Source organism: Capricornis sumatraensis, chromosome 3 (genome assembly GCF_032405125.1).
Source record: "Capricornis sumatraensis isolate serow.1 chromosome 3, serow.2, whole genome shotgun sequence".
NCBI lineage: Eukaryota > Metazoa > Chordata > Mammalia > Artiodactyla > Bovidae > Capricornis > Capricornis sumatraensis.
In genome coordinates, this window is record NC_091071.1 from 135,372,322 (window position 1) to 135,660,679 (window position 288,358).

Genomic DNA, 288,358 nt, shown 5'->3' on the forward strand with positions numbered 1-288,358 from the left:
ATTTGCTGTGCTCAAGATCGGAGTAAGGGAAGCACCGAAGCGAAACTTAAAAGGATTCTTGCCCTCCCGGAGCACAGGCGATGCGCCTCGGGTTGCCGGGCGCCGCCGCCGGCCGTCCGGCTTCGCCCTTCCCGGCAGTCGGGAACTTGTTCTGATCCTCGGCGCCCCTCGAATGCCCTCTGCCCACCCTTCGGCACCCTGGATATGTTTTCTCCCAGACCTGGATATTTCTTCGATATCGTGAAACTACGGGGGAAATAACTGCGGGGCTGTTTTTTCTCTCGTCTCCGTGTTTCTCCCCACGGACATGCCTTCAGTTTGGGGCGCCAAGGCACCCAGTCCTGGGCGAATGAACACCCCCAGCCGCGAGGGAGAGAAATGAAGGGAATTTGTGCAGCGGAATGAAAACTCTGCCGCTCGGTCCTCTCATCTGCCATTTGTCCTTTCAAACTGCATTGTAATACGGGCCGGAGAAGTCCGACGAGAGCGAGGACTAGCCTCCCGGCCGCGTTTCTCCGCCCGTATTCACTTTCCGTCTTTCTTTTTCCCTGCTCTCCTCGGCTGACCTAGGGATGACTTCGTCGCCGCGGCGGCCCCGGCGGGTGCCCTCGCTGCTGTGGACCGTCCTACTGGTCAGCGCTGCGGCCGGTGAGTCGCCCCGGGTGGCGCGTCCGGGCCATTTCCCTGCGGCTGGCGGGGTGGGAGCCCGCAGAGGCCGAGGCCTGCGCTCGCCCTTCGCCGCGCGTCCCCTGATCGCCCCGGACCTGCGCGCCTTTCCCCGTCCTCCCGGAGAGCTAACCTTTCACGTTAAATCCCCACACCTCGTATTCCCCACCCCCCACTCCCCCCACCGGGGCTGGGGGGGGGGGGGAGAAAGACACGTAGGGTGTGGTATCTTGACATTTTTAGCTGTGAGGTAATGCAGGGATTAAAAATAATATTTTAATCACCAGTGAACAGTGCCTATTAGGAGATCTTTGGGAACAGACCTGTAGAGTTTTTTTTTTAATATAAAGAAGCAGATTTGGCTGTAAGTAGAAAGAACATCCACTGTAGAACACACACTTGAAGCTTATTTTTAGATGTAGATCACTCTTTGAGAATCCCTGGTACTTTGATTATTCCAAAAAATGTTGTGGAAGGTAGAACTGAGAGATTCTTAATACATTGTATACTACTGTTAATCGTTATTACCATTATTTTGTTTTGAAGTATATTAGTAATTTTCATCTTTTCAATCTGGACATATATTTTGTATACTTTTGGAATTACTTTTGGGCTTAGAAGTATTTTCGGTAAGTTTTCATTTAGTCATCTGGCTTTCTGTTGGCTTTCCTGTCATTGAGGCAACTTTGACCTCACATCAAGACTTCTAGGAGATTTGAGTCCTGAAAGTCTTTTGACATTTTACTGAAGCTTAAAGGGAAATCCTTTCTTTAGGATATTTTGTTCTTAGTTCTCAGACACCTTTAGGAAAAAACCTCGTTTTGTTTGCAATTACTTTTCCAGCAGTCTTTTGGTGATTTGCTTTTAGAAATTTTAGGGAGTGAATTATGCATATAATTCTTAAATTGGGTTTAGGATGGCCAGATAGATTATACATTTAGAAATGAATAGAGGACAACATAACACCTTTCCAGTTATTTTTTTCTTAATAAGTATAATTTTCACATTCAGTACATTTCTCAATACTGTGTTAGATTCGGAGATTGCATAGTTCCATTTGAAAACTGCATATTTTCATATTCAGTAAATTTCTCATGTCTTGTGTTAGATATGGAGGTTTCATGTTTCCATTTGGAAAACACTGAAAAAAATTTTGAACTTTTGTGCTTTTGATATTGTTGATTGATGTCTGTTATGTTTATGATAGTTGTGTTAAAATAATATGAACTTCTGAATGTATTTTAGCACTGATATTTTAATATTACTAATCATCACAATGCCTTTTGGGGAAAAGTGAATAATTTTTCTGTAGATTACTTTATATTGTGTTACCTCTTTAAATTCTCTAGTAATAAGCCATGTGGTTGGTCCCTGTAAAATATGAAGACAGTAAAAGGCTTTACGTTTAAGCAGTCATTCTAAGAGCAGAAATCTCAGAGCATACACTTTTCAGTGTTGGTTATTCTTGACTTTTCTACAACACAGATTCTAATTTGTAGTTGACAGAATTATTATTTTGTGATTAGAACTGATAAAAGTAAGGGAAAGATCAATTGACTTAAAAAAATGTGATTTCTGTTTGGTAAATGGAATATTAGAATAATGGTCCTTAACAGGGATAGATTAATCACTTTAAAAGTGATAATAGTCATCTTTTTTTCTTCAGTATTACTAATTACCAGATGCTAAAATTTGTGAAGTTGGATTTCAGATCTGTAACAATAATAGTAACAACAGTATTTACTGAGTGCTAGCTATGTGCCAGGAACTGTTCTAGTAGCCTTGCATGTATTTTCTCATTTGATCCTCTTGACAGTTCTTAACTCCAGGTTCAGTAATGCTCCTTTTATAGAGAGGGAAGTACTCTGTGCATCCCCATGGACTTTAGCCCACCGGGCTCCTCTGTCCATGGAATTCTCCAGGAAAGAAAACTGGAGTGGGTTGCCATGTCCTTCTCCAGGGGATCTTCCCCACCTAGGGATTGAACCCGGGTCTCCTGCGTTGCAGGCAGATTCTTTACCATCTGAGCCACTTGGGAAGCCTGGAGTGAAGTACAGAGAATTTAAATAATAACTCACCACACAGTAAATTGAGGAGCTAAAATTACAACCTGCACCTACCATGTTACCTACCATGTTAATGTAGGCAACAGCTTCTCAGTCTAGTTGGGTACATGAGATAGAGTTAGTGTCTTCAGATTAACTTTTGAAAAGAAGCCTGGACTCTTGACAGGATCTTAGTACAGCACTTGTTATGCAGATGTCATGGTTCTAAATGTGTAAAACTTTGCCTAATATTGGAGTGGTTAGTGCAGTTTCATTAAGTGTAAGGTAGCTAGAGAGGGCCTGTGTGAGCTTGGGATGTACAGATGGAATGATGTAACTAGACAGGTGCACATGGTGCAGCTGAACAGGAAAATAACACTGGAAGATTGACATCACATCCCTCTGTGGGGTTATGGATAAATCCTATTTCTTTTGGGTTCCTCTTTCCCACTTATTCTAGCTAGTTCTTGGATCCTTAATTCTAAGAACAGTTGATATGCAGAAATTAGAATTTATAGAAAGTACATGCTTGTTTGGTTTGTAAATGAAGTCTTAATTTTAATAAAAAGATGCGATATAATGCAATACTTATTTAAGAGTCAGCTTCTGTTAAAATTTTTTTTTTAAGTCGCCAAGCTGTTTATTTAGGTTGTAATGGTTACAAATAACAAATCTAACCCTGTGTCCTTCTCCACCATATGAGGGAGCAGACTCAGCTACTCTTTTTTCCTCCAGTCTTTGTTCTTGTTTTCATCCTTCTTGTCTCTTCCTACCATCTTTGTTGGCCTTGGAGGCCGGGGAGTTCATGGTATTTCGAATGGTCTCATTTTGGGGATCCAAACCTGGAAAGTTCTCCAGGACCCAAAGGAGTTCAGGAGACCTACATCCTTTCTTAATCCTCTCTCCTTGTCTGGCTCAGTTGTGTCCATGGCTCAGTTGGCACCCATGTTAGCTGATTCTGCCTCAGCGGTGTCAGCTGATTCTTCCTGCATTTGAAATAGTTCACTTGACTAGGTTTCAGTTTTACATAGATCTCTTCAGCAACACACACGTTGTCTACAAAAGCTATCATGGCATATGGATTGTGGTGATGGTGGTATTGTTGGAGTGGGTGTAGGTGTGTGTGTGTGTAAAATGTGGGGAGAGAGATGTTTATTCCAGCTTTACTACATTAAAGGCCATCTTTCTTAACCGTGAAAGAGAAAAAATTAATTATTGTTCTCTGGTGGGTAAGTTTTAATTATAAAAGGTACAGAATGAAGTCAGTGTAAATTAGTTAATTTTATAACTGGCCATATCACTTAAAAAAATTGTCATTGACTTACAGTGTTATGTTGATTTCTGATGTACAGAAAAGGATTCAGTTGTACATATTTCATATTCTTTCCCATTATGCCTTATTATAGAATATTGAATATAGTTCCCTGTCCTATACAGTTGGACCTTGTTGCTTATATATCTTATATATAGTAGTTTGTATCTGCTAATCCCAAACTCCTAATTTATCTCTCCCTCACTACCTTTCTCTTTGGTTCTCTAAGTCTATGAATCTGTTTCTGTTTTGTAAATAAATTCATTTGTATTCTATTTTAGGGTCCACATACAAGTGATATCATATGGTATTTGTCTTTCTCTTTCTGACTTAAACTTCATTTAGTATGATAATCTTTAGGTCCATCCATATTGCTGCAAATGGCATTATTTCATTCTTTTCTGTTACCGAGTAGTATTCTATTTGTATATATATCACATCTTCTTTATCTATTAGTTTGATGTTGGACATTTAGGTTACTTCTATATCTTGGCCATTGTAAATAGTGCTGTGATCATTGGGGTGCTTGTATCTTTTCAGATTATCGTTTTCTCTGGATATATGCCCAGGAGTGGAATTGCTGGATCATATGGCAACTCTGGTTTTTTAAGGAACCCCTATATTGCTTTCATTAGTGGCTGCACCAGTTTATATTCCCACCAGCAGTATAGGAGAATTCCCTTTTCTCCACACGCTTTCTAGCATTTATTTTTTATGTTCTTTTTAGTGATGGCCATTTTGACTGGTGTGAGATGATACCTCATTGTAGCTTTTGATTTGCATTTCTCTAGTCATTAGTAAAGTTGAGCATTTTTCATGTGCCTATTGGCCATCTGTATGTTTGTTTAGGTCTTCTGCCCATTTTTTGATTTGTTTTTTTTGTTGTTGTTGTTGCTATTGAGTTACATGAACTGTTTATATATTTTGAAAATCAAGTCCTTATTGGTCATATTATTTGCAGGTATTTTCTTCCAGTTCTTAGTTTGTCTTTTTATTTTGTTTATGGTTTTCTTTGCTGTACAAAAGCTTCTAAGTTTGATTACATCCCATTTTTGCTTTTATTTGCTTATTTTTTTTTTTGGCCACAACATGGGGGATCTTAATTCCCTGACTGGGGATTGAACCCAACCAGGGATTGAACCCACATGCCCTAGAGTAGAAGTGCAGAGTCTTAACCACTAGTTTACCAGGGAAGTCCCTATTTTTGTTTTTATTTCTGTTGCCTTGGGAGACTGACCTAAGAAAGCATTGTTAGGATTTATGTCAGAGGATGTTTTGTGCATGTTCTCTTCTAGGAATTTTATGGTGTCATGTCTTACATTTATGTCTTTAAGCCATTTTGAGGTTATTTTTGTGTAGTGTGAGGGAGTGTTCTAACTACATTGGTTTACTTTCAGTTGTCTAGCTTTCCTAGTACCACTTGCTGAAGAGACTCTCTTTCTCTGCTGTATATTCTTGCCTCCTTTCTCAGAGGTTAATGACTGTAGGTATGTGGGTTTATTTCTGCGCTCTGCTTCTGTTCCATTGATCTATATGTCTGTTTTTGTGCCAGTACCATGCTGTTTTAATTACTCTAGCTTTGTAGTATTGTTTGAAGTCTTGGAGGGTTATGCCTCCATTTTTTTTCTTTTTCTTCAGGATTACTTTGGCAATTCTGGGTCTTTTATCATTCCTTAGCAAATTTTAGGATTATTCTTTTTAGTTCTGTGAAAAATATCATGGGTAATTTGACAGGGATCTCATTAAGTCTGTGGATTGCTTTAGGGTAGTGGCCGTACCACTTACTTTGGTGCTTACTCATGTATTGCCTTGCTTTTGACGATTAGTTTTGTGTATTTGCCTCTTAGGGCTTCCCTTGTGACTCAGCTGGTAAAGAATCCGCCTGCACTGCAGGAGACCTGGGTTCAATCCCTGGGTTGGAAAGATCCCTGGATAAGGGAAGGGTTACCCACCCCAGTATTCTGTCCTGGAGAATTATATAGTCCATGGGATTGCGGAGTCCAACATGACTGAGCAGTTTTGACTTCACTTCACTTCACCTGTCCTCCTAATTGATAATTACCTCTAGAAGACAGGGTTCATATCTTAAGTTGTTTTGTAATATAGCATATTGCTAGGCACATACAAGAATTTAAGAGTTACTAAATGAATTAATAATAAAAAAATTCTAAAATTGCTCAATACAGCAGATTATGTATTAGTAACTTATTCTTTCTTTGTCTCAGACCTTTTAAATACAAAATAGTTTGAATGGTATACTAGGAAGAGTACTGTATTGAGTTAAGGAGACTTGCATTCTGTGTGATTCTGGATAAATAGACTATTTAACATAGTTGCAGTATTATGGAATTGGACAAGATTATATTTGAAATGTAGATTCCTGGACACCAACCCAGACCCACTTAATATTGAGTGGCATTGAGTTTTAAGAATCTGCATTTTAAACAAATTTCCCCTAAGTAAAGTTTATGTACCTTAAAAGTTTGAGAATTACTGGATCTAAGATTTTTTTCTTAGATTTTACTTTATTTATTTTCTTACTTTTTGTGCCAGTTGTAACCTATTCTGGACCTTCTAATCAGTACTGATAACCAAATTTTCTTATTTTTATGCTCTCAGTAACTACCCAAAACCTTTTTCTTAAAATTTGCACACTTTTCTTTATTGATTATTCTTAGTCTTAAGGATATGTTATTTAATTAAGTGTCTTACCTCGTATTGTGTTTGTTTAGTTTGTACTTTTATTTGGGCCATTTTCCTTTTTCTTCTGCCAAAAAGGAAGAAAGAAGTTTTTTTTCCTAGTAAATTTAGGTGAGAACTGTTGATGAAGTTTAGAAAATAAAATTAGTGCTAAGCTAAACTAGAATATATTAATATAACATTGTTTTGGTTTCAGTTACAAACTAGTAATACATGGAGACCTCCAGATGGATAAATTGCATATATTAAATTTCTGTCTACTAAAGAAGAAATATTTGATTGATACCTTCTAGAAGAAAATAAGTATAGGTGAATATGAAGAAAATAAATACAGTATCTAGAAATGCATGCGGTTTGACCGTCTTGCATAGCACTTACACATGCCAAAGAGACTCATATTATCAAAGTATTTCCTCCTCCTAGTTAAGTAATCTAAATAGGTTTTTAATTGCTTTCTAAACGGTGACTTTGGTAGACATTTGAGTGCAGTAGACTTAACTTGACTTTGTTTTTTTTAAACTTTTGTTCGGTCTGTGAGATGGATATGACAGCTAAGATTACAACAATACATATATATGTAGTCTATGTAAGGTTAGAAATAAGCCTGTAAATAAATGATATGAACATTTTGGAATACATTACCTCATCAGGAATACTAGAACACAACAGTTATTGCTTGCTCTTAATTGCAATACAGTAATTGTTTGACTGGAAGTGTTTTGTGTTAGACCCAGTTTCTATTCCAATATGCACTCATGGGAGCAGCTAGAAAGGTATGGGGACATTAATAGGACAGATAATAGGACTTTCGGAAGGAGAACTAAAATGTCCAGCTAACAAATATTTATTAGTGCTTCCTTTGTGCATAGTTCTTTTCTAAATGTTAGTGGATTCAAAGAAAAATAAGAAACGCTGCTTCCCTTCTCCAACTGTCTCATGCCATAACCTATGCCACTTTATGAAAGGGAATTCAGTCCCATGCTGTTGTAAGCATGGGTAGGTATTTTGCTATCTTGTAAACCCTTTAGCCTTGTATTATTTTCTCTCTCCGCCTATCTTTCAGGATGAGAAATTCCTGTAGATATTCTTCAATATAGGAGAAGAGACTGTGTTCTTGTGTGTCTTCTAGCTGATCCAGACTTTAAAAATTTTTTTGGTGAGTTTGCCCTCTGCAAAATCTTAGCTTCCCAACCACTGAAAACTTGGAATCCTAACAGCTGGACCGCCAGAGAACTCTCCTTTTATATCTATCTTCTCTGTTAATCTTCTTAAAGAAAGAGCAGTGAACACTTCTTGATTTCCCTATCCTTAACTCTTTGCTTACCCTCCTAACCCCACACTGTATGTTAGGTGAGCAGTGACTTCCTAATTGCCAAATCCAGTCACTTTTCAGTCTGTTCTCTTATACTTTTCTACCGGATTTGGTAGTTTGATCACTCTTTGCTTACAACTCTCCTCTTTTGACTAGTGACTTTCCTTTTCCTCTATTCTATATCTTCTCCACCTTCACTTCCCCTTCTAAATGGTTGTGTGTGTGTGTGTGTGTTTTAAATTTCCCTTAGATTGTCTTGAGTATACTTTTCTTTTATTGCTACTTCTGTTTCTTGTTGATTTTCTCTTATTGCTCCTCCTCTCTCAGGCTTTAATTATCCTTGAAAAGAGATGATTTCTAAATTAAATAGGCAACCAGAATTGGAAACTAGAAAGACTTAAATTCCTTCTTAGTGGTATTGTTGACTGTTCACTTTGTTTTATTTATTTGGCTGCGCCGGGTCTTAGTTGTGGTATACTCGATTTCCAGTGTTCCTTACGGTGTGCAGGATCTTTAATTTCGACATGCGAACTCTTTAATTGCTGCATGTAGGATCTAGGTCCCTGATCAGGGATCAGACTTGGACCTCCTGCATTGGGTGTGTGGAGTCTTAGCCACTGGACCACCAGGGTAGTCCCTGGCTGTTTACTTTGGGACAGCACCTCTTTTGGTCTCAATATCCTCACTTGTGGGGGCTTCCCTGGTGGCTCAGATGGTAAAGAATCTGCCTCTTAAAAAAAAAAAAAAAAAAAGAATCTGCCTCTAATGCAGGAGACCTGGGTTCAATCCCTAGGTCGGGTTGATCCCCTGGAGAAGGGAATGGCTACACTCTCCAGTATTCTTGCCTGGAGAAATCCATAAATAGAGAAGTCTGGCGGGCTATAGTCCATGGGGTCACAGTCTACAGAACTGAGGGACTAACACTTTCACTTTCATTCTCACTTGTAAAGTGAGGAGGTTGGCCTCATACTTATAACACTTTTGCTTGTGAAAAAAGAAAAGCCAGTGTTATGCTTAGTTACTAGTAAGTGTGTAGCATTTTGATACATTTGGTTATTATGGAGTATATGGTACTTTTAGGTTAGGGGAAACTGGAATATTCTGAAATTGATGTAGGTACTACTTTGAAGAAAATATAAATTTTTTTGCAGATGCATTTAGTATCTTGACTGTGTTGAATTAGGACCACAAAAGTGGTGTAAAGAAGATCTCTTTAGGGAATTCACGGGTGGTCCAGTGGTTAGGACTCTGCCTTAAAAGCTAAGGGCAGGGGTTCCATCTCTTGTTTAGGAACTAAGATCCTACAAGCTGTGTGGCACCAAAAAAAAAAGTCTATAGCTAAAGAGTGCTTTTTATTTATTTTTTGGCTGCACTGGGTTTTTGCTGCTGCGCGCATTTGTTGAGTTGCAGGTGTGTTGTGTGGGCGTCGCATGGTGGTGGCTTCTCTTGTTGTGGAGGACAGGCATTAGGGCAGGCCAGCTTCAGTAGTTGCAGCTCTTGGGCTCAGTTGCTGCTGCTCCTGAGTTCTAGAGCACAGACACAGTAGTTGTGGTGCATGGGCTTAGTTACTTCGATGCTTGTGGGATCTTCCTGGACCAGGCATCAAACCTGTGTCTCCTGCATTGGCAGGTGGATTTTTTTTTTTTTTTTAACCAATGAGCCACCAGGGAAGCTGCAAAGAGTGCTTTTTAAATTGTTGAAATCTTAGAATTTTAGAGTTGGAAGAACCTTAGAGTAAACTTTAAATAGGTAGAGGTTTAATTAAGGTTAGACTTCTCTACAATCTTGACTTTCATGTTAATTTTAAAATAATTATGCCAAGGTCAATTTCGGCTCAGCCTTTACCCAGTTATCATAAATGCTAAACTAGTGATATTTAATTAATGCCATTAGCTCAGTTGGTTGGAGAAGGCAATAGCACCCCACTCCAGTACTTTTGCCTGGAAAATCCCATGGACGGAGGAGCCTGGTAGGCTGCAGTCCATGGGGTTGCAAAGAGTCGGACATGACTGAGCGAATTCACTTTGACTTTTCACTTTCATGCATTGGAGAAGGAAATGGCAACCCACTTCAGTATTCTTGCCTAGAGAATCCCAGGGATGGGGGAGCCCAGTGGGCTGCCATCTATGGGGTCACACAGAGTTGGACATGACTGAAGCGACTTAGCAGCAGCAGCAGCAGCTCAGTTGGTAAAGAATCCACCTGCAATGCGGGAGACCTGGGTTCGATCCCTGGGTTGGGAAGATCCCCTGGAGAAGGGCAAGGCTACCCACTCCAGTGTTCTGGCCTGGAGAATTCCATGGACTATACAGTCCATGGGGTCGCAAAGAGTCAGACACGACTGAGTGACTTTCACTTCACCTGACTTCATTTTATTTTTAGGTTAATAAGTTGTTTCTAACAGCTTTATTGGATATAATTCCTGTACCATATGATTCACCCATTTGACGTGTACAGTTCAGTTCTTTTGGGTGGTGGTGTTCAGTCACCCAGTTGTGTCCAACTCTTTGTGACCCCATGGACTACAGCCCTCCAGGGCTCTCTGTCCCTCACCATCTCCTGACGTTTGCCCAAGTTCATGTCCGTTGCATTGGTGGTGCCATCCAGTCGTCTCATCCTCTGATGCCCTCTTCTTCTGCCTTCAATCATTCCCAGCATCAGCTTTGGGTATATTGTGTTATTAATTATAAAAATTTTGGTTAAAAAATATATATATATTACACGTATATAACAAGATTTTCCATTTCCACCATTTTCAGCTGTACAATTTAGTGGTATTAATTATATTCAAAGTGTGTACAGCTATCACCAAACATTTTCATCACCCCAAACAGAAACTCTGTTATCATTAAGCAATAGTTCCCAATTCCCTCCTCCTCCCAGCCGCTGGTAACCTCTAATCTATTTTCTGTCCCTGCGATTTTTGCTTACTCTAGATATTTCATGTAAGTGGAATCATACAATATTTGTCCTTTTGTTACTGGCTCATTTGGCTTAGCATAATGTTTTCAGGGTTTATACTTGTTGGAGAATGTGTCAGAATTCCATTGCATTTTAAGGCTGAAAAACATTTCATTGTATGTGTTCATTCATCTGTTGATAAACTTGAGTTGTTTTCACCTTTTGGCTGTTGATGGGCAACGAATGCAGTGAATACTGGTGAACAAGTATATGTTCTAGTCCGTGCTTTCAGTACCTGTGCATCTATACATATAGTGGTGTAGTCGCCAAGTCGTGTCTTGACTCTTGCAACCCCGTGGACTATAGCCCGCCAGGCTCCTCTGTCCATGGGATTCTCCATGCAAGAATACTGGAGTGGGTTGCCATTTTCTTCTCCAGGGGATCTGTGTGTTCCAGGAATCAAACTTGGGTTTCCTGCATTGCAGGCAGACTCTTTAACCAACTGAGCTACGGAGGAAGCCCTATGTAAGATATCTGTGGGTATAATTGTTAGATCATGTGGTAATTCTGTGTTTAGTTTTTTGAGGAACTGCCAAGCTTTTTTTCACAGTGGCTCTACCATTTTACCAGCAGTGTACAAGCGTTCTACCTTTTCCACATCCTTGCCAATCTTTTTTTTTTTTTCATTATAACCATCCTAATGTGTGTGAAGTATTGTCTCATTGTAGTTTTGATTTCCATTTCCCTTATGATAAATGATGTTGAGCATCTTTTCATGTGCCTGTTGACTGTTTGTATATCTCCTGTGGAGGAATATCTATTCAAATTCTTTGTCCACTGTTTTTAAAGAATTACCTTTTTTTTTTTTGCTATGCTGCGTGGGTTGTGGGATCTTAGTTCCCCAACCAAGGATTGAAGTTGGGCCACAGCAGTGAAAGGACTGAATCCTAATCACTTGACCCCCAGAGAATTCACTAAAATTGTAATTTTATTGAGATGTAGTTGACCTATAACAGCTTATAAGTTTAAGGTGAATGACATGTTGACTTGATACATTTATATATTGCAGCGTGATTTCCACTGTAGATTTAGCTAACACCTATATCTTTGTGTGTGTTTGTGGTGGGAACAATTAGGACCTAGTCTCTCAGCAACTTTGAAGTTTTTAATATGATATTGTCTAAGTCCACTATGATATGCATTATATTTCCAGGAATACTTTATCAACTGATTGCCTAAGTTGGTACTCTTAGGCATTTGCCCATTCTTTAATCATGTTTGTCTTTGTTGTCAAGTGGTAGGTGTTCTTTATATATTCCCATTCCTTATCAGATAGATGATTTTCAAATGCTATGGACTGCATGTTCTCCTTCAAATTCATATGTTAAAATCAACCCCCAAGGTGATAATACTAAATGGTGAGGCCTTTGGGAGGTGATCAGGTCATGAACATTGTGGCTTCATGAATGGGATTAGTCTCCTTATGGAAGAGAATTAGAGAAACCTTCTGCCATGTGCCGGTTATAGCACCTTGCATTGGTCTGCATGTCTCTCTTTATGCCAGTACCATACTGTTTTGATTACTGTAAATTTGTGGTAAGTTTTAAAATTGGGAAGTGTAAGTTGTCCAGCTTCGTTCTTTTTTATTTTTTAGAAACATTATTTATTTATGGCTGTGCTGGGTCTTTGTTGCTGTACATGGGCTTTCTCTTAGTGGTGGTGAGTGGGCTTCTCATTGAGGTGGCTTCTCCTGTTGGAGAGCATGGGCTCTAAAACTGGAGTAGGCTTCAGTAGTTGTGATGCGTGGGCTTAGTTGCTCAGCTGCATGTGGAATCTTCCCAGCAGGAATCGAACTCAAGTCTTCTGCTTGGCAGGTGGATTCTTATCCACTGTATCACCAGGGAAGTCCTTTTCTGTGTCTTCTGCACTTTTTGAATTTTGGATCATTACCCATTAACTAATATGAAATTACAAGTTAGGAAAAATTTAAATACTTAGATTTTTCTTATTATCAAAACTGTGCAGAGGGGGAAATTAACTTTACAGTGGAGAAATATGCAAATGCTACCTCAGTTAATCAAGATAAATATCAGTGATTAGTCATGTTGATAATACTGATGTGAGATGAGAGAATGGCACATTACTTCTGTGGTTTTCCTCCATAAAACCCACAGTCCTAGTTTAGCTAACCAGGAGAAAAATATCAGTCTTAAAATATGCTACAGTCTACAAAATACCTGACTAGTATTCCTTAAAACTACCAAGGTTATCAGAAGGTTTGAGAAAGTTTCTTTAGGTCCAGAGGAGCCTAAAGAAACATGACTGATGTAAATAATGTGCTACTAACTATCCTGGAAAAGAAGGACATTAGGGGAAACTAGTGAAATCCTGATAAAATGTGGAGTTTGGTTAATAGTAATGTAACATTGTTGGTTTCTCAGTTGTAACAAGTAAACCATATTAATAAAAGATATTAATAATAGTGGGGGCTGGGTGAGTGGTATATAGAAAAATCTGTATATTTGCAATTTTTCTGTAAAACAGAAGTTGTTCAAAAATAAGTTTATGAAAAATGTACATGCTTATTTCATATAAATACAATAAATAAGAAAGAGTTTTTAAATTCATAATCATGTTTACTTGAATATAAGAATCTTAATACTTTTAAGCCCTTTTCCATACATAGATTTTAGTGACACTGTACCCTGTATACACAACACAAATACATAAAATTGTACCTTGAAACCTGCTTTTTTCCTAAAACTTGTTGAATGTATTCTCACTGACTCTTCATATATGTTGAATAATTTTCTCAGGGTGTATTGAAAGTATAGTATATTTTATTTATACAAAAGGCAGTCCTTTCATCTTTAAATTAGGGGCCCAATATCCTGTTTCTTTGAAATATTATGCAATCTACTCAATAAATTCTATTTTTATTTTTCATTTTTGGCCACACAGTTTGGCATGTGGAATTCCCATACTAGGATCAAAATACCCATGCCTTCTGCATTGGGAGCATGGAGTCTTAACCACTGGGCCATCAAGGAAATCCCAATAAATTCTTTTTAAAGAAATTCTATGTGAGGAACTGGTAGATATAAAGTACATTTTTCTACTATGGTATGATGTGACTTTAAGAGTCTATATGATATGTCAAATTACATAGAATAAACTATAAGGGCTATTATTACTGAAAGAGATACATAAAAGTTTATGTACCTAGAGTCCTGGCGTCCGACACTATTCATTAACCTTGCCTTGACCATATTAAGAAACACTGAAGGTGCATTGCATGGATTATCAAGCTATAATGCAAAATTTGTGTTATCTTTCTTACCTGAAATGTGTTGACTGTGGACTTGATGGAAGAATTATGAAACATTCGGACTTCCATGGTGGTACACTGGTTAAGAATCTGCCTGCCAGTGCAGGGGACACAGGTTCGATCCTTGCTCCGGGAAAATTCTACATGCCGGGGAACTAAGCCTGCATGCCACAACTACTGAGCCTACATGCTCTGCAACAAGAGAAGCCACCACAGTGAGAAAGCCTGTGTGCTAACTAGAGAGCCGCCCTTGCTCACTACAATTAGAAAAAGCCAGCTTGCAGCATCAAAAGCCTGGTGCAACCAAAAAAAAAAAAAAGGGAATTATGGAACATGATAAAACTGTGATAGAGGCATTGACTGTAATAGTTTTAGATGGAATTGGATGTTTGGGGTAAATGGAAGGACTAGTGGACTGCCAGGTGAGTCTTTTTTTTTTTTTTTCACATGAATATTTCTTAAGTCTTTAATTATATCCATTAAATATCTTACATATTTACTGTGTTATCTCATCAGTCTCAAACTAAACTGATCACTACTATTATTTTCCTGATTTCATAGATGAGTAAATAAAGTCCTTTATACCTCCAAAGCACAGCATTAATATAATAGATACAGTGTTAGCCTGAAGGTATAAAATACTTGGAATATTTTAAGCATCTGAAAATCTTATTGGCATTTTAATAATTCAGAAATAATTGCCTTGACTAAACTGTTTCTTAGTTATGATTTATTTTATTATATGACAGCAAATATTTTAGGTTTTGGTTGTATAGCATTTAGGTATTGGTAGATAATACAAATTTTCATTGAAGAGTCAAAGTTTTTAAGTTTTGGAAAGGAAAATCAGTTAGATCAGAAGAATGATGATAAAATATTTGGTTGAGGATAAATTTTCAGTGTTTCCATCTGTTGTTAGTGATTAGAACTCCTAGGGGCCAGTCTAGTGTGAAGAGTAACTCTTTATATCCAGTTACCACACAAAGGGCCATATTATGGTGACAAGAAAGGTAAGATTAAAGAGTCAAATGATGTCAATATATGAATTTATTATTTTACTTATTGAAACAGTTTTTGGTGGGAGATAATTTTCTGGGATATTTAATTATTTGTTTCTTTGGCTAAACTAGTGTGTTAGCTTGATGAAATTTTATCAAGAATGTTAAACTATGAATTCACTTTAGTCTTTACCTCTCCTGGTGTCTCAGATGGTAAAGAATCTGCCTGCAGTGTGGGAGAACTAGGTTCAGTTCCTGGGTCAGGAAGATCCCCTAGGGAAGGGAATGGCAACCCACTCCAGTGTTCTTTCCTGGAGAATTCCATGGACAGAGGAGTCTGGTGGGCTACTAAAGAGTTGGATATGACTGAGCGACTTTCATTTTCACTTTAGCACCAACTTTTTCCACTTATCCAGCGTTCCTCTAGGAATTATTATTTTGTCCATTAGGTTTATGAGAAATTCAGTTTTACTGCTTTTTGCTAAGACCTATTAGGAGCAAGGCAGTACTCTTAAATTTGTAGTAAGTCAATTTAGATTTGTACACTAAGCAGCTAAAAAGTTTTATACTTTACATCATCCTGTTAATGAAAATAGGTTAAATTCAGTAACTGAAAAAGATTAAATTCTAGTTATGGAATTGTATCAGTAGGATAATTTAGGTTATTATAAAACAGCAGTGGTTATTTCTTGCTCATGCTACCTATGCATTGAAGACTGGCAGGAATATTCTGCTCATCATTCAGGGATCTGGGTTGGTGGAGGGCCACCATCTTGAAAGTTGCTGGTTCCCAGAGGTAAAGTATAAGGTTTTTCTTGGCATTTAAGTGTTCTGCCTAGAAGAGATTCACACCACTTCTACTTCTACTACTTTGGTAACTATTTAGGCTCATGGTCTCCCAACCTCTAGGAAATGTGATCTTTTCAAGTGTCTACAAAAGGAATTTGGGTAATAGTATCATGTATGGATGTGAGAGTTGGACTGTGAAAAAAGCTGAGCACCGAAGAATTGATGCTTTTGAACTGTCGTGTTAGAGAAGACTCTTGAGAGTCCCTTGGACTACAAGGAGATCCAACCAGTCCATTCTGAAGGAGATCAGCCCTGGGTGTTCTTTGGAAGGAATGATGCTAAAGCTGAAGCTCTGGTACTTTGGCCACCTCATGCGAAGAGTTGACTTATTGGAAATGACTCTGATGCTGGGAGGGATTGGGGGCAGGAGGAGAAGGGGACGACAGAGGATGAGATGGCTGGATGGCATCGCTGACTTGATGGACGTGAGTCTGAGTGAACTCTGGGAGTTGGTGATGGACAGGGGGCCCTGGTGTGCTGCGATTCATGGGGTCGCAAAGATTCGGACACAACTGAGCGACTAACTGAACTGAACTGATAGTGACTGTAGGAAGTAGTAAGATATACTTGTATTGACTTTGCTTTGTATTTTAATACTTGTTTTTGCTTCTGAACTTTGATTTTATTTCTTTAAAAGAATCTTTGTTTTTTAGAATTCTAAAGTTGTAACAAAAAATCATTAAACATTTCTATAGGTAATAAAGTATAGAAAATAAAAAGATCCATTCCCTCTTTACTTTTTCTCTAGTCCCATTCCCTAAATACAACCAGTATTACTAGTTTGGTGTATTTCATACTTTTTTTGTATGTACTATAAATAAATATATGGATATAATGAGATTTTATTTTTTAAACAAAGGTAGAATCATTATGTACTGTATAACAGATTTTGTGATTATCATACAGGATAGTTCTAGAAGTAAAATCATTTGTTCAATGCTTGCACATTTAAAAATTTTGATACCAACTTTGAAATTTCCTGTCAAAAGATGGTAGCAGTTTTCATTTCCACCAATGGCATATCAAATATACATTCTTATACATTTTCCAAATATTTTATAATATGAGTTTTTAAATAATTTTTTTCGCCAAGGCCAAAGCATTGTATTTGTTCGTTTGCGGTGTTTTCATTGTTAGTGAAGCCAAGCTTTATATTTGTTTGAAAATTTTTATTGGAGTATGGTAAATTTACAATGTTGTATTAGTTTCAAGTGAACAGCAAAGTGAATACATATATCCAGTCTTTTTTCTTTAAGATTCTTTTTTCATATTGGAAATTACAGAGTGTTTTTTTCCATATAGGAAATTACAGGGTATAGGCCATTACAGAGTATTGAGTAGAGTTCTCTGTGCCATAATGCAGGGTCTTATTAGTTATCTATTTTGTATGTAGTAGTATGTATACATCAGTCCCAATCTTCCAATTTATCTCCTCCCCTTATCCCCTGGTAACATAAGTTTCTTTTCTGCACTCATGACTCTACATCTGTTTTATAAAGAAGTTTATTTGTACCCCCTGTTTTTTTTAGACTCCACATATAAACAATATCATATATTTCTGTGTCTGACTTTACTCAGTGTGACAATCTCCATCCATGTTGCTGCAACATGGCATTATTTTGTTCTTTTTTATGGCTGAGCAGTATTCCATTGTAGATATGTACCACACCTTCTTTATCCATTCCTCTCTTGATGGACATTTAGGCTGCTTAAGCCAAGTTTCTTTTTGTATGCTTACTGGACAATTACGGTTCTCTTGAATTATGTGTTCAGGCATCAGATTAATTTTTTTGATGATTTATTTCTTTTTTTTTACTAGTTTTAGGGTGATATTAATATTAGAAAATGATTTTATGCAATTAGAACTGTTTATTTTTGCTTTTTGAGTTCTGGGTTTGTGTTATCTTAGAAAAGCCTTTAATATATCCACAGTTACCAAAAATTTTATCTTATAGTAGGTGAATCTGTAGTTGTTTTCTTTTTAATGTTTAGATAATTTAATCCACCTGGAACTGTTCTTTGTGTTGTACATTTATTAACTCAATAACGTGGTAGATATGTATTATCCTCATTTACAGATAAGCAGTTTTAGGCACAGAAAAATTAAGAAACTTGCCCAAAGCAATATAGTTAACAAGTGATAGGGAGAATATAGACATGGACAGCTCATACTCTTAACTGCTGCACTCTACTGCTTCTTATATAGCCAAACTGTCTTTTATTCAGTGAATTCCAAGAGAAATTTCCAGAGAAAGTGTTTTGTTTGGGTTGTGAAGAGTATCATTAAGGGGCAGGTTATTTGGAATGTATAAAATGTACTTCTGCTAACTTGTAGTAGATTTTTTTGCTTGTCCTGATAAATAGGTGACTAATATCAGTTGCTTACAATGCCTCAGCATCGGCACCCAGACATTTTAGCTCTCATTTAGCACCTTACCTATTACTTTAATTTAAAAGTTTCTAAGAACTCTGGTTGTTTGGGTTTCTAACTTAAAAGTTGAGGGAGCATCGAGTAAGTACATTTATGACTGATATCAATGGCTTAAAATGCCTCAGCATGTATATTCATTTAATGTATTCTGAACGAGTTTGAGTTAGAACCTGTTCTTTGCAGTACCAGATACATTGTGTGGAAATACGTTACACTAAGTGTAATACTTTTGTCATTCTAGTTTTCCATTCCAGTGGTCATATTTCATAGGAGTGGTACAAATGTAGAAAAGAATAGTGGTAGAAAAACGTGAGGGGACAGGTCTGGGGGGAGTCTGAGGGAAGGGAGAAAAAGTAATTTACTTAATTTCCTCTTAAGTAAGAGGAAACTGTCTGTCTTTCTCCACCCAAACTTCCCCAGCTTGGTCTTGCTTTCTCTGTCTGAATTAGTATAGGCTCCAAAGCAGCATACCATTCTTTGTGTAAGCTCTAGGTTTGTGAATTCAGATATTTTTAAACAGTAGCCATGATATTGGAAAGTTTGGGAGCAAAGAATTGTATTTGAAAAGATAATTCTGAACAATTAAATGAATGACTATCAGAAGGAAGTTAATACAGTCATGAGTACTAAAATTACTGTGTGTGTGTTTATCATCTTGTCACTTAGGTGAACTGATTGCTGAAATCTTCTCAGCCCGTTGTACTTATTTAGGTCACTAATTATAGAATCTGTTGTTTAGAAGATTGCATCTAGTTAAGGTGTTTGGAGAGAAGAGTCCTGTGAGATTCAACTGAGTCATATCCTCAGTAATTATCTTGAGAATTGTGTTGGAGAAGCAGTGAATTTCTGCAGCTTATGAATATTTCATTATTGTTAAAGGAACCTGTTGTGTAAGATTTACCTCCTCCCAAAAATGTGACATTAATAATGTAATACTTGAATAAAAAGAATTTTATTGAGGGTAGCATCTCTCAGTAACCAAATGTGTGGTAAACATAGGTGTGAGACAACCGTAAGGAGCAGGGACAGAGGCTCAGAGGCCTAGTCAGGTGGCCTAGACTGTACAAAAAAGAGGAGGAGGGAAAAGTTCAGCTGTCTGAGTAGTCCTTTGTCTTTTCTGTGGCCACTGAGTTTTATGTTCGATTGACGGTCATCCTCCTAAGCCCCTCGTGGTGAAGTGTGATGAAGGCTGAGGTTATTTGATGTGTTATATTCTGTCTTGTTCACCATTGGCCCACGTGCTGTACTGAGCTCTAGAGTCTTGAAATCTGGCTAATGGCTTACCATCCCTGTGGGTTGTAAGAGGAGTATAGATAGTTAAGGAGGTAACCATAAAAGTAGCAATCCAGAAGAGAGAGACAGACATATGGAAGAGCTCACTGATACTGTTTAGGATTGCATTTCTCACGTACATTCCTCCTACTACTTTTATTCTTGATAGTTGGAGTTTTTGAGGTATCTAGCAACATTTGCTTTGATGACAGAATTTAAATCAGGTAAGAGGAAGCACTTAAAATGAAAAGCAAGTAGCAAAAGAAAGCAGAGGGTGTCATAAACCAATATAGGAAGAGAAGCCCCGTTTTAATCATTTGGTAATGTATTATATGATAAATACTAAATAATTGATCAGAGATACTGTACATTTGATTTTTTTTTTAAACAGATAGAACCACAGTATATCTCTTTGATTGGAGTGCCTTATAGTTTTCTTGAGCAAGAAAGTTTTATGATATTTTAAATCTTTCCAGTGAGTAACATTTCCCCTAAAAAATACTGTTTCACTAAACCTAAGAACTTTTTTTTTTTGCAAATAGGAAACCTAAGAACTTTTTAAAAGTAATTTTTAAAATTTTAATTGAAGAGTAATTGCTTTACAGTATTGTGTTGGTTTCTACCAAATATGAACGTGAATCAGCCATAGGTTTACTCATGTCCCCTCCCACTTAAACATCCCTCCTGCCTCCCTCCCCATCCTACCCTTCCGGTAAACCTAAGAACTTTTGATCTATAATTTCATGTAAGCAGGTAACAGTAGTAAGAGAAAATGATTTTCTGGTTTCAGTGTTTTATGATGACATTTCTGTAGAGAAAAGCACTGATAATTTAAATTCAAAATTCGTCATATTACATCTTTAGAGATTTTTCTTTTCATTATTTTTGGGGAAATGTTTCATTTAGCTCTTTTCTAATTACATGTGAAAAGATAAAACTGGTGCTAAAATAAAAGGGCTGTATGTGAAGCAAATTACATGCTGTAATGTACCCAGTGTTGCCAAGGAGGCCATTTAGCTATCCAGGGAGGCAACTCAGCCTAGTGCTTTTCTATAGGGAAAGTGTTAAAATAGGTTTGAAGACATCATAGGCTTAAGGAGAAGGCAAGTTTGAAACACTCCTGAAATTATCCAAGATCAAAGACTCACCTGCTGAGTTTTGAATATTCTTATGGTTTTCCTATATTTTCTGGCCTTTGAGCACCATTTAAAAGTATTGAAAGGAGATATTGAGCAAAATATGTAGGAGACCTTACATTCTGTAATCTAGTTTTTACCTGTTGTATTTATGAAGATTAGGTTAGGTTAAGAGACCATGAACAAGGCATCTAGATTTCTGCCTCTAATGGCACTTACTTGTCCAGAAGATAGATCATAAGTAAGTAGTAAATACGTAAATGCCCAAGTAAATACATAAATGCCCAAGACAGAGATTATGGTAAATGTCAACAGGGCTATATTTAACGGAGTTAAGGTGGTTAATGAAGCCGTCCATACAAGGTAACTTCTGAAGAATTAAAATGAGTCAAATTTGTGAATAATTGCTGGAAGAAGATCAGACAGTCCAGAGGCTGGAAGGTGGGAAAGAGTTTGCTATTTTACAACCAAAAAGGAAACTGATGTGGCCTAGAGTATAGTAACTAGGGAGAGAGATCAATGACAAGGGGTTAGATAGGCAGCCAGGAGCTAAATCATGTGGGGCCTTTTAGGCCATGGTGGAAGATGAAGAGTTTGAATTTTAGTCTAGAAAAATGAGAAATGCTATTGAAAGAGTTTAGGCAGGTCAATTCATGATCTAATTTTTATTTTTCAGTGATGACTTTGGCTTGTATGTGGAGAAAGATTAGAGAGGAGAAATCAGAATCCTGGTTAGGCAGTTGTAATAGTCCAGATGGACAGGGGAGATGGCAGGTTGCATTTTTCTCCCTGGTTCTGTCAGGTTACATTTTGGTATCATTACACATCTTCCTTCTGTTGTATACTGTTTTCTAAATAGCAGGGACCATTTCTTGGACTTGGAATGTACAGTTGAGTTAGTTTTAAAAACCTATTTCCCTCAAACATTTATTTTAGAGATCTATGTTGTTTAAAATTTTCAGGAAGCACTACAAATATGTATTAGTATTATCTGTATTTTTCATTTATTGGAAAAATGTAAACATGGAAAGTATTTTGCCTCAAGTAATGATTCAAAGAATAGGGGTAGAGTCCATCTTCCTGGACTCCTTTATGATGCAGAAAATACAGACTAGAAGAATAATTGCTAGTCCTGTGGCCCTTTGTAGATCAGGACTTTCCTGTTTGTCCTGTTCTTAAGAAGTTTATTATTGCAATGTTTGAAGACTTGGGTCATATCTCATTTGTATTCTCATTTAAAGCACATGTAGTCTTTCTTTGCTCACATAGGTACATAGTCTGTATTTCACTTTGAGATTTTTTTTTTGTTGTTGTTGTTGATATTCTTTCTCCCCATTATCACAGAGAAGTGCTCATTCATATGTCCTTAGTAGTTTTTTTTTTTGGTCAGGGTAAAGTTTTCTCATTCTTGGTTACATTCAAATAATACTGGAGGCTTCTAGTTTTTATACTTGGACTCTAGAATAGTTGGTGTGATTGCAGTCTATAGTGTCTCATCAAAATTTTTTTTCTGAACTAGACCTTAAATTATGAGCAATAACAGAATTTGACCAATGATTTTTCTTTTATAGTAAAGGGAAAACTCCGTAAAGTAACAGAATAATTGGGGGCAGAATTAAGGTAGAATTTAAATGGAGTAAAGATTTTACAGCTAACTGCTGGAAGACATGGCATAGCTGGCAGAGTCTGTTTTTCTAATTTGATACTCCAGCAGCAGAAGTTTACAGTAATTATTTTAATTTGTAGATATCTAAACATTCACAGGAGATGTATCTTTAGTTGCTTTGCTCTCTTCTATTATTTAAAAACTAGTGGATGTGCAGGGAGTGTAAATTTAAAGAAAGGTTTTCCATCAGAGTTGTTTTTTTTTTTTAAAAAAACCTCTCAGAAGAAGCTTTTTTAGCTTACAATATCCCAACATGTTAAAATTCTTTTCTTATTTTCTCTACAGGAAATTTTCATATGCTTTGTTTAAAAATGATCTTGAACTAAGATAATTATTTACAAATTTAGTACTTTTCTGTGGGGAAGGAAGCAGCCTTACTATTCGTTTCTCAGACTTTTAATTTTGAAAAATATGTTTTTTGGTAAAGCATATTTAGACTCATAAAGAAAAACAGGTCTAAACAAATTGCAGATTACCTTTTAAGAGCTACATGCTGTCCATATTTGACTTTCTAAGGTATATTGTAAATGCATAAATCATTAAGTATGATGAATTTTCACCAAGAAGTTTTCACCTACTGAAAACACACATAGTAATCAGTACCCTGTACAGTAACAGAACTCTGGAAGCCCTGTTGTGCCTTTTCTGTCACCATCCTGACCTGTGATACTGTGGCTTAGTATTTAATGTAGGCTGAATGGTAATTATTAACTTTGGTACTCATCACACTGTTCTGCACTTATTGAAGTACTAATGTTTAGTTTTTCTACTAATTTAGTCTTATATTAAAATTCTTCCTGAACTTGTATTAATAGGCAAAAGCAATTAACTGTGTTTCCTTAATTTTAGAATATTTTTTTGATAAGCAAGAGGTATATTTATTAATATAGGACATTTGTGAGCGATGTAAGCAGACAGGCAATGGGGCTCTGCCAGTTTCAGGGTAATATTGACTAGTTATCCAACTTTTCCCCCCTGTTAACTTTCTTTTCTTTATTTTTCTATTAGCCTTACAGTTACTGCAGTTATTTCTGTACTTACTTGACAGTTGAACATGTTATTTAGCTCTCTTCCTGGGGATGAGGGACATAAACAGTTGCAGAGTTTCTACTAAAAGGAAACAAAATGGGCATAATGGACTATTTGATGTTTTTGAAAATATGAAGCAAAACCTGAAGGTTAGTAATTAACATCAGATAGAACCAAGCAGATAGAAGGAAAAAAGGCCTGTTTCTTAAATTTCCCATAGTTTCAAAGTTCCTGGAGATCGATGTTTGGGAGACTTCTGAGGGAAATAAAGCAGTAAGAGTAAAGAATACACACAAATAGTCAGTTGTTGCTTAACAATGGCAACAATTTCACATTTCCACAGGGTATAAAAATCTGACAATTTTGCAAGTGAATAAAGCTTAGTTATTTTCTGTTTTAAATTGTTTTACTTTAGTCAGAAGATTTCCCCCTAATTCACAGTTTTAAAAAGACCTGAGATCCCATTCTCAAAGTGATATTTCATTATGGTTTATGTAGCTCATTAAGTCACCCCTTACCTGTACTGGGCTTCCCTGGTGGATCAGTGGTAAAGAATCCACTTGCCAAGCAGGAGACATGGGTTTGATACTTGGGTCGGGAAGAAGAGGAGTTGGCAACCCACTCCAATATTGTTGCCTGGGGAAGTCTTTGGACAGAAGAGCCTGGCTGGCTTCACATTTGGACATAACTTAGTGACTAAACAACAACATGCCTATACTGCTCACCAAACAACCTTTGGATTTCAGTCAGGCAGGGTTTAATAGTGTATTTGTCTTTCTCTAACTTTTATTACTTAGCATAATACCGTCTAAGTCCATGTTGTAGCAAATGGCAAAATTTCATTCTTTTCTAATGGCTGAGTAGTATTTCATTGTATGTATTTTCTACATATTTTTAAAATCCATTTATCTGTCGATGGGCCCTTACATTGCTTCTATATTTTGGCAAATGTAAATAATGGTGCTATGATATGGGTGCATGTATCTTTTCAAATTAGTGGGTTATTTTTATTTTTCAGATAGATACCCAGGAATGGAATTGCTGGCTCATATGATGGTTCTCTTTTTAGTGTTTTGAAAAACCTGCATCATGTTTTCCACAGCGACTGTACCAATTTACATTCCCACCAGCAGTGTACAGGGTTCTCTTTTATCCATATCCTTCTCAACATTTGTTACCTGTATTCTTTTTGATGATAGCCATTCTGACAAGTGTGAGGTGATGTCTCATTGTAGTCTTGATTTGCATTTCCCTGAGGACTAATGTGGTGTTGAGTATTTTTTCGTGTTCTTTTTGGCCATCAGCATTTCCTTCTTGGAAACCTGTGTGTTCAGGTTTTCTGCTCATTTTTAGTGGCAGAAGCGTTTTTTGTTTTTTTAATGTTGAGTTGTATGAGTTGTTTATATGTTTTGTATGTTAACCTCTTTTTGTGGTTCAGTTGCTCAGTAATGTCTGACTCTTTGTGACCCCATGGACTGCAGCATTCTAGGGTCACCTGTCCTTCACCATCTCCTAGAGCTTACTCAAACTCCGTCACTTACATCACCCATTAGTTGGTGATGCCATCCAGCCATCTCCTCCATTTTCCCCTTCTCCTCCTGCCATCAATCTTTCCCAGCATCGGGGTCTTTTCTAATGAATCAGTTCTTTGCATCAGGTGGCCAAAGTATTGGAGCTTCAGCTTCAGCATCAGTCCTTCTAATGAAAATTCAGGATTGATTTCCTTTAGGATTGACTAATTTAATCTCCTTGCAGTCCCAGGGACTCTCAAGAGTCCTTTCCAACACCACACTTAACCTCTTATTCATCATATTACTTGAAAATATTTTCTCCCATTCAGTAGATTGTCTTCTTGTTTTGTCAGTGGTTTCCTTTGCTGTGAAAAAGCTTTTAAGTTTAATTAGGTCCCATTTGTTTAATTTTGCTTTTATTTCCTTTGCTTTCAGAGTCAGATCTAAAAAAATATTGTTATAATTTATATCAAAGACTGTTCTGCCTATGTTTTCCTCTTGGAATTTTATGGTGTCCTGTCATAAATCTTTATCAGGGTTGATCTTGGATATTTAAAATTTACTTTTACCAGGATAATTAATATTTGAAGAAATAGCCATCATAATACTTTAAAGATGATTTTTGATGAATAGTAGGCATGTATGCAGGTCAGGAAGCAACAGTTAGAACTGGACATGGAACAACAGACTGGTTCCAAATAGGAAAAGGAGTACGTCAAGGCTGTATGTTGTCATCCTGCTTATTTAACTTCTATGCAGAGTACATCATGAGAAACACTGGTCTGGATGAAGCACAAGCTGGAATCAAGATTGCTGGGAGAAATATCAATAACCTCAGATATGCAGATGACACCACCCTTATGGCAGAAAGTGAAGAAGAACTAAAGAGCCTCTTGATGAAAGTGAAAGAGGAGAGTGAAAAAGTAGGCTTAAAGCTCAACATTCAGAAAACTAAGATCATGGCATCCGGTCCCATTACTTCATGACAAATAGATGGGGAAACAGTGGCAACAGTAGCTGACATTATTTTTCTGGGCTCCATAATCACTGCAGATGGTGATTGCAGCCATGAAATTAAAAGACGCTTACTCCTTGGAAGGAAAGTTATGACCAACCTAGATAGCATATTAAAAAGTAGAAACATTCCTTTGCCAACAAAGGTCCATCTAGTCAAGGCTATGGTTTTTCCAGTGGTCATGTATGGATGTGAGAGTTGGACTATAAAGAAAGCTGAGCGCTGAAGAATTGATGCTTTTGAACTGTGGTGTTGGAGAAGACTTGAGAGTCCCTTGGACTGCAAGGAGATCCAGCCAGTCCATCCTGAAGGAGATCAGTCCTGGGTGTTCATTGGAAGGACTGATGCTGAAGCTGAAACTCCAATACTTTGGCCAACTCATGCGAAGAGCTGACTCATTGGGAAAGATCCTGATGCTGGGAAAGATTGAGGGTAGGAGGAGAAGGGGACGACAGAGGATGAGATGGCTGGATGGCATCACTGACTCAATGGACATAGGTTTGGGTGGACTCCGGGAGTTGGTGATGGACAGGGAAGCCTGGCGTGGTGCAGTTCATGGGGTCGCAAAGAGTCGGACATGACTGAGCGACTGAACTGAACTGAACTGAGGCATGTATCATTTGGATCTTTAGTCCATTTTGAGTTTATTTTTGTATATGGTGTTAGAGACTGTTCTAATTTCATTCTTCTTCATATAGCTGTCCAGTTTTTCCAGCACCTCCTATTGAAGAAACTTTTTTCTGTCGTATATTTTTACCTCCTTCATCATAGATTAATTGGCCATAAGTGCATAGGTTTATTTATGGGCTGTCTATCCTGTTTCATTGATCTCTGTGTCTGTTTTTGTGCCAGTACCATACTGCTTTCATTATTGTAGCTTTGTAGTATAATGTGAAGTCAGGGAGTATGACTCTTTCTCAAGATAGAGTTTTTCTCTTTTGAACCTAGTTCTACTACAAAAATAGTATTTATGTTAAAGGTGGGATTTAATTTAAATCCTCTATAAAAGTATATTCTTATTCATAACCTTCATACATAATATTTTGTTTATTTATTTGGCTGCGCTAAGTCTTTGTTGCTGTCTGCAGGTTCCAGAGCATATGTGCTCAGTAGTAGTGGCTTAGAGGCTTAGTTGCCCTGTAGCATGTGGGGTCTTAGTTCCCTGAACAGGGATTGAACCTGCATCCCCTGCTTTGAAAGGGGGATTCTTAACCAGGAAAGTCCTAGTACATAATATTTACAACTAAGATGGAGAAGACAGGTAAAGTGATTGAAAGTAAATCTTTTATCAGGAGTGATCTTATGTATTTAAAATTTATCTTTACCAAGGAAGTTAATATTGAAAGAAATAGTCATCACTTAAAACTGAATATTCATTGGAAGAACTGAACTGAAGCTCCAATACTTTGGCCACCTGATGAGAAGAGCTAAATCATTGAAAAAGACCCTGATGCTCGGAAAGATTGAAGGCAAGAGGAGAAGGGGATGAAGCAACAGTTACAACTGCACATAGAACAATGGACTGGTTCAAAATTGGGAAAAGAACACGTCAAGGCTGTATATTGTCACCGAGCTTATTTACTTATATGCAGAGTACATCATATGGAATGCCAGGCTGGATGAATCACAGGCTGGAATCAGGATTGCCAGGAGAAATATTAAAAACGTCAGATAGGCAGATGATACCATCCTGATGGCAGAAAGTAAGGAGGAACTGAAGAGCTTTTTGATGAGGTTAAGAGAGGAGAGTGAAGAAGCTGACTTTAAAAATCACCATTCAAAAAACTAAAATCATGGCATCTGGTCCCATTACTTCATGGAAAATATTTGGGGAAAGAGTGGAAACTGTGTCAGGTTTTATTTTCTTGGTCTCCAAAATCACTGTGGATGGTGATTGCAACCATGAAATTAAGAGACACTCCTTGGAAAGAAAGCTATGACAAACCTAGACAGCATATTAAAAAGTAGAAACATAATTTTTCCAATCAAGGTCTGTCTATTCAAAGCTATGGTTTTTCCAGTAGTCATATATGGATGTGAGAGTTGGGTCATAAAGAAAGCTGAGCGCCAAAGAATCGAAGCTTTCGAACTGTGGTGTTGGAGAAGACTTGAGAGTCCCTTGGACTGCATGGAAATGAAAGCAGTCGGTTTTAAAGGTAATCAATCCTGAATATTCATTGGAAGGATTGTTGCTGAAACTCCAATATTTGGGCTACCTGATGCCTAGAGCTGGACTCACTGGAAAAGATCCTGATGCTGGGAAAGAGTGAAGGCAAAAGGAGAAGGGGGTGCCAGAGATTGACATGGTTAGATAGCACCGTTGACTCAAGGGACATGAATTTGAACAAACTCTGGGAGATGGTGGAGGGCTAGAGGAGCCTGATTTGCTACAGTCCATTGGGTTGCAAAGAGTTGGACACGACTTTGCGATTGAACTACAAATTGGTCTGAGATAATTTCTGTCCTTGAGATTTGAAATGGTTGTTCACGAGAAAAAAAAGCCACATACACAAATACATAGACACAAATATTTTGAAGTAAAAATCAAATTATATAGGTTCAAAACAAATTCTTTCTTCAGTTTTTTGACTGTGCCTTGAGGCTTGTTGGATCCCAGTTCCCTGACCAGGGATTGAATCTGGACCCTCTTCAGTAAAGCTCGGAATCCTCACCACTGGGCCACTAGGGAATTCTCAGTTTATTTTGTTGGGTGGAGAGAGGCACAGGAAAACTCTGTCTTGGCCTGACATCAAAGAATAGAAGATAAGTGATAAACTCTCAAGCGTAGGTTTAAACAAGTCTATGTTAAGATCCTTGAACTGTGAAATTCTTTTTCTAAGAATCCTATTAAAGATGATTTAAATTCCGTCAGTTAAAAAAATGAAAAAAACAAAAACAAAAACCCAAACAGATCCAGAGAGGTTAAGTGGCTAACCCTGTGTCACACAGCTGATTAGTATCACAGGTGTCATTAGAACTCATGTACATGACTCCAGTGCTTTATTCACCTATCTTAAAAAGTAATAATAGCTATGTCTTGACTTCTATAGTACTTAATAAAGTTAAAAATAAAAGCCCTTAGCATTTTAAGTAAGTCCTTAGATCATAAATTAAATTACCTCTTTCGTTTATTGATTTTCATTTAAAACAACCTTTCCCCACAACCACTTTTCCCAAACATCTAAGATGGCCACACTGAACAAGGGGTTGAAGGGAAAGAAATTTGATTGAAGTAACAACTGTATTGGGAACCATTTAGTAATTGTTGCTTTTCTTTTGTAAGTAAACTATTTATTAAGTATGCTTATTGATGTATAACATAAATGGGAAAAAGCACACAGATCCTAAATATACAGCTCAGTGAATTTTCATAAAGTGAACACATCAATTAATCATCATTTTTAAAATAGTCTTTAGAAAGTGTTAAGCACTTATAAAATTTACTATCTTAAGCATTTTGAAGTGTACAGTTCACGTGTATTAAATATATTCAGAATATTGTACAGCCATCACGAGCATCCATTTCCATAACTGTTTTTTTCTGGTGAAACTGAAACCAACTGAATCTGCATTCTGTTCTCATTAAATGGTAACTCCCCTCTCCTTAGTCCTAGGCAACCACCATTTTACTTTCTGTCTCTGTGATTTTGACAACTCTCAGTATTTTATACAAATGAAATCATACACTGTCTTTTTGTGACTGGTTTATTTCACTTAGCATAATATCCTCAAGATTTTTCTATGTTGCAGCATATATGAGAATTTCTTTCTTTTTTAAGGTGTGAAGTAATTTTTTAGATCCTGAAAATAATATATAAATCTCAGAGTTGTTAGTCTTATTTGCCATCTGCCTTCCCTGTATTCCAGAAGAGTAGTACTTTGTTTGTATCTTTCTTCAGGAGGGCACAGAAGCTCCATTTAGAAACTTGGCCTGATGCCTGTCTGTTTGGTTCAGTAATTACTAGTGGTGAGATGCTACCACGGTTTATATGTTTGACTTTTGACTTGACTTCAGATTTGAAGACCGTATTCTACCCCATGCTCACTGTATGCGCAATACCTAGATGAAGAGAGCTACAGAGTCCTTTAGAAGATGCCAGACTCCTTCCAAGTTCTAAGCAAAATGCATTTCAGGTATAATCAATCATTTGCCATATCCTTGCTATTTTGAACTCTTTTGCAACTTGCTGTTTGTCCATCTAAACTTCTCTGTTCAGTGAAAGCTATTGCATTTTCAGTTGCCACCAAGCCAGTCCTTTTTATTGTCTCATAATCTATTAACTACTGTAGTTTGAAATGTTGCTTAAAACTATCCATATGTATCCTGCTCTGTAACAGTAATACCCTCCAGTATGCCTTTATTCTTGAGCCTTAATATGCACTGATTCCTTGATTACTCACCTGACATAGAGTGTTTGTTTCTGGACTAAAGAGTCTCACTGCACTGGTGGAGGGACTGCTCTTGTAGGTCTAGCTATTAATGATGTTGTTGGCAGTAAGTAACATTTTTTTAAGTTTTTTATTTTGTGACTTAAAAACTTGCAGGAATAATACAAAGAATTCCTGTATGTGTTGGGAGGAATTCTTGCTTCCCCAATTTTACTACATTTGCTTTATTCTTTTCTCTGTTCATATTCTCTGTTTCTGAAATACTTGAGAATAACTGTAGACATAATGCTCATATACCCCAAAATATGTCAAGGTATTTCCTAAAAAATGAAGACATTTTCTTATATAAGGACAATACAGTTTAACCAAGTCAGGAAGTTAACATTGGTACAATCAGTTTAGTTCAGTCGCTCAGTCGTGTCCGACTCTCTGCGACCCCATGGACTGCAGCACGTCAGGCTTCCCTGTCCATCACCAACTCTTGGAGCTTGCTTAGACTCAAGTCCGTTGAGTCGGTGATGCCATCCTACCATTGCATCCTCTGTCCTCCCCTTCTCTTGCCTTCAATCTTTCCCAGTATCAGGGTCTTTTCCAATGAGTCAACTCTTCACATGAGGTGGCCAAAGTATTGGAGTTTCAGCTTCAGCATCAGTCCTTCAATGAACATTTGGGACTGATCTCCTTTAGGATGGACTGGTTAGATCTCCTTGCAGTCCAAGGGATTCTCAAGAACCTTCTCCAGCACCACAGTTAAAAAGAGTCAATTCTTTGGCTCTCAGCTTTGTTTATAGTCCAGCTCTTACATCCACACATGACTACTGAAAAAAACCACAGCTTTGACTAGACACACTTTTGTTGGCAAAGTAATGTCTCTCCTTTTTAATATGCTGTCTAGGTTGGTCATAGGTTTTCTTCCGAGGAGCAAGCGTCTTTTAATTTCATGGCTGCGGTCACCACATGCAGTGATTTTGAAGCCCTCCCAAAATAAAGTCTGTCACTGTTTCCATTGTTTCCCCATCTCTTTGCCATGATGAAGTGATGGGACTGGATACAATAATCTTAGTTTTCTGAATGTTGAGTGTTAAGCCAAATTCTTCAGTCTTTTTCGCTTTCATCAGAGGCTCTTTAGTTCTTTGCTTTCTGCCATAAGGGTGGTGTCATCTGCATATCTGAAGTTCTTGATATTTCTCCCAGCAATCTTCCAGCTTGTGCTTCATCCAGCCCAGCATTTTGCATGAGTACTCTGCATATAAGTTAAATAAGCAGGGTAGCAATATACAGCCTTGACGTACTTCTTTTCCTGTTTGGAACCAGTCTGTTGTTCTGTGTCCAGTTCTAACTGTTGCTTCTTGACCTGCATACAGATTTCTCAGGAGGCAGGTCAGGTGATCTGGTATTCCCATCTCTTTAAGAATTTCCCACAGTTTGTTGTGATCCACACAATCAGCTTTCATTCCAATCCCGAAGAAAGGCAATGCCAAAGAATGTTCAGACTGCTGCACAATTGCACTCAATCTCACGAGGGCAAAATAATGCTTAAAATTTTCGAGTCCAGGTTTCTATAGTATGTGAACCGTGAACTTCCAGATGTTCAAGCTGAATTTAGAAAAGGCAGAGGAATCAGAGATCAAATTGGTACAGTACCACTTTCTAATACTGAGACCTTCAAATATTATTAATTGTTTTAATAATGTCCATTTAACCAAAGAAAAATTTCTTCTGGTCCAGGAGGCAAATCCAGGATCATGCATTACATTTAGTTGTTAATGTCTGCTTATACTCTATAATCTGTGACAGTTCCTTAGTCTTTGTCTTTTATGACCTTGACAGTTTTGAAGAATACAGGTCATTTTACAGAATATCCCTCAGTTTGAATTTAGCTGGTGTTTTTTCATAATTACAGTTGGGTTATGGATTTTTAGCAGAAACTCTAAATAATTTGGGTTCTGCCATTCCAGCCCATCCTATTGGGGGTATATGATGTCAGTTTTCCACGCTACTGTGAATGTTAACTTTTATCACTTGTTAAGGCGATAACCTGCCAGAGAAAGTTAGTATTTTCCTGTTTGTAATTAAAAAGCAACTTGTGAAGAGATATTGGGGACTTTGTGAATGGACTTTTCCTCAACAGACTAGTTTTATCATTCATTGATGATTCTTGAGAATTAGTGATATTTTCCTAAACCTAATATTTTTTCTACATTTATTGTCATTCTACCATAAGGAAGAACTTTCTTTTATTTGTTTTATTCATTTGTTTATGTCAATGTGAATGATGGGTTTTTAGTTTAGTCAGTGGATTTTGTTATGTGTTTCTAAAGTGATGGAAGAGAGACCTGCTTTTTAGGTTCTAATTAAATATGTGTGATGTTCACTTAAGCCTGTTAAGCCTCAGTTCCTAAGGTGTTATAATGATTTAATGCAATGAAAGATGTGAAAATGCTAGTCAAATGTTAATTATTATAGGTTTACATTCTCTTACGAAATTTTCAAATAAAAACTGTTTTGTTAGCTTGCAGCATAATCATTTGGTGGCAAAATAAATTTGAAAACTATAAAGATATTTATATACTGATAGATTTAATTACTGGAAACTTCCTCAGACTCTGCTGGGAATGTTGTAAACTGTGGCATATGCACATGATATCGATACTTTGTAAAACCTGGAAAAGTTCAAAATTTAAATCACATTTGGTTACAAAGGTTTCATATAAAGGCTTGAGGACCTGTTGTACCAGAGAGGTTCTATTTATTTGTGAGTATACATTGATACTACCCAACTAATCTAGTTGGAAAAATTGATGCTAATAGTTACAATAGTAGTAACCAAGACTATCACACAATTAGAGTAGTCTTTTCAGCTTTGGGTAAAAAGCAAAGAATAAGGAGAAAATGCAACAGTGTCTTTGCTATAAGGTATTTTCTTGTCCTGTTTTAAATACAACCAGGGAGATCAGATTCCCTTGTGATTTTTTCCATTCTTACTGCTGAGCTGGTTACTCTTCCTAATGTATTCCTAGTGTTCTTTCTCCTCTCTGCCTACTTCAGATCAGTTCAGTTCAGTCACTCAGTCATGTCTGACTCTTTGTGACCCCATGAATCACAGCACGCCAGGCCTCCCTGTCCATCACCAACTCCCGAATTCACTCAAACTCATGTCCATCAAGTCCATGATGCCATCTAGCCATCTCATTCTCTGTCGTCCCCTTCTCCTCCTGCCCCCAATCCCTCCCAGCATCAGAGTTTTTTCCAATAAGTCAACTCTTCGCATGAGGTAGGCTCAGTTTTAGCATCATTCCTTCCAAAGAACACCCCAGGACTGATCTCCTTTAGAATGGAGGTTGGATCTCCTTGCAGTCCAAGGGACTCTCAAGAGTCTTCTCCAACACCACAGTTCAGAACCATCAATTCTTTGGCGCTCAGCTTTCTGCACAGTCCAACTCTCACATCCATACATGACTGACTACTGGAAAAACCATAGCCTTGACTAGATGGACCTTTGTTGACAAAGTAGTATCTTTGCTTTTGAATATACTATCTAGGTTGGTCATAACTTTCCTTCCAAGGAGTAAGCATCTTTTAATTTCATGGCTGCAATCACCATCTGCAGTGATTTTGGAGCCCAAAAAAATAAAGTCTGACACTGTTTCCCCATCTATTTCCCATGAAGTGATGGGACCAGATGCTATGATCTCCATTTTTTGAATGTTGAGCTTTAAGCCAACTTTTTCACTCTCCTCTTTCACTTTCATCAAGAGGCTTTTTAGTTCCCCTTCACTTTCTGCCATAAAGATGGTGTCATCTGCGTATCTGAGGTTATTGATATTTCTCCCGGCAAACTTGATTGCAGCTTGTGCTTCTTCCAGCCCAGCGTTTCTTATGGTGTACTCTCCGTATAAGTGAAATAAGCAGGGTGACAATATACAGCCTTGACGTACTCCTTTTCCTATTTGGAACCATTCTGTTGTTCCATGTCCAGTTCTAACTGTTGCTTCCTGACCTGCATACAGATTTCTCAAGAGGCAGGTCAGGTGGTCTGATGTTCCCATCTCTTTCAGGATTTTCCACAGTTTATTGTGATCCACACAGTCAAAGGCTTTGACATAGTCAATAAAGCAGAAATAGATGTTTTTCTGGAACTCTCTTGCTTTTTCCATGATCCAGCGGATGTTGGCAATTTGATCTTTGGTTCCTCTGCCTTTTCTAAAACCAGCTTGAACACCTGGAAGTTTATGGTTCATATACTGCTGAAGCCTGGCTTGGAGAATTTTGAGCATTACTTTACTAGCGTGTGAGATGAGTGCACTTGTGTGGTAGTTTGAGCATTCTTTGGCATTGCCTTTCTTTGGGATTGAAATGAAAAGTGACCTTTTCCATTCCTGTGGCCACTGCTGAGTTTTCCAAATTGGCTGGCATATTGAGTGGAGTACTTTCACAGCATCATCTTTCAGGTTTTGAAATAGCTCAACTGGAATTCCATCACCTCCACTAGCTTTGTTCGTGGTGATGCTTTCTATGGCCCACTTGACTTCACATTCCAGGATGTCTGGCTCTAGGTGAGTGATCACACCATCATGATTATCTGGGTCGTGAAAATCTTTTTTGTACCGTTCTTCTGTGTATTCTTGCCACCTCTTTAATATGTTCTGCTTCTGTTAGGTCCATACAATTTCTGTCCTTTATCGAGGCTTTCTTTGCATGAAATGTTCCCTTGGTATCTCTAATTTTCTTGAAGAGATCTCTAGTCTTTCCCATTCTATTGTTTTGCTCTATTTCTTTGCATTGATCGCTGAGGAAGGCTTTCTTATCTCTTCTTGCTATTCTTTGGAACTCTGCATTCAGCTGCTTATATGTTTCCTTTTCTCCTTTGCTTTTCACTTCTCCTGTTTTCACAGCTATTTGTAAGGCCTCCCCAGACAGCCATTTTGCCTTTTTGCATTTCTTTTCCATGGGGATAGTCTTGATCCCTGTCTCCTGTACAATGGCATGAACCTCTGTCCGTAGTTCATCAGGCACTCTGTCTATCAGATCTAGTCCCTTGAATCTATTTCTCACTTCTGTTGAAAGGATGATTTAATTCAACTACAGAGTAAAGAATATCCTGACATTCCTCAGCTACTCAGTGACTTTAGCTAGTGTTTAATATAGTATTCTATGACTGCAGAATTAAATTCATATTTAAAGACAGATTTTACCTGTGCCTTGACTGAAAAGTAAGTTTTTTAGAGTACTATCGGGAAGTGGTCTTACATCTTAGTAGAATATTATAATAGCAACATACTTTGTTGTATTTCTGTGGTTAATAAATGTAATGGTTTTACTCTATGTAATGAGAATTTTAAAATTTGTTTTTATTCCTACATGGTGACAGTAGTTATGCCCAAGTCTCAAAAATAAATTAGCTGAATAGTACATAGTTTCAAATAGCTTAAAATAGCTGAGAAAAGAAGAGAAGTGAAAGGCAAAGGAGAAAAGGAAAGATGCATCCATTTGAAGTCAGAGTTCCAGAGAATAGCAAGGAGAGAGATAAGAAAGTCTGCCTAAGTGATCAATGCAAAGAAACAGAGGGAAAGATTAGAGTGGGCAAGACTAGAAATATCTTCAAGAAAACTAGAGATACCAAAGGAACATTTCATGCAAAGATGGGCACCATAAAGGACAGAAGTGGTATGGACCTAACAGAAGCAGAGGATAAGAAGCGGTGGCAAGAATACAGAGTAGAACTATACAAAAAAGATCTTCATTACCCAGATAACCACGATGGTGTGATTTCTCATGTAGAATCAGACATCCTGTAGTGTGAAGTCAAGTGGGCCTTAGGAAGCATCACTGTGAACAAAGCTTGTGGAGGTGATGGAATTCCAGCTGAGTTATTTCATATTCTAAAAGATGATGCTGTGAAAGTGCTGCAGTCAATATGCCAGCAAATTTGGAAAACTCAGCAATGGCCACAGGACTGGAAAAGGTCAGTTTTCATTTCCAATCCCAAAGAAAGGCATTGTCAAAGAATGTTCAGATTACCACACAGTTGCACTCATCTCACATGCTATCAAAGTAATACTCAAAATTCTCCAAGCCAGGTTTCAACAGTATTTGAACCATGAGTTTCCAGATTTTCAAGCTGGATTTAGAAGAGGTAATGGAACAGAGATCAAATTGCCAGCATCTGTTGGATCGTAGAAAAAGCAAGAGAATCTGCTTCATTGATTACACTAAAGCCTTTGACTGTGTGGATCACAATAAACTGTGGAAAATTCTTCAAGAGATGGGAATACCAGACCACCTGATCTGCTTCCTGAAAAATCTGTATGCAGGTCAAGAAGCAACAGTTAGAACTGGACATGCAGCAAGAATTGGTTCACAATTGGAAAGGAGTGTGTCAAGGCTGTATATTGTCACCCAGCTTATTTAACTTATATGCAGAGTATGTCATGCGAAATGCTGGGCTGGATGAAGCACAGGCTTGAATCAAGACTGCCAGGAGAAATATCCGTAACTTCAGATATGCAGATGACACCACCCTTATGGGAAAAAGCAAAGAGCAACTAAAGAGCCTCTTGATGAAAGTGAAAGAGGTGAGTGAAAAGTTGGCTTTAAAGTCGACATTTGAAAAATTAAGATCATGGCATCTGGTCCCATCACTGTATGGCAAATAGATGGGGAAACAATGCAAACAGTGACAGACTTTATTTTGGGGGGGTGGCCTCCAAAATCACTGCAGATGGTGACTGCAGCCATGAAGTTAAAAGATGCTTGCTTCTTGGAAGGAAAGCTATGACCTACCTAGACCACATATTAAAAAGCTTTGCTGACAAAGGTCTCTCTTGTCAAAGCTATGGTTTTTCCAGTAGTCTTGTATGGATGTGAGAGTTGAACCATAAAGAAAGCTGAGCTCCGAGAAATTGATGCTTTTGAACTGTGATGTTGGATAAGACTCTTGAGAGGCCCTTGGACTGCAGGGAGATCCAGCCAGTCAATCCTAAAAGAAATCAATTCTGAATATTCATTGGAAGGACTAATAATGAAGCTGAAGGTCCAATACTTTGGCCACCTGATGTGAAGAACTTACTCATTAGAAAAGACCATGATACTGAGAAAGAGTGAAAACAGGAGGAGAAGGCAGTGGCAGAGAATGAAATGATTGGATGGCATTACTGACTCGATGGACAGGAGTTTGAGCAAGCTCTGGGAGTTGATGATGTACAGGGAAGCCTGGCATGCTGCAGTCCATGGGGCCTCAAAGAGTCAGACACAACTGAGCAACTGAACATAACTGACATAGTGTCAAAAATCTTTAGCTTTATCACTAGAAATTCTCAATTATTAGTTACTACTTGTGAGACTTATTTTTGATCAGTTTTTTTGTGTTATTCGTGTAAATCAATTCAAACTTTTTCATATTTAAGTTAATTCTACTTCTTTATTCTCTAATTCTAATGCTGAATTTTAAACTCTCTAAATTAAGCTTGATTTAGATAAAATAGTTTTAAATCATTAACTTGAGGTAAAACTAGTTCAAAAGAATACAAGCCATAATGAAAAAATTGGAAGTTAAGTGAAAGTGCATACAATGAAATGAACTTTTTATAATATTCTTATTATCTAAGCCAGGCAAAGGTTGGCACCTTTATTTCAGTTAGATGTCACTCGACCTGTTGAGTATACAGATGTCTGCTTGTTTAGCACCCACTCATCAGCAGTGAGTGAAGGGAAACTAGTGAAGATTGCCAGCAGTATCTCTCATCTCATCCCCCCCAATTGTGTAATCATAAAGTTGGATGGCATGTAGTGGCAGTACCTGAAAGGATGATGGTTCTAAAAGTGAGTTAGAGAGTTTTGTTTTTTTGTCAGTTGTAGATTTTTTTAAACTATAGTGGATGCAAATTTTTCTGATAGCTGGTACAGATAAAATGTACTAAGAATTTCAATGGAAAAGTATTCTGAAATGAGAAGAGATAGAAGTGATTTTGTTTTGTTAATTTTGAAGATATCTTTCAGTAAGATCACATTTACTCCAAGTTTTGCATGCCAGTGAAAATAACTTCATCTTCTTTATTTTGAATAGGTTGCCAATCCTTAGAATACATACGTATTTAGTCAGTGATTTCATTGGTAGAAGTCAGTAACATGATAAATCTTTATTATGTAACGTTTCAGTTGATAGAAGTGAGCAGAATTTTTTAGAGTTTTATTTTTTAAAGTCGAAAGATAAGCCAAATGTTAATCTTCAGCACATATAATGTCCAAAAATTGTTCAAGTGCTGGTTTAAGAAATCATGTAGGAGCAACCAAGGAGTCTCATATATATTAACCTAGCTTCTTAACAAACAAACATAGTTTAGTTTTTATTGCTAAATGATTTCAAGACTATCTACATTTTACTTTTAGGATTGTTCTGTAATTATGATGCAGTAAAATGTTAGAAAATACAGTGGTTGCTTAAAATGAACATGCAGCAAAAAGAATTCAGGAATGTTTTTTCTTGTAAAATTCTCTATCATTAGCACAATTCGGCTTGTGGTTCCTCTCATTTAGGGGAAGGCTGTAATGCCTAAAAGTTGCCAGGACTTCATTTAGCTAGTGCTGATTATAGCCAGACATTTATTTGGTTGATTCCCCCAGCCTTCTGTGAGTCTCAAGAGGAGCAGGTGGTACAGGGAATGAGGTGGAAATGGGTGGTAGAAGAGACTTTTACACAGTAACTTATTGTGTAATTTATTGTGTCAGATGGGTTTAGCAGACTTTTAGATTAAGTCTTTAAAGCTTTAAGTAAGGATCTCTGGAGAGTCTTTAAGACCCTTTCAGAGGATCTATGAGGTCAAACATATTTTTACCATAGTTCTAGGATGTTATTTGCTTTTTTCACTGTGTTGATAACTTGTACTGTAAAAGCAATTGAAAGTAAAACAGCTGGTTCCTTAGCACAACTCCAGGTGTTGACACCAGACTGTTCTAGCTTTCACTGTGATCTTCACTAAAAAAAAAAAGTGAAACAGAACCACCCGGTTGACTTAATATCACTTACTTGAAGTTACAGAAATTAGTTTTATTAAATCTAGTCTTTAATTAAATAATTGCCTTTTTAATATTTTGTGTGGCAAAATGGGAAGCACAGGTATTTCTGTTGCATACCAAAGGATGATGATATATACTGGGATCCAGTTCTTCTAGAAGTAATGAATTGCTCCTATAAGCTAAAGGTTGTAGGAGTCTTGGAACATTATAAACCCTCAATCCAATGATTTTTCACTTAGGCCAATGATTCTTTCCTTTTCACTGAAAGTCGAAGAGGAAGCACAGGCTGGAATCAAGATTGCCAGGAGAAATATCAATAACCTCAGGTATGCAGATGACACCACTCTGTGGCAGAAAGTGAAGAAGAACTAAAGAGCCTCTTGATGAAAGTGAAAGAGGAGAGTGAAAAGGTTGGCTTAAAGCTCAGCATTCAGAAAATGAAGATCATGGCATCCAGTCCCATCACTTCATGGCAAATAGATGGGGAAACAGGGGAAACAGTGGCTGAGGTTATTTTTCTGGGCTCCAAAATCACTGCAGATGGTGATTGCAGCCATGAAATTAAAAGATGCTTACTCCTTGGAAGGAAAGTTATGACCAACCTAGACAGCATATTGAAAAGCAGAGACATTACTTTGCCAACAAAGGTCCATCTAGTCAAGGCTATGGTTTTTCCATTGGTCTTGTATGGATGTGAGAGTTAGCTGCTCTGTCACTTCAGTTGTGTCTGACTCTGTGTGACCCCATAGATGGCAGCCCACCAGGCTCTGCCATCCCTTGGATTCTCCAGGCAAGAACACTGGAGTGGATTGCCATTTCCTTCTCCAATGTATGAAAATGAAAAGTGAAAGTGAAGTAGTCATGTCCAACTCTTCGCTATCCCATGGACTGCAGCCTACCAGGCTCCTCCGTCCTTGGGATTTTGCAGGCAAGAGTACTGGAGTGGGTTGCCATTGCCTTCTCCAAAAGAGGGCTGAGTGCTGAAGAATTGATACTTTTGAACTGTGGTGTTGGAGAGGACTCTTGAGAGTCCTTTGGACTTCAAGGAGATCTACCCAGCCCATCCTAAAGGAGATGAGTCCTGAATATTCATTGGAAGGATTGATGTTCAAGCTGAAACTCCAATACTTTGGCCCTCTGATGCGAAGAGCTGACTCATTTGAAAAGACCCTGATGCTGGGAAGGATTGAGGACAGGAGGAGAAGGGGACGACAGAGGATGAGATGGTTAGATGGCATCACCGATTCAATGAACATGGATTTGGGTGAACTCCAGGAGTTGGTTATGGACAGGGAACCCTGGTGTGCTGCGGTTCATGGGGTCGCAAAGAGTCAAACATGACTGAGCAAGTGAACTGGCTGATACATGTAAGAATCTGATGAAATCTATGTATCCTCTTTTATCACATGACCCACACATATGTACTCAAACACTTACAGGGTCACATAAGCACACTGTCACTCAAAGTTGTGAACAATTTAGGAGCTTGTGATTGGTCTCCTAGAGCACATTCATGGATTTCTAGTTAAAATTCTGTTATGGGTTCAGTTTTGTCCTTTACGAATTTATGCATTGAAGTCCTAACCTCCTTTACTTAAGAGCATGCCTTTATTTGGAAATAAGGTTAATGCTGGTGTAATTAGTTAAGATGAGGCCATACTAGAATAAGGCCAAACTGTAATCCAGTATGATTTGTGTCCTTATAAAAAGGGAAAATTTGGACACAGACGTGCGTATGGCGGAGTACCACGTGAAGATTAAGGTAGAGATTTGTAAGCCAAGGAATTACTAATGATTGTCAGGAAATTACCAGAAGTTAAGAAAAGCGGAACAGATTTTCCCCTAATAGTCTTCAGAAGGAAGCAAACCTGCTGATGTCTTGATTTCAAATTTCTACTTTCTATAACTGAGAAGACGATAAATTTTCTGTTGGGTAAGGCACCAGGTTTGTGGTACTTTTGTTTCAATGGACCTAGCAAATCAATTTAGATCTCTTTGCCAGGATTAAAGTTTCACACCACCTTTTGAACACTGGCCAGAGTAATTTCCATGGGGAACTATGCTTTAGCTTTGGGATATCTTAAATTATACTTGCTTGATACTTTTTCAGTATCAGAAAATTCAAAACTTTTTTCTGCTTATAGAAAATTAAAAGAATATAAAATAGTGATTCAGTTTGATTTAGCAAACTGTTTTCAATTAATTCACTACAGTGTATCGGGCAGAAAAAAACTTAGGATCCAAATGGTCTAGATTGCCATTCTACTGTGTGAACTTGTTAAGTCATTTAACTTTTCTAGACTTCAGTCATTTAACTTTTCTAGACTTTGTTCTTTTAAAATGAGAAGTTGAAGTTGAGTCCTTTCTAACTCTAAAAGGTAGTGACTCCTATCTGACTTGATGACTTATTTATAAGGATAGTATTTTAACTTTAAAATTGACCTAGCATGTTTTAATATTTTGTTATTATATAGTTAGGCATGTGCTTTGTGGAGTTGCTTATAGGATTATGTTTTGTAGAATGTGACTTGGTTAAAATTTTTACTCTTAAGAAGTATTATAATAGATAGAAAAAGACTATTATAATTCAGGCTGTGTCAAAGGCTGTCACCTTCCCTCCAGAACTGTCTTTTATCATGTCAGACTGTGTCTGAATACTTAACTCGATTTAGAGCATTGGTTCCCAGCTTTTTCTTATTATACCATAAATTGAACACTAATGAAGTTTGTGTTCCTGAAGCCTAAAGAGAAAATCAGATATGGTAGTTAGTACTGTTTAACTGTTAAGCAGTTTCCTCTGCTATCATGCTTTTATTCATTCATTAGAAGTCCAAACATGGAAAGGTTGAGGGCACTACATAATTTGTGGGACCAAGGGCAAAGTGAAAGTTTGGGTCCCTTTGTTCAAAAAGAATGAAAAAAAAGCTGCTAAAGGTAGTAAAATATATAGTTTTTTCTTCCATGTCTTTCCTTTGACTTGCCATAGGGTTTTAAAATTTTTCATTTAATCTCATTTTAAGGAAATAAAAATGAAAAATTTAAATCATTATCATATATTTTACCATTCATTTTTAATATTTGCATGATGCCCATTTTAATGAAAATAAAAGAGTATTTATCTTATTTGTGGAATCACTGAAATTATACAATTATATTTTATAACTTGTTCTTGCATGTGTAGTTTTTACCAAAACAGTAGAAACACAAAACTAACTCAGCTGTTTTTATTTCTTGATACAATGCATATTGGCTTACTGATGAATAAGGAAGGCCTACGAGAAAATAGAAATTACGGGTTGTCCTGTCTTTGCCTTTCCTTCTTTGTCATCATATTCTGCATAAGTGGTTGCCTAAAATGGACAACTAACAGGAGTAAAAGAGGATATGATAGTGCTCTTTGGTTGTTCATGTTTTATAGAACACCATCGCCTTCTGAGTTCCAAGCAAACTGTGTCCTCTTGGGGGCCTCTTGTGGCCTCTTGAGCGCCCTCTTCTCCAAATAATTGTTAGAGTAGTCTTTGTGCTCTGCGGCTGGGGAAGAAACTTATTTTTCTGAGGATCCTTGCTAGTCCTTTTTGGTAGATCATTGTCAGAAGGACCCCAGGTTGTAACCAGTGAGTTAAGGAAATTGATATTAACCTTGTGCATAGAATTAAATTGTTTAATAGGAAGAACCAGAATACAAGTCTTATTGTTCTGTTTTCTGGGACATGAACATAGTTTCATGAGTGTGGAATATGTTTGTCAAATTAAAATTTCTCTCTACATGCAGTTAATTAATCCATTATAATTTGAACCTGATTTTAATGGAAACCAACCAAAATTGAACATCAATGAGTAAGTCAATCTCTGTGCCAGAGATTAGGAGACTTTTTGGGTCATGGTGTCATACAAATTTGAAGTTAGACATGGTATTAGAGGCTGTGACTTGGTAATTCAACTGTTTCATCTTATCACCAGTGTGTGCTGATTCCTACACAGGGGCAGCAACAGTGTTCTAATAAACTTAAAGCTGTGGTGATGCTGTAATTGGTATTGGTAGTGGTTGAGGTCTGGGCTAGTCTGTCTGAGCGGGTCCTGTGCAGACACCATTCTCCATGCTTATATTTGTTCTGCCCATTTGTGGCACCTTGCGATTGTAAATATTGGTGTGATCCATCTAGTTCAGGTACTTCTCCTTAATATTACTGTGTTCACATTGTATTCTGCATATATGTTATACCTAGGAGTTACACAGCTAATGTTTTGAAGAGTCTGGGGAGGGAGTGGCACCATGCAGCGCTGCTTGTGGGCTCTCAGTTCCCTAACTAGGGTTTGAGCCTGGGCCACGACAATGAAAACCCAGAATCCTAACCACTGGTCATCAGGGAACTCCCTTAAAGAGGTTTTTATTTAACTCAGAATTTCATAAGGAAAATAGAATTCACTGAAGGAAAATAAATCTGTTATCTAAAAATAATGCATAACTCTTGACTGTAGTTATCTGGCATGATGAATAAAATGCGAAAAGATGTAATGCCAGGTCTTGGTGTCCAAAAGTCTGTGGATTGTGTTGTATAAAATACTTTCTAAAAAATGGTTTTATAAAAGCTTTGTAATTTTACATTACAAAATAATTCCATATGTTCGTTTTCTCATAGAAATCATATATCTATGGTGCTTCTTACTTCTATCAAATATCCATCCATCTGCACCGATCAGTTAAATTGCTTCTCATAACAGATTAATCTTGACAAATTTTGTTGTTTGGTTTTTATTATCATTGGATATTAATTGTACTGGCACAGTGGTGTATGAAATCTAGGGAAGAAACAAATCAGTGATATAGGAGAGTTAGTGGGTCTTCCCAAAGCTTTCATTTAGTTAAATAAATAAATGTATGTGATGCACTTAGCACTGTGCATGGCACAGAGGATGTGGGCAGCAAGTGTTTTGAAAATAAATAAAAATTTAGATTCTTGTAAGCATTAGTATTAATTATATTAGGGACTCTAATCAGTCTTCTATCTTTTAGATTTGAAAGAAGCAGGAAATAGGGCGTCGGACCTAAAAGGAAACAGGAAGTCTACCCATGTTTTTATTTCACATTCCACTTGAAGTATCTTGGAAACACAGGGTAAAGCATCAGACAATAGTTGTATATGGATTTTTTTTTTCTTTTTATCTATCACTTTATCTACTTTGTTTTATATTTTTATTTTAGAATACGGGGGATGGAGCATTCTGTGTCTGGATGCCTGGAATGTCTTGAATTGATTCATTAATATCAGGAACATTATGTTTTTTTTGTCAAGGAGATAAGTTTTCTTTCCTTTCCCATTCATTAGTCAAAGGAACAAAGTATTCTTAAATCCTCATGCAAGCAGGTATGTGATTCAAAAAACAAATCATTTAGATCATACAGGATGTGGAAAGAACTCAAAAAGATATGTAAGTAATAACCTAATTGTATTATAAATGAGTAATATACAATCATACTGAGGGAGATTAGGAAAAGAATAAGCTTAAGTTACTTTGAAAAACCATAAAGTTAAAGACAAAAAATATTATACCCAGATACTGTACTGTTGGTTTCTTTCTACTTTTAATGTATACTTGTATTGGACAAATAAGTAAAAATATTATCAGTACGTCAGACATAATAAAGCTCTACCTGGGTGGGCATGTCATACTTTATGTATTGTATCTGTACTGGAACACACTTAACAAGTGTCTTTGTGCTGCCCCTGTATCATTTTAGGATGGCTTAAATTAAAGTTTTTGGAAAAACCATGCTTTGATATAGTATCTGCACAGCAGGAGAGTAATCTTCCCAGTATAAGATATTAAATTATATCTTTTTGGTGTTGGTTCTCATAAATCTTGGTGTCCCTCCAGTATGTTACTGATTTTACAGTTTGTAGCACTGTTTGGTATGAGAGTCATTGTAGATACTGAATTCTGAGTTTACTTCATTTTCTGGTTTATCCTTGTTTACACAGGCTTTTTTTCAGTTTGACTTGAAGTCTTAGGTTGAGGCTGAGGCTATCACATGTTGCAAACAGAATAGTATTGTAGGGAAGAAAAAGCCATTTTCTCTACCTTTTGTGTTCTTGACTAGGGCTGTGTTACAAAAGACTGATTAACAGCAGAAAAGCATACACATTTATTATTTTTAAAAATTAAAAAAATTTATTTGGTGTTATACATGACATAGGAGCTTTCATAAGGAAATGAAGACCCCAAGAAGCAGATAAGCCTGGGCATTCTTTTTTTTCAAAGATGTCTTCTAGGTTTTTTTTTTAATTTTAATTTTTAAAAATTATTAAAATATAACACATTTACAGGATACTTGGAAGATAAGGAACAAAGTTACATATAGTTTCACTTTATATTACAATTTTTTTAAGTAGATAAATTAAGATTTTTAGTTGGAGTTTCAGTATCAAATTCTCAAAAATTAATAGAATGAATATATAGAGAAGTAGAAGAGCTTGAGCAGTCTTACATTAGGTTTGATGAGGCGTGGGGAATTGTGAGAAATGTGATAGGACGATGGGATATGAGCTATGAAGGTAGTAAACTAGGGGGAAACAGAGTAAGACCTGTTCCTTTGTCCCTCTGGCTTTGAGTCAAGGATGCTCTTTTTTTCCTCCAGGTATAGAGGTGCCATCTCTCATCTAGAGGTTTTTTGACTTGCTTCAGAAGAGATGGGGGAGATCAGAAAGTCCTTCCTGCATCTGTTAGTCAGATTCCTTCAGCTTAATATATTCACTATGCAAAGGTACCATATTTTAGAGTGGTGTTTTGAACCCCATCAGTATCACAAATACTCTTTATATTTATGATCAAGAACTTAGAACTCTACTCTTTTCACTTTAGAGTACATGTCCAGAGATAGATCATTAGAGTATAGCTATTATTCCGTAATTTGTATATTATTAACTTAATGTTATATATACTAAAATTATCCTATGATATATTTCTGTCTACTATCTTTGTCTTTAGATGAAGTTTGTCAGAGCCTGCCTGGGTGTACAAATGATAGTTTTCTGAATATTCTCCATAGTGGGCCAATGTATTTTACACGTTAAGATGTGTTTTAAGTGTCTATGGAAATGAACTGCAGCGTACTTCAGGCTCCCCCATTACTTATTAACCTCATTTTAAAATGGATAATTTCCAACAGTGCTACTGTCCTATTGGCTTTGTGCCAAATGGAACGGGTTTTCTGCCCTTATTTTATTTGGAGTCTTATAAAGAAAATATCCATTATATTTCTGAGGAGCTTTGCCAAGATCAACAATTATCACCTTGAGTTTCGATAGTATTTTATAGTATTCAAGTGTTCTCGCATATTTCCTCATTTGCTAGAGGTTATATCAGTGCTTTTTCTATGGTGGGAATAGTAGTCCAGTCTGTCATCACTTATTAAGGTATGTTTTGTCATAGTTTTAAGATGTAACTTGTATATATCACCAATAATCTGCAATAAAAATACAGGCAAGAAGTGTTCTGTAAATTTTATAATCAGGAGATAATAAATCTTGAAGGAAAACTATACTTTATATAAGCACTAACCACACTATTTAAAATTTTTTTTCTCAAACTTACTTTTCTATGTTTCTACCTATGATGGATCCAGTGTCTTCAGTAATTACTCTTTCATGGGTAGTTCTAGGATTATGTAATTGAAGCATGAAGAAGACTATTTTTTACATGTGTATTTATCATTTGCCTCTATGTGTAAGTATAGGACAGTTGATCCTCATTATTTGTAGTGATTTATTTGCAGATTCATCTACTCATTAAAATTTGTAACCTTTCAAATGGATATTTGTGGCACTTTTGTGGTCACTTGTGGACATACGCAGAACTGTGAAAAATTTGAGTCATCTGATGTGAATGTTCCCAGTTGAGAGGTCAGACAAGGCAATGCACTGCCTTGTTTCAGTTCTTAAATTATAAACAAATGTCCTTTCCATGGTCTGTTTATTTGCCACATTTTCTCATTTTTGTTGATGATTTCACTGCTTAAAATGGCCTGCAGATGTAGTCCTGTGTTTGTCTGGTGTTCCTGAATGCAAGAAGACTTTTCTCCTTGTGGAGAAAATACTAGATAAACTTCATTCAGACATTAGTTGTAGTGCTGTTGGTTCGGTGTTAATGTAGCCATATTATATATTAAAAAAGGTTTAATATATATTAGATAAGGTTTCTTAAGCAGAGACATACAGACACTGAACAGTATTATATATTGTTTGGTTGATGAAAACGTTGTGACCAGAGGCTTTAGGAATCTAACCCTGTTTTTCCTCCAGTTCATTATTTGCTAATTCAGTGTTTGCAGCAACTTTATAGAACATATAAGAATCAATTCTCTGTGTGTGCGTGTTATTATGATACCCATGTTCTGTATTATAAATTACATATATTATTAATGATATTACATATTTTATATATTATTAATTATATATGTGTTATATATATTCTGCTCTCACCAAATCCTACAAAAGCATCCATACTCTTATGAATGAAAAAAATGTGTTTAGACACAATATAATAGCCAAAATTCATAGTCTGGCTCCAAATTCTGTTTTCTTTTTAGATTCTTACTGTCTGCTTTCCCTAAGAAATATCATATAAAAAACTGATTGTTAGATTCCAGAAACAGTGAGTTTTCCCCTCACATCTTTTTATTTGATAATTAAATTGCCTTGATTTTTAAGGTAAAACTGAATATCATGTACTGTTTTGTTTTAAATTTCAAATGCCTTTTTCTTTAGTGATTGATTTATTTAAATGAATATTCTAATTAGGATAATTAGAATTTTTCTAGGTAATTTTTGTTGATTCTCTTTTGGGCTTTTTAAGTTCAGCCTAGAGTAGAAAATGGGAAATATTAGAGTTTCAGTTTCTGTAAGTAAGGTCTTACATATTTAGTGTATCTAATGTCTCCAGAAGAAAACAGTATCTTGTTGATTCTTAAGCTTTTCACTACTATTTGTTTTCCAAAAAGCACAGTGAGACAGTAGAAAACAATTTATTATATAAATAAAAGAAGGGAATGATATGCATTTCCTTCAAAAGGAATCAGAATATTTCTGTTAACAATGCTTACTTATCCCTTTTCTTTTTCTCTCAGAGGTAGAATTGGTTAATTAATTGCCTAGTGCTGCTTATTGCTTACCATAAACAGAGGAATTAGGATGTCTCTAAAATAAGAGACTAAGAAAAAATAAGACTTACCATAGACAATAATGGAAAGGTCTAATGTCTATTTGAGATACACATATCCAAGAAATATTGAGCAATTGCAAAATTAAGCTTGAAGGTAGTATTTTTACTAAATATATAGCACAGTTAATGAAATTAATTTATACACAAACTTAGTGAATTTTATTGATTAGTTTTACATATCCAGAAACTCCTTTCAAATATTGCTTCTAATTAAGTGTTCTGGGTTTAAGTTGGAGGATGGGACCTGCAGGACTTCCCGTGCAGTGGTAAAGAATCTGCCTGCCAGTGCAAAAGACACAAGAGACATGGGTTCAGTCCTTTGGTTGGGAAGATCCCATGGAAAAGGAAATCGCAACCCACTCCAGTGTTCTTCCCTGGCAGCCTACAGTCCAGAGGGTGGCAAAGAGTTGGACATAACTGAGTTGTGTGTGTACATACCCACCCACCCACACACAGACACACTCGGGGCCTGCTGACATTCCTGAATGTGCATTTGTAACCCTACATCCTGCCTAGAGTATGAAAACATTTATAGGAGAGTGAAAGAGTCGTAATGACAATGTTTGGTTATTTTTTCAATATATGAGATCCAATATAGAAGAAACGATTAGCATTTCATTTTTTAAAAAGTTGCGTTTTTCTTTTAAAATCAGGCAGTGTTATATTTACAGACATAGTTATGTATCACTGAAGGATTTCTCCCCCAGAATTTTAAGTCTGTATAATTACTACTCTTAACACTTTCTATAGTATTTAGTAGTAAAATATTACCTTTAAACAAATTTTTAAATGAGTTTTTAATACTGAAATGTGCTTAAGGGAGGGGAGTTTAGAAATTTAGAGGCAATAAGGGTGAGTATCACTAGAGTTCAGCCTCAGAGAAGAAATGCCCCCTTTTTGCCACTCTCTCTCCCTAAGAAAAGAGACAGTTCCACTAAATTACAGATGTTGGGAAAGCAGCAGTAGGAGCACCTGTTGATTTTTTGCATGTCGGGTGGTGTGAGGAGGAAAACTCAAGAATTTGAAAAGTGACTGTATAGTAAATAACATGTATTGTCATTTTATTTTTTAAAAAATGTTTATTTATTTGACTGCACGGGGTCTTAGTTGAGGCATGTGGATCTTTAGTTGAGGCTTGTGAGATCTAGTTCCTTGACCTGGGATCTAACTCAGCCCTCTGCTGTTGGAAGCTTGGAGTCTTAGCCACTGGACAACCAGGGAAGTCTTAAGCTCACTTCAAAAAGCATAAAATATCACTGTTAGTGAAGGTGTTTCTAACTTCATAGTTTGATATGTGACATCTGTTCCAAAAACAGCATTGACAGGTATAATATTAGAAGATAACATGCGTAAGCTCAAAAACAAGTGTAACATCTCTGTGGAGCAGAAGAGAAAAGTGTGGTAAATAGCCAAGGTCTGGGACTGGAAGTTGGCTGTGATGAGTATGAAATAGGTTCCTTTAGGGTTAGCAGGTTCCAAAAGTGACCATGTGACAACATCAGAACTAGGCTTGTCTTGATCCCAGGTGTTCTCTCTTCTTAAAAGGAGGCAAAACAAGCAGCTTCTTTCTTCTCAGTGTTAAAATTTTTTAAATTTTTTTCATTAACTGTGGACCTAAGGAGCACCAGAATGAAGACTCTCACCTTTATGGCCAGAACTTAGCCAAGGTCTCTGATCTGTGACTGGAAGTGCAGCATCCCCCTTATATTTGCAGGGCTGGAGTTTCAAAATGACATTATAGTTTTGGACTATGAGCAAAGTATAATCTGGGGGAAAATACCTGAAAGTCTCCTGGAGATGAAATGGTGAGAGTCAGTTGGGGGAGGAGAGAGAGGACAGACAAGAAGTCTGAGGCTGCAAACTCAAATTTCAAAACATCCGAGGAATAAAACCTAAGACTGAGGAAGATCATTAGAAATGAACTAGAAGTGACACTTATATGTGGAAAAATAATCTATGTGTGAAAAAGCTTGAAGAAAATCTGTACCTTTTTGACTGTGGTCTGGAAAAGGATTTCTTTAAAAAGGTATAAAAAACAATAAAGGGAAATTAATAAATGTAATTGCATTAAATTAAAAATTCTAGGGAACTTCCCTGGAAGTCCATTGGTTAAGACTCTGCTTCCAATTCAGGGGGTGTCCCCTAGTCAGGGAACTAAGATCCCTTATGCCATATGGCATGGCCAAAAAATTAAAAACAAAAAAAATTCTGGGACTTCCCTAATTGTCCAGTGGTTCAGAATCCACCTGTCACTGCAGGGGACATGGGTTCAGTCCCTGGTCCGGGAAGATCTCACATGCCCACAAAACAAGAAAGTCTGTGCACCACCTACTGAAGTCCATGTGCCCTAGAGCCTGTGTTCCACAACAAGAGAAGCCAATGCTTTGAGAAGCCTGTGCACCTCAACTAGAGAGTAGCCCTCATTTACTGCAACAAGAGAAAGCCCTTGCACAGCAGGTAAGACTCAGAGCAGCCAAAGATTAAAAAAAAAAAAAAAAAAAACAGTTAAAAATTGTTTATTTCTGTACAACTGGAGATATCACAAAAGTGAAAAAAGCAGCCACAGGTTGAAAAAGATATTTGTGAAATATATAATCAAATAAGGATTATTATCTAAAATAAAAACATTAAAAAAGTGGTTCAAAAGGAAAATGGGAAAGGATTTGCATTCACAACATAGGGAACGTAGGTGGCTAATAAGCTTCTGAAAAGCCACAGAAATCAAGGAAATGCCAGAAAGAAGATAAAAATTCTGGAGAGTCTGACATTAGCAATTCAAGTGGCTGGAAGTAATATATCACTTAGGCTCTGAGTTAGAATGTGTTGTTTAAGGCAATGGAGATTTTGGGATTATTACTGCATATAATCTAGTTTATTTTGGTAAAAAGAGGCAGTAAAATGGCTTTGGGCCTAGTAAGAAGGGGAGACTTGGAAGTATATGTCCTGGTATACCTTTAAATTACTATGCACATGTATTATATTAAAATATAAAATTACTCTGGTATCATGTAGAGACTAGATGAGGAACTAGTAAGGAGGCTATCAAAGTTGTTTCAGCAGGAGTTGATGACAGCCAAAACTAGGATGGTGTGTTGGGTACAGAGTAACATAGATAGATGGAGTCTAGAGATATTTTGAGGTAGAGTTCACTGCACTCTGTGATGAATTGGATGTTATGTATTTCTGCAGTGGAAATTTTATAGTGAGCATATAATACATTTATGGGTCCCAAATAAAGTGATTAAGTAAAAACTAAAGAAGTAGGCCTATATCAAGCTTTCACTATCAAAATGAAGTTATGTTGACTGAAATAAAAAATGCACAGTATGAGAGTTGTGTTTCTGTTTTATTTGGGATCTTACTGAGGACTATTCCCAGGTGGCTCAGATGGTAAAGAATCTGCATGGAATGCAGGAGACTGGGTTCAATCCCTGGTGGGAGGATTCCCCTGGAGAAGTGTATGGCAACCCACTTCAGTATTCTTACCTGGAGAATTCCATAGACAGAGGAGCCTGGAGGTCGCGAAGAGTTGATTTGCACAACTGGGTGACTAACACTTCCACTTTCACTTTCACTGGGGACTATAGCCTGGTAGACAGTGTCTATCTAACATAGGTCTGAAGAACTGTTCCAAAGAGGTGGAGGGTGATATCAGTGATTTAGGAGAAAGGGTACATGCAATCAAGAACGCGTTGCAGTAGAAGGTTGCTGCTGGTCACAAGGAACACATATCTCAGTTAATGATTTTAGTGATTTTTCTAAGAATGAGAAGAAGGAACAATTGGGTGCGTAAAATTTTCTCCTGGAAGTATTCTGGAGGCCTGTTCTTCTAGTTTTCCCAGAGCACAGAGTGCTTCATTCCGATCTCCTTCAGAACTCCTTTCAGAGTGTGTTTGCTGAATGTCGGTGACTGCAGTGACTTCGTGATTTAATTTTTGTAGAACCAGATGGCAAGTGACATTCTTAAGTTGGCAGTTATTAAGTTAAAAAAAAAAAGGCAGGCCTATATTATAATAAGATTCCATTATTTTCTGAGCCTTAAAACTTTCTCAGTTCTATATTATTGTCTCAGGTAGTTTGATTTCTTTATTCATTTGCACCTTTATTTCTGTTCTCATAGCACTTTTCTGTGAAGAATTTTATTTTGCCCCCTCACTGCATCACTGTAAGAAATATCTTTTATTGTTTCACCCACCTTCTGTCTGTTCCCACTACAGTTCTTCCATATTTTGAGCAGTCTGATCTTGCACAAGTGTAATTGCAGTGCAGTTTTTTTTACACACACACCAACAACTGTAGTAGATTCCTATCTGTAAGCCAATGTTTTATAGAACAGAGTATAACCCTCCACCTTACCTTTTCTTGTAACTCCTACCCTAAGACACACAGACATCCCCCCACACACCCCCACACACATCCACACCTCCCTCCTCTACACACACACACACACCCTCTCTGTCCCCCTCCCTCCCTCCCTCCTCTGCCTTTTCCTATAACTCCTTCCCTAAGACACACACCCTCCTCCCTCCTCCCCTCCTCCCTCTCTCATCCCTCTTCCTCTCTTCTTCCCCCTTCTCTCACATACATATACTTGCTCTCTGTAGTTCATGCTTTATCAGAACTTAATGATTTATATTCAGTTCAGTTCAGTCACTCAGTTGTGTCCGACTCTTTGCGACCTCATGGACTGCAGCGTGCCAGGCCTCCCTGTCCATCACCAGTTCCTGGAGCCTACTCAAACTTATGTCTGTTGCATCGGTGATGCCATCCAACCATCTTATCCTCTGTCATCCCCTTTTCCTCCTACCTTCAATCTTTCCCAGCATCAGGGTCTTTTCCAGTGAGTCAGTTCTTCGCATCAAGTGGCCAAAGTATGGGAGCTTCAGCTTCAGCATCAGTCCTTCCAGTGAATATTCAGGACTGATTTCCTTTAGGATTGGCTGGTTTGATCTCCTTGCAGTCCAAGGGACTCTCAAGAGTCTTCTCCAACACCACATTTCAAAAGCATCGATTCTTCAATGCTCAGCTCTATAGTCCAACTCTCACATCCATACATGACTACTGGAAAAACCATAGCTTTGACTAGTTGGACCTTTGTTGGCAAAGTAATGTCTCTGCTTTTTAAAATGTTGTCTAGGTTGGTCATAGCTTTTCTTCCAGGGAGCAAGCATCTTTTAATTTCATGTCTGCAGTCACCATCTGCAGTGATTTTGGAGCCCACCAAAATAAAGTCTCTCACTGTTTCTGTTGCTTCCCCATCTCTTTGCCATGAAATGCTCCTATTTCTCTGCTTCTGTTGTTATTGTTTTTGAATGCCGTTGTGCCTCTTGATATCTTACTGAAGTTTTTTGAGTCCATCACAAATCCATCATCATTCCTCATGCCTCTAGCTAGAAGTTTTCACATGTGTCTGTATAATTCTGTTTACTTCTGTCATGGCACTTTTCCGTGCAAAACTGTTCTTCCTTTATTTCCTGGATAAGTTACTGACACCACTATTTACCCTGTTGCCTAGGCCACATATTACAGGGGTTATCTTTGGTTCTTGATTATTCTCTTAATCTCCATGTCCATTTCCACCAGAGCATCAAATTAGACACCAAGGTAATTGTATTATTTCTAAGGAAATAACTGACATCATCTAGAAACAACTGTAGCATATACAGCATAGAGAAATTATTTTCTTAGCTCTTTGAGGAATTTTTCTTATTTCCACTGTACAGGTGAGGGAACCAGGTTCAATGAGGCTAGGGTTAGATGTTAACATTTTTATGTGACTTCAAGGCCTATGCTAGTTTTATTTGGCCCTATACATATTTCTCTAATCTATTCTCTTTATTTCTCTCTGTTACTGCTTTTATCATTTTTTCTCTTAATTATTGTAGTAGCTTTTTAAAAATAGTTTTTCATTGTGGTTTATCACACAATATTGAATATATGCAATAGCTTTCTAACTGGTACAATGCCTCTCTTCTTTCCCTCCTGCAATCTCTTTTTCATACTCTGCCAGAGTGCTTCTCTAAAATACAGATCTGTTCATTTTATTCCCCTGCTTAAAATTCTTCAGTTGTTCCCTGTGGCCCACAAAATGAAGTTCAAACTCCTTATCGTGGAACATCCATCATCTGGTTCCTGCTTACATTTTCAACATGATTTCCTACTACTCTCCCTTCCCCAGTCTGCATTCCAGCAACACTGTGCTGTTAATGGTTACTGGAACTTAACATGTTCTCATCAAGATTTTGCTTTTGGAATTTTCCCCTTGTATGCAATTTCCTTCTCTGCTGGTCTGCCCTTTAAATCCTTACTTTTGTTTTACAGTTCACTTCAAGCTACAGTTCTGTGATGTGGACATTTAACAATATTCCTTGACTTTCTCTGGAAGAATGAGGCAGTGTTAGGATTGTCTGCATCCTTTTATTTTTGCTTTCAGTAGTGCATTCAGCACATTGTACTCTGTTTCTCTCACTTACTAGACAGTGGCATCCTTAAGGGCAGAATTATTATCTCCTTTAAGACACGCTTACCGGTTCAGTTCAGTTCAGTCGCTCAGTCGTGTCCGACTCTTTGCGACCCCATGAATTGCAGCGTGCCAGGACTCCCTGTCCATCACCAACTCCTGGAGTTCACTCAAACTCACGTCCATCGAGTTGGTGATGCCATCAAGCCATCTAATCCTCTGTCATCCCCTTTTCCTCCTGCCCCCAATCTGTTGAAAAAGGGTAAGTGCAGAATTAGTTGCAGTTAACCCAGTAATGGGTTGGGGACAGTCAGAATCCATGCTTTACTGCCATGTTTTCCTTCAAAAGGATACAGTTTATCCTGCGTGGTACCTGTTGCGATTTGGAGAGTTTTATCTTCTGAGCTTTTGAGTTATCTGTGACTTGCATTATAGTGCATTGTCCATAGTAAAAAAAAGTATTGCTTCATGAATTTTTTGTTTAACTTGTATGTGTATGTATGTGTGTACTAGGGCATATGGCTAAAAAAAAGCATTTCGTACACTGTTGTAAGTTAACTGTAAAATGACACATCATTTGTTAATAGTGTTAATAGATTGGCTATTTTCATGAAAAATTTTATCTTAAAATACAGAAATTTCATTTGGTTCTTGGCATTGTCATTTGCAACAGTGCATGCCCTGTCTTTTGAATTAGAGAGCTCTGAAAACATCCGAGGAGATCATTGATCAAAGATGTTACATATAGGGTGAAATTTTTCCTTTTCTGTGGGAAATTTGACTTTTTTGGTTCTTTCCAAGTAATATTTTGTGATTCTAGCTTATTTAAGGTCCTGTTCCTAGAAAATGATGTATTCTTTTTTTACAGTTTTTTCAGTTGTACTTAAAATAACCTCAGCCCAAATTAGCTATTTTGAACTTGGCAGTTTTGCAAGAAACATGACTATAGAATTCTTTACTAAGTCTTTGCAAAATATTTTGTCTTACTGGAGGAATTGTGCTTTACTCAGCTTGTGTTTTCTTATTTTCACATTTTCTCATATTATCCAAATGGGAAATTCTTCTTTTTAGTAAATTAGCATCTCTTTGGGAGCGTCTCTCAAAAGCCTTAAGTTTACCTCTCAGGAATTTCAACTGACTGTTTATATCTTTGCTTCTTCTATTTTTAGTTGTTGCAAATAGATGTTCACTTATTGTATATTGTTTCACAGATATCATTTTATTCATATCTAATATTTTCTGTAGCAGCTTATCAGTTGTTCAGTTGTCAGCACAAGCAATTTTAGAGCATTTTTATCATCCCCCCTTGCCCCCACAAAAAAGGTTTTTTTTTGTCTCTTTTTTGTCTTTCTTGTCTCTAAGAAATTGCCTGTTCTGGACATTGCATGTAAATGGTATCATAAAATATGTTACCTTTTCTGTCTGGTTTCTTTCAGTTAGTATTATCTTTTTAAGGTACATCCATGTTTTAACAGGTATCAGTAATTCATTTGTTTTTGTTCCCTAATATTCCATTATGGATATATCATATTTTGTTTATCCATTCATCAGCTGATGGACATTTAGGTTGTTTACAGTTTTTGACTGTATGGATCACAACAAACTGGAAAATTCTGAAAAAGATGGGAATACCAGACCACCTGGCCTGCCTCCTGAGAAATCTGTATGCAGGTCAGGAGGCGACAGTTAGAACTGGATGTCCAGAACATTTGGAACATTGGTTCCAAATTGGGAAAGGAGTACGTCAAGGCTGTATATTGTCACCCTGCTTATTTAACTTCTATGCCGAGAACATCATGAGAAACGCTGGACTGGATGAAGCACAAGCTGGAATCAAGATTGCTGGGCAGAAATATCATTAACCTCAGATATGCAGATGATACCAACCTTATGGCTGAAAGTGAAGAACTAAAGAGCCTCTTGATAAAAGTGAAAGAGGAGAGTGAAAAAGTTGGCTTAAGCCTCAACATTCAGAAAACTAAGATCATGACATTCAGTCCCATCACTTCATGGCAAATAGATGGGGAAACAATGGAAACTGACAGACTATTTTTTGGGGCTCCGAAATCACTGCCAGTGGTGACTGCAGCCATGAAATTAAAAGATGCGTACTTCTTGGAGGAAAAGTTATGACCAACTTAGACAGCATATTAAAAAGCAGACACATAACTTTGCCAACAAAGGTCCGTTCTGTCAAATCGATGGTTTTTCCAGTAGTCATGTGTGGATATGAGAGTTGGACTATAAAGAAAGCTGAGCGCAGAAGGATTGATACTTTTGAACTGTGGTGTTGGAGAAGACTCTTGAGAGTCCCTTGGATTGCAAGGAGATCCAACCAGTCCATTCTAAAGGAAATCAGTCCTAAATATTCATTGGAAAGACTGATGCTGAAGCTGAAGCTCCCATACTTTGGCCACTTGATGCGAATCTGACTCACTGGAGAAGACCCTGATGCTGGGAAAGATTGAGGGCAGGAGGAGAAAGGGACGACAGAGGATGAGATGATTGGATGGCATTACCGACTCAATGGATATGAGTTTGAGTAAACTCTATTAGTTGGTGATGGACAGGGAGGCCTGGCATGCTTTTGTCCATGGGGTCTCAAAGAGTCGGACACGACTGAGCAACTGAACTGATCTGAACTGAGACATTTATGAAACATCATTTGCATTTTGGGGGATCATTCTTTTATTGTGTTTTCACTTTCTGGATGTGTATTTTGAAGCATTAAAGCTTTTAATTTTGATGAAGTTTGAATTACTTGTTTTTCCTTTTGTTACTGTGCTGTTTTGGTGTCAGCTAAGAAACTATTGCTTAATCCAAGGTCACAAGCAAATATGTTTTTTTCTAGTTTTATGGTTTTAGCTCTCATATTTAGACGCTGTTATTTGAGTTAATTTTTGAATGTGGTGTGATGTGAAAGGATCCCATTTCATTCTTGGAAATGGGAAAGGAAGGAAAAGTTTCCCCTTATTGAAGTTGTCTTGGTACCCCTTGGTTAAAAATCTATTAACCATACCTGTAAGGATTTATTTCTGAACTCTCAGTTTTGTTTCATTAATATGTATGTATGTCTTTATGCCAGTACCATGCTGTGTTGATTAGTGTCACTTTGGTAGTAAATTTTGAAACCAGGAAATGTGAGCCCTTCAACTATGGTATTTTTAAGATAGTTTTGAGCCTTTTGCATTTTCGTATGATTTTAGAAGCAGCTTATCATTTCTGCAGAAAGTATGTTGGTATTTGATAAGGATACATTGAGTATATATCAATAGATCGATTTGGGGAGTTTTAGCATTTTATCTGCTGGGAACAAATGATGGCAGGAGGAGAAGGAGACAACAGAGGCTGAGTTGGTTGGATGGCATCACCTAAACATTGGACATGAGTTTGGGTAAACTCTGGGAGTTGGTGATGGACAGGGAGGCCTGGCGTGCTGCAGTCCTTGGGGTTGCAAAGAGTTGGATACGACTGAGCGACTAAAATGAACTGAGCATTTTATCAGTATTAAGCATGACAGTCCATGCGTTGGACATCAGTGATTTTTCATGACTTTTTTTTTTTTTTTGATGACTTGGAAGGGTTTATTTCTAAGCACTCTTTTCTGTTCTCTTGGTGTATATATCTGTTTTTATGCCAGTATCCTACCATTTTACTTACTGTAGCTTTGTAGTGTATTATAATCAGGAAATACGAGGCTTCTAAGCTCTGTTCTTTCTTCGGAATGTTATGGTTATTCAGGATTCTTTTGAGATTCCATATGATTACTTCATTTTAAAAATATTATCCCAAAATCCATTTATGGCTGAATCACATTTTGTTTATCCATTTATCAGTTGATAAAGATTTGGGTTGCTTCCAAGTTTGTTTTTCTTCTGGCTAATGCTGCTATGAATATTTGTATACAAGTTTTTATGTGATATATATTTTCAGTTCTCTTGGTACATACCTAGGAGAGTTTTGAGCCTCTGCCAGATTGTTTCTCAAAGTGGCTTCTGAGAAAGCTGCTCATTTTATAGTCCCATGAGCAATATATGAGAGTGCCATTGTATCTGCATGGAATCAATCCTTTTCTTGTTAAGCTTTTTATTTTATATTGGAGTATAGCTGATTAACAGTGTTGTGATAGGCCAACACTTATTGTTTGTTGTTTTCATTATAGCCATCCTAGTAGATGCCATTGTAATTTTCTGGATGTTTCACATAGAAAGGTTATTTTGAGATTGGTGCAATAAAGAATATGATTTTGAGTTTATTTGTATTTCCAAATAGGTAAATCTTTGCCCAGAAGATCTGTTGCATTGTAATATCCTTAGAGCAGGGCTTTTCTGCCTTGACATTATTGACATCTTGTGCTGGATGATTTTTTTCTTTTTTTTTTTGCATGAGGAAGTATATGTGAATTTTAAAATTTCTGGCAGGACCCTTGTCCTCTGTTGCAGATACCAGTGGTACCATCATCTACAGTTGTGACAACTAAAATTGCCTCTTAATAGTGCCATAAGTCACCTGGGGGAAAATTGCCCCTGATTGAGAACTTTACTGCCTTAGAGAAAGAAAGAAAACATTTTTCTTTGTTCATATCCTTTTTTTTTGTCAGTGTGGATTTTCCTGTTATTGTCATTCACAATATTTAATTTTGCTCAGCAGAATTTTAATCTTTCAAATAGGAAAAATGGATTGTTGCCTAAAAACTTGCTAGTTAATTCTTGGGGAAGTTTTTCCTCAATGAGTTTGAAGTTAGATTTGTAGGATAAAGTATCTGCATTTTTTTTCCTTAGAAAATTTATTTTCGAAGTAAAGATTTTGCTCCTGAAGAAATTGTTAGAATTATATAACCCTAGATACTGAGCTACATGAGACATTAAGGAAGGTTTAAGTTAGCATATTTTTTGATATTTAGAATGAAACCTAGAGAAGTTATGTAGTTTGTTTCAAGTACCATCGTAACCTGACTGATGACAGAAATGAGATCAAAAGACATGCGGTATTTTGTTGGTAGGAGGTAAAGGTGTACTTCTTTGTTTTTTGAGTTTTGTTCTGTTTGTTTTTTAGTGGAGATGGTAAATTATTTGGTATATGGGGATGGAAGGATCCGTTTGCCTTTGGGTAAAAGTTAACTTACAGTCTTACTTCATATCATACCTGTAAAATAGATGATAGATCGAATATAGTGATAAACAGTAAAAGAACAATTTTGTAAAAATAAAAAGTGAGACAATGAGAGAATATTTAAGTCAGCATTTTAGAGCACTTAATGATGGATTCATGTCATTTATGCATCCAAACCCTCACATGTAGAAGAGGGAACCCTAGGGTAACTATAGGGTTTGGGTGATGATGATGAGTCTGTAGTCTCATTAGTTGTAACAAATGCGGCAGTTTTCTTGAAGATGCTGATAATAGGGGAGGCATGCTTGGGAACAGAGGTCATATGGAAACCTCCATAACTTCCTCTCAATTTTGCTTTCAACTTCTAAAGGTGATCTTAAAAAAAACCAAGCTAATCAATTTTTTTTTAAAGTTAAACACATATCTTTGGAAGGAAAAGGCTTTTCTGTATTTAGTGTGATGGAAAAATAAACTAAAAAAAAATCCTGATAGACTGAAAAAGTAAAAGTTGGGCCTCTTTGGTTTTTGACAAAACAAAACTTCTGTGCTCTATTATATCATTAGGAAGTCCTGTTGTTTTGGTTCCCAGTTTAGTACTTTCTCTATAATACCATGTTTTATTGAAGTAATAAACTCTCTCTGACCAATTTAATTTGTTTTGGAGTAGATCGTATTATGAAAAATTTACTTGTGTGTATAAATAAGTGGTTTGGTAGAAATTTTTATATGAATGAAGAACTGCTTACAGTAAAAGCTTAGGACTTGCTTTTAAGAATTTATCTTAGATACCTGGGCACATGGATATATGTATACTGAAGTAGTCATGTGGCTATTGTAGATATAATGTATATTGTAGATATAATGTAGATATAATGACATTTGATCCAGTAGCATGTGAATTTTACTTAAGACTTTGGAGATGTTTTTGGTGGAATTTGTTTTGGTGTGTAGTAAATAGTAAGTTATGGCTGAGTTGTCTGTGTGTGTAGTATTGTTGAAGTTTAATGTACATAACATTCTTTAAAGTACCCAGATTGATAAGTTTTGGAAAATGAATATGTTTGTGTGATTATCACCATGAAGAATAACATTTCAACATTCTCAAAATTTTCCCTCTTAACTGTTTACCATTGCTTCATGTTCTCAACCCTTGTTCCAGATTACTATTGACATATTTTCTATGATTTTATCTTTAGTATTTAATATATGTGAAATCAATTTATTGATTAGTATCATAAATTTAACTGTTCATTCAGAAGTATATCTTACGCTTTTTCATCTTTAAAAATAAATGATTCTGATAGTGATTAGACATTTTTAATTTGTCTCTAGTATTTCATGTGTACTCAGTTGCTCAATCGTGTCTGACTCTTTGTGACCCTATGGACTGTAGCTCGCCAGGCTCCTCTGTCCATGGAATTTTCCAGGCAGGAATACTGGAGTGGGTTGCCATTTCCTTCTCCAGGAGATCTTCCCAAGATTCTTAATCACTGTGCCACCCGGGACCGCAGTATTTTATATATATATATGTGTATATATATAAGATTTACCCTTGTTATTGCGTGCATATATGGTTCCTTCTTTATTGAGTAGTATTCTTTAAGCCATTGTAGATAATGTTGTTATAAATGAATATCTTGAATACTGGTATGTTTTCCATTTCACGGAGGACAGAAATTGTTGTGTACATTGGTAAACTGCTCAACTTTTCCAAAGTGACTGTACTGTTCTGCATTTCACCAGTAATTTATGAGAGTTCCAGTTGCTCTGCATTCTTTCCTAGGTGGTTTTTTTGGTGTGTCGGTTTATATATATCATGACTTTGAGGACCTTAGTATGTTCATATGTGAAACTCTTTTGGGTAAAAATTTTTTATGAAGGGTGCCACTGTTTGTTTTGTTCTATTTTTTTTTGTGTGTGTGTTTTTGAGTACTAGAAATTTGATCAGTAAAATCTTTGATTGAACAATCCTTTTTTATTTACCCATCTTTACCCCTATAATTAACTCTCCATTTAGAAATATACCTTAGGTTTTTTAATTTTTAAAAAGCAAAAACAAGTAAGGTTTGTAGTGAATTAGACATTTTTAAGAGTAGTAGTTAAGTGACATCCTAGTTACAGTTTGTCACCATATACTTTAAAATACTATCTGTGTCCCTTTGTAAACAAGTATTTTTAAGATGAAAGTGAAAGTGAACATTTGGATCGCAGCCATTCTGACTGGTGTGAAATGGTAGCTCATTGTGGTCTTGATTTGCATTTCTCTGATAATGAGTGATGTTGAGCATCTTTTCATGTATTTGTTAGCCATCCGTATGTCTTCTTTGGAGAAATGTCTATTTAGTTCTTTGGCCCATTTTTTGAATGGGTCATGTATTTTTCTGGAATTGAGCTGCATAAGTTGCTTGTATATTTTTGAGATTAGTTGTTTGTCAGTTGCTTCATTTGCTATTATTTTCTCCCATTCCGAGGGCTGTCTTTTCACCTTGCTTATAGTTTCCTTTGTTGTGCAGAAGCTTTTAATTTTAATTAGATCCCATTTATTTATTTTTGCTTTTTTTCCCAGTATTCTGGATGGTGGATCATAGAGGATCCTGCTGTGATTTATGTCAGAGAGTGTTTTGCCTACGTTCTCCTCTAGGAGTTTTATAGTTTCTGGTCTTCTGGACACTGTTGGTGGGAATGCAAACTAGTACAGCCACTATGGAGAACAGTGTGGAGATTCCTTAAAAACCTGGAAATAGAACTGCTTTATGACCCAGCAATCCCACTACTGGGCATACACACTGAGGAACCCAGAATTGAAAGAGACACATGTAAACCCAGTGTTCATCGCAGCACTGTTTATAATAGCCAGGGACATGGAAGCAACCTAGATGTCCATCAGCAGACGAATGAATAAGAAAGCTGTGGTACATATACACAATGGAGTATTACTCAGCCATTAAAAAGAATACATTTGAATCAGTTATAATGAGATGGATGAAACTGGAGCCGATTATACAGAGTGAAGTAAGCCAGAAAGAAAAACACCAATACAGTATACTAACACATATATATGGAATTTAGAAAGATGGTAACGATAACCCTGTATGCGAGACAGCGAAAGAGACATAGATGTATAGAACAGACTTTTGGATTCTGTGGGAGAGAGAGAGGGTGGGATGATCTGGGAGAATGGCATTGAAGCATGTATACTATCATGTAAGAAATGAATCACCAGTCTAGGTTTGATATAGGATACAGGATGCTTGGGCCTGGTGCACTGGGATGACTCAGAGAGATGATATGGGGAGGGTGGTGGGAGGAGGGTTCAGGATTGGGAACTCATGTACACCTGTGGCTGATTCATGTCAATGTATGGCAAAACCAATACAGTATTGTAAAGTAAAAAAAAAAAAAAAAGAAAGAAAGAAAGTGAAGTGAAGTCGCTCAGTTGTCTCTGACTCTTTGCTACCCCATGGGCTGTAGGCCACCAGGCTCCTCCATCTATGGGATTTCCCAGGCCAGAATACCAGAGTGGGTTGCCATTTCCTTCTTCAGGGGATCTTCCCGACCCAGGGGTCGAACCCAGGTCTCCCGCATTGCAGGTAGATGCTTTAACCTCTGAGCCACCAGGGATATATAAACATAATTGTGAAGAATTTTAAACTTGAAGATTAATATACTCATGAGAAAATTCTTCATAATTAAATATGTTCACTATAATTTTTAATTTCTGAAATACTACTCCTGCTTCTGTTTTTGCTGATTGATCGTCTCTATAAAACCTAATAATGGGTCTTTTAGGTCTGCAGTTTTGATATCCTATTAGTTTAATGTAGTATAATGTGTTAACAATGCTAAGTCATAATCTCACAGTATTTTGGAGTATATCCTTCCAGACAATTTTACATACACACATTCTTTCCTCCTCCTCCTCTTCCTGCCCACATAAATTTCCAAAATGAAATTATGATACACCAATGTTTAATATCGTCTTTTCTGTTAAATAGATCATCGTCCCCCCCGCACCTATATTAGGAAATCAGATCTGAATAATTTTTTATGTCTGCATAGTATTTTATTTTTGGATGTATCTGATTTTGGTAACTTAAATGTTTATCAGCAGAGAACTGATTGTTTCCAATTTTTACTATTACAAACAATGCTCCAGTAAGTTTTCTTTTTACATCCTTACATATTGGTTCTTTATTTCCTAGCATAAAAAGTTGAAAGGGAATTTGGAGGCTTAAGAACATCTGTATTAAAATTTTTTATGTAAAACACTAAATTGCTCTTTTGGAAAACTGGCAAAGTATGTAGATTAAGACTACTTTTAGAATGTTTTTAAATTTACTCCTGAACGAGTAGTTACTGAGAATGACCACTGATTGCAACTTAGGAGGAAAAACTGAGTCATTCAGAACCATCCTATGAAATTCTTACATATTTATTCTATATTTCCATCACCAGAATATAAGCATCTTGAAGGTAGACTCACTATCTATTACTTGATATGTATATGCTCTGTCTTATTCCTACCCTATCTCCAGGTTTAGAATAGTGCTTGGCATGTTAACAGGCAGTTAATAAATATTTGAGTGACTCTTTAATGACTGATTGTTATGCAATCTGTGGTTTTCTGTTGCTGTGAATTAGGGGAGAACAATGTATGTCCCTGCTGTTCTGAAGAGCTTGGATTACCTTAGGCATTTTGTCAGTCCAGAGTTGTTGTTGAGTGTGTGTTGCTTTTTTTTCCCCCCTCAGTCAGGTGGGCATCTTTGTGGACAGAGAAACTTTACTGGGTTTTTTTTCTTTTGTCTGTTTTACAATCAGTCTACAACACTGAAACATTAATAAATGATGGTAGTAATTGCAGTGAAGATAAACCTATTATTTCTTGACTGTTTTCTGAAAGAGAGTTTATCTGAGATATTCTGTGATTTACCTTTAAAGTTATATAATATTTCACCTCAGCCATGTTTCACCAGGAGATTATTTGAATTAGTGGCCTGGGGCCCCATGTCTGATTATTTGAACTAGTGACCTGGAGCCCCATGTCCAGTTGGACAGCTGGTTGATCTGGCAACACAGTGTCTTGAGGCCCATGTCTGTTCAGACAGCTGGTTGGCCTTGCAACTCAGTACTCAAAATGTTTGTGTGTATTTTAATCAGTGTTTGGTTGCCTTTATTTTTCAGAATCTAGGCAGAAAAGGAGTTAACACAGGAAGATTGCTGTCCTTAGAGAGATCTGCTTATAAGATTGGCCCTTGGCCGGCATCTGAGAAACAAAATTGAATTCTGGGAGTGTTCTCACCATTTCATGACTGATAAGAGTGGTTTACTATGCTTGAACTATTTGCACAACAATATGGTTTATTGCGAGCACCTCCTTTTCTTCTCAGAGTGTGGCATTTTTGTGTGTGCCAGGCAGAGGCTGTGTACGTGACTGTGATAAAAACTTTGGACACTGAGTCTCTAATGAGATTCCTTGGTTAGACATTTCACACATGTTGTCACAGTTCAGTGCTGGAGGAATTAAGTGCATCCTCTGTGGCTCTGTGGGGAGAAGACCCTTGGAAGATTGTACCTGATTTCCTCTAGACATCACCTCATAGAGCTTTTCCCTTTGCTGACTTTGGTTCTGGATTATCTGCTTTAGTCAATTATACCCTGAGTACGATGATGTGCTGAGTCCTGTGAGTCCTTGCGTAGTTTCGAGGACTCCCACTATAGCATCAAATTCAGGAACATCCTAAAGAGGCACCTTTTGAAGACTGTAATCTTCCCACTCTTCTCTCTCTGACATTATGGGAATGCACAGCAGAATGACAATTTAATGTGTTGTAATCTGGATAAACAAATGTATAAATTAAAAGGTAATTTTTTAACTTTCATAAGAAGAAACGTCAGTACTTGATGTACTGTGATTGAATTTAGAAATTTGAGTTTACACCAAATTTTTTAGGAACATTTCTGTTCGGTTAAGACACTCTTTTTGCAGTGATACTCTGAAATCCCATTATGTTTGCCTTGAGAAATTTGTGTTCCAAGAACAGGATACTGTTGCTTCAGTTATTCAGCAATTTGCCCCATTACTGCAAGGTTCCTTTGTTGTTTATTTTAGATAGTTCATTTTGACACTTAGATAAACAGAAGCCAAACACACAGCATACCCAGAACTAGTCCTTGAACTTTGTTCCAGGGTAAAGATAAGGCATTTAGACTTTTCCAGTACAGATAAATATATTACAGCTACTGAAAAATGGATGTTATGTGATTCTTGGATTGTTTAGATAAGCAGTGAAGGTCTTAAAAAAAATTCCTGCCAACAACACCAAGGGAAAATTTATATTCATTCATAGAACCAGCTTTTAAGAGGATTACAGATTAGGCACAAGATTCTGTGACTCAGGAAAACATTTGTATATATCATTTCACAACATGCCTGAAAAAATTCCTCTGAGCTATGTTGTCCTGTTCTTGTTCAGTTTTCCTCTGTGTACTTGTCTTTTTGAAAGTAGACCCAGCTGAGGAACTGCATGTGTTTAAACTGTACAGTTTGATAAAGTTTTATAACTGTGTATGCTTATAAAATCCCTCCCCCACAATCAGCATAGAGAAAATTTTCATCATCCTCTAAAGATTCCTTGTGCTCTTTGTAGTCAGTTTTTTCCTTTACCACTACTACCAGGCAAGCACTGATCTACTTTAAATTTCTTTTATTTTCTAGGATTCCATATACATGAAATCATATGAAACGTTATCATATATAGTATCTATCACTAACACAGTGATAATTGAGATTTATCCACATTATTGCATGTGTCAATAGTTTATTCCTTTTGCTTCTCATTAATATTTATTTGGATATATTACATTTGTTGGTCTGTCTACCAATTTATGGACACTTGGTTAGTTTCCATTTGGGGGCCATTGTAAACAAAGCTGATATTATACTTGTTTTTGCCTGGGCATAGGGTTTCATTTTGCTGGTGTGCTCCACTTTTTAAAAAAAATTGTACTTCTTGTCCTAGGTAAAAAATAAGGGAAGGAAACACATTAATCTTTCACCTATTCAATGAACATTTATTGAATGTTTTTGATACAGTGCCATGTGCTAAAGTCACAGTGGTGAACAAGAACTCAGCCCCTGTTCTTATTTAGAAGTTAAAATTTGATGAATAATTCAGGCACATAAAAGGAATAAGAATTGGAGGTTGTGTAAGGAATGTTATGGAGAATATGAAAGCAGACCCCCCCTCCCCCCCCGCCGCCCCCCACCGCAGGTCTGGGTTGAACAGGGAGGGAGAGAGTCTTTGAAGAAGAAATGTAAAGATGAATAGAGGTTGAGTAAATGAGGCCTTCTAGGTAAAAGAAATAGAATGCGTGATAAGGTGAGAAAGAGAATGGTACTCTATCATTTCTGTCTGGATGAAGCTGGGAGTGTCAGTAGTTACTCAGTCAAGAAGGTCCTTCTACATCATTTTAAGAATTTTGGAAATGAAAATCAAGGAAATGATAAGGTCAAATTGTAGGTAATGTGATCAAGTTTTTTGAGTAAGGACTTTATAATTTCCTCATTTCCAGAAATTCTACCTGCCATCTTTAATTCTGTTATTTACTTTTAATCAAGTTTTAGTCTAATGTTAATGTAAGGTTTAATCCTAAATTTTGGTAAGGATTGCTATTAGAAAGATGAGCAGAATGTTAGAGTAAGACTGAGATGACTACTTATTTAATTTTCTTGGTTATTTCTGATAAATTAATCAAGATACTACTAGAATACCAATCTTGAAAACTTTCATATATGTAACAGAAGTTTATTTGCAGGAAATCATTTTGGCAAGAGGCCTGATTTATAAGAGGCTTGGTGACAGTCTGACCTTCTGTAACCTAGTATCTTGTTAAGATACTGAACACTTTTATAGTACTTGCTCTGAGGCTAAGAAAACAAAGTAAAAATCCACTGTAATTAATCTTTTTAAGAAGTAGAGAATTTTTGTTTGGAAGCAGTGGTTCGTTTCATTTTAAAGTTGATTTTTTAAACTATTTGCTGTATTATTATCATGGTGTGTTCTTTGTATACTATTTACTTCAAAGTAGTATTGCTAGTTACTTGTTTAAGATCTCTTCAGAAAAGTCATTTCTATATGTATAATACTTTTCAAAGCCCTTTCACGTATCTCTGTAAACCATGGTGAACATGAGTTTGGAGATTGTGTAAACTATACAGTATGTATAGCTTCACATGTGGGCATCTCTTGAAAGGTTCAGAGTAGTATAAATTCTCCTTTCTAACAGCAATAAATATATAAATTGACCTATATTCTCCCTCGCCTCCCTCCCTCCTTCCCTTCTTTTTTAAAAGTGTTAAATATCAGTTTGAAATTTTAGAGGGAGAATATGCTTTTCTGGTACCCTGTACACCAGTGTCTGCCAAATTACTCCTATTTTCAGAATAGATTTGTTATTTGTGCATCTGTCTGTAGACCCTAGTATTATTAGCATCTGATCCAAAATAATGAATGAGATTAAACTTCATGTTGTGAGATTTTGAGCTAGAATAATAGCACATTGTGGGCACAAGTGCCAAGGGGCACATCCTGTTTCAGTTATTTATCGCTTCATATGATGGAGGTTTTTGTTCATCATTTCATTCTCAGTATCTGACACAACTTTTTCATGAAGAAAGTGCTCCGTAGTTATTTGTTTAACAAACTTTCAGCACATGACAATTGTCTTGTAAGTATTTTAAGATTTCATATGGCATCTAGTGTAGTACTGTGTACATATTGCCCTCAAATCAGTATTTTTTATTAATATGTTTTCCCTATATGTACTGTAGTAAGACATTGATTTCAAGACAGATCATAAGTGGAGATCTGTTTTATAACAGCAGATAATATGTGAAAATTTTTTAACCACTTCTTATGTAAAACTTTCAACATAATAAATTTCTATACTAAAGTCTCACTTAATAAATCTTATCTTGGCTCTGTGTGGGTGCTCAGTTGTACTACTCTTTGCAACCTCTTGGACTGTAACCCACCAGGCTCCTCTGTCCATGGGGTTTCCCAGGCAAGAATTCTGGAGTGGGTTGCCATTTTGTCCTCCAGGGATCTTCCTGACCCAGGGATTGAACCCTCATCCTCTGCATTGCAGGTGGATTCTTCACCACTAAACCATCACACTCTACTTCTATTTTAGTGAATATCTATTAGTATAGCTCATTTACATGGCTATAAGATAACTGTTTCTCAGGACAATCACATTTTTGTTGATTTCTTTGGCAGTGTGTATATTTAATGATTTTTTTAGAAGGTGAGAAAGTAATACAAATTAGAAATATTTTTGTTTTTAGTAAGCTTTGTTTTATATATTTCTTAAGGCATTATAGATAAGCCATTGAGACCATTAGAAACATATGCTCATTCTTTTCCAAAGTGTTTTTTTTTAAATCTTTCTAGTGTCAAAATGGACATTTTAATTCCAAGAACAAAACATAGGTGACAAAATTTCAATTAAAAAAACTTTATGTATTTGTTTTTGGCTGCATTGGGTCTTAATCGTGGCTTGGAGGCCCTTGATTGCAATGCATGGACTTCTCTCTAGTTGCAACTGGCGGGCTCAGTAATTGCGTTGTGCGAGTTCTCTAATTGAGGTGTGCAGGCTTAGTTGCCCTGTGACAGGTGGGGTCTTAGTTCTCTGATCAGAGATCTCCCCCGTGTCCCCTGCATTATGAAGGTGGTTTCTTAACCCTGGGACCACCAGGGAAGTCCCCAAATTTCACTTTTTAAAGCAAACAGTTGGACACTTTTTGCTTAAATTGCTTGACAACACATGGCCAGTTCTGTGTAGTGATACTTTCTGCTGAAAGCATTCATTTGCCATATCTATAAAATTTATTTTTTTAAAAATTTGAATGCTTAATATTTGTTTTCTTTGTTACTATTTTCTGTTAGAAGGTATTGACCTTGGCTCTGTTGTTTCAAACTCTTTTTATTCTTTCTGTATCTCTCTTTAAAAATGTTTTTGATCAGCTTCTTAGAACTTTTAAAAAATAATTTTATTTACTTATTTTTATTTTTGGCTGGGTCTTCGTTTCTTCATGGGCTTGTCTCTAGTGGCAGAGAGCAAGGGCTACTTGCTAGTTGCATTGTGGACTTCTCATTGTGGTGGCCTCTCTTGTGGAGCTCTAGGCTGGCAGGCTTCAGTAGCTGCAGCATGTGAATGCAGTAGTTGTATCTCCCAGGCTCTAGAGCACAGGCTGAGTAGTTGTAGTGTATGGGCCGAGCTGCCCTATGACACATGGGATCTTCTGGATCAGGGACTGAACCCGTGTCTCCTGCATTGGCAGATAGATTTCTCACCCCTGAGCCACCAGGGAAGCCCGTTTCTGTATCTCTGAGTTTAACAGATATTCAAAGTAAATCCCAACCAAACAGTAAATGTTTCTTTCATGTCACAGTTTCCTTCATTTTATGTTTAAAAGTTGCCTTCTCTTTTACTTGAGATGTGAATTTTCTGCATTATTCAAACGAATTTTCTTATTTATTTTGTTCTCCAATATGTTTGTGCCTATAAAGTAGTCTGTTATTTATAACTACAATTTTCATGTCTCTCAAATCTCAGGGTATAAATTGGTTATCACCAGGTTCTAAAAAGCTGTTGTGGAGTTAATTTGAAAAAAAAATTCTCTATATTGGTGTACAGTTTCTAGAGTTTTACATTTATAGATCTAGCTTGCAAGCTGTATCTTAAAGATAGAAAAAGTGTAGGCTGTTCTCAAAATGTTGGACTGAGAAAGTAAGATGTCCTGCTGCCAAATATACTGTTGTGTTCATGTCTGTGCTAGAATTCTTGCTATTTTTCTTTAAGCATTCCCCTTTAAGCAAACTCTTCCTTTGCTTTCCTAAAGTTCTAGTTTTTTTGATACTTGTTAATCAAAACTTTTGTCAGCTACAACCTGACTCCTCAGACTCCTCATACTCCTCCTTTTATCCACTTTTAGTTATTTGGCAAACATGGTTTATCAATAGAGCTCTACTTAGTTCTGGTGAATAAAACTAATAAAAACTCGTACTATGAAAAATAGAACATTATTTAGAATTCTTCAGAGGTTGATTCACATCTGAAAACTAGATAGAATTAAAACCACAACAATGTTTAAGTTGTTTGGCGTTTGGCATTAGAATAACTCTGCTATTAAGAAAAATAAAACCATAAGACTATTTGAAAGCAGAGAGGAAGAACATTCTTATATTTTAAGAGATGTAACTAAAAATTCAGTAAAATTTGATGAGTCACAAAAATATAATGTTTTATAATAAGTTTCAGGATTCTATGAAGTACATTTTTTGTAAATTTAAAACACCCTTGAACATTGTCAAATATTGTTTGGGATCCATATATTCATATATTTGGAATAGAAATATAAAAAGATACATTTGAAAGTTAAACACAAATTTCATGAATGTGGTTACTCCTCAGGAGATAAGATCAGGGAAAGATCAGGTAAGTTTCCAACGTTTAGACTAGATCAAATCTAATATGAGTGGGTATTAACATTTGTTAAATCTGAGTGGTGAGTACTATGCTTGATGTTATACTTTTCCGTGATTTGAAATTTTTTATAATAAAACAATTCAATAGGAAAAATAGTATTAAAGGAAGTAAAGGATAGAAGTGGGGCTTCCCTGGTGGCTTCAGGGGTCAAGAATCCACCTCTCAATGCAGGAGACATGGATTTGATCCGTGATCTGGGAGGACCCTGCATGCCATGGAGTAACTAAGCCGCGGTGCCACAATTATTGAGCCTGCGCTTAGGAGCCATCGAGCTGCAACTACTGAGCCCATGTGCCTCAACTACTGAACCCATGCGCCCTGAAGCTCATGTTCTGTAACAAGAGGAACCACCACAATGAGAAACCCACCCGCTGCAACTTGAGAAAAGCCCGTGCAGCAACAAAGACCTAGCATCAGTTCAGTGCAGTTCAGTCGCTCAGTTGTTCCTTCCAGGGAGTAAGTGTCTTTTAATTTCATGGCTGCAATCACCATCTGCAGTATTTTTGGAGCCCAGAAAAATAAACTGAGCCACTGTTGCCACTATTTCCCCATCTATTTGCCATGAAGTGATGGGACCGGATGCCATGATCTTCGTTTTCTGAACGTTGAGCTTTAAGCCTACTTTTTCACTCTCCTCTTTCACTTTCATCAAGAGGCTCTTTAGTTCTTCTTCACTTTCTGCCATAAGGGTGGTGTCATCTGCATATCTGAGCTTATTGATATTTCTCCCAGCAATCTTGATTCCAGCTTGTGCTTCATCCAGCCCAGTGTTTCTCATGATGTACTCTGCATATAAGTTAAATAAGCAGGGTGACAATATACAGCCTTGACATACTCCTTTTCCTATGTGGAACCAGTCTGTTGTTCCATGTCCAGTTCTAACTGTTGCTTCCTGACCTGCATACAGTTTTCTGAAGAGGCAGGTCAGGTGGTCTGGTATTCCCATCTCTTTCAGGATTTTCCACAGTTTCTTGTGATCCACACACTCAAAGGCTTTGGCATAGTAAGTGAAGCAGAAATAGATGTTTTTCTGGAAGTCTGTTCCTTTTTCGATGATCCAGTGGATGTTTGCAGTTTGATCTCTGGTTCCTCTGCCTTTTCTAAAACCAGCTTGAACATCTGAAAGTTCATGGTTCATGTATTGCTGAAGACTCGCTTGGAGAATTTTAAGCATCCCTTTACTAGCGTGTGAGATGAGTGCAATTGTGCGGTAGGTTGAGCATTCTTTGGCATTGCCTTTCTTTGGGATTGAAATGAAAACTGACCCTTTCCAGTCCTGTGACCACTGCTGAGTTTCCAAATTTGCTGGCACAATGAGTGCAGCACTTTCACAGCATCATCTTTTAGGATTTGAAATAGCTCAGCTGGAATTCCATCACCTCCACTAGCTTTGTTCGTAGTGTTGCTTTTTAAGGCCCACTTGACTTCACATTCCAGGATGTCTGGCTCTGGGTGAGTGATCAGACCATCATGATTATCTGGATCATGAAGATTTTTTTTTGTACAGTTCTTCTGTATATTCTTGCCACCTCTTCTTAATATCTTCTTCTTCCGTTAGGTCCATACCATTTCTGGCCTTTATCGAATCCATCTTTGCATGAAATGTTCCCTCGGTATCTCTGATTTTCTTGAACAGATCTCTAGTCTTTCCCATTCTTTTGTTTTTCCTCTATTTCTTTGCATTGATTGCTGAGGAAGGCTTTCTTATCTCTCCTTGCTATTCTTTGGAACTCTGCATTCAAATGGATATATCTTTCCTTTTCTCCTTTGATTCTTGCTTCTCTTCTTTCCACAGCTGTTTGCAAGCCCTCCTCAGACAGCCATTCTGCTTTTTGGCATTTCTTTTCCATGGGGATGGTCTTGATCCCTGTCTGCTGTACAGTATCATGAACCTCCGTCCACAGTTCATCAGGCACTCTATCAGATCTAGTCCCTTTAATCTATTTCTCACTTCCACTGTATAATGGTCTAGTGGTTTTCCCAACTTTCTTTAAGTCTGAATTTGGCAATAAGGAATTCATGATCTGAGCCACAATCAGCTCCCAGTCTTGTTTATGCTGACTATATAGAGCTTCTCCATGTTTGGCTGCAAACAATATAATCAGTCTGATTTCAGTATCAACCATCTGGTGATGTCCTTGTGTAGAGTCTTCTCTTGTGTTGTTGGAAGAGGGTGTTTGCTATGACCAGTGCGTTCTCTTGGCAAAACTCTATTAGCCTTTGCCCTGCTTCATTCCATACTCCAAGGCCAAATTTGCCTGTTACTCCACGTGTTTCTTGACTTCCTAATTTGCATTCCAGTCCCCTATAATGAAAAGGACATATTTTTTGGGTGTTAGTTCTAAAAGGTCTAACTCAATGAAAGCTATGTTGTGTGGGGCCACCCAAAACAGACGGGTCATAGTGGAAAGATCTGACAGAATGTGGCCCACTGGAGAAGGGACTAGGAAACCACTTCAGTATTCTTGCCTTGAGAACCCCATGAACAGTATGAAAAGGCAAAAATATAGGACACTGAAAGATGAACTCCCCAGGGCTGTAGGTGCCCAATATGCTACTGGAGATCAGTGGAGAAATAAACTCCAGAAAGAATGAAGGGATGGAGCCAAAGCAAAAACAATACCCAGTTGTGGATGTGACTGGTGGTAAAAGCAAGCAAGGTCCCATGCGGTCAAGAGTAGTATTGCATAGGAACCTGAAATGTTTGGTCCATGAATCAAGGCAAGTTGGAATTGGTCAAACAGAAAATGGCAAGAGTGAACGTTGACATTCTAGCAATCAGCGAACTAAGATGGACTGTAATGGCTGAATTTAACTCAGAAGACCATTATATCTACTACTGTGGGCAGGAATCCCTTAGAAGAAATGGAGTACCCATCATAGTCAACAAAAGAGTCTGAAATGCAGTATTTGCATGCAATCTCAAAAACGACAAATCTGTTTATTTTCCAAGGCAAACCATTCAATATGGTAATCCGAGTCTATGCCCCAACCAGTAACGCTGAAGAAGCTGAAGTTGAACAGTTCATTGAAGACCTATAAGACCTTTTAGACTTAACACCCCCCCCCCCAAAAAAAGATAAAAGACCTAGCATAGCCATTAATAAATAAAAATGTTTTTAAAAATAGATGTGGTACCACAAAATTCAAGAGGTCTGGAATGATACCCCAAAAAGCTGTCACAGAAGAAAGGGGAAGAATTGCTGATATAGATTGTACTGAATTTGGGAATCATGGGTTCATAATATAACTGTCATTTTCAAAACAAGGGAAAGGAATGAAAACAGTTATTGAGACAGTATTCTTTTTCTGATCTGAATAAAAGACTGTACTCTTTATATTGAAAGGATTATCTGAGTATCAATAAATGTATAATGAAAAGAGAACAATACTTAGACTCATGCTAATAAATTTATTGAATTAAAGAGAAAAAAATAAGCAGTTAATTAGTCCACGGTGAAAAGGAACTATTAAAATAAAGCTTCATCTTTGAAAATCTGACATTCACTATGAACAGTTTTGACATAAAAATGATGCTTCCAGGATTCAGGGGAAGGAAGAAAATATGAGAATTTGAAATCAGAAGCAACAATTCATTTGGCTGAGAATAAGAATTGACTGCAGTTGACTACCTAATGGTAAAGCAAAGAAAAAGATTTCTTTTACATCCTCTTAGTTATTTGGCAAGCATATTCACATAATGTGGATTAATTGTCTGTATTATACTTGTTTCCTTAAATGTCAGAAATCATACCATCAGTTCCCTTTGTACCTCCCTAGTGTGGGAGTGGGATTGCATTTTGGAAGGGATGATTCTTTTGCCTGCAGAGCTGTTTTGCATATTGCTGAATATTTAGCAGCCCTGGCCACTGACTTTAAAGCCACCAAAACCCCCCCAATCATTCTGACAACCAAAAGAAAACAAAATATACCTCTTTAATCTGTTTCCAAATTGCTACCCTCCCACCACAGGCCATCCTGCCCAAATTAGGAATGACTATTAATCTGTTGATTTGTATTCAGAGTGTTAACTTGCCTGGAGGATCCCATGAACAGAGAAGCTTGGCAGGCTACAATCCATGGGGTCGCAAGAGTTGGACACAACTTAGCAACTAAACCACCACCACCAGCACTTAAAATACATTTTAAGTGGTGGTTTTTCTTAAAATGCAGCTATTTCAGTAATTCCATCTTTTACCCAATTTTTCATTGTGCCATTCCAATGCCTATCTCCCATCCTTTTTTTTTAAGAGACTTAGTTTTTGGAGCACTTTTAGCTTTGCAGCAAAATTGCCTGGAAAGTATAGAATTTCCACATACCTGCCCCCTCTCCCCCAACCCAGACTCCTTCATTATCAGAATCAGATGAGCAAGTTCCTCTGTATTCATGGCTTTTCTCTTGAGTAGTTGTTGGATTTTTTTACTTTTCCTTCATCTATTGATATGATCATATGAGTTTTCTTCTTTATTGTATTGATGTGATAGATTACATTGATTTTTGGATTTCAAACTAATCTTATACACCCGGGATACATTCCCCCATTAAAAAATTTTCCCCAAATGCTCAGCTGTAGATTGACCTGGTAAGTCTTAGCCTTCTATGTTCAAAACTCTGTCAAGGTATTCTACTTTTATGCATTGTTTTAGTTTACTCCAGTTTTGGACTATTAATCCCTAAGTTCTTCTCAGTGCTCTAGTTCTATGAACCATGTCTAGAGTATCATTGCCAAAAAGCCCAACTTTTAAAGCTTAAGCAGTTTTTTGTTATGAAATATTTTAAACACATTAACACTCAGAGAAGTGACTGAATACCAAGATTTAATACATGTGAACATTTTGTCATGCTTGTACTGTGTTTCAAAAATGTGTGTGTGCATAAATCACATTAGTTAAAACTCCACTCCCTAATTTCATCCCGTTTTCTGCTCCCCAAAACTAATGCTTTCTTGAGTTGGAATGAATCTGCTTTTCTCCCCATGTACCTATAGTTTTAGTACATAAGGTATGCATTGATAACCTAGAGTATTATTTTGGGTTATTTAACTTTGGAGATTCTCTGAGTTTGGTTCCAGAATACCACCAAAAAAGTAAGTCATGTAACTTTCTTGTTTTCCTAATACATGTATAAGTTATGTCTAAAAAAAGAAGTACACACCTTAATTGAAAAATACTTTATTGCTAAAAAATGCTAACCATCATCTGAACTTTTAGCGGATCATAATCTTTGTAGTAGAGTGTTTCTTCCAGGTTGATTGCTGCTGACTGATTAAGGTGGTGATTCCTGGAGTAGGTGACTATGATAATTTAAAAAATAAGAGTAAGAAAGTTTGCTGCATCACTTGACTCTTCCTTTCACAAACAAACTTCTTTGTTACATGTGGTGCTTTTTGATAGCAATTTACCCACAATAGAACTCTTCAAAAGCGGAGCCAATCCTCTGAAACCCAGGTGTTGGTTTATCAACTAAGTTTATGTAATGTTCTGAATCCTTTGTTCCAATCTCCTGTTAATGTTAAAATTTTGACCTCTTTCCATGAATCACAAATGTTTTTAATGGCATCCAGAATGGTGAATCCTTTCCAGAGGTTTTAAATTGACTTTGTGCATATCTGTCAGAGAGATCACTATTTATGCCAGTATTCCCTTACAAAATGTATTTCTTAAATAAGACTTGAAAGTTGAAATGTTGCTTTGATCTTTGGTCTGCAGAATGGATGTTGCGTTGGCAGGCATGGAAACAGCATTAATCTCTTTGTACATCACCTTAAGAGCTCTTGGGTAACCAGGTGCACTGTAAGTGAGCTGTAATGTGTTGAAAGGATTCTTATTTCTGCGCAGTAGGTCCAAACAGTGGGCTTAAGATACTCAATAAACCATGTTGTAAACAGATGTACTGTCATCCAGGCTTTGTTGTTCCATTTATAGAGCACAGGCAAAGTAGATTTAGCATAATTCTTAAGAGCCCCAGGATTTTCAGAATGGTAAATGAACACTGGCTTCAACGTCAAGTCACCAGCTGTATTAACTCCCAACAAGAGAGTCAGCCTGTCCTTTGAAGCTTTGAAGACTGTAATTGACTTCTCTAGCTCAAAGTCTTAGGTGGCATTTTCTTTCAACATAGGTCTGTTTCATCATCTATCTGCATTAAAAATATCTGTTGTTTAGTGTAGCCACCTTCCTTAATTACTAATATCTTAGCTAGATCTCCTGAGTAACTTGCTACAGCCTCTACATTGGTACTTGCTACTTCACTGCACTTTTATGTTAAGAAGATGACTTCTTTCCTTAAATCTTATGAATCAACTTCTGCTCACTTCAAACTCTTCTTCTGCAGCTTCTTCATCTCTGTCAGCCTTCATGAAATTGAAGATATTTTGGGTTAATTTACTTTTTGTCTTGTAATGTGGAGACATAACTTTTTAGAATTCAAATTGGAATTTAAAAAGGAATTAATATTTAATCTACTAACATATTCAAAAATTATCTGCACCAAATTATTTTTAAGGTTTAGTTTTAAATTTCCTTAAGTTAAATGTTCCCTTTTGGTTATACAGTTCTGTGAAGTTTGACAAGTAAATAATCATGTTAACTACCACCCCAATTAAGATACAGAACATTTCTACCCCTTAGAAAATACTCTTTCAGTACCACCATAATCAGTTACTCCTTCCTTCTCCCATCGGGGCTTTGGTAACCAGTAATCTCACTCCATTCCTGTAATTTTACCTTTCTAGAATGTCATGTAATGCATCAAATAGTATACAGCTTTTTCAGTCTGGCTACTTTCATTTAGAATCATGTATTTGAAATTCATTCATGTTCTTTCTCATGTCAATAGTTCATTCCTTTTTTGTTGCAGAGTAGTTTTTGTTTACCTGGTTTTCAGTTGAGGTACTTTTGGGTTATAAATAGTTTTATGTGACTATAAGTAAAATCACTATAAGCATTCACATAAAGATTTTTGTATGAACACAGATTTTCATTACATTTGTATCAGTATCTGTAGGTATCAGGGAATGGGACTGCTAAGTTAATTGGTAAGTATATGTCCCATCTGTGTCAGTACCCTGGTCAGTACTTGATACTGTCAAGAGTTTTTTGTTTTGTTGTTTTTAAATTTTAGTCATTCTAATAGGTGTACAATAGTATCTCACTGTAGTTAAAATTTTTTCATTCATGGTTTTAAGAAAGATGAGTTATAATTGACATGCAATATTATATTTCAGGTGTACAACATAGTGAATCAGTATTTTTTATACGTTATGAAATGATCACATGATAAATCCAGCTACTACCTGTCACCGTACTGCAATATTACTGCAATTACTGCAATATTTTTATCTGTAATCCCTATACTGTATATTATAGCACCATGATATGTTTATTTTACAATTATACGTTTATACCTCTTAATCTCCTTTACCTAGATATTCCACCCCACCATCCTCCATCCTTCTGGAAACCACCAATTTGTTATCTGTATCTATGGGGCTGTTTCTGTTTTGCTCTGTTTATCTCTTCGCTTATTCCACATGTGAAAAGTGGAATCACATGCTATATCTCTTATTCCACTTAGTGTAATACCCTCTAAATCCACTTAGTGTAATACCCTCTAAATCCATGCATATTGTTCCAATTAGCAAGATTTCATTCTTTTTTTTTATATCTAAGTAATATTCCATTGTGTATATATAAACCACATCTTATTTTTCTTGTATATCCATTGTGTGTATATAAATATCACATCCAAGTTGATGGATACTTAAATTGCTTCCATATATAAATAATGACACAGTGAACCTAGGGGTACTTATAGTTTTTCAAAATAGTGTCTTCATTTTCTTCAGATAAACAGAAGTTGAATTGCTATCTCGTATGGTAGTTCTGTTTGTAATTTTTTGAGGAACCTCCCTACTATTTCCTGTAGTGACTGAACCAATTTATATTCCCACTATGTACAATGGTTTCCTTTTCTCCACATCTTCATCAAAACTTGTTGTTTGTTGTCTTCTTGAGAATAGTCTGACAGGTGTGAGGTGTCTGTCTCATTGGGGTTATGATTTGCGTTTTCCTGACTACTGATGTGTAGCATCTTTCCATGTGCCTGTTTGCCATCTGTATGTCTTTGAAAAAAATATCTATTCAGGTCTTCTGCCCATTTTTAAAAATTAATTTACCTGGAGGCTAATTACTTTACAACATTGTGATGGTTTTTGCCATACATTGACATGAATCAGCCACAGATGTACATGTGCCCATTTTTAAATTGTGTTGTTTGGGGTTTTTGAGGGGGTGAGGGGTATTGAGTTGAATGTTGATCAGTTGCTAAGTCGTGTCCAACTCTTTGACCCTGTGGATTGCACTATGTCAGGCTTTTCCTGTCTTTCACCATCTCCCTGAGTTTACTCAAACTCATGTTCATTGAGTCAGTTATTCTCTGTTGTCCCTTGTCCTCCTGCCTTCAGTCTTTCCCAGCATAGAGTCTTTTCTAATGAGTTGACCCTTTGCATCAGGTGGCCAGAGTTTTGGAGCTTCAGCTTCAGCATCAGTCCTTCCAGTGAATGTTCAGGGTTGATTTCCTTTAGGATTGACTCTGATCTCCTTGCTGTACAAGGGACTCTCAAGTCGTCTCTAGGACTACAGTTTGAAAGCACCAATTCTTCAGTGTTCAGCCTTCTTTGTGGTCCAACTCTCACATCCATATATGATTGCTGGAAAAACCATAGCTTTGACTATATGGACCTTTGTTGGCAAAGTGATGTCTCTGCTTTTTAAAGTGCTGTCTAGGTTTGTCATAGCTTTTCTTGCAAGGTGCAAGTGTCTTTTAATTTCCTTAAATTAATGCAATTTAATTGCAGACACCATCTGCAATTATTTTGGAGCCCCAGGAGTCTGTCACTGTTTCCATTTTTTCCCCCATCTATTTGCCATGCAATGATGGGACTGGATGTCGTGATCTTCCTTTTTGAATGCTGAGTTTAAGCCAGCTTTTTCAATCTCCTCTTTCACCTTCATCAAGAGGCTCTTCAGTTCCTCTTCTTTCTACCATTAATATGGTATCATCTGCATGTCTGAGATTGTTGATATTTCTCCTGGCAACCTTGATTCCAGCTTGTGATTCATCCAGCCTGCTGTTTCACATGATGTACTCTGCATATAAGTTAAATAAGCAGGGTGATAATTTACAGCCTTGATGTAATTCTTTCCCTGTTTTAAACCAGTCCATTGTTCCATGTCTGGTTCTAACTGTTGCTTCTTGACTTGCATACAGGTTTCTCAGGAGGCAGGTAAGGTGATCTGGTAGTCCCATCTCTTTAAGAAGTTTTCACAGTTTCTTATGAGGTGAATGAGTTCATTATATACCTTGGATGTCAGCTCCTTATTGGAGTTAAAAATATCTTCTCACATTAAGTAGGTGGATTTTTCATTCTGTTGATGGTTTCCTTTGCTGTGCAAAAGCTTTTTAGTTTGATATTATCCCATTTGATTATTTCTGCTTTTGTTTCCCTTGCCTGAGGAGACATACCCAAAAAATATTATTAAGATTAATGCCTGAAAGCTTACTGCCTATGATTTCTTCTGAGAGTTCTATAGTTTTAATCTTAGATTTAATTCTGTATCCCCTTTTGAGTTTGTTTTTTTGTATGACGTAAAAGAGTGGTCCAATTTCATTCTTTTGCATGTCATTGTCTAGTTTTCCAGCACCATTTATTTAAGACTGTATCCATTGAATATTCTTGCCTCCTTTGGCTTATATTGATTGAGCATATAAAGCCTGGGTTTATTTCTGGGCTTGCTGTTCTGTTCTGTTGATCTCTGTATCTCTTTTTGTGCCAGTATCATACTGTTTAGATTATTATACTTTTGTAGTAGAGTTTGAAATTAGGGAATGTGTTACTTCCAGCTTTGTTCTTTTTCAAGATTGTTTATTGAGGCATTTTGTGTTTCTATGTAGATTTAGAATTATTTATTCTAGTTCTGTGAAAAATACTATTGTTATTTTGATAGGAATTGTGTAGAATCTGTAGGTTGCTTGGTAGGATGGACATTTTGATAATACTAATTCTTCCAATTCATGAGCACTGATAAATGGATTTCTTTGCATTTTTTTACATCATCTTTAAGACACTGAACATTTTCTGAGTACGTGTCTTTCACTTCCTTGGTTAAATTTATCCCAAGGCATTTGTTTTGATGCAATTGTGAATGGGATTGTTTTCTTCATTTTTCTGTTTGTTTGCTCTTAGTGTGTAGAAGTGCTGCAAATTTCAGTCTGTTATTATTGTGTCCTGCAACTTTACTGAATTCATTCACTAGTTCTCACAGGTTTTGGGTTTTGGTGGAATCTTTAGGGTTTTCTATATATAATATATCATCTTCAAATAGTGACAATTTTGCTTCTTTCTTTACATTTTGGATGCTTTCTATTTTATTTTCTTGCCTGATTGCTTTGATTAGGACTGTGAATACAGTGTTGAATAGAAGTGTCAAGTAGGCATCCTTGTCTTAGTTCCTGAAATTAAAGGAAAAGGTTTCAGCTTTTCACCATTGAGTATTTTGTTAGTTGTGATTTGTCATGTATGGGCTTAATTATGTTGAGGCGCATTCATTCAATATCTACTTTGTTGAAAGTTTTTGTCTTAAATGGATATTGACTTTTATCATTCATTGCGGTTTTAATTTGAATTTTCATGTTAGAGTCACATTTTTTTTAATGTGAAAATTTATTTGCCATGTGTCTGTTTTTAATGTAGGAAAAGGAAGTAAAGATGGATGGATCAGTGTTATTCTTGTATTTTTAGGAAAAGCTGACCAGCAGAGGCTTCCACATTAAAGGGCTCTGGGTGTCCAGGCATCAAGGGAAAGAGCTTTGCTGTGCTTGTTGGACCTTGTTACAAAGAACTAGGCTTCCTTTAAACATCAGCATCCCCAAACTGGAATCTTTCATCTTAAAGAATTTGTGCCATAAGTACCTTGTATTTATATATATATATATATATATATATATATATATATATATATATAAATAAAGAGTATTCTATACGAATGGTTCTTTAAACCAAGATCCCATAGCACAACCCAGAGTGTCAAGTTTCTTTTTTGCTGATGTCATACTTTATTTTTCTAGGACTTTAATCTTATTTTACTCTAAACAAAAATCCTGATAGAATTGAACATATATACAAATGTTCATAACAGTTTTATTTCTAATAGCCAAAAAACCCTGAAAACTGCCCCATAAGCTTCATAAGATGAGAAATTAAACAGATTGTACATCTCATCTACATCATGAAATGCTACTACATAAAAAGTAATTAACTATTGATTCGTGCAGCAAATTGGGTGAACCTCAAGGAATTTTGGCTCAGTGAAAAAAGTCAGTCTCTGAAGTATATGTACTATATGAACACCTGTGAAATATCAATCATTGAGTTGGAGAGCAGGTTAGTGGTTACTATTGATTCGGAATGGGGGACGAAGGGATCATGATTTTAAAGGGTTAACATGAGAGTGAAAATACGGTTGAATGTTTGGATTGCGATAGTATATGACAAAATTGCTTAAATTTTTTCTCACACAGATAAGTACATGTATTACTGATAAAATATGATTAAACTCTGTGGATTATGCTAATATCGATCTCTTGGTTTTGTTACTACTGTATAGTGATTGTGTGGTTTAGATGTTTGCATTGATGAGAGAGGTTTTGGACTACTCTCTATTTTTCTTTTCTTTTCTAGACTGGACTAGCATAAGTTTTATTCAGTGGCCAAAGAATGGAGAAGTGGGAACCTAGTTTGTGAATCAAATTCTCTTCCCTGTATTTCTTTTCAATTACCTATGGATAGATTGGTATTTAAAAGTAAAAAATCTAACATAAAAATCATTCAGAAACTTTTGTTTTTGAAACATATAAGTAATCATGAATATATTTTCATGAAAGGTCAAATAATATGATTGTATTTGTTTGTTTGTTTGTTTTTAAAAAGGGCAAATAGTTAATAGTTTTACTTCCCAGGTGATGCAGTGGTAAAAAATCTGTCTGTCAATGTAGGAGACACAGGTTTGAGTCCCTGGAGAAGATCCGCTGGAGGAAGAAATGGCAACCCGCTTCCAAGATTCTTGCCTGGAAAATTCCATGGACAGAGGAGCTTGTTGGGCTATACAGTCCATGGGGTTGCAAAGAATCGGACATGACTGAGTACACACAGAGTTAATATTTTCAGTACAGCCTTTTTTTCCTTTCTTTTCTTCCCTCATAAAAGCAAGTAGGTAGTATTTTTCAGTGTAAGCATAATGATGCTGATTTATGTCTGTAATGACAGTTAACTGATGCTGACATGATGAAACTATGCCATACCTTTATACCTTGCATTCTTGATAGTGTTATGTCACAGAGTGGGAAATATAAGACAGCTGAGTATTCCAGACATGCCACACCTGTTCCTGGAAATTAAATGCTGCATATGATTAGCAAATGCAGATCCCAGAAAGCTTATGTAAACAGAAAATGTTTACTTTATTTTCAGTTTTATATATATATGAAGCAAAATAGTATATGTTATCTCTATACTAATACTATCTTAATTGCTTCATTTATAGTTTCATGGTGAAAGGACTGGATGATTATTGCCTAGATATATAATCTTTGAGTAGGAATATGATATTGAGTATAATTCATGTAGATATGAAAACTGCCCTTAACACTGTTGGGGACTTATGGTATACAAAATGAGTTTTGTAAGCCTAATCTGACTCTGGGAACAAGTGAAGTCACCTTCCTGCTTGGTGGAGAAGATATGTATGTTAAATTGATAAAATATAGTACCACATAATGGTAAAGCAGAGCATCAAAAATGGCATCCTGGATATTGTGTATATTATGTGTAAAGGCCTGCAAAGCCCTTAGCATATTTGTGTGGTGGAAAGTGAAGAATGGAGAAGTGGCATGAATGGCAAGATTGAGTCCTAGGGCTGAATTACCCATTAGGCACAGTAAGCATAGAGTCCAGGACCCATAGTATTTTTGTAGGCCCATGAAAATGTTTTAATTTGTTTTAGAATCAGAAGGAAGAAAATGAAATTTATTGGTGAAGAAAATGTTCTGATATTTAGTATTAATGTTTTTCTCCCAATGCAGTTATAAAGTATACTTTTTAATGGAGGAAAGGTCCCATGAGAACAAAAGTTCCTAGGGCCCACAAAATTGATCATGTTCCTATTGGGTCTTAATTATAAATGGGCTTCAATGCTAAATGAAGTGCTTGAATTTCATTCTAGCAACTTCAGGGAGCTAATAGATTTTAAGCATGGTCCACTTTATCTTTTACGATGATATCTCTGTTAGTAGTTCGGATGTGACTATTTGCATTTTAACATAGTTATGTTAATCAAAATTGTTTTAGTGCTTATTACAACCAGATATCACCTCTTCAAAATGAGGAGAACAACTTTTAAAAGACTAATGTCTAATCACAGTACTTGGTTAAGGATGTCTCTTAAGAGAGCTAATTGACTATATTCAACTGATCAAGATTTGCCAAGCTGTTGATAAATTTAAAAAACCACATGTAAATAATCAGGTCTTTGTATGTGACAGTATAATGCTAGGCTAGACTCTCTCGTAATACTTTTTATTTCATGCCTTCTTTGCCTACACGATTTATGAAGGATCCAAAACTTTCTATAGAGATACTGCTGAAACATTCCAACAAATAGCATTTAAAAAGCTATAAGCACTCTTTTATGAAACGGATTTCTTTTCTTTGATTTGAGCAAAAGGTGGTTTGCTAGACATCTTTATTTTATATGGTAATTTGCTGAATCAAAATTTGAAAGAGTTATTCTTAAAATAGCAAAGTATATTTTTCCTATACTAATTAGACTTTTTTATTTATGCTGTACTGGGTCATTAGTGCTGCGTGCAGGCTTTCCTTAGTTGTAGTGAGCAGGGCCTGTTCTTCGTTGGGAGTTTCTCATTGTGGTGGTTCTCTGTTGTGGAGCATGGGCTGTAGAGCTTGTGGGCTTCAGTAGTTGCATCAGATGGGTGCAGTAGTTGAGGCTTCTGGGCTTATCTGCTCCGGGACATGTGGGATCTTCCTGGACCAGGGATCAAACTCGTGTCCTGTGCATTGGCAGGTGGATTCTTTATCACTAAACCATCAGGGGAGTCCAGGCTGAAGTAATTTTAAGAAAAAAATCAGTGAAAACTGAGAGACAATAAAGGTATGATTCATTGTACCTACATTTGTACCTTTATTGCTTTGATGATATTGGGGTGAAGAGAGAGGGAAACAGAGAGGAGATCGGATTTGTTTATTGTCTTTCTCCATAAGGAGTCTTCTAGGTTTCATTCATTGAATTATTTAATAATGACACTAAAATTTTATGCCATTACCCTCATGCCTTTTGCTGCTTTTCTATTCTAAAAGAAATCCAAGAAGAGGAAAAAATTTTATTTTGTGTCATTTCATGATAATATTCTTTTTCTTTTTATTTTTAAATTAAATAAGGCATTTTCTTCTACTTCCAGGTATGGTTAGATCCCTATTCATTAACTCAATATTCAATACAAAATTCTAGACAAAATGGATAAGAACAAAAGAGAAGGAGAAAAAATAGACTATCTTGGTTGTGAAAAAATAGAGATGTTTAGTTTATAAATTTATTCTGACCTTTCTAACAATAATGACAAAATTTCTAACAATAATGACAAAAAGGGAATCAGAGTGGGTTATATAATTTCAGCAAGTGGTAGTAGCTAAGGAGCCTTTAACTTTAATCAAGAAACGGGGATAGGGAGTTAAAATAGACATGCTTTTTTTAAAGATCTATATTACAGATTTTTCTTTTTAGTTTGCATCTTTTAAGTATCAGTCTCTCTGCTGTATGTACTTTATATGTAGAGATTTATTTTGATCTTAATAATTTGTGAAAGTTTGCAAATTAGGGTATTTATATCTAAGGAAATACTCATTAAATATGCAAGATAATATAAATGTTTGTCATTAAAGGAATTTGAATATGTGACTATTTATGATAAAATATGGTAGAATTATAATCAGGCTAATGTCCTAAGATTAGTTTTTATGAAAAAATGTACTGTATTTTCTGGCCATTTATTTGGTATTAGTGGATATCTTCTAGAAGACTGCCTGAAGTAATTTTTAATTGTGGAAATTACTTTTTTTTTTTAAGTAATTACTCTCTGTCTCCAAGTAAACTTTAAGATGCTTGAGGGGTGGAACTCTATGTTATCTACTTATAAATCCCCTACTTAGCCCAGTACTTTGAATGTGGTCTGTTGTAGTAAATATGGCAGGTCTGTGTTTCTGAATGGACTTGAGCCCACAGTTGTTGGTCTTTGCTTTCTTTTCTAGGGTTTGGACCTACCTTAGTATGAGAAACATTATTTTAATAGATCATCTGTAGTGCTAACATGGGCTTCCCAGGTGGTGCAGTGGTAAAGAATTCACCTGTCAATGCAGGAGACACGGATTTGATTCCTGGGTTAGGAAGATCCCCCTGGAGTAGGAAATGGCAACCTACTCCAGTATTAATTGCCTAGAAAATTCCATGGACAGAAGAGCCTGGCTACTAGCTAGTCAAACCATTAGGAATGTCTGCTTTATGAAACCAAATAAAGATCAGCCATTGCTTTTGATGACCATTTACTTCTTTGGTAGTCTCAGCAGTGTTGGTAAATGTTTGTTAGCTGATAAATTATGTGGCAAATGTGCTGAGATTGGTTAAATCGATTATGTATATGGAGAAAACTTGACTGGCATTGAAAATACATTCGGGTAACCTTTAGTATAAGGGATTATTAAGCATCTCTTTTTCTGGCTATTTTATTGATATTTTTAATAATGGAAAATCATTTTCTTTTTGACCACTAATAGGCTTAATATTTAAAAACAGGTTTATTAAGGTATAATTTATATAATAGCATGAAATTCACTCATTTTAAGTGAAGAGTTATTTTTTTTCTGATAAATTTTACAAAGCTGTGCGAACATTACCACATGTAATTTTGAAATAGTCCAGATAAAAATCATGTATCCATTTGCAGTCAGTCCTCATCCTTAGTTTAATATGGCTAATGATATTAGGTTTAGCATTTTACAGGTTGGTGTAAAATATGGTAGAGGGGGATACTGTAGAATTTCCAAAAATTATTCAGCCTTCTAGGTTTGTTGATTTCTTTCTTTTTAATTTTTAATAATTTAGAGCATGGACATTTTTCTGATATTTGTTAATTCAGACGTTAATATTCCATAGAGTGATGAGAATAATCTTTATAAGAGGATATTGGCTTTTGAGAAATGTGTGTTCAGTAAGTTTGCTTCTTCTTTGGAAGTTAACAAACTAATAGAAAATATTACTAAATATGTACAAAATTTCTCAGTTACCCACACCTTGTTAGGAATTTAGTAGGGAAATTTAAAGTTGTTTTCAAAAAGACTATAAAGGCTTTTGTAATAATTTTTTGCAAAGATTATCGTATAACGAATTTGTCATTTTTTCCTTTGTTTTAGCTTCTCAGAATCAAGAACGTCTCTGTGCATTTAAAGATCCATATCAACAAGACCTTGGGATAGGTGAAAGTAGAATCTCTCATGAAAACGGAACAATATTATGCTCAAAAGGTAGCACCTGCTATGGCCTTTGGGAGAAATCAAAAGGGGACATCAATCTGGTAAAACAAGGCAAGTGATACTTTTCTTACCTGAAATAACTGTTTCATACAATTGAAGATTATCTAAAAGAGGCATGGAGATAAATTATAACACCGTCTGCAGGAGAACAGTAAATTTAAAAGTATGTATTCATGTATGTATTCACAAACAAGCTCCAAATTTACAAAGGGTAATTGATTTTTAGCTTATTTTAATAGTATGTTATTACAGCGTTAATAATATAATAACTTTCTATGAAGTTTAGAAAATACAGAAAACTGTAAGAGAAATAAATGTCTACAATTCCATACCGATAAAAATTTTTTTAAACTACATTGGTTTATTCCCTTCAGGTACTACATTTGTACTCCTATGTTATATGTTTGTGTAATTTTTTTTCCAAATTATGGTAATACTATATAAAAAATTTAATACACAGTTTCCCCATTTTAAATTATATCATGGATATTTTCCTGTCTTTAAATATTCTTTGAGAACACCTTCAACATCTATATGATATTTCATTGTATACATGTATCTCAGTTTACTTACACATTACTGTTTTGTTGGACATTATATTATTTTCCGGTTTTCATTGTAATATAATGCTTCAGTGAATATCTTTGAACATAATTCTTTGTATGTCGAATACACCTTTTAAAAAATTTTTTTATTTATGACTGCATTGAGTTTCTTTTGCTGTGCATGGGCTTTTCTCTCGTTTCAGTCAGCGGGGGCTCCCGCTCACTGTTGCAGTGCGTTGGGCTTCTCATCGCAGTGGCTTCTGTTGTGGAGTATGGACTCAGAGAGCACAGGTTCAGTAGTTGTGGCTCATGTGCTTAGTTGCTCGTGTCATGCAGGATCGTCCCGGATCAGGGATTAAACCTGTGTCTCCTGCATTGGCGGTCAGATTCTTTACCAACTGAGCCATCAGGGAAGCCCCAGAACAGACTTCTTTTTTTTTTAAACACAAAAAATATTTTGTATTGGTATATAGCTGATTAACAATATTGTGGTAGTTTCAGGTGAACAGCAGAAGGACTTAGCCATACATGTGGAATAGACTTCTTGAAGTACAATTTTTAGATTATCAAACATGAATATTTTAAAGACTCTTCATAAAAACTACCATGTAACTTTCTAGAAATGTTGCATATGTTTACATTCCCTCCAGCACTGTATGAGAGTATTACTGAACCCTTGTTATCATTATATATCATTATTTTAAAAACCAGAACAATTTAATAGATGAAAAAGTATTCTTATAGATGTTTTAATAGTAATTCTTCGATTAATTATGAAGTGAAAGATTTTATTAATGGCTTTTTCCTCCCACGAAATGCCTTTTTATGCTCTGCCTTTTTCTGTTATTTAAAAAAATGTGGTTTCCTTTTGGTTTGCAAGAGAGTTGTATAACTTATTTGTACTCCATCACATTGTTTGCAATTTGTTTGTTGTTTTCCTTTTAGTTCTTTCTAATCCTGGACTCCTAACTTGTTTACATTAAACTCTACTTGTAGGATGTTGGTCTCACATTGGTGATCCCCAGGAGTGTCACTATGAAGAATGTGTAGTAACTACCACCCCACCCTCAATTCAGAATGGAACATACCGGTTCTGCTGCTGTAGCACAGACTTGTGTAATGTCAACTTTACTGAGAATTTTCCACCTCCAGACACAACACCACTCAGTAAGTAAAGTAACATAATTTTTCCTGAAAATTCCTTTCTCCAAAGATTTTCAGAATTTAAAATATTATAAAAATATTCAAGTTTGGCCAAAGTAAAAGAGAGAGAGAGAGTTCCAGCATTATGAGAGTACATCTAGCTAATGGCTGAAATTGAAAAAAGGTATACCAGGATTTCCAAGATATGAATCAAAATATAATACTTTTTAACTATATTTTGAAGGGAGTGACAATATTAAGAATACAACATGTGTGCCTACTTTTTACCCAGCACTCCCATTTGTGGGAAATTGATCTTTGAAGACATACCCCCAACAGTATTAAATGCATACGCATAAAGTATCCATTGCAGTATTGTGTGTAACTGCATAGTATTGAAACCACATAAAAGCCTAAGAATAGAAGATTGATTGAAATCCACTATGGTACATACGTGTAATGGAGTACTGACGTTACAGCCATATTTGGAGGTAATGTTAGGTGTGTAATAAGCTTATACAATATGCTATCTTTTATGTAAAACAGAAAGCTTATCATTACATAACGAAGTGAAGAAAGGATAAACCAGAAAACAGTGAAGTTGGTTACTTACAAGGCTTGGAGGGAATGGAGCAAAAAGGATACAGGGAAAAAGAGTCCTCTGAACATAGCTTTATATTATGCATGTAGTTTTGAATTTTGGAATCATGCTGCTAATCTCTGTGTGTAAAAGTATAACTAAATCATTAAGGATGGGAAGGGGGTGCAATTCCAAACTCAAAGTAAATGAGCCCAGTTGTATTTCACATAAACATTGTAATCACACTTAAGGGAAAATGAAAGAACTAACCACTTTACTAAAACGGTATTTGACTGTATATACTCTTTTATGCAAGATGTGATGTAAGTGATAGTGGGGGTAGTTGCAAATAAATACTAATCTCTTGAGAAGATTTTATTTTCAGTAGTGTGGACAAAGCAGTTCTGAAATTGTAGATATATTTGTTTTATGGGATTAAGAAAATGAATATAGGTGTTGATATTCTTGAGGGACCTTGTTCTCACTGAAAGAAATAAGGAAACATAGTTATAGATGTGGAAATAAAAGAGAATCCTATGTGAATAGATTGTAGTTCAAAATATCATTAGGGACATAGTCCTTTAAAAATATCCACATATATGTGTTACATGCATTTATATGAAGCTGTGTGTGTATGTGTATTTCTATGTGTATACATACCTACCTACCTAAATATATTTCTTACCTTTGTTTGTTGACAAGAATAAGAAACAAAAGCACTCCAGTAACTATGAGTGTACATAACACACAGTTTTAGTTTCTACTATGACTCCCCAGAATTCCAAACTGAAAGCAAATGAAGCCACTTGTATTTCACATAAACATTTCTCAGCAAGGAGATCAAACCAGTCAATCCTAAAGAAAATCAGTCCTGAATATTTATTGGAAGGACTGATGCTGAAGCTGAAGCTCCAGTAGTTTGGCCACCTGATTCAAAGAATGACTCATTGGGAAAGACCTTGATTCTGGGAAGATTGAAGGTAGGAGAAGGGGACAACAGAGGATGAGGTGGTTGGATGGCATCACGGACTCGATGGACACAAGTTTGAGCAAGCTCTGGGAGTTAGTGATGGACACGGAAGTCTAGTGTGTTGCAGTCCATGTGGTCACAAAGAGTCAGACACGACTGAGCGACTGAACTGAACTGAACTGATGACTCCCCAGTCAATGAAACTTGGGCTCCTTGGAAATGACTTACGTCTAGGATTGGTGCAGCATAGGTACAAAATAAGCCTGCAACATCTTGTAACACTAGAAAGTAAGGAAAGAAGTACCCCCTAAAAGAATGGAGACTTGTCACAGTAATCAGCTTGAAGGATCCTCCCATGAGCTATGTTTGAGATCCTTGTAGTGCCAAAAAACTACAGTATTAAGTTATAAACCATTGGAGGAAAAATGAATTGGTTCTCTGTTGATAGAGAGAAGATAGGGCAGTTGTTTATAGTAGAATGCCAAGTGGTAAATCGAGAAGTTAGAAAATTATCATTATGCAGCTATCATTCCAAGTATTGGGTCAGGCAAGAATCATCAAATGATCTCAAATCTAGAGGGCAGTCAGTAAAGACAGAGGGTATTTGAATTTAGAATTTCTCCAACATATATTGCAAGGGAAAAATTAGTAATTATGAAGTGAAAAAATTGGACAGTACCTTAGCCATGTATTAATAGTGTCATTAATGAAGGGCAGATGCACATCCGTGATACCCTGAGGACACAATGTGCTAATACAGGACTGCATTTCAGCCAGGAATGCACATCCTGAATCTAATCACAAAGGTAAATCAGGCAAGTCATAAATTAAGAATGTTCTGTTACAAAAAGGGAGTTTGTTTCCCTTAAAAAATGTCAGTTCAGTTGCTCAGTCGTGTCCAACTCTTTTTGACCCCATGGACTGCAGCATGCCAGTCTTCCCTGTCCATCACCAACTCCCGGAGTCTGCCCAAACTCGTATCTGTTGAGTCGGTGATGCCATCCAACCATCTCATCCTCTGTCATTCCCTTCTCCCCTTCTTTTATATATAAAGAGTTTTTGTAAGTTTAACATAGCCTCTAATTTAAAGGTTAAAGTTTTTTTGGTTTGGGGCCCAAAATATTAACATTTGACATTTATTGTCTACCAATATAATAATAGGCAAAAAGTTACAGGAAGATTAGCTGTAAGTTAAGTGTGACTGGTTCCTAAGAAATTTAGTGGAATAGGAAGTCCACTGATGCTTTTGTTGAGGCATAAGTGAAATGTCTGTTTTAAAATAATTAAATCCAGCAGTTAATTATTAATGTTGGAAAAAGTTATATGAGGATTGTTATATGCCATAAAAATTAAGATTCTATTTGGACCATAGATCACCAATGATTTCTAGCTAGTTAAGATGCTAGCTCTTTGGTCTCAAGCATTTTTCCTCCAATCACAGCATCTGAAGTATAGTTTTCTATATTTTGTATTTCTCCTTTAAGAATTATTATTACCATAGAAAAAGAAAAGAAAAATAGCTTCTGATATTTAGAAATGCATGTCAGATATTTTGCTGTAACCCCTGACCTCAGGTTATTGGCAAGAGTCTTTAGCATGTGTTCAGACTGAGTCACATTATCGGATAATTCTCCAAAATAAAACTGGCTTAAAAAAAAAAAAAAACTGGCTAGAGATTAGGAGATTTATGGATTGATTGATAACTCATATAGATCTTTGCTCCTCAGTCATTTTTTTCAAAGATTTTTCTCTTCTACTAATAAGTCTGTTTCAGTTGTTTGTCTCTTTTAAGGGGCTAGGTACCTGATTTTGACTATTTGTACTTTAAAAATGAGAAGTATGAGAATCTTAAAAAACACTATCCAGTAGTTCTGTACCTGTTTATGCATTATTATAAGTAAACCTGGTTCTAGACACAGTTACGGACTTCAGGAAGATTAGGTACTCTTCTTCCCTCAAGATCTTTTCTGTGGCCCTTTCCTTTCTCTTAGGAAACCGTCCGTGTTTTGTGCCCAGTATGATAGGTTAACTTTTTGATGTACTTTGTTTCCTTCCCGCATCTGCATATGCTGTTCTTAATTCTATTTCCTTTTCGCCTTAAGACATTAGTGTTAGATATTTATTCAATGAGTATTGCTTCTTAAAATATTACTTGCGGTAAACTTTAGATTCTTAGAGAATGTTTTTTTCAGATGGGATACATCTACTAATGAAATGTCAATTCAGTCTGTCAGGATTATATAATTGATAGAGCAGTTTCAGTAAACATACTAAAGGGACTCCAGGCCTTTATTACATAGGGAAATTGGAACTAGCTAAGTAACATTTTTTGAGTACTCATTAAGGGCTCTGTATGCATTAAGCATTTACATTTAACCCTTACAGAAATATATGAAATGGTTACTGTTACATTCTTGTTTCACATGGACAACACTGAGGCACAGATATGTAATTTACCAAGTCACACAGCTAGTAAGTGGTAGAGCCAAGATTTCAGACCAGATGTTTTGACTCCAGAGTATGTGTTACTAAACACTACTTTCTATTAGTTATAACCATTACTGTCTATACTCAGTTATCCTTAACCATTACTCTCTACACACAAATGGGGACAAATTAATACTTGTTTGTTCATTCATTTGTGAAAAGATTTTTTTTGAGCATGCTTATGACATTTTCCCCAAATTCAAAGACATCTATTTTTCTTTGTATCATCTCATTAAAAAATACTTGAAGTATTTTAAAGGGAAATTTCTCATCAACTGTAAATTGAAAGCCAGTATGGTAAGTAGGTGTTGTAAGTATTATAAGAAGGGAGAACTTTAAAAATCCCTTATTTATATGACCTCACAGCAGTCAGAATGGCCATCATCAAAAAGTCTACAAACAGTAAGTGCTGGAGAGGGTGTGGAGAAAAGGGAATGCTCTTGCTCTGTTGGTGGGAATGTAAATTGATATAGCCACTATGGAAGAAGGTATGGAGATTACTTTAAAAACTAGGAATAAAACCACCATATGACCCAGGAACCCTACTCCTAGGCATAAACCCTGAGAAAACCAAAATTGACAAAGACAGATGTATCCTGTTGTTTATTGCAGCACTATTTACAGTGGTACCAGAACATGGAAGCAACCTAGATGTCCATTGATAGATGAATGGATAAAGAAGTTCTGGTACATATACACAATAGAATATTACTTAGCCATAAAAGGGAATGCATTTAGACAGAAAACAACAAAATTCTGTAAAGCGATTATCCTTCAATAAAAAGAATAGTAAAAAAAAAAAAAACCCAACATTAAAAAAAAGGGAACGCATTTGAGTCTGTTCTCATGAGGTGGATGAACCTAGAACCTATTATACAGAATTAAGTGAGTCAGAAAGATAAAGATAAATATCATATTCTAACGCATATATACGGAATCTAGAAAAATGGTACTGAGGAATTTATTTACAAGACAGCAGTGGAGAAACAGACATAGAGAATAGACTTATGGACATGGGGAGAGGGGAGGAGAGGGTGGGATGTATGGAAAGAGTAACATGGAAACTTACATTAGCATGTGTAAAATAGATAGACATCAGGAATTCGGGAATTTGCTGTATGGCTCAGGAAACTCAAACAGGCTCTGTATCAACCTAGAGGGATGGGGTAGGAGATGGGAGGGAGGTTCAAAAGGGAGTGGATATGTGCATACCTATGGCTGATTCATGTTGAGGTCTGATGGAAAACATCTGTAAAGCAATTATCCTTCAATAAAAAAAAATTTTAAAAATTACTTATTTAATTGTAAATAAGTTGAAAGTAAATTAGTTAATTAGCTAAATATTGTTGCTTATCAAATTGTCTGAAACTTGAGGCTTGCTTTCTTTGTGTTAAAAGAAGAGAATAGCAAATGTTTGTGAGGTAATAGAATTAAACTGTCACCAAGTTGAGATTTTGTTGTTTAATAACCAGGCAAAAGAAAGAAAGAAACTTCACGAATACATGTCCATGTAGCACCTACAAAGTCTGGCACTTTATGAAAGTGAACAATATTATTTTGAGTTTTTTTCCAACCATGAGAGACTTTGTGGTACTTACTCTGTTTAAAAAGAAAGCCAGTCTTTAAGTAAATGAATTTGTATCTACAGTATTCTTTTATTTTCTTAAACCCTCAGTTCACCCTTTGTTTTTGTAAATCCCAAGAGTTTGAAAGAAGTATATAATTAATGCAGTATTTGCAGTTACTTAGAAAAGTTTCTTGATAACACTTCTGGAATTGGTGTAATTAACCTCCCTAACTGTAAACAAGATAATTAAGTTAGTAGAAAAGCAGGCAAAAATTTGTCATTTAAAAGAATTAAACTTTATTCACTGTGTTTAGCATTTGAAGTTCTTGAATGAAAGTCAGTATATAAATGTAGAATACTTTTCTTTTCTGTATGTTATTCATTAAGTTGATGGTTAGATCAGGTTGATAATAAAGATTAAACTGCAAAAAAAAAAGATTGAACTGCATCTAATGCTAGGTTTAAAAAATTCTAATTTATGCTCTGCTGTTTGTTAAGATTAGAAATTCTAATTTCAGCATCTGGCAGCAAATGTCTTTATCTCACACTAAGCTAGAAACGAAAGCCTACATTCAGAGACACGGACATTGGCATAGGGCCACAGGTAGGTTTTTGGCTATTGTGAATTTATACTGATTTTTTTCAGTTTTTGCTGCTTCTGTGACAGCATTAAAGCAATTGAGTAGACAGAAAATGGGTAATGAGAATGTCTTAAAAAATTTTTTTGCTTAATGACTTCATGAAACATTTTAGTAAGAATCAAAACAAAATATGTTGTTCCTTTTTATACTTACTAAAAATATTATTAGATATAATACACTACCATATACACTACCATATGTAAAATAGTTTGCCAGTATGAATTTGTTGTATGACTCAGGGAGCTCAAACCCGGCTCTGTGACAGCCTAGAGAGTTGGGAGGTGGGAGAGAGGTTCAAAAGGGAGGGGGCATATGTATACCTATGGCTGATTCATGTTGATGCATGGCAGAAAACAACACAGTGTTGTAAAGCAATTATCCTTCAAGTAAAAATAAATAAATTAAAATGTTAAAAAAATACTAGTGGAGAAGAGGTGGCACAAAAGAAATAGAGGAATGCATTCCTGTAGAAAATATTAATTCTTCAATGCTGTAGGTGTTGTTTAGTTGCTAAGTCGTGTCTGACTCTTTGCGACCCCATGAACTGTAGCCCTCCAGGCTCCTCTGCCCATGAGATTTTCCAGGCAAGAATACTGAAGTGGGTTGCCATTTCCTTCTCCAGGGGATCTTCCCCACCCAGGGATCACACCCAAGTGCACTGGTAGGCAGATTCTTGACTACTGAGCCATGAAGGAAGCCCCATGATAAGAATATAATCGACTATAATGCTATAGTAACAAGATTCTATTTATACATGTTATATGTTCTTGGTCAGACAGTTTTGATTCTGAAGTTTTGCTAGCTCTACCCTATTGAAAGTCCATCCCATTTCACGTTTACCAACTTGACCCTAACTCTAAAAAAGAATAGACTGATATTTAAAAATAAATGTCTTCTGTGGATATTGATATCCACAGAATATCAATGTGGATATTGATCAAGAAATAATTTTTATGTCTTCATTTCAATAACTACAATAAATTTTCTTGTCTGTTATGATTTCCAGTTCCATACGTGTTCTGTACCTGTTGGCCTGCATTAACTGTGCTTCATTTTCTTGTTGTATCTCTTTGATTACTGAGAACCTTTTGTATCTTTTCATATGGAAGAACTCATTATTCTTAAATCCATAAATATTTAGTGGTTTCAGATGCCAACATATCATAAAAAGTAGAGTTATAGATACATGAAAATTTTCCAGTACATCCAAAACTAAGATGAAACTGGGTTCTAGGAATCTTTTATCAGTAGAAATTAATAAGAGGCCAGACACGAAATTCAGGCAAGGCTTCATTGAGACTTCTGTTGTAGCAGGAGGGAGTGAAAATAAGTAAAATGTTCCCTTGTTCCTTCGCTGAGGGTCAAAGGATGGAAACTGGTGCCTTTTAGGGGTGGGTCCACAAGTCCGGCCAGCAGGGTGATGGGGTGGCTTACTCATCCCATTGGTGGCGCTATGTACAGGGGTTACTTGCAGTACCCTGCTTTTGCTTCTGCCTCCTCAGAAGTGGCAGTTGGGTTTTTCATCTTTTTTGTATCTTATTGTTCATAATTTGCCCCATCTGTGAATGCATGCAGTTATTTTTAAGGCCCTTTTGGTTTGTATTTTGTTCTTTGAAGAGACACTGGTCCAGTTGCAGGCCCTGCAGCAAGAGGTCCCAGGTTCCAGCCTGTCTCAAAACCAGCTGTGGTTTGTATAGCAGCTATCTTTAAAATAATACATTAGTTTTTAAAAATTGAGATATTATTGACATATATAACATTATATTTAGTTTCATATGTTCAACATAATCTTTATAGTAATCTTGACATTCTCTGTGCATGCATGGTGAGTCACTTCAGTTGTGTCTGACTCTTTGTGACCCTGTGGAATGTAGCCCACCAGGCTCTTCTGTCCATGGGATTCTCCAGGCAACAATACTGGAGTGTGTTGCCTTTTCCTCCCCCAAGGTATCTTACCGACCCAGAGACTGAACCTGCGTCTCTTACGCCTACCTACATTGGCTGGCGGGTTCTGTTTTTGTTTTAATATTCCACATAAAAGATCATACGGTATTTTTCTTTCTCTGTCTGATTCATTTTACTTTGGACAATGCCCTCAAGCATGCATCCATGTTGTTGCAAATAAATTTCCTTCCTTTTTTATGGTGAATATTGTATGTGTGTGTGTGTATACACATATACCACATTTTTTTATCCATATATTCATCAGTAGATACTTAAGTTGTTTCCGTATCTTGGTTATTGAAAATAATACTGCAGTGAGCATGGGGTGCATGTATCTTTTTGAGTTGATGTTTTCATCTTCTCCAGACATCAGTATCCAGAAGTGGAGTGGCTGTGTCATATGTTACTTCTAGTTTTAATTTTTTGAGGAAACTGCATACTGTTTTCCATAGCAGCTGCACCAACTTTCATTTCCACTAACAGCGCTTGCAGCATGTTCTTTTCTCAGCACTTCGCCAACACTTGTTATTTCTTGTCCTTTTGATAAAAAATGTTGGATAGTAGCATGGATGTAGTCACCCTAATATGTTTATCACTGGACCATTTTTTGGCTTTCCCTTTTTTTTTCTTTCAATTATTTACTAACTACTATAAAGGCTTAACTAATTTTTTTTAATTAAAATTTTTTTCATATTCTTGCCAGTTACTTCAATTACCTTTTAATCCTAGGCTACATCCACAAGACCTCAGTCTTTTCCATTACATATCCCTATTTTTTTCTAGTTATCCTCTGTATTTCAAGATGTTCAGTAATTTGTTAAATTAATTAAAGATCAATCGATAGAAAGACTGAAAAAGCTTGGTGAAAATGGCTTACCCAACAAGATCTATTGGTTTAAAGTTATGAGAAAACAATATTTAAATGGTTATATGTATCCTATTGACCCCAGTTTTGAAGTGTTTTATGATGGAGAAAAGTGGCACTTTTTTTTTTTTAATTGAACTAATAGTTGATTTACAATTCTGTTCTGGTTTCAGGTATATACAAAGTGATTTGATTATATGTTTATATATAGACATATATTTATATTCTTTTTCAGATTCTTTTCCATTATAGTTTATTACAAGGTATTGAATATAGTTCCCAATGCTATACAGTAAATCTTGGTCATTTATCTGTTTTATGTATAGTGGTGTGTATCTGTTAATCCCATACTCCTAATTTATCACCCCCTTTCCCCTTTGGTAACCATAAGTTTGTTTTCTATATCGGTGAGTCTGTTTCTATCTTGTAAATAAGTTCATTTGTATTATTTTTTAGATTCCACATATAAGTGATACAATATTTGTCTTTCTGACTTAATTTACTTAGTATGATCATCACTAACTCCTGTGCTGCAAATGGCAATAAAAAAACGGCACTTTAATTTCAGTTTCTATTAATATTGGCACAGAGATTAAAAGCCTGATGTTCAATTCAAAATATAGGCTTTCTGTTTTAGATTTATGGAGGGTTTTTTCTGGATGTCTTTGGTTTTTTGTTATTGTTCTTTGTTTTTCAGTTTTTGTTGCTGTTGTTACCATGGAAAAGAATTTTGCCTGCTGATTTTTATGTGTGATTTTAAGAGAGATTTTTACGTATTTTTAAAAGAATTGTTTACAATTATTTCACTATAAGGACTTCTCTTTTTCTATCTGTTCTGAGTTCTGCCGTGCTAATTTGAGGACGATTTTGTCTGCCACAGTGCATTTTATTAAGTAGAGGATCACTTCTTTTCCTTTTTTAAAAAAATCAATCAGACATATCTTAGTGCCCTTCAGCCTAGCAAGTCACATGGTATTCCTAGCTGCCAGAACTGCTGACCAGAGGTCACTGCTTAGAAGTGAAGGAAAAGGAAATTGAGCTTATTATTTCCTTTATCATAGACTAAAAATATACTGAAATAAATGTTAATAGTATCTGTAAAACATTTTTATAACTACTAGAAATTATGTTACTGAGTTCTGGTCTTTATGCATATATCCTGGATATTTTAAAAATAAAAAGTTAACTTCGAAAAAGGGGAGAACTATCCTCGTAGAGTGGTTTTTTAAAATTGTAGTAACTTACATGTAACCTAAAATTGACCATCTTAACCATTTTTAAGTGTATAGTTCAGTTCAGTATTGTTATTCAACCAGTCTCCAGTTCTCTTTTCATCTTGCAAATCTGAAGCTCACAAAAGTTAAATAAAATGTTGATCTTCGGGGAGTATTACATGTCTTACTCCACAAAACAACCAAAGTGCTGTGTTTTTAAGTAAACAAATACCATTTGTTTTTCCAGTTTTAATACTTCAGTCAGTAGTTAATAGCAGGGTTATAGGTATTTCTTATATAGCCTCTTTTGTTTGAATGTTAATATGTCTATAATTGTGAGAAAAACAGGTAAAAGTAGAAAAAAATTTTCTTCTAAACTATTCCTAAATGTCTAATTTTTAGCTAACCAAAAGTTGCGCATATTTGCACACATTTGTTTAATATGTTACATTAGAAAGTATATTTATTTATTTGTCAACTCTTGACAATAAAACTTCTTCAGTAAGCCACCTCTGAGTTCACTGGCCTTAACAACAAGCATTTATTATGATCACCATTCTTGAAGATCTGCTGGATTTGTCCGATACAGACTGTACTCAGGTCCAGGCTGTAGGGTCAGTTCAGGCCTTCGCTGTCTGGGGCTCAGGATAAAGGGGCAGCATTCTACTCAGAGCTCAAATAGAATTGCCCTAGCATATTTTAGATATCTGTTAGTTTTATATATTTGCCAGCCTTCGGTTGTCCACATAAGTCACGTGGCCAAATTCAATATCAACAGGTGGGGAAGTACATTCTATCTACCATGAGACCATAGGAGAATGTGAATATATTTCTGTTACAGCAAGGAGAGACTTTTAAAAACCAAGAAGAGTTACTTTCTAAACTTAAAAGGAAGATTTCTTTAGCACCTGTATATTTAGTACCAGCTCTTTTTTTCCTAATCAGTTCCTTACTTCTTTTAAAATAAAATCTGTTGCTTTTAAGAATGGACATCCAAAATATACCTGCAAGTGGTATAAATCAAAATTATTTTCACTCTGCTACCTTTTACTACGGATATTATAGTTAGGTGATTTTCTTCGTACTTTAAAAGAGCCTATTAGTTACTGTACAGATCAATACTTTTAAAAAATTAGGTTGGTATTTTTAATTGATGATTCTTGAAGTAGATCTGTCAAAGGATTCATTCCAGTTCAGTTCAGTCGCTCAGTCGTGTCCGACTCTTTGCAGCCCCATGAATCGAAGCATGCTAGGCCTTCCTGTCCATTACCATCTCCCGGAGTTCACTCAGACTCATGTCTGTCGAGTCCGTGATGCCATCCAGCCATCTCATCCTCGGTCGTCCCCTTCTCCTCCTGCCCCCAAACCCTCCCAGCATCAGAGTCTTTTCCAGTGAGTCAGCTCTTCGCATGAGGTGGCCAAAGTACTGGAATTTCAGCTTTAGCATCATTCCTTCCAAAGAACACCCAGGACTGATCTCCTTTAGAATGGACTGGTTGGATTTTCTTGCAGTCCAAGGGACTCTCAGGATTAAGACCTATTAAACAAGTCACTCATTTAAAGAGTAGTATGTCTTGCTTTCCAATTTGATAAAATACTGAGATACTTATAAAAACATAAATTGTCTTTATCTCACAGAGATTATGTGATAAATATCTTTTGCTTTTGTTAGAAAACCTAGGTAGAGTTGGGCTGAAACTACAACTTCTTACATTGTCCAGCATTTCATTAGTGCTTCTCAGCGGGACAGTTCAGTTCAGTCGCTCAGTCGTGTCCTACTCTTTATGACTCCATGGACTTTAGCACGCCAGGCTTCCCTGTCCATCACCAACCTCCAGAGCTTGCTCAGACTCATGTCCGTCGAGTCGTTGATGCCATTTAACCATCTCAAGCTCTGTCGTCCCCTTCTCCTCCTGCCCTCAGTCTTTTCCAGCATCAGAGTCATCTTCAGTATCAGTCCTTCCATTGAATATTCAGGACTAATTTCCCTTAGGATGGACTGGTTTAAGCTCCTTGTAGTTCAAGGGACTCTCAAGAGTCTTCTCCAGCACCACAGTTCAAAAGCATCAATTCTTCAGGGATCATTTTTATAGTCCAAGCAGGACATGTCAGTGCCTTTAAGACAAGTTTGTAGACAAAAATATGTTCAGGGGAAAGAAAGGAACGTAAAAGAGAAGGAAAGATAAAAAGATGAATTGTAAAGAGGAAGAGTGGAGGACCTAAGAAAGAGAAGTGTCTGTGTTGGAGAATAGTACAGTACCAGCCACAGTTTTTCTAAACTCCACTTTGGCTTCATCACTGCCCTAGGTATTGTGTCACTTTACCATCCTTCTCTCACTATCTGAGGAGTGCGGTTTGTAGGAACTGAGCAAATATCTATAAACAGTGCGAGTGGGAATAATCAATGATGGATGAGCTGATGATCTTTTCATGGAAGACCAGCTGTGCTGTTTCAAAGGTCCCCTTTAAAGAATTTTCAGATAACACGGTAGGTGCTTTGAGGGATGAGGAAATAGTTTGGAAACTATGAAATAGGCAAATTAAGGTTTTAGATATGTATTAAGGATGGTTTCATATAAACTGTCCAATAAGAACATATTTACCTCTGTTCTATCCCTGGTGGCCTAGAGGTTAAAGTGTCTGCTTGCAATGCAGGAGACCTGGGTTCTATCCCTGGGTTGGGAAGATCCCCTGGAGAAGGAAATGGCAACCCACTCCAGTACTCTTGCCTGGAAAATCCCATGGACGGAGGAGCCTCGTAGGCTACAGTCCATGGGGTCACAAAGAGTTGGACACAACTGAGCGACGACACGTTTATCTCAATCGTCAAGCTTTTGTTTCTTCTCTGTTCTGCCCCAGTTCATCTTTTATTAACTCTGGCCTTTTTGGTTGCTGCTACTACCTCTGCTGCCAAAACAGTAGAGACCGTGAGTTTTTCATTTGTCTGCTTGGTTTAATATTCTCTTGTCAATAAAATTGGATAGTTTAAAAGTACTAAATATAAGTGAAAGATCAAATGTGTATATCTGTGTAATGTTTCTATGATGCTTGATAGGGATTAGCTACAGTGATCTTTTAATTATTATTGTCGTAACTCCTAGGCTCGTTGCAAGGAAAAATAACCTGTTATATAGAAGAGCAACCCTGAATGAATTTCATCTGCACATATAGCACAGTTAAATCTTGAAAACGTACTATTGAATAACAGATTCAAGGCTCAAAAATTTTATTTATATGGAATAGAGAAATGGTCAAAACTAAGCAGGTAAAAAATATAATACTATTATGAAAGCAAGGAAATGATTACCACAAAAGTTAGGATAATGGCTTTTTCTGGGAAGAAGGGTCAGAGTAATGACCCAAGAGTAGGGAAGGGTTTGGGGGAACCTAGATGTTCTATTTCTTGGCCTAGGTGGTAACTATATGAGTATTTACTTCCTAATAGTTCACCAAACACTACATTTGTATTATGAACAATTTTGTGTATGTGGATTATGTTTTGTAATAAAAATGGTTTTACAAGAAGGAAGCCAATTATGGGAAAAATTAGGAAACAGAAATTTAATAGGAAAAACGATAGGTTTTCTTAATATGTCTTATTTTGCTTTCCTGGGCACAAGTTATGATCATAATGAAAAGAACATCTGTCAGAGGGGCAGGAGTTATTTGTATAATGCAGTTTATGTTTTGTTGTCTGGTTGGCAAATGACTGGAAGATACAACTTCCACTTTTATAGTCAGGTTATTTCATGGTCATTTTCTGAAGGATCTTTAGTATGAATTTTGGATTTCAAAGTATCATTTATATGCCAGTTAGAAAAATTGACTAGTGATCTCTTGAGTGATTTGACATTTTGGTTTGATTCTGTACTGTGAGAATTTAAATTTGCTTTTGGTTTGTTTTACATAATAAATATTGGAATGATTAGATTTCTGTTTTACGCTCAAATTATCTTTTCTAACTCAATTAGGTTATTGATTTCTAAGAAATAGAAATAATTATTTTCAAAAGCTTTTGTGTGCAATAATGATACTTTTGTTTTGTCATATCTACATGTAAAACTGAAAAATAAAATCTGAAAAAAATAGAGACAATTACATCCTGGTAGAATTATACCAAAAATATTTTGAGAACATGTCTAATGATGTTTCTTTATACTTTAATGAAATTTTTTTAAAGGTAGCATAGTCTACAGATTAATCTATATCTCCTGTTTAATTGTATTTACTGAGAATTTTAACCTATTTACTTAAATGTTGATTTTAGACTTATTTAATGATTTTATTCCAGTGAAATATAATTAACTTTGTTCATTTTAATTTATTCCTTAATAAGAGATGCAAAATCCTACAATTCAGTCTTTTCAATCACAAAGAAACTATTTTAAAGATATTAAAATTATTATAAAGACTTACATACAAGTTAAGTTTGATAGATTTTGAATACCTTTCCTTTGTTTTCTTTTAAAAAGTTTTTGTAGGGAAGAGGGTTAATGCAGTTTGTTTCGCTTTCTGTCTTTAGTTTCCTGCTGTTCCTTTTATAATTTAGTCATAGAATGCCTAAACTCAACAGAATATGAAATGTTTTGTTTACTGTTGTGTGATTTGTTGTATTTGTTTCTTACAGGCTAATTCTGTGTACAGTGATTAACAAGGCATATTAAATTTAAAATGATTTTAAATATTCAATATTAAATACCATCTTGGGAAAAATAAGAAATCTGCCTCCACTCAGTTTGTTTTTGGGACATTAAACATAAACATTAATCTGATTATGATTATGGTATAGTTTGCCATTCCAAACATAATAATTAAAACAAGTCAACATTGTTTATTCCTTGTAAAAATATTTGTTCAAAACACTGAGCTGCACGATATATCATCATTCCTGGAAGAGTATTTAGCAATCTGAATTATTTTGCTAAGGAATTCATTTAACTCTGATCACATTAATTGTTTTTATTTTAAATGTTTTTCTCTGCTTTTATGAGAAGCACATGTTTAAATTTTTTGTTAAACTTAAACCCTAATTTGCCTTTCCGCACTGAAGTTGTAAAAGATTAAGGAGCCAACATAACCAGTTTGTGTTATGTTTAAGATTTCCTTTGTTGCTTACTGCACATGCAACAATGTTGTTCTTTCTTTGACACAGACCCAGACAAAGGCTAAGTGTAGCAAGGAAGCAGACAGCACGCCTCCAGTAGTGGCCCCTGCCTGGCTCCAGGATTTGTAAACAGAAACATCCCAGGCTCCAATGAGGCAGACAGCAGTTCCCTGTCTGTTCTGCATTCAGGAAGCCCTTGCTTTTACAAGCCCAGACATTGCACCCAGGCATACATAGCTGTGTTTACATTTGGCTGAGTATTTAACTGCAAAAGCTAATAGGGAAGAAGAAGAGGGTGTATTAGAACTAGCGGGACAAAATTATTTCAGGGATAGCTTATATATAGCATATATGTTTCTTTTAAATATATTTTATAAAAAGAAATAAAAGTTTGTAGTTTTTTTGGGAAACACTTTTTTTAATTACACACATGTGTGAATACACATATTGAAATATTTTTCCTGGAAGATTTTCAGGGATTTCATATTTTAGATCATGTGACATATCCTGAAAGGTTTTACTTTAAAATATTTAACCATTAGCATGATTTTAATATGTTTAAAGTCTATTTTAACACCCCTTTTCCTTACTATTATGTGGATTAATAATCTCTATTTTAGAGTTTGCATTATTTTATGAAATGTTATCTTTAACTTGTGTAAATTTGTTGTGTTTAACTTGTGTGAATTTGAGAATAAAAGCAAAGAGAATGCTGAACCTTCAGAAAATAAAAACTAAAAGAAAAACCAGAATTTTGGCGTTAGAAAGACTTTGAAGTCACCAAATATAAATACCTTTTAAAAATGGTTTTATTTTAATAGCAAAGTATACGAAGAGCACAGAAGACAGACAACATTAAAAATCTGTTATTGCATGTAGTACAAATCTGAAAAGTATAGTAAATGGGTGGAATCTACTGTATGGTAAAAATGTTACAAACACCATTCAGTTGCTGTCAATAAGAAGTTTGCTTAGTTTTTAAAAAGAACATCGAAGTGGTGGCATTGTCCAGAAACATTTAACAGGTTTATTTATAACTTTTATGACATTGAACTGCTAAAACTTGTTCACTGAGACATTTTGACTTGCATTTGTGCTTTTGTGTGTCCACATTTATATTAAAAATTGACATACAAGTTTAAATGGAAAAATTGCCAATACCTGATCTGTCCTCTAAATTTCCACTAGGAATCCTATTTTTTGACTGCACAGGGGGAAATGTCTGATATTCAGAATTAATGAATAACAGGAAGGAGAGGGGGGAAGATTTTTTTTTTTTTTAATGAGAATGAAATGTTTTCCATCAGAGTGGGTTCTTAAGCTCATTTCTCACACATGTAGCATACTGGTTGAATGTCTTTTGGCATAATTTTATACATTTGGCATGGGTAACACACAGGTTTGTGTCTTTAGTAAAGGCCAAACACACAGGCTTCATTTGCTTCCTGCACTGTGAAAGTGCAGATTTGTTTTCACTTCCTGGGTAATTTCTCACACCAGATATTGAAAGGAAAATTTGGCAATCAAATTTCAGTGAACTCTTAATAATGTCTAATTTTATGGACTGCTGCAGTACCAAGTCTCTATCAATTAATTTTCTTTACTATTAGCAGCCAGAATAGACGCTACAAAATTTTTCTGTTAATTTTTTTCTATTTTTAGAAAAGTCCCTTAGACTTTTTTAAAAGTGTGTTTTCTTAAAATTTATATTCATTTATAACAAATTAAGCTGTCTGTTCTTAAAACCTGAGTTCAGTTCAGTCGCTCAGTCATGTCCGACTCTTTGTAACCCTATGAATCGCAGCATGCCAGGCCTCCCTGTCCATCACCATCTCCCGGAGTTCACTCAGACGCAGGTCCATCGAGTCCATGATGCCATCCAGCCATCTCATCCTCTGTCGTCCTCTTCTCCTCCTGCCCCCAATCCCTCCCAGTATCAGGGTCTTTTCCAATGAGTCAACTCTTCGCATGAGGTGGCCAAAGTACTGGAGTTTCAGCTTTAGCATCATTCCTTCCAAAGAAATCCCAGGGCTTATCTCCTTCAGAATGGACTGGTTGGATCTCCTTGCAGTCCAAGGGACTCTCAAGAGTCTTCTCCAACACCACAGTTCAAAAGCATCAATTCTTCGGCGCTCAGCCTTCTTCACAGTCCAACTCTCACATCCATACATGACCACAGGAAAAACCATAGCCTTGACTAGACGGACCTTAGTCAGCAAAGTAATGTCTCTGCTTTTGAATATACTATCTATGTTGGTCATAACTTTTCTTCCAAGGAGTAAGCGTTTTTTAATTTCATGGCTGCAGTCACCATCTGCAGTGATTTTGGAGCCCAAAAAAATAAAGTCTGACACTGTTTCCACTGTTTCCCCATCTATTTCCCATGAAGTGATGGGACCGGATGCCATGATCTTTGTTTTCTGAATGTTGAGCTTTAAGCCAACTTTTTGAGCTAGATTATAAAAACCTTAAGGCAAGTATATTGACAACATAAAGAAGAGATTGCAAAGGATGAGATGGAATTCTCCAGGCCAGAATACTGCAGTGGGTAGGCTTTCTCTTTTCAAGGAGATCTTCCCAACCCAGGGATCAAACCCAGGTCTCTTGCATTGCAGGTAGATTCTTTACCAGCAGAGCCACAAGGGAAGCCTAAGAATACTGGAGTGGGGAGCCTATCCCTTCTCCAGCAGAATGCAGTTATTTAATCCATATATTCTAGAAATCAGCTGTTTATGTCTTAATCAAAGAGATTTTCAAGGTGCATTCACATAATTATTTGTGCACAGCTAAATAGTTGTGTCAGATAAAAGCATGTGAGTTCTAGTTCCTCAACATTGGTTTAGAGAATCCAAATTTTGACTCTTCCTACAAGTTTCCTGTCTTCATTTAGGCCAAATGTGAAACATAGTACCTCATATTTCCATCCCTGTGGTTTTTCAACATCTGGCCTGTTCAGAGGATATCACTTGCCTTTTATTACTTATAAATTCAGCAGTTATGTTCTTTCAAGCATGTTTAAATCACACCCCTTTAAACGTCTGTCAGTGGCTCAACTACCATTTTTAAGACTGGGTACATAGCTCTTCTCAGTTATTTCAGGTTTCTTTCCATAGTAAAGAAACATATAATGACTATAAAATCTATTGAATTCCACTACAGAATAAGATGGATTTTTATTTAGGTTTCTGGCCTCTTTGTTTTTAAATCTCCATTATTTAAAGATAATGCCATGTTTGTTAATTTTGCTAAATAAAATGTGGATCGTTTGCAGAAGAAAACCTTACCTGATTATGGTTCTAATGGTAGCCATTGCTTTGTAATCTGAAAATGTCATTATCAAAACCATTTACATATAGATAATGCTGAACAGGCTGCTGTTTGAATAGATATACAACTGTGAGAAACATTTTTTGATTTACGACTGCATTTGTTCCTTATAGAATCTGTTCTTTTTTTATTTCTGCAATATTCTTGTTGGCTCCATAATCAATGCCAAGCTTCTCATAAACACCATTCCAAAACTTCTGATTTCATATCAGTCTGATCTATCTATCTAGCAATGATTTTTTAACAGCTTATAGCTATGCAGAACAGTTTAATTATATTCATACTTAGCATCTTTTAAATGGGTTTTTTCTCCCTCCCCTTCTATAGATCATTCTAAATAAATCATTTGATTATCCCATGTTGATGATTCTTCTAAGATGTAGATAGCCCGGTTTATTTGATTTATTATGTGCCTATTTTAGTAATCTTATAGTATTTTTATAATCTTATAATGTCTTGTAGTGTTTTTAAGGCATCATTAACTCATGTATGTGTTTGAATTACACAAAAAAATAAATACCCATTTAAATAATTAGCCTTTCTAATTTGGAAATAGGAAACCTGTGTTTCATATTAGATATGTGAATTTTATTAATCCAGTTAGAGAACAGCTTCATTCTATCAAAAATAAATTTTGTCTGTCACGTTTGCTACTGATAATTTGTCTCTGTACATCCACACTGAATTGAATCTTGGAGACAGAGTTTGTGTGAAATGGAAGAGAATAACTTTATTGCTTTGGCAGGCAAAGGTGGCAATAGCCAGCTGATGCCCTCAAAACTGTGTCTTAACCTGGGAGAGATGGTTTGTGAGGAGTCTCACAGTCAAGGAGTGGGGTTGCCTATAAGGACCTGAGTTCCTGTAAGGCCTGCATTCTTTCAGTTTAGGGTTCATCTGGTGGTCTCCTGATGGGATTCTGGGATTCTGTGGTAACTGTGACCTTCTCTCTGGAATGAAGAATGCTTCATCAACTAGTTAATGTTCCATTTGGTGGAGGTTTTAGTACTGTAGAAGAACTCAAGGATGTTGATATGTATATTCCTTGAGGAGGAACCAGGACCCTGGTCCAAAACTGCACTATTGTTTCTTGACTGCTCCTCCATTTCTGTGCAGCCTCTCATTTTATTGATTAGCAACTGTTTGAATCTATCCTTTGAAACTCAAGGGAATTCTTAAAGGCTGAATGAAACCTATTTCCTTCAAACAAGAAACAGGGGACATAGGGTTTTGTGCCCAGAAACCCCACAAGGTCCTTCTTGGTTTTACATTGGTGCTAAAATTCCAGGCAGGTACTTCTTTTTAAATGTTAGATGAAATTGGATTTAATTTCGTATGTCCTTTTATTATTTCATTATAAACTGTAGTTATTTCCTAAGTTTTACCTTGGGAAACTATAAGTAGAGGAGCAAATTAAATCCAAAGTAAGCGAAGAAAAAGAGTAAAAGTTAGATGAGGGATCAGTTGAGTTGAAAACAGGAAATTAATAGAGAAAAAGCAACAAAACCAAAAGCTGTTTCTTTAAAAAGATCAATAAAGTTGATAAACTTCTAGCAAGGCTTCCAAGATAAAATTAAAAAAATAAATATCTAATAATCAGAAATGAAAGAAATGTCATACCTACAGATCCCATGGATAGTAAAGGAAAATTATGAACAACTTTTTGTTAACAAATTCAATAGCTTCAATGTACTGGACCAATTCCTTGAAAGGTGCAATCTACCACAGTTCACATGGGGAGAAATATATAATCTGAATAGGTATTTATCTATTAAAGGAATTCAATAAATAATTAATACCTCCTTAAACCAAAAGTACCAAGCTGAGATGGTTTCACGGTTGAATTCTAGCAACTGTTTAAAGAAGAAATGATGCCGGTTATCTACAACTTCTCCTAGAAAATAGAAGCACAACTACCAGGCATTTAAGTGTTCTGGGTCTGTATATATAAAAAATTTGTATGATTAAATCTATGTGCAATTTTCAATTATTAGAAATTTGTTATTAATTTTTCTTTCTTTTCCATTGATGCAAAAACATTGCTGATTTGACTATATATTGATATAGCCTGTCTGTAAGTAGTTAACAAAATACTGGAAAGAAAGGATGACTGTATTTAAAAATTTTACTTTCTTTTAGGTCCACCTCATTCTTTTAACCGAGATGAGACAATAATCATTGCATTGGCATCAGTCTCTGTATTAGCTGTTTTGATAGTTGCCTTATGCTTTGGATATAGGATGCTGACAGGTAAAAATGCAGGGTTTTGTTCTGTTTATTATTTATTTTGTAATGTTTATTAAACATTGTGTTTAATCAGAATTTATTTTCTTTAAAAAACAATTTTTCATTGTAAAAAGCATCTGTTTGCTGCAGTAGTCCTGGAGCCATCCTTCTGTCTTAAACTTTTTCCCCTAGTCTTTGTGAAAGGTTTCAAACGTATACAGAATACTCATCACCCAGTTTCAATGATTGTCACATCTGTATATCATCTATAGGCCCACTCACCCTACCCTTCCATGCTGTTGGATTATTTTGAAATAAATTGAAAGTATCCCTTAATGTATAAATGTTTTAGTAGTATGTCTGGAGTATAAAGACTTAAAATATATATAACCACAATACCATTTTGACATCTAAAAATAACAATAATTAAAAATAAATCCTAATCATTAGCTGTCTGCTACTGCTGCTGCTACTAAGTCACTTCAGTTGTGTCCAACTCTCTGCATCCCCATAGACGGCACCCCACCAGGCCCCTCCATCCCTGGGATTCTCCAGGCAAGAACACTGGAGTGGGTTGCCATTTCCTTCTCCAATGCATGAAAGTGAAAAGTGAAAGTGAAGTCACACAGTCGAGTCTGACTCTTAGCTATCCCTTGGACTGCAGCCTACCAGGTTCCTCCGTCTATGGGAGTTTCCAAGCAAGAGTACTGGAGTGGGTCGCCAGTGCCTTCTTGCGTCAGCTGTCTAGTTGGTTCTAATAAACATTTGATTTGATAAGCTTTTTAGGAAATGAGCACCCATTCATTGATTTGAATAATTTTAATAAAACCTTCCTTGATATTTCTGTCCATTTCTTAGGGTTTTATACTTCGGTGTACTGGAACCATCTCCCAGAGTTTAGCTTTCATGTTATTCATTATTTGATTCTTAGTTTAGTAGATAGTTTTAGTCCCATTGATATTAGGTATAAGTTATGCTGTCTGTCCTTCTGCAGATCTTCTATTTAACTGTAATATATAAAAATGTATAATAAATATTTTCACTTTTAAGAGAACCACTAATTAGCAAGCTCTTTTTCTGATTTCTGTAGGAGACCGCAAACAAGGTCTTCACAGTATGAATATGATGGAGGCAGCAGCGTCAGAGCCCTCTCTTGACCTAGATAATCTGAAACTGCTGGAGGTAAGATTGCTTTCAGATTATAGACTGTTTTTTTTCTTTCTGTCCACATAGTACATCTGAGATAGTGATTAATTCATTTATTCAATGACCATTTATTATAAATTTTGTATCAAGACCTCTTCAAGGCACTGAGAATGTTGGTGACCAATACAGATACATGGGCTTATATTCTAGTGAGAAGTAGTCTACAAGAGGGTAAATAAATGAAGATATAGTTGATCCTTGAACAACATGAGTGTGAACTGTATGGGTCCATGTGTACACAGATATTTTTCAATAGTAGATATTATTCCACCATCCCTATTTGATTAAATCTGTGGCTGTAGAACCATGGACCAGAAGAAACATGTTTGTATGAAGGGTCATCTGTAAGCTTTATGTGGATTTTTGGACTATGTGGAAATTAGGTGTCCCTAACCCCACATTGTGGAAAGGTCACTATATATTTCAAGTACTAGTAAGTGCTGTGGAGAAAAAAAAAGGGGTTAGTAAGGAAAGTATATTAAGAAAGGAGATAATCTTTGAGTAGAGATTTGAACAGAGTATGGGAATAAAGACATACAAATTCTCAGAGAAAATGTACAGGCAAGGAATCCATGCTGCTGCTGCTGCTGCTACCAAGTTGCTTCAGTCGTGTTCGACTCTGTGCGACCCCATAGACGGCAGTCCACCAGGCTCCCTCGTCCCTGGGATTCTCTAGGCAAGAACACTGGAGTGGGTTGCCATTTCCTTCTCCAGTGCATGAAAGTGAAAAGTGAAAGTGAAGTTGCTCAGTTGTGTCCGACTCTTAGCGACCCTATGGACTGCAGCCCACCAGGCTCCTCCGTCCATGGGATTTTCCGGGCAAGAGTACTGGAGTGGGGAGCCATTGCCTTCTCTGAGGAAATCCATAGTAGATGCCAAATAAATATTACTTGTTTGTATATGTATTATGTATTGTATAGGTACATACAAATATTATGTTTTGCATAAAATTAAATTTTCATTTGGTAATGTCTCAGAACCTGTGTTAAAAGTCTCACCATGATGAATGTTTTTATGCCATTTATTAGGATAACTGAACTGTAATGTCTAAACCAGAGACTGTTAAATGATAGATCTGGTATGTGAAACATTTTAAGAACTTTCTTTTTGGGAGGAAAATGCAATAAAAGTGAAAAGCAAAATTCAAAAAAGGTATTTCAGTGCATAAATAATTGATAAAGAGCTGGTAGAAATCAACATGACATAAAGAATCCATTAAAAATAGACAAAAGAGATGAATTTTCAATTCACAGAAGTAAGTATGCCTAGTAGTAGTAGTGGTAGTCACTCAGTTGTGTCCAGCTCTTTACGACCCCATGGACTGTAACCCGCCAGGCTCCTCTCTGTCCATTGAATTCTCCATGCAGGAATACTGGAGTGGATTGCCATTCCCTTCTCCAGAGGATCTTCCTGATCCAGGAATTGAACCTGGGTCTGCTGCATTGCAGGCAGATTCTTTACCATCTGTCTTCCCTGGTGGCTCAGATAGTAAACCATCTGCCTACAATGTGGGAGACCTGGGTTCGATCCCTGGGTTGGGAAGGTCCCTGGGAAAAGGAAATGGCAACCCACTCCAGTATTCTTGTCTGGAAAATCCCATGGACAGAGGAGTCTAGTAGGCTACAGTCCATGGGGTCACAAGGAGTCAGACAGAACTGAGTGACTTCGCTTTCTTTACCGTCTGAGCTAAAGGGAAGTATGCCTAGTAAATGTATAATAAGATGTCCATTTTAGTAAATTGGAAAAAATATGAATTAAAACCATTAGGATATTGTTCTGGATTGAGTAAAAGAAACACTTCAACCATTGCTGATTTAACTTTGCTTTGATACAGCGTTTCTAAAGGGCAATCTTATCTGTTTGTAAATATTTAAGTTAGGAATAGTGAATGAAATATAACAAATAATCATTAAGTAAATGGTGGTAAATTCCTAAGCTTTTTTCAGTAAAAAGGCAGAGAAGTTACAGAAGCCAGAAATGAAGAGAACAGTTGCAAATTGCTGGGGGTTTTGTTTGAGTGATTTTTTATTGTATTGTACTAGAATCTGTGAATGTTATGTTGTGAAGACTCTGTATTCTGTTCGGTTCTTATAAAGTGTGTTCGTTTCATTGTTGGTTTTGGTAGGCAGTTATCTCAGTTAGGCATATTACAAACTTATCTCTTGTTACTGATCCTTTACCTGGAGTCTGTCCGATGCATTAGTTGGATTTCCCACTCTCTGACTCTCCTTTTTGGGATTCTGCCTTCATTCTCCATCAGCAATGGTTGCCCTAAATTCTGTTTCCTGGTTTCTGAGGCCAGAAAGATTTCTATTGCAATTTTTGATCCAATACACAGTGCAGATTTCAGCCTGCTCACAGACTGAACGCTATAAGATGAGTATCTCAGCCTACGCCATTTCTTTCTTTTAGATGTTAACTCCCCTCAGGATCTACCTACTTTTGTTCATTCCGCTGCTGTTTTAGATTTCTTTTAAAAAATTTTGTTCAGAGTTTATAATTGTCATCTGTGGAGGGACTGGATATGGTACTTGTTTCTGAGCTGTGTAGGATGCCTAATTTGTTAGTTTATTGATAATGGAGTAATTCAGACTAAGCATTAGAGACCTGATAGATACATACAGATTTATACTTTATTATTTAGTAAATTTGATTGTTCAGTTGTGAAGAAATAACATCTTGGTTTTTTTTTTTTTTTTTTCAAAACAAACTTACAGCTGATTGGCCGGGGTCGATATGGAGCTGTATATAAAGGTTCCTTAGATGAACGTCCAGTTGCTGTAAAAGTGTTTTCCTTTGCAAACCGTCAGAATTTTATCAATGAGAAGAACATTTACAGAGTGCCTTTGATGGAACATGACAACATTGCTCGCTTTATAGTTGGAGATGAGAGAGTCACTACAGATGGACGCATGGAGTATTTGCTTGTGATGGAGTATTATCCCAATGTAAGTTCTTCTTAAAAAGTTTACTGACATTTATGTTAATCGGATTTGTAAGAGGATCCCCATTAGGTAGAGAGTTGCTGGTTTGCAAACTGAGTATTAATGGTCTACATTGAAATAAGGATTTTATCCCAGAATGTGAATGAAACTGTTCAGTGTCCTGAACCTCTGTCACTCTGTCTCTGTCTCTCTCTGCCTCTCTGTCTCTCTCTTAGCAAGACTTCTTGATGAAGGAGGGAGTGCTTTGATTGACATTTACTCTGATGCATGCTCTTTATCTCAGCCTGGTAGTAAAGAATTTATGGATGAGGACTTTGAGTAGCAATGACACATATATTTACAAAAGCCTTCTGATTGTAAAAAAGTTTTCGACTTGTAAAACATGATAGGATAATTTGGTTTTGTCCTGGTGAAAGATACCGTGTAAAGAAACAGTTTTCCTATCTTAAGTTGATAAATCAAAGAAGCCTTTAAAATGAAATTAAATAACCTTTCATAATTTTTAATACCGGAGGCATAAAAATTGATAATGTCTAAATTCTACTTTCCGTTCTCTCTTCGTTTCTCTACCCACAGAGATGTCTTTTCTTACTTCAGTGTTCTGAAATGTCATGACTCATTAGACCTCCTTTGAATCCTGACATATGCAAATCCCTTTATACAGTTGCTCACTTACCTCCTCATGTTCAAACAAAGTAATTCCACTTTTTCTCCCCTTCCCTTTTTTTTTCCCCCCTCCATATAGGGATCTCTATGCAAGTATTTATTACAGTTGCTCACTCACCTCCTCATGTTCAAACAAAGTAATTCCACATTTTCTCCCCTTCCCTTTTTTTTTCCCCTCCGTATAGGGATCTCTATGCAAGTATTTAAGTCTCCATACAAGTGACTGGGTAAGCTCTTGCCGTTTGGCTCATTCTGTGACTAGAGGATTGGCTTATCTTCATACTGAATTACCACGGGGAGGTAAGACAGTGACAAGAAGACGCTGCAAACCATGCGGGGACACAGTTCACAAAGGGAAGCTTTAGTCCTACCTTCAGAATAAAAGTGTGTTTTGTATTACAGCGGATACATTATTAGCCAGTTGTCTAAAAGATCTAGTGTGAGGAAACGTATTTGAAATTTAACAAGAAGAATGAGAAAAAAACTTCATTACTCTAGCCACATCATGGATTCCATTGAGATTTTAATTAAAGCTATGAACACTCTCCCTGTAAAGATACACGTGTGGGCATACTTTAAAAAGTATTCTTGTGATTGTAAGGGTTCTCAATCTTTTAAAGTTCCTCTCTGGCCCTAGGTTAAGAACCTCTTAGCTGGATTGCATTGTATTTTCCTTGTATTTATTTTGCTTATTTAAATGAACTACAAATGCATTGTTCCTTGGTCTTTAGTATAAAACCCAATTGTATCTTTTTATAAATCAGTGCTTCTCTTAGCTAGCATTGCTGCTGCTGCTAAGTCGCTTCAGTCGTGTCCGACTCTGTGCGACCCCATAGACGGCAGCCCACCAGGCTCCTCCGTCCCTAGGATTCTCCAGGCAAGAACACTGGGGTGGGTTGTCATTTCCTTCTCCAATGCATGAAAGTGAAAAGTGAAAGTGAAGTCACTCAGTCATGTCTGACTCTTCGCGACCCCATGGACTGAGGCCCACCAGGCTCCTCCGTCCATGAGATTTTCCAGGCAAGAGTACTGGAGTGGGATGCCATCGCCTTCTCCATAGCTAGCATTAGGTTTGTTCAAATTTATCAGGGAGGAAAATATAACAGATCTCAATGAGAATGACTGTTTTTTTCCTTTCTCATGTAAGAATCTAGAAAGAGACAGTCTTCATATTTTCTTTTGGCAGCACCATAGTAGTATTAGGGTCCCAGACTCCTATATTTCTCCTCCATTAATCTTTATATGTGGCTGATGTTTTCAGGATCACCTCATTGTCCATCATGCTATATGCTAGTCAGAGAAAGAGAGAATAGAAGGTATTGCCCCTTTTTATCTCCAGAAGTCTCACTCTTGTGCTTATGTTTTCTTTCCCAGAGCTTAGTCCATGCTTTCCCACCACACTTAGCTGCAAGGGATGTTTCAATGCAGTGTGTGTTTGTTAGTTTTAGCTAGGTGCATCACTGCTTCAAATAACGAGAATACATGGTGAGGAGTCAGTCTTTGCCATTGTGCCGATACTGAGTGGTTGTACTCAATGGAAAAGATTCTGATGCTGGGAGGGATTGGGGGCAGGAGGAGAAGGGGACGACCGAGGATGAGATGGCTGGATGGCATCACGGACTCAATGGACGTGAGTCTGAGTGAACTCCGGGAGATTGTGATGGACAGGGAGGCCTGGCGTGCTGCGATTTGTGGGGTCGCAAAGAGTCAGGCACGACTGAGCAACTGAACTGAACTGTATTATGTCATTGAGTGTAGCGCTGTAACTACAGTTTTATTCAGCCTTTATGTACATTTTTGCTAGTTTTCCAAGTAACTTTTTAAATATATTTGTTTTCTTCACTTTGTTTCAAAGTACACCTTATATCATATCACAGGCCCCTCAAAATTAGCTTTGCTATTAAAATCTGTGTTTGTGTTTACATCCCTTACAGCAGTTTTCTTGCCATACATTCTTTTTTCACTTTCTCTGACCTCTGTAATGAAGAGAATTTTTAATGTATCAATTTCTTAGATCTTTGTTCCATTGTATAATAGCATGGATCATCTTTTTTAGCTGCTGCTTCATATATAAATAATTTCTCCTGAATAATTTATCAGTTCATTTATCTTGACATCTTGCTTTTCTTGAGTACAGAATTTTCAATGTTATTGCCTGTGTCAGCAACTTGATGCACTTACTTTAGTGCGTTAGCTCATTAACCATTTGTATTATGTTTCTTTATTCTTAAATATTATAACTCCTTTAAAGAGCTGGCTTAACACAAAAATTAAAATACTATCCTAATCCCCCTTTTCAAGGCTTGCATGATTCAGAAAGTTTTCCAGTCAAAGTTTGGCTGGAAAGAATGATTGCCATTAAATATGAGTTTTATTTAAACACAGATTCTATTCTTAAACATCACCTTATATTATTACTAAATGCTGCTGCTGCTAAGTCGCTTCAGTCGTGTCCAACTCTGTGCGACCCCATAGACGGCAGCCCACCAGAGTCCCCCGTCCCTGGGATTCTCCAGGCAAGAACACTGGAGTGGATTGCCATTTCCTTCTCCAGTGCATGAAAGTGAAAAATGAAAGTGAAGTTGCTCACTCGTGTCCAACTCTTAGCGACCCCATGGACTATAGCCCACCAGGCTCCTTGGTCCATGGGATTTTCCAGGCAAGAGTACTGGAGTGGGGTGCCATTGCCTTCTACGATTATTACTAAATAGTTAACCTTAAATAAAAAAAACAACTTACTATATACTATTGTAAAAAACATCAGTATAATCGCTATTTGAATTTTTAGTACCTAATTATTTAAAAAATATTCCACAAGTCACTTTGGTCAGAATGGCCATCATCTAAAAGTCTATAAGTAATAAATGCTGGAGAGAGTGTGTAGAAAAAGGAATCCTTTTATACTGTTGGTGGAAATATAAATTGGCACAGCCACTATGGAGAATAGTATGAAAGTTCCTTTAAAAAACTAAAAATAGAGTTACCTTATTATCCTGAAGTCCCATTCCTGGGCACATATCCAGAGAAAACTATAAATCAAAAAGATACACGTATCCCAGTGTTCATTGCAGCACTATTTACAATGTCCGAGGAACGTACGTGTCCATCAACAGATGAAGATAAGGAAGATATGATATATATAAAAGGGGAATATATATAAATTATACACACATATAAAGGGAATATTATGTTACGTGCTACTAAGCCATGAAATAATTCCAGTTAAAGCAACATGGATGGACCTAGAGATTATCATACTGAGTGAATTAAACCAAACAAATATCATATGATATCACTTACATGTAGAGTCTGCAAAAAAAAAAAAAGATATAAATGAACTTATTTACAAAACAAAATAGACCTACAGACGTAGTAGACAGACTATGGTTACCAAAGGGGAAGGGGGGAAAGGATATGGACTTCAATAGTTGTGACTGTTGGGCTCTAGAGCCCAGGCTCAGTTGTTCCACCTTTTATTTCTTTCATAATAGTATCAGAAAGTATTACCCTAGTTTCCTCTCTGGCTGGCTTACTGACTCATTGTGTCGTTCTTCACATTATTAACCTAGTTTTCGTAGTGTGAGATAATTTAGCTTAATTATTGGTTTGGTGTTATACAAACATTTTCAGGTATCTCTATAAATTTTCTTATAAATATCAGCTCAAGATTAAACCATATATACTTATGTTCTGGTTTTATCCAGAATAAGAAATGCAGCTCTTTTACTAGTTGAGTGAGCCATGTTAGTACAAACTTTGGAAGCCTGGACTAGGAAGTAGGAAGGGGAACAAATGAGAAAGAAATCAATTAGAAACCTAGTAACTGCTGTGTTTCTTCCAGTTGTGCTATTGCGTTTTCCTCCCTGCATCAAAGGAATCCTTTTTTTTTCTTTTGAGCTTTTTATTTTCTATTCGGCTATAAATGATAAACAGGGTTGTGATAGTTTCAAGTGAATAGAGAAGGGTCTCAGTTATATTCATCCATTCTCCCACAAACCCTCCTCCCATCCAGGCTACCACATAACATTGAGCAGATTTCCATGTGCTATACAATAGTCCTTGTTGGTTATCCATTTAAAATGTAGCAGTGTGTACATGACCATCCCAAACTCCCTAACTATCCCTCCTCTAGCCCTACAAGTGAGTCTCTTTCTGTTTTGTAAGTAAGTTCATTTGTATCATTTCTTTTTGGTCAAAGGAATCATTATCTTCTGTCTTTGGTTTTATTGTTGGTGAAATCGCAGTTTAATACATGTTAATGAGAGTAATAAATGTAAATACTGAGTCTTTTTGTGCCTAAATGTAAGCATTCTGTTTGTATTTATCATTGACTTTGTTCTCATTGCTCTATTTCTTTATATAACTAAGGAGTTAATTTTTAATTTTGAGTATTATACTATAGAATTTTTTCCTCTTAAGAGCTGTGGTTTTATTTCAATATAAGATTTATATAAAGTTTTCTTTTTTAAATTTTATTGAAGTATAGTTGATTTCCAATGTTTTATTAATTTCTGCTGTACAACAGCGTGACTCAGCTATACCCATATATTCTTTTTCATATTCTTTTCCATTGTAGTTTTTCACAGGACATTGAATATAGTTCCCTTGTGCTATACAGTGGGACCTTGTTGTTTTTCCGTTTTATATATAATAGTTGGCATCTGCTAATTCCAAACTCCCAATCATTTCCTTCCTTCCTCCCTCCTCCATGGTTTTCTTATCAGGAGGAAAAGAATGATGATTTTAGTTAGGGGCCTTGATTGGATATATTCTTTCAGGCAGTGTGTGTGTCTGTGTGTCAGGCCTTTTGAATTCAGGCAAAACATGTCCTCTCTCTCCCTTCACAGAACATAAAAGTCTTCTGATAAACAAGTAACAGAATGAGTATAATAGTATTTTGTTTTGTAAAATCAGAAACCAATGCATTGCTAAACGATTTCTAGTTTGATTTGAAGAACTGTAGTGGGCTTAGATATATAGCTAAGCCTCAGCACAAAACTGGGGTTTTCTGTCATAGGTTAATTTACTTTTTGTTTTAACCAAATATTCCTTTTTTAATTGCCTCCTTTACCTACTAGAGGAAAAAAAAAAAGGACCAAAGTAGTATATGTTAAAATTAGAAGCCAGATCCTATTGACTAGTAATTGCAACTTAATGTTTAAAGCTTAATTAATTATAGATGCAAAAGGAATTATGTTGTGAAATATAATGAAAACAGTGAGGATTGTGAGTTGAAATTTTTATTTACGTACTTTTTGTTACTAGAAAAGTATAGGGAAGAAAAAAAGCAGTCTTCTTTATATTACCTTCCTGCTCATTCTGTGTTCAGTAGTGCAATTGAAGCATTAATAAATATTTGAAAACTATCCAAACAGATCATTATAAACCTGCAATTTCCCATCGAGATTTGAACAGCAGAAATGTTCTGGTGAAAAATGATGGAACCTGTGTAATTAGTGACTTTGGGTTGTCCATGAAGCTGACTGGAAATAGACTGGTGCGCCCAGGGGAGGAAGATAATGCAGCCATTAGTGAGGTGAGTGTATACAAAAGGTATCACACTGACATACTTTTAAAACATAATAAATTGAATTTAAAAATCTACTAAGTACTCAGGACGGTTGTCCTTATCCAGTTATAGCATATTAGAAATTATAGAATTAAGATATACAGAAAACACTGCATGAAGTTCATCAATTCATTGTGGAAATCACTGCCATTCAACCTTATTTTTGTCAAGCGTTAGGAGGAATACTGTTGACTGGACTTCTCTGGTGGCTCAAATGGTAAAGCATACTTGCAGTGTGAGAGACCTGGGTTTGATCCCTGGCTTAGGAAGATCCCCCAGAAGAGGGCATGGCAACCCACACCAGTACTTTTGTCTGGAGAATCCCATGGACAGAGGAGCCTGGTGGGCTACAGTCCATGGTGTCACAAAGAGTCAGACACGACTGAGCAGCACACACTAGCATAAGCACTATTGACTAGGATGACTAAATCACACCTTAATTATTTCGAGGGTTTTTGTTTTTTTTTTAAGAAAAAATTGCTAGGATGAATTTTATTAAAATTAAAAGCTTCTACTCTATGAAAGACAATATTAAGAAAATGAAAAAACAACCCTCAAACTGGGAGAATATATTCGAAAAACACATATCTGATAAAGGACTTGTATCCAGAATATAAAAACTCTTAAAACTCAACAGTAAGAAGTCAAACAAGTCAATTAATAAATAGAAGATCTAAATAGAAATTTGACCAAAGACAGTATATGGATGGCAGATAAACATGTGAAAATTACTCAACGTGATTCATGAATCGAGAACTGCAAATTAAAACAGGATGCCATTGCCTTTGAATGCTTTTAAAAGAACAATAATTTCAAATGCTGGAGACAATGTGGGGCAATGGCAACCCACTCCTTGCTGGTAGGAATGCTAGATAGTATTCACTTTGGAAAACATAGTATTCCAGCAATCACACTCCTAGGTATATAGACCCTGTTGACTTAAAAACTTATATTCACACAAACACCTGCACATCAAGGTTCATAGCAGCTTTATTCATAATTGCTGAAAACTGGAAGCAACCAAGATGTTCTGAAAAGGGTATTTTATAGTTTTAAAAAATGAGGTCTAAAAAGGTTCAGTGCCATACTTAGGTTCAAATAAGCATATTGACCTATTGTTGACCCAAAATTTATGTATAACTTCTAGCCTAATGTATGCCCTTCAGAATATGCTACATTATTTCCTGAAATATATATCACTCTTTTTTTTTATCAGGTTGGCACAATCAGATACATGGCACCAGAAGTTCTGGAAGGAGCTGTGAACCTTAGGGACTGTGAATCAGCTTTGAAACAAGTAGATATGTATGCACTTGGACTAATTTATTGGGAGATATTTATGAGATGCACAGACCTCTTTCCAGGTGAGGGAATTGTTGTCAAAATTAACATATGTTTTGAAGTGAAGCAGTTACATATTTTTTCTACCGATATTAAGTATACTTCTGTGTTTGTGCTTTCATTTAAATCTTTAGTTCATTGCCATCTAGTGTTCAGAAACATTATTAGCAGAAAGATGTCAGTTGGAAAAAAACTTTTTAGAAAGAACACCAGGTTTGCATCTGAGTGTGATTTAATTAATTGCTCATAATAGTTTACGTGTATTCAGTTTGGTCTCTGATAGCTTTAGCAGTTATCATTTCCTTATGCACCCTCTGAGTATTTACGAAGCTGCACTTCATAGTGTTTCCTGAACTGACTCAGTCAGGAATTAGAAGTAGTGAATTATCCATTAGATTATCTTTTTCTTCCTTTTTAAAAATTCTCCTTTTCTTCCTTTTTTAAAAAAATTTCCCTTCTCTTGTCTTCATGCCTTCCTGTCTGTCTTCCTTCCTTTCATGAAAGAACAACTCATTCAGTGTAAATATTTATTTGAGGCTAACTTGAAATAGCAAAATGATTATATATTTTTCTCCTTTTGTTATGATTATATCAATGTCATTGTGATATATTAATAAAAATTTAAACTAGTTACCAGTGTATTTACCAGTGCATTGCACTCTTCTAGGTTGTATAAAAATAATTTGACATCAGTTCAGTTCAGTCACTCAGTTGTGTCCGACTCTTTTCGACCCAAGGCAAATGAATCGCAGCATGCAAGGCCTCCCTGTCCATCACCAACTTCCGGAGTTTACCCAAGCTCATGTCCATCGAGTCAGTGATGCCATCTAGCCATCTCATCCTCTGTCATCCCCTTCTCCTCCTGCCCCCAATCCCTCCCAGCATCAAGGTCTTTTCCAATGAGTCAAGTCTTCGCATTGAGGTGGCCAAAGTATTAGAGTTTCAGCTTCAGCATCAGTCCTTCCAATGAACACCCAGGACTGATCTCCTTTAGGATGGACTGGTTGGATCTCCTTGCAGTCTAAGGGACTCTCTAGAGTCTTCTCCAGTATAAGTGGTCCCTATATTGTAGGAAAAACAGCACTGATAGCATGGGGAAATGGAAAGCAGTCAGTTGACCCAGCATTGGACAAATGGAACTACTTAATAAAAACAGATTAGTAGTGCGGTTGATTTTTTTGTTGTTCTTGTTTCAAAAATAGTGAGCATTTGGGCCTCCCATGGTGGTCCAGTGGTTAGGAATCTATTCTTCTACTGCATGGGGCACAGGTTTGATCCATGGTTAGGGAAGTAAGATCACACATGGCACACAGTGATTCCCCAGCCCCCCAAAAAGAGTAAACATTTATCAACAGTTTATAATTCTAAAATATAATGGAACAAATTAATAATTATTTAGATTAATGGCAAGTCAATCAGTTATTATTTAGAAGTATATTTGCAATTAAATAGAAGTATTGGTTACTAGACAGCATATTAAAAAGCAGAGACATTACTTTGCCAACTAAGATCCGTCTAGTCAAAGCTATGGTTTTTCCAGTGGTCATGTATGGTTGTGAGAGTTGGACTGTGAAGCAAGCTGAGGGCCAAGGAATTGAACTGTGGTGTTGGAGAAGACTCCTGAGAGTCCCTTGGACTGCAAGGAGATCCAACCAGTCCATTCTGAAGGAGATCAGCCCTGGGATTTCTTTGGAAGGAATGATGCTAAAGCTGAAACTCCAGTATTTTGGCCACCTCATGCGAAGAATTGACTCATTGGAAAAGACTCTGATGCTGGGAGGGATTGGGGGCAAGAGGTGAAAGGGACCACAGAGGATGAGATGGTTGGATGGCATCACCGACTCAATGGACATGAGTAAACTCTAGGAGTTGGTGATGGACAGGGAGGCCTGGCATGCTGCAGTCCATGGGGTCACAAAGAGTTGGACACAACTGAGCTCCTGAAATGACTGACTGAATGGATACTCAAAGTGTTTTTCTGGAAATAGCAGTGATTACAATAGTATCACATATTATTGGAACCTTACAAGTTTTAATTTCTATTATTAAAACTTCGGCCATAGTATTTTAAAAATCTTAATCCAGAACTTTTGTGTTTTAGAAGCATGTGTGACTAAAATTATTCTTGTATCAGCTTAAGTTAGTACATTGCTATCAGCAATGTTTTTTTGAACAGTTGCTACATTCAAAGAATAGCTATTGCTTTTGGACTGGTAAATTATAAAGTGCAATATCAAATGTTTGCACAGGAAAGGCAATTAAATATTGTTTGCAGAATACTATTTTAATGGAGATATAAGATGAACTGAAATAATGTTAGAAAGAGTTTAAAAAAGGAAAAAGAAATTGAGTGTTACTTTTAAATGTATACAGAATTTCAGTTTAGGAAGATAGAAAAAGTCCTGGACATGAATGCACAACTTTGTGAATGCACTTAGTGCCACAGAACTCTATATTCAGAAATGGTTTAAATGATAAATTTTATGTTGCATACATTTAACCACAATGTAAAATAAAAATACAGGAAAAAGAAGAGAGTTGTATTGAGATACCCTGTAATTTTAGATATGGAAATGGTGAAGAAGAAGTGTATGTGAGATAAAATGTAGAAAAAGAATCTGTGGTTCTCATTAGCTATTGGAGACAGTTTGGGAAACTGAGAAATATTCAAAGGTTTGAGAAATAGTAAGGGTGCCAGCCGGGAGCTTAGGAAAAAGTCCTGGTTAATATCAGAAAGATGAGTTAATTATGGTAACTTTTGGACAGAGTATTGATAGACTACTGAAAATTTGATCTCTGATGGCTTTAGCAGTTTATCATTTTCCTTATGCACCTTCTGAGCATTTGAGAAGCTGCTGAAGAACTCTAAGAATGAAGAATTTAAGATTAAAATGTTTATTTGGGAATTGTCTACATAGAGATGATAATTCAGAATTTATGAGTGGAGGTACTCCGCTCCCCTAAGAGAATAAACAAAGAAACACTGGTAAGTAAAGACTGCGTGTTAGGCCACTTCCACCATTATAGGTCAGTGAAGAAGATAAAAATACAGAGGAAACTGAGAAATGATAGAATTGGTGAAGTCAGTGTTAGAAAGTATTAAGAACCAAGATTGATAGAAATATATGTAATTGAAAGGTCAAAAGGAAGTAGAACTGAGGATTGATCTTGAAATTTGAATACGAGGAGATCATTGGTATTCATAGAGGAGTTTCTGTGAAATAGAGAAGACAGAAATATTACAGGAATTATATTACAGGGAAACATCAAGAAAGCACAGGCAGTGGATACAGGGCACTTCATTTTTAACAATGAAATGAGGTGTAAATATTCCACAGACATATTAATAAACCTAAAGAAAGCATATATTGACTGTAAAATTCTTATAAAATATTCTTTAAACTTCTGTGATAGAACTCCAAGTGCCTCACATCCTTTATTATTCCATTTTATTAAGTGGAAACAGTCTGTGTTGATGGCTGGCTGTCTCTCTCTGTAGAATATTAACAGTACAAATAAATTTGGTTCTATATTATTGTACAAAGGAAGAAAAGGAAGGAGAGAAAGGAAGGAAGAAAAAAGACAGGTGAAAGAAAGAAAGAAAGAGGAAAAGAACAGGTGTAGATTAAGAAGTGAGATAGAACGTTTCTAACTATTTAGAGACATACAAGTAACAAATGAGAACCATGAAGATTTAGTAGTAATTTGATAATTCTTAATGGCATTCCATTCACAAAACAAGATTATGCATTTGTTTCATTTAGCATGTTTTTTGATTATAATTTATATCTGAGTAAAGCAAATAAGTAAAATTATAAATATTTATTCTACTGAATGAACCTTTGAAGAAAAAATAATGCTTGGAAAGTGTGTATCTGTGTTGTGTATTTGTCTCAGAAATACAAAAGAGATACTAGTACAGTATCTATAACTAGGTACAGTTAACAGATGGTATGGGTTGAGGGTTTATCATATGAGATTTCATGAAAGGTGATACACTACGTGGCAGATGAAATACTTGAGTTGTGTCTTTCAAGTTCAGTGTTGATGCTTATTGATAAAAAACTAAGTATGCTTAAATGTTTACAGAGTACGTGAAGATATCTTTTGTATTTGTAGGTAGTGCAATATTCCAAAAAATGTGAGCAATGCTACATAAATTATAGAATTGATTTTTGTTACTTTTCAAAAAAATATTCTGCTAAGTCATTTCAGTCGTGTCTGACCCTGTGCAACCCCATAGATGGCAGCCCACCAGGCTCCGCCGTCCCTGGGATTCTCCAGGCAAGAACATTGGAGTGGGTTGCCATTTCCTTCTCCATTGCATGAAAGTGAAAAGTGAAAGTGAAGTCGCTCAGTTGTGTCCGACTCCTTGCGACCCCATGGACTGCAGCCTACCAGGCTCCTCTGTCCTTGGGATTTTCCAGGCAAGAGTACTGGAGTGGGTTGCCATTGCCTTCTCCTCAAAAAATATTGGTGGAGGGCAAATATATGGTTTTTTTTAATATTCAAATTGAAGCATAAAACTTCAGTTGCATGTTTTGTAATGTACTTTCTCTCTGGGTAATTATGAGTTTTATCTCCATGTGAGGGAGATAAGGAAGGCAGACACTGCCATTGTGCTGACAGGAAGACTGAAACACAGAATAGTTAAATGACTTTTCCAAGGTAGAGATGAAGCCAAGATTACAACCTAAGTGTCTGTCCTCCATCCTGGTATCCTTTTCTTCTAATTTATCCTGTCATTTTAATGGTGTGGGAGGAGGCCCAAGAAGACAAGAAGAGTCTCTGTTGTATTTTTTGCCAAGTGTTTGACTTAACTATTAATTTTCTAAGTGTTGGTCCCAAAGGTCTTCTGTGTGGCTCAATATGTTAATTGTTTAATTTGATCAAATTTTGTAAGAAGCATAAGTTTCTTATCACAAACAGCTGATTCTCTATTACATATTGGTGATAGAGTTATTAAACAGGAATAGAATAGTTCATGATAGTTTTAAAATCTTTGATCTAGATCATGTTTTTTAAGGGGAAGAATCAGTATATTGATTTTGTCAGATGGTCATTAACATAAAAATTTTTGTGACATTTGATAGATTTGGCTAGATTGTAATAGAGCCAGTGATGTGATAAGACATGATTGTACAACCCACCACTTACATTTAGTTGTACAGATACGTTCGTTGTACTAGATCTTGGACTTTCTCCTCGTATTCACCACCCTCAATTCCCTGTATGGGATAAGAATTCAGGCATAGTTTTAAGCATTAAACATCATGTCTATAATAATGTCCATCACCACCCCTCTCTCCCCCCAAGTCAGTAATATTGGAAACCATTTAAAAATAATTGCCCATCATTGTAGCTACCATTTAATTTATAGCAACATTTAATTTATCAAACAAAGACTATTATAAGTAGAGCTTTTATTAATAATGCATGAAACCCAAAATGATAGTAAATTTTACTCCTTTTTTAAAAAAATTCACAGGTGAATCTGTACCAGAATACCAGATGGCTTTTCAGACAGAGGTTGGAAATCATCCCACTTTTGAAGATATGCAGGTTCTGGTGTCTAGGGAAAAACAGAGACCCAAGTTCCCAGAAGCTTGGAAAGAAAATAGCCTGGTAAGGAAAAACTAAATTATTGAAAAAGAGGACTTAGGACTGAATACGTTTCAAATGTTGCCTGAAGCAAAAATAGATAGTTGATGGTAATAGTTTTTAGAGTTGTCTAATGCCAAAAATCTAACTTACTTGATTTGTATGATGCTGTATATTTTCAAAGTTGGAGGTGTTTTAATTTGTTTTCTTCAAATATAAAATACTCCTTAGAGAGACTAACTGTTATGTCTGCAGTTTGCCACATTGGGTAACAGCTGGAATAATTAACATGATAATATTTCAAACATGATTGAAATTCCGTTCCATTTATTCTCTTGAGAGTAGTACCAAAAATGTTAATTAGTACAGACTTAAATATTCACTGACTGATAGAAATTTAAACTACACCAAAAAGAAACCAAAGTACCATGTATAAATTCTGCTTATTAAAAATGAAGTTTACAATGCTGAAATATTTTCAGAGGCTCCTGCCATTTCAGTAAATTGTTGCTACAGTTCTAAAAGCATCTTAACATTTGCATACAACAGGTATATTCACACTCATATTTTTTTTAATGTGAGTAGGATCATCTCATTATCCACTGTCATTTCTAAAGCTTGTTTTTTCACTAATTTTTCATGTCATTACATATACAGATTTATCACTTTCTCTCCATTTCAGTATTTCATTATCTATCCTAATTACTGAATTGCTCTTTATTAATAATAGTACCCTGTATTATTTTAAAAACCTTTTAGAAGAATTAAAGTTATGCTTATATATGGTAAACAAAATCAAATTAAATGGAATGGCTAAAATAGGAAATGGGAAAAGAAAAGATTACCTACTCCTGTCCTACCTTTAGAAGTAATTCATGTTAACAGTGTTCTGAGGTTTTGTTTTTTTTCCTAAACTTTCTCTTCTGGAAGTTCACATTATAACTTTAAATATTATGTTTATTCTTATTTATTGTTGTCTCTCATTTATCCACTCCTAGTTTTATAATAGTGTATTTGTATAATACAGTATAATAATTTAGTATAATACTGTATTAAATGATATTTTGTATACAGATTGATCTAATATTTTTAATAAAATAAAAACATGGGATTTTGTAGAATTATGGTTGTGTAAACGTCCTTGGCACAATGTACTATTGTGCTTGGACTCATAAATGAGGAAGTGAAAATCCTATGTTAGTCACTAGAAGCTGCTGCCTTTTGAGGAATGATGTTTTAAAAGTCACCGTCCACTGGCTTTTCTGACTTTTTTGGCCCTAGGCTTACCTTCCCTCCTCCCCTCTCTCTCCCCTCCCCTTCCCTCTACTTTCTACTTTACTGAAGGAACTGGGACAGATTTTTTAAAAGAGGTCCCTGATGTCAGGTAAGAGGCTTAATCCTTTCCCAGGGTTCATTAGATGTGCCAGCCTCACAGCAGAGTATGCTTCAAAGAAAAATCTCTTTGTGAAATTTTATCTACTAAAATACAACTTCATCTTCCATAAATGGTTTTATTTCACCAGAGAAATTGGACTACTTATTCTAAAGTATGTTTTGGCAACCCTGCCATTATGGGATATGCACCATATGCATATTTTTCTGAAAACTTTTTACTCTCAATTTGGATGAGGTTTCTAAGTAAGAAATAAGTAATATTTGGTTCACTTCCAATAAATCCATTTAGATCTAATGTGCAACAGTCAATAGCACTGCTGCTTCTGTGCAGTGACAGTCTAGTACTAGAATTAGATAGCAAATACATAGTTTCTGTATGAAATAGACCCCCCCTTTCTATGAAGACATTTTGCTTCATAGTTGCATTGAAATTACAAAACATTTCTGTAGTAACACAACTCAAAATCTTCTAAAAATTAATGAATGTAAAAACTCATTTTAAAAACTGCCAGGGAACCAACCTAAACAGCATATTAAAAAGCAGAGACATTACTTTACCAACAAAGGTCTGTATAATCAAAGCTATGGTTTTTCCAATAGTCATGTATGGATGTGAGAGTTGGACCATAAAGAAAGCTGAGTGCTGAAGAATTGATGCTTTTGAACTGTGGTGCTGGAGATGACTTGAGAGTCCTTTGGACTGCAAGGAGATCCAACTAGTCCATCCTAAAGGAAATCAGTCCTGAATATTCATTGGAAGGACTGATGCTGAAGCTGAAACTCCAATACTTTGGCCAGCTGATGTGAAGAACTGACTCATTGGAAAAGACCCTGATGCTGGGATAGATTGAAGGCAGGAGGAGAAGGGGACGACAGAAGATGAGATGGTTGGATGGCATCACTGACTCAATGGACATGAGTTTAAGTCAGCTCTGGGAGTTGGTGATAGACAGGGAAGCCTGGGATACTGCAGTTCATGGAGTCGCAAAGATTCAGACATGATTTAGTGACTGAACTGAAGTGAACTGAATTTTGAACTTATTGCACATCATTAAGAAACTAATACAATGTCATTCAGCTTATTTATTCATTAACATTCACTAAATGAATCCTGTGTATTGTGTGCTTAATATAGAGAGCACTAGAGACAGCCTCCACCTTTATAGAGCTCCCTCTTGTGTTAGATGAGAAAGTTAATGATTTTGACATAAATGCAGTCATCAAATGTTTTGATACGGGCTCTAGTCATATCAAATGACAATAGGGATATATTTTATTATATTGTCTACTGAAAAAGATCCAGATGCTGGGAAAGATTGAAGGCGGAAAGAGAAGGGGACCACAGAGGGTGAGATGGTTGGATGGCATCACCAACTCAGACAAGAGTTGGAGTAGGCTCTGGGAGTTGGTGGTGGACGGGAAGAACTGGCGTGCTGCAGTCCATGGGATCGCAAAGAATCAGACAAGACTGAGTGGCTGAACCGAACTGAACTGTATATTTCAGTTGACTTTTCTTGCTGCTGTCAAGATTCTCTCTTCTTCCTTGGTTTTTTATAATTTGATTATAATGTGTCTCAGTATGGAACTCTCTTTGAGTTCATTGAGTTTCTTGGATGTGTAGATTCATTTCTTTTACTAAATTTGGAAAGTTATTGAATTATTATTTCTTGAAATATTCTTTATCTATCTTTTCTTCTGGGGCTGTCACTCATTTTGTGTATTTTGATGTGATTAATGGTGCCTCACAAGTCTTTAAGCTCTATTCATTTTCTTCATTCTTTTTTTGTTTCTGCTTCTCAGACTAGGTAATTTTTATTTCCTGTCTTCATGTTTAGTAATTCTTTTTTCTCTTTGCTCAAAGCCTCAATTAACCAATTTGGTGAATTCTTCATTTAAGTGTTTTTACTTTTGACCTCCCAAGTGTCTTTTTAACTCCCTTCTGTATTTTCTGTCTCTTAATTGCTGTTCTCCATTTGTTGAGACGTTGTTTTCCCAGTTTCCTTTCATTCTTCATCCATGGTTTCTAGTTCTTTGAGCATATTTAAAGTCTTTGCCAGTAACTCCAATGTCTGTATTTCCTGAGGGACAGTTTCTGTTCCTTTCTTCATTCCTGTGAATGGGGCATAGTTTCTTGTTTCTTCACATGCTTTATAGTTTTTTGTTTAAAATCACATGTTTTAGATATCATTATGGACGAAAAGGAAACAAAAAAGGAAAAGACTCTCCAAGTCATTGCAGATTGGCTTTGTCTTGGGGCCCTTTGTTAACATTTTACTTCCTGCTAGTACTGAGCCAAGACTTCTCATTGGCTGAGCCAGTCAGCTCTGAAAGCTTGTGATCTTCTCTGAGCATGCATCCTGCAGTGAACTTGGGTGTGGATTTTTAGATTCTTCAGTATATGCAGAAGCTTTTCAATGCCTTTATTCCCCAAAGTTTCTCACACCCAGTTTTTCTTCCTTGACTTTGAGCATTTCTTTTGTGTGCCTCAACTATTATATTTTGCCCCAGGTTATAGCATTTGTTCTTTGGTCTTTCATTTTTTCCAAAGAATGTTCTGCACTTAGTCATAGCCACTTCCCTATGCTAAGAGAGTTCTGAGTTAGGCAGAACAAAGACAGGCCTATTGTATTGGATCTTCACGGGAAGACATGTCAAAACAGATAGCATAATTTCTTGGAAACAAGGTTACTCGGCTCCCTCTGGGAACAGGTGCCTGTCTTGGGAAAAACGGACTGCCATCTTCATACTTGCCATCACTCCAGGGGCAGCACTAAATTAAAACACGACAGAGTTCTCCTAGCCTGTTTCAGTGGCCTTTCTCCTTGCATTTATGTTTTTAAGTTGGTTCCTATAAACATTTGACTAACATCCAGAGTTTCAGTAAAGTTGATTATGATATTTGCGAAGTTTTCAGTGCTTTTCCTCCCAAAGTTCCTTGCTCTGCTTTGTTTTGACTAATGTCCTCATAGAACGAATTAGGAAATAACCTCCCTTGTTTGATTTTCTGGAAGACTTGTGAAGACTTGGCATGATTATTTTTTTTTAATGTTTGGTTGAATTCATTCCTAAAGCCATCCAGACATGGAGGTTTTTTCATGGGAAAGTTTTAAAATACAAATTTACCCTCCAAATTGATGGCACTCCCAATAATAATATAGAAGTGCCTGTTTTCCCATCACTCACACTAGGTGGTATGAAATTTTGTCTTTGTTAATGTGTTCAGTTCAGTTCAGTCGCTCAGTTGTGTCCAACTCTTCGTGACTGCATGGACTGCAGCACACCAGGCTTCCCTGAGCTAGCTCAAATTCATGTCCGTTGAGTCAGTGATGCGCATCCTCTGTCATCCCCTTCTCCTGCCTTCAACCTTTCCCAGCATCAGGGTCTTTTCCAATGAGTCAGTTCTTCTCATCAGTTAATGTGTTAGGTAAAAATAAATCTTATTTTGATTTGTACCTAGTAAATAATAAAGGCAGTATTTGAAAACAGGATCTTGTTTAAGCTGGTACTAATACTACAAATTTGGAACTAATATTCTTAACTACTTCATTATACTACCTCAACATTGTGAATAAGGTTGAGCATTTTAGCATATTTTAAAGGTGTTTGTTTTTGTTACTTATATGCAGTTTATCTATATTCCTATATTTACTATCACTTTTTAAATGTCTTCTTACTGGCAAGCATCACAGAAATAATTGATTCATCCAAGAAACAGCAAGAGATGCTGAAACCAATGGGTGAAAAGTTGAATGCAGAACAAGATATATACAGGAGCTTTGAATACTCTCCCCCTCCCAAAACAGTGATTAATTATTAAAGGGAAAATGGAACTTTACAGGGAAGATACCTGGCAGACACCAACTTAGTCACGTGGTTAAGGTTAACTTCTCTAGTAATGGGACAAATAAAAAATTGTACGTGATAGGAAGAACAGTGGGAAGAACAGAAATCTCTCCTGTGATTTTCTGCCAAAGATGCAAACTTTGAATTTGATCAGGAGGAAATATCAGATAAATTGAGGAACATTTTCAAAAGTAACTGGGCTACTTTTAGGTCTACCTAGTCTTTTAAAATGTCAAGATCATGAAAGAAAAGAAAAGTACGTTTGAAATTATTTCAAAAGGAAAAGAAAAATTCCTCTGTTCGTAACTTAACGACCAGTTCATTTTTCTAAACCAATATTAAAATCTACTAAGGTAAGTATATAACTAGGTTTTAGAGGTATATTTATCATAAAAAGTTAGTTATAATTGATTCTTGAGTTTCTTGAGTTATCTTAAAATCCAAGTCATTTTTAAATCCATTAAGTATAGTCTTTCCTCATTATTCACGAATTTCATATTTGGAATTCAACTACTGGCCAAAGTGTGTTTGCAGTCCCAAAATCAGTAGTCAGAACACTGTCCCAGTCATTTGTGTATGTGTGCAGAACAGTGAAAAATTTGAGTTCAGATGTACATGTCCCTAACTGAAGGTCTAATAAGGCTTTCATGTTTCATCTCTTGTATTGTAAAAAAGTATCTTTTTTGCAATGTATTCACTGCTGTATTTTTCGCATTTTTATTTTTGCATTTTTTGGTGATTTCACCATTTAAAATGGCCCTTAAGTATAACACTGAACTCTTATGTGATATTACTAAGCACAAGAAAGGTTTGCTACTCCTTATGAAGAAAGGAAAACATGTTCTAGATAAACTCCATTAGGGCATGAGGTGTAGTGCTATGATCATGAGTACAAGGTAATAAAGTGATTTTATGTATTTTTTTAACTTACTTTTTTGTATTGGAGTGTAGCCGATTAACAACGTTGTGATAGTTTCAGGTGAACAGTGAAGGAACTCAGCCATACGTATACATAAACCCATTCTTCCTGAAACTCACCTCCTATTCAAGCTGCCACATAACATTGAACAGAGTTCCTTGTGCTGTACAGTAGGTCCATGTTGGTGATCCATTTCAAATACAGCAGTGTGTATAGGCAACCATAAGTTGTCTTCTAAGTCTGTGAATCTCTTTGTGTTTTCTAAGTTCATTTGTATCATCTCTTTTTGGATACCACATATAAAGGATGTCATACAGTATTTCTCCTTTTCTATCTGACTTAAACTTATATATTTTAAAAGGTGTCTTTAAACAGAAACACAGGTAAAACAAGATTATTTATTGATCATTTAACGAAAATGTTATATTCAGAGACTCACAGGTTCCTAATCCTGTATTTCCTCTAGGATTAATGTTTCATCATTAATCCAGTACACAGCAACTTTATAGAACATGACTACTATCGATAACAGACTCAACCATACTTATAAATACCAAACTTTTACCTCAGGGAGATGATGCACTTGCTATTAAACGCAAGATTATCATTGTCTGTTCTTCCGGTTCTTCCATATCTTGAGAAATAGGTAGATTTTTATTGCTTAATGAAAAGATTATTAGTTGTTGTTTATGTCTGTTGTTCATATTTTAATTGTTACTCAATACAGCCTAGAACATACTTTTAAATAGATTTCAAAACTCAAAGTAAAGTTGAGTCTTATAAGATATACTCTTTGATCTGTGTTCTGGGCAGGATTGGAGAATCAGCAGTACCGTACTGAGGCAGCCAACTCAGAAGAGCCAGGGGGAAATGGTATTAATGGTGGGCCATGGTGCATGTACATAGTGAGCCTATATTCAGAAAGAACACTGTCATGTTGCCCAGACAAACCTAGACAGCATACTAAAAAGCAGAGACATTACTTTGCAAACATAGGTCCATTTAGTCAGAGCTATGGTTTTTCTAGTAGTCAGGTATGGATGTGAGAATTGGACCTTAAAGAAGGCTGAGCACCCCAAAATTGATGCTTTTCTGGACTGTGGTGTTGGAGAAGACCCTTGAGAATCCTTGGACTGCAAGGAGATCCAACCAGTCAATCCTAAAGGAAATAAATCCTGAATATTCATTGGAAGGACTGATGCTGAAGTTGAAGCGTCAATACTTTGGCCACCGGATACAAAGAGCTGACTCATTAGAAAAGATCCTGATCCTGGGGAATATTGAAGGCAGGAGGAGAAGGGGACAAGAGAAGACAAGATGATTTGATGACATCATTGACTCAATGGACATGAATTTGAGCAAGTTCTGGGAGATGGTGAAGGACAGGGAACCCTGGTGTGCCGCAGGGGGTTGCAGAGAGTTGGATTCAACTGAGTGATTGAACAACAGCAACAGCAGATGTTTCCCAGAGACCCAAGGTTCAAGTTGTTACAGAACACAAATTATTAGGAAACATTAAAAATGTTACCAAGATTCCTCACAGGAATTTTTAGCTTAAAATAGTCTTGCCAGATAAAATACTTTGATTTATGAATTGGCGAGAATATACCTACTCTAAAAAATGGTGTGTCCAACTATCTGAAACTAAAATTAAGTAGTATCCTATATTTTTCTTGTTAAATCTGGCAATCCTGGCCTTACTATTTTGAAAGTGTTTTGAAGACACAAGAAATGTACTGGCAGGTAAAGAGCTTGACACCTAATAAAAAAATCAGAGTACAAGTGTGAGTAAGAATTCTGGATGCCAGTCCATCAAAGTATATAAAGTCTTGTCTTTTAAAAGGGAGTTTGCACCAACTTTCTCCAACGGAACACTGCTGTTCATTGCTGATATATATGAATGTTACAGAATAGGACTGATTTTGATACTGCTAATGAAACTAGTTTAAATAACAAGAAAATGTCAGGCTTTTAAGATTTATGATTGGAATGAAGCACACTACTAGGAGTAAAGGAGGAAGAGCTTGCTTAGAGATTGAAGACAGTCTAGTGTCAAAATTTTTTTAACTCATTTTTGAAGTAGAATTAGTGGCTATTGATTGAAATAACAGTGCTGTGGATCCGCAACAACATAAACACATGGCATTGAAGATACATATGACTTAACTACAACTGCTTACTCTTGTGGATAATTCTTCAATGAGTTCAATTAAAATTTTCTCACTGTACTTGTTCCTCACCTTTTGAGAATATGGCCCTTTACAAATCTCTGATGTCTTAAGATATTTTATTATAGCTATGTAAAATATTGGTTAAATAAATTTTTTTCTTTCACCTCATGTTACTGAAAAAATTCAGTTATGTTTTGGTAAGATACAGTGTTTGACATATACTTTATTACAGGCAGTGAGATCACTCAAGGAGACAATCGAAGACTGTTGGGACCAGGATGCAGAGGCTCGGCTTACTGCGCAGTGTGCTGAAGAGAGGATGGCTGAACTTATGATGATATGGGAAAGAAACAAGTCTGTGAGCCCAACAGTCAATCCAATGTCTACTGCTATGCAGAATGAGCGGTAAGACACTAAGGGTTTGGAATCTGTCTGTCAAAATTTAAGCCTGATACTAGAGAATAGAAAATAAATACTATTAAAACAGTCTAAGCACACAGTGATTAATTGGTACAGTCTAATATCATAACTTTTCTTTCAGTATTCCTGTTCTTTTTCTGAATATTCTTGTTTAGTGTAAGTGCAAGATGAAATCCATGGGTTTTTATATCTAACAATACAGTAAAAGATTAGTCTTTGTCTGTTAATGCACGAAGTTCGCTACAATAGTAAAGTTTCATAGTTCCAAAAGTTTTATAAGCACTTCTGCATACTATTTTGTCTTGATTATACTTTGTGGTTATTATTTCTTTTTCCCCTGAATTTTGTTTGTTTAAAGCAGATAGAACCGTGAACTTGCATATGTATCTAACCATTGCTTCACTGGAACCTGGGGTTTCCAGACTCCCTGTCCAGTGGTCTTTCTTTATAGAATGCTGCTACTTTACCTGAAAGCAGTTCATAAGTCTTTTTGTCCCATCGTGAACTTTATGAGACATTTCTTAGAATTATGATTTTTTTTTAAACTGTCTTTATTAGTACTTCTTAGAAGGACTTTTAGAAAAAATTCTAAAACTTGAAACATTTCAGACCATGTAGTCTGTGTTTCTTCATTCTGTCTTATAGGATAAAGTCTTCCCACAAATTTTCATTTTATCTAAATAAAACATGTTAAAATTTTTCAGAGAAGCATTCAGAAAAGAAAGAGTAAGCAGGGAAAATTGAGATAAAAAATAACTGAATTCTTGAATCATTTTCTTTGATATTTTCTGTTCTAATTTTTAAGAAAGTTTGTGTTCTGAACTTTGGATCTCACATAGGGTTTACACTGCTCGTGCTTGGACTGAATTACCCTCAGGGTATAAACCTTTATTTCTGTTAGTAATATATCAGCAAGTTAAGGAAGATAGAAATTAGCATTTCTGAATATAAACAGATACCTTGAAGATCGTCTTCTGCTTCCATCACCCCTTGTCTCTGTGTTTTCTGTGTGCTTTATAGTATGCTATTCGTACCTCTCATAAGTCAGCTACTTTTACTTTAAGTGCTTTAACTTTCCTTAACTGGGAGGAGGAAATCCTTTTTTTTTTTTGATGCTTTCCTTTGCTGTGGCCATTTTTGCCTCCTGAGCCATTCAGTTCTACCCTTTACATGCTGCTTTTCATGTCCTTTGACTTTGGAATTTTCCTTCAAATCATAATTCATCTCACATTCATTCTACGCTAGGGTTAATTGTATTGACTCTTTCCCTCCATCCCTCTTGTGCAATACAAAACCTTTTCTGTTTCTCCCCTTCCTGTCATTCCCCTCGTAACTTCAGCAGTTTTTCTTCATAGCATTTTTCTTTTAGTTGTTGCTTTTCTCCTGTAATGCTGGTATCTGTTAATGTTCCCATTGTCTATATTTGATTGTTTATACTTGATTTTAAACTACCCTTCACTTTTATGTTATTTTTCTTTTCAGTTTTATTGAGATACAATTGGCATGTAGCACTCTATAGATTTAACATGTGTAGAATGATCATTTGACTTACATACATAAAATGATTATCACAATGTTTAGTGAATATTCATCATTCTCATATAGATACAAAATTAAGGAAATAGGTAAAAAACAGTTTTTCCCCTTGTGATGAGAACTCTTAGGATTTTCTCTGTTAACAGTTTTCATTTTATTTATTTATTTATTTTAAATTTTTTGCCCATGTCAAGCAATATGTGGGATCTTAGTTCCCCAACCAGGGATCAAACATGCATACCCTGCATTGGAAACTCAGAGTCTTAGCCACTGGGTCACCAGGGAACTCGGTCTTAACACCTTTCATATATAGCATAGAGCAGTGTTAATTGTTTGTATCCTATATATTAGATCCCTAGTACTTATTTATTTTACAACTGAACACTTGGACCTTTTGACTGCCTTCATCCCATTCCCCTTACCTGTTCCCCTCTGCCTGTGTTAAGCACGGATCTTACTGCTTTTCCTGTGAGTTTTTTAGAAAAATATAATTAACCTACAACATTATGTTAGTTTGTGTTATACAACATAGTGATTTGTTATTTCTGTACATTTCAAAAGGATCACCAAGATAAGTCTAGTTATGGTATATCACCATACAAAGACATCACATAGTTATTTACTGTATTCCCCACAGTGTGCATTTCATACCCATGACTCATTTATTCTGAAAGTAGAATTTTATACCTCTTCGTCTCCTTCACCTATTCCTTTTGTTCCCTCCAACCCCTTCTTCTCTGGCTACTGGTGTCTTCTCTGTATCCCTGCCTGTGTTTCTGTTCAGTTTTGTTTGTTCATTTGTTTGGTTTTTTAGATTCAACATAAAAGTAAAATCATATAGTGTATTTGTTCACCTATCAGTGAACAATATCGGGTTGCTTAGATATCTTGGCCTGGCTTTTATTTTTTAAAACATAAATATATTACAGTATGCTGCCCAAGAACCATCATTCTCAAGATGTGATAGTGTAAAACCCTTGGTAAACTGGAGAACAGTTCTGAGTCTTAGATTTTATTTTATTTTTTTATTCTGAGTTTCTCATTCTGCCTTATACTCTAGGCTCAAGGACTTCCATTGATAGGGCTCAGTCTCTACCTAGGAAGATATGTTTCTTTGCTAGAATATGCCACTTAATGTAGCACTTTGGAACAGCCTAAAAGCTTGTGTTCTTTTTACCATTTGGAACTTAATTGGTAAAATATTTGTTGAGTAGCCACTGTGTATCTAGAATTACAGAAACACAAAAGACAAGTGTCTTGGTTCCTTCTTTCCTGGAAATTTATGTCTAATTGAGTAAATATACAATTCATAAAGACATATTTGCTAACATTACAAAACTATAGGGGAGATTTTTTAAATTAATAACTCTTATAAACTAAAATAGTGAACATCTATAAAAATCATATAGATCCCCATCAGTTTTCTGATAGGCTTAAATGGCATTAAACTAGCCTGTAGCAAATTATTAGTTAATATTTGTCAATACTGGATTAACATTTGCTTAGAATTTTTAAATAGCTTCAAGAATAACGTGGATTAGGAATAAAAGAGAAGGCAGTTTGTACTTTAAATATCAGAGTTGTTAAACTTGAAGAGTCACTTTGTCATAAATGTATTCTCAATGTGACACTTTTTTCTTTCTTTAAGCAACCTGTCACACAATAGGCGTGTGCCAAAGATTGGCCCTTATCCAGATTATTCTTCTTCCTCATACATTGAAGATTCTATCCATCACACTGACAGCATTGTGAAGAACATTTCCTCTGAGCATTCGATGTCCAGCACACCTTTGACTATAGGGGAAAAGAACCGAAACTCAATTAACTATGAACGGCAGCAAGCACAAGCTCGAATCCCCAGCCCTGAAACAAGCGTCACCAGCTTGTCTACCAACACCACAACCACAAACACCACTGGCCTCACTCCAAGTACCGGCATGACCACTATATCCGAGGTGCCATACCCAGATGAAACAAGTCTGCATGCCACCAATGTTTCACAGCCAGTCGGGCCAACCCCTGTCTGCTTACAACTGACCGAAGAAGACTTGGAGACCAACAAGCTGGACCCAAAAGAAGTCGATAAAAACCTCAAGGAAAGTTCTGATGAGAATCTCATGGAGCATTCTCTTAAACAATTCAGTGGGCCAGACCCACTGAGCAGTACCAGTTCTAGCTTGCTTTACCCACTTATAAAGCTTGCAGTTGAAGTGACTGGGCAGCAGGACTTCACACAGGCTGCAAATGGCCAAGCATGTTTAATTCCTGATGTCCCACCCACTCAGATCTATCCTCTCCCCAAGCAACAGAACCTTCCTAAGAGACCTACTAGTTTGCCTTTAAACACCAAAAATTCGACAAAGGAGCCCAGGCTGAAATTTGGCAGCAAGCACAAATCAAACTTGAAACAAGTAGAAACTGGAGTTGCCAAGATGAATACAATCAATGCTGCAGAACCTCATATAGTGACAGTTACTATGAATGGTGTGGCAGGTAGAAACCACAGCGTTAATTCCCATACTGCCACTACTCAGTATGCCAATGGGGTAGTACCATCTGGCCAGACAGCTAACACAGTGGCACACAGAGCCCAAGAAATGCTGCAGAATCAATTTATTGGTGAGGACACTCGGCTGAACATTAATTCCAGTCCTGATGAGCATGAACCTTTACTGAGACGAGAGCAGCAGGCTGGCCATGATGAAGGTGTTCTGGATCGTCTTGTGGACAGGAGAGAACGGCCCCTAGAAGGCGGGCGAACTAATTCCAACAACAACAACAGCAATCCATGTTCTGAGCAAGAAGTTCCCACACAGGGTGTTCCAAGCACAGTAGCAGACCCCGGACCATCAAAGCCTAGAAGAGCACAGAGGCCTAATTCTCTGGATCTTTCAGCCACCAATGTCCTTGATGGCAGCAGTTTGCAGTGTAAGTGGAGGGATTGTGTAAATGGAGGGATTTTGAGACCATTTAAATATACTTAGCTAGAAACAGATTATGTTTCAGCTAGCAATTATTTACTTTTACCACATTTGGTTGGATTTCAAAAGTAATTAGACATTTGTTCTTAAAAAGATAATTTTTTTGCTGATAATTGAAAAGTCAATGTCACAACAATCAGAATAATTACCAACTTAATGTGTATCCTATGTAGCTTCTGGCTTATAATGCAGCTCACATATTTGCTGTGCATAGTTGAGATTTTGTACTTTCTAGTTTAAAGCATCCGAGTAAAATGATACCAAAACAATTTTAGAAGCACTTTGTTTATTATATACACATTTAGGCTTTATCAGACTAATCTTAATAAATCTGAAAAGTGCAGAGAAAATTCAGAAAAGTCACTGTAAAGAAATTACAAAGTTATTCTTGGTTTTTCATGTCAGTTTTTTCAGGAGCTGTGTGCCTTTGGTTGTGCTATGGGGCCCTTAGCCACTTACACAAATAACTTGATACTTGGTTTATGGCCCTGAGGGATTATAACACAAGACAGAAGAGCTCACTAAAATCTTCACTAAAGACAGGAGAGCTCACTAAAACAGTCATTATTGTACAAAATGATATTTCTTTTAGACTGATAGCAGTTACGAAGAAGTCACATTTTATGTTTGTTGTCAAAGACTACAAAATGGGCTAATGGGATTAGGTTGTCAAAAAATCAGTAGAATCTAGTCCCTTGCCTGAGTAGCTTGTATTGAAGAGTTGACATAAATTATAGCAGGGGTCTACATCTGTAAAATGTCTTGTCAGTTATGGGAAGGGGAAATTACTAGAAAATTTACACTCTCGTGTTTATGTCATTCTTCTGAAAAATAATTATATTCTAGGTGCCTGCTTTGATCATGAAATAGAAAGATTAAATGCATTTTGCCAAGTTAGGATTTCTACCAATAACCAAAGGAGTTGAGAATATAGTTGAGAACTTGGAATTTTCTCCTCTGTTTTTGCTTTTTGAGGTTTTTCTGTATTTTCTTCCTTGCCTATGGAATAATTCAACCAATTATAGAAACATTGTGCTTAAAGAATCTCAAAAATAATTTGGTAAAGTTAGAAAAATACTATCTGGCATCATGAATTTCAAGAAACGTCTGGTAGCTTCTCCTGTAGACATTCGTTTGATCTCTTTTCCATTTAAAATCCTAATTTTCACTTTTTAGTAGTTTCTTTATGTATAGTTCATTTTTCTGCACTTTTATTTTCAGTAGGTGACTCAACACAAGATGGCAAATCAGGATCTGGTGAAAAGATCAAGAAACGAGTGAAAACTCCCTATTCTCTTAAGCGGTGGCGCCCCTCCACCTGGGTCATTTCCACTGAACCACTGGACTGTGAGGTCAACAACAATGGCAAAGACAGGGCAGTGCATTCCAAATCCAGCACCACTGTTTACCTTGCAGACGGAGGCACCGCCACGACGATGGTGTCTAAAGATATAGGGATGAACTGTCTGTGAAATGTTTTCAAACCTATGGAGTGAAATTATTTTTTGCATCATTTAAATGTGCAGAAGACATTAAAAGAAAAAACTGCTTTATCCTCCTGTCAGTACCCCCTCCTACCCCTGCCACAAGGACTTGCTTTAAATAGATTTCAGCTATGCAGAAAAATTTAGCTTATGCTTCCATATTTTTTAATTTTTTTTTAAGTTTTGCACTTTTGTTTAGTCTCGCTAAAGTTATATTTGTCTGTTATGACCACAGAATTATATGTGTGTGTATCAAAAGTGGTCTCAAAATATTTTTTTAAGAAAAAAAAAAGCAGAAACAATGTATTGCTGATAATCAGTTTGGACCAGTTTCTAAAGGTCATTAAATCAGAAGCAAATTAAGACAGGTTTGACTGCAGTGGTGTCTGGTATCCATGTTTTATTTCTGGGCACAAGCTAGTTTGTATGTTGATACGTTCCTGAACGTATTATCTGTTGGACATTCTTTTCTCTATGTTTTGTTTGAATGTGCAATAGTCTATAGGCCACAAATAAGCTTTCTCGTAAGCTCTCTTCCTAACAGAGCACACATTCTTCCAAGATCTGAACATTTTCCTTCCCCACCCTCCATACTATTGGCAGGTAAGTTCTTTGACAGTGAGTTTTTGCACAAGAGAAAGCAGCTACCTGATTTCTTGCTTTCTCTCTCCTTACGGGGAATGCAGAAACATTGTCTCAAAGGGCTCTAAAGAAGGAACTACCAGAACCTAATTTGAAATGCCATTTCTTTTATCCTTCCAAATCCTAAACATTTCCTTCCGGGCATTTTAATAAACATACTTGGTTTCTGGTTTTGGAAGTTCGTAAGAGCACAGAACAAAGAGCAAGTCAAATATTAGCTGTTTTCCATTTTATTTTTTATATATATGTTCATGTTCCATATTCATTTATTTAAGAAGCACATTTTTATCAGAAAACTTATAGAGCTTTCCTTATGGAATTTTTAAGTAGGTAGATCATTAACACAATGTAGTATTATAGTCTTCATTCTCTGAATATGCTGTGTTTGACATAAGTAAAATTACATCCTGTTTAAAGTAACTTCAAAAGTAATTCATAGTTGTGAACCTGTAGTATCTTTTTTTATTCTTTTCCCAAACGAGGCCTGGTAACTTTATCTGGAAATTATTCCTTTTCCCATGACCTAGAACACTGTGTGGAAAAATCATTCAACTGGCATGCCAAGTCCCTGTGGAAGGAAGAATTGCTGCCAAACCTATCATTTTTGAGCAGACTGAGACTTACCTCTCTCTCTTCAAAACTGTGTTTCTTCACTAATCTTATTTTCATAGTTTTTCCATTTGCCAGTTTTTACATCATCTTTGATACATGAGCACCATTTTATGATTTTACATTATATTAGAATGTACCTTTTAGTGATAATGTCATGTATATTCAGATCATGTGTTTTTTTTTTAAAGCTTCCTTTGCTTCTTTCATTACTGATAATTGTCTCTAAAACAACCTCTGCATGTTTTTTCTTTTTAAATAAAGCACTTTATGTCAAATAAGGGACTTTTTTATAAGCACAAATTATTTTCTATCAATTTGCAGTGAAGAGCTCACTTTTCCCCCCAGATTTTCAGATTACTTCATAGACTTTCAGTTCTAAGATTTCTCTGGAAATAAAAAGCTCACAGGAAAACACAAATTCCTGATTGAGATTTTTATCTCCTGAACAAAGTTTTCACTCTCAAATTCTTCTATCTGCATCACTTAGCTAAAGACAGACTCTATTTCTCAATTTGCTATCCAAAATGTGTATGACTTACTTGTGTCTATAAGCCTTCTTTTGTTTGCCATCTATTGTGATCTTATGAAGAGAGATGTCACAGTGCTTAACCATTTATTCAGCTAGATTGCTGAACACAGTTTTGAAATCTTAGAAATGACATTATTTTGCTAGTGCCCGAGATTTCCACCTTTTGTATTTTATTGGCCCTTCTATTCATTCAGACCCTTAATATATTTTTCAGTCATCTGGCATAAAAATTTCTCATTTATTTTTTTATCTATGTAATGATTTATTTATATTTTTTCCTGTAAAATTTCCCTTGGTTCTCTTAATTTTAAATGTCTTCCAACTGAACTTCAGGATATTATTTTTAAGTAATTGTAGAACATCTTTGAGTCAAAATAAATTATATTTCTTCTTCAATTGGAAGCATCAAAGATAAATGACCATTTGAGGTCTAACTGATCTTTTCCAGACAGAAGAAGAGTTGCCTTACATTCTACTACACTGTGTTTGGGCCAGTTGATTGTAAGTTTTTCAGGACTTTTTGGTATTTAATAGTAAAATGCTTTCAAAAATTGGTATGCCAGATTAAAAGAACTCCTTATAGTTTCCCATTTTATGCAAGCATGCTTAAAACAAATAATTTTCTTTCTCTTTTATTAGCAGACTCTTGGTAAAGTAGGAGAAATAGAGAGTATAGATCATTTTAATTTATCTCAGACTGATTTAGAATCTGTTTGCAAATATACAAGCAAGCAAAATTACATAAAATACTAATTTGCAAACTATTTAATAATAAATATCTTAAATCTAATATTTAAATGTATTCAGAAATTTTTGCATGTAGAAAAGCATTTGGGCTCCTTTGAATAAGAGGCCATTCATTTAATGAAAAAAATACTAAAATTCAACCTTAAAAGTATTATAACCTTAAAAGCATCATAATAGGTAATCAAAATAATTCCCTTAACTATCATAATTGTATATCAGAACTAAGTCTTTGAAAGAACTTAATTTGAATTGAATGTAGACAAAATGATTTAATGATAGTCCCTAAAAAGTTCCCTCTTTTTAAATGCGTAGTTCGGGGAAAAAAAAAATACTGGTGTAAAAAGTTATGGGAAGGCAAACGAGTAGATACAAATAGTAATTGGCCATTTATTACATACTGAATGCTGCTATATAAATACATTATCTCTTTGATTCCTCATGACAACCATACGAGGATTATGGTTAACATTCCCATTTTACAGTAGGGGAAGTTGAAGCTAAGAGAAGCTAACTAGTTTGCCTGAGGTCTATACCTTGTAATTGACAAAGCTGTGATTTTTTAACCTAAGCTTGCTCTCTTCACATCTCTTTCATCCACACCACACTGCCTACACGCTGTATGACAGAATGCATGACAGACTAACATTTTGTAAGAAATTTAGTCATTAAACTCCAGCACAATTGTGGCTTGAATATAAGCCAAACCAGATACCTTAATGGCTTTAGAGTTAGGAAAACATAAGAAGATGTACGGACATGTCTGTGGTGTTTGTTGCTTGAGAAATAGGTACTAATTCAAGACAAAATTCAATCCCACATGTGCCATCATGAATCTTACAATCATTTAACTGCTCTTCACTCCCGACATCCTTATATTCCAAAACTAAATGGGAAAGGCAAAGGTGAATTGTGGGAACAGAGACCTTTTCCTGAACTGATTCCATTCTTGATGCGGTGGAATTAATTTAATGTGTCCCATCAGTCCTTGCACTTCATTTTGAAAATTTCTACTTTTAATGACTTTAGAAAATTTTACTAATCCAGAGAACTAATAGAAGAGGCTATAGGAAGAATAGAAGGAAAATACTGTTTTTATAAAGCAATTTGTATAGCCTTCTTAGGTGTATCCACTCACTCTGGAAAATGTGTTGGTTCTGAATGAAACAATAATTAAATAAAGGTAGGAACACTCAAATAAGTATGTGTTTCAATGGGAATTATCACAAAATTTGGCAAGTATGTTTATTTAAAATATTTTCCATCCTGGCTTCTAAAGCCAAATGAAATTCAACAAACTTTTTTTTTCTTATTTATAAAAATAAATATTTCATTGGAGGTAATTAGCTCCTAGAATGTGAAATTACATTCTATTTCTATACAACCTTTTATAAATTTATGTTCAACTTACTACCAGTTGTATGCAGGCTATTACATATCAATAACTATTCACAGATGCCTATATATATTACTCTACCTTCCAAGCTAACTTCTTAAACTATACACACATGCTGGTTGATTATCTAGATCAGTTATCCTAGAAATTATGTAATCCTCCCATAGACACCCCAGGAGTCTTTCAGAGTAAGATTTTTCTAAATATTCATATCTTTTACTGTCAGTTTGCTCATCAGCAAATAAAAGTTCATTTTAACTTTTAGATTCTGAACTATGTAAACTTTAGCCAAAACTACCTTGTGTGATCCACTCCTAGATGATAATCCTTGATTAAGTAAATCTGGCAAATCACTATTTGAACTAGTTTACAAATATTATCAAAAGTAGGCTTTTCTATAGGTTCCCTGATTAGCATACAAAAAAAGAGGAAATCCCAGGATGGCACTCTGGGTCTACTTTATTTCATTCACCTCTTAGTTTCTGTTTGCTCTGTCCCTTGGTTATCTGACTTGCAGTCTTCTGTGTCTGGAAGGTTTTCTTCACATTTATTCTGCTTCCCTCCTGTTTAATTTTGTATCTGTTTCTCCTAACCAGCAGATAAAATAAAAAGGAGAGTGACCAACTGGTCATCTTCTCCAACATTTGTTACTCAGTATGCTTCAAGCTTCTCGACACTTAAGTCTCAGTTCTTCACACAAAATTTATTTTGTTCCTTTACCATTTTCTCAGTTTTTACTATTATACCTACTTATATTTAGAACACCTAAAATTATGCTTTGTTATATTCAAGTTCATTACTCCATTTATGGTTTAAAAGGGTAGAATTGAGAATTAAGATGTTTCCATTTGATAGTAGATCTAACCATCAGATTGTCAGCAAATCAGCACTTCAGTTTATATTATCTAACTTTTTTTTATCAAATTGTGGAGTTCTGTGATTTTATACAATAGTTTATAACTAAAAAGCCATGCATACAGAATTGTATATCACTTTATTGTTATTTTTAACCTATATTGCAACAGGCTTAGCATTATGATTGAGCCACAGCATTTTACATATTTCTGTGCATCAAATATTAAACACAAAATGCAAGATTAACTTTTGAAAGCAAACCCTACAACAGTCAAGTATTATCTACAAACTTTTTTGCAGACCACTTTTGAAATACTTGTCATTGTTTTGCAACATAGACTGGACTGTAACAACTTTCATTTAACTTTTAAGTGACTGGTTAAAATTGAGTGTTGTACATATAAAGAAAAGGTTTATCTCATGGCTGGTAACATTTGAAAAGTAAATATTTAAGAATTTATGCTGTGTATTAAAATTATGCCCCAAATAAATATATGTTGAAAATTCTGATTCAGTTATTGCTATGATATCCATCGTGTTACTATTAAATGTTATAAAATTAATTTTTTAAACTTAATTTGAGACCCAGATTGATTTTAAAATCTGGGTAAGAGACAAAGAATCTTATCACCGATTAGCATGTCCAGTTTATGACAATATTTAAGCAAATTACTGTATTTTAAACTGCAACTTGTTTTTGTCATTAATGTTTTAAAAGGCAACATGTAGGTTTTTTCCATTTTATTTGTACTTTAAGATTTCAAATCCATCTTCCTGTTTTAGACTCACTCTGTAGACATAATATTACTTAAAAACTCAGGGTCCCTTTCATCCCTTTGCACATTGAAAAACTTCAATTGATAGCAAACAAGCAATTAGATACAGTTGAATATTTAAATTTTTGTTACACACAGAGTTCATTTAATGTTTCATCTTATGATTTGACTTAACTTACATAGATACCAGATTTCATTAATCATAAAACTTGCCCAGTTTTATAATTACAGAATAGAGGGAAATGACTCAACTAATTTGCTACATGTTGCAGCATATGTAGGCCTTAGAGTTGAAGCGCAGTCTCCAACTCGTTTCTGTTCTTTGGTTAAATAGTTAAACATGAGACAGTTCATTTCATTTTTTAATGGGGGATTTTGGTAAAGTAGTTCCTCAGAAATAAAATTTTTCAAGAGGTAATTTAACATTATTAAACTGTCTTCAAAAGTGAACTAGTGAGTTTATAGCTTTAGTAATAGCTTGGATGGTTTTGAGAAGGTAACCTACGGTAACCTATTTATCACATCATCACATCCAAATAGAATTTTTCTTCCAGACAAGTTCAAGCTCCAAATTAGTAAGCTGTACATTTAAAATCCTTGCAGTGACATTACTTGTAACAAGTCTCTTGTCTCAGGCTCTCCACCTTATTACCAACCCTCTGAAGTGTGATAGGGAAACACATTTTTAAAGCTTAACAGTAAGAAAACTGAAATACTAATAAAAGATGAACTTCAAAAATAAGTCCTGGTTTAATGCTAAATCGCTTGGAGTCTGTGGCTTTTCTTTTTCTGGTCACGTTTATTTATTTAAGCAGTTTTTGTATGCCTTGTCATGTTTCCATAGAGATCATATTGTGTAAGTGTTTGTATAAGCTGGAATCATCCTTAATTTTCTGTTGATAATTTTTCAGATGAAGATAAGTGGATAATTGTAAAATACACTAACTCTTAGGGTGTTGTAGTAGCTGAAACATGGAAATGTGTAGCCACCGTGCTTTTTCTAAATGGACAGGAGAAACATAAGCTACAGAGTATTCATTTCTGAGGATGCTTTTCTCTAATGAGAAAGGCTGAAAAATATTGGCAATTCCTCAGAACCCTCTTTCTTGTTAACGGGTATCTCTTGTTGGTGTGTTTTGCTCTTACATTACCAATAGAATATCATATATGAATTTATGAATAATTGCTTTCAGTTATTTTGCTTTTGTATAAGCCGTCTGAGACCTTGCTATGCTGTATAAGTTGTGTTTGATGGATCGGTGTGAGTATGAAATAAAGCAAATCACTTTTCTTTTGTATTATCTATGGATGCCACTATGAAAGCTGACATTAAGCCACTAAAGAGTTTTCTATGAATAATTGTAAGTAAATGCTTTGATATATATAAACCTAAGTAAAAAGATTGTATTGATACAGAGACATTCGAGAAGGAGATTTTAAGGGAGTTCTTTAGGTTTAAAAAAAGGCTTGCTGTAAAATGGTGCATTATTCCATTTATTAAAGATCATATTAATGACAACAGTGATTGTATCTTGATTTTATGAGGTTATCAGCAAATATGATTGTTAGTATGATATTTTAGGTATTTTGCATCAGAATAGCAATTGTTTCATATAGTATGACTTTCATTACTCAATATGATACATCAAAAAAAAAAATCAACTAACATTAGAATAATAGTTGCACACTCACTGTATGCCAGGTATGGTGTTACTTATTTTATGTATGTTGGTAATTCTTAGAGCAGTTCTACAAAATGCATATTACCATTTCCATTTTATATAAAAAATGACTCAGAGAAGTCAAACACCTTGCCTAAAGCCACAGGCCTTGTAAAGATGAGATTCTAATGTATTTTCCATTTTGCTTTTAACTATGTAGTTTTCAGTTTCTGCTTATAGGAAGAGAAACTCAAAATTAAAAATGGAAATCACCTAGTAGCTCAGTAGAGTACCCAGGAACATAACATGAAGCAATTTGAGATTACTGAAAAGTTACCAAAACAACTATCTTTATTGGCCTGACAATGCAGTTGTGCTTCACAGCATCAAATAATCTTTTCAGTTAGACCTTTGTATTTTTAGAAGGAACTTTTGCTTGAGGAGAAGCATGGTCTACTCCCATTTGCTCTGTTGTTACCTTAAAAAATATTGTAGGCGATAAGAGGTGTGGGGTATCTTTTTGCTTTTGTCTCACATGCCCAACCTTAACAATATAATGTTACAGGGTATCATTGCAATTCTCTGTAAAACCCACTATGTAATATTCAAGATGATTAACTAAATGTCCCTGAAGAAAATATGACCTGGGGAAAATGTATAGTAATGAACTGCTGAACCTTTAGTAACGACTAGCCACAAGTAATATTACTCTCATTTACATCTACACCTGTGTGATTCATCTTCCCAGTTTATATACTTCTCTGCAAAGGGCAAACTTAGATAGTGACTAATCTTTTTTTATCCTCTCGTGCTGTACTCAGTTGCTAAGTCGTGTCCGACTCTTCGTGACCCCATGGACTGTAGGCAGCCGTGCTCCTCTGTCCATAAGATTTTTCAGGCAAGGATACTGAAGCAGGTTGCCATCTCCTCCTCCAGGGTGTATCTTCCCAACCCAGGGATCAAATCCACATCTCATGCGTTGGCAGGTGGATTCATTACCACTGCACTGCCTGGTGTCTTTGAAATTTAAGGCCAAATTCCATATTAGGGCGGCCTTTATTTTATTGGTATAATGTAAATAATATATTCACTTTCTTAAAATTGAATCATTATTGTGTACTGAGTGTGACATGATTCCTGCCCCCCAGGAGCTGAAGCCATCTTGAGGAGAGAAGGCTCATCCAAAAATGGTGACATCAAGGAAGATGACATGTAAGTACCCAAATAGTAATAAACTACATGTTCAATATGTGTTTGAAGAGTTAGGGAAGACTTCAATGAGGGAATGATTATTGAGCTGGGTCTTGACAAATGGGATTTCAGTATGGAAAATGAAGGCATAATACTTGAAGTGACCAGAAATAAAGGAGCATAGAAGATGGATATAAAGCAGAACATATAGAACAAAACAGACATTAAGACTTTGGAAAGCCAGGTTTTGGACTTGCTGTCATAGACAATAGGGAGGTTGAAGTTTCTTAGGTAGGAAAGGCCTAGAAGTAATTTGGAGAAGTTTATTAGAGTCACAGATGGGCAGGATAAAGTAAAGGAGGGTGGTTGGACTGAGGGCATGAGAGGAACTTAAAGCCAAATGCGATTTCAGTTATCAGTAAGTTCCTTTTTTGAAGGGTCATCAAAAAACTTTTTTTTTTGACACCTGTTGTGTTGCAAACACTGTTCAGTTGCTCAGTCGTGTCAGACTCTTTGCGACCCCATGAATCACAGCACGCTGGGCCTCCCTGTCCATCACCAACTCCCAGAGTTCACTCAGACTCACGTCCATCGAGTCAGTGATGCCATCCAGCCATCTCATCCTCTGTCATCCCCTTCTGCCCCCAATCCCTCCCAGCATCAGTCATTTCCAATGAGTCAACTCTTCTCATGAGGTGGCCAAAGTACTGGAGTTTCAGCTTTAGCATTATTCCTTCCAAAGAAATCCCAGGGCTGATCTCCTTCAGAATGGACTGGTTGGATCTCCTTGCAGTCCAAGGGACTCTCAAGAGTCTTCTCTAACACCACAGTTCAAAAGCATCAATTCTTCAGCGCTCAGCCTTCTTCACAGTCCAACTCTCACATCCATACATGACCACTGGAAAAACCATAGCCTTGACTAGACGGACCTTAGTCGGCAAAGGAATGTCTCTGCTTTTGAATATGCTGTCTAGGTTGGTCATAACTTTTCTTCCAAGGAGTAAGTGTCTTTTAATTTCATGGCGGCAATCACCATCTGCAGTGATTTTGGAGCCCAAAAAAATAAAGTCTGACACTGTTTCCACTGTTTCCCCGTCTATTTCCCATGAAGTGATGGGACTGGATGCCATGATCTTAGTTTTCTGAATGTTGAGCTTTAAGCCAACTTTTTCACTCTCTTCTTTTACTTTAATCAAGAGGCTTTTTAGTTCCTCTTCACTTTCTGCCATAAGGGTGGTGTTATCTGCATATCTGAGGTTATTGATATTTCTCCCAGCAATCTTGATTCCAGCTTGTGTTTCTTTCAGTCCAGCGTTTCTCATGATGTACTCTGCATAGAAGTTAAATAAGCAGGGTGATAATATACAGCCTTGATGTACTCCTTTTGCTATTTGGAACCAGTCTGTTGTTCCATGTCCAGTTCTAACTGTTGCTTCCTCGCCTCCATACAGATTCCTCGAGAGGCAGGTCAGGTGGTCTGGTATTCCCATCTCTTTCAGAATTTTCCACAGTTTATTGTAATCCACACAGTCAAAGGCTTTGGCATAGTCAATTAAGCAGAGATAGATGTTTTTCTGGAATTCTCTTGCTTTTTCCGTGATCCAGCAGATGTTGGCAATTTGATCTCTGGTTCCTCTGCCTTTTCGAAAACCAGCTTGAACATCAGGAAGTTCATGGTTCACGTATTGCTGAAGCCTGTCTTGGAGAATTTTGAACATTACTAGCGTGTGAGATGAGTGCAGTTGTGCGGTAGTTTGAGCATTCTTTGGCATTGCCTTTCTTTGGGATTGGAATGAAAACACCTTTTCCAGTCCTGTGGCCACTGCTGAATTTTCCAAATTTGCTGGCATATTGAGTGCAGCACTTTCATAGCATCATCTTTCAGGATTTGAAATAGCTCCACTGGAATTCCATCACCTCCACTAGCTTTGTTCGTAGTGATGCTTTCTAAGGCCCACTTGACTTCACATTCTAGAATGTCTGGCTCTAGATGAGTGATCACACCATCGTGATCGTCCGGGTCGTGAAGATCTTTTTTGTACAGTTCTTCTGTGTATTCTTGCCATCTCTTCTTAATATCTTCTGCTTCTGTTAGGTCCATACCATTTCTGTCCTTTATCGAGCCCATCCTTGCATGAAATGTTCCCTTGGTATCTCTAATTTTCTTGAAGAGATTGCTTGTTCTTTTCCTCTATTTCTTTGCATTGATCACTGAAGAAGGCTTTCTTATCTCTTCTTCCAAACACTATAGTAGGAGATAAAAGACACAGCCCACCCTCAAAGTAGACTTGAAGAAAATTATAGTGGAGATTGTAAGTACTATGATGGAGTGAAAATTAGGGATATTATGGATGCACATATGGCAAGGAAGGCTAATCCAGTCTTACTGAGTCAGAATTTCTCCTTTTGAGATTACTGATTGTCTTAAAATGTAAGGAGTTAGTTAAGAGATGAGCAATGACCTTCTAAGCAGAAGTTGTAGCATCCACAAAGCCCTAGAGGCTGGAAAGGGTGGAGCTTTTTCTTGTTAGATGGGATGTAGAGTTTGGAATGCTAGCTGAAAGTGTGGAAAAAGATGACCCAAACAGGACTAGGACACAGAATGCTAGCATACTATACTGAGAGTTTGGACCTATCTGGAAACCAGTGGAAAAATTCAAGCAGAAAAGGTTCAAATTAGATAGCTCAGCTGGTAGTATAAAGCATGGATTGAGAGGAAGGGAGTGAAGTATAGTTGAGTATGGAGACTAGTAGAGTTGAGTATGAAGACTCACTCTTGAGAGAATATGAGAGCCTGAACCAAGGCTGAGTCAGTGATGGTAGGGAAGAGGAAGCAGATTGGGTCAGGATTAAAAAGGAATCTCAGGGAATACACAGCTAACAGAGGAGACTACATTTATAGGTTTTAAAATAGACATTTTTGACATCATGTGTTCAAATTTTTGTTTCAAAAAATATATGCAGATTCCTTTCACCTATTTTCTGTAGAAACACTTCAAGTACAGGGCCTTCCCAAAGTAAGTCACACACAAGTTGCTATTTTTTTGACTGTGTGCCTTATTACACCACCTTGTTGACAAATTATTGTACTGGGATATTTTGGGGGTTACCCTGCCCCATAAAAAAGAGTATCAAAAGCAGCCTTAAACTATGGCTGCTATTGTTTTCTCCAAACAAAAAGATATCCTAAAGTGGTGGGTGGTGGGAAGATACTGCAGAGATTGTGTTGATTGTAGTTATATGATCTTCCAAGGAGAGCTGCTCTTCTCTTGCTCGGTGCTTCCCTTTCCTATCACGTCCTCAGGCAGCTTAACTTCTCAACACTGGAGCTCTTCCTTTCTTCTCTATTTAATATGAAAGGAAGGTAGAAAACCCAGAAACTTTCCTATCCAAGGAAACAAACACCCAAATGGGTATTTGTCTTTTGTAATTGTGATAAATAAGATAGGTAAGAGGGAAGTTTTCCTTTGCTTAGCAACCTTTCCACAAATGGAACCCATACTCAGTGTAAGATGTCAGAGAAAAGATGACATCTAAAGAAATGTATGTAGGAAAGTAAGCTATTTTCTTTTAAATGTCATGCAGAACTTCAGAACTACCTGGGTTTTTTAAAGCAATAATGTTATTTAGTTTTTTAAGCAAACAAATACATTTATTAAACTTGCTTCTCTGTGACACTGGTGATGCCCTCTGTAAGTCACATCTTCTCACATTTAGAAAAGTAAAAAAAAAAAGTAATTGAGAAATAAAACCTCTTACATCTCTGTCTCCTCCTAACACCCACTGCACCTTCTTAACTAAGTTCTAAAACTCCTTTGTGAGCTGTTTTGATAGGTCATAAGTCTTCCTTTTTTAAATTTTCTCCCTACTCCAAGCAATTCTATACTCTGCTGCCAGTCATCTTGTCAGTACCCTTATCAGGTTGCCATTGGCTCATTCTCCTCAACCTGAAATTCTAAATTGTCTACAGTGCATCAGCCAATTCCTTTCCAGCCTTACCTTCCACCACTCGATTCCATCTATAGTCTATAGCTGCTTGTTGTTTATCTCCTTACTGGATTTCTATCTTTTTACTTTGAGGGAGCCTTATCAATTTTTTCTGTCTCTGAATTTCCAATTTTAATTGATTGATATGCTGATACCTGGCGTGCTGCACTCCATGGGGTCACAAAGAGTCGGACATGACTGAGCAACTGAACTGAACTGATGCTGATACCAGTATCATACACAAAAATAAACTCAAAATGGATTAAAAACCTAAATGTAAGACTGGATACTATAAAACTTTTAGAGGAGATAGGCAGAACACTCTGATGAATCATAGCAAGATCTTTTGCGATCCACCACCTGGAGTGATGAAAATTAAAATAGTTTTTAAAATATTTTATACTCTCACCTAACTTCTATTAATTAGACTTCTTAGTCCACCTGAGTTCTCTGTGTGCTTGAATTGCATTCTCTAAGTTATTTTGTGAGATTCATGGCACACCTTTGGAGTTAAAATTGACCAAAATGATAAGCACTGAGAGAACATGTGGATGTGCTTTATTTTAAGCATGTTTAAGTACAGAGAGATGTTAAAGGTGTTTAAGATATTTAAGTACAGAGAGTTTTAAGTAAATGAATACCAGTATTGCCTATAAAACTACATTCAGCAGGCATGGTTCTAGAAAAAGTGAGTTAGAGTAAGTGGGTGTGGGAAATAGGTCCTTCAGTTAAATGCTTTTATCTTTTTGCTTTTTATGATAAGAGTCTTTTTCTCTTTACTTTTTCAGTCATGTTAATAAAATAGTAAAATCACTCCCTCAGCTGCAAGCCTGTGCTTGCTGGCGGCTCTCTTATTTCATGTTGAACACCAGGCGGCTCTCTTATTTCATGTTCCAAGAGCTAGAGCCCTCTCCATTGTTTTCAGTGTCTACACATCTCAAATTTGGTTCATAGTGTTTTCTTGTTGATTATGAAGAATAAGCAGTACAGGTTCTATGAGCACAATTTACATTAGAAGAGTCCAGTGTTGACTAAGGTTTGAACTACTAGTCCAGTTTCCCTTTTCTCCAAAGCCTGGATTTGACAAACATGACCTGCTTTATGACTTCACTACAGCCCTGCAATGAAACATGGTGTACAATTCCTGAGACACTGGAAGAGGTGACTAATCGCAAGTTGTTCAAACACTTACAGGAAACAATGGCATTTTCCAGAATTCTATCAAAATTTAGCAAAATTTTATAAAGGCATTTTATAAGCAAACTTAGCTTTTAGGTTTTTTTTTCTTTTAACTATTTTTACTTTGGCTTTCTTAATATTTAATTTTTTGAGGAAACAGTTCCTGATTATTTTCCCTCCTTGTATTTTCTCTTCTCTGATTATTTTCTACCTTAAAATTTCATTCCTGTCAGTATTCAGAATTGTTGAGCAGCTTTCAGTATTACTTTGTATAGTATCATAAGAAGAGGGAAATGGGTACAATTTTTTTCTTTTACTCTAAAGCTATGCCTTCAGATGTACAAACTGACAGGAACTTCCCCAATTCTAAGAACTTACTTGAAAATTTTAGATGGTAAAATGAAGCTATTGATATCTCCTTTACTAAAAATGAAAATGAGATAGTGAGGGAAGAACGAGACATCACTGCCTCTATCCTGATAAACCGAAATACCCCAAATGATCAGAGCGTTGGGCTAGAATAGATAGATCATGCCTGAGTCAAATGTGACATCAGTTACCTATTTCAAAAATGTTGGGTAATTTTCATTATTATTTTGTCTTATCTAAATCTGAGCCACTATTTTCTCAAGTTCTCAAAAGATAAATTATTTTCCCAAGCTTTCAAATCTTTTTGGATTTGAGGGCTGTTTCTCCTGTAACAAATTTTAAGACTTCCATTTGTTTTCAAAGAGGATCTCTTTCAACATGAAAATCTTTAGTAACATCAAGAATGATATTCTCATAGGGTAAGTTGGTGCAGCCACTATGGAAAACAGTATAGAGTGTCCTCAAAAAAATAAAAATATCAACCCCAATCCTGGGTATATATCTGGATAAAACTATAATTCAAAAAGATACCTGCACCCTTGTGTCCGTAGCAGCACTATTCACAACATCCAATCAACAACAAATGTAAAGGCATGCTACTCAGCCATAAAAAGAACAAAATAATGCCATTTACAGCAACATGGATGAAACTAGAGACTATCATACTAAGTGAAGTAATCAGAGAGAGACAAATACCATATGGTATCACTTATATCAGTGTTTGCTTTGTAGGCTTCCCTGGTGGCTCAGATGGTAAAGCGTCTGCCTACAATGTGGGAGACCCGGGTTTGATCCCTGGGTTGGGAAGATCCTCTGGAGAAGGAAATGGCAACCCACTCCAGTACTCTTGCCTGGAAAATCCCATGGATGGAGGAGCCTGGTAGGCTACAATCTATGGGGTCGCAAAGAGTCGGACGCGACTGAGCGACTTCACCTCAACCTCATATGTGGTATCTAAACTATGTTACTTGATATTTCTCCCGGCAATCTTGATTCCAGCTTCTGCTTCTTCTAGCCCAACGTTTCTCATGATGTACTCTGCATAGAAGTTAAATAAGCAGGGTGATAATATACAGCCTTGACGTACTCCTTTTCCTATTTGGAACCAGTCTGTTGTTCCATGTCCAGTTCTAACTGTTGCTTCCTGACCTGCATACAGGTTTCTCAAGAGGCCAGTCAGGTGGTCTGGTATTCCCATGTCTTTCAGAATTTTCCACAGTTTATTGTGATCCACACAGTCAAAGGCTTTGGCCTAGTCAATAAAGCAGAAATAGATGTTTTTCTGGAACTCTCTTGCTTTTTTGATGATCCAGAGGATGTTGCCAATTTGATCTTTGGTTCCTCTGCCTTTTCTAAAACGAGCTTGAACATCTGGAAGTTCATGATTCACGTATTGCTGAAGCCTGGCTTGGAGAATTTTGAGCATTACTTTACTAGCATCAGTTCATGGGAAATAGATGGGGAAACAGTGGAAACAGTGTCAGACTTTATTTTGGGGGGCTCCAAAATCACTCCAGATGGTGATTGCAGCCATGAAATTAAAAGACGCTTACTCCTTGGAAGGAAAGTTATGACCAACCTAGATAGCATATTCAAAAGCAGAGACATTACTTTGCCAACAAAGGTCCGTCCAGTCAAAGCTATGGTTTTTCCAGTGGTCATGTATGGATGTGAGAGTTGGACTGTGAAGAAAGCTGGGAGCCGAAGAATAGATGCTTTTGAACTGTGGTGTTGGAGAAGACTCTTGAGAGTCCCTTGGATTGCAAGGAGATCCAACCAGTCCATTCTGAAGGAGATCAGCCCTGAGATTACTTTGGAAGGAATGATGCTAAAGTTGAAACTCTAATACTTTGGCCACCTCATGCGAGGAGTTGACTCATTGGAAAAGACTCTGATGGTGGGAGGGATTGGGGGCAGAAGAAGGGGACGACAGAGGACAAGATGACTGGATGGCATCACCGACTCGATGGACGTGAGTTTGAGTGAACTTCGGGAGTTGGTGAGGGACAGGGAGGCCTGGCATGCTGCAATTCATGGGGTTGCAAAGAGTCGGGACAGGACTGCTGAACTGAACTGAAACTGTTACAAATGAACCTATCTATGAACAGAAACAGACTCACATAGAGAACAGATTTGTAGTTACCATGGAGGAGAGGGGCTTGTGTAGGGAGCAGATGGGGAGTTTAGGGTTAGCCGATGCAAACTACTATATGCAGAATGGATACACAAGTTCCTACTATATAGCACAGGGAACTATATTCAATATCCAGCAATAAACCATAATGGAAAAGAATATAAAAAAGATCATATACATATGTATAATTAAATCAGTTTGCTGTACACCAGAAACTAATATAAGATTGTAAATTTACTATACTACAGTTAAAAATAAATTTTAAAAAATAAATATAAAGATGAAGACTGTGTAAGCAAGAACCAAAAAGGGCAGTAATTTACTTTTGAACTATTTGAGGGGGAGGAGGGGAAGCTCCATTCTTTCAAAAAGGTTTATACAAAAATATATTGCTCAGCCCAAAATTGATTTGAAGAATTAAAATAATAAATCAGAACCAGGATTGGTTTAAATTCACAGTGTGACTAAAATTCTAGAAATAACCTCTCCTAAGCTATGCAGAAGTTCACTAAATTGTACTCTCTACCTTCCTCTTAATTAGTTTTGTTTCTCTATATCGTTTCCATATCTGACACACAAGAGGAGAATACTTGATTCTCTAGGGAAGGAATAAAAAGGAGCCAAGAACTGAACTCAGCCAACCAGCTGTTTGACCTGCATAATGTTTAAAATGTGTTTTAATTTAAATGTCTTTTAGGTGTGACCTGAACTTTCCCCACATGCAGCAATTCCTTATTGTCTTATACCAAAGATTTACCCATTTATGTTTCCTTCCTAATCTTTTTAACTTTGATGTGTGCTCCCTCTCCAGGAATTTCTATCCCAGGCATAACATGGAAATAAGGGCTGAGAGGAAATGCTTATAATATTGGGGTAAACTTGGGAGGAGTGACAGCCCCAGCTTAAAGTGTGAAGCAAGGCAACTCTTGTGCTCTTTCCACTGGTGAGCGCTCTTCTTCCGTAGCAAGTCCTCTGTTGTTTTATTTCTCCATTCTCCCTTCATCTCCCATTGAAACCTGAACATGAATATGGGGCTAATCCTCACTCATGGGATAGAGGACTTCTTTTAAAAATATATATTTTTAACTGTATCCTGTCCCAATATGGCTTCTTTAAGCCCAAAGAAAATTTCATCAACAGTCACCCCTACTTGAAGCCTGCTTGGGTTCTATAACAGCTTCTGTTTCTTAATCCTTTTTAATTTTTTTAACTTGCTAGGTGAGATGGTCAGGAAAAGTAGACAAGAAAGGCCATTCTTGAGAAAGGAAAGGTGAGACGGAAGTTTCACTTTAGCCTTTTAGAATGGAGGGACCAGAGAGAAGAGGCTTTCAGAAATTATTTTCTCCAAGTCAAGACCCGGCTTCATGGCACACTGAACCAGAGAAGTACAGAACGGGGATACTGACCTCAGAAACTTACCTTTGTGTTCTTCACCTTCATAAGTCAAGACCTACTGATACTGTTGCTCACCTAATTTTTTTCTGGTTTTAACACTGGGATAGTCTTTCAGTTGTTCATGTCAACAAAAATAATTGGTGACGTGCTTTTAAACAGCTTTCACAGTTAACATAAAACCTTCCCCATAGTTTTTTCATCTCCAGACTTTAAAATCCCCTTCCACTTTCCTGTAAGCCTCTTCCTCTCCTCATTTATTGCTAACCTTTCTCTGATATGTTTTCACCTAAATCGTGTGGCCCGAATCAGACCTTTAGTACCTTCAACTTTAACATTCAATGGATAGCTTAAAATTTCATCTTGGAGGAGGTTATTGATTCTACTAATCCTGCTAAACTGGATTTTCTAGACCAAAACTTGAGTGAAATTTAGGCTAGAATTCAAAAGGAGTATGTTTTATTATATAGCAGACAGGTGTGCCTCTCTAAGAGGAAATCTACTACTTGAAAACCTGGCTTTGTAGAATAGAAAGAGATTCTTCAATTAAAAGGATTCAAGGATTCACCAATCCTCCCCCACCTCCCCTGACCTTTTTTTTAAAAATAGGCCTTCCTCTGGTACAAATCATCTTTTCAGTAATACATTTATTGTGTGAATTACCATGCACTTGTATAATTTGAGAGGATGAGAAGAAAACTATGTGCAAACTGAAGCAATGTAAGAACTGCTAATTTTAGAGAAAGTACCAATATGACTCTGTATCAAATTATTCTATACTGCCCTTTCCTACACCTTTCTTTCTTTTTTTTTTTTTTTTGCCACTTAATTTTTTTAATTGAAGGATATTTGCTTTACAGAATTTTGTGGTTTTCTGTCATACCAGAATCAGCCTTAGGCACACCCATGTCCCCTCCTCCCAAACCTTCCTTCCATCTTCCTGCACCTTTCTTAATAAGTCTCTACTCAAAAGTGAAATTTAAAGGGCTTCATTTCTACTGTCCTCTAGCCTAAATAAATAAGCTTCTCCCCCAAAAAAGGTAGTGGATAAACGAAAGCAAATTAACCCCTCAATTAAGAAAAAAAAAAGAAGTAAACATTTATTAATCTCTCTTCCTTTATAAGTTTCAAAATAATTAAATTGATTTAGAGGCTTACTCTTTATTTTTTAAGATTACATTTTAACTAAACCAGACAAAGCATGAACTTCCCTTTAACTCAAACAGTTTCTTGAATTTTTCAGATAAGCTCCACCCTTGGCACTGATATCTCAAAGGTGTGAGCCAACACCCAAAACTCCTATGAAGCTGGGATTAGGGAACTTTATTTCCTAGGGGCTATGTGTGTGTGTAAGAGAAAGAGAGACAGAAAATGAAAACTGAGAAAACAGTATCAGTGGCTGGAATTCGTGAAGCTCAAAGCCGAGAACTCCTTTGATCCCTGCTGCTACTAAGTTGCTTCAATCGTGTCTGACTCTGTGCGACCCCATAGACGGCAGCCCACCAGGCTCCCCCATCCCTGGGATTCTCCAAGCAATAACACTGGAGTGGGTTGCCATTTCCTTCTCCAATGCATGAAAGTGAAAAGTGACAGTGAAGTCGCTCAGTCGTGTCTGACTCTTAGCGACCCTATGGACTGCAGCCCACCAGGCTCCTCCATCCATGGGATTTTCCAGGCAAGAGTACTGGAGTGGGGTGCCATTGCCTTCTCCTTTGATCCCTACAGCAGTGGAAAATCCATTTCACTTACATTGTTACCCAGAAGTTAGAAGTGATAAAACATAGGGAACTTACTGTCCTAGAAAAAGAGCAGGTTACAGTCACAAAGGTAAAGGAGGTGGTGGTTTGAAAAGGCTGCCTCCTCTTTTCTCCTGGAGGAGGTGGGGGGACCCTCTTCCCACCTTTTCTCAGGGAACTAACAGCAGAAGCATCAGTGCTCTCTCAGTTCTACACGTTTGTCTGGTGAGCGCAGGAGTCTGCATTTCCAAAATGGGTGGCTTACTTCACAGAACTGAAGGGTTCTTTTAAAACTGTTGCTTTGTGACTGTGGTCTAGGTCAAACCTTAATGTCAGTGTCATGTTCTGGGTAGAAATGTTTTGCTTTGTCTGGGCTTGAATTTTCTGTAAGTAAATGGTTTTTACCAGATGGAAATAAAATTGTCACTGTCTTTAGGTATAATGTTAAATAGTATGTAGTCTAGTTATATTGGAAAGCGATTAAATCATTTCATACGTTGCTGACATTTCAAACTGACATTCATACATTCTACAATATTTTTTTACTGAATCATGTAATGAAATGAGCAATAGTAGCCAGAAAAGAAATCTGAGGGCAAAAATCTTCTTTCATTGAATTTTATATGTGTGTGTATGTATGTGTATGTGTATATGTATGTGTATATGTATATGTATATGTGTATGTATGTGTATATGTATACATATGTATATATATACATATACATGTATATATGTGTATATGTGTATATATATGTATATGTATATATATACATATATACATATGTATATATGTATATACATATGTATATACATATATACACACACATATATATACTCTTGATATGACTAAATAATAAAATACATAAGTACAAAAAAGAAAAGAAGTAATTGATAATTTTTTTTTTGGCTATGCCATGCAGCTTTGGGATATTAGTTCTCCAACCAGGAACTGAAACTAGAACTGAACCTGGGCCCTTACCCTCAGCAATGAAAGCACAGAGTCCTAACCACTGGACTGCCAGGGAATTCCTGTCATTGATACTCTTTATTTGCATTAATGTATTTTTTGAAAAAAATGTTTTAAATTTATTCCTATATATTCATCTATTGATGAATAATGATTTAAAGACTTTGAATTCCAAAGATATTATTCAAATTCAGTAAATTATTTCATGTATGAACTAAAATATACATTAACCAGATAAAATCTTACCATGTGCACTCTGTTTAATTGTTGTGAATTTTAAGCACAAATGAAACTGTAAATGATCACAGAGTGAGAGAATAGAAATCATTCCATGTCTTAATCTATATAATCACAGGCTATCATTTATTTTGAATCTAATGTTTAAATTCAAGAATATTATATTACAGGGGCTTGAAATGTGAACTGCTCCCAAAATGAGTAGAATAATTCTAAACTATTATGAACTTACTCTTTTTTTAATTAATTTATTTTTAATTGGAGGATAATTTCTTACAGTGTTGTGTTGGTTTCTGCCATACATTAGCATGAATCAGCCATAGGTATACATATGTATACCTATGTCCCCTCATATACATATATGTATACATATGTCCCCCCATATACATATATGTCCCTTCGCTCTTGAACCTCCGTCCCGTAAACTTACTTTTGAAGTACCTATGTATAGCTGAGTCTGCATGTCTAACTGGGAATTCTCCCAATTAACTTTTATGTAAAATAAAATGTTTATTGAAGCAAAAGTGATACAGATATGGTAATTTGAAGCTTTCATCAGTGAAACTCAGTAATAGCAACAATTGTGTACGTGCTCAGTCGCTCAGTCTTGTCCGACTCTTTGAGACCCTCTGGATCTACAAGCCTCCTCTGTATGTGGGATTTCTCAGGCAAGAATACTGGAGTGCATTGCCATTTCCTTCAGTTCCTGCATTGGAAGGCAGATTCTTTTCTAGTGAGCCATCTGGGAAGTCCAGCAACAATTGTTACAGAATTTATATCAACAAAAGAATTTGGGGGGTGGAAATCAACTATTCTCCAATAAAAATTAATTTTAAAAAAGAATTTGAGAGTTTTGAGAGGGGGGAGTACTCTATCACACTGTTTAAGACTCATGGTGATAAAAAGCAAACCAACTCCTAGTTGCCTTGAATTACTGTTTTTAAACACATCCTCTTATTGCTTGAGCCATGGAGGGTACTCTTCCCACTGCCCATCCCTGGTACACAGCTGCCTACTAAGCTCAAGCCACAGTGTTAGGTATTAGAATGCCACATTAGGCAGAATTAATGAACTCTGGTCCTCATGGGACTTCCACATTAGTGGGAGAGGTCAAGAGAGAATAAGTAAACAAGTAAGTTATAAATTCCAAGGGCTGTGAAGGAACCAAACCATATCCAGAGATGGAGAGTAATGGAAAGTCTGTTAGACAACACGGTGAAAGAAGGCTTATTTTTCAGTGTTTGATGATCAAGACAGGGAGGGGAGTGAGTTGAGTTTGGAAGATAAGTGGACACCTGACCAGTTTTGTTTGAAGAGTTTGGCTTTTATTCACATTGCAGAAAAAAATCCTTTCAAATGTTAAGCAGTGAAATGACATAAGTTTATGTTTCCAAATGACTACTCTGGCTGCTGTGTGGAGGACGGATTAAAATCTGGTAAGAACAGAAGCTAGAACAGTTAGATTGTCTCTAGTCTGGAGAAAGATAAGAGAGACTGTCTCTAGTCTGGCTTGGCCTACAAAGGTTGCAACAGTATTGGGAAGAATATTAAGATTATATTTTCAGCAAGAGGGATGAAAGTGGGGAGTGAGGTAAGGGCAGTCATCAAGAATGATCCTCGGGTTACTGGTTTGTATAACTAGGAGAAAGGTGGTGTCTGAGTGTGCTCAGTCATGTCCAGCTCTGCAACCTTACAGACTATAGCCGCCAGGCTCCTCTGTCCATGGGATTTTCCAGGCAAGAATACTGGAGTGGGTTACCATTTCCTTCTCCAGGGGATCTTCCTGACCCAGGGATTTTTTTTTTTAATTTTTAATTTATTTATTTTTTAATTCTAATTGGAGGCTAGTTACTTTATAATATTGTGGTGGTTTTTGCCATACATTCATATGAATCAGCCATGGGTGTACATGTGTTCCCCATCCTGACCTTTCCTCCCACCTCCCTCCCCATCCCATCCCTCAGGGTCATCCCAGTGCACCAGCCCTGAGCACTCTGCCTTATGCATCGAACCTGGACTGGCGATCTATTTCACATATGATAATATACATGTTTCAATGCTATTCTCTCAAATCATCCCACCTTCACCTTCTCCCACAGTCCAACAGTCTGTTCTTTACATCTGTGTCTCTTTTGCTGTCTCGCATATAGGGTCATCGTTACCATCTTTCTAAATTCCCTGACCCAGAGATTGAACCTGCAATTCCTGCATGTCTAGCATTGCAGGCAGATTTTTTTACCACTGAGCCAAGGAAGGTGGTGTCTTTTACTTAAATGGGAAGTTTGGTGACCTGTTTCCTAATAATGCATCTCTCAATGAGCTTTTAGTTATTTATTTTTTAATTGACTTTATCTTTTATAACAGTTTTAGATTCTTAGCAAAATTGAGTAGAAAATACAGAGGATTCCTTCTGGTACCACACACAGCCTCTCCCACTGTTCACATCCTCTCCCACTGTCCACATCCCGCACCAGAGTCATACATTTGTTAAAATCAGTGAATCTACATTCACGTGCCATCACCCCAGATCCATAGTTTACATTAGTGTTCACTCTTTTTTTCAATTGAAGTATAGTTGACTTACAATGTTATGTTAGTTTCAGGTGTACAAGCAAAGTGATTCAGCAATATACACACACACACAGACACACACACACACACACACACACATTCTTTTTCAGGTTCTTTTCCATTATAGGTCATTACAAGGTATTGAATATAGTTCCCTGTGCTATATACAGGGACTTGTGCTGGGTCCTTGTTGCTCGTGTGTGTATACATATATATGTATATATGTTTATATTAGTGTGTATCTGTTAATCCCAAACTCTTAATTTATCTCTCCCCTACCTTTCCTCTTTGGTAATCATAAGTCTGTGAGTTTGTTTCTGTTTTGTAAATAAATTTATTTGTATCATTTTTTCAGATTCTACATATAAGTGATATCATGTAATATTTGTCCTTCTTTGTCTGGCTTATTTCAGTTAGTATGATAATCCCTAGGTCCATTCAGTTGCTGCAAATGGCAGTCTATATTCTTTTAAGGCTGAGTAGTATTCCATTGTCCATGTATATACTACATCTTCTTTATCCATCTGTTGATGGATACTTAAGTTGCTTCCATGTCTTGACTATTGTAAATATGAACATTGAGGTTCACATATCTTTTTGAATTAGAGTTTTTGTCTTTTCTGGATATATGCCCAGGAATGGGATTGCTGGATCATATGGTAACTCTATTTTTAGTCTTTTAGTGAACCTCCATACTATTCTCCAACATAGGTTTCACCCTTCTTGTTGTACATTCCTTAAGTTTTGACTAGTATATAATGACATGTATCCAGCATCATAGTATTTAGCAAAATAGTTTCACTGCCCTAAAAATCTTCTGGGCTCTGCCTACTCATCTCTTCCTTTTCCTTTTCTTTGCTAAGCACTCCCTTTTTTTCACTGTCTTCCATGGTTTTGCTTTTTCCAGAATGTTATATAGATAAAAATGTATAGTATATAGCCTTTTCAGATTGGCTATATTTACTTATTCAGTTCAGTTCAGTTGCTCAGTCGTGTCCAACTCTTTGTGACCCCCTGAACCGTAGCACGCCAGGCCTCCCTGTCCATCACCAACTCGCGGAGTTTACCCAAACTCATGTCCATTGAGTCGCTGCTGCCATCCAACCATCTCATGATCTGTCATGCCCTTCTCCTCCTGCCTTCAATCTTTCCCAACATCAGAGTCTTTGCAAATGAGCCAGCTCTTTGCATGAGGTGGCCAAAATATTGGAGTTTCAGCTTCAACATCAGTCTTTCCAATGAACACCCAGGACTTATTTCCTTTATGATGGAGTGGTTGGATCTCCTTCAGTCCAAGGGACTCTCAAGAGTCTTGTCCAACACCACAGTTCAAAAGCATCAATTCTTCTGTGCTCAGCTTTCTTTATAGTCCAACTCTCACATCCATACATGACTACTGGAAAAACCATAGCCTTGACTAGACGAACCTTTGTTGACAAAGTAATGTCTGCTTTTTAATATGCTGTCTAGTTTGGCCATAACTTTTCTTCCAAGGAGTAAGCGTCTTTTAATTTCATGGCTGCAGACACCATCTGCAGTGATTTTGGAGCCCCTAAAAATAAAGTCTCTTACTGTTTCCCTATCTATTTGCCATGAAGTGATGGGACCAGATGCCCTGATCTTCGTTTTCTGAATGTTGAGTTTTGAGCCAACTTTTTCACTCTTCTCTTTAACTTTCATCAAGAACCTCTTTAGTTCTTCATTTTCTGCCATAAGGGTGGTGTTATCTGCATATCTGAAGTTATTGATATTTCTCCTGGTAATCTTGATTCCAGCTTGTGCTTCCTCCAGCCCAGAGTTTCTCATGATGTACTCTGCATAGAAGTTAAATAAGCAGGGTGATAATATACAGCCTTGATGTACTCCTTTTCCTATTTGGAACCAGTCTGTTGTTCCATGTCCAGTTCTAACTGTTGCTTCCCAACCTGCATACAGGTGTCTCAGGAGGCAGGTCAGGTGGTCCGGTATTCCCATCTGTTTCAGAATTTTCCACAGTTTATTGTGATCCACACAATCAAAGGCTTTGGATAGTCAATAAAACAGAAATAGATGTTTTTCTGGAACTCTCTTCCTTTTTTGACAATCCAGCAGATGTTGGCAATTTGATCTCTGGTTTCTCTGCCTTTTCTAAAACCAGCTTGAACATCTGGAAGTTCACAGTTCATGTATTGCTAAAGCCTGGCTTGGAGAATTTTGAGCATTACTTAAACTAGCATGTGAGATGAGTGCAATTGTGAGGTAGTTTGAGCATTCTTTGGCATTGCCTTCTTTGGGATTGGAATGAAAACTGACCTTTTCCAGTCCTGTGGCCACTGCTGAGTTTTCCAAATTGGCTGGCATATTGAGTGCAGCACTTTCACAGCATCATCTTTTAGGATTTGAAATAGGTCAACTGGAATTCCATCACCTCCACTGGCTTTGTTTGTAGTGATACTTGATAAGGCCCACTTGACTTCACATTCCAGGGTGTCTGGCTCTAGGTGAGTGATCATACCATCCTGATTATCTGGGTCGTGAAGATCTTTTTTGTATAGTTCTGTGTATTCTTGCCACCTCTTCACTTACTTATTAATATGCATTTAACCTTCCTCTATGTCTTTTCATGACTTGGTAGCTCATTTTTTTTTAACAGGGAAAAATATTCCAGTGTGTGGATGTATCACTGTTTATTTATCCTTGGTTGATTTCTTGGTTGCTTTCAAGCCTTGTCAACTTATGAACAAAGCTTCAATAAAAGTTCAAATGCTGGTTTTTAGGTAGACATAAGTTTCTAATTATTTTGGGTAAATATGAAGGGGCATAATATCTGGGTCATAAGGTAAAAGTATGTTTAGTTTGTAAGAAACTGACAAATTCTCCTCCAAAATGGCAGCACCATTTTGTATTGCCATCAGCAATGAATGCTGGTCCCCATCCTTGCCAGCATTTGATGTTGTCAGTGTTTTGGATTTTCACCTATCTAATAGGTGTTATATGGTATCTTCCTGCTGTTTTAACTTACAGTTCTCTAATGACATATGATGGAGAAAGCGATGGCACCCTACTCCAGTACCCTTGCCTGGAAAATCCCATGGACGGAGGACGCTGGTAGGCTGCAGTCCATGGGGTCGTGAAGAGTCAGACATGACTGAGCAACTTCCCTTTCACTTTTCACTTTCATGCATTGGAGAAGGAAATGGCAACCCACTCCAGTGTTCTTGCCTGGAGAATCCCAGGGACCGGGGAGCCTGATGGGCTGCCATCTATGGGGTCGCACAGAGTAGGACATGACTGAAGCGACTTAGCAGCAGCAGCAGCAGCAATGACATATGACATTGAGCATCATTCATATGCTTATTTATCATCATCACACACACATGTATCTGCTCTGGTGAGGTGTCTGTTCAGGGCTTTTGCTCATATGTTAATCAGGTTGATCATTTTCTTATTGTTGAGTTTTATGGGTTCTTTGTATATTTTTGATAATGGTTATCAGATATGTCTTTTACAAATATTTCTTTGCAGTCTGTAGCTTCTCTTGTCATTATCTTGGCTAATCTTCAATTTTGTCTCTTCAGACCACAATTTCATTGTAACTTTTATTTTAATTCAGTCAAATGTTGAAATCATTTATACTGTATAGGGCTCTGTTTTCCTTTTCTAAAAACAAATATACTTTGTTATAAAAGCAGTATGTATTCCCAATGGAAAATTTGAAAAACACACAATTAGAAGAAAAAGAGAGAAACCTATGAAAAATTATGAAACCTTGACTAATATCCTTGACAGTAACTTGAAACCTGCTCTTGTCCTGGGCCATTTGACAGTTCATATCGGAAGCCTAAAAATGCTATTCACCCTTTGACCCAAGCAATTCTGTTTAGAAATGTATTCCAAGAAAATAACAGGACATGTGCCCATAGAATTAAATACAAGGAAAAAATTAGAAACAACCTATACTAGTTTGCTAGGGCTGCCCTAACAAAGCTCCACAGACTGGGTGACTTAACAGAAGTTAATTTCTCACAGTTCTGGAGGCTAGAAATCCGACGTATCAGCAGGATTGATTTCTTCTACGGCTTCTGTTTTTGGCTTGTAGATGGCCATCCTCTTCCTGTAACTTTATAGTCTTTCCTTTGCGTATGTCTGTGTCCAAATGTCCTCCTTTTATAAGACACCCATCATAGTGGATTAACGCCTGTGCTAATATCCTCATTTTAACATAATGACCTCTTTAAAATCTAATCTCCCAAGTATACTCCCATTCTGAGACACTGGACTTCGGACTTCAACATAAGAATTTTAGGAGGACATGATTCAGCCCATATCATAACCTAATCCAAGAATTGGAAGTTAGGTAAATACTTTATGATTTATTCACATAATTATACATTCACATAAGATACACATTCTAGTTCATGTGCAAACTTTTAATATTGTCATTAAAAATAGCCCCAGTAATCTATATTTCACATGGAAAGAATTTCATGATGTATGTTTCTCAGTGAAAAGAATAGGCTACAAATTAATATGTGTATTATTATTCTCTTCTATGTGAAGTACATACACAAAAGCATAGAAATTACATTAAGGATATGATGAGTGTTTTTCCTTTGTTTTATTTTTGTTAACTTATTTTTTGCTTAATTGGACATTTAAATTTTTTCCACAATAAATTTTTGCAATATTTAAAAAAAACTCCTCCCCCCTGCCCCCTTATCATCACACACACACACACACACACACACACACAGAAGATGAGGAAATCTACCTTTTACCTAAAGCATGTTTTAGATAGTTTTCCTTCAGCTTTCTTGCTGCTAAAGTGAGTTCCAGTGGGATATGAAAGCTTACTCAATGTTCCTGACTGGTTCTATTTGCCCCTATATAGGGTTGGCCTGCTCATTTAAAGTGCAGTGAAGTGCTCAGTGTGCCCTTTTTCACTGTGCTCAGACTGTACTCAGTGTAGTCTTCTTTGGATGCTGTTTGGAAAGGTTTTTGTGTAATCATAAGACGTTGCCAGTGACATTATAACTGAATGATTCATCTTGGTTTAGAGCTTATGATCAGACAGGCTCTGAACTCTATTTTCAAACTTGGAGAAGAAAAACTTTAAGAGGGTAGGTTCCCAAAAAGAAAGCAGGGTAGATATGTTCAGAGTCCTAATCTCTATGATTTCTAGTTTAGGAAGCAGAAAGTGCTTATTCATATCTCATTCAAGGGAGAATTGACTATAGGCATTTTTCTTTTAAAGTCTGCTATTTCTTATAGGCTGGGCCTACCACTCTACTTATTTTCATATAGTCCTGTCTCTTTCCTTTCCCCCACTTCTGTAGCATGGGTAATTTATGCTCCAAACAGGTACTGCTTGAATAAAAGGACAACACACCTCAGTTAAGATGTCATAAAGTAATTCAAGGTTACCTATGCACACAACTCAACAGGGTAAGCTTTCAGTTTGTAATATAATACAGCTACATGGCCATCAAAATGCAGCTACTACCCTGGTTGTTACATGGAGTAGCAATGGATTAGCATACTATACTTGTATAAGTAGGTAGTGTGCAACAATGGCAGAACTTGAAATTTTAATTTTACAATAAAGAGGGTCTCTTGAATTAAGCACCTTGCTTACACTTCTGAAAAATCTTGAGACTACCTCTAGAATTAAGAATCCTCTGCAGAGGCACACATGTTACAGACCCCTTCTGGCTCTCAATTTCCTAAACAGAAAGAGATGCTTATGCCAAGTTGTCCATTTTCAGAGAAAACTCATGTGTGTGTGTGCTCCAAGTTCCTAGCATTTTGCTTTGATCCTTGATAAAATGTAACTTAATGGCTATTTACATCTATTGTGTATAGTACTCTCAGTGAACAGCTTTGATATTCCAGCGTCTGACCTACCATGCTACTGGCCAGTTAGCATGAATTAGGAATGCTGTTCAGGTGGGTTCCTGCCCTGACCAGGCAGCTCCTACTCCTTGCAATACTTGGGACTTGTTGGAGATGCAAGAAAAGAAAAGAAACCAAAAAAAAAAAAAAGAAAGAAAGAAAAGAAACCAGGAAGTTGCCTACTAAGATGCCTCTGGCAAAACCTTCCTGAACAGACTGAATTTTGTTTGATCTTTGGTCAGACCCGTAGTACTTAGATTAGAGATTATCTATGAATACAGAGTCTTAGAGGTGTTTCCTCTAGGCCATCAGCTCCTCAAGAGCGTGGGTGGTATCTTTTTTGTCCTGAGAGTGAAGGCCAGGCATAGAGCAAGCAGATAAGGGATAAAAGGGATAATAATTATAATTATCTCTTTGGTTGAATTCACAATCAGCTATCTACTTGCTCACCACCTTCTTTACATATATATTTTTCTGTTACTAATCTGGGGTAAGATAAAACTGTGTTAGTGTTGTGAGGCTTGAGTGCTGTCCTAATATTATTTTAAAACATTAAAGATGAAGTAGACCTTAGAAATAGCTTACTGTAGAGTACAGCCTTGAAAGCAAAAGATGCTTGCTCCTTAGAAGAAAGGCTATGACAAACCTAGACAGCATATTAAAAGCAAAGACATCACTTTGCTGACAAAGGGCCGTCTCATCAAAGCTATGGTTTACGGATGCGAGTTGGACCATAAAGAAGGTTGAATGCATACGAATTGATGCTGCAAACTATGGCGCTAGAGAAGACTCTTGAGAGTCCCTTGGACTGCAAGGAGATCAAACCAGTCAGTCCTAAAGGAAATCAACCCTGAATATTCATTGGAAGGACTGGTGCTGAAGCTGAAGCTCCAATACTTTGGCCACCTGATGGGAAGAAGAGCTGACTCAGTGGAAAAGACCCTGATGCTGAGCAAGATTAAGGGCAGGAGGAGAAGGAGGCAACAGAGGATGAGATGGTTGGATGGCATCATCAACTCAATGGACCTGAATTTTAGCAAACTCTGGGAGACAGTGAAGGACAGGGAAGCCTGGAGTGCTGCAGTCCATGAGATCCCAAAGAATCGGACACGACTGATCGACTGAACAACAACAGCCTTCATTTTGTTAACCTCTGGGAAACAGACACCCAGAGGTTAAATGACTTTTCAAAGCTAGTTAGTGGCAGAAGTAGAGGCAGGAGAATGCATATCCCGCTGGCTCCCAGTTTGCTACTAAACACTCCAAAGCCACTGAGAAGACTGCTTCCGCTTTAGCTTATACTGTTTTGTTTTTATTTTTTCCTTTTTCTTCTTTTTCTCTCTCTTCACATGCTTTATCCCACTACTTGTACAAGAGATCAACAGGCAAATCAGAGAATTTAGAACTTTTTATAAAAATCAGGGCTGTTGTGTTGTGGCCCAGTGTGGTGGGGGTGGAACTTTCTCTTTCTGGAAAGGTTTTATATTTACTCATGTTCTCTGGGCCATAGTTGAATGTGGGAGCTTTGCCCAGGTGCAAGCATCTTTACTGTTCAGTAGAGGTGCCTTGCCCTGGAATGTCAGGAGACCTGAGCTCTCACCTTGACTTTGTCACACTTTTGTGGCTGTGGGAAAGTTAATGTTCCTCTCTAGGCCTCAGTTCCTCCTTTAAAAAGCATGGACTTGAACTATATGAGCTCTAAAATCCTATGAGTTTACCTGTTTCCACCTCTGAATTATGAAGAATTAAAACTGTTTTCTATTTTTAAAGTAAAAGCCACACCTAAGCTCCACGGAATTTGATCACCCTTACATTTTTGTGTGAGTGTTGACAGGCCTTCTCTGCTCTGCTTGGTATAACTGGAATGATTTAATTTCATTTCAGAGGTTTCAATTATTGGCTTCCATTTGTCATTCTACCAAGGAAGTAATTGGCACAATTGTTAAAGGTGATCTATGACTCAGTTCTTTTGGGTCCTGTTTCAAGTGTTACTTTGAAAATCTCTAGACCTCCTCCCCTCTATCTGTTACTCATCCGGAGTTGGAAGATATCCATGGAACCTATCTCCTTTTTCTTCTTGTGCAATTGGGAGAGAGGGCATAGGGTCTCTTTAGGATCAGGGATCCAGGGAAATGCCTGGAAGGGGGAACATTTTCTCTAAGTAGATGGAGGGAAAGCTGCCAGGTTGCTGACTCTGCTATAGCAGGTGATAAGGAGTTAGTTGCAACCTGACTCCTCTCCCCACTGTGGGGTTACTGACTTTGTGTTGTCTCGGCAAAGTCCCCTAGACATGTCATGGCAGCCTATCCCTTGCCTTCTTCTGCCTACACACCCAGGAATGGAGAATCAAGAGATCAGCTTTCTGGCTGCTGTTGAAAGGATGCCCTGTTTTTCAGAGGCAAGTGGCCCGCCTTACACTGAAAATCGTCCTGATGTGCAGAGCTGCAGAACACATAGATATGATTCCTGCTCTTAAAGGAACATAAGACCCAGTGTCACATTACTTTGTTTGCCTCTAACAGAACTTCCTTTTTTCATCGACTGTTTCACACCATTCATCACTCAACAGCATTTATGAAGCACTTCCTTTAAGCCTGAAGGAAAAGTTGGAAAGGAAGAAAAACCATGATCTCTGGCCTTGAGGACTAAAAACTTGCTGAGGAGAGACTTGAAAATGCATAAAAACATGAAGTACTACACAAACAAGTACAAATTAACATAATGCAGAGTATTTCTGGACAGATTTAGGAGTTAATTGGCAAGATCAAACTCGGGGGGAGTTAATCAGAGAAGGCGTCTTAGAAGAAGACTTCCCTGCAAATGTAATTTTTAGACTATACTAACATACTTACCAAAGAACCCAGGGACAGTTTTCCAAAGTTTAAATGATTAAAGAAAGCCCCACAGAGTCATATTCCAGAGAACACAAAAGTTGCAAACATGGCAAGCTGTGTGGAAAGGGTTGAATAGACAGAAAATGAGAAAGCGAAACAGGGTTTTGTAGACATATACCTGAAGGCCGAGTTGAAGAATTTGGATCTGATAAAATTTGTGATAGAGAGCCTCTGGAGATTCTTAAGCATGGTAATGGTGTATGAAATTGTCTGAGGAAGATTAATCTTCCTCCTGTGTATAAACTAACATGGAAAAGCTAGTAGCGGTGCTCAGATTAGAGTTGCAGCTATGAAAATGAAGGAGAGGTGACCTGGAGGCATAGGATGGACCAGTGAACAGAGCTTGACCATCACTTGGACAATTATCAGGACCACCCCACCCCTCACTGAGTGCTTTCTCTGTGCCTGTCACAAGGTAATAACTTGCTATGTGAATTAATGTGTTTAAACTTCAACAGAACTGTTTGAGAAGAAATTAAATAACTTCCTCCAGATCATACAACTATAAGCAAGGAACCAGAGTTTATATCCAGGCACTCTGGCTCCAAAGCCACTTAAGAACTAGGCTGCATCTCTGAATTCAAAAAAAGTTAGGAAGAAAATTACCCTACCGCCATGGTTGAGACTATGACCCCTAGATTCAGATTCCCTGGGATCTCTGCCTATGGCACTGACTAGCCACAAATGCCTAAACAATCCACTTAAAAGTCTACCTTTCCTTTTCCTTATCTATAAAAAGAGATAATAGCACCCAAGTATAGGGTTGCTATAAAGTATAAATGTGCTATAGTGTGTGCTGTACTCAATCCAGTTCCTGACACATAGTGAGTGTTCAATAAAGGTTAGTTATCAATAAAATGGTTATTATCACCCCATGTTTTAGAACCTGGCAGGACAGTACTGTAATAGCCAGAATAAGAAAAGGGAGACATTTGGTTACTTCCCACACACAAGTCCTTTGCTCTTGAGTTACAGAATATTTAGGGATCAGTAGAAATCATGCTGCGGAGAAGGTGATGGCACCCCACTCCAGTACTCTTGCCTGGAAAATCCCATGGACGGAGGAGCCTGGTAGGCTGCAGTCCATGGGGTTGCTGAAGAGTCAGACACGACTGAGCGACTTCCCTTTCACTTTTCACTTTCATGCACTGGAGAAGGAAATGGCAACCCACTCCAGTGTTCTTGTCTGGAGAATCTCAGGGATGGGGGAGCCTGGTGGGCTGCTGTCTATGGGGTCACACAGAGTCGGACACGACTGAAGTGACTTAGCAGAAATCATACTGAGAGAAGTGAAGAGAAATTGAAGAATGTTCCAAAGAGAAGAATTAACTGAAAATGCCAGTCATTCAGAGCATTGGAGAAAAACTATATAGAAGAGAGAGAAAGGGAGGGAGGCTAAGACTTTGGTTGGTGTGGAGCCTCTGTTTTGTGGGCAGGAAGGAGTGGGATTGTTACTTTATTAACTTACATATTGAATGTGAATTTAACTTCCCTTTTGGTTTCTGCTTTTTCATCCTCACTGTTAATAGATGATGCCCATATTAAGAAGTAATCCATGCTGCAACTCTCCTTCAAAACTCTGAGTACTTAAAGGGAGTTATGGGTGGGTTTTAAAGGACATTGCTTTAAAATATAGGAGAAGGCAATGGCACCCCACTCCAGTACTCTTGCCTGCAAAGTCCCATGGATGGAGGAGCCTGGTGGGCTGCAGTCCATGGGGTTGTGAAGAATCGGACACGACTGAGCAACTTCCCTTTCACTTTTCACTTTCATGCATTGGAGAAGGAGATGGCTAGCCACTCCAGTGTTCTTGCCTGGAGAATCCCAGGGACGGTGGAGCCTGGTGCACTGTCGTCTATGGGGTCACACAGAGTTGGACACGACTAAAGCGACTTAGCAGCAGCAGCAGCTTTAAAATATATATATATACAATGAAGAGAACATGATAGGCAATTGTCATTGTTCATAGGTCAGAGCTGCTAGTTCTCTACCAGCTTTTCTCTCTAAAGAGATCTCTAAGGAGAAAGGTCTTTGTGCCCCATGTAATGACTACTTGGGAGCTGAGTCAAACAAGCAGTCTTATTTCAGTTCTCTAAAGACCAAGTCTGGGCAGGCCTATGCTTTCACTACATGGGAGGGGTAAGTGATTAAGTTTATTCACATGTGAACTGCCTAAGTCATCTCACAGGGTACCATGGCTCAATTAATTCTCCCAGCTGACTGGAGACACATGCATGGGGGGCTAAGCTACTCCCCACTGAATCTAACAGGAAGAAGTGATTTGGCACTCTGCTGTTTGGATTTGTTCTGTATTCTGGCATGACTAAGTGATACTGAGCAAAGATAGTGAGTAGTAATCATTGGTGAAATTAGTGACCTAAAATTACCCATCCACAAATATTTATTGACAATGATGAGTATAGAACACAGTACTAGTACCTAGTAAAATCGCACATTTTGTTGACTCCAAACCAGTGCTTGGTCTGTACATTTGTCAATATACAGCATTGAACTGCATTTCTTTCAGCAAAGTTCAACTGTATCTATAAAGCAAAAGCTTAGGTAAGAAGGAGTGATTAGGTACAATGTAAACTGACTATTTTTCTCTCTTCTGTTTCCCTCTGTTAAGAAATCCAGCTCCAGTTCAGCAATGGTACAGTGACTATTACATAGCAATGATTGGTAGCCTGTGAGCTCACGTTGAATGCTTGTTATAGAATTTGAAAGGGCAAACCATATTTTGTGTACCAGCCCTCAACTATCTCCATCAAGTTGTCACCATAGAGACAGAAAATGTAAAGGCTTCCTTACAATCATTTGAGAAGGGAAATGTCTATTTCTGGCTGAGACTTGGCCTCTCCAGGGTAGAGTTTGTGAAGAATTTCTTACTGTCTGCCATGTAGTGAAGAATTTAAGACAAAATATGGAGCAACTTTATGGGGTAAGATGATCAGCAATTTTAAAAAAGGAAAAACCTACTTTGATTACCATAGAGGCAGATCCTACAGGTCAGTTATGACCTGGAGGTAATTTAGCTACTTTTGCTTGCTTGCTAAGTCGCTTCAGTCGTGCCGACTCTGTGCGACCCCATAGACGGCAGCGCACCAGGCTCCCCCGTCCCTGGGATTCTCCAGGCAAGAACACTGGAGTGGGTTGCCATTTCCTTCTCCAATGCATGAAAGTGAAAAGTGAAAGGGAAGTTGCTCAGTCATGTCTGACTCTTCACGACCCCATGGACTGCAGCCCACCAGGCTCCTCCGTCCATGGGATTTTCCAGGCAAGAGTACTGGAGTGGGGTGCCATTGCCTTCTCCGTTAGCTACTTTAGAAGTAGCTAAATTGGGCTTCTCAGGTGGTGCTAGTGATAAAGAACCTGCCTGCCAATGCAGGAGACGTAAGAAATGCAAGTTCGATTCCTGGGTCGGGAAGATCCCCTGGAGAAGGGCATGGCAAGCCCACTTCAGTATTCTTGCCTGGAGAATCCCATGGACAGAGGAGCCTGGAGGGCTACAGTCCATAGGGTCGCACAGAGTCAGACACAACTGAAATGACTTAGCATGCATGCACTTTAGAAGTAACTTAACTTCATGTTCTGTGGCCTGCCTCTTTCTGGAGTGTGGTTGAATAGTTTCTTGCCCTAATTATTCTCGTAACTTACAGAGCAATCAGTGCCCTGAGATAGATCTCCCACAAATAATTAAGTCATAAATTCAAATATCAGTTACCAAAGATCATCTGGTTTAAACAATTTTTTTTAACTGCTGCTTCCTTAGGTCCTTATAGGCAAATAAGACCAAGTACCTCTTTATAAGTTTCCATTTTTACCTCTATTGCAAATGGCCTTTATGGAGAATCTAATTTTGTTTTCTAGAAAGGTGAGAAATTTTTATCTTTCAAATAGCCTGTATTAGCACTAATTCTGAAACCAAGTAGGACCCATGGGGGGGAAAAAATTTATTTCAGTCTATTTTACCTCTTGGAACGTTAATTCCATAAGGAAAGCATTTTATTAAATTCTGCTGACATTTAAAACTTATAAAATGCATTTACTTTGTTCTTTTAAACCACATTAAACTTTTTTCTTTGGATGCTTCTAAAATTGCATTGGAATCTATCAAATTTTAAAATGCATACCCATAGATACCACAATTTCACCTCAAGGAATTTTTTCCAGAAAAATATTTCCATTAAATAAAAGTCTATTCTGAACTTGAAGCTACTCAGCCTAATTTCTACACTTGGCTCCAAGAATACCAGACAAGATATTGGTGGATTCTCTTTTGAAAAAATGTAACATCTCAAGAGAAATTATATTTGGGAGCTCTACAAATGAAGCAGGTGGATTCCTGCTTCATGACCCCAAAGTAAAGCCCACCAACAGACAAGCACTATTGGAGTACACAGAGCTACTGATCAGCTATTATGTGAAAGTCACTTGACCTTTGAGGATTGCCTCCATCATGAAAGGCACATTCCAAAACAAAAGGATTTAGAGGGAAAAAGAGACAATGCAGGAAGATAAATTATATCCACAAAACATGAATAAACAACAGTGGAATGCTATTAAATAAAAGGGGAATGATCAGAGAATAAAGGGAGCTTTTGGAAATGAAAAATATAGTGACTGAAGTAGGAAATTTGTAAAAGGGTTGGGAGATGAAGACAAGGAAATTTCCCAGGAGGTAGATCCAAGAGATGAGATAGAAAATAGAAGAGAACATTATGGGGTTAGTCCAGGAAATTCAATAATTCTTGGAAAATGGTAAGAGAGGGAGAGATTGAGAGCAGATTGTAGCAGTCAGAGTCCTAACAGCAAACCCAAATGACCTTACATGGTTCTGATAAAGTCATTTCTGTAAATGGACTCTTTATGGAAATGTGAGAAGGAAGGATTAAGGGAAAACAAGGGTGGTATAGTGTCAAGGCTCTTCCCAAGTTGTGCTAGTGGTAAAGAACCTGCTTGCCAATTCAGGAGATCGAAGAGATGCGGTTCAATTCCTGGGTGGAGAAGATCCCCCTGGAGGAGGGCATAGCTACCCACTCTAATGTTCTTGCCTGGAGAATCCCAAGGACAGAGGAGCCTGTAGGGTTGCAAAGGGTCGGACATGACTGAAGCAACTTAGCATTGCACACATGCGTAGTGTCCAGAGACTAGCAACAGTGAGAAGCTGTTACACTCCCAGGGCTAAAGGGATGAGGTTGGAGGAGGTGGTATACACAGAGCCCAGTGAGAACTGCAGCCAAGGAAGTAGGGCTTCCCAGCAGGAAGAAATGTACCCAAGAAATGTGGCTCCACTTCAGGGATTCATAAGCAGGGAAGAATCTGACTTCTCTGACTACTCTGACTTCTCTCTTTGTGATCTGATCTCACACTGGCCAAGCCTAACCAGAAACCAGTTGATATAGTCTATAGTGTACAGGGGTCATTCTCTCAGAGCAGGGCAGGACTAGCATATGAAAGGAAATAATTTACTGAAGAATAATACTGTAACAATTTCCCTTCTGAAAACCATCTGGTGACCATCCCAGAGAATGTGACAAAAAAAAAAAAAAAAAGCCCAGCAAAAGCAAAAGCATGGAATAATGAAATTTCACAACCCCGTTAATAAAGAAAAGATCTTAAACGCTTCCACAGAGGGAAAAACAGATCTTATATAAAGGATCAGAAATCACAATGGCACTAGGTTGGATCAACACTGAATGCTGTATGACAATGAAAAATTCTTTCCAAGCCAGATCTTCATTAATTGTAAGGATGGAAAAAAAACTTTGGCAAACATGCAATGTCTCAAAAATTTACCCTCTAGACACCCTTTCTTAAGAAGCTATCACAAAAAACAAAGGAGTGAACAAGCAAAGAAACAAAAACAGAAGTTTCCTGGGTTGAGGGAACATGTTGCATAGCCAAGAAGTGAAGGGAAATCCTGGCTGACAGCTAGGCAGAAACCCTAGAATATTTCTAGGATTTAAACAGAGCAGGAGAGAAAAAGCTTCCCTTAAGGCATCTTTAAGGAAAAAGACAAACTGCTAATCATTTTCAGAGACATTTAACAATTCTTTGGAGGATTTGGGAAGGGCAATGAAAGCAAATGACCATTTAAGAAAATCATCTTTCTAAAGCTATTTGACTCCTTAATTTGTGTATATATATAACTAAGATCATGGCATCTGGTCCCATCTCTCCATGGCAAATAGATGGGGAAACAGTGGAAACAGTGACAGATTTTATTTTGGGGGGCTCCAAATCACTGCAGATGGTGTCTGCAGCCATGAAATTAAAAGATGCTTACTCCTTGGAAGAAAAGTTATGACCAACCTAGATAGCATATTCAAAAGCAGAGACATTACTTTGCTGACATAGGTCTGCCTAGTCAAGGCGAAGGTTTTTCCAGTGGTCATGTATGGATGTAAGAGTTGGACTATAAAGAAAGCTGAGTGCTGAAGAATTGATGCTTTTGAACTGTGGTGTGGGAGAAGACTCTTGAGAGTCCCTTGGACTGCAAGGAGATCCAACCACTCCATCCTAAAGGAAATCAGTCCTGACTGTTCATTGGAAGGACTGATGCTGAAGCTGAAACTGCAATACTTTGGCCACCTGATGCGAAAAGCCGACTCATTTGAAAAGACCCTGATTCTGGGAAAGATTGAAGGCGAGAGGAGAAGGGATGACAGAGGATGAGATGGTTGGATGGCATCACCAACTCAATGGACATGAGTTTGGGTAAAGTCTGGGAGTTGGTGATGGACAGGGAGGCCTGGCGTGCTGCAGTCCAGGGGGTTGCAAAGAGTCAGAGACGACTGAATGACTGAACTGAACTGATTGCATTTATGCAACATTAAATTTAAAATACCCTCACAAGAATGCAAAGTATAAGTACAAAGATATCATTCCACCGTGGTATGCTATATCAAAAAGTTGAAAATAAACGACATGTCCATTAGTGAAATTATGGTGCTCCCAAATGATAGAATACTATATACCCTTGAAAAGGAATGAAAAAGAATCTAGATGTATACTGAACAAAAAGATGTCCAGGCTATATTTGTAAAAAAAAAAAGAAAACAGATCTCAAAATTTTTATCCAAGGTGTGACTCTATTTTTTAAAGTAAAAAACTTCTATATATTACTTTATACACAGAAAAACAAAAGTTTGAGGAACTGTGGATTTTTATTTCCTAATTAAAAATTTTGGTGTTGAATTGTTGTTCATACTGAGGATTGACTTCATGTACTAAGAAAAATCAACACAGATGAATTTTTAGTTTTATTTATTTTCATTTTTATTAAATACAGTTGATTTATAATGTTGTGCTATCTCTGCTGTACAGCAAAGTGACTCTGTTATACACATATAGATGTTCTTTTTTTTGTATCCTTTTTCATTATGGTTTATCACAGGGTACTGAATATAGTTCCCTGTGCTATACAGTACAACCTTATTGCCTGTCCATCCTATATATAATAGTTTCAGATGAATTTTTAATAAGATTACTTTGGAACTTAGAAATCAATTTTTCTATACTTTCAGATATCATGATTCATTCATCAAAATACTGTGTTTGGTACTAAAAGACAGAGATGAATAAAATACCTTCCTTCAATTTTATCACAGTCTAGTGGAAAGGTTTTTAAATTGTCTGGTGCTTTAGGGATGGAGTAAATGTTTGATCTGAATTTCATTTCAAAATATATTTAAATATTAAAACACCTATAATAAAATCAATTAATTTAGTATAATAAATATAGCTGTGTGGCCATCAGCACTGAATTTTTCCTGTTATTTCTGAGCATATATTTGAATTTATTGTAAACATGTCATTACTTAGAAAGGTGTAGCTTTAGGCTTCCGTGGTGGCTCAGTAGTAAAGAATTTGCCTGCCAATACAGGAGACACAGGTTCAACCCCTGATCCAGGAAGATCTCACATGCCTCAGAGCAACTAAGCCTGTGCACCACAACTACCGAGCCTGTGCTCCAGAGCTCGGGAGTCCCAGCTACTGAGTCCACATGCCACAACTACTGTGGCGCACTCACCCTAGAGCCCAAGCTCTGCGACAAGAGAAGCCACTACAATGAGCAGCCCGCACACCACAGCTAGAGAGTAGCTCCAGTTCACAGCAGCTGGAGAAAAGCCTGTGCAGCAACGAAGACCCAATACAGCCAAAAATAAAATAAAATAAATTATTTTTTAAAGATTGTAGCTTTATATCGGTCTTTTAAAAAATCTAATCTGAGTAAATGTGCTTATATAGTAATTGCAATGAGACTATGCAACCACATATGTACTGAACCTGACTAAATACACAGCAAAGTTCACGTTCATCTGCTTGATGGACATTCTCATGTGCTGTAACAGATAAATGTATAACAGGTAGGGTAGATAGGATTTTGCAGATCCTTAAATTTAAAGTTTTATTAAGTTTTCATTGTTTGACTTTTGTAGTAAAGCATGTGAGCAGTGGTTGGCTATTTTTGTGAACCAGTTTGTAAATCATTTTATTATGAACACTTTGAAATAGATACAAACTGAACAATACAGTAATGAACAACTTTACACTTATCGCCCAGCTTCAACAGTTATAGTCTGCCATTCTTACGTCATCCAAATCTCCATCTGTTCCCTACTTGATTATTTTTTCTAATAAACATTTTCCATTATTCCTTTTAATCTGAATCTGTCCAGTTGAAGAACAATTACAAGAACACTGTTACCATTTGTGATTCCTTATCTTTGTTAATCAGGATTTCCTCAATATTACTCAATCGAAACAAAATAGAGAAATATTTTGAATAGAGAAACTTATATAAGACTACAGTTTAAAAAAAAAGAAAAAGAAAATGGAGAGATTTTCCTGGTGGTCCAGTGGCTAAGATTCTGGGTTCCCAATGCAGGGGCCCTGAGTTTGATTCCTGGTCAGGGAGCTAGATCCCACATGCTGCAACTAAGACCCAGGACAGCTAAATAAATAAAATTTTTAAAAAAGATAAAGACTGCAATTATCATTTATAAATCCCAATTTCAAACCTGAGTGTTTACCAAAATAATCTGGTTTTTGAGAATTTTTAATATTTTTTTTTGCTAAAATTAATACATACAGATGCTTTAAAAGCTTCAAATATAGTACAAAGAGTACACATAAAAAGAACATTTTCCTCCTACCCCTACCCCTCCCAGTTCCTCTTTTCAAAGACCAGTTTCTTGGGAGAATTACCAGAAATATGCTATGTGTGCACATACAAGCATGTGTGTAACTATAATCCTTAAAGAGAAAAGAAAAGCCTTATTGGCAGTGTACACTGTTATATATCATACCTTTGTTCATTAATGTTTCTTCTAATACACAGATCAAAGAGTTTCTGAAAAGATACAAAACTGCTGGTTTAATGGGAACCATATCTCTGACAGCACAAGATCAAGGAGCAAAGAGAGGAGAGAGTGAATACCTAGGTTTTGGGAAATGAAAAAGGCCATGTGATGTTTTAGCTGAATCTTGATGGAAAGGCTCGCATGGCAGAGAAGTACGAGAAGGTTTTTTTAAAAAAATAATTGTATTTATTTATTTATTTAGTTATTTTTGGTTGTGCTGGGTCTTTATACCTGTGCAGGCTTTTTTCTAGCTGCTGCGAGCTGGGGCTACTCTCCAGTTGTGGTGTGCAGGCTTCTCATTGCAGTGGCTTCTCTTGTGGAGCACGGACTCTAGGGCACGCAGGCTACAGTAGCTGGGGCTCCCAGGCTCTAGAGCACATGCTCAGTATCTGTGGTGCGTGGGCTTAGTTGCTCCAAGGCATGTGGGATCTTCCCGGATCAGGGGTCAAACCTGTGTTTCCCGCATTGGCAGGTGGATTCTTTACTGCTGAGCCACCAGGGAAGCCCTAGAAGATTGTTTTAAGTAGTACTACTCACTGTTCCAAACCTGATTCCTTGTTTTTTCTTTTTTCTTTCTTCACAGCACATGTGAATTAGTAGGTACAAAAGGTCTGTCTAGTCAAGGCTGTGGTTTTTCCAGTGGTCATGTATGGATGTGAGAGTTGGACGATAAAGAAAGCTGAGCACCGAAGAATTGATGCTTTTGAACTGTGGTGTTGGAGAAGTCTCTTGAGAGTCCCTTGGACTGCAAGGAGATCCAACAAGTCCATCCTAAAAAAAATCAGTCCTGGGTATTCATTGGAAGGACTGATGTTGAAGGTGAAACTTAATATTTTGGCCACCTGATGCGAAGAGCCGACTCATTTGAAAAGGCCGTGATGTTGGGCAAGATTGAAGGCAGGAGAAGTGGATGACAGAGCATGAGATGGTGAGATAGCATCACCAATTCAATGGACATGGGTTTGGGTAAACTCCGGGAGCTGGTGATGGACAGGGAGGCCTGGCATGCTGCGATTCATGAGGTCACAAAAAGTCAGACACGATTGAGTGACTAAACTGAACTGAACTGAAATACCCAGAGCAGCTGCTAGTCGGTTGAAAGTCATCCCTGCTATGTTGAAAGAATGCTTAAATTTGAATCAAAAGACCTGGGTTCTAGTTTTAAGCAAGCCCGTAATTTCTGTAATTTTCTATAATTTCTGTAATAGGGATACCACATTACTTACATTTGTCACCAGGCTTTGAGACTGTGTATTGAACTAGAGTAGCATCCTATGGTGAAAGCAGATTAGATTGCCTTTGGAGTCTAAGACACATAGGTATGAAAAGACTGTTTTGAAGCTGTGAATGGTATAGTTGCAAAATCATTTATTTCATTCACAGGACATTATTGAGCACCTGCTGTATGCTGGACACTGTCCTAAGTGTGAGGATATAAGAGTGAACAAGACAGACAGGAACTTAAGTAGTTTTGAGCATTTATTATGTTCCAGGCTCTGTGCTAAGGCTGAGAAGTAGTGGTTAATTCTTTAGTTGTCTCGTTTGCTCACATAGCTACAAATAACATCTACATATGAAAACTCCCAAATTTATACGTCCAGGACTACTGTTTCTGAACTTGATTTTTTTTTTTAACTTTTTTTTTTTGAAATTCTTTTGTTGTTGTTGTTGTTATTTTTTTTTTTATTTTACAATACTGTATTGGTTTTGCCATACATCAACATGAATCCGCCACAGGTGTACACATGTTCCCAATCCTGAACGCCCCTCCCAACTCCCTACCCATACCACTTTTATATATACAATGCCTTTTTGATGTTGTTGTTTAGTCACTAAGTCATGTCTGACTCTTTTGTGACACCACGGACTGTAGCCTGCCAGACTCCTCTGTCCATGAGTTTTCCCAGGCAAGAATACTGGAGTGGGTTGTTGCTTCCTTCTCCAGGGGGTCTTTCCAGCAGGGATTGAACTTGTGTCTCCTGCATTGTAGGGTAGGTTATTTATCACTGAGCCACAAGGGAAGCCCATCCACCTTTTTGATGACTCCTTTTAAATAAATTTCATAAGAAACTCAAACATAATACATCCAAACCTAGACTGATTTTGATCCCAACGCTGTTTGTCCCTCCTCTTGTCCCCATCTCTGTAAACAGACCACCATCCGCCAAGGTGTTCAAGCTGGAGACCTGGGGGACTTGCCTGACAGCTCCTCTCCCTGACTTCCCTCCTGCAAGACAAATTAGTTCTACCTAGAAGGCAGATCTTGACACCATCTGCTGTTAGCCTCCCTGCAACCCTCCTTGCTCAGACTTCTTGCAATAGGTGCTCTACTATTTTCCCTGCTTCCTCTTGCTACCTTACAAGCCCTTCTCTATACAGTGGCCAGAATGGATTCCCAGTGTGAAAGCAACAGCTACAGTACTGGTAACAAACACAAAACACAACAAGTAAACAAAACTAAAAATATAAGTATTCTTCATTCCCACTCCTTTCTGGGAAGATTCTTACCCCTGGGCTTGGGGCTTCTGTTGTGTTGATGAGGATAAATTGGTAGAGACAAAGAAATGATGAGATCAGAAAGGACAGATTGATTTACATGAGCAAGAGCACGAGGTTATTCAAGGATCAAGAATGGTCTCTTAAAAGGTTAGAGAAGGAGGTCAAGGAAAGAAGAGTCAGGTCCAGGTCTGGTCTAGTTTGGGGGTCCTATTTAAAGAGAAGTGCAATTGCAGACTGTTGTGCTGCGATAGCTAGAACTTAGAGAAATAGATAGATCAAGATTTTTTAAAAAGTAGTTTACTGAGACTCATACACAGAAATTTCCTTTTGTGCTTATTTCATAAACTTCTATAAACATTTCTTTTCATTTTTATTTTTAGTACTTGCTGTTTCTTTTGAATGAGACAGGCTATGATGATATAAGCAATGAGTGGGCTCAGCTTTATTCCAAATCCTTTACCAGGGCCTAAAGGATGGCAGATTCTTATTTTAGGTTCTATCTTAAATGTCATCTTTTCAGAATGTCCTGTGCGTCTGTCTTAGCTGGCTTTCCATTGTTGTTCTCTTTCATGGCCCTCTGTGGTTTCGTTCATAGAACTTTGTAATTGATAATTTATTCATGTGTGTGTGCACGCATGTCTGCGTTGTTCATTGTCTCTTTCCAGCAGATGTGCGTCTAAGAGGACAAGGAGTTTGTGGCTTTGTTCACTGCTGTACAGCCAATGCCCCTCTCAGTGCTCTGCACATAGGAGGCTGCAAACGAACACTTGTTAGGTGAACAGATAAGCTCTTGTAGAGCTTAAAATTTTGAGAAGACAGATACTGAACAGATGATCATGTTATGACGCCCGCAACAGGGAAGTATGATATTACCGTAAACCTGAAGAGGATAATTTATGTAGGGAGCAAGTCAATCCAGGCTTCCCTGATCTAAAAATGGGTTAGGAGTTGGCCAAATGACTAGAGTGAGGATTGTTTCAGGCAGAGGAAATAACACATGTGAAAGCCTCAGGATACTCTATAGAGTATGGAGTATTGGGGAGAATCAAAGAAGACCACTATGGCTAAAGCCTAGAGAGGAAGAGGTGGGCACATGTGAATACGTGCTTCATTCTAAGGAAATGAAAATCTTCAGGAAGCAGAGTGAGATGATTAGGTTTGTGTTGTTTTTGTCTTTTAATTTTTATTTATTTGCTTTTGGCTGCATACGGGCTTTCTCTAGTTGTGGTGAGCAGGGACTACTCTTCATTGTGGTGCCTGGACTTACTGCGGTGGCTTTGCTTGTTGCAGAGGATTGACTCTATGTGTGTGGGCTTCGGTAGTTGCAGCACGTGGGCTCAGTAGTTGCAGCTTACAGGCTTAGTTGCTCTGCAGCATATGGGATCTTCCAGACCAGGAATCAAACCTGTGTCCTCTGCCCTGGCAAGCAGATTCTTAATCACTGGAGTACTAGGGGAAGTCCTGAGTCTGTGTTTTTAAAATACCACTACAGCTGTGTGGGGAATGGATTACAGGTGAGAAATAGAGCACAAGGAGAAGGGAGGAGCTTGGAGGAGGCCAGGGCCGAGATGATCTTGGCTAGAGTGGCTACGTAGGAGCACAGGCCAGAGAAGATAGAGGCTTGTCTAGAGAAGCTGGCAAGTTGGCAGAATAATGGTAGATCCATAAGAGATTTAGAGGCTAGAGTAATTAAGATACGGTGGGTCACTGGACTTGCCGTAAGAGAGCGAGAGCAGGAGGAGCAAGATGATTTCCAAAGTTTTGATTTAGATGACTGAGTGGTACCATTGATAGAGATAAGTGAAAACTGGAAGAGGAGCCAGTTGTTTGTGGGTAAGTGGTGGGAGAATGATGAATTCATCTGTGGACACAATTTGAGGCCTGTGAGATACAAGGCATGAGGCTGAGTAGACAGTGGAAAAGATGGCAATATAATGGTCAGTGGGAGTCTGTGTACACATGAATCTGTCTATCTGTCTAGGAAGTGAGTGGAGTGAAGGGCTTAGGATGAAATCCTGAGATCCTCTCACCACTTTAAGGATCAGGTTGAAAAGGAGCCAGCAAAGTGACCAAGGAATAGTCAGAGGGTAAAAGTAACACGGGACTGTGTGGTGCTATGGAAGGCCTTGAGGAAATGGCCTAAGACCAATGTTTCAGTGAATTAGCAGTCAAATTTTAAGCAGAGAACATCACTCAATAATTTAAATTCTGATAATTCTCCCCTTTTATTAGGAAATTATATATCAAAATTTCTTGGGGGAAAAAACACCTCCTTTACTCCCACCTTAAAATAACTATTTTATTTTCATATAAGTATTTTATCTTCCAGTATTTATTTATAATGCCTAAACATTTTTGCATGGCTGTAGCTAAAATGAATACATACTTTTAATTTTTTCCATTTGAAAGTGAAAGAAACTTAATGACTTCCTAATTGTCATTTTAGTGGCTGTGTAATGTTTCATTCAATGACATTTCAGAGATCTGTAAAGAGATATGGCCTAGTCTATCAAAACTATAGGAAGAAAAAAAATTACAGGAAGATCAGCTTTTTCTCACAACCCATCCTCCTTTACCATTAACAAGATCATTTAAAATAGTTTAAAAACCGTGGAAGCAAATGAGTCTATTGATAATCCTGTCTTCTCGAGATTAAATACCAATAAGCCAATTCAATATGTTGCTTCTTCAACTTCATACAGTCAACCTTGGAGAGAAAATGGAAAATTCAAATTATATCCTAAGAACAGGGTTAAACCACAGGGAGGCATGTTTATTTCATTGAGTCTTGAAATACATGGACTGTGTTTGCAGATCAACGAGCAAACTGAGTATCAATGATGAGCTGGCTGGATGGCATTACCAACTCAATGGACATGAGTCTGAGCAAGCTCCAGGAGTTGGCGATGGACAGGGAAGCCTACTATGCTGCAGCCCATGGGGTTGCAAAGAGTCGGACGTGACCGAACTGAACCTTGATGCATACTGTTTTGAATCTTTATCAACAGATAATGTAAGTCAAGGGCAAGAGTAAATAATGCTTTTATGCATTGCCATCAAATCTTAAAAACGGACTGAAGAGTTCTCAGATATCCAAACAAGTATTTTTTTAAATAATATAAAATTCTATTATTGTAAAAAAACTAGAAGAACAACAACATGCACATACTAATAGATAAATAGGTTTAACAGAAGTTTTTCTCCCAGGGTAGAACTATGGTTATTTTTTCTTTTTTTTCATTGGAGGATAATTGCTTTACAGTGTTGTGTTGGTTTCTGCCATACAGCAGTGTGAATCAGCCATTAAGCATACGCATCTCTCCTCCCTCTTGAACATCCCTCCCACCCCGTCTCTCCCATCCCATCCCATCCCTTTAAGTTGTTACAGAGCACTGAGTTGAGTTCCCTGGCATTATATAGCAATTATGTTTCAATGCTATACTCTCAATATGTCATACCCTCTCTCCTTCCCCTACTGTGTCTAGAAGTCTTTCTCTGAGTCTGAGTCTCTATTCCTGCCTTGCAATAGGTTCATCAGTACCGTTTTTCTAGATTCCATATATATGTGTTCATGTATGATATTTTTTTTCTCTTTCTGACTTACTTCACTCTGTATATCAGGCGATTCATCCACCTCACTAGAACTGACTTGAATTCTTAGTTCCATCTTTTCTATTTCTTGAAATACTCCTTAAAAATGACATCTTAAGTATCCAAGGGTTTTGTCAATTTTGGAACAGATGAATGGATAAAGAAGATTTGGTGTATACAATGGAATATTGCTCAGTCATTAAAAAGAATGAAATAATGCCATTTGTAGCAACATGGATGGACCTAGAGATCATCATTCTCAGTGAAGTAAGTTAGAAAGACAAATACCACATGCTATCGCTTTGTGTAGAATGCAAAATATGACACAAGTGAACACACCTACAAAACAGAAACAGACGCACAGGCGTATAGAACAGACTTGTGGTTACCAAGGGGGAAGAGAAGTGGGGGATGGATGGATCGGGAATTTGGGATTACCAGATGCAAACTATTACATATAGGATGGATAAACATCAAGATCTTACTGTATAACACAGGGAACTATATTCAATATCCTGTGATAAACCATAATGGAAAAGAATATGAAAAAGAATACACATACACACATGCACCCATACACAACCGAGTCATTTTGTTGTATAGCAGAAATTAATACAACATTGTTTTTTTTTTTAATACAACATTGTAAATCAACAAAACTTCAGTAAAATTTTTTAAAAAGTAATTGATCAGGAAGTCTAAGACATTCAGTTCAGTTCAGTTCAGTTGCTCAGTCGTGTCCGACTCTTTGCGACCCCACGAATCGCAGCACGCCAGGCCTCCCTGTCCATCACCATCCCCCGGACTTCACTCAGACTCACGTCCATCGAGTCCGTGATGCCATCCAGCCATCTCATCCTCAGTCATCCCCTTCTCCTCCTGCCCCCAATCCCTCCCAGCATCAGAGTCTTTTCCAATGAGTCAACTCTTCACATGAGGTGGCCAAAGTACTGGAGCTTCAGCTTTAGCATCATTCCTTCCAAAGAAATCCCAGGGCTGATCTCCTTCAGAATGGACTGGTTGGATCTCCTTGCAGTCCAAGGGACTCTCAAGAGTCTTCTCCAACACCACAGTTCAAAAGCACCAATTCTTTGGCACTCAGCTTTCTTCACAGTCCAACTCTCACATCCATACATGACCACAGGAAAAACCATAGCCTTGACTAGACGGACCTTAGTTGGCAAAGTAATGTCTCTGCTTTTGAATATACTATCTAGATTGGTCATAACTTTTCTTCCAAGGAGTATCTTTTAATTTCATGGCTGCAGTCACCATCTGCAGTGATTTTGGAGCTCAAAAAAAGAAAGTCTGACACTGTTTCCACTGTTTCCCCATCTATTTCCCATGAAGTGATGGGACCGGATGCCATGATCTTCGTTTTCTGAATGTTGAGCTTTAAGCCAACTTTTTCACTCTCCTCTTTCACTTTCATCAAGAGGCTTTTTAGCTCCTCTTCACTTTCTGCCATAAGGGTGGTGTCATCTGCATATCTGAGGTTATTGATATTTCTCCCGGCAATCTTGAGTCCAGCTTGTGCTTCTTCCAGTCCAGTGTTTCTCATGATGTACATCTAAGACATTAGGGCTGTGCAACTCCCTCAGTTTAAGTCAGTGAATATGTGTTGGGTTACTATTTTTCTTCCTGATAGTTCAGTTGGTAAAATATCAGCCTGCAATGCAGGAGACCCTGGTTCAATTCCTGGGTCAGGAAGATCTGCTAGAGAAGAGATAGGCTACTCACTTCAGTATTCTTGAGCTTCCCTTGTGGCACAGCTGGTAAAGAATCTGCCTGCAATGTAGGAGACCTAGGTTCCATCCCTGGGTTAGGAAGATATCCTGGAAAAGGAAAAGGCTACCCTCTCCAGTATTCTGGCCTGGAGAATTCCATGGACTCTATAGTTGCAAAGAGCTGGACACAACTGAGCAACTTTTGCTATACTACTCTGCATAGGACAAGGTGCCAGATAACAGTTTCTAGGGTAGCCTTGTGGCTTATCTTCTCTCTTACTCATTAAGACTAGCTTTAGCTGTCTGCATGGGGTTTGCAACTTCCTTCTCCTTGTCTAGGGAGAAATTGCTTTTGTCTTCATTCCAGGTTATTGGGATGAGTAGTGATGTTAGGTCTATCTAGAGCACCAGCCAATTTAAGGAAGGTCCTGGGATAAGGCCCTGGGGCCGTTCTTTCTGGTAGGGAAGAGAGGAGGAATGCGTGATAAGGAGAGACATGGGCTTCTGAATCACATGGAGACTCAAAGTACTGAGTACTTTGTATGTACCATGAAGTGAAGTGAAGTCGCTCAGTCGTGTCCGATTCTTTGCGACCCCACGGACTGTAGCCCACCAGGCTCCTCCATCCATGGAATTTTCTAGGCAAGAGTACTGGAGTGGGTTGCCATTTCCTTCTCCAGGGGATCTTCCCAACCCAGGGATCGAACCTGGTTCTCCCGCATTGCGGGCAGACGCTTTACCGTCTGAGCCAGCAGGGAATCCCTAAAGCGTCCAGCAGAGGGAGCCAGAAGGTGAAAGTGAGGTCGCTCAGTCGTGTCCGACTCTTTGTGACCCCACTGACTGTAGCCCACCAGGCTCCAGGGTCCTCCATCCATGGAATTTTCTAGGCAAGAGTACTGGAGTGGGTTGCCATTTCCTTCTCCAGGGGATCTTCCCAACTCAGGGATCGAGCCCGAGTCTCCCGCATTGCGGGTAGACGCTTTACCGTCTGAGCCACCACGGAATCCCTTGTATGCACCATACTCTCATTTAACTCTTGGTTGAAAATCACAATTGTATGAAGGAGATGGTATTGTTTAACTGAATTTTACAGATAAAGGAAAGTGGCTGGTGACTTATCCAGCCACAGAGTATGTTGTGGATCTGGAATATGAATCTCTTTTTTTAGGTCCTCAAAGGCTCTCCACCACAGTGTATAGTACCCAGCAGAATTTCAGGTCCAGAGCAAATCACACTGGGCCCTCCACTCCCATATTTTTATAGGATGAAATCTGTCTAGAATATTTATCTAATAAAGTACTAAAGGGAAAACAGGTCATGGACAGGGAGTTTATAGCTTGGGAAATGAGTATGTGGGGTATGAGTTCACTTGTTTTTTTATTTTTTTGTCTTGATGAAGAATCTTTCAGGTTATTTGAGAACTAGTGTTACTGATTTCTTGTCCATTCTACAAAGACCTGTTTTCTCCACTAGACAAAAATATGAATGGCTGGTCCACTTCTGTCTCAAATAATGACTGTGAGGATAAAATAGGCCCTTTGAAAACTATGGCACTTAACAAACTTGTAAGGCAGCAATCGTCTTTCCAAGGTATTGGGGAACTCAGAAGTGGTTGATTGAAATAAATTCTTGATTACTTGAGATACAGGAGATGTAGCAATAGCATTTGGTTACTGCACTTCGTTGATACAATCTAAAACGGCATTCTAACCAGCAGTTTTAATCTTTCTAAGATTTGGCTCTCTACAGAGCTTAAAAAAAAGAGAGACAAGGTGTAAAACGCCAGTAACATTCGTTAAATTTCTTTTCCTTTGAACCCTGTCAAGACGTTGATGGAATTAGGATAGAACAAAAAGATCAAGGAAAAAAAAAAAGCCCGAAAGAGACTCAGGAACACAGACTGTGCCAGTAAATACTGAGTTAAGGAAATGAGTTGGGGGAAAAGACTTGAGACATCCCTGGGGACCGCTCTGGTTCGGCGGCAATCCCTTTGGCAATATTCCAGAATCTGAGTCCCCAGGGCACCCCCCAGTGGGAAGGGAAAGATGCGCGTGGCCAGGCGCGCGCGTACGCGTGTACACTCACGTGTACACTCACACGCGCGCGCGCACACATTACACATACACACAGCCTGTCTCCTCCGCTCCCCCTCCCCCCGGGGGGGCGGGTCTCTTTCTCTTTAAAGAGCAGACGGTCTCCGCGCAAACCCAGGTTCTCTAAGGCCCCGGGGCCCGGGACCCGAGCTCCTCGCAGCCAATGGGCGCGGTGGAGTGGCTCGAGCGCGGCTGACGCTACACCAATGGGCGCTCGCGAGGGGCGGGGGCAGCGAAGGAGACACTATTGTTGATGAGGAGGAGCAGCGGCGGCGACGGCTGCACCACCTCGTTGCTGCCGGCCGCGGCCCGGGCGCCCCCAGCACCCCAGACTCCGGCTTCATCACCCCGTCGCGGAGGCCTTCCCTCCAGCCTCGAGAATCCTCCCCCTGCCTTCTAACAACAAAACCACCCCACGTCTCGCCCAGTCACCGGGGAGGGGGGACCATGTCCCAGCGGGTGAGGCGCAATGGGTCCCCCACGCCGGCCGGCTCCCTCGGGGGCAGTGCGGTCGCCACGGCCGGGGGATCCGGGAGCCGCCTGCAGCCCATGAGGGCGACGGTTCCGTTCCAGCTGAAGCAGCAGCAGCAACATGGCAGCCCCACGCGGAGCAACGGCGGCGGCGGCGGCGGCAACAACAACGGCGGCTGCTGTGGTGGCGCCTCAGGCCCCTCGGGCGGCGGCGGCAGCGGCGGGGCCCCGCGCACCGCCTCGCGCAGCACTAGCCCCACGCGGGGCGGCGGGAGTGCGGCCGCGCGCACCAGCCCCACGGTGGCCACGCAGACGGGCGCGTCCGCGACGTCCACGCGAGGCACTAGCCCCACGCGCGCCGCCGCGCCCGGGGCCCGCGGAAGCCCCACACGGCCGCAGCCGCCGCCGCCGCTACTGGGTACCGTGTCGTCGCCCTGCTCGTCGCCCACCCACCTGTGGACTGGAGAGGTGAGCGCGGCCCCACCCCCAGCCCGCGTCCGGCACCGGAGGAGGTCCCCGGAGCACAGCCGAAGCTCCCCGGAGAGGAGGAGCCCGAGCGCCCCGGTTTGCAAAGCAGGTACGTGCTGGGGGTTGCGCGAAGAGGGAAAGGCAGCGGCGGGAAGGGGTCCGGGGCGCGCGCCGCTACCGCGCGGGGACTGCGGCGATACCGCGGTGCCGGGGTGGCCGTGGGCGGGGCTGGGGGCGGGACCTGGGCGGTGCGGCCCCGCCTTCCCCGGGGCAGCCCCGCGTCCCCTCCGCCGCTCCCGGGCCGCCTCATTCATCCCTCGGTCCGCCTTGAGTTGGTGCTGCTCCGTGGAGGTGCAGCCGCTAACCTTGTGCCTAGGCAGACGTGTTAATGATAAACCTGGGGTTCTGGCCGCCCGCTGGCTATTGCTTACCCTCCCTTGGGAGTGAGGCTAAGAGTAGTTTGTCACTTTAGTGACATGGTTAGTGTTAGTATATTACATGTTTGTTGGTAAGCATTTCTCTTTGACAAAACAGTGTCAGATTTGGGGAACTTGAGTGCACTAGCATAGCAGATTTGGTTGGGTCCCTGAAGAGACATGAGGCTGGGAGTGTGTTAGCATTTCCTAAGACTAAGTGGGTAGCAAGAAGTGAGAAGTAAGTTAAGCAAGATTCCTGTGGAAGGTTTATGGGCTTTGAGGTCTGGTATATTTCTGATATACTGATTTTGTGTTTAGGATATAAAACCATTTTTTTTAAGAAAAGAACAAGACCTAAAGGTTTGTCTCCTTGTTATTTTAGGGACCTAAAAATTGTTTTTCTCTAGACCTGGGAGCTTTTTTGGGAAAGGTCCAGAATGGAGCTGTTGAATTCCTCAGGAGTCATTCATAAAGAGAAATTCAGATTGTAGAAACTGAAAGAGATAATATTTATCATCTAATTGTCTTTGTAGAACCTCCTGAAAAGAGGAATATGTGGTTTCTAGCTTGTGTTTTAATACTGCCCGTATCTACCGTTGTCTTACCCTGTTTGAGAAACTTGTTAGAATTTTTAGGCAGAATGGCTGGTTATTTCAGGAAACTTAGTACTGTACTTCCTAACCAAATAAAAATGATAATGAAATGGTTTCAAGGGTTCATTCAGAATTGGAGGGAATGGGATGAATCTTTTCTACCACTTATTTAAAGTTAGATGGTGGATACTTTGAGGGGAGAGTATTGTCCTGAAAAATGATTGATACTGTTTTCTGACTAAAACAAGAGTACTGTTTTAAACCTTTCAAACATGCAAAATGCTTTTTTCTAAACTTTGAAGAAAAAATCCCTCCCCCTCAAATAATAGCTCTTATTGAGCTCCTACTTACTCTGAGTGACTTACCTCCTGGTTCTTACTTTAACGCTCACAGGAGATTTTGGAGAGCAAGCAGTGGAGTGGATTTTTGAACTCTGAAGAGTGGTACTCCAAAACCATGTCTTTTACATTGTATCAAGGAGGAAGCTTCATGGTGTGTGAGATAGTACTGGGGAAATATGTAGCACACCAAAAATGACATGTGCTTAGTTTCCCAAGCAACTCTTAGAGATATCTGGTGAACATAATTGATTCAGTTTGCTTTCAACCTTCTGGAGATGGCATAATGTGGCAGGTGGAAAGAAAGGAGAGCTACTTAGGTAGGCAGTTAAGATGGAGGAAGCAGGTGGTGATCTGATGGTCTGATAACAACATCTGAATACTCTCTCAACTATTTGACCCTTAAAAAGCAGCGACCTGATGAGATCCGGGTTAAATTAAGTATTGGGAATGTGTGGAGGAAGGTGCTCTTTTCTTATCTTTCTAGAAGGGCTCTATTTTCCAGCATCTCAGATTCCTCATATGCCCACTTTTCATGTTTCCCAAAGCTTCTTTCTCTCAGATCTGTCATTTCATAGAGTATTCATGCTGTGAAATTGACTCTCTTCGTTAGCCCTCTCCTCCTTCCCTCCAACAAAAACAGAAAAATAAAACCTTTTTCTTCCAATGGAGTGCTCTCACTTGGGTGTGAAAAAGGGATGCTGCTTGTTACTGAGTTACATCATCTGAGTATCTGACAGCTTCCTTCCCAGGAATGTGTTCTTGTTTCACTCTGGTGAACTTATATGCAGAGTGGGACAAGTATTTTCTGATTTTGTCCTCTTCAGTTCAGTCACTCAGTCGTGTCTGACTCTTTGTGACACCATGAATCACAGCCCACCAGGCCTCCCTGACCATCACCAACTCCCGGAGTTCACTCAAATTCATGTCCATCGAGTCGGTAATGCCATCCAGCTATTTCATCCTCTGTCGTCCCCTTCTCCTCCTGCCCCCAGCATCTCCCCCCTCCTCCCAGCATCAGGGTCTTTTCCAATGAGTCGACTCTTTGCATGAGGTGGCCAAAGTACTGGAGTTTCAGCTTCAGCATCAGTCCTTCCAGCGAACACCCAGGACTGATCTCCTTTAGGATGGACTGGTTGGATCTCCTTGCAGTCCATGGGACTCTCCAGAGTCTTCTTCAACACCACAGTTCAAAAGTATCAATTCTTTGGCGCTCAGTTTTCTTCACAGTCCAACTCTCACATCCAAACATGACCACTGGAAAAAACATAGCCTTGACTAGGCGGACCTTTGTTGGCAAAGTAATGTCTCTGCTTTTCAATATGCTATCTAGGTTGGTCATAACTTTTCTTCCAAGGAGTAAGTGTCTTTTAATTTCACGGCTACAGTCACCATCTGCAGTGATTTTGGAGCCCCCCAAAATACTGTCCTCTTAGCACAAACTAAATCCGGAAGAAAAGGAATAAGTCATGAGACTTCCTTTAAAACTTTCTTATTCCTTTTTTTTCCCTCTGGCCGCCCTACATGGCATGTGGAATCTCCCCTGACCAGGGATCCAACTCATGTCCCTTGCAGGGGACGTGTGAAATCTTTACCCCTGGGCCACCAGAGAAGTCCTTTATTATTTTTAATTGAAACATAGTTGATTTACAGAGTTTCAGGTGCACATCAGAGACTCCCTTTTTGATTGAAGGATATTACTGCTAGTTTTCAGCTTCAGTGAAATGCAGACATCCTTATTGGTAGAGGCAAGGGTCTACCTTATTAAATAAACCTCATGTAACTCAAATTCCAGGGTCCATCTAGATCAGGCAGTTAGCTTGTAGGTGAGTTGGATGCCCTAATCTTTGTTAGGAATCCAGTCTGAAAGTCCCCTGTTTGAAGGTCTCAGGATCTTTTGAGGGGTGTCCCTATTCAGTCAGCTCCCTCCCCAGTTGCTTTATTCCCCTGGGGTTACAGGTAATCATTGGCTAATTGAGAACTTCCTTCTCTTGAGGACTATAAGGTAATCCAAGCACCTGTCCCTGACAGATGGCTTCAACTTCCCACCTTCAATGCCTGCCACTTCCAGGGCCAGGTGATTTGTCATTAGAAGCTGAGATAGGCTTAGAGAAGATAAGTAGGCAGCAGTGTTAGATGTAGATAAAATGGTGAAGAAGGTGAAGTTTTTGTTCCTTCCCTCCTTTTACCTGACTTTGTCTTACTCTGTATAATGTCAAATGGATGCATTACAAATAGAGAGGTGGCACAAAGAGGGCAGGAGCACAGGCTTTGGGTAGACATTCTGTCTTCTACCACTTAGAAGCCATATGATATGGGGAAGTTTAACTTTCTCATGTGTATTAATATAATCAGTGATGATGTTTACTTCATATGGTGGTAAGGATTAAATGTAAGAAAAGTGAAAAATACCCAGCTCAGTACCTCAGTATAAAAGTTAGCTTTTGTGTGTCATACTAGTTTTTGCTTCTAGTTTTAGTGGATATAGCATGAATTGCCACTGTAGGCTTAGTTTTCATGGTTGTATGAAATTTCAAGTTGCCAAGAACATCCAGAACTGTTTGGAGTGTGATCTGTGGTTCATTTGTATCAGAATCATTTAGGGTCTTTGTTAAAAAATGCAAGTTCCCAGGCCCTACCTACTCCACATCTTGAAAGTACCTTGCCACCTCTTTGATTTTGCTGAATTCTGTGTTTGAAAAACAGTTACTAGAAGCAACAAAGGGAAGTAGTTTGAAAACTCCTCTTTGGAGAAAAAGGCATTCGTACAGTATGTGTAAAAGTTATTTTTGCAGTATGGCTGACTAATAGGTAGATAGCAAGTTGTGTTTCTGCTCATTTTCCCATTACTTCGGATGCATTTATTGTGTATGAATATGGTTGTTAATTGAACTGGGGGTGTGGCAAGAGCAGCAACAAGAGATGGACTTCTCTGGACTGGTAATAAGGAAGTAGTGAAAGGGAACTTCATATCGGCGCCATCTTAAGACGTCTGCTTTCTAGTACTTTGTGAAGTATGCAGCTTTGAGACTTAGGTGTTTCTAACCATTTGGAGGATTGCTGGTAATCTCACACTTTCAGGGGAATCCTTTTGGTTTTAATTTCTGTATTTTACAAACATTGAAGACAGGGCAACTGGAACCTTATTATTAGTTCAGCATCTTGGCTAGTAAAATTTATATTGAATTAAGTTCAATTCTGTAATCTTTGAACTACTCTGTGTGTTAGTAACTGTGCAGTGTGCTTAGTCGCTCAGTTGTGTGCAACTCTTTGTGACCCCTTGGGCTCTAGCCTGCCAGGCTCCTCTGTCTATGGGGATTCTCCAGGCAAGAATACTGGAGTGGGTTGCCATGCCCTCTTCAGCTGTGCATCAGTTCAGTTCAGTCTCTCAGTCGTGTCCGACTCTTTGCGACCCCATGAATCGCAGCACGCCAGGCCTCCCCGTCCATACTGAGCTCCCGGAGTTCACTCAAAGTCATGTCCATCGAGTCGGTGATGCCATGCAGCCATCTCATCCTCTGTCGTCCCCTTCTCCTGCCCCCAGTCCCTCTCAGCATCAAAGTCTTTTCCAGTGAGTCAACTCTTCACATGAGGTGGCCAAAGTACTGGAGTTTCAGCTTTAGCATCATTCCTTCTGAAGAAATCCCAGGGCTGATCTCCTTCAGAATGGACTGGTTGGATCTTCTTGCAGTCCAAGGGACTCTCAAGAATCTTCTCCAACACCAACTGTGCAATAAAGCAATGTAAAAGAGAACTCCAAAGACACCAGCCTTGTAAGACAGGTTCCTAAGTATGTAATATGAGTGATTTGGGTTCATAGAGAAGTGAGTAATTCTGTAGGGAGTGGGTATAGAAATTCAGAGGAGATGGATTTTGCTTTGAGTTGGAAAGAGAGGACCAGAATTTTACAGTTGGATTATAGAGGTGTGAACAGATGCATATCATATTCAGTCCTATGTCTTAAAATGTAGAGTATAGGATGTTTGGGGAGGAAAGAGAGCAAGCAGTCGAAAAAGAGAGTAGGAAGGTAAGTTTACAGAATGGCCTGGAATAGAATATGTGAATTCAAATGTATCCCATGCATAATACCACTGGAGCCAGACTGTCAGGTTCAAATCTTGGTATTACTGCTTACTTAGTAGCTGTTTAACTTTGGGCAAATTCACTTCACCTGTAAAAATGGGGTACTAACTAATATTTAGTAATAAGTTGACCCTTGAACAAAGCAGGTTTGCATTGTCCTGCTCCATTTATACATGAATTTTAAAAGTGTAAATCATGCTACAACATACCAGATCTGAGCTTGATTGAATCCGGACATGTGGAACTGGGGAACCAGATGGCCGACTCTAAAGTTATATTCGAATTTTTTTCTATGCAGAGTCGGTGGTCATAACCCCTTGTTATTCAAGGTCATTGTTGTTCAGTAGCTCAGTTGTGTTTGCCTCTTTGCAGCCCCATGGACTGCAACATGCCAGGCTTCCCTGTCCTTCACTGTCTCCCAGAGTTTGCTTAGACTCATGCTTATTGAGAGAGTGATGCCATCCGACCATCTAATCCTCTGTTGCTCCCTTCTCCACCTGCCCTCAATCTTTCCAGCATCAGAGTCTTCCCTGGTGAGTCAGCTCTTTGCACCAGGTGGCCAAAGTATTGGAGCTTCAGCTTCAGCATCAGTCCTAATGAATATTAAGGATTGATTTTCTTTAGGGTTGACTGATTTAATCTTCTGTCCAAGGGACCCTCAAGAGTCTTCTCCAGAACCATAGTTTGCAAACATCAATTCTTTGGTGTTCAGCCTTCTTTATGGTTCAACTCACACATCCATACATGACTACTGGAAAAACCCATAGCTTTGACTAGATGGCCCTTTGTCAGCAAAGTGATATCTCTGCTTTTTAATATGGTATCTAGGTTTGTCGTAGCTTTTCTTCCAAGGGGCAAGCATCTTTTAATTTCATGGCTGCAGTCACTGTCTGCAGTGATTTTGGAGCCCAAGAAAATAAAGTCTGTCACTGTTTCCATTTTTTCCTCATCTATTTGCCATGAGGTGATGGGACTGATGCCATGATCTTAGTTTTTTGAATGTTGAGTTTCAAGCTGACTTTTTACTGTCTTCTTTCACTTTCGTCAAGAGGCTCTTTGGTTTTTCTTCACTTTCTGCCATTAGGGTGTATCATCTACATATCTGACGTTATTGATTTTTCTCCTGGCAATCTTGATTTCAGCTTCAGTTTTATCCAGCCCAGCATTTGTTAGAAGGACAAAATGTTTGTAATTTCTGTGTGGGAATAATAAGGAATCTCTTGATATTAGCTATTTTCACATTATTTTTATCATCCTCATCATCCAGGGGTTTAGTCATTAAAAATGAATTGGTTACATTACATTGAATACATAGAGTTGGTAAATATCTCGGATGAGTAGACTACAAATGTGAGATGGGAGAGACTGTTGGATAGTACTAACAAAGGCATCAAGCTCATGAATTTAGTTGCTTTGGCAGTGGGAATGGCAAGGATAAAGGAGACTGAGGAAACTTGGGTTCAGTAACCTGTTGGATGTAGGGGTGGAGAAAGGAGGAGTTGAGGGTTGGATGGTGGTACTAACTGAGATAAACAACACTGAGTAATGCCAGTTTGGGAAGAGAAAAATGAGTTCAGTTTTGGGTATACTTAGTTTGTGCTCTCAGGAAATTCAGGTAATTTTCTAAATTGTGGCAAATACAGTTTTAGAACTTGGGGGTACAGTTTGAACTGGAGGCAGAAAATTGGGACTTGTTTATTTCAGCTCAGTAAACATTGATTTAACCCACACTTCATGCTGAGTGTTTGTGTATGGGTGGTAATTGAAATGACTAGTTACTAGGATGGATAAGATGATGGGAGAATACTGAGGATACAACGGTGGGAGAATACAAGCATTTTAGCATATTATTGACTGGGGAAATTTTTGTATAAACTAATGCCTGTGGCTCTAATAAGTCTCCGGTCAATAATTTGTTAAGTGAAAGTTGCTCAGTTGTGTCCGACTCTTTGTGACCCCCATGGATATACAGTCCATGGAATTCTCCAGGCCAGAATACTGGAGTGGGTTATCTTTCTTTTCTCCAAGGGATCTTTCCAAGTCCCCTGCGTTGCAGGTGGATTCTTTACCAGCTGAGCCACCAGGGGAGGGTAGATAGAAAAGCCAAGGAAGAAGCCTGAGAATGTGGTGGTAGAGTAGTTAGTGTTGAGAAAGCCAAGAGAAAGATTTGGATTTCAAGGAGGAGATGGTAAAGATTTTAAAATTCTGTGGTGGTAACAAGTAGGCTGAGCCTGGAGAATAGGCTTTTGAATTTGACATTTCAGTCCAGTTGTTAATGTTAGAATAGCATGTTGGGGACACAAATCAGGTTAAAGTATTGGTCGAGGAAGTAGAGGTAATGATTATAGACTGCCCTTGCGGAGTATTAACTACTGTCTCACTGTAAGGAAGGTGACAAAACGGGACCAAGAGGTGAGCTGAAGTTCACTTGTTTACTTATAGGATGGGGAAAACTGCAGCATGTGTTATAGGTTTGGGGAAAGGATTCACAAGAAAATGAAAGACTACAAGTTCAAGAGGAGGAAGTGATAGATGGAGCAAGGTCATGGAAAATGAGAGAGGCAGTGGGCTCCAGCACAGGGTGTAGTCTGGAAATCTCAAACAATTAAGGACTTCTTTCTCTGAGGATGGAGAGGAGGTAAGGATGGGTTAAGATGATGGGTGACTCAGCAGTAGACAGGAAGGGAGTAGATAAAGTAAGCTATTTCCGTTGCCAAACTACTTGAAGAAGAAATAGTATGTTTGTCAGATACCGTATTTTAAAATTTAAATTTTACTTTTATCAAAGTACACGTATGTAATTTAAAATGTCAAGTAACACTAAAACTTATAATCAAATGCAGTGTTTCCCTGCCACATCTCTTTCCACTCCCACTTCTTGCCACTTTGAGACAGCTGCTTTCACCTCTTAGTGGTTTCTTCAGGTGTTTGCCTACATAAATCTAAATACCTGGTAACTGCTTCAGGGCTTCTTTGTTCATCTTTATATATTATACAGTGACTTCCTACTTTGACAGCTGTAGACTTGGTCCCTTATTGTCCTTCCCAGTCCTCCCATTGTAGTTACAGCACTCTTGGTTAAATTATTATTAATGTTTATATTATTATGACTGTGTAAATACTGTTTACAGCAGAACCTTGTGGTATGCTACAATTATATTCTTTTATAACTTTTTAGGCTCCTTGAGATTGAAAAGGCTTTTGGTTTGCTTTATTTTCTGTGTACCTCTGACTAAGTCATCCCCAAAGTTTTCATAACAAACTTTCTTTTAAGTATTTTAAAACACATCCTGTACTTTGTCAGTTTTATTATTTTCTTGAAGATAGCCTTTCTGGAATCGCCTATCCTCCTATTCCCAACTGTCACATTGATTTCCAGATCAGTGCCATGGCCTTTGCCTTGGAACTTCTCTGGAAACTCCTTCACCTCCGTTTTTGGACACCCTGATCTCTGGAACTTGTTTTGCTAGAGCATAACCTCCAATGTTTTTTTTAAGACCTTGAATGTCGGCACTTATCTGTCTTTGCCCTTAATGGTTTAACTCGGTATAGAATTCCAGGTTGGAAATAATGTTTCTACTGATAGTTGAAAGGACTTCATTTTTTAGGCTCTAGGAAAAGCCTTTGGGAAGTCTGAATGCCATTCCGATTCTTAGTCCTTTGTGTATTGTGTGTGTGTGTGTGTGTGTGTGTGTGTGTGTTTATGAAAGCGCTACCACTGTTCTGAAGTGATTGCCTTGGTGTACGATTGGTTTTCCCTCATTCAGTTTACTGGTTACTCTGTGAATTTTATAATCTCAGGACTTTGTTTCTGGGACCTTTTCTTCTCTCATTTGTTCTCTCTGTTATCTTTGTTTTATCTTTCTGGAACCACCACTATGTAGAACCTCTTGGATTCAATCTATAATTTTCTTATTTCTGTCCTAGTTTCCATATCTTTTTTTGTTGTTATTCTAGCAGATACATTTTCTATCACTTCAACTGAATTTAATTTTTTTTTGGACATAATCATTTTTGGGAAGGATTTAACCTTACTTTTTGTGTTAGTATCTTTTAAGTTATTTTTTGTCTTGTCAGTGTCTTGTGAAAACATTTATAAAAGGTATAAATACCCTCCAAGTTTTCTTTGCCTTCTTCATTGTCCTGACAGCCCTTTTTGTCTTGAGCTGTGTATTTCTGGTTGGAAACTTTCCTTAGTTTTCTATTAATATTTAAATAAGATACAAAATTGCTGATTAGGTTTTCAGTCTGAGTGCAGGTCAGTCTGGTAGATGGGAGGATCTCAAAGTTGAATGATGATGCAGGGTCTCTCAAAAGTAGGGTTTTTTTGTTTTTTTCTTCTCTTAGGCCAGTTTCTCCTGGGAAGAGTCCTACAATATCATGCCTGAGGATCTGTCTTGTGTCCTTAAATACAGAGCCTGTCTAGTTAATCTCTCTCAAGCAGTTTCTCCCAGTCTTTTTGCTCTGGAGACACCCTTGGAATAATTTCCATTTCTCAGGGAACCCCTGCATTAGTAATCAGTAAGTTGAGATACAATAAAATAATATTGTTCTGAGTACAGACTAGTTTCTCTGTGGATCTTTTTATTTGGCCAGTTTATAAGCCTATTCATTTTTTAAGTGTTTAGGTGTAAACAGGTAGCTGTATAGCTTTTACCTCTACCCTTCTTGGATACAAACATAGTTGAGCTTAGCTTACCTTTCTTGGTATTAATCCCTTTTCATAGATTTTTTTTTTTTTTTTAAAGCTCAAAGGCAACCAAAGTACATTGTGATTAAATAATTGGCTTAAGCCAAGTGAGGTTTAATTTTTCTAAAGGTAGGCTCAGTAGTTTTAATGGGGCTTCCCTGGTGGCTCAGACAGGAAAGAATCTGCCTGCAACATGGGAGACCTGGGTTTGATCCCTGGGTTGGGAAGATCCCCTGGAGGAGGGCACTGCAACCCAGTCCAGTATTCTTGCCTGGAGAGTCCCCATGGACAGAGGAGTGTGGCGGGCTACATTCCATGGGGTTGCAAAGAGTTGGACATGACTGAGTGACTAAGTACAACACAGCAAAGGTAGGCTCAGTAGATTTAATTTAAATAAAATTAGTAAATTTATCCTTTTATAATGTGAAAATTATTGAGAAGATTGTACAGTAAAACTACTAAAACTATAAGCCAAGATAATATGACAAAAATTTAGCTTGAAATACAAGTTTGTTTGAATTTGAAAAATTTCCAGTAACATGTAGCTGCTCAGTTGCTCATTTGTGTCTGACTGCAGCTTCATGAACTGTAGCCCGCCAGGCTCCTCTGTCCGTAAGATTTCTCAGGCAAAGATACTAGAGTGGGCTGCCATTTCTTCCAGGGGATCTTCCCAACCAGGGATTGAACCTGTGTCTCCATCATTGGCAGGCCATTCTTTACCATTGAGCTACCTGGGAAGCCCCTTGAAGTAACATCCCCTGTCTCAAAAGTAGGTTTAGCAGAATTACTGGCATAAATTGACTTTGTGACCTCATTTATAGATCTATACATAAAAAATGATATTTTAAAATTTATCTTTTTAAAGTGAAATGTGTTCTTGAGGTGTGTTTTTTTTTTGTATGTGTGTTTTCTGTACAAATAGTCAATTCTGAGTTGAACTAGAAATGAACACGCCCACATTTCATTTTCAAATGAAATGAAACATTTGTTTCCTAGCTCTTGATACTTGTTAAACAATTAAATTTGCTTATTCATATAAGAAGTTGAAAATGCAGCAAATTATTCACTGCTTTCCTGTGAATGACAAGATACTTTCCTTGCCACAGAAATCTAGAATTTACATCAGGGCAGATCAGAAAGTCTTGATTTGAGTTTATAGTCAGACTGCAGCTAAGTTACCACTTAGACATCTGCTTTGGAAACTTCATTGAAACCTCTTTTCTGCTCTTGCCTCCTTCCCTGTCTGTTGTCTTTGTGAGTAACATGTTTTTATTTCTTCAGTATTATTTTAATTGGAAATCTTTGCTACTTTTTCTGATAAAGGCTAGCATGTAGTCAAGGTGAAATTAACTATAGTTTATTCCAAAATGAAAATACATATAACATTTTTAATTGACCCACTTTTCTTTATGAACTAGTATAAATTTCTTTTGGAAGTAAATTTAAATTTGGTGGGATTTCTTGCCTCCAAGGAGCTAATTCTGGAATTGTGTATTTTACAAGTTTACCTCCTGGCCTGTATTCCTCTTTCCCTCTTTCCCTCCTTCCCTCTTTTCCCCCTTTCTTCCTGCCTTCCCTCCTTCCCTCCCTCTCTTTCTCTTTTCTTTCTTTCTGTGCAGTTAATATATCCACATGATAAAAATTATAGATAATAAAAATAATACAGTAAGTAGTCTTCCCCTACTTGTCTTTAAGTTCACTCTTCTCAGAGAAATAGTTAGCTGCTGCTTTTGTATTATTCTACAGTTATTCTATGCATGGGCTTCCCTGTGGCTCAGATGGTAAAGCGTCTGTCTGCCTGCAATGCGGGAGACCCAGGTTTGATTCCTGGGTCAGAGAGATCCCCTGGAGAAGGAGATGGCAACCCACTCCAGTACTCTTGCCTGGAGAATTCCATGGACTGAGGAGCCTGGTGGGCTACAGTCCATGGAGTTGCAGAGTCGGACATGACTGAGCGACTTCACTTTCACTTTCATTCAATGCACGTATGCATATATGGGTGTGTGACTTTATGTTTGGGTCTGCTGCTGCTGCTGCTGCTGCTGAGTCGCTTCAGTCTATAGACCATATGTTATTTCCTCAGACTTCTGTTTTGAATGTTTAGATCATTTTCCAGTCTTCTGTTGTTAAATGGTCCTATGTTGAACATTCTTATTTATACTTCTTTATGCACTTATATATATATAAATGAGCTTATCTGTAGATAATTTTTAGAAATGAAATTCTTGATCAAAGAGGTACATTTTTTCTTTCTATTGTAAAATATATTTCAGGAGTCAATATCAGTTCAGACTTGAATTCTAAGACCCTGCTTCTTTTTTCCTATCTTTGTTTGGAGTATTTTTATATTCATTTTATCTCTACTATTAGTTATCAGTTACACCTTTTTTCATTACACTCGCTGTTCGAAAGAACTTGGTGCAGTGATGGAAATGTTCTGTATCTGTTACCTAATACTTCACATTAGAACCTTATAGTAATATACTTCCGTTTCCTGCCTCACATCTTTTGTGCTATTGTCCAGTGTTTTGTTTTTCTGTTGTAAATCCCACAGTACATTGTTACTCTTTTTACCTTAGATGGTTATTTTTTATCTTTATTCTCATTTTCATCATTCTTAATTTCTTTGTGTGAAATAGGGTGGTTGTAGTGTGAGTGAAAAAAGGCTTATTTGAGAAGCAAAGAAATAACAGACCTTGTTACCTGATTCGATTTGCGGGGTGAGAATATGAGAGGTCATCATTTTGACTGAGATTTCCAACCTACCTGAGTGGTTGAGATGTTGTCATTATTAACTGGTTTCGTAAATTCTATTATATTCAGTATGCATACAGAGTAGGCCATAAACTTCTGAGGCATAATGCACTAAAATTTTTTAACATTTCAAAAGAAATAATATGGAAAATTTGGAAGATAAAGCCTAATTTTTTTTCTGCATATACTCTTTCCAATTTATTATTCTTAAAAATTTGTAATAGTTATTTTACTTACTGTCCTACTGTGTTTACTGAGATCTATCTAGTATTTTCTGAAAAAATTTCGCATTAATTATGTTTTCCCATTGTGCATGTATGCTGATATTTTTAAAGATAAGGACGAATGATGTCTTTAAAAAATTGTTTAAGGCGCCTGCTGATCTTTGCTCCTTTTCTCTGGTTGCAGTGAATGGGGTTACTCTTTGTTGCAGTGCACAGGCTTCTTGTGGTGGCTTCCTTTATGGAGCACAGGCTCTAAGCACGTTGGCTGCAGTCGTTGCGGCTCAGTTGTGGCTCGCAGGCTCTAGAGCACAGGCTCAATAGTTGTGGCGCCTAAGCCTAGTTCCCTGGCATGTGGAATCTTCCCTGACCAGGAATCGAACCTGTGTTCCCTGCATTGGCAGGTGCATTCTTATCCAGTGCACCACCAGGGAAGTCCTGGTGATGTCTTTGTGTTCTTTTAGAATCTGTGCTCACTTGTGCAGAACAACATGTAAGTCATTGAGATGGCATCTCTGACCTTATGGGCTTTAGAATTAAAGAGAGAGACAGTGTGGATTTTCGTATTATTCAAGGATTAACAATAAAAGTAAGAAAATATGTAGTATTACTAAGAAGAGTATTACTTAATTGCAAAAGCCTGCTCTGGCCCTGTGGGACTCTGTTTTGATTCTGAGTGCTTTGTGCGCAGTCAGGAATTCCTAGATGACTTGTAGGATAGACATTTGTCACTTCTCTAGAAAGCAGTTGCCATTAATACTGTGCCTGGAATTCTTGGAAAGTCTGCTCCTGGAAATTGATTTAGTGTCACAGGAATGCTGTTGTCCTACTTCAGAGATGTCTCTATTGTATTAGGAAGAATTAGGATCCACAAGTTAAACTTATATTCTCCCAGATAGCCCATCCAAAACCTCCTTTGTAATTAAATCCATTACTCTCTCCCCTCAGTTGGGGTATTAATAAAATGGCAAGATTTAAATGAGACCCAATAAAAACTTTGAATGAACGGATGGCTTCCTGTTTTAAAGCAGTGTGAGCCTGAAGACCCATGCCTGTCTTCTGTGTGTCTTTTGTCTGTTCCCTTGGTTTGGAGTTCTTGCGTAGCACTAGGTTTTAAGCACTACTGTTTTCTTGTAATTGAGCTTTGCTTATGAATGTTATACTGCTAGCTCAATATTGAGTAGAATATCTGTAATAATCCTTGGAAGGATTGGACATCCTGCTGGATAGGGAAGTTGCATATTTCTAGTAATGGTTGATGAGATTATACTGATCCATCTATTAATACATACTCTTGTCTGATACATATATTTTTTTGCGGGGGGGACCTGTCCTGGGTCTTTGTTACTGTGTGGGCTTTTCTCTAGTTGTGGAGAGTGGGGACCACTCTGTAGTTCTGTGCAGGCTTCTGATTGCTTCTCTTGTTGTGCAGCACAGGCTGGAGGGTCCGTGGCCTTCAGTAGTTACGGCCTGCAGTCTCCAGAGTGTGGGCTCAGTAGTTGCGGTGTATGGGCTTAGTTGCTCCAAGGCATGTGGGATCTTCCTGGACCAGGGATTGAACTGATGTTCTCTGCATTGCAAGGCAGATTCTTAATCACTGGACAGAATCCTGATATATGTTTTTATTAATAGTATACTTTTGACTGGTACCTGGGTTTAAGGCTAAGTATAGTGAGAGGTTATAGAACAGCTTCCCCTTTGTAAAACTTTATAAACTTTGGCTTAATCACTCTCCTTTTCAGTGGATTTCTATTTTCTTTCCTATAAATTACCTTAGTAAAAATATATTTAAAAATGTGCGTGTTTGGGGACTGGTATAAATAAGTGTATGTTGATATATATCCTCTTTAAGAAAAAATATTTCCAAGATTGAGATTATTTAGTTGTTTTAAATAATTTGCTGCTTTGTAGCACTACTTACCAAAAAATAATTGAGTCAGTTTACCCTGTGAACAGAAAGAAGTGTGTCTACCTGTTGCTGTGACGCCTTGTCAGAATTAGACTTCATATCTTTTCTTTAGTTTTATCAATTCAGTACGTGTAATAGAGTACCTCATTGCTTCCATTGATATTTCCTTAATATCTATTTCTTGGAGTCATAGAGAGTATTTGAGATAATATATTTAATAGCTTCATGTAGTAGCCATGTAATACCATTTAATAAATAATAGTTGTTATTAATTGGGCATGGAACAACAGACTGTTTCCAAATAGGAAAAGGAGTAAGTCAAGGCTGTACATTGTTGCCATCCTTATTTAACTTATATGCAGAGTACATCATGAGAAACGGTGGCACAAGCTGGAATCAAGATTGCCGGGAGAAATATCAATATCCTCAGATATGCAGGTGAAACCACCCTTATGGCAGAAGGTGAAGAAGAACTAAAGAGCCTCTTGATAAAAGTGAAAGAAGAGAGTGAAAAAGTTGGCTTAAACTCAACATTCAGAAAACTAAGATCACAGCATCCAGCCCCATCACTGCATGGCAAATAGATGGGAAAACAGTGGAAACAGTGAGACTTTATTTTTTTGGGCTCCACAATCAGTGCAGATGGTGTCTGCAGCCATGAAATTAAAAGACGCTTACTCCTTGGAAGGAAAGTTATGACCAACCTAGACAGCATATTAAAAAGCAGAGACATTACTTTGCCAACAAAAGTCCATCTAGTTAAGGGTCTAGTTTTTCCAGTGGTCATGTATGGATGTGAAAGTGGGACTATAAAGAAAGCTGAGTGCCAAAGAATTGATGCTTTTGAACTGTGGTATTGGAGAAGACTCTTGAGAGTCCCTTGGACTGCAAGGAGATCCAACCAGTCCGTCCTAAAGGAGATCAGTCCTGGGTGTTCATTGGAAGGACTGATGTTGAAGCTGAAACTCCCAGTATTTTGGCCACCTCATGTGAAGAGCTGACTCATTTGAAAAGACCCTGATGCTGGGAAAGATTGAAGGTGGGAGAAGAAGTTGACAATAGAGGATGAGATGGTTGGATGGCATCACCGACTCAATGGCCGTGAGTTTGGGTAAACTCCGGGAATTCGTGATGGACAGGGAAGCCTGGCATGCTGCAGTCAATGCGGGCGCAAAGAGTCGGACACGCATGAGTGACTGAACTGAACTAAACTGAATATTCTTTTTATTTATTCTATTTTATTTTTTTTCCATGCCACAAGGCTTACAGGATCTTAGTTCCCCATACTGGGATTAAATCTGGGTCACGGCAGTGAAAGCTCTGAGTCTTTTAACTACTGGACTGCCAGAGAGTTCCCGCATATGGTATATAGTACTATAGGTATATAATACTGTACTGTGGTGGTTTAATTGTTAAGTCATGTCCGACTCTTTGTGACCCCATGGACTATAGCCTGCCAGGCTTCTTTGTCCATGGGATTCTCCAGGCAAGAATACTGGAGTGGGTTGCCATTTCCTTCTCCAGGGGATCTTCCCAACCCAGGAATTGAACCCGGGTCTCCTACATTGCAGGTGGATTCTTTACCAACTGAGCTGTGAGGGAAGCCCAGTACTGTACTGTAATAGTTCATAGTATTTTTCACACAAATAATACATAAAAAACAAACACAAAATTAAAGAAGACGTTTTTAGTCTTACAGTACATTAGCTTGAAAAGTATAGTATAGTTCAGTACAAATGCTGGTTATGGGGCTGGCATCGAGTAAACAGGCAAGAAAAGTTACTGACTAACTGGAGGTGGGAGATGGTAGAGCAGCTACATCACCATGCTTTTACGCTTGCTTCCAGACATCCTGGTCTTGAAATAAAGACACTGTACTATTGTACTCTATACACTACTGTACAGTACAGTACACAAAATCACAACCAGTTGTAGAGGATGCACGCATGTGACAGTGTACATGTGTGAACTACACGATTGGACATGCGAATGCACATTCACATCTTTGAAAGTTTGCAACTTGGAGGTTCGTAGGGGACTTAACTGTATTCTTTTTAAGTGCTTGTTCACTCTTTATGTGAAGTATATAATTCTGTTTATATCTGTTGACTGATCATTCTACTCCTTGAAAGTTTAACTTTTTTAGCCCTTACTGTTTTTAAAAGATTTTCTTCATTTGGTAGTTGTGTAGAGTATGAGGTTTATTGAGGTATAATTTACATACACTAAAATTCATCCTTTTAAATATATACGGTCATATGCACTTTGACAAAGAACACAGTTGCATAATCTCAACCACAATCAAGATATAGAACATTTCTGCTGCTGCTGCTGCTAAGTCACTTCAGTTGTGTCCGACTCTGTGCGACCCCATAGACGGCAGCCCACCAGGCTCCCCCGTCCCTGGGATTCTCCAGGCAAGAACACTGGAGTTGGTTGCCATTTCCTTCTCCAATGCATGAAAGTGAAAAGTGAAAGTGAAGTCGCTCAGTCGTGTCTGACTCTTCAGCAACCCCATGGACTGCAGCCTACCAGGCTCCTCCATCCATGGGGTTTTCCAGGCAAGAGTACTGGAGTTGGGTGCCAGTGCCTTCTCCTCAGTGGTTGCTAGGCATAGCAACTACTGATTTGTTTTTGGTTCCTGTAACTTTTACTTTTTTCAGAATATTATCTATATATTTGTACAGTACTTAGCCTCTTTATTTTGTCTTCATTTGCTTAGCATAGTGCATTTGAGATTCATTCATGTTCATGCATGTATCGGGAGTTCACTGCTTTTTATTTCTGAGTAGTATTCCATAATATAACTGTATCCCAGTTTGTTGATTCATTTCCTAGTTGAAAGCTATTTGGTTATTTTCATCCCTGATATTGGAAATTTGTATCTTTTCTTTTTCCCTTAGACATTTTTACTACAAGTTTATGATTTTTATATACCTTGTCCTAGAATCAGCTTTTAGTTGAATTTACATTGTTGTATTTGTTTCATTGCCACTCCTATCTTTATTTTTTTCTTTGTTCCACTTGCTTTGTGTTTAGTTTTTTCTTTTTCTAGTTTTTCTCAGATGGAAACTTAAATTATTGGTTTGAGACCTTCTTTTCTAACAGAAGAATTTAATGTTGAATATTTTTCTTTAAGCGGTTGTTTAGCTGCATCCCACAAAATTTATTGTATTTTATTTTCATTTTAATTCATTCAAAGTATTTTCTAGTTTCTAGTTTCTCTGAGGCTTCTTTGATTTATGGATTATTTAGAAGGGTTTTGTTCAATTTCTAAGTATTTGAGAATTTTCCACATAGCTTTCTTTGATTGATTTTTAGTTTGATTCCATGCCAGAAAACATACGTTCTCTGAGTTCATTTCTTTTAAATTTATTAAGAATTGTTTTATGTCCCTGAACATGATCTACCTTGACAAATCTTTCATGTGCCCTTGTGTATTCTGCTGTTGTTGGGTGGAGTGTTACATAAATATCAGTTAGATAAAACTGATTGATGATGGTTTTTAGGTCTTCTGTGTTCTTGCTGATTCTGTTTGCTTTATCAATTACTAAGAGAGGAGTGTAGAATTCTCCAAATATATTAGTGGGTTTTTGTTTCATTCCAGTTAGCTTTTTCTTTGTGTATTTTGAAGGTTTTTTTTTGTTGTTGTTCATTTTTGTTTTTTAATGTGCAGAACCATTTAAGAGTTGTTATGTCTTTTTGGAATTGAGCTTTTTATCATTATGCATTTTTGGGGGGCTCTGGTAATTTTCTTTGTTCTGAAGTGTGCTTTGATTAGTGTTGGTATCATCTACTTTTTTCTATCTTTTCTGTATTATTTCATATTTCCATCCTATCTGTATTGTATTTGAAGGGCATTTCTTACACCATATTCCATCTTTTGGATTACTTGAGTATTTTTTAGTAATCTATTTTATTTTATATATTGGCTTTTGACTCTATCTCTTTATATAGATTAAAAAAATTTTTTTCTAATATTTGTATTTATTATTTTTGACTGTGCTAGGTCTCCCTTGCTGTGTTTGGGCTTCTCATTGCAGTGGCTTTTCTTTTGGGAAGCACAGGCTCTAGGGTGCGAGGGCTTCAGTAGTTGCGGTGCCAGCTCAGCAGTTGCATCTCCCAGGCTCTAGAGCACAGGCTCAATATTATGGTACCCTGGCTTGGTTGCTCTGTGGCATGTGGGATCTTCGTGGATCAGGGATCGGACCCATGTCTCCTGCAGCGGCAGGCAGATTCTTTACCACTGAGTCACCAGGGAAGCCCTAAAAAATACTTTTTTTTATTGAAGTATAGTTGATTTACAATGTTCTGTTTAATTTCTTTTTTTTTTTCTGTTTAATTTCTGTTCTTTGTATACTTTTTTGTTGTCATTGGTTGTTATGAGAATTATAATATACATACCTAACTTTTCATGTAATCAGATAAAATGTAGAAATTATATAATCAATTATGTCTTTCTGGCCTCTTCCCTTTATATTAGAGTGTTCATGTATATTATATCTTTAGACATTGAAAATGCTGTACAGATCATACATATGACCGTATGTATATGCCCTTACAATTTTCCCTTAAGAAATTGTGCATGAGTGTAATAATTTTTACAAAGGAAAAACCTTGATGATAAAGGCCTTAATTGATAAAATTTGAGTCAAAAGTTGATTGCATCTTTGCTGTAAGCTTTACATTAAAGGGGATTGAAAAAAGGAATTATTTTAGCAAAATAAACACAAAAATTGAAAAAAATGAGAAATAGTCTACCTATCTTCTTTAGTAAAGTAATAAAAAAATTAATGGACTCATTAGAATTTGCACTGAAAGAATACTTTGTTGATAAAAGATTAATTAATGTTACACATTCAGAAACACATATACAACATACTATATACATACAGCTTTGGTCAGGATGGACGGGATGAAGGCTTGAAGAGTCAGAGAAGCTTATACTGCCACATCTGTTTTTTTAAAAAAATTGTATCTGAGTGTGTACATATGAACATTTATATTCTGAAAAATCTCAGACTCTACTGCCTGCTAGCTGGGTTTCCACTGATGGCATGGGGGAATGCAGCACAAATAACTTTTCACTTTCTACTTTATCCAGTTCCATTTCTCTTAATATTTTGATAGCATGCTTCATTTCTATAATAAAAAGCTAATCAAAATTCTGTGTTAATAGCAGTGACTTACAATGGAATTAAGTGTTGAGAAAAGAAAGGCTAAAAAACAGTAAAAGCATTACCACTGAGATTTGCTCTAAGGTTCTATTTGGGCTGTTTTGGTAGAGTTTTCTTTTTAACATGGTCCTAAACAAGCTTCTTCTGTGTGTGTCCTCTATTTCCATAAGAGAAGTGATATTCTGCATTGGATCCAGTTATTATGATGAAAATAATTGCATCTAGAGAGAGAGTTGTGTCAGGATGCCCTTGGAAGGTATTCCTTGTGTTGTGTTTTAGACTAATCTCAAAATGAACCTTAGCCTTTGGGCCCCACTGAATTATTTCAGGATGTAAGCTAAACTAAGTAAGTTGGGTTACACAGTTAAGTAGTATTCTGGGTGTGTTGATTTCTGCTAGGTTTCATTCTTTTTGAGGCCTTTGGAATAGTGGCTGGTGAGGAGATAAACAGGTATGTAGTGGAGTAAATTAAAAGACGCTTACTCCTTGGAAGGAAAGTTATGACCAAGCTAGATAGCATATTCAAAAGCAGAGACATTACTTTGCCAACAAAGGTCCATCTAGTCAAGGCTATGGTTTTTCCAGCGGTCATGTATGGATGTGAGAGTTGGACTGTGAAGAAAGCTGAGCACCGAAGAATTGATGCTTTTGGAATGTGGTGTTGGAGGACTCTTGAGAGTCCCTTGGACTGCAAGGAGATCCAACCATCCATCCTAAAGGAGCTCAGTCCTGGGTGTTCATTGGAAGGACTGATGCTGAAGTGGAAACTCCAATACTTTGGCCACCTCATGCGAAGAGCTGACTCATTGGAAAAGACCCTGATGCTGGGAAAGATTGAGGGGAGGAGGAGAAGGGGACGACAGAGGATGAGATGGTTGGATGGCATCATCAACTCGATGGACATGGGTTTGGGTGGACTCCGGGAGCTGATGATGGACAGGGAGGCCTGGCATGCTGCGATTCATGGGGTCACAAAGAGTTGGACACGACTGAGTGACTGAACTGAACTGAAACATCTGGCATGGGTCAACCACAGAAGAGTGGATAAGGCTATAGAATAACAGTACTGTTAGAAGTAAAATCACTGTCACAGCAACATACATATGCCTGGTCAAAACAACTAGGTCCTAAACATCAATGGGCAAAACTGCCCTACACACACAAACATTGGTTTATCTAGAATCTAAACATACCCGGAGTACAATTTTTTAAAAAGTCTGTTTTCTCTTTCTAAGGAGAGATTAGTAATAGTAGGATAGCGAATAAATAGACTGATAAATCAATGGATGGAAGGGGTCCAGGAAAATTGGTAGAAGAGGTTAGAAAACAGGGCATTTTAAGTAGAAATATTAATCTCAGCTCTTGATTTCATAAATACAAATATTATGCCATGATGTTAGAAATTTTCAAAACAAATATAGTTTAAAAAATAAAGTGATTCTAGGAGAAAAAAATTTTAGTTTCTAAAAAACACATAGTCTGCTCTATCAGTCATGTAATATCAGAATAGATAGGTCTGCTTACTTGCCAACAGGTTTGTCAATCACACATAGTGTGGATCCAAGTTTTTTAATTTCTGGAAACTTGATTTTATTGCCAGAAGTACAGCAAGAAATGTCAGCTTTGCAAAATAAATTATATAGGGAGGATAAAATTTGCTTATTTTTGAGGGGCAGCAATCTAGAAGACATTTCCCCCTGAAATTCTCCAGACTATTTTTTGAAAATTACTTTGTTAACTGAGACAAGCTTAAATTATAAAACCTATCCTTAGAGATATTTTGGCCAAGCAGGAACATAACTAAGGGAAGTGTTCCTCACATTGTTTCAAGTGGAATTTTGAGACATGTCATTGTGAAAGTATTTCCTTAGATCATCTTTTAGAGGAGTATTTTTTTCCTTTGAAATCCTTATTTTTGAGTTTTTTATTGGGTTGAAAATGAAGGAGTATTAAGGCACCAATTTGATTTATGCCGTTTTTTCTTTGTTTGCTTGAGGTAGTTTTTTCTAGCCTCTTGGTTGTAAATGACAAACCAACTTAAATTAGGTAGAATGACAGATTTGGTGAAATTCTGAACAACTAAGAGCTTGGATTGATCTGTCCACAAGGATCAAATGCTTTCAGGATACTTTCTGGTAATCTTTTAATTTTTCATCTTTGTCTATCTCTTAGCTTCATTCTGTCCTGTTGACTCAAATCAGTAGTCCTTCATTGAATACGTATTATGTGCTAGACATGATTTAGGGTGGTGGAGAAGCAAGTGATAACATAAGACAAACTAAGTCTTTGTCCTCAAGAAGCACTCTTTCTAGTGCAGGGACTTGTTCTGCATAGCAGGGGACAAGGCCAGAGACATTATGGACTTGATTTTCATCTGTAAGACCCAGGAGGCAAGAGGGCGTCTCCCTCACCTGCTCTCCTAGAAAAATTCCAGGGAAGGACTGTGTTAGGTTGTGATCCCATTCTGCAATCAGTAACTGCACCCAGAAGGGTAAGATACTGTTACTAACTAAGCCTGGGTCATTTAAACTCAGTATGCAAGGACCAGAGTCTGTTACCAAAAGGAGGAAAGGCAAAGATAGTAGCTCTTCTTGGCCTTTGCATTATGAAGTTTGACTTCTTGTATTTGTGCTTCAGATAAACATATCACATATGCGAAAGCTTTACTGATTTTGAAAACTTTAAAAAAATGTTAGTCTTTCTCCTCATTTCTAAATCTAAAGTAATGGTGAACTTCAGTTTGATATGCGAAGAGCCAGATAAATAATTTAACATGTTGCTTCCCACATAATTCACCACATTGATAGGAAAGTTGTTTTGTAGATTGTAAAGACATGGTTTTGAAAGCTAATGTTGCATGGTGTTTTAGTTTGGTTTCTCCAAAACACGGACTTGTTTGGTTGATTCCAGGAAGAGATGTTAAGGAAGTGGTGAAGAGATGGGGAAAGGACAAAAGCCAGTATGAATGTGTTAATAAGTAGTATACCACAGTGGACAACAGGAGCTCAGGCCTACAAAGCACCTCTGATTGGTCATGTGGAACATACCTCAGAATTGTCTCAATGAGGAGATAAGGAAGCTGGGGTATTTATCCATCACCTTGTGTCCCTCAGTGGTTGGTGGTTTAAGGGATGTTGACTTCCAGCCACTTCCTGTTTGGCCTGCTGCCTGTTGAGTGTTTTCCTTCAGTTTAGAGAAAGCTCTGAGGCACAGAGGGACAGATGCTTGAGAATTGTTCAGAGAACTAGCCATAGAAACTGCAGATGTTCTCCATAGTGGCTGTGAATGGATATGGGTAGGGCTTTGATAGTTTCTGTCCTTTATCAAGCCCATCTTTGCATGAAATGTTCCCTTGGTATCTCTAATTTTCTTGGTGTTGTTTTCCTCTATTACTTTGCATTGATTGCTGAGGAAGGCTTTCTTATCTCTCCTTGCTCTTCTTTGGAACTCTGCATTCAGATGCTTGTATCTTTCCTTTTCTCCTTTGCTTTTCACTTCTCTTCTTTTCACACCTATTTGTAAGGCCTCCTCAGACAGCCATTTTGCTTTTTTGCATTTCTTTGCCATGGGGATGGTCTTGATCCCTGTCTCCTGTACAGTGTCGTGAACCTCCGCCATAATTCATCAGGCACTCTGTCTATCAGATCTAGTCCCTTAAATCTATTTCTCACTTCCACTGTATAATCATAAGGGATTTGATTTAGGCCATATTCAAAAGCAGAGATATTACTTTGCCGACTAAGGTCCGTCTAGTCAAGGCTATGGTTTCTGTAGTAGTCATGTATGGATGTGAGAGTTGGATTGTGAAGAAGGCTGAGCGCCGAAGAATTGATATGTTTGAACTGTGGTATTGGAGAAGACTCTTGAGAGTCCCTTGGACTGCAAGGAGATCCAACTAGTCCATTCTGAAGGAGATCAGCCCTGGGATTTCTTTGGAAGGAATGATGCTAAAGCTGAAACTCCAGTACTTTGGCCACCTCATGCGAAGAGTTGACTCATTGGAAAAGACTCTGATGCTAGGAGGGATTGGGGGCAGGAGGAGAAGGGGACGACAGAGGATGAGATGGCTGGATGGCATCACTGACTTGATGGACGCGAGTCTGAGTGAATTCCGGGAGATGGTGATGGACAGGGAGGCCGGCCTGGAGTGCTGCGATTGATGGGGTCGCAAAGAGTTGGACACGACTGAGCGACTGAACTGAACTGAACTGATACCTGAATGGTCTAGTGGTTTCCCCCACTTTCTTCAATTTAAGTCTGAATTTGGCAATAAAGAGTTCATGATCTGAGCCACAGTCAGCTCCCGGTCTTGTTTTTGCTGACTATATAGAGCTTCTCCATCTTTGGCTGCAAAGAATATAATCAATATAATTTCATTGTTGACCATCTGGTGATGTCCATGTGTAGAGTCTTTTCTTGTGTTGTTGGAAGAAATGGTATGGACCTAACAGAAGCAGAAGATATTAAAAAGAGGTGGCAAGAATACACAGAAGAACTGTGCATAAAAGAGCTTCATGACCAAGATAATCACGATGGTGTGATCACTCACATAGAGCCAGACATCCTGGAATGTGAAGTCAAGTGGGCCTTAGAAAGCATCACTACGAACAAAGCTAGTGGAGGTGATGGAATTCCAGTGGAGCTATTTCAAATCCTGAAAGATGATGCTGTGAAAGTGCTGCACTCAATATGCCAGCAAATTTGAAAACTCAGCAGTGCCCACAGGACTGGAAAAGGTCACTTTTCATTCCAGTCCCAAAGAAAGGCAATGCCAAAGAATGCTCAAACTATCGCACAGTTGCACTCATCTCACATACTAGTAAAGTAATGCTCAAAATTCTCCAAGCCAGGCTTCAGCAATATGTGAACCGTGAACTTCCTGATGTTCAAGCTGGTTTTAGAAAAGGCAGAGGAACCAGAGATCAAATTGCCAACATCTGCTGGATTGTCGAAAAAGCAAGAGAGTTCCAGAAAAACATCTATTTCTGCTTTATTGACTATGCCAAAGCCTTTGACTGTGTGGATCACAAGAAACTGTGGAAAATTCTGAAAGAGATGGGAATACCAGACCACCTGACCTGCCTCTTGAGAAACCTGTATGCAGGTCAGGAGGCAACAGTTAGAACTGGACATGGAACAACAGACTGGTTCCAAATCGGAGAAGAGTACGTCAAGACTGTATATTGTCACCCTGCTTATTTAACTTCTATGCAGAGTAAATCATGAGAAACACTGGGCTGGAGGAAGCAGAAGCTGGAATCAAGATTGCTGGGAGAAATATCAATAACCTCAGATATGCAGATGACACCACCTTTATGGCACAAAGTGAAGAGGAACTAGAGAGGCTCTTGATGAAAGTGAAAGAGGAGAGTGAAAAAGTTGGCTTAAAGCTCAACATTCAGAAAACGAAGATCATGGCATCTGGTCCCATCACTTCAAGGGAAATAGATGGGGAAACAGTGTCAGACTTTATATTTTGAGGCTCCAAAATCACTGCAGATGGTGATTGCAGCCATGAAATTAAAAGGCGCTGACTCCTTGGAAGGAAAGTTATGACTAACCTAGATAGAATATTGAAAAGCAGAGCTATTACTTTGCCAACAAATGTCCGTCTAGTCAAGGCTATGGCTTTTCCTGTGTTCATGTATGGATGTGAGAATTGGACTGTGAAGAAAGCTGAGTGCTGAAGAATTGATGCTTTTGAACTGTGGTATTGGAGAAGACTCTTGAGAGTCCCTCGGACTGCAAAGAGATCCAACCACTCCATCCTAAAGGAAATCAGTTCTGGGTATTCATTGGAAGGACTGATGCTGAAGCGGAAACTCCAATACTTTGGCCACCTCATGCGAAGAATTGACTCATTGGAAAAGACTCTGATGCTGAGAGGGATTGGGGGCAGGAGGAGAAGGGGACGACAGAGGATGAGATGGCTGGATGGCATCACTGGCTCAATGGACATGAGTTTGAGTGAACTCCAGGAGTTGGTGATGGACAGGGAGGCCTGACATGCTGTGATTCATGGGGTCGAAAAGAGTCAGACACGACTGAGCGACTGCAGTGAACTTAATAGTTTCAGCTATAAATGGTGAAAGATATGGTATATCCTCAAGTAGGTGGGTTATTCCTTTGATTTTTCACCAAAATTTTAATGTAGTGCTAGAACAACATAAGTACCTATCCTGACCACCCACCCCAGTTGAGCTCATTTTCTCTACATTATTATTGTTGACACTATCAGGCGAAATATACCGCAGAAATTTCAGGGGCTCAACGAAGGTTTATTGTGGCCAGTGTAGGTTCGGTGGCTTTCTGGAATTGCTTTCCTCCAAACAATGACTCAGAGCTCCAAGCTGAAATTCCACTGTCCCAGAGTACTCCCTGTCCACCAGGTGGACAGGAGAAAGCATGGAGAGGGGACATGTCACTTCAATCACATAGTGTGTGGCCAGAACCAGTTACAGGACTCCAGCCTAATTTGAAGGAAGGCACTGTCTCTGACCCATTTGGCAATGAAGAATTTTCACTCAGCTGTCAAGATTTCATGAATGTTAATGGTGGTCTGCAAGACCCTTAAGTCACATTTCTTCTTCCTTAATAGTATTCATATTTTGCACATACACAATAATTACCATTTCCTTTATTGATGGTTAAATCACAGGTGGTAAAAATAAAGAGCAGTTATTTACTATTCACAAAACTGAAGATTCTTGCTTTGTCATTAATTTGGCACCCGGCAAAGAATTACAGCAGAATTTCTTAGTTTCCCCTTTAAAGTTTGGCACCACTTTTCAAAAGGATTGTTTCAGTGGCTAATTTATTCTACATGAACAAATGGTAGCAGAGTGTAGGATGGGATGGTGGGAGGAGAAGCCAAAGCTGATTGATGTAATTGTCAAAGCACGAAGTGATGAAACCTGAAATTAGGACAGATGGAAAGAGTCTGCCTGTAATGCCAGAGACCCAGGTTTGATCCCTGGGTTGGGAAGATCCCCTGGAGAAGGAGATGGCAATCCACTCCAGTATTCTTGCCTGGGAAATCCCTTGGACAGAGGAACCTGGTGGGCTACAGTCCATGGGGTCACAAAGAGTTGGACACAACTGAGTGACTAACACTGATGGATATGGAAAGGAAGGAATGATAAGGAAGTATTGTCTTGGTGAATCTGACAGTTTTTGTTTGGGAGAGTTTACAGGAGGGGAAAAGGTAAAGTGATTTTGGAAGCCCAATAGTGCTTCTCCCGCAGAGCTTTTTCCCAAGCTGCTCTTCTCTCCAGCTGGGCCACCCCTCATATACTCTTTCCTCTCTCCTGTGTCTGTTCAAAGGCCTTCCTAAGTTCTGTATAAAATGGCAACCTCACATAGCTCGCTCCTTTGCTGCTTTGCCCTGCTTTCTCCCTGTTATTAGCACCTACCATATTGGTTTTATGAACAACTTCTCCTATTAGAATACAGGTTTTGCAACGGTAGGCATCTTTTCTCTTGTTGATTCCTGTATCTGTAATAGGTACGCAATAAATGTTTATTGAATGAAAGCCGTGGAAGGTAGGCCACTCAGGAGATGAATAGATGTGGTAGGTTTAAAATTGCTTTGTAGCTCACCTCTTTAGACATATATGGCAGGCAATTCTAAAATGTATTTCTTAAGGGATAGAGAATTGAAGCTAGTGGTGTAGATGTTAACAAGTACAACATGACTCATGTACTGATTGGTATTAAAATTCCAAGTACCTCTTGAAATAGGAAATTTAAATTCCTTTTTGTTTTTTGTATTTTATTTATTGTTGCTCTTTGAAGACTCGTATTAACAAGTTTTTATTGGTTGCAAAAGGATCTGTTTATTTTAGTTTTTTAAAAGAATTGTTTGCAAGAAAAGTGTAAGACTGCAGTGGAAGCCCAGAAAGGAGCTGTGGCATGCTGTGAACTAAGATAGCATGAACTTTGGTTACAGCTGGCTGATGCTGAGAATGCTCAAGGGCTAAGTCCTTGCTTCACTGTTCAGTATTTCCTCTTAACTGTTTGTTTAGACTTGAATTTAGTGTAAAAAATTTGCTAGCTCCTGCTTTAGAGTGATGAGTTAAAGGCCAGTTATTCCTTCTACTCCATTTCTTTTTAAAAATTTTATTGAAATGTAGTTGCTTTACAATATTTTATCAATTTCTGCTGTATAGCAAAGTGATTCAGTTATACATTTATATATTCTTTTTTATATATTCTCCCCTTCTCCTCCATTTCTTAAAGGTTTTACTTTATACTCCTTTATAGGGAACCTTCTTTAAAGGGTCATGTCTAACTTCTCAGATCCTATTTATGCCTCAGACTCTACAGTATGACTTCTGCCTGTTGACTTTATTGACATATCTCTTGAAAGGGAGGGAGTACAGTGTTCTCTACATGCCAGGTGTTTTATGTATTTTTTTCTGTTTGATCCTCACAGCAATCCAGAGACAGCCTTTCCCCCAAACTTCTCTTTGCAGGACCCTGAAATGTTCTTGTTTCCCAAGATTCCATTCAGTACCCCCTTCTCTTAGCTTCATCCGTTGTGTATGCACCAGTGGCTTTACCCTGTATAGACAGATTACTTCTGAGTTTCTCCTTCTGACACAGAGCTCTAGACAGACTCACTAAAGTGTAAAACTGACTTAGGTCTCAATTTAATATCCTACAACTATATCAAACCCAGAGTTTGAAACTGAATTATAGACAAGTTGCCTAAGCTTGCAACTTAGGGAAATCATTATCATGCTAGATGCTATTTACTAGATTTGTGCTCTGTAGAGAAATATTCTCATTTAATCCTCACAACAACCCAGTTTGTTTTACAGAAGCACTAAGAGAGATTTAGAACAGTTAAGGAGTTTAACCAGTCGCCAGTACAACAGATGGAGTTGGGTTTGAACAGAATATGTGTAGTTGCAACTCCATATTCTGTCGGTTCTGTGGCACTTCTGGTCCCCGTCCCTTCAACATGAACACAGCACATGTACACGCCCCTATGAGCACCCACTACTGCTGACCTTTTGAGTTGCTCTGAAATATTTCATGTTTCTTGATTCTGGTTGCCTTGCTTACTTGGATTATTGCAATAGCCACTTAATAAATCTTCCTGACTCAGTTTCTTTTACATCCATACTGCTGTCAAAAATTTCTTCTAAAATCCAAATTTGATTGTGTCATTTCCCTTATTGCCTTTGGGATAAAATACTTGGCACAGTATTCAAGACCTTCTTTGTTTGCAGTCGTGTTGTGAGCACGGTCCTTTTGTTTCAGCCATTATAAGGTACATTTATGTCCTAGAGCTATATTTCAGGATTACGTATGTTCTTCGGGCATGCCCTTTAGTTGTTTCATCACTGTCAAATTCCATTTTTAAGAGTTGCATCAAGTGGCAACTTTTCCACAAAACCTCTGCTCTTTCAGCATTTCCTCTCCCTTTGAGTATCTTCATTTGTGATCACTAGGACTGTGGTCCTTATAGGTATGACCTCTTATAGGTGGGGAAAGGAAAGATGCAAATGATGATGGAGAAATTTAAATTTGGACTATGAGGAAGTTGTAGTTGAGAGCTCAGAAGGAGATGAGAAAGATGTTGTTGAAACTGGAGAATGGGGCATCCTTGTTATGTTGAGGCAGAAAATTTAGCAACACTCTTGACGTTAGTAGCATGGGAAGTAGGGACTATGCCTAATAAACAGGACGATCTAGCTAAGGAGATTTCTAAGCAGTGTGAAGGTGCCAAGAAGTTTCTTCTGGCTGCTTATAGCAAAATGTGTGAGGTACCCTGTGACCTCTTAACACTGTGGACTTATCACTCTTCTCGTTTTTTTTTTTGTGTGTGTGTGTTTTCTTAATGGAAGTAATAGTTAATTTACAATGTTGTATTAGTTTCTGGTGTACAGCAAAGTGATTCAGTTATACATACATCTCTGTATGTGTTATATATATTCTTTTCATATTCTTTCCCATTATGGCTTATTGTGGGTTAGTGAATATACAGTAGGACTTTGTTTCAGTCCCAGTTTCCCAGTTTACCTGTCCCTTAACCCTTCTCCCCTTTGATAACCGAAACGTTTTTTTCTGTCTGTGGATCTGTTTCTGTTTTGTAAATGAGCTCATTTGTGTCATATTTTAGATTTCGTATATAAGTGATACCTTATGGTATTTGTCTTTCTCTTTCTGACTTCACTTGGTATAATAATCTCTAGGTTCATCCATATTGCTGCAAATGGTATTATTTCATTCTACTTTATGGCTGAATATAGGTACACACTGTATATATGTATACAGTGTATATATGCACCACACCTTCTTTATCCATTCCTCTGTTGATGAATATTTAGGTTGTTTCCATGCCCTGGCTATTGTAAATTAGATTTTTAAATTTCTAGAATAGACTTTTTTTTTGATACCATGTCTATAGGAAACCAGTTTGGTTAATTTGATTATTTAGTTCTTATTAGGGTTAATCATTAATTTGGTACTGCTGTGCCTGCATCAGTTCTTGATGTTATCTGTTTATGTTTCATTGAAAACTTTATCAAAAAATTAACAGGAAAAAAAAAAAGAAAAAAAAAATTAACTGCAACCTGGAGTAACTGAAGAAAGTAGGAAGTAGAAATAAATTATGGAAGCACATACTTTCCCCATAAATTTCCCTTAACAGATTATAATAAAGTTCTCATGTTTATCATTTTAAAACATAATTTTTAATAATTTTACTATTACATTATATTTTCCATCAGTTTCCTTAACCTCCAATATTGGCTATATTATTTATGGTTTTTACTATTGTAAATGTTATGAATGTCTTTGAATTTAAAACCCTTTCCACATTAAAAAAATACTTAATTTATTGGCTGCATCGAGTCTTACTTGCAGTATGCAGGATCTTCGTTGTGGTGTGTGGTCTTCTCTCGAGTTGTGGTGTGAGGGCTCCAGAGCCCGTGTGGGCCCCAGAGTTTGTGGCCCACAGACTGCCTAGTTGAGGTGCTTGCGCTCAGTAGTTGCAGCACACAGGCTTAGTTGCACTGAGTTGGGTGGGATCTGAGCTCCCTGACCAGGAATCGAACCCACATCCCCCGTACTGGGAAGCAGAAGCTCAACCATTGGACCACCAGGAAAGTTCCCCTTTTCTACATTTGATTATTCTATTTACATGCCTAGATAGAGAGTCGTTGAATCAAAGTTTATGAATTTTTAAAAATACAGGTAGTAAGTTCACATGTAAATTTTAAAACGTATAATTAGAAGTACAGTGAAATAACTCCCTTGCACCTCTCTTGTCTGCCCACCATGCAGTTCCCCTTTGTGGAGGTAGCCATTGTCATCAATTTTTTATGTTTCTTTCCAGAGACATTTTAAGTATGTGTATGTCTGTGTGTGTGTGTGTAGGAGGTGGAAGCTTAGACAGTGGATGAATAGACATACACTGTTATAGGCATTTAATTATACTATGTGTACTATTTATGGAGTAGGAAATGGCAACCCACTTCAGTATTCTTGCCTGGAAAATCCCACAGACAGAGGAGCCTGACAGGATACAGTCCATGGAGTCGCAAAGAGTTGGACATGACTAAGCGAGCATACGTGTACTATTTAAGATAAAATTAACTACATGTAACTTTACTAGAATTTAATAAAAGAAGAGGAAGGTAAAATGAAATTGAAGGAATTTCTTTTGATTTAACTATTTCTTGAGGATTCCCTGATGGTCCCATGGTTGGGACTCTGCTTACACTGCCTAGGGCCTGTGTTCAATCCCTGATCAGAGAACTAAGATTTCTCCTGCAAGCCACACAGCACAGCCGGAAAAAAACACAAAAGCATTCTTCATCAGAAGAAAATTAAAATACTTACAGTGCTAGTAATATATAAGAAATATAAATTAGCAGTAAAATTACAATTTTTAGAACTCAACAATTGAAATGCAAATAAAATGGTATTTTTAACCTTTGGGAAAATTGAGGAAAATTAATGAATATACTTAAGGATGTGGTAAATGAGTATTCTTAATAAGGGCAAAATTCTTTCTGGTGGCAGGTAATTTGGCAATATTTAAAATTTTAATACGTGTTTACCCTTGGAGATACAAAATTTGATGTCTAGAAATTTTTCATAAAGAGATAAGTAAGCATAAAATGATATATATCTGCTGCTGAAAATGTCCATCACTATAAGATTAAGTTATGATGTATCCAATCAATTGGATACTGTACAGCTGTTAATATTAAAAATGGTGATGAAAGAAGGAGAGGACATGTATACCTATGGCTGATTCATGTTGATGTGTGGCAGAAACCAACACAATATTGTAAATCAATTATCCGTCAATTAAAAATAAACTTTAAAAAATGGTGATATAGATTTGTATTTATTACAGTGGAAATGGGTCCTTGACATGCCCTTTTTCTTTCTCAACAATAAGTAATAGCGTGCCTAATGGGACCTCATTTATATAAAATTGTACGTGTGTGTAAATGTAGACAGATTTCTGGAAATAAATACTGATTAAAATGATTATCTCTGAGGGGTGGCCTTTTGGGATTTTGTGGGTTTTTTTGTTTTCTTTTAGTACTGTTTGGTTTCTTTATATTTAATCTTTATCATTTTTATACCTGAAGAAAGAAGAGTATTTTTCCCCTTTCTGAACAAATAAATATGTCTAATTTATCCCTTCTGCTTGTTAATTGACTTTGTGGATAACAAGAAATACAGCTTTTAAGCCAATACCTGATAAATTCTAGAAATACCTAACTCTAACAGTGTCTGTAGAAACTTTCTAATGTGAAATCTGAGGGCCATGGTTTGGGGTGCTCTACTACTGCCATTGAAATTACCCAAGAACTGGTGCCTATAGTTGCGGAGTACTGAACTCCAGACCCCAGGGCATTTACTGAAATTTTCATTGCCACACCCTGCTGTAGGTGCTTTAAGACTTAATTTTTAAAGAACAGAGTCAAGTTTGAACCTTTGTTTTTGTTGCTTTGATTTACTTTTTCTCAGCTTTGTTTATAATTAACAAAGAAGATTGTTAGATATATAGAGCATAGCTCATAATGATGTAATATATGTATACATTGTGAAAAGATTCCTCCCATTTGGTTCATTAAAGCATCCATCACTTCACATATTTATCTTTTTTTCATTTATGCGAGAGAACGTTAAGTTCTACTCTTGCAATGAATTTCACTTATACAATATAGTGTTACCAATTGTATTACCACCTCAGGCCTTATTTATTCATTTATAGCTGAAAATTTATACTCTTTCATCAGCCTTTCCCTGTTTCTCCCATACCCCTGGCCATCACTTTTCCTACTATCTGTTTCCATGAATTTGACTTTTTAAAAAAGATTGTACATGCAAGTGATACTGTATAGTATTAGTTTTTGTTGATTTACTTTGGATTAACAAAGTATCTGAATTTATTGCACACACCTGCCCTTGTTGATAAATGATAGAAATATTAGAAATCATTCTCTTTCCTGCATATATGTCAGGTATTGTTTAAATCATTGGGTTGAGGAAAGTAAAATTCCTGCCCTCCAAAATCTCACTCTCCTAGAGCACATGGACAGTCAGGAGACCATTTCAGTGAACCATGCTAAGGCAACACACAGGAGGGCTTTTGACCTAGATGCTGATGTATCGTTTTTTTGGGTTTGGGTGACTATTCAAGGAAGATTTATTTTCAGAGGAAACATTTGAACTGAATTTTGAATTTCAGTTCAGACATCTGAAGTTTCAAAGATTAAACGTAAATTAGCCAAACCCAGGAAAGGGATATGAGGGTAATGTAGGTAGAGACAAACTCTTAGAGGCAGACAGGGCATGGCACATGCTGGGAACTGTAAGGCCTTCAGCGTGGTTGGGATTAGAGGCAGTCCAGGCAAGAAAAAGATCATGAAGGGTCTTGTCAGCTGTCAGCTGACAATTTCTTTCTCTGGAATTCCATGTAAATACAGCCTTTGTTCACATAGATGGGAATTCTTTGAGTCATCTTTGACTCTTAAGTCTTCCTCCCTTCCCTTAAACTTCCTCATAATTAGGCACCAAATCTTGTCAATTTGGGGAACTTGGATTGAAATAGAATAATGACAAGCTAGATGTAGACTCTGTGTTCTTTATGGCAGGCTGTAACTTAGTCTTTTTAATTTCTAGGGCTTAGCACTGGCTTCCAGACCCTTAGTAAATGTTTATATGAAGGGAGTTCAAAAGAAAATGTTTAGTGTTTTTATGTGTGACCATGTATAATTTTTCTATTCTCCATTGTGTTATGGAAAATCAGTCTTAGAAAGTCTAGTTGAAAAGTCAGTGCTTGGATAATATAAAATCTTGATGATGAAATCAGACCTATTTGATTAATACACTGAACAGTGATGGAAGCAATGTAGTTAAGGAAGAGAAGTGCCAGACAGCTTTTAACAATTGGATTTTAATGAATATACTCTAGTTTACATAGTCTGTGTCCCTTTTTTGTGGCCAAGAACAATAGTTTTGTGACCATCCCGGTAGAGATTCATTTTTTAGTTAAAGGAAAAATCATGTACATGTATATTTATTGCTTTTCACTTGTTATAGGTGAGTACATGCTTCCTTGAACTTATGGATATGTACTGTATTTATTTTGTGTTTAACTATAAAAGGAAGACACTGCAGAGATATGGTTAGCATTTGCAACATTTAGGCATTGTTTTAGTGAAATAATTGTGCCATTTTGAAAACAAATTATGTATCTGAGGCATATCTTGTGAAGCAACTTTTATGATTATCAACAACACAGCTGATAAAACTATTATCTTGGTGGAATTGAATCTCTTATTATTTGGGTCACATAACCAACAACTGAACTTTTATACTTGTAACTATATAAGACCCTTGTCAAGAAATAATGTGATATGATTAGAAGAGAGGCATCCTAAAATGTTTTCATATATGGCCTTAAGAAAAACAAGGTATTTGTTATATAGAGAGAGCTAGAATGGTAGCATTATAATATAATCTACTCATGCCTATGTTCATGTTTCATATTTTTAAATCCTTTAATTTAAAAATTTTTGTAATATAATTAGCTAAGCCTATTACTTTCCCCCTTCAAAAAAAAAAAGAAATAGAGTATTTTTTCTGTATCGCTCTAACTTCCCATTACCTCTAGTTTCTTTTCTTTTTTTTATAGTTTTATTTTTGGCGTATATCTAAATACATATCCTGTATCTTGAAATGGAAAATATATTTGCATATATGTCTTCAAGTATAGCTCCTATAGGCTGGTTAGTTTGGTTTCTTGAAGTCTGTTTATTATAACAAAACTCAGTAAGACATGTGCCTGACAGAGCTGATTAAAGTGAAATTTTACCTGTAACTTTATCTCAGCTGCCTTATTTCCTTTTGAGTGAGTATAGGTGGTGTAATAATAAGTGATATTTACCTATTACACCTACTTAATCTTAAACCCAAGGTGAGCATTTTAAAAATGGGTAGATAAGGATGGTGGGCTTTCTTATTACGCCTTTTTATCTCTTAGGAACACATTAAGCTCATAAATCCTCTCATGGATAATATTGATACATTTGTCTTATTTTCTGTTTTTTTGTAGAGATTAATTGTAGTTGTAAGAAATACAGAGATCTTTTGTACGTTTAGCCTGTTTTCCCCAGTGATAACATTTTTGTAGGATTACATAGGATTTTGACGTTGTACAAACCAGTGCTCTTACTCAGATTTCTTCCGTTTTTACTTGTACTTGTGTGTATGTGTTTTAAATTCTCTACTGCTTAATCTCCTTTGTATGTTTGTACATCCCCACTACAGTCAAGATGCTGAATAGTTTCCTGTCACCAGGGGGTCCTGCATATTGCCCTTTTGTAACACCTGCTTCTCTCCTGCCACTCTACTTTCCCTCTTCCTATCTGCTAATGGATCCCTGGCAACCATTAATCTTTCTTCCATTTCTAACATTTTGTCATGTCAAAAATGTACAAATGAAGTCATAAGTAGCCATTTGAGAGTGACTGTTTTTACTTAATATGTCTGGAAATGAAATGAAGTTGCTTCAGTCGTGATCAACTAACTCTTTGTGACCCTGTGGACTGTAGCCTGCCGGGCTCTTCTGTCCACAGGATTTTCCAGGCAGGAATACTGGAGTGGGTTGCCATTTCCTTCTCCAAGGGATTTTCTCGACCCAGGGATTGAACCTGGGTCTCCCGCATTGCAGGCAGACTCTTTATCTTCTCAGCCACCAGGAATCCCTTAATGTGAGAGCCATCCAAGTTTGTGTGAATCAATAGCTTATTCCTCTTTGTCACTCACATTTTATATTTAAGTTAGAGAAACTCTACCTAGTTTCTGCTTTGTTTCCTTCCTAAGCTATTTTTAAAATAAATGTATCTGTCTTAAATCTAGGGGACAAAACAAGACCACCTTCCTCCAGCCCCTCTAGCATCATCCGCCGTACCTCCTCCCTGGATACACTCGCTGCTCCGTACCTAGCAGGGCACTGGCCTCGTGATGGTCATGGGCAAGCTGCTCCTTGCATGAGGGACAAGGCCACACAGGTAGGTTTATTACAGTTCTTATCTTGAAGTGTTTCACTCTGAAACCATTTCTCATAATATTGTTTATTCTACTCTGCTCTCAAATTCTTAAAACTAGTATGTATTAGCATTATCTGGGAAGCTTATCAAAAATGCAGATCCCCAGGCTTGACCTTGAATGTTCTCCAGTAGGTTTTGGTTGAGTCTTAAGAATGTGCATTTGAAACAGTTCTCAAAGGAATTCTGATATGTGCAGTAATTTATGGACATGTTTTCTCTCACTTTTTTATAGTTTAGAACATCACAGTAAATTTAATTTATGGAATTTGGACTTAAAAATTTGTTACAGTAAAGGTTACTTTTTCATCCCACCTTATATTCTTGTGCCAAAAATCTTCATGTTTTGGGAAATGGGGATTATTTTATATTGCTGATAGAATCTATAAATGTAGATATCCTGACAAAGGGACTCTGGAAACAAAGTTTTGTACTTTTAGATTTATAAAAAGTTTAATTAAAGGGATCTTAAAGGATCATTTGATCTAACTCCTAGTTTTACGGGTGAGGAAACTAAAGTCCAAGATCATAAAGCCAGTTGTTGACTGTGTCTTAGTTGGGTGTAGTTTCTGTTGCAGCAACTTAATTACAATTATAATTTAATTAAATCTTTGTATAATCATTTAATGTTTCTCATAGTCATTAGATGGCAAGCCCATGAAGGCAGGAACTGTGTCTGGCTTGCCCATTTTTATATTTTCATCCCCAGAAATTAGTACTATACTTGATGGAATAAGCACTCCAGGAATATTTTCAATGGATTTAATGAGCAGAACAGTTAAAGCTTTATGGCTAGTGAAGAATGAAAATCATTTTAAAGAGTTAAAAGATCCTTGATACTGATTGTTGAAAATCAGCTAAGGTACATCTTGATTTAGACTTTAAATTTACGTCACTTGATGGTTGCTTGATCTCAGCACTTATGAGAGAGCGTCCTTTTACAGGACCAAGTAAATACACTTTGCAATGGTTTTTGAATTTACATATTGGTTTCCAGAATTCCATTAGTTTGTTTTCTGTTTTGTGTTCTGATACTCTTAAAACCGAGTCCCACTATTAGGGTAGATACTTAGGTTCGAAATTACCTCGAGGGTTATACTCCAGTTGCAACTACAGAAATGAAAGTGCAGAGTCTGTATTCTGCATTGAGTCTTGTACTCATCCAAAGTAATGAGTCTTTTAAGAAATTGTGACTCTTTAAGCCAAAGAGTTCTGCGGTGGTGGTTTGGTGGTTTAGTCGCTAAGTCGTGTCTGACTCATTGTGACCCCATGGACTATAGCCTGCCAGGCTCCTCTGTCCATGGGATTCTCCAGGCAAGAATACTGGAGTGGGTTGCCATTTCCTTCTTCAGGGGATCTTCCCAACCCCGGAATCGAACCCAGTCTCCGGAATTACAGGCAGATTCTTTACCAATTGAGCTATGAGGGAAGCCCTCTGCATTTATTCTAAATCTGTAACTTTACTGAGATTAGGGCATGGTCGTATAGAAAATGAGTAAAAATTCTTTTCCCATTTAGGTTATTACAGAATATTGAGCAGCATTTCCTGTCCTATACAGTAGAATTCGAAAAAGAATAGAAGCCCATATATGTATAACTGAATCACTTTGCTGTATACCTGAATCTGACACCTTATTAATCAACTGTGCACCAATATAAAATTAAAAAAGGAAAATGAATACGGTCTCTACTTGATTTAGCTTCATCCAGATGTGATGTTTAAATTAGTGTGAGTGTATTTCCTTCAATATTTCTGCAACCCTCTTTATTTCCTCTGCAGTTTCAGATTCAGTAGGTTCAGATATTTTGCCTTACCAGTAAGAATATATGGTTTTATAAATCGTTGGGAGTCCCTTGTTCTGTGGAAGTTCAGTAAGTCTCTTCAGCGAGTTGCTGGGATCTAGCTCTAGCTACCACTTGACTGATGTTCCTGTCGTTTGTTTTGTTTGTAATGCTTTCCCTGGATAGTTTACACACTAATGCTCACAGCAGCTGCCCCAAATCCCATAGAATCTTGCCTGCCTACTTTTCCTGTCTTTCCAGGTTTGGATTAGGTGCCTTTCTTAGGGGACCTCAGTCATCATGAAAGGTTGTTGTTGAATCACAACACCGGGATTCTTGGCCCCCGGAGGAGAATTCAATCCGGGGCCAGAGACGAGGCTTGATTGCTCAGAGCTTTTGTGTAATAAAGTTTTATTGAAGTATAAAGGAGATAGAGAAAGCTTCTGACATAGGCATCAGAAGGGGGTAGAAAGAGTACCCGCTTGTTAGTGTTAGCAATGAAGTTATATACTTTCCAGTAAATCCAAAGAATGTCTGGATGTTGTAAAGACCTCACCAGACCTACTCCCATAATTTACATTTTAAGATAACAGAATTAGCCAGAAGGTTTAATCCAGAGACTGTCCTCAGGCAGAATACATTGTTGTTATATAATCCTTGTAAACAGCAGGTCTACTCCCATAATTTACGGAATTAGCCAGAAGGTTTAATCCAGAGACTGTCCTCAGGCAGAATACATTGTTGTTATATAATCCTTGTAAAGAGCAGGTCTACTTCCATAATTTACAGAATTAGCCATAAGGTTTAATCCAGGGACTGTCCTCAGGCATAATACATTGTTGTTATATAATCCTAAGGAATATAGAGAAGGAAAAAAGTTTGTCCTTTCTTCCTCCTTGAGAATTCCAGACCCCTCTCTCCTTGGGGACCCCTAGACTTCTTATCAACCTGCCTGGGAAATGACTCTCTCAGTCACATCGTATCCAAATTGGCTGTTTATCCTTTCTCTCCTAGAAAAAACTCTTTGAGCATAAAAACTGTATTTTCTCTCTAACTCCAACACCTAGTGTAGGACCTGATATGTTAGAAGATACATATTGCTTTCCAGTATACAATGCAAAATTGAACAAAGTTGAAACATACTTAATTAAAACTTAATTTTACTTTGTATTAATTCTTGAGTGTCTTATAATAAAGGCTTGGCTTCTTAGTTGAACAAAGAAAGCAATTATCTTTTGAATTAGGAGGTTAAGTAAAATTAACGACTTTTGCTGAATATTTTTTCCTGCCTGAACATCTTATCACTGAAATTAACGCTGTCTTTTGCTCTTTATGCTTATTTTTATTTGTTTTGCTAATTAATACTCATTTACTTTGTTCTTAAATCTATAAGAACCTTCTATATTCCTTTGCTTTTCCTTGAAATTTTATACTTATATTGAATATCTTTAGTAATTTGTCTAATTTTTAAAAGCTTTTTGTTTGGAAAAGTCTCAAATTTATAGAAAAATCACAAGAATTAAGATTGAGCACCCGGGTACTCCTATATTTACCAATAAACATTTTTGCATATTTTGTGTTCTTTAATATATAATTGTTGTTATCACTAATGTTATTATTTACTCTTTGTAATTTACAGACATTGTGACTCTTCTCAAATACCTCAGAAAATATATACGAACACAGACTTTAAAAATTTAATTATAAAATTCAGAAGATTTAGCATTGATGCAATTCTATTCTTTATTATGTAGATACATAGACACATTTTTTTTGGTTTGTTTCCCCAGTTATGTTCTCTGTAGCAGTTTCTTCCTTAAGCTAGGATCCAGTGAAGGAGCACAAGTCAACGTTTAAATGTCGTATTTCTTTAGAATTCTTTAATTTGCAACAGTTCCTCAACTTTTGTCATTTGTGACATTGATATTTTCTATGGGTGCAATGTGGTATTTTGTTGAATCTTCTCAACCTGGGTTTATCCATTTTTTAAACGATTCAGTAATAACATTTTTTACAGAAATACTGTAGTTGACCTATGTTCTTTGTGCATGTGCATCAAGAAGTGCCCAATGTCAGTAATGTTGTTTCACCCGCCGGATACCCTTTGTAACTGTACCTGCATAGGCTGTGGGGAAATATTTGAGACTATAAATATCCCATTCCCCAACAGACTTTCACCCATTGTTTTTTAGCGTTTGTTGATGATTCTTGCTTAAATCAACAATTACTGTAGAAGTTCCAAGTGATGACTTTTTAACTCTTGTCATTCTTCCTGCCTTTGTTTGTTGGTCTAATACTTTTTGATAGAAATGGTTCTTTATGAAATTGTCCAAAATGGATTTAAAATGTCAATTGATATGACTTAAGATTTTCTTTCCCCCTCTTTAACTTTTTACTGAGAGAATGTTCAACATACCAAAAAACGGAAAGGACATTCTAGCTGTCATTAGATTCAGCAATTTTAAACATAGCCATGTTTGTTTTACCAACCTTTGTGCTTTTATGTGTGAATTTGCTGTACTTTCTCAACGTGTGTTGCAGATTTCACAACATTTTATCCCTAAATCTTTCAGCATATATCTTCTTGTATAATCACAGTGCCATTAGCTCACCTAGGAAAATGAATAATTATAAAATATCATGTCATGTCACATCCAGTTCATGTTAAATTTACACAAGATTTCTTTCTTTTTTATCAGGATCCATTTGGAGATTCAAGCATTTTACTTAGTTTCTTTTAGTTCCTTTTAATTTAGAACAGTTCATTTTCATTCTCATACTTTCAGTTTTAATAACATTGTTACTTTATGTTATTTTATGAATGACATATTTGTAAAGGAAATACTTTATCCTTTTTGAATTAGGAAGTAACTGTAGAATATGTCTCTGCACCAGTGAATATCCTGTTCCTTAGTAACTTTTCACCTAATGTTTTAGTGTCCATTGATAATCCTTGCCTAAAGGTGATTTTTTTTCCCTTAAACACAAGATAGCATATTCTATACATTATTCTGCAATTTTGTTTTCACTTAAAGGCATTGTTTTATCCATATAGAAAAATTTCCCCTGGTGTTAAAAGTTTTTTTACATCATATTATGTGAAGAAGTATTATTTTGAATAGGCTATACATTTTTCATATAGTACAGAATTTGAGAGACATCTTCCCCTGAGGCAGCCACTGATACCAGTTTCTTTTGTTACCATGTATACTCTACATGTGTATATATTCTTTCTAGCAGTCCTATCTATAAAGGTAGTTGCTGTACATACTGTACTGAGCCTTGATTTTTTCATTTAACAGTAGCTCATGGAAATTATTTTGTATAAGTATATTTTAGATTTCCTTATTCATTTTTATAGCTGCGTATTATTCTGTTGTAAAGATAAGCCATAATTTATTTGGCCAATCCTCTGTTTGGTTATGGTGGTGATTATAGTCGCTAAGGTGGTTAAAGTCCCTGATGCCGGGAAGGATTGATCAGAGGACGAGATGGCTGAATGGCATCACTGCTGCAATGGACATGAACTTGGGCAAACTCTGGGAGGTGGTGAGGGACAGGCAGGCTTGGCGTGCTGCATTCCATGGGGTTGCAAAGAGTCGGACACGACTAACAACAATAGTCACTAAGTCTTGTTCGACTTTTTCAACCCCATGAACTGCAGCCTGCCAGGCTCCTCTGTTCATGGGATTTCCCAGTCAAGAATACTGGAGTGGGTGGCCTTTCCCTTGTTCAGAGGATCTTCCTAACCCAGGGTTTGAACATCTCCTGTATTACAGCCAGAATCTTTACTGCTGAGCCACCAGGGAAGCCCAGTCCTCTATTAACATTTTTCTAATCTCTTGCTAGCACAAATGGTGCTGTAGGGAATAATATATGTCATTTTGTGCATAGAGGCATAAATTTGTAGATCTGTGATATAAAGTACCAAAAGGTCATTGTGTCAAACGGTATGTACATTTGTAACTTTGACAGCAATTGCCATATCACCTTCACTAGACTGTACCAATTTTACATTACACCAGCAATGGACGAGAGTGTATGTAATCAAATTGCCTAGTCTTAGTGACCTTAACTTGCATTTCTCTTATTATGGGGTGAGGCTGAGCAGTATTTTCATGTGCTGAGAATGACTTTTTCCCCTGATACAGTGTTTTTAAGTTCTGGATTTTGTGTAACCACTAAGAATGTAACATTTTTGAAGCTGTACTCTGCAGTTATTTAAACCAAGAAAAGACATAATTTAGAGATTAAGATGATAAACTCTGGAATTTTAGGTTTATATCTTTGGCTTCACCACTTCCTGGCTGTGAGACCCCAGGCAACTTCCCTAACCTCTCATTGTCACAACTTCTTTATCTACAGACCTTGAAGAACTTTTTGTATGTTAAATCAGATAGCACAGTGATGACCTTTCATTTACTTTCATAAAGCACAGTACCTAGCACATAATAAGATCACAGGAATGTTGGCTATTATCAGTATCCATTTGTTGAGTAAATGGGATGCTTATAATTATATAAAAATAGTAATTTTTATTAGTAATAGAAATGAAAAATAGGCTAAAGTATTGCAGTTAGGTAACTGGTGCTGAAGAATTATGGGTAAGTTGTGTTCTTTTAAATATTTTGTAATACCTGATTTTTCTGTAATAGGCATGTATTTTGTAATAGAAAAATATGGTATCCTTTTTTTAGAAAGGAAAAATGTTTTCAGGTTTATTGAGATATAACTGACATATAACACTGTAAAGTTTAAGCTGTACAGCACAATGACGTGACATGTGTAGCAAAGTGATCATCATAGAAACATCCATTACTTCATAGTTGCCAGAAAAGCCATTTTTCCTTGTGATGAGATCGTCTAGGATCCACTCTCTTAGCAACTTTCTAATACACCATACAGCAAGTGTTAACTATAGCCATTGTATTGTATATTATATCCTCAGTACTTATTTATCTTGTAACTGGGAGTTTCTATATTTTGACCACCTTCATCCAATTCCCCCTCTGTTAACCACAAATCTGATCTCTTTTTCTATGGGCTTTTTTCTTTTTTTTTAGATTCCATGTGTGAGATCATACAGTATTTTTTTATGTTTGTCTGTCTGACTTATTTCATTTAGCATGATGCCCTCAAGGTCAATCCATGTTGTTGCAAATATGGCATTCACTATTGTTAAATGATTAACTATTTTATTAAAACCTCTTTCTTCTCTTTCCCATTATAGACAGAGAGTGCATGGGCTGAAGAATACTCTGAAAAGAAGAAAGGGTCTCACAAACGTTCAGCATCGTGGGGCAGCACAGATCAGCTTAAGGAGGTCAGAAAAATGGTTCTAAGGAAGTGGGTGTGAAAATTTGATCCCTTGGTTGACTAGTTCCCAGAGGCTGTGAGCTGCAGAGATTTGTCAGTTCCATTGTTTTTTAATTTCTTTCTTGTTTTTTTGGTGGTGGTTTTGTTTACTTGAGAAATAACACCAGGAAAACAGAAAGATTTGAATAGGGAAATATACATGTAACTTACCTGATTGTGTTTTTTTATTTTTTTAATGAGACTCCATAGCTGTTAATATAATTAAATATCAAATGTATGAGATTGTAGTGATACAACAAATTCACTGTTATTATTTCTATATACAATGGTAAGTATTTTTGATATTTAGTAACCCAGTGTAACCAAGTTGATTATGGCCCTATGTTATAATCACTTTTTTTGTGCCTATAATTAGCACATTTGTGTTTTAAATATAATGTAGCATAGAACAGAAAAATTCAGTCAAGGAATTATATTATTAATATTAATATAATTAATAATCAGATATTAATCAAAATTATATTTGTTATTTAAAGATTGTATCTAAATGCATTTCATGGCTGGAATTGATTTTTAAATAATACTGTTTACTTTTTTGGAGCTGTTGAAGGTAAGGTATTTGATAAAGAAATCTAATTCTGAATAAAATGTGACTCACTATAAGGAAAATGAGAGAATAATTATCATTGCTTTTGAACTGTGAAAGCTATAAGGTATAATTGCTAAAAAGCTTCATTTGTTTAATACTTTGGGGAAGCTTAAAGGTGCAGAACAGTGTTGGAACATAATTTTTTCTTTGAAAGAAGCATATACATTTATACATATATAGATATGTGTATATATACATATAAATTTTTTAAAGTAAACTCAGATATTTGTGGTATGGTTTAAAAACTCAAAAGATATAATAGGGTTGAGTTTTATTGGTTATTATTAAGCAAGGATATGTTTTATGTGATGTGGAAGACACTCTGACGTACTTATTTTCCCCTTTTCAGATTGCAAAATTACGCCAGCAATTGCAGAGAAGTAAACACAGCAGTCGGCATCATCGAGATAAAGAAAGACAGTCTCCATTCCATGGCAACCATGCAGCTATTAACCAGAGTCAGGTAGGAGCACAAGACACCACAAGATCCAGACAAGGGATATGTTGTTTTCCTGGCATTATGTTATTGCATAGGTAAATGTTTATGATAAAGATGTTCAAAAGCATGTTTGAAACAGTGATTAAATACTGAATCACAGCCTTCATTTAAATAAAAAACACAACGCTAAGTTGACAAAAATGATATTTTCCTTTAACGATATGACTTCTAAGAGAGATAGCTGCTTACATATTCTGATTTTTGTCTTTGTCAGTTTGGTGTATTGGAGGCAGAATAATACAGATGAGCATTGGCTGTGGAACTAGAGCCTGGATAAGTAACCTGTTCAAAGTCTCAGTTTCCTCATGTGACAACAGAGGATGGTAGATACCTAGTGCATGAAGTCTTTTAGTAGAAAAGGTCTTAAACTGCTTTGATTTCTTAATTGAACCCTATTAACTGCTCTTGATTGCTCACCCAGGGAGCATTTCTCTTCATACTGAATTGAAATTGGATGATATCCCTTGGCAAAGAGAGAGGAAGAAAAACTTTGCCTGTTCCTTTTTTAGGTTGATAGCTTCTGATGATTGTTAAGTATATGTGGATTGTTTTCAAGAGAAAGTATGGGTGAAGGTATATATTTTTTTCAAGCTAACTAATTATGTCTTAAAACAGTGATAGATGGGTCAAACTTGATTTTACAGATTTATAGTTTGATTGCAGTTTGGCTTCCAGTAACTTTTTTCCGTATATAAGGCATTTTAATTATAAAATATGAATATACATTGATGCGCTTAAAAGCCTAAACAAACTGCATTTATATTTGGAGAAATGGAAAATGCAAAACTGACCAAGTAAGAAGTGAAAAATTTGAATAGACTATTGGAATACTAAATATTCCACTCACTCACAAAAGGCCACAGACCCACCTGGTTTTACAGGTGAGTTTGCCAACCTTCTGGTCCCTCTAATTCATCCATAAGTAATTTAGATGTATTTCTAAGAGATAAATCCAGTTCTTATTTCCTATTCATATTTTTATTCCAAGTAGAATAGAAGTTAAGACTGAGTTTTATTGAATTTTAATTATGGATTTTAGCAGTTTATAACTTTCTGAAGTGGTTTTTTTAAAAGTTGTATTTAAATTAACAATTACAGTGGTAAAATTATGCAAAATTTTTTTCCCCTGCAAGTTGAATTTGCTTAATAAAGACTATTGAAGTTCACATGAACTTCATTTTTTTTAAATGAAGGTGCCTCTTTGTGGAGAAGGTGAGGACTAGAAAATAACTTGAAAAATAAATTCACGTGGCTTGACTTTTGTACATTGACACATCAATCATCTTGACTGCTTGACTTGCTTTATTGAGTGTTAAAGCCAGTCAGAGATCAAGCACATGTGTATTATGATAGCTATGGCAGTAGTATTCAGAGTTAATTGAGACTTTAAGACTGTGAACATGAAAATATTACTCAAGTCATGATTGTGGCTTTGTTTAGTGGATTCTCTCTCTAAAGGAGGAAGTACCACTTTGAGATATGTGTGCTTTGAGGCCATTCCTCCATCCATGCAACATTTATCAAATATCTGCCATATGACTGGTATTGTAGTACTCATTAGGGGATGCAGTGATAAATGAAATGTTGGGGCTTTCCCCCCACCAAATCTCAGATAATAAGTAAACAGTTAATTTTTATACAGTATAATGAGTATGTCGATCAAGAAGTGTTCAGAGTATTGTAGAAGGAGCATTTATCCTTGAATTGACAATGAGCTGTCTAGAAAGACTTCTATGGAAAGTGGTGTCTAAGTGATCCATGAAGGATAGGTAGAATTTAGCTAGTCTTTGGGCTTCCCTTGTGGCTCAGCTGGTAAAGAATCTGCCTGCAATGCAGGAGACCTGGGTTTGATCCCTGGGTTGGGAAGATTCCCCTGGAAAAGAGAAAGGCTACCCACTACAGTATTCTGGCCTAGAGAATTCCATGGACTATATAGTCCATAGGATTGCAAAGAGTCAGACAGGACTAGAGATTTTCACTTTCACTTTCTGGACGCAGAAGAAATCATGGCTCTAGGGATAGGTGATAGTAAGAGGTTAGGTTAGCCAGAGCTGAAAGTCTTCATGTCTCAGTTGTTAAGAAATTTGGACTTTGTCCTTGAAGCACCTGAGAGCTATTTTCTACAATGCAGGGTGTTGACAGGTGGTCAACATGATCATGTTTGACATGATCATTATGAGTTCAGAGTAGAGAATGAATTTGGTACAGGACAAGATTAGGATAGGGGCAGGAAAATCTATAAATAGATTTATAATCCATGTAAGAAATGATGGTGACCTAAAGTAAGGTAGAAGCTATGGAACTGGAGAGAATGGACAAACCTGAGTGATACTTAGAAAGCAATAATTAATAGTTGAACTCTAGTAAGTATTTCGGAGAAGGCAGTAGCAACCCACTCCAGTACTCTTGCCTGGAGGGTCCCATGGGCGGAGGAGCCTGGTGGGCTGCAGTCCATGGGGTCGCACAGAGTCGGACATGACTGAAGCGACTTAGCAGCAGCAGCAGTAAGTACTTACAATATGGGAACACTGTACTCAGCTTTGGTATATTTAAGCATTTAATCCTCATCTTTGAGATGGAGATTGTTACTATTCCAATTTACAGGCAAAGAATTAAGACTCAGAGAGTTCATGTATCTTGTTCAAGGTCATATGAGACAGAGCTGGGATTCTAAATGAAGAATTTTGACTTCAGAGTCTTTAAACTTTTTTAGCTTATGGTTGATGATATGGGAATGATGGACATATAGGAGTAAAAGGTAAGGCCAATTCTAGCCTTTAAACATGATTTAAGAAATATATCCACGTAGCTCACACCATGTACAAAAGTAACTGAAAATGGATCAAAGACCTCAATATAAGAGCTAAAACTAAAAACTCTTAGATAAAAACATAGGCATAAATGTGATGTTGGATTAGGCAATGGTTTGTTAGATATGACACCAAAAACACAAGCAACAGTAGAAGTATAAAAATTGGACTTTATCATAATTAAAAACTTTAGTGCTTCAAAGATAAACTACAAAATAGGCAAAAATTTATACAAATCATATGAAACACTTGTATTTGAAATATGTGAAGAACTCTTGAAACTCAATAATAAAAAGATAAGCAGTCCAATTTAAAAACTGACGAAGGATCTAAATAGAGAGTTCTCCAAGGAAGATATGCAAATAGCCAATAGGTATATGAAAAAGATATTTATCATTATTTGTCTATAGGGAAATGAATACAAATTCCAGTGAGATACTACTTCATACCCACTAGAACAGCTAAAACTAAAAAGACAAATAGCAGGTTTTAGAAAGAATGTGGAGAAATCAGAACCCTTATATATTGCTGATAGGAATGTAAAATCCTGTCAGCACTGTATAAGCTGATAGGAATGTAAAACAGCCTCATAGTTCCTCAAAAGGCTAAATAAACATAGAGTTACTGTATGACCCAGCGTGTCTTCTCCAAATTATGTACTAAAAAGACAGTTGAAAACATATGTTCATGTAAAAACTTGAACACAGATGTTCATAGCAGCATGGCTCAGAGTAGCCCAAAATTGGAAACAACTTAATTGTCCTTCAACCAATGAATGGATAAATAAAATGTAGTATATATCCATACAGTGGAACATTCAGTTCAGTTCAGTTGCTCGGTTGTGTCTGACTCTTTGCGACCCCAAGAATCGCAGCACACCAGGTCTCTCTATCCATCACCAACTCCCAGAGTCTATCCAGACCCATGTCCATTGAGTTGGTGATGCCACCAACCATCTCATCCTGTTGTCCCTTTCTCCTCCTGCCCTCAATCCTTCCCAGCATCAGGGTCTTTTCAAATGAGTCAGCTCTTCGCATGAGGTGGCCAAAGTACTGGAGGTTCAGCTTCAACATCAGTCCTTTCAATGAACACCCAGGACTGATCTCCCTTAGGATGGACTGGTTGGATCTCCTTGCAGTCCAAGGGACTCTCAAGAGTCTTCTCCAACACCACGGTTCAAAAGCGTCAATTCTTTGGTGCTCAGCTTTCTTTATAGTCCAACTCTCACATCCGTACATGACCACTGGAAAAACCATAGCCTTGACTAGACGGACCTTTGTTAGCAAAGTAATGTCTCTGCTTTTTAAAAATATGCTGTCATAACTTTGCTTCTAAAGAGTAAGTGTCTTTTAATTTCATGGCTGCAGTCACCATCTGCAGTGATTTTGGAGCCCCCAAAAATAAAGTCAGCCACTATTTCCACTGTTTCTCCATCTATTTGCCATGAAGTGATGGGACCGGATGCCGTGATCTTAGTTTTCTGAATGTTCAGCTTTAAGCCAACTTTTTGACTCTCCTCTTTCACTTTCATCAAGAGGCTCTTTAATTCTTCTTCACTTTCTGCCATAAGGGTGGTGTCATCTGCATATCTGAGGTTATTGATATTTCTCTCAGCAATCTTGATTCCAGCTTGTGCTTCATCCAGCCCAGTATTTCTTGATGTATTCAGTATATAAGTTAAATAAGCAGGGTAACTATATACAGCCTTGACACACTCCTTTTCCTATTTGGAGCCAGTCTGTTGTTCCATGTCCAGTTCTAACTGTTGCTTCCTGACCTGCATATAGGTTTCTCAAGAGGCAGGTTAGGTGGTCTGGTATTCCCATCTCCTTCAGAATTTTCCACAGTTTGTTGTGATCCACACAGTCAAAGGCTTTGGCATAGTCAATAAAGCAGAAATAGATGTTTTTCTGGAACTCTCTTGCTTTTTTGATGATCCAGTGGATGTTGGCAATTTGATCTCTGGTTCCTCTGCCTTGTCTAAAACCAGCTTAAACATCAGGAAGTTCATGGTTCACGTATTGCTGAAGACTCGCTTGGAGAATTTGGAGCATTACTTTACTAGCATGTGAGATGAGTGCAATTGTGCAGTAGTTTGAGCATTCTTTGGCATGGCCTTTCTTTGGGATTGGAATGAAAACTGACCTTTTCCAGTCCTGTGGCCACTGCTGAGTTTTCCAAATTTGCTGGCATATTGAGTGCAGCACTTTCACAGCATCATCTTTCAGGATATGAAATAGCTCAACTGGAATTCCATCACCTCCACTAGCTTTTTTGTAGTGATGCTTCCTAAGGCCCAGTTGACTTCATATTCCAGGATGTCTGGCTCTAGGTGAATGTGAGTTATCACACCATCGTGATTATTTGGGTTGTGAAGATCTTTTTTGTACAGTTCTTCTGTGTATTCTTGCTACCTCTTCTTAATATCTTCTGCTTCTGTTAGGTCCATACCATTTCTGTCCTTTATTGAGCCTGTATTACTCGGTCACAAAAATGGAATGGAATACTGATACATACTACCATTCAGGTGAACCTTGGAAACATTATGCTAAGTGAAAGAAGCCAGACACAAAGGAACACATGATTTCCCTCATATGAAATGTCCAGGAGAAGTAAACCCATAGAGACAGATTGTAGACTGGTGATTGCTTAAAGGTAAGAAAGTTGAGAGAAGATGGAGAATGACTGCTAATGTGTGAGGGACTTTTTTTGTTGTTTGATTCTAAGATTAATTGTGATAATAGTGGTACAATTCTGTTCAATTAATAGTGTACTGCTGCTGCTGCTAAGTCACGTCAGTCGTGTCCGACTCTGTGTGACCCTATAGATGGTGGCCCACCAGGCTCCCGTCCCTGGGATTCTCCAGGCAAGCATACTGGAGTGGGTTGCCATTTCCCTCTCCAGTGCATGAAAGTGAAAAGTGAAAGTGAAGTCGCTCAGTCCTGTCCAACTCTCCGAGACCCCATGGACTGCAGCCTACCAGGCTCCTCCGTCCATGGGCAAGAGTACTGGAGTGGGTTGCCATTGTACAGTAGTGTTCAATTAATAGTGTACAATTCTGTTCATAAGCAGAAGTTGTACACTTGAAATGAGTGAGTTGTATGATACTGTGAATTATTTTTCAATAAAGTTCTACCAAAAAATGTGTACTAACCAACATAAAAATGAATAGATAAAATGCAAATGTAATTGTCTGGAAATAATAGATTAGATGCTAACAAAGAACCCACAAGTAACCCAGGAGGTCTTATAACTGTAGAAGATGAGCACAGGTGCTCTGAGCTCAGATTGTTTAGCGTAAGATCTGAGTCATGCTGCTTGCTAGCTGTTGGAAGTTCCTTGGGTTCTCTGCATTATATTACCTGTTTGTTGTGTTTTTCTGAGGATTAAATGGTGCGTGTGCGTTAGTCACTCAGTTGTGTTCGTCTCTCTATGTTCCCATGAACTGTAGCTCTCCAGGCTCCTCTGTACATGGAATTCTCCAGGCAAGAGTACTGGTACAGTTAGCCATTCCTTTCTCCAAAGAGTCTTCCCAACCCAGGGATTGAACCTGGGTCTCCTGCATTGCAGGCAGATTCTTTACCATCTGAGCCACCAGGGAAACCCACTAAATGGTATTCAGTTCAGTCCAGTCACTCAGTTGTGTCCGACTCTTTGTAACTCCATGGGCTGCAGCATGCCAGGCCTCCCTGTCCATCACCAACTCCCAGAGCCTGCTCAAACTCATGTCCATCGAGTTGGTGATGCCATCCAACCATCTCACCCTCTGTTGGCCCCTTCTCTTCCTGCCTTTGGCCTTTCTCAGCATCAGGGTCTTTTCAGTTCTGCACATCAGGTGGCCAAACTATTGGAGCTTCAGCTTCAGCATCAGTCCTTTGAATGAATATTCAGGACTAATTTCCTTTACAATTGACTGGTTTGATCTTGCAGTCCAAGGGACTCTCAAAAGAGTCTTCACCAACACCACAGTTCAAAAGCATCAATTCTTCGGTGCTGAGCTTTCTTTATAGTATGCTGCTGCTGCTAAATCGCTTCAGTTGTGTCCGACTCTGTGCGACCCCATAGACGGCAGCCCACCAGGCTCCCCCGTCCCTGGGATTCTCCAGGCAAGAACACTGGAGTGGGTTGCCATTTCCTTCTTCAACGCATGAAAGTGAAAAGTGAAAGTGACGTCGCTCAGTCGTATCTGACTCTTCGCGACCCCATGGACTGCAGCCCACCAGTCTCCTACGTCCATGGGATTTTCCAGGCAAGAGTACTGGAGTGGGGTGCCATTGCCTTCTCCTCTTTATGGTATAGAGTATTACAAAACAGTTAATGTAATTCTTGGCACAGAGTGACTGCTCAATAAATCTTAGGTTGCCTCCAGTTGGATTTTTCTTTAGGCTTCTCTGCCAATTCATAGTTAACATATTTTCTAAAACTTTAATTGTCATAAAAATATTTACATGCTTATTATAAGAAACTTTAGAAACTAAAGTCAATAGAAAAATTATATCTCTATACTGTACATTTTAAAATTATATGTTATGTCAATTATCTCAATAAAACTGGAAGAAAAACTAAAAAGAAGAAATATTAGACCTCAGTCAAGCTGTTACTTTTTAAAAAAAATCAAATAGGAAAAAAAAAATCATCCAGAGTTTCACTCTCTAAAGATAGCTATTCCTTAAATTCTTTCTTTTTCCTTTTTCATTCCTTGCGGAGAGCATACCATGTATTAGACTATGTATTTTAAAAATTTTATTTAGTGTGGAAAAATGTTTGTTATTCAGAGGGCTTCAGAAACATTTTTAATGTTCCAGATTCTGTAGAGCAGTTCTCTGACTTTTTTGGTCATTTAGTTGGGTCCAGTTACTATGTGCTTAAAGCTTTTTTCTACATTATACTTTTCTAGGGGTAGGAAAATAACTTTCCTTATTTGGTTAATAAGTTTAAATATCTGGAGGCTCTTTGACTTTCCTCTTCATAGGCTCTCCAAGTTATTACAGTTTTTTTGTTTGTTTGTTTGTAGTTCATGATATGTAGATGATTATTTTTGGAGGGGAGTTCCAGGTTTTATCTTTCCCCCTTTACACAAAACAAAACAGAAGAAATGATATAGGATTAAAACCGCAAAAGTAGTTAATTGATGGAACACATGCATAAAAAGCCAGATAGGAAGACAAGCTTATTTATAATGAGGGACCCAGTGCTCTGTGACTACCTAGAAGGATGGGAGGTAGGGGGCGGGGGGCAGGTTCAAGAGGGAGATGATATTTGTATGCCTATGGCTGATTCATGTTGATGGATGGCAGAAACCAGCCCAATGTTGTAGAGCAGTTATTCTCCAATTGGAGATCCCTGGTGGCTCAGAGGTTAAAGCGTCTGCCTGGAATGCAGGAGACCCGGGTTTGATCCCTGAGTCGGGAAGATCCCCTGGAGAAGGAAATGGCAACCACTCCAGTACTCTTGCCTGGAGAATTCCATGGAGGGAGGAGCCCTGTAGGCTACAGTCCATGGGGTCGCAAAGAGTCGACACGACTGAGCAACTTCACTTCACTTATTCTCCAGTTAGAAAGAAAAAAGGAGACATATGTAAATGACAGTAGTTTGTAGTTTTTACAAAAGACATTAAAAAAGAAAAGTCAAATAAATACATGTTACTGTTTGTAGCACACTGTTTACATCAATATTAAAGGGGAGAAAACACTGATCAAGGGACAGATAAACCACATGGTCCAGGTCTTTAGGAAGTTTATTGGGAAATTCCTTTAGCATCCCTTAATGATCAAGGACAGTATTGTTCTGATAATGGATAGTATGTAACCACTGGCTAACATGAGATCTTTTTCTTGGGCTTACAATGGATTTTTTACAGTTAGAAAAGAATTCTGACATACTTTTGAGTGATTCTTTCCCTGGAAATTCAGGAGGGGGAACTGTTTATTATGAAGAATAACTGCTGCCAAGTTTCTTAGGAGAGAGAAACTTTTCACGTGTCATTGGTTTCCAAAATTGACAAAACTCTTGGATACTTAAGATATCATTTTTAAGGAGTATATCAAGAAATACTCTCATTAGAAGATGTGGCCAAGAATTCCAGTCAGTTCTGGTGAGGTGGATGAAACTAGAACCTGTTATACGGAGTGAAGTAAGTCAGAAAGAATAAAATATCATATATTAACACATATGTGTGGAATATGTGAAAAATGGTACTGATGAACCTATTTGCAGTGCAGGAATAGAGACGCAGACATAGGGAACAGACTTGTGGACACTGCAGGGGAAGGAGAGTGAGGGGACGGACTGAAACAGCAGCATTGACCCATTAACATTATCGTATGTAAAACAGATAGCTGATGGGAATTTGCTGTATGATGCAGGGAGCTCAGCCTGGTGCTCTGTGACTACTTAGAGTGGTGGGAGGTGGGAGGGAGGTTCAAGAAGGGGGGACATACGTATACTGGTGGTTAATTCATGTTTGAGTATGGCAGAAACCAACACGACATTGTAAAACAATTATCCTCCAGTTAACAATAAAAAAATTTTTTTTCAAAAAGATGTCGCTAACACATTTCAGAGTTGTTTGATGATTAGAGTCAGATGTTAGTAACAGAAGAGCTGGAGATGTAGTATAAACTAATTTAAGAGTGCAAATTTTAAAATCATGCAGGTATTTCTAGCTGTGATAGGCTCAAACAAGAAAGCCCTCCCATAGGATTTTCTTATTGCTTCATCTGGGCTGGGCACACGATAGTTTTGTAATAGCTTAGGAGGGTTTGAGAGCAAAGGGATCATGAGAAAGAAAAGGTTGGGGGGAAACCTATTTTCATCTGAGAAGTGAGAGAAGCATTGCACTTTAAAGAGAAAATTGCTTCTTGGCACTGGAATCTTTGTGTGCCTGTCCAGGACATGATTGCTGTGCTTGAAAGTTTCAAGATTTTGCCACTGAGAAATCAAAACAGTAGGTGCTTCAGATGTGACCTTCATTAGAGAATAGCTGTAGCTTAGAAGAGATAAAAGGGGGAAACACATGAGAGGACACTGATCTCTGGAGGACAGAAATAAAGTGATGCTGACGGGACAGGAGGAATCAAGGCCACGTGGAGCCCCCTACCAAAGCCCCTATGATGGGAAAGCTTTTTTTCCCCAGTGCTTTCTAATTTTTTAAGGAATCCATTCTAAACATCAGTTGTGACCACTGTTTTGTTTTATTAGGGTTTCTGGCTCACATTTCTCTCCTAGATTTCTGTTGAATTGCTGAACAGACCTTTTTTTTTATCCTACACAGTTTTCTTCCTTTGAAAATTTAGCTATCTTTATCTTTTTCCCTGCTCAGCTACTACTTCAGTAGGTATTCTTCCCATCTTTCCTGAGTCTGCTTGTCTTGCCACAATTTTATCCCCATGCTTTGAAACAGATATTTAAGTTACAGTGTAGATTGGATTCTAATGAAGTTTCAGGGTTAGCCAAACCCTCTTTTGGAGTTCTTTGTTGGTTAATTCACAGCTTTTATGCAATTTGATCTTTAAGCTGTAACATAATATATAGATAGACAGAGAATGTAAATAGCAAAAAGAAAACTTTAAAACCGTGATTCACCTAATTGAAATCTTACTTGAGTGGAAAACTCTGATTTGAACAGAAAGAATCAAGAACTGAGAAAAATAAGAGATCCTTGTTGTTTCCAAAGGTCAAATCTTAGGAGAGAGAGATTTTTCCTTAATAATGGGAGGATTTTTAACCTTTCAGAGCTGTCTAAGGATACCTCTCAGTTAATATGATAACCCACTTGTATTTGCATATGCTGACTTATATAGAAATACACATTTTTATTACAGAAAGCTATATAGATGTGGGAAAAATAAATTATACACACACACACAAAATTCCTTAAGAACCCTTGAAATGAAGCATAAAAGTTAAAGTATAATCATTTTTTAAATTTTTAAATATTTTAGAGCATAGTTTATGTAAGGAATAAAATCAAAGGCCTATTATTTATTTATGGAATAATAACAGTATGCTTAATGAAGAAAATATTTCCCAGACGGCTTGGGTAGATTATTTTTCTTCTAAGCATATAACTGTTTGCTGGTTAAGTGAATTGCTGTTGAACCTTTGCTTCATTTACCTAAAATGGTGTGTTGACCTTAGGAAAGTGGCCATTTTCTTTTTTTTCCTTCCTTTCTTTCCTTTGCTTTAAATAAATTAAACTGTTGACACTTGCCACTATTTTAGATTACATTTGAGAAGAACTTCTTACCAATTATCTAGGATATGACTTCTGTAGCTGCCTGGAAAGGCAGTAACAAGATGTCCAGTTAGTTATTACACTGGTGGGTTCCTGTTATGTGCATTTCTCAACATGACACCCAGCAGACTTAAGCTTTCTGTTCTTTGAAGACTTACTAACAGATCCTTATGGTTCCCAAATCCAGAAAGGTCAACATTTTGCAGAAACCTTGACAGCTCATCTTCCCCTTCTAGTCTTCTCCTTCCTCATTTCTGTAATGTTAGCTACAAACCAGATGCAGCCTGAAAATGGCATCCAAAGCAAGCCATTATTCATGTTGTTTTGTGACTTTCAGGAGAGAAAATTAAGTTTAGAATTGAGTACCTTTCACTAAATATAAAAAATAAAATCAAAGTTCTGTTTGTAGTATATATACTGATAACTCCTGAAATCTTAGTCTGTAGCAGTTCTCTGTTACCTCATTATTTTTTGACAGAGGAAGAGTCCAGGCACAGGAAGGATGCCTGCCTGACAGAAATGCTCTGACATGCTCTCCACTGCAGACTAGTGAGCTCTGGGTTTCTTTTAACCCATAGGTGCTTCAGTCCAAATCAGTTTCCTTTCGTCCCTTCACTAGTTTTTGTTTTCTCTTGCCACCACTTTGAGAAAGGTTTCTTTCCTTCCTTGACCTGTCATGAACCAAACCATATTCTTAGCTTCATTCTTCCACTCTTATCCCAAGAGTAAGTACATATCTGATTGGAGAGAGTTTCTTTTTTTTTTTTTTAAGCCTGTTTTAGATTATTCTTTGGAATATTATTCTGTTGCTAAGGAAACAAGAGGATGAGAATAGGTAAAAAAAGAAAAAAGTACCCTTCAAGGTGTTAGTGACAGGTCTCAGGGATATAAAAAACTCATGGGAAATAGCCAGTTTCAGTGACTATCTTAGGCATTGTTTCACTGAAGTAGGAAAGTGAAGACCTTGGGGTGAGAGTAGGGTGGAGGGTGGAGAATGCAAGTTCTCAGAAGAATGGAGGGGAGGGCTCTGGTGTTTACTTTCCTCTTCCTGTCCCGTCTTATCACAGTCCTGTCACAGGGTGAACCAGGGCTGGACTGCTGAGGAGGCTTTCGGGAAGTGAGGGAAGTTACTGGCTTTGTAGCACCAAGACGGAAGGATTGAAGAATAGGGGATCTGAAACCTCCCTGAAAGAGAGGTTTCTCAAAGAGACCTCCCTAAATGAAGGATGAATTAATCACATTTCTTTACCAGACAGCAAGACAATACAAGATGACCTTCTGGCACACTGTTGCTATGAATTTTGGCAGATACCTTGCAATTCTTGTTTCATATTTTATTTTGAGTATCTTGTCAGGAAACCAAGTGATATCCTGTAATATAATCAGTTATTTCTTTTCAAAAGTAATACTGTGCCAGTGGGAACATTTTTTTTAACTAGAGATAGGCTTTGAAACAAAACATTAAAATAATTACAGTGGAAGTATAAATAGATTTCACAGGGAAGTTACTCTATCATCTTGCTACTGTATATGGACTTTGGAAGTGATTTTGTTTTTCCTACCAATTTTTTTTTTTTTGATAAATTACTTTTTGTTATTTATTTTCTGGAATATAGATAATTATGGCACTGGAGGACTTTAAAGTTATGTTCTGAAATCTGAACTCCTGTAATCATGAAAGAATGTCTGAGGTTAAGATTCTTTTAGTGTTTTCCCGTATCCCTCTCCTCTTTACAGTCCCTCATAAATGTGAATTAATTTCTGAAATTCTACCTTGATTGTCCGGGATTTTTGCTTTAAATTATATTTTTGTGTATACCAAGGAGCAGGTTTCGTTATTCACACCTTTTGTGAGGTCTGTAAATTTTGATTTATTTTAGAGTTACCCAGATCAAATGGAAGTATGCTTCCATCTAGCAAATGTAAAGGTAGTAATAAATGTTTTTTCTCCCCCCCCCCCCCCCACTTTTTCTTAAGGCTCCTGTTCCAAAGAGTGCACTTATTCCAGTAATTCCCATCACCAAATCAACAGGCTCCCGGTTCCGGAATAGTGTGGAAGGACTGAATCAGGAGATTGAAATAATAATTAAAGAGACTGGGGAAAAGGAAGAGCAACTTATAGTAAGTAATCTTCTATCTTAAAATCAGCCTTATACATTAATTCTTCTAATTATTATTTTTTTTTAAATCACAATTTTGGTTTCCATATTTACATGTTTCTTGCTTCTTGTTGAGAATAAAAATTTATCTCTTTTGAAAAACTCTGACCTTGCAAATGAATGACAGTTTTTGTTTCTTTGCATCTCATAGAGACAACTGATATGACTTAAATTTGGGTCCTTGAACAGAAACTATTTTTTGTTTTTCTGTATTTAAAAAATCACAGATATGCTTCTCATTGTCTATAACTCCATTTAACAAAAGTTCAGCTTAACTGGTTTGTTGGTGGTGGCATGGAATATCTTCTGAGTATCAATATATATCTTACTGTTTGTCAGTTACTGTTTGGTTGACTTTCTCATCATGAAGCACAGGTTTTCTTACCTATAACATGCATAGAATGTGTATTCTATTAACTGTGACATACAAAAGTACAGTTTATATGTAAGACAGAAAATTTCCTGTTTATATTTAAAAGCATGTCACAGTATCCTGAAGCTTTCCTTCTTCAGTGAAGGAGGAACTGGGGAGTTTAAAGTAGTATTTTATTGACGCCTGAGATTTCTCTCCCTTAAGATGAAAGGCTGGTTTAGCTTAGAGAAAACACCACTGCCTACACCCTACCCTCCTCCACTGCACAATGGTGAAACTTCTCCCGATGTATGATAAAGGTAAACGCAGCAAAGGTGTACGGGGAGCCAGTTTCCCTGCTAAGTGAGTCACACAAGCCTTCCTCTGAACCTTCTCCTTGATTTCCCTCTATAATTAGCAATGCTGTGATTAACCGTTCTCTTGTTTAGGAAGGTTTCTTGGAGAACACTGTTTGAGGAGGGAGTGAGCAGGGCGGGAGGGCGGCAGGGGCTATCATCAGGTATTACTGGTTCACACAGCGCACAACCTTTTCTTCTCACGTGGAACCTAGAGTTACACCTAGGCTTCTCCTCTGTTATAATGGGGTGTCTTGATCATTTTGAAAATAACAGCACGTGATAAGTAACTCAGTGTTGTTTCATCCTTCAGCGAGCACTGACCACTCATGTGCCAGACCCCTGGGAGTTCAGAGGTTCTGCTCTGCCGCTCCGTGTCCAGCGGCAGGGGAGGGCGGGCGATGAGACAGGAATGGCTGTCCCCACAGCCAACACACAGGCGTCTCCCTCTACCGTGAGGCCCGATAAGGAGAGGGTTTCTGACTTTTGAGTCTTCTGCAACAACAGGGGAAGGTTGAACCCTGGGTGCCTTTCTAGGGGAATTTCAAAATCAGTGACCAGAACACATACATTTGAAACATTTCTGTAACAGCCCCAAGACATTCCCGACGGCCACCGTGCGCCTCCACCCCTTGCGCAGAGGAGCAGCAGCACACGCAGCACCGACACGCAGACGCCCGGCGGGGCCGAGCGGGGGAGCAACGACAGCAGCCGCTCCCAGTCCGTGTCCCCCACAGCCTTCCTCACCATCTCCAACGAGGGCGGTGAGGAGAGCCCGTGCTCGGCTGATGACCTGCTTGTCGACCCCAGGGATAAAGGTGCAACACGGGAGGAGTTTGCTGCCACGGGATAAGTGACACCGCCGCTGTATCCTGGTTTCTGTTCATTTTCTAGCGGAACACTACACTTAGGGCCACTAAGATCTTGACTTTGAGATGTGTTCAAAATACAGATTTTAAAGAACTGTAGTACAGAACCATAGGTTTTACTGTGGTACTCAGGTGATGGTCAGGTTGGCTGGGTTTATGGGCTTTTGTAGGTATACTTTTTTTTCTTCTTGCACTTACTAATACAAATTCCTTAATAGTGAGTAACATCCTTTTTGGTATAAATGAGATAAACATTTGTCCTGAAAAGCATTTGTTTTCTGTTACCTTAGTTGTCATGTATTTACTATCTCACTACTTTTTAATTGAATGTGAAGCCGTCAAGTTAGTGTGTTTCAGGATCTATATTTGTGATATTTCTAATAAGAATTAAGCTGACTTATATCAGTGCAAGATGAGTATTCCAGGCAAGCCTGGAGTAAAAGGGGAGGTGGGATACTTATAGTATTAAACCACTTGCATGATTCAGAAAGTAATTGGAGACATAGCACTTTGAATATTAGTTACTAATAATGTTTTACAAATGTGATCATCTATCTTTACCAAGGCAGTCTTTTCTTTTAGCCTAAATTCTAGTTATTACTGCATGAGCTTGAGAAAAATGATAAGATAAATCCTATGGCTCAGTTCAGTAGTCATTTATTTAGAACCTCCTACTTGCAGTGTGTTGATTGTCTTAAAATGTTGCACGTCTGATGACAGCTGGTCATTAGTGCCAGTCATCTGAAGTACGGAGACTATAGCACGTGCAAAAGACCTAAGATTTACAGAGGAAATCACTTCAGACTATGGGCAATTGTAAAATCATACTATTTGGGCCCTCTTTTTGTCATCTACAAGGTTAAATAAAACATGGCTATACCCTAGACCAGTTATTAATAAATCACACCCCCTGGGGGCAGGACATAGGCACCAGCAGTTTTCGGTGCTCCCAGGCAATTCACATGCACAGAATTTTGACACCACTGAATTAAATCTTTTGATTGGGCCTTGTGTTTCTTGTCAGGAGTTGACATAGTTAATTACTTCTGATACTTGCTATAAGGATTAAAAGAGAGAGTGATGCAGCTTCGAGTACTTAAGCTCAATCAGATGTACCTGCCCCACCCAACCCACCCCCAGACTAACCATAGCTATTAAAATCTGCCCCTTGATTTTCCGTACTTTCTACTCTTACTTCAACAGCATATAGGAACTCTGTAAGTTTTGTGTCCTGCTGTATTTGACTTTAGGAGTGACTGGTTAACTTCTCTGGATTTCTTTTCTAAGAAAGGGCTACTGTCAGCAAGGAGTTGTAGTTTAGTTGACACAGACTGTACATTTAGAACACATAGGTTACATATCACGAATTCTAAGTTAATGTGGTAGAAACTGAGGACATCAGCACTGAACAGAATCACCAGAGTAAAGAAGTGTTCCCTTGGGTAGGGTTAATTTAGAAAGATAACAAAAACTTTGAGCCAGACTTTGAAGGAGGTTTTGGAAAATGAGCAGAGAAGGACTTCTTAGGTATAGAGAAGTTTGTAGGCAGAAGAAAGTCTCTGCCATACACTGTGCATAGACTGACTACCTGGAGCAGAGATTGCAGTCAGAGAGTAGAGGAATCACCTGAGAGATTCTGAGGGGCAGCCAAGAATGAATGATAAGCCACCAGTGAGGAACCCTTTTAGTTATTTGTCTTGGGAAGAATGGAGGTGGCATTTGAGCCCATGTGCTGTGTATAGAGTAGAAATAAGAGCAGCATACCGCAGTATTCAGTGCTGAGGAGTAAGTTATACAGGCCTAGGCTGTGGTAATTGTAAGTAGAAAGGAAAATCTCTGGTTTATGCATTTTTTAACAAACAATTAGTCTTTTTTACCAGGAATTGTGTTAGATATTGGGGTAATGTGGATGAGTAAAGCCTTGCTACCCTCAAGTAGTAGCTCATGGTATAGGCGAGGCCAGGAGCAATCAAATACAGTAGGACTGTGCACATATGTGCTAGTATTTCTTAGTAATCCAGCATGTCGTTTCTTGCAGAGAATGGGAACAACTCTCCTTTGCCCAAATATGCAACCTCACCAAAACCTAACAACAGTTACATGTTCAAAAGGGAACCTCCTGAGGGCTGTGAGAGGGTCAAAGTCTTTGAGGAATGCTCGTAAGTATCCCCCCCCATCCCTCCCCCACCCCAAACTTTTATTATGAGAAGTAATAAAAGAATTTCAAATAGGCTGAAGAACAGTACAGTGACCACTCGTATATCCAACACTAGATCCTATGGTTAACATTTTGCTTTGTCTCTTTTGTGTTTTGGTGTTAGTTTTTACAGAACTGTTTGAAAGTAAGTTGTAGTCATGACATTTAACCTTGAATTCGGTTTAATACTTATTTCCTAAAAGTAACCACTCCTACATAACCACAGTACCATTGTCACACCAAAGAAATTACAGTTATGCTTAACATCAACTAGCATCCAGTTATTATTCACATTTCCTCAGTGGTCCCCAGCATATCACCCGTGGTTATTTTTGAACCTGTAAACAGTCAGCGCCACACATTGAATTTAGCAGTGTATTTATTCAAGAGACCACAGATCTCAATGCAGGGTGGGTTTCCTCCTTTCAAGGATCAAATTCCCTTCAGTTTTTAGTCTCCAGTTCTTTAAACAATTAAAATATTTTCCTGCCAACATGGGGAAAAGAACTCTATTACTTAGCAGAAACATGTTGCTGTGATCAAGATCATAGAAGAAGCAGAACTTTAAACAGCGTCTGGTACCCTTGGTATGCGATCTGCTGTACTCATGTATTTCTGTTGGCTTTTACTCTAGTCAGGGACTCTGAATTTTAGACTCAGAACCTGCTTAGAAAGTACTGCAGCCATGGCCTACTTTCAGCAGCCTTGGCCCCTTGCCTTGTAAGTGATGGCTGCAGGGTTGTAGGTACGTATGATGCTGAGCAAATTAGGTGACAAACATTATTTGAAGAGAGAACGATGGTACATATATAAATCTCATTTTTCAATCTCGTTGCAAGACTAAGAGACACCTTCTGGCTTTTTCTCACTATGAAACTAAAAATACAGTGTGGAGCTCGTCCAGCCTTGTTTGGTTCACATAACTTCTTTGTTCCATCATGAGTATCAGAATCGTTCTGAAACATGGCATCCTTTTGTTCTGTGTGCCCCTCCTGTCAGTGCTTCCTTTAATGTCAGTTCTAAACAGTTTTCCACACAAAGAGCATTGTCTTTGAATCCCTTCACCTTCTCTACTAGGAGATCCCAGCTGTCAGTCTTTTTGCTTTTGTGACAATAATTGAAAACCCTGTTTTAGCAGCTGCTTATTTACTCTTTGCACCACGTAAGTCTGAAGGCATGCTTGGTGCCAGAGTTTAAGTAGTATTTCTCCACACATGTGTTTCATGGACTCCTTGCACCATAATCATCCAGGAAATTAGTTCAGACTACAGAGTCCCAGGTCCTACCCTAGCCCTAGCCTTAAGGAGTGAAAAAATACGGAGGTAGATAGGACCGGGAGTATGCATCTTTAACATATCTCAGAGGACTTTTATGCTTCACTTGAACATGCTGGCTTAGACCTTTTCATGAGAGTTCTTCAGAAATAGTCATTTTAATAGGTAAAAGTTAAATGGTCCACGTGGAACCTTTTGGAGTATTTGACTCATGGCTGATGGACTTAAAAAGCAATTTGAATTTCTGTATAAATGACTTTTGAGTGAATATTGGTTGTGTAGGTTGGTGTCCTGTGGCATCTGCCTAGACTGTTATGTTTGGAATAGTTCTCAGTATCTGAACTGTATACATACAGCTGTGTTGCTTGTTTCTAAAGAGGGAAGAAAGGATGGGGAATATGTATGTATTGTGTGTGTATGTATGGATGGATAAATAAAAGGTGAACCATGACATATAAAATGTTTTATGGCATATCTCTCTGTTATTAGAAGGTAAATCTCTTCTTTTTTAAATGCACATAGTTTATTATAAATTTTACTGACATAAAGGATGTGTAGCACACAAAAACCTATTTATTTTTAAATATCATTTTGTATTCCAAAAGGAAATTAATAACAGTAACCCAAGAATGGATTTTTTAGAGCTAATTTTAACCTTCTATCAATAAAACAAGTTACTCAAAGTCTGAAATATTGGTTTCTTTTTGCCCCAGATCTGCATGTCATAATTAGAGCAAAATCCTCTGGACGCACTAGCATTAAAGCAAGGGTAATTATTGGTCCTAATCTTAAAATTTTAGCTTATTTAATCATTCTTTAAAGTATATTTTTCTAAGTCTTCATTTTTGTTTAAAGGTAGACTTAAAGATCTGAACCAGCTGTTGTAGTCAGGTGAGGGGTTAATCTCTCATTTGCATGTTTATTTGCCTGAAAGAAAATAGGTAGTTGGATTGGGGCCCAGAAAGGACAAGATCAGATTTTGCTTTTTTTTTTTTTGATACAGCAAAGACCTTAGCCATTCCTTCTGCACTTAGTAAGTCCTTTTTAATGCAGTCACATAGGCTGTTTCCTGATCCCAGTTAATGAACTCCTTGACCTTAGTTATCTTAGGTTCCTAGATATTATGGCCTCTTTGCAGTATAGAGATTTTTTTAAAAGTATGACAGAACCGCTCTTTCTTCCTTTCTTTCCTTCTCTCCCATTCTAAGTGAATTGGAACCACCATTTCTTAGCTGATAATTTATTCCTGACTTTGAAAAGAAAATTGCATAAGGCTTTTAAAAAAAATAGCAAAGAATTCCTTACATCAGTATGAAAATACCTATAATAATTATCCAGTCTGGCCATCTATTTTTCAGAAATCAGCTAGCAAGCAGTTATATCTGTTTTGAGAAACAGTCACTTTTGGTATAACTTATGGAAAAATAAAATATTTAAATTAGTTCTGAGGTCTGTACGTGTTTTGTTTTTTTGGTTTCGTTTCTTTTCTTTTTGTGTGTTTTGTTTGTTTGTTTGTTTTGTTAAATTGAAGAAAGCTTTGTAGTAGTATTAGAACTTTCAGCTTCTATTAATAGTGGCATAAGTATTACACTGGTCATGCACCTCAGGGGTGGGTAATGAATTTCTTGGAGAATCTTCTCCTAAAAGTTAAATGGAGTAAAAATTGATTGCTTTTGGTGGATTGGGGTCATGATTCGAAGAGGAGATACTGGAAGAGGGGTAGGGGGCGTGATGCTTTTTTTTTTTTTACTGTTAGTGTTTTGTTTCTTGATCTGTGTGCCTGTTAGACAAGTTATGATTTTTTATGTTATTTTGTGTAAGATCTGTTGCCTATTCTGTTTTCGTGAAAGCAGAAAGGGAGTTAAACTGATTTTAGGTTCTGTCATTAAAAAAGTCACAGTTATCAGATCATTAGTTGAAGAAAAACTGAACAGTTTTTTTGACTCTTAAGTATAAATATATGTAATTTTTAAAAGTGTATTTTTGGTGCTGATGGGATATAGGTGAGAGGGAATTTTAGATTCTCTTTTAGCAGTATAGAGGCTGAGAAACTTACTGATAATAATGATGCTATATAATTAATGTTGTATTGAGAATTCATTTGAAATGTGATCCCATTTAGGCCAGAGCTGAAACTTGGAGTAGGTACCTACTTAATAGCATTAACAAAACAAATTAGCCTTAAAAAAAAAAAGTCAGTAAGAAGTTTGTCTGTATTTCAGAAACACAAGTTTTCATCCTCAAGATCCATTAGCAGCATTGTGTCTTAACGTGATTTTTAGCAAGATAACATCGAACAGTAAATAATTAAAAACCTAAGCCTCATTTGGAGGGTGTGAAACTTGATTAGCCCTTTTTTCCCCTAATATAAGAATGAAAGTTATCTACTAATTCTTCGAAAAAAAAAAAAAAGCATTATTTAATTATACAAACATAATATCAACTTCCTATCTGCTTTAAGGAATTGAAAACCATGTTGTCAGTAAAAAGAGAGGTGTATGCCCTTCTTACGGTATATCCAAACACACATGTGACCCTAAAAGTACTCACCATCTAAAGTTCCCACTGTGTCCAAGAATAGCAACACACAAGTAAAACAAATTTAAATGATGTAATTTCTTTCTTCTTAAATTATTCTTGCCAAAGCTATCCATGGGTAGTATTCACTATTAATAAAATATGCCTACCCAAAGCACTGCCTATGTGGAACATTTTTTTTTTTTTGCACCTGCTCCCCAGGTTTGTTGTTTATCCATTCTTTAAAACCCAGCTCAGATGTTCCTTCCTCTGGAAGTTATCTTCCTACCAAACTCCCCCTCTTTCTTTGTGCCAGAGGTTATTTACTTGCTTGTTCTACCTCTAAACACTTTACAGACCATTTTTATCACATCTCTCAGACATGCTTGTGCGAGTTTTTAACCTTTTTTTGCTGTGGACATCTCTGGCAGTTTGGTAAAGCCTTTGATTCATAGCTTCTCTGAATTATGTTTTAAAAACACATTAAAAATTATAAGGGAGACTGATAATACTGGAGTAGAGTCTGTCCCTTATACCTCTCTCGTCCCAAGAACTACATATTTAGTATGTCTCCATGTATGTCACTTTATCATTAGGTTTCCAGAATCTAGTGCAGACTTGGCACACCTGGATCTTTATTTATTTTTTATTAGGAGAGATGAGAACCATACTTTTATCATATGATCATACTACCTTTTCCCACCTGAATCTTGATTTATTTAGGTTCTTCCATTTGAATTTCTTCTTAATTTTGTGTCACTTCCATGTTACTTTAACAGTTTAAATTTTGTATTTTTACTTTCAGGGAATACCACTAACACTTGTATCCTTTTCCAGCCATTTGGGTTAATTGTCAAGAGCTCCTGAGGAGAGGGAAGGATTTGGTTTCAATAAAACCTTTAGAACAGAGGACTGTCATTAGTTTTACCTTGATTTTACATTTACATTATGCTATTCAGGAAATCATTATGGCTGTTAACTCAGAACTGTTTCAAAGAGATTTTTAAGCATGCTTGGAGAAGCCAAGCCCAGCAAAGTTTAGTCACGCAGTGGCAAAGCTCAGCAAAAGATAGACATCTTGGGTCATTCATTTCCTTGCCTTTGCCCTTCAAAATAGTACAGACTTTGGAACAATCATAGTGGGACAGATTTTTGTCTTTAAACAGCTGGAATATCTTTTGCTTTAGGAAATTCTTTATTCACATTGGCTGTCTTAGAGCTTCACTGAGATGCCTGAGCATCCTGTTTGGAGCCTGGGCTCTCCAGGGAGCTGAAATCAACAGTAAACTCATGTCCTTCCAGCATTCTGAGATGCATAATTCAAATCATGTGTCCTTTGGTTGATGGCATTTGGAGCCTTGGACATAGCTTGAGTTTTGTTTTCCTTTTTTGTGTCTGTAAGTTGTTGTTGTTTTTAAAGAAAAAAACTTACTTCTGGTGTTTCGTGACTTAAAAGTCTTGGTTTATTTATTCTGTGTCTAGGCCAAAACAACTTCACGAAATCCCGGCCTTTTACTGTCCTGACAAAAACAAGGTGAATTTCATTCCTAAGAGCGGCTCTGCTTTCTGCCTCGTCAGCATCCTGAAGCCACTCCTCCCCACACCAGATCTTACCCTCAAGGGCTCTGGCCATAGCCTGACCGTCACCACTGGCATGACCACCACTCTGCTGCAGCCCATCGCTGTGGCCTCCCTGTCTACAAACACAGAGCAAGATCGAGTCTCTCGAGGAACGAGTACAGTCCTGCCCCCGGCCTCTCTCCTCCCCACGCCAGAACCCATTGAGGAAGCAGAAGGATAGGTCCCAGTGCTGCGAGGCTGTAGTTCTGGGCAACTGAGAACCTCCTCGACCCCTTGGCAGCGATGGCATCGTGGCTCCTGGTTGGCTGTGACGTGCCCCAGCTCTTCCACACTGATGCGGCGTGGCGTGGCTGCTGGAAGGGAGCGGCCCCTCTGGAGGCCGGCCCTCAGCGCCGAGCCTGCTTTTGCTTAAAGCACCGGTTGAAACAAGAAAAAGGTATCGTTCTTTCCTTTTGAAGGGCCAATATCACGTTTTTTGTTCTCAAATTAGACTTTTTTGAAAAAACAAAACAAAACAAAAAACTGATCCCTGCAAACATGATTCCTGAAGGGAGACGTGAATGATGCTGCAAGAACCATCTTTTCTATGAAAATGACTATTTTATACCAATGTTACATTTTCTGGAAACGTAGCAAACAGGATGTTCTTTGGTGGCCTCTGTTTCTTGTTTCCCTTTCTAGATGTGTGCTTTTCTCAGCTGTTTTCAGCTTTGGGACCAAAGGGATTGTTGACATTTTCCTAGCAATCTTAATCTCATGACTGTGTTCTTCTCCCAAACAAGAATTGATAGGTTAATAATACCTTGAACCAAGTATATATATAAAAAAGATAAAAAGCAATATGAGTACATTATGTGACTTATGTTTTCTGATGTCAGAAGTTTGTGCTTTGGGTGAAATATCTGTAAAACTGCTGTTTTCTTCACTACTCCTGTACACATTTCACCACGTTGTCAGAAAAATTATAATCTGGAGACAAGTGCTTTAATATGTTCTCACCCATCACTGGAACTTGGTTTAAAAGTCAGTGAGCCAAAAGGAAACTTCACTGCCCAGTGTCGACTGCTAGCTAGGAGTAAGGAGCCCCTTGGATTTTCTGCGCAGTATTTATCACAGGAATGCCCTTCTGTCCCGCGGGTGTCATTCTGCCTTTAACCGTCACTGTATCATAGCCCCAAGAGATCCTGAAAATGGCTGTGCATGGATTTCCTCCTCTGCTTTTGTGATGTTGTCGTCTTGTGGATTTGGTCTGGGTTAGTAGTTTGCCAGGAGTGTGATCCATTGAATAGCAACCTTTAGTCACAGAATCTTGAGACTGACGTTTCCTTTGTGGTGGCTGGCACTGAGATATGTTGCCTACAGATTTTGCTAGTTTTTGCTCCAGCATTCCACACAGAGGGGGAAAAACAGGCCAGAAGGGCTCTGGAGCATAAACAGCAGGCGCCTTTGAAGAATTTGGGATTTAGGCCGATCTTAACACAAGCACTGCCGGAATCGCATGAGAGCAGACTTCGTGTCTGGACATGTGGTATCAGGAGCAGCGCTGCTTAAAAAGTCACAGCATTGCTGATAGAAAGCATCCTTCTAAGATCTTCATGAACTACCTTACGATGCAATAATTTAATGTTCCTATACACATTATAGGAGGAGAACATTAATATACTGTAAAAGGGATTCAGTTTAGAAGGTTAATATGTCAGTTTGTCCAGATATATCCCATCAAAGAAAACCTAGTGGTAGCAATAAATCTTCTGAAAGGACTTCTTATATTTAAGTACCTTTAAAACATCTAAATAATTAAAAATATGCCCTGTTAAAAATGGAGATGGATTTAGGCAAATTAGGTAAACTCAACATTTGAATAGTCTCAGGTTTCAGTTGGTAGGCCTGATGAATTTTGGTACTTTTTCCGCCCAAAACTGATTTAGCTGGAATTAGTACATTGTGGCTTCTAAATTGGAAAAGCTCAGTTATTCAAGGTCTAAATGTTCTCTGGTGGGGTGGTTTTTGAGAACCTTGATCATTTGACTTTACTGTTTCACCACTGAGAACTGCTCTGTCAGAAGTACAGAAGAAGGGCAGAACAAATCAGGTGAGCTGGTGTTGAAGGTTGGAAGTTAAAAGTAAGGTTTCAGAAAAATCCCCAGTCAGTTTTTGGATTACCTGAATTCTGTTAAATCTCTGTTCTTTTCCTTGCCTCAGACTTCTTTTGCCGTCTGGACGTGGTCACAGGCGTGTTTTACTAAAATGCCACTTTGTAAAGTTTTTCTTCTTACTCTGTTGTGCACATTTGTCTAACATCTTTCTATAGAGTATTCATATATCCTTAATCTAAAGTAATTTAAAATCAGAATGGGAGACAGTTTTAAGATACTGTCATTTTCATAATCTTATAGGTGGAACTTTTAATGTTTGGCTGTAAGGAGAATGTGAATTTGCAGGTAAATGAATTATATGGCAACCAGACATAGCCCTCGTGTTTGGGAGAAATAGAGCCTGATGTATGAAGGAAGGAAAAAAGGTACAAGGTATAAAAAAAACTCTTAACTGCCAGTGCCAAAGGGCTAAATTTTAAGTTTATGAGCTTTACGCTGTCTTGAAAAAATATTGATTGCAGTCCATTTAGCTTTTATTTAACCTTGGTGCACAGGTGGTTGACTTTTTTTTAAATGGGTCTACTCTTAATAGAATGCATAATATTGTTTTCTAAAATTACATTCCATAATTATCTTGTTATTCTGTAGAAAACTGTACAGAAGGTAAGTAAATCAGAATAGCTTCAATGGAAATACAATTTAAATTTTTTTTAAATTTTGAATAAATTTACTTCCATTGCGGTAAAAGAAACAGGTGGCTTGTATATTTCAGCAAAAGGAAGCTATTCTCTGGTTATTAACTTTGTCAGTGTTGTTATTTTTACTCTTAAACAGTTTCTTCCTTGCTGTGATAAAAATATACATTTACTGTTTCTGATCATGACCAAGTCTGTATTACTTGTCAAATTTAGATCTTAAGTTGTCATGGCTTTTGTGAACAGTTATTCTTTGATTAATATGGTGAGCATGGATGCCAAAATTATTTTTTAATTAGGTTCATTTTATTTAAACTATTTCTGATATTTGTGACAAGCCAAATCAGCCTTTTAGAAGGTGCTACTGCTAACTGTGGAATAACTGGCAACAAGGAAGCCCCCAACCCCCCCTTTTTTTTTTTCTAATGGTTGGCTTTTACTGGGAAAAGGTATTTAAAAAAATAACAGAATTTATAGCCTCCTCTGTGTCCATGATTAGGACTGGATTGTCAGAATTTTCTTTTGTTAAAGGAAGTAAAAGAAAAATCGCCACTACTGAATTTATTAAATACTACTCTGAAGATTCATTCCTTAATGCTTAGAATTTTGATGTTTCAAAACTAGATTGGTGGAAGTGCTGAATCTGCATTTAAAAAAGCTAAAATACTTAATTTCGCACTTTAAGGTTTAAGTTTTACTCTTCCTAAATTAGGGATAACCAGATAAGCCCTGAACAATATTTTGTTTATACAATCCTGTTGATGGATATAATTTATGTTTTTTAAAAGTCTTTATTTTTCATCCCTGCTAAAGCTGTGTAAATCTTTTTCAAATGCAATTTTAAAAGTTTTGTTTTTCTAACAAAATTCTCCCAAAAAACTGCATTTCTGATGGTGATAAATATTGTTACTGTGTACTTATGTATTCCCTATATCTGAACACTTGTTGCTGCCTCACAAGAAAATAGAACTTTTATGTTAAAAATAAAGTCTGTTCTTCTTGAGAGTTTTTTTCTGTGTACTTTTATGAATATTGCCTCAAATGCAAATTTCTTTTCAGATATTTCTAGCTTGAAAAAACTTTAGTATATTCTTTTTCACAGGTAGAATAATGAATTTGTGTTAAGTAGCAGGATATATAATATTCTCAGTTGTTCTTCCTTATTTCCTTGCTACCTCCTCCTTACCTTCCTCTGGAACTGAGAGCGCCTGGTGTTTGTGGTACGTGCTAAGCAGACATTAAAATATCAGCAAGCGCACTGAACGATGTACCTGTTTAAATTCAGTACTTTACAGGTTGTTAAGAGATTTAGCTGGGGGCAGTCACTTAATTTCATTCTAAATTACACATAAAGGAGTTTTTTGCCTTTTGGTAGTTCGTTCTTGCTAAGCCAGGTATATTCTTCCTTTGTGACAACGGTTTATAGATGCAAGGCAGTTGTTTAGGCTGAGGGGTTTAGTCTGTATGAAGATTGTATGCAGTATAATCTCTTAGAAAGCAGGGTCACCTTTTAGGTGTAATAAGTGTCACCATGGCTGCCTGTCATAAAAAGTGGTCACCAAATTACTTTGTAAGGAATTCTAAAAATTATTTCTGGGGGGAAAAAGTTAACCATAATTTGGATATATAGGTGTATGTGTATATATACATACACACACAGATATAAATACATAATGTAACATAGCATCAAATATGAAGAGAATCTCTCAAACTGGTGTAACATTTTCTTCCATTTTTCTTTTTTTCTGTCTTTTCCCTCCACCTTTAGAGAGGCTGAGAGGAGAAAATTAGATCTTAAGTTGGGTGTGCCTAACTTTGTTTGATTTTTTTGCTTTGATTCATTAATATTAAATATACCCCCTTCCCCAAAAAGTTTTTAGGTCTATAATGATTCTTTCCCTTTAATTTCTTTTAAGTGGCTGGTTGTGAAATACTTAGCATCCCTTCCTAGGAGTTCCCTGCTAATGTATATCATTTTTTCCCTTGCTAAGATTGTTTGCTTTTTAAATATCTTTATTTTAGACCTCTATTAGAATGGGCTTCCCTGATGGCTCAGACAGTAAAAGAATCTGCCTGCAATGCAGGAAACCCAGGTTTGATCCCTGGGTCAGAAAGTTCCCTTGGAGGAAGAAATGGCAACCCACTGCAGTACTCTTGCTTGGGGAATTCCATGGACAGAGGAGCCTGGTGGGCCACAGTCCATGTCGGACATGACTGAGCAACCAACACTTTCACTTCTATTAGAACATGGCAGGATAATACAGGTGACTTCACAGGTGGTGCAGTGGTAAAAGAATCCACCCGCCAATGTATGAGACTCGAGACGTGGGTTTGTTCCCTGGTTCAGGAAGATCCCTTTGAGTAGGAAATGGCAACCCACTCCAGTATTTTTGCCTGGAAAATTCCATGAACAGAGGAGCCTGCCAGGCTCCAGTCCATGGGGTTGTAAAGAGTTAGACACAACTGACTGATGATGTAATATAAATAACCTTTGTATCTCTTTAGTTCAGTGTTTTCAAACTGTTTGGGTCTTGAAATGAATTATATAGGTCTAGCTAACATTTTTTTTAAATGAAGTATAACAAAAAACATAAGTATATTCAGACATGAGGGGAACAGTATTTGTATGTAAAGCTTTTGCTAGCCTTGAAAGTGAAAGTCACTCAGTCCTGTCAAACTCTTTGCGACCCCTTGAATATATAGACCATGGAATTCTCCAGGCCAGAATACTGGAGTGGGTAGTCATTCCTTTCTCCAAGGGATCTTCCCAATCCAAGGATTGGGAAGGGATTTGACCAAGGGATCAAACTCAGGTCTCCCACATTGCGGGCAGATTCTTAACCAGCTGAGCCACCAGGGAAGCCCTTAGTAGCCACAGGGATACATATGTACTAGGTTGTAAAGTAAAATATATTTCTTATTGTGAGTTGTCATCAAAAATGATTTGAAAAATACTGTTGTAGATACAACTTTTGTATATATGTGTTTTGGGGTTGGTCTGCTATCTTAACAGGGAGACTGCAGTCTTTAAGGATACTGTTCCTACTTCCTTTTAGTAACTATCTCCAAATTGCTGGTTTTATTTAAAAATTTCTCTTCAGTGGTTTGCATCTTCTTCACGTGGAGAGTTTAACTCCATATGCTCTTTGTTTGATTTTACACAGGAGTATGGATGCATCATACTACATCATGTTTTGGAGAAGACTATCATGGAGCTCAGGGCTTCCCTGGCAGCTCAGTTGGTAAAGAATCCGCCTACATCACAGGAGACCCCAGTTTGATTCCCCGGTCAGGAAGATCCACTGGAGAAGGGATAGGCTACCCACTCCAGTATTCTTGGACTTCCCTTATGGCTCAGCTGGTAAAGAATCCACCTGCAATGTGGGAGACCTGGGTTCGAACTCTGGGTTGGGAAGATCCCTGGGAGAAGGGAAAGGCTACCCACTCCAGTATTCTAGCCTGGAGAATTCCATGGACGTATAGGCCATGGTGTCGCAAAGAGCCAGACATGACTGAGCGACTTTCACTTTCTATCATGGAGCTTTGATGGCCAAAAAACCAGGAGTATGACCATTCATCTCAGTTCCATGCCTTCAGCAGTTAGTTTTGAGATCATGGGGATCATTCAGAGGAGATCCAGGAAAAGCCCAAGATTTAGGGCCACAATTTGGGAACTAGTTCTGGCTCTGCAGCTTAATGGTCATGGGATCTTAAGCAAAAAAGTCACCTCTTTGAACTTCAGTTTTCTTGTGTTATTTCAGGAAATGCTGATGACAGTGCTAGTCAGTTAGATGGCCAGTGAGTATGAAAAATAACAAAACTGGAAGCAAACATATGTTATCTTCTCCTTTCTGTTAGGTAAGTTTATTCATTCCTTAGAAAAGCCACAAGTTGTTGATCAGGGAAAATGATCCCATGAAATCCATTTTACCTTGTAAAGTATAATACAGTCCAGGGTGTTTAGCTGAAATCATAATAAAGGTGGGTAACACTTTCTGATAGCTTTCCACATGCCAGGCTTAGTGCTTACAGAACCCTAGGAAGCCAGATACTGCTAGTTACTATCTTATAAATCACAAGATCAGAATTAGATTAAGTAACTTATCCATGGTCATATACCTGAGAAATGTCAGACTTAACCACAAAGCCTCACTGCTACTTCTCCTGTAACAGTGACATTAATAAAATATAAGTGTCCGGTATCACTGCAGATTATGTGCCCTTAGGTCATTGCCTTGTTTGTTCTTTGTGGTATTCATTGGTTCAGCTGCTGGCAGTTTGGTTCAGAGGGCAAAGAGAAAGTAAGCTGGTTAAACACCAGTTCCTGACCAAGCAAGTTAGTGACACAAATCCTCAAGCTCTGGTTTTTAATGTTGCTACAGCTGCAGAAATTAAAAAGAAATATTTTCTTTAATTTGAGAAGCATATCTTTTAGGGGCTTCCCCAGTGGCTCAGTTGGTAAAGAATCTGCCTACAATGCAGGATACCCAGGTTTGATCCCTGGGTTGGGAAGATTCGCTGGAGAAGGGAATGGCTACCCACTCCAGTATTCTTGCTGGAGAATCCCATGGACACAGAAGCCTGTTAGGCTATAGTCCATGAGGTCTCAAAGAGAAACGACTGAGTGACTTTCAGTATCTTTTTTGGAGAGGCAAAAAGTGGGGCTTTCAATCACATTTTTGGTGAATTGTTTTTTAATGTGACTTTTTGAGGTAAAGACTTAGAAAAGTAATTTTTAGCCTGTTACTTTGCATGCCCATTTCAGACAGACAGTAAAATCACCCAGATGACAGTTTAGTTCCTATGTAACATTAACAGGAGTTACCCCTGGATCATCAGGCTGTGGAGGATTTCTTGGTCGTCTACTTTTCCAGACTTTTTAAATGACAGAACATTATTTTGAAATGGGATGAAGAAACTTTTTTTAAAGGTAGTAACACGCCCTTCAAAATCTTACCTGTTAACACTCACCTCACCTTTATCTCCAGTTTGTACTTAGTTTTTGGATGTTGATTGGTTTTATTTACACCACTGAGGAGAGACCCATGTCTTGAATTTAGATGCCAAGGACAGTTCTTAATGAACTCTGTGTGTGTGCGCGTGCTTAGTCACTCAGTTATGTCCGACTCTTTGCGATGCATTGGACTGGAGCCCACCAGGCTCCTCTGTCCATGGGGATTCACCAGACAAGAATACTGGAGTGGGATGCCATGCCCTCCTCCAGGGGATCCTCCCGACCTAGATGTCAAACTCACGTTTCCTGTGTCTCCTGCATTTCAGGCGGACCCTTTACTCACTGAGCCATCAGGGAGCTCTTTAGTCTTCTTTTAAGTTGCACATAAAACATGGGAGAAGATAGACTGTGACCCATCCTAACAATAAGCATTTCTCTTCCCATCCTGCTCTGAAGGTCTTCTTTGGTGTATTTAAACGAACCCTTATTGTTGTGTGTTTTAAATGCATTACTTTCAGTACTGCTGAATTGGTTAATATGTTACAGTTTAATGTAAAGTTAAAGTTTCCCAGTTTAATGTCTACATCCCAAGATTCTGGGTCTGTTTCACTGCTCAAGGTAAGGAAATGCAGGGCCCTGCCAGTGCTGTGGAAGATAGAAGTAACTGGATCAATTAACCCTGGCTTTCTGTTCTTCCTGTCAGCAAATCAAGTTAAGTAATATGGCTTATATTTCACTGGTTATTGCATCCAGGCTCAGAATTTTGCTGTTTAGTATTCTGTATTTTGTTACCAACAGTATTTACACAAAGAACACACATTCTGTTATTTCCCATATCTTACAAAGTCCCTCCTGCATGAAACAGAAAGAATCAGTCTCACAAGGATATTAATTGCCCTGGTTTTATTTTCATTCTGTGGTATTCAAACTACCTTCTTATGGTCCTGAGGTAAAAACCAAAGTTTTTGAATAGGGAAACAATAACTAGATTTGTATTGAACACTTTAGAAAATTAAACTTTTTTATGCCATCTTATAATTTTATTATTAATAAAAGAGGCTCAGAAAAATAGCACATTCAAACTTCCTTTGTTGATACACAGTAAAGACCTTTACATTTCCAGATGGTCTGAAATACAAACTTTTTCATTGTGCAAATACTGAAACCTGTTTTGTTAAAACAGGTTGTTTCTAATCATATCAGAGTTATGTTTTACAATTACTGAAAAATTTCAAAAAATACAAAGTCACACCAATTTGATCTTAATCTGCCCTAAAGTTGGTTGAAGAAAGATTAGGCAAATTTTAGTTCTTCTGGGGGCTTTTCTAAGTTTATATGTATTTTTGTCTGGTACTAAAAAGTATAAGATAGCTATCTCCCCCACTTAATATATAAAAGCATTCATTTATTTTGATAAGAGTTGTTCTCAGCTCACCCTTGGTTAAGGTTAATTCATTTATTTATTGAATGGTGGTTCTAGATTTAACCAAATAGCAACTGATCACCTTTCTGTTCTGTGTTTATCCTGTCCTTCCTTTCACTCTCTACTGAATATGTGCTTGATTTGCTATTACACCTATTTTAGGTGTAATATAGACGAATTTCTGTTTCTGGCTCTTAAATTAATGACTGAGCTTCAAATAACTAACCTTGAGAAAAAATAAAGTTTTAAATGTGCACTTCAAAAATGGAGTCATTAGACTTGCTGAAGTTATAACTGGACTTTCTAAGGCAGTGTTGCTTTTGGGGTAAATGAGGAAATGGATACTCTGTTGAAAGCAAAAATGTTAGAGAAACTAAGAACTGAATAATAAAAATTCTGATATGTTTCTATTTTTTTTATAACATTTGCTCTTGGAAAACTAGGGAGCAGTATCCCCCCTACATCCACTCTTCAGGTATTTAGGTCTAGTGAGAGTAGTGGTTTTCCTCTGCACTGAATGTCTTTGTTTACACCATAACAAGGACTGCTCTGCATGGATGTGAGGGAGCTATACCAGTAGTTTTTAACTAATGCATTAGTGAAAATTAATGAGAAAAATGGCAAAACTCAAGACAATTAACATTTTCTGAGGTACTCCCAAAGTTGAGAGCTCAGAGTGACCATAGATACAGACTTTAGATTGTGATTCATAATCATGACCCCTGGTGATGGGAGTTTTGGTGGAACAATGTACTACACTGTGGTGAATTTCACTGAATAAAAAGGGAGAGTTACAAAATGCTTCTTAAGGGTTAAACCAGATAAAGAAATAGGAATAAGCACGTGAAAATATTTTAAGGAAAGTTTTACAGAATCTTTTAAGTCCATATTTCTGACCCTCAGTTAAGGTCTCTCTAGCCTACCCACTACTTGACCACAGTTGTGGTTTTCCAAAGAGCCTGTGGGCAGTTCAGATCGTAGTTAGGCCAGACTGCTATGGATGGGAAGTGGACTGCGATTTACCTGCCCTAGTCCATTCCTAAGAAAATGTTTTTCTATATACAGTGACTCAGAGATTACAAGCAATTCTCCTGTAAGTAATAGTTAAGCTTGCTTGGAACTAGGAGTATAGTGAAATCTGCTGTGAACATGTTTGTGAAAATGGTCGTTTATACAGATACAATGGACTGGACCACGATGAAACAGGATACCGGGTGAACTGCTTCGGAACTAAGGCTGGGCAGGAAGAAAGAATAGGACATAGAGTGACTGGGTCTACAATGGCTGTGCTTTTATCAGCATATACTTCAACTTTCATTAAAGCACCTGCCTTCTGATACTTAAGACTCTAAACCTTCCAAGGGTAAGTTTGTCCTTAGTAATCAAACAGAACCTCAGCTGATGCCACCCACAGAAAAGTGAAAAAATGAAAGACTGCTTTACTGATGGTATAGAGCTTTCTGTAACTTTGCCAGAAAGTATTCTGGGTTAAATCATGTTAAGAAATACTGGGTAAGTATTGCACATCTGTTCGAGGGTTAATTAGATTTTTCCCTCATTCAAGTAGACGTTTCCAGGTAATTGCAGGAATACGACTGCCAGTTGCCCAAGGAGTATCCTCCCCTTGGCTTCTTTCAGGCAGCATGTGAATACAGTGCATTGTGATAGGAATGTGTGAAGACTTAGGCCTGAAGACAAAATGAAGTATAATGTCTGAAATACTGTTGGACAGTCCCGTGGTTTATAAGATGGGAAGAGAATTTTCTGTTTCTACAGAGGGTGGACTTAGCAAATATCTCGTCCTGCTACTTTCCCCCAAAAATTCAATAATGAAATTGGAGGGTGTCCATGATTTTGTATGAAGAAAAAGAACTGAGAACTACATTTTAGCCTCAAGTGGAGAGAACAAGTACCAAGTTTCTCTGTGATTTCATCAAAGAAAACTGAGTTCTCAAATCTTATTCTACCTTTCTAAAGACAAAACTAGTCTTGTTTCTAGTGCTATATTCCACAACAGAAAATTCCCCCCTGCCAGTGTTCTATTTAAAAACCAACCCCAAATCACAACCCAGTTTACATGCTATCCTTTATCTACATATAGAAATCTCACAGCCAGCAAGGCAACTCATACATAAAAGGCTTTCCAAACAAATAAACCCAATCCCTACTGACAATTATCCCTAACTGTTATTCTAAGTTTTGGTATCAATTTCAGACTCAATAGTTTCTAAAGTTTTCCATATATTACCAATTGCTGCAAATCCAAGATATTAAATAGACACTTAATGTATAAAAATGTGGTTGGTCCTTACCATCTGTCTAAAGTTGGCTGTCAAGGGTTAACTTTGCAAACACAATGTCTTTGTATGTGAGTGACAACATAAACTCCTTTCCACTAAGGCAGTAAGTTGCAAAACTGGTGTCTCAAGGCCACTGAAGTGGCATCGTAACTTCAGTCAAGCATTAAGAAGTTCATCATCTGAGTGTCCAATAGCATCTGGGTTTGAAAGTGGATCCAAGTCTGCAAATAGACTGAACCAGGCTGACATGTCTTGGTTACCACTGTTGGGAGCTAGTAAAAAAGAAAAAAAAAACAACACATTGAAGAGTCCCAGATTTTTTAAAAATCACATCATTGTACCACATTTATGATTTTAAAGTAGATGCTGCTTCTTTTGAATCAAATTTAAGACAACTGACAAGAATAAACATCGATTATGTCTCCTTGAGGATAATTGTGAAAAGCTAATTGCATGTTGCTCTGAGAAGGACTTGATTAAAAGTGAAAAGGCAAGAAGTAATAGACTCAGATAAGGCTCAAGGTTAAAAGTAACCTTTGTTCCTACACTTGAAAACTTAGTGCTTGGAATACATATTTATTATCAAAGTAATCTTAAAATACTAGATGTAGGGGGAAAAACAATCCCCTAATCCTGTCACTCAACAGTTGTCATTTTCATTTACAGTTGTTTTGTCTTTTCCATGTGTACTTTACAAATTTTTGATAAATATATTATGGAGTGAATTATGTCTCAGGTACAACTTCCCTGTTAACCAACTCTCCTTGTGGAGAATGGAAAATTGCATATATGGATAATCTACAAGTAATGGGCAGATAGTCAAGAATAATACATTTATGCTGAAGGCTGGGACTAGTGAAAAGACTGTTCAGTGGCATAGACAGTGGGTCATCTCAGAAGGCCAGGGGGTCCAGAAAGCAGGGCTGAGACCCAGGGGACAATCTGAAGATCACATATGAGACCAGAGATGCAGTGGACAGAGGACGGAAGGCAATCCAACTCACAAGGCTAAAGCAACCCTCTCTTAAAAATCATGGCGATCACTTCACACAGATGAGGGGGCTGGAGCCTGGGCTGTGGGGATCCCAAGCCTCAGGGATCCAGACAGAGCGAAAGGCAGCCTTGTGTATCCAGTTCTGTTTCTGGGAACCCCAAGGTAGTGTCAGTGATGCCCACACAAAATTCTGGCTCTGAGTCCTGGGTGTACTACCTACTAATAAGTAATAATGAGCAAGTCATTTAACCTTGGGTCCCCTTGCTTCATTTGTAAAGATCATATAATTTATTATTAAACCAGGATACTTGAGAGGAAGTGGGGTGGGGTGGGGGGAGGCTATTAATAATTAAACTTGAAGAACAGTGTTAAGCAGGATATGTGATCGTTTCATTAACACCTAAACTCCCTCAAACAGCTGTTGAGAGGTTCTGATGAGCATACGAAAATCGTACAGCATTCTACAAATGTGGCATGGTTTTATATTTATCTGTCACAATGGGAAATGAAGGTCTTAATTACGTTATTTTCATGGGGGCTTTCCTTGGGCACTTTTCTTGCCTACAGAGATTCTTAAGAGGACAACAACTAGAGGGTGAATGAGCGAGTCAGGCGGCACTAGCGGTAAAGAATCCACCTGCCAGTGCAGGAGGCATAAGAGACGTGGGTTCGATTCCCTAGGTTGGGAAGATCCCCTGGAGGAGGGCACGGCAACCCACTCCAGTATTCTTGCCTGGAGAATCCCTTGGACAGAGGAGCCTGCTGGGCTGTGGGTGGCACAGAGTCAGACATGACCACAGCGACTTAGCATGTACACATGTATACAGGAAAAGAGCCTAAATAACGAATTTTCATATAGTAAAAGCAACCATAAAAATACCAACATCAAGAAACAGAGCATGACCACTCCTTAGAAGCTGGCACCCTTCCAGGCACTACTCACACCACCCTTACCCAACCCCTCACCCAGCATCCCAGATAAAATAAATACCATTTGGGGCTGTTAGCAACAGTGCTGTCAAAACATCCTTTTGCATCCATTTCAGTCAACAGGTGAATGCACTTCTGTTGGAAATGTACTTGGAGTGGAAAGGTACATGCATCTTGTGGTGCGTGTATTTCAGTTTTAGCAGAAACCGCCAGTTTTCCAAATGGTAATAATAATTTACACTCCCACAAGCAGTGTCCAAGCTCTTCCATATCCTTGTTAGCATGAGCGGTTTTCAGTTTTTATTTAAGCTGTTCTGATAGGTGGGTGATGGTATTATTGCATTTTTGGTTTTAGTTTGCATTTCCTTAAGGTGGATCAGCTAGTAAAGAACTCACCTGCAATGTGGGAGATCTGGGTTCAATCCCTGGGTTGAGAAGATCCCCTGGAGAAGGGAATGGCTACCCACTCCAGTATTCTGGCCTGGAGAATTCCATGGACTATATATAGTCCATTGGGTTGCAAAGAGTCAGACATGACTGAGCGACTCACTTCACTTCACTAATGACTAATGAAGTGGGGGGTACTTAATGAGTGAATTTTAAAATTGTTAAGAATTTTATTAAAATTCTAAGGCTTAATTTTGTTGTAGCTTTTTGCTGAAAGCTTTTCCTCTCTATTTTCCCCCCACTAAGCCTCAAGGATTACAGCCAAATAGCAGTGCTCCCAGTATCTCAGCTTTTCTGTGTTCAGCGGTGAAATTTACTCACTTTTTAAATGATTAAACACAATTAAATTTTAGTGAGTTGAAAAAGAGAAGACTAAATTCAGAAGACTGAATCCCTAAGGGTGTCTGTGTTCAGAATTGGCTGCTGTGAATCTGTGATTTGCTTGGAATTGACAGATTCCCCAACTGATTTATCCTAAAGTATTAGGAAGAATAAAATAGGATTCCATGAGTCCACAATGATACATATCAACAAGTAAGTAAAACTGAGGACAAGACAAAGCTTTTCTGTACAGTAGAACGCCAGCTAGTAAATGCAGAAGGAATGACGAAACAGAACTATCATCTGGCAACAACCATAGTAACAGACGTTTCAACCACAGTAACAGGTTTCATGCAGCAATTATCAAGGAATGCTGAGTTAGTGGGTGAAACTTTGATCATCAGGAACAACCCATTCTCACAGTTTCAAAATATTTTTCCACATGGTAATTATTCATCACAAAGGAATAAATAGAATAGTAATTGGATAGTGAATAAACCTGGCAGACACCACCTTAACCAAGTGACTGAAGTTAATAACATCGTAAGCAATGGGGCAAAAGAGGCACTGTGTGCCCCCTGGTGTGGTTTGCTAAGAACACACAACGTCGTTCCTGTGCTGCTAGTCCTGACAAAATGCATAACCCGAGTCTATGAGACAGCGTCAGATAGACTCAACTCGAGGAATATTCTACAAAATAAACCACACACACAGCCACAACAATGGAAGGCAAAGATTGAGAAACTGTCCCAGATTAAGAGGCTAAAGAGACGTGACAACAAACACAGTATGATCCTGGATTGGATCCTGGATTGGTCTAGGAAAATAATCGTTTTCTCTTGTTATAAAATACATTATTTAATTTATAACACTACTCTTTTTATAACAACTGAAAGAATCTGAATAAGATCTACAGATTGGATAACAGTAGTAAGGTAATGTTTAATTTCCAATTTTTATCACTAAATTGTGATTATGTAAAAAGATGTCCTTTTTAGGAAACAGATGCTAACGTTTTTAGGGGTGAAGGGCATTATGTCTGCTTCTTAAGTGTCAGAATAATTTCAGTTCACAAGAAATTACATATACCACACACACAGAATAAGGCAAACATGGTAACATTTTTTGAAATCTAGGTGGGAAAATATGAGAATATTTGGTAGTATTTTTGCAAGCTTTTTTTGTAGGTCTAAATGGTTTCTAAATTTTAAAATATTGATACTACAAAGATTTAGATGTCAGCCTGAAAGTGCTCCCACTGGTCAACATGGGGACAGTTTGAGAACCAAAATGATTAAGTACAGTAGTGATTATAAACCACAGAAAAAGTATGAATCCATTCTAACAGTGAATACATATGTAAATAGGGAATAAAAGATAGTTTTCTGCTTACAGCAGAAGGGATAGGCCACTCACTCTAGTGTTCTTGGGTTTCCCTGGTGGCTCAGATGGTAAAGAATCTGCCTGCAATTTGGGAGACCTGGGTTCAATCCCTGGGTTGGGAAGATCCCCCTGGAGGACATGGCAACCCACTCAAGTATTCTTGCCTAGAGAATCCCCATGGACAGAGGAGCCTGGAAGGCTACAGTCCATGGGGTCACAAGAGCCAGACACAACTGAGTGACTAAGCACACACAGAATTGGGCAGGTCAGTCAGGCAGTTTAGTCGCTCAGTCGTGTCTGACTCTTTGCGACCCCATGAATTGCAGCATGCCAGGCCTCCCTGTCCATCACCAACTCCCAGAGTTCACTCAAGCTCATGTCCATTGAGTCGGTGATGCCATCCAGCCATCTCATCCTCGGTCGTCCCCTTCTCCTCCTGCCCTCAATCCCTCCCAGCATCAGGGTCTTTTCAAATGAGTCAGCTCTTTGCATCAGGTGGCCAAAGTACTGGAGGTTCAGCTTCAACATCAGTCCTTTCAATGAACACCCAGGACTGATCTCCCTTAGAATGGACTGGTTGGATCTCCTTGCAGTCCAAGGGACTCTCAAGAGTCTTCTCCAATACCACGGTTCAAAAGCATCAATTCTTTGGCGCTCAGCTTTCTTCACAGTCCAACTCTCACATCCATACATGACCACTGGAAAAACGATAGCCTTGACTAGATGGACCTTTGTTGGCAAATTAATGTCTCTGCTTTTTAATATGCTGTCTAGGTTGGTCATAACTTTCCTTTCAAGGTGTTAAGTGTCTTTTAATTTCATGGCTGCAGTCACCATATGCAGTGATTTTGGAGCCCAGAAAAATAGTCAGTCACTGTTTACCCATCTATTTGCCATGAAGTGATGGGACCAGATGCCATGATCTTAGGTGGAAGAAGCCAGTTGTATGGCATGTGAATTATATGTCAGCGCTGCTGCTAAGTCGCTTCAGTCGTGTCTGACTCTGCAACCCCATAGATGGCAGGCTACCAGGCTCTCCCATCCCTGGGATTCTCCAGGCAAGAACACTGGAGTGGGTTGCCATTTCCTTCTCCGATATATGTCAATAAAGCTGTTTAAAAAAATGTGATTAACGGATGAGTGGATAAACAAAATGTGGTATATCCATACAATGAAATATTATTCAGCTTTAAAAAGGAAGGAAATCCTGTCACATACTACAACATGGATGAACTTTGAGGACATTATGCTAAGTGAAATTAGCCAAATACAAGAAGACAAGTACTGGCAGGACTCTGTTTATATGAGGTGTGTAAGGTAGTCAGATTCATAGAAACAGAAAGTAAAATGGTGGTTACCAGGGGCTGGGAAGAGAGAATAGGAAGTTACTGTTTAATGGGTACGAAGTTTCACATTTTTCACAGCAATGTGCATATACTCTACTGAACCATACACTTAAAAATGGCTAGGATGCTAGATTTTTGTCTGTGTTTTTACTACAATTTAAAAAAAAGTGTGGAGAGAGTTCTAGGGTTGGAAAATTATCACTTTTCACCTGTAACAGGACAGACTAAATCAGACAAAAAGCAAAAATGGATGCTAAACCCAAGTGGAAATTCTGACAAAGAGAAAAGAGCAGGATGTGCACAAGGTTTCACAGTGTCTTCCCACAGACTGCTCAGTAATTGTCAGGGAGGACAGAACAAAACAGTGATCATATAGGAGAGAAGCTGGGCAACACCCTGGGTGAGTGGCCAACGTAACACCCCTAAGGCAGAGAGGGGCAGCTCTGAGCTGTGAAACGCCGGAAAAGGAACAGCACCTATGTGTACTCCAGTCAGGACAATCTGACTAGATATTCAGGAAAACTAACAACCTAAATTTAATTACAAGGAGACCTCAAATCAAACTGCATAAGGAGCCTTCTATTAAAAACAACAGTGGAGCAGAGGGACGATATTCTTCTAAGATGCCCATGTCCAAAAAAGTCAAAAGTTGTGGAAACATTTCAGATTAAAAGAGTCTAATGAAATAGGGCAACTGAATACAGCACATGACCACAGACTCCCCCCGCCCCCTGGCCTGCCAGGCAGACTCAGGACAGTGCTATAAAGGACATTACTGGGTCAACTCAAACACAAGATACGAATACTTAGTAGATTATAGAACAGTGTGTTAACATTTCCTGACATTACAACCATGTTGTGGTTGTGCAAGAGAATATACCTGTTCTCAGGAAACACAAGCTGCAGCGTTTAGGAGGAAAGGGTCATGGTGCATGTAACTTACCCACAAGTGGTTCAGAAAAAACAACACATGCATTACACACACGCCTGTATAAAGCAAATGGGATAAAATGCTAACAGTAGGGAAATCTGCATGATGTTCTTTGTGCCATTTTCATTTATGAAATATTTCTGTGTGTCTGAAATTCTGTCCAGTTAAAAAGCTAAGTCAACGTCAGTGGCTAGGATTAGTACGTATAAGATCCTGTAAGACAGGGAATGGGTCTATTTTCTACGTATATCCTACATGGTAATTACAACATGAACCAGCTCTGCAGACAAAATACAGTAAGTACTCAATATACGTTAGCAATTACTATGTACCAGGTCCTATGCTACAAGCCCGAGTGCATTCTCTGTCAACAGGCATCTTGTGCACAGAGAACATGTTCTATTCTAATGGTATTATCCATTATCAATAAACTTTAACACAAAACACAGAGGACTGAAGTAGAGGATACAGTTTACCATGGCAAGCCCACAAAGTCTAGTCATTACTTTCCACAAGTGAGGGACAGCCAAAGACAGCTTTCATTTTAATTCATTATTAACAAAATACTTTTCTGGACAATATGAGGCAAAGGCTATAAAATGATTCTTTTCTAAATTTACTTGAATTTGACTTATTATGATGGCAGATAATGTAAATAAGTAACTTACATTTTGTTAATTTCTTTGGACTCTGTGAAGGCACTGGCTGGTTATCAATGTGTGAAAGAGGAAATTCTAATCCACCATGGGAGGCCCAGCCTGGGGAGAGAAATAATGAATAACACATTGTTAATCAAATGGGAAGTAGCAACAGAAAAACAGGGGAAAAATATCTAATAAAAGTCCTCCAATCTTTGTACCAGGGTAATATTCCATAATATAATTAGGGTTTGGGAGACCTGTTAGGTGGAGTCACAGTAACCCAGGAAACCTAATGAGGTTCTAAATGGAAGAGCAGTGGGATATTTGAGACACATCTTAGAAAGGTAATTGATAGGACTTAGGAACCATTATGGAAGTGGGGAACAATATGATTCCTAAGGCGTCGAGCTGGACACAGAATGGTGGAACAGCAGGTGAGTGGAGAGACTCCCTGACATGTAAACAAAGCAGGTGGCCCTTTCCTGCTCCCAGCTTTCCACACAGCCCTGCACTCCCATCACCTTGCCCGGAAGGCTGTCATGGAACCAGCTCTGGAGTTGTTCCCTTTTCTTGTGTCATCTCTGAGCTCACAGGAAGAGAACGCATCAAGTTTTGCTAGGTGGAAGAAACAGTGTCACCTGCCCTAGGCAGGGATAACTTAGCAGATCAAGAATTTTAAACAAGACACAGTTTTCTACATAGGGAAGATACCTGGGAGAGTCAATGAAGAAAATATGGGGCTTATGGGAGGTGGCAGGAAAACAGCCTTTGTTTCACTCTTATTGACAGACTCCAGTGATATCTGTTGTTTTTCTTGTTGACTGGTATGACTGAAGATTTTATCTAGCAGTAATGACGGAGAAGGCAGTGGCAACCCACTCCAGTACTCTTGCCTGGAAAATCCCATGGACGGAGGAGCCTGGTAGGCTGCAGTCCATGGGGTCGCTGAAGAGTCAGACACGACTGAGCGACTTCACTTTCACTTTTCACTTTCATGCATTGGAGAAGGAAATGGCAACCCACTTCAGTGTTTTTGCCTGGAGAATCCCAGGGACAGTGGAGCCTGGTGGGCTGCTGTCTATGGGGTTGCACAGACTCAGACACAACTGAAGCGACTTAGGAGCAGCAGCAGCAGTACTGAAGCTAACTTAGTGTCCTTGTTGATTTCAGCATCCACATGTACCTAGTTTTGCTTCACAAATATACAGCAATTCAGGGGTGTCCAAATGATGCACAGACACTTACTGTTGAAAGCTCCAGCAGCATGAAGGCCAAGGTCAAAGAGCTGTGAAGGAAGGAATCCTGCGGAGTGAGCAGGAGGCTCAGAGCCCCCAGAAGGCTCCTGGCATGTGAGACCGGCTTTGGGGCTTCCAAAGACAGCCTGGCATTCCTGGGAAGATTCACCAGCACTCCAACAACCAGGACTTAGGAGGCTGTTCAGAAACGAGAATTCCTTCTCAAAATCATCTTCCAATGAATCTACTGGCAAATCTTTTGCAACTGTTGAGTGAACATAAAAACAAAATGGCTTTTATCTTTTCAAGGAAATAAGAGTAGGATATATGGCAAATCAAGTCTGTTTCATTCTCATATTTTATTAACATAATTTTAACAAAGTGATTAGAAGTTTATGTGAAGATAATTTCTAATTAGGTAGGCTACATATCAAAATTCTTAAATTCTTAAAGAATTCTTAAAGAAATTTGTGGAAAATTCTTAAAGAAATGGGAATATCAGACCACATTACCTGCCTCCTGAGAAATCTGTATGCAGGTCAAGAAGCAATAGTTAGAACCAGATGTGGAACAACAGACTGGTTCCAAATTGGTGAGGGAGTATGTCAAGGCTGTATATTGTCACCCTGCTTATTTAACTTATATGCAGAGTACATCATGAAAAATGAGCACAAGCTGGAATCAAGACTGCCAGGAGAAATATCAATATCCTCAGATATGTAGATGACACCACCCTTATGGCAGAAAGTGAAGAGGAACTAAACAGCCTCTTGATGAAAGTGAAAGAGGAGAGTGAAAAAGCTCACTTAAAATTCAACATTCAAAAAACAAAGATCATGGCATCTGGTCCCATCACTTCCTGATAAATAGATGGGGAAACAATGGAAACAGTGACAGACTTTATTTCCCTGGACTCCAAAATCACTGCAGATGGTGACTGCAGCCAGGCAATTAAAAGATGCTTACTCCTTGGAAGAAAAGCTATGACCAACCTAGACAGCATATTAAAAAGCAGAGATATTACTTTGCTGACAAAGGTCCATCTAGTCAAAGCTATTGTTTTTCCAGTAGTCATATGGATATGAGAGTTGGACTATAAAGAAAGCTGAGCGGTGAAGAACTGATGCTTTTGAACTGTGGTGCTGGAGAAGACTCTTGAGAGTACCTCGGATTACAAGGAGATCAAACCAGTCAATCGTAAAGGATATCAGTCCTGAATATTCACTGGAAGGACTGATGCTGAAGCTCCAATAGTTTGGCCACCTGACGTGAAGAACTGACTCACTGAAAAGACCCTGATGCTGGATAAAACTGAAGGCAGAAGGAGAAGGGGACAAAAGAGGATGAGATGGTTGGGTGGCATCACCGACTCGATGGATATGAGTTTGAGCAAGCTCCGGGAGTTGGTGATGGATAGGGAAGCCTGGCGTGCTGCAGTCCATGGGGTCTCAAAGAGTTGGACATGACTGAGTGACTGAACTGAAAGATCAAAATGACATTTCACAATGAAATTAATAGCTATAAATACTTATGTATAAAATAACTAAGCAAACACCTGTGTGAGACAGAAACTACAGGAAACGTGAGGAAAAACAGAAGCTAATAATAGGAGACTATAATATACCAAGTTAAAAAACAGGCCAAGAGGACAGAAGTAAAGACATAAAATATCTAAACAACATAATCAACAAGTAGTTTTTTTTTTCCCCCAGGCATGTGAGATCTTAGTTCTCCAACCAGGGATCAGACCTGCACCCCTTGCACTGGGCATACAAAGTTTTAACCACTAGACTGCCGGGGAGGTTCTACTGTGGTTGTTTTTGAATATATACAAACCCTAATTAAAATATACCTTCTTTTGAAGCACAAACTGAAAATTCATGGAAATTAGTAACTAAGGCACACACACAAATCAGTTTCTTAAAATAGAAATATTACAAACAACATGCTCTGATTATAATGAAATAAAATGAGACAATTCTTGGAGAAGGGAATGGAAACCCACTCCAGTATTCTTGCTTGGGAAATCTCATGGACAGTGGAGCCTGGCGGGCCACAGTCCATGGGGTCACAAAAGAGTCAGACATGACTTAGCAACTCAGCAACAACCACAATTGATTATAGGCAGGTCTTTCAACTGTCGGAGGATGGGGGCCCAGAACCCTCACTGAGTTCAAGTATCAACTGTATTTGGTCTTGTGACTCCTATATTTATGTATGAAACAGACTTACTAAATTAGTACCTTGAATAAAGTTTGACTAAGGGAAAAAAATGAGACCATTTTTTAATGAAACCAGAAACTAAAGGGCTCTTCTGCCTGCACGTTCTTAATACCTTCTTTTAAACAACTCCTGGTTGAAAGATGAATGTAATTTCTGAAGAATAGTGATAAAGAAGACATTTCATATCATAATCATGGGGTATTTAAATAATAATTAATAGAAAAATGACTACATTTATCAATAAAAATCAGAGAGGCTTCTGGCATGACAGAATGATGAGGTCTAGGGACCTGCATATCAATTTTTAAGTAACTGGTGAAAATTATTTTAAAATCTCTGGAAATTTTCCAAGGACATACTTCAAATGAAGAAACATTTACACAAGAAAATCTATTACAGTTCAGAAAGAATGAAAGACTATGGTATTTGAACTAAGAACCATTCCTTTCCACCCCCCCTTTCTCAGTTCACCAAGATGAAAACTTGCTCTAGTCTGGTGAGAGTCAGGGAGGGGGCCAGGGAATAATTGCAAACAAGCAAGAGAGAATTTGGAGGGCAATAGAAATATTCTAATTCTCAACTGCGATGGCTGCCCAGCTCTATAAATACACTAAAAGCCACTGAATTTTACACTTACAATGGGTGAATCTTATGGTATTTAAATTATATCCCAATAAAACCGTTAAAAAAAAATCAAAAGAGACTTTGTACAACTCTATGCAAATAAATCTGAAAACCCAGGCAAAATGAATAATCTCTGAGAACAATATAACTTACTAAAATTGGTCCCAGGACAGGTAAAAAGGTTAAACTGATCAATTTCCACAAAGAAGAAAACTAAAGAAAATCACAGGGTGAGATATTTTCACAGGGAAATTAATATCAACATAAACATAGTAAATAAAATATCAACAGACAATGCACGATGACAAAGCTGGATTTATAACTGGAATCCTATTAATATAGCTCACCATCTTAATGTATTTAAGAGCAAACATCAAATAATCACTGGTATAGATGCTGAAAATGCTGTTGGCAAAATTCAACAAGGAGTGGGTATGCAACCATTCCTAATAAAATCTCTTGAGAAAACAGTAATGTGCGGATACTTAACATTATAAAATATATACCTCAGTCTAAAAGCTAGCATCTTAATTCAGAAACAGGCACTGACACCAAGATCAGGAAATGCTTGCTGTTATTTCACATTGTTGTGGAGGTAGAAACCAATTCAATTTTAAAAAAGAAATTAATTACAGTCACAGGAGTTGTTAAAGAAAAAACTAGACTATCTGTGTTTGTAGAAGACATGATGGTTTAACTGGAAAGTTCCAGAAAATCACTCATAAAACTAACTCAAAGTATAAACAAATTTAGCAAGGTAGCAGGATACAAAACTAATATGCAAAAATCAATAGCACTTACATACACAAAATAGTAACCAATTAAAGATGAAATGGAAAGAAAATGTCATTTATAATCACAATAAAAGAGAATATTGAGATGATCTTAACTAGAAATGTTCAAAACCTACATAAAAAGACTATATATGAAAGCTATACAAGTAAACTTTAACAGAAAGATTCCCCTTGTTTGACATCATCAACCTGTCAGTTTTCAGATTTAATGTGATCACAAAGTATCAATGAAACTTTCTTACAGAGCTAGACAATAAGTCTTTAAATAAAAAATGTGGCAATGGTGCATTGACACATCTATAAGCTATAAAGGAAGTCTAGAAATAGACTCAATTACATATAGAAATCTAGCGTAAGAGTGGAAGTTAATCTCAAATTACTGGGGCAAAGATGGCATTTAAAAAAATAAAGGATAGCCATTTGGAAAAATATAACATTCAATCCATTGTTCCAATACCATTTACGTGAATAAACTCCAAATGAATTGGAGATCTAAACTTTAAAAAAAAACAAAACTATATAAATACTAGTAGAAAGCAGTAGCAGTAGCAGCAGAAAGCATAAATGAACTCCTCACAATGGCACCCCACTCCAGTGTTCTTGCCTGGAGAATCCCAGGGACGGGGGAGCCTGATGGGCTGCTGTCTGTGGGGTCGCACAGAGTCCGACATGACTGAAGCGACTTAGCAGCAGCAGCAGCAACCTGGGCTTTGCATAGGACATAAATCCAGATCCAATAAAACAAAAGATTAATAAATTTGACCTATATAAAATGTTTAAAATTTTTTCATGGCAAAAAACAACTATAAGAATAGTCAAGACAAATAAGAAACTGGGAGAAAACGTATGCAACATAATTGCTTGGAAGAAATGTTCAGCGTAGTATTCACTGAGTGCCTACACTGATAGGTGGTAGAGATACATGAGACAGTAAGATAAACAATAGTCTGCATGTCCTCACAGATACAGATGCATCCCACAGGGCCGAAACATACATAATAAACAATTTTCCACTATGACATGCTATGAAGTAAAAGTGCACGACTGCATTCCTGTGTAAAGACCTATCAGATTTTCATGTTATGAAAATGAATATATAAATAAAAACTAAAGAATTTTAAATAATAAATTATCTATGTATATAGTGAAATTATAATATACCATTTTCAGAGTCAGAAAACTGAGGTGCTACAAATTCTTTTATTCGAGAATGTTTTTCCTTATGATCTTCAGTTGCTGAAACAAAAGCACATGAAAGATTAAGTTGAAGAAGAAAAAATTTAGCACGCTTATTTACTATAGTAGTTTATAATAATTTAAACCCAACTGTTCAGCTGACGAAATCAGATTATAATCCATATATGTAAAATTTAAAGATCTATAGATAAAAATTACATATGTATAAATATAACAAATAATTTTATAATATCCACAAATATTCAGGTCCTCTGTTATATCCATGCCCTCTTTAAAGTTTTCACATTCCATGTAATTGGCACAGTGGCTATGGAAAACAATACGGAGGTTCCTCAAAAAAACAAAAAATAGAACTACCATATGATCCAACAATGCCACTTCTGAGTACTTATCCAAAAAATAAAAACAAAAACACTATTTCAAAAGGATATATGACCCCCCATTCACTGCAGCATTATTTACAATAGCCAAGACACTGAAAGAAAGTAAGTGTCCATCAATGGGTGAAAAAAGAAAATGTAGTTCATGTATGCAATGGAACATTATTCAGCCATAAAAAGAATAAAATCTTAACATTTATGACAACATGGATGGATAGTGAAGGCATTATGCTAAGTGAAATGGGTCAGACAAAGACACATACTGTACCATCTCACTTATACGTGGTATATAAAGAACAAACGATACCTGAGCTCATAGATTTAGAGAACAGTGGTGGTTGCCAAAGGCTGAGGTGGGGGCACAATGAGTGAAGGAAGTTAAAAAGTACAAACTATCAATTATAAAATAAACAAGTCATGGGGATGTAATGTACAGAATGTTGATTATAGTTAGTACTTTGTTACTACTGTTCAATACCCAAGTGTCAGACTCTTTGCAACTCCAAGGACTGCTGCAGATCAGGTTTCCCTGTCCTTCACTATCTCCCTAAGTTTGCTCAGATTCATGTCTATTGAGTCAGTGATGCTATTTATAACCATCTCATCCTCTGCCACCCTCTTCTTTTGCATAAAATCATACCCAGCACAAGGGTCTTTTCTGATGAGTTGGCTCTTCACATCAGGTGGCCAAAGTATTGGAGCTTCAGTTTCAGCACCAGTCCTTCCGAAGAATATTCAGGATTTATTTCCTTTAGGATTGACTGGTTTGATCTCCTTGCAATACAAGGGACTCTCAATCAAGAGTCTCCTCCAGCACCACAGTTAGAAAGCATCAATTCTTTGGTGGTTACCTTCTTTA

At 37.5% G+C, this 288,358-nt stretch overlaps 3 protein-coding genes across 3 annotated transcripts in view; 2 read left to right on the plus strand and 1 right to left on the minus strand.

The window, feature by feature from the left end:
* The first annotated feature begins 572 nt into the window (after positions 1-572).
* Positions 573-143,770, plus strand: BMPR2 (bone morphogenetic protein receptor type 2). The gene is made up of 13 exons (XM_068968261.1): positions 573-648; positions 88,455-88,625; positions 90,116-90,286; positions 111,098-111,208; positions 112,275-112,366; positions 115,108-115,338; positions 116,187-116,301; positions 121,377-121,537; positions 122,787-122,934; positions 128,400-128,536; positions 137,073-137,245; positions 140,445-141,724; positions 142,999-143,770. Exons 1-13 carry the CDS (start codon positions 573-575, stop codon positions 143,247-143,249), a joined length of 3,117 nt encoding a protein of 1,038 aa, XP_068824362.1. The 3' UTR covers positions 143,250-143,770.
* A 50,959-nt stretch (positions 143,771-194,729) lies between these two features.
* FAM117B (family with sequence similarity 117 member B) lies at positions 194,730-263,032 on the plus strand. Its single transcript, XM_068969272.1, has 8 exons — positions 194,730-195,330; positions 231,801-231,952; positions 239,001-239,093; positions 240,085-240,198; positions 253,258-253,401; positions 254,740-254,965; positions 257,055-257,175; positions 262,487-263,032. The coding sequence occupies exons 1-8, from the start codon at positions 194,730-194,732 to the stop codon at positions 262,803-262,805; spliced, it is 1,770 nt and encodes a 589-aa protein (XP_068825373.1). The 3' UTR covers positions 262,806-263,032.
* An 11,177-nt stretch (positions 263,033-274,209) lies between these two features.
* ICA1L (islet cell autoantigen 1 like) overlaps positions 274,210-288,358 on the minus strand; it is a 34,414-nt gene continuing 20,265 nt past the window's right edge. Inside the window, exons 9-12 of the mRNA XM_068968804.1 lie at positions 287,084-287,158; positions 282,292-282,546; positions 281,074-281,163; positions 274,210-274,325 (exon numbers count right to left, since the gene is read on the minus strand). Coding sequence (XP_068824905.1) covers positions 274,210-274,325; positions 281,074-281,163; positions 282,292-282,546; positions 287,084-287,158 — 536 coding nt within the window. The remainder of the gene's footprint in view (positions 274,326-281,073; positions 281,164-282,291; positions 282,547-287,083; positions 287,159-288,358) is intronic.

Excerpts from the sequence above, each read along its gene's own strand:
- BMPR2 (XM_068968261.1), top strand. The coding sequence starts at position 573 with ATGACTTCGTCGCCGCGGCGGCCCCGGCGGGTGCCCTCGCTGCTGTGG. Across the intron at positions 90,287-111,097 it reads TCCAGACACAACACCACTCA|GTCCACCTCATTCTTTTAAC; the intron begins GTAAGTAAAGTA and ends ACTTTCTTTTAG. Across the intron at positions 122,935-128,399 it reads ATGCACAGACCTCTTTCCAG|GTGAATCTGTACCAGAATAC; the intron begins GTGAGGGAATTG and ends AAAAATTCACAG.
- FAM117B (XM_068969272.1), top strand. The coding sequence starts at position 194,730 with ATGTCCCAGCGGGTGAGGCGCAATGGGTCCCCCACGCCGGCCGGCTCC. Across the intron at positions 195,331-231,800 it reads CGCCCCGGTTTGCAAAGCAG|GGGACAAAACAAGACCACCT; the intron begins GTACGTGCTGGG and ends TCTTAAATCTAG. Across the intron at positions 257,176-262,486 it reads AAAGTCTTTGAGGAATGCTC|GCCAAAACAACTTCACGAAA; the intron begins GTAAGTATCCCC and ends TTCTGTGTCTAG.